We start from the raw sequence: 224,408 nt of genomic DNA on the forward strand, positions 1-224,408 counted from the left end.
AATGCCAGCAGTCTGAGCCACTATTGAAGAAGCAATTTTATCTCCTAAGGCCCACATTGCTTGGCTTGGAGGACCTGCAAAGAGCAAATACAATGCATGAGAGAGACACGAGATATCAGACATCAGGGAAATGTCCAGAAGTCTTATTTACGTTCCATGTAAGAGGGATAAATAAACACTTTTAGCAGGGTTGCTGCATGCCACATCTCAACTGGTATGAATCAACATTTCTGAACGGAAACAGAGAGCGTTAGCTCTATCAGCCAGGAAACTAAAAGCAAACAGACTAGAGTACTTTTGACCAAGAAGGAGGAAAAGGCAATTGAAACTACAGCAGTGCAACCACAGACACATCATAATAGCTTGTTAAGTGCCCATCCTGTTAAAGAAGTCTTGGCACACTCGGCTTGCAAGCATCACTCTCTGCCCATGTGTCCTCAAGCTGGGTTTGCTCTCAAAGGGATGGTAGGTACTAGTAACTGTACTAGTACTTAGGTGTGTGTATCACATGCTACTGGAATAATAATTCAGTGCCCCGATTTCACTTGAAATGTGGTTTGCATGGGAGTGTATGACTGGTAAGAGATGTAAACTGGAACTAAAATACAGCTTTTAAATCCTCTCCTCTTCAAAGGTCCGAGGTATTTCCATGGTTATGGCTCAACACACTACAGATAAAAAGATCTGCTAGAAGTCAGAATATGATCCAACTAACCCCAGGCTAGGTTCAGACCATGACTTTTATCACGAGTCCATCTTTAGTTTTAAACACACATGTGTCCAAAACCTTATTCAATATTCAGATCCATGTGGTTCGGGAGATGACGCTTACTACATCAAACATCTCCAGCACTTGGTTAACTACGCTGCTAACCAGCTTTTGAAACAATCTACTTTAACAGGAATCTTTTCTGATTTTATATCTCACAATATTCAAGGATATGTTGGAGAACTTGCCACTTCTCCCATACAGGATCTATTTCCCAGCATGTGTCCAAACCTTATCTAGTTTCATTAACCTCGATGACTGGAAACAGACTAAACCGTTAGACAGTATAGTCTGTTGCTCTGACTACCATAAAGAACACATCATCAGGCTTGCACTTGTAAACCATACCTCATGACTCTCTTTTAGACTCAGGATTTTCTACCTCACTAAACCTATCCATCTAAAAATAAGGACTAGACATTAGGTCAGAAATATATAACCTCACCCATGAAAGCAATCCCATTTTTGTGGAGAAGTTCGGGTAGTTTAGGGTTCTCAGATGCATGGCCCCAGCCAGCCCATACAGCCTGCAGAAGAAAAATAACATAATTCACTCTGTTTTAGTAAAACAAGCAAGTGAGCAGAGATAGAAAGCATGCAGATACTTCAAGTCTTTCTTTTCCTCGTTGAAAACAGCCTCATAACATTCATAAGCCTGACCAGCCTCCTGAACTACACAGTATGTTTAGTTTAAAGGGCTTGCATCTTGCATCTTGTAGACAAGTCAAAGAAGCCTGCCGCAGCAAGCTGTTGAACTAAGCATAGGGAAGTGCAAAGGTGAAAGGAACCTTCTACCTCCTACAGATACTCATATTGGGAAATCCACTGCATTGTAATATGCATGGCCTTTTGGTGCTAGTATAGGTTTATAATTTCAACTTCTTTGACCTGTCTTTTTCCCCAGACAGAACTTGTTATTGAAGGAGAGGAGATTGCTTAGTGTTACCTCCTGTTTTGAAAACTATCTTTGACACTTCTCACCTGCACTGGAATCCGCTTAGCAATATCAAGAATGAGTTCCACATTTGCATAGTTGTTGTTGTTCGGTCCTCCTGGAACCGGGACATAGTGATCTGCCATTTTAATATACTCTGCAAACACAAAGAAAGTCTCATTTAGATTGCAAATCTAATAAATGGTACTTGGTCTAAAACTCCTTAAATCTGCAGCACTAGAAGTAGTTAATCTCCTCCCAGAAAAATGTGTTGCTTGACAGAATGCTACATGATGCAGTAGACATACATTCAACTTCTTGCGTCCTTGTGGCCACACAGGTCTGTGCAAGAAGGCTGTGCACCTTCTCTAGTCTTTACAACTCACCTGCATTTGCTTTCAGATCCTCAGGAGTCACCATGACAACAAATCTAATTGCCCGCTCATTTCGAAACATCTCATAGGACCAGCGCCGGATGGATCTCATGCATTTCACTGCTGCAATGCCATTATTTGCTATCAGGACCTGAGTATGTTAGAAGCAGAGATGAAATGGAGTCTAAATAGCACAAAACACTAAACAATAATGAAAACTTTTTTTTCTCTGCAGACTGTCCAATTTTGGGTCTGTGCAGTTTTGTTAGCCAGCATTCAATTCAGCAAGAACATTTAATGGTCCATCAGTCAATTTAGAAAATGGTTCTTGCTCAACCATAAAGATATTAATGTGTTATGCTTTGTTTGGATTAGAGAGCAGGACATATGAGAATAGGCATAATGAGTGGCTAAAACTTTCAATACCTGAAAGGAAGAGACCTCATCCATTAAATGATTGTGTATTTTTAAATACATTTCTTAGTGTTTTTTCCAGTCTACTTTTGTTATATGTGTCTATAAATCCTTCTGTATCAGCAGAAGTGCTCTAGCTCACTCAGATACTTTTTTTTCCTGTCACACTAAGCTAAAACAATGGGATGTTTATTTATCACATCTAAAATAAAATGGAAACACAAGGATTACAGGCAGAAGTACAACTTTCAAGTTCAGGAATATTAATATTTTGATATCTGCAATGTACAGCCTTATATAGAGAAAAGTCATAGAAGTCATAGCTCAAGAGAAGGCAACAAAATGCAATACCCTAAAGTCAAGAAGGTCAGTAACTTACCTTTTCAATAACTTTATTCCCTCCAAAACGAGTAACAAACTCTGCTGGAGAAGCCACAGTGAAATCCCGCTGCACGTCAACTTTCTTCCTGTCCCGGCCTTGCTTTACAAGGTGTAAACCAGACATACTGGGCCTAAGGAAATATGTGGGAGACAGAAAAAAGCAACTTGGCAGTGCAGATGTACACAAATAGAAGATGTGTGAAAATCTGTAAAGTTCCCCTTGACCATATTCCCCACGGAGACAAGCAGAATCTTTCCTTGCCTCCAGACCACCACGGCCTGGTCCTCAGCTTTTACAGAGATGACTCTGGTTTTTAACTACCTTTCAGTTATCTCTCTGCAAAGACCAGGTCATCTGGAGAAATTCCAGTTATGCTAATATATAAATAGGTAAAAATATGTTCAGTGTATATTGCTGCCCAACACAGAACAACAATGCTCCACCACATTGCTTTCAATACATCTAGGAGAGCTGGAAAATGACAACGTTTTCCAGCTTTGGTAAAACAAGTCACTAAGATCAGACTCCATAAGGAAATCCTACTGGGGAACCACAGCAAATAAATCTCCAGGTGCAAATAAAAGACTCTGTGACTGGCTACTTAAAATAATTTTCCAAGAATTTTCCATCATCCAGTCTTTAATATCTTCCTCAAAAGTTCTGAGAGCTAGAGGACAAATTAATCACAGTACTTCTACTGCAAACAGTGAAAGACAGTTTTGTGTCTTACAAGATCAGCTCTGTGCTCTGCCCCGTCTTTCCGTGTGGGAATGGGACAGTTGCTTCCCTTTCTTATGCTTCAGCTTCCACAGAAATAACACATGGATAAACCACCCTCTGCTTTTGCAAGCACTGCAGGATTTGATTTGCTAAAATTTACAAAGCTGAAATTGTGAGAAGAAACTCAATAGAAAAGCAAAGACCTACTCTTCACACTGTGTGTCTACCATAGTACAGCATGGCTGGAAAAGTAACAAGATACTTTTTATTTTAAACCCTCTGAAGCTTTACCTCTCAGGTCACCCACAGTTTACCCATTTTTCTTACTGTATATAGTGTGCTTGTCTTAAGGGGTTCCTTTCCCACAAACACACTGAAGTCCTTACCCCTGCCACCATGTAGGATTACAGAACCTTTCTGTAGGAAGAAGAGATTAATATTGGGAAGGTATTTAAAAAAATACTCAATGCTTTGGCAAGACCCAACAGCAACCCAGGGGTCAGTGCCACTGGAGCAGCCGTGTAACTGGCAGCATCTGTCCCCAGGAGCCACACGGGCCCCGCTGGCTGCCCTTCGGCCATGGAAAGCCATCAGCAACCTCTGGCTTAATCAGCTGCCCAAGTGCTGCTGCCATTGAGCAACTCCACTGGGAAATGGGAAGAGATGCAGCAGAAAGCAACTGGAATTGCTGGGGGAGGGCATGAAGGGAAAACTAACCCAAGGACAAGCCAAACCACACACAGCATCTAGAGGTCTCCTTTTATAAACACAGCCACCAAGGTCGGGTAGCCTGAGAGCTGTACATGTGAGCTCTGGAGCATCCTGGCTTGAATAGCTGCTGTTAGAGGTGCTTGGGGACAGACTGAGAGGAAACGCACAGATTGCCCTTCACGTTCCCTCATAAATACGTTACGGCCTATGAAGATTTACCCATCTGGAATGCAGACCGTCCTTAAGTCTTCATCAGGAGCACAGTAACACCACAAACCAGTATTTTGACTAAAAAACTGCTGATGAAAGAAGCCCTGAACAAACTGTAGCTAGTATCTGGTTTAAATCCAGATTCTTCTCTTACCCATCTTTCCTATGAAGGATCTTGGTGCTAACACAGACTATGCTGTGCCTTGCAGTACACATTAACAAAAAGGATCTTGACCCAGCACAACCTGTTCAAAAAGGTACATGCCAAATCCTGGTATTACCAATCAAGAACTGTACTAGAACGAAAGGCAATCTTTCAGGCAAGGCAAGATCAGTACCCAGATCTGACCATAAAGATATGTTTATCTACCACACATAGGATGGAGTGGACCCTTCCCTTCCTCTCCGCCTTCACGCACACCATCCGCTTTGGCTGTGACATCCTACTGTGGCACAACCCTGAATTTGTGAGGATTTCCAGAATAGCAAGTAAGCATATCTACAGCACTTGAAATTCAGACCCTGTGTTCTGTGTTAACACATCAATCTTTCTCTTGCACGTGTGAGATATTCCCATGACAAATGGCCATGCTGGTGGTGAACTGAAGAACTTCAAGTTATAGTCTTGCAAATGTTGAGCTTAACTGGGAAGTAAAACTGTTCTAAGTTAACCTGTCTAAGCACAGTGAAAGAGACTTTGAAGCAATCCATGAAGCCAAGAGTGAGAGAAGTAAAGATAACAGGAAAAACAAGATCAAAATGGTGATTTTAAAGCATGCTAAAAAAACAGATGCCTATCTCCCAGTGATCTTTTGGGACATATAAATGGCTGTACTAGGTCAGACCAAAGTACATCCAGTCTAGTAACTTGTCTCAAAGAACTGCTGCTAGCAGATATCCAGAGAAGGGCATAAAAACAAGTTAAGTGTGCAGAGGTTCTTCCCCTGTGTACTTTCCCTTCTTCCAGGGAGCTGCACTTTCAGAGATAGACCTTGTCATTCAACTTAAAACTCATCCCTATGAGCATGAGTTCACAAACTGCTCTGTGATAACCTCAGCCCAGGAATTCAAGGTCAGGAGCCAACAGGCAAGAAAAAGCGCAAAGGCGTAGCTAAGGTTGAATTTCTCTTAAATTTGTGTATTTAAAGAGGATCAGAATCCATGCAGTGGCAAGGAAGGAGCACAGTCCAACAAGTGAGACATGTTTATTCATTGCAGGTTTATTGAGAGCAGCCTCAACAAAAATAGAAAAAAGGTAAAAATCTTGGGATCAGAATCTGTGAACATGTATGAATATGAACTATCCTCCCAGGCTGAAATTACTACACACATAAAGATACTGCTACTGATAAAATGTCAACAAAACCAGGTTCACCATCCAGAAAAATGCACAAACACTTGTTTATAAGCAAGTATAGTTCGGTTTAATTTGTGACAGTAAGCATAACAAGAACATTAAGTTTATTTACTAATAACCACAGGCTGTACATTATAATCAAAACAGGAAAGATTTTTTTTTTTTGCAAGGTAAGATGAGGTAGAAGTTGGGCAGCAAGGAAGAAAGAATGGTGAGCTCTAAACAAAACAGAGTAAATGCTGAGTTAGTAACAGTCATACCTATTAATCACCAGGTTACAACTGCAGTGTTCTGTTACATAGGAACTTTCAAAATGCTCATCTATCCCTCAGAGTTTACAGAGGTTAGTAGTTGTGCAGAATCTCAAACTTTTTTAACACTGATTCCCCAGCTAAGATGTATTCTGGCATCTTTCTTACAGACTGCATGCACAGATACCTCACAGTAACTGGTGAGGTTTCAGAGGATAAAATTAACGTGGAAAAATATCAGTATGCATTCCCAGTACAGAGTGCCCAACTGCCTCAGTCCAAGACGGCTGCTGCTATGAGGAGACAATCATATCTGTAATTCTTACCTTTGCAGCATGTGATATCTCATTTCCTGACTCTGCTCTGCAGAATCCTCCATGCTGTCTCAGTGAAGGAATTAACAGATTTCAGGCTTCTTTATGACTCGCCTAGTGTAGCTGCTAATTTTTTTTTTCAATACTGCAGCTCAAAACCCAGCAGGAGAAAGCTGCAAAGAGCCTCTTGCACTCATGCGGTTCTCCTTAAAGCAGTGGCACTTCCCAGACTGCTTCAATCTTTTAACCTTTGTCCCTTGCTTTCCACCCCTCCTCTCTCTCAGTCACTCTTCTGTGACGCAGCATGCACAGAGAGGGTAGCAGCTTCCCTCTTCTGCATTCAGAGGAAAGCAGCTGATCAGGAAAGAGAGAAAATTATCTACAGGTTACGTAATCAGGCTTAACACAGCACCGCCGCTGCAGCCCGCGCAATGCACAGTGGCTGTTCCGCAGCAACGGTCGGCCCCAGTTCGTGCTCCCACAAAGGGGATCACGCAAGGAAGTGCAGACTGCTGAGCTTCCCCACATGTTCCATCAGCATCCAGAGGAACCCCACACCGCTGGCGGCACAATGGCAGGCCAGCACCTCCTCAGCAGCTAGCTTTGTGAGAGCAAAGGAGCAACTAACTCCAGGGGCCGATTTGCCTGAAGAATTCAATCAACATGTAGAATTTAATATCAGATTTTCAGTAGGGGTGGGGAGGTGACAAGGAAAGCATTTCCAGGGCTGCAGAGGAGAAAGTCAGAAGCACAGTTTGTACAGGCACACAGAGCGCAGTGGTGATCCAGACATGAGACAACAGATTGCACTGGACATCAGCTTGGAAGCTGGGAGACCCTGGACAAGTCACTTAAGTTTTCTGTGCCTCTGTTTCTCCACCTATAAAATGGACATGATGCTATAAGAATAAATACCCTCACACGCAAAGTGCTACAATACTGCAGGGTCCAATAACATCACTGGAGAAAGGAAGAATGTTTACTCAATATCAAGCACATGCAAAAACATAAATTGCAAATTTCAGGGTGGGGAAAGGATAAGCAAGGGCAATGACCGCAGCAATACAGTGATGTTCAAACCTGGACTGCAACTAGACACAGCAACTGGATTACATTTTAAAATTAGACAACATTTGGGTCTGTCCTGGTGTAGGGCCACATCCAGGAAGCACAGCTTTTATTTGATGCACACACATTCCAAGAGTCTGAGCAAAAGCCCTATGCAATCACCGAGAAGGGGAACACTCAAAAAAAAAAAAAAAAAAAAAAAAAGGAACAAGTACCCAGAGGAAAGGTGTCACATTAACATGATGACAGTATGCAACCTTGAGCCCTGAAGGGCAAGGTGAGGTCACTGCAGGAGACAGGGAACTAAAAACAGTACAGGCGATACGAGCCATGACCAACAGCAAGTGCCATGTGTCTGATAAAGTGCAGGCAAACAATTCTGTGCAGATCCAATTTCTTCAAGCATTGTCAGCAGGAGGGTAAAGGGGACAGCGACACACTGTGGCAGTGAAGGCGGCAGTCACAGTGGAAATAAATCTTCACCAGACAACGGAGACAAGAGATACCAGGGAAGGAACAGAGTTTAAACGAGCAAAAAAACCCCAACATTATATATCTACCTAATAACTAAATGCCTCTCTCACATCAGCCTTTGTCTCCTCTTTGAAGAGCTACTCAAACTACCCAACTGTGAAGTACACCAGAAATTTCCCATTTAATTCATTTTAAAACAGAAGTATGTAAGAAAAAGCAACTTGTCTTGAAATATTTTCCAGCACTGGCTCTATCTTGAGAGGCCTCCTGCCACACCACTTACCCAGGTGTGGTACAGATCCTCACTCCCAGCCCGCCAAAGCGAACTCGGGGTCCCTGCCTCCCACACCCCAGCACGCATGACTCCGGCCATGGAAGTCTGCTCTCCCAGGTTCTCCAGGCTCCTATTTCCCTTCATCTCTGCGGGGAGGCTACAACAAACCCATTTCACCAGTTCCAAACAAGCCATCATAAGGGTAGAGAATTACAAACCTACAGACTCCACTTGATAAAATCTGTGTCACTTTCTCTTCTGGTCATCACTACTTAAGACCAGGAAAACCCAGCTGACATTCAGAGACTCTACTGGATATGTATTTCATGTAGAAACTAGTATATTCCATCATTTTCAAAATAAAACAATTGCATAATCTATGGTTCCATTAGATTTCCTTAGTATTTGATTCTGATTTGAGATTAAAATTTATACACAGTACAACTGAAATTTTATTTTTCAGGTTCTGTGAAAACAGCTTCCCAAATACTTGCCTGTGCTCCAAAAAAACCCACCCACAGCCCCCAATCCAACCAGCTTCTGACCATTGTAGCTGCAAGGAAACAAATCCTACATGTACACACAGCTCGATGGTAGAGGAGCAGCTTCAGCGTTGGTTAAGTTATTCATCGTGCCTTCTACCAGCTGAATTCACTGCTATGAAATCAATGGACACGATCTGCTGCAACATCCCTACAAAAATATGCCACACAAGGATGTGTCGTTCTGATACAATACTTACCATCAAACATGCACACACTCTACAAATCTCATTTCCTAAACAGAATACTACTCAGAACCCAAATGGCAAACATCATATGAAAATCATCCCCCTCTTTAGACCCTAGGCCTGCTGTTAAGACAAAAGGAAAGCCTGCGCGGTTCTCTTCTGTTCTAGCCTCCAAGAAAAAAGCATTCATTACAGACACATACCTGACGCACATCGCAGCTAGGAGCCTGCATTGATCCCAGCACTGTAACATGCCAAGTGCTATCAGTGACGTAGCAGTTTATTCCAAAGGCAGTGATGCATTAGCTGGCTTGTTTGAAAGGCAGCCTTAAGGAGACTGCAGCACATACACACACGCACACACACACATACACACACACACCGAGAAAGGATTCCCCCCCCACACACACCTCCGGATTTGGCCTGTAAAGGGTGTGGAGAGAAGGCAGCTCTCATCATCAATTTGGGCTTTATGTTTTGTAAATATGTAAACGCTGATGTGAACATGTATCTGATCTGGTGATAAGACTCAAGCCAGTTGAAGCATCTGTAAGATCTGCTCCGGTTTTAGATCTGCCCTTGCAACCTATTTCACAAAAAGCCAGAGAGAAAGAGCAAGCATATATGTAGTCCAGCAAGCCATGCAGAATTCTGCAGCTGGAGTAAATGGTTCACTATGTCTTGGGTAATAGGCACTGGGAGGCAGCAATCTGGACTTATTCAAAGACAGTTTTTGCCTGAGATTTTAAAGAGACAGAACAGTTGGCTTGAATACAGACACTGCCGGAAATCAGTGCTTCAACCTATAAATCAAAAAAAAAATTAAACTCGACTCAGCTCTGACAAAGGATTGAGCCTAAGGATTTCAGGAAATTAAACAAAGGATGCAGAATAAAAAACAAAAACAGCACTCTCCCTACTCCCTGGCTAAATAACTTCACTGCCATGCTAATACAGATTTTGAACAGCCATCAAGGCAGGTCTTTAGCCTAAAGCAGTAACTTTGGTTCCAAAACTACAGAGCCCAAACTGGCACAAGTTGCTAGGATTCCTCTCAAATAATCAAGTACCAACAGCTGCAATGTATGCAGATTTTAAGTGCTGAGACACTTGTTTGTCAGGTATCTTCTTTTCCTAAACCATTTATCTGGCTTTTTATCTGCCATGCTGTATGCATTTTAACTGGACCATACCCACAAGATGCACACACCAAATCACTGGTGTTCCTTGCAAGTTCCAAAGTAACATCACAGCTGTTATCATGGGGGGGGAACCTGAAGATTTAAAGATCACTGAGCTCCTCCGGATCACACCCTCCTAGGTACTATGACCAAAACCACTTCACTCCTGAGGCTCTTCAACATACCCCATTCCCTCTGACTGTTCCTTCCAAGGTATTCTGCGCTCAACTTCATGACTTTCATGCTCAACAAACCTCTAGCCTCCTGCACGCTGCAAGCCCCTTCCTTTTCCTTCAAATTTATCTTTCAGAACCCATTTCTCCATCATGCCCTTCCCACTTAGATCCATGGCACCAAATTTTCACCCCTCAAAAATACCCAGTAAATCTAAATGTCAATCCAAATAAATATTCAAATTAAAATCAAATTGATATCTGTACTCCAGTTCCTAAAATCACAAAGTACTGAAAGATCTTCACTTTTACATCCTCATTAAGTACAAAATTTCACATGTTCCTGGAGCAACAGCCTAATGCTCTCCAGGTCAAGCCCTGCCACCAAGACAAAAGTTCATAACAACAACAGTAATACAGTTCTGCAACTGAGAAGAGAGCAGAATTTAAGTCTTTGGCAAGGAGCCTGCCAGTGCTTTTTGGCAAAGTTCAAGTGTTGAACAGATCTATCTACATGAATGAGAGAATCCAAGTTTTTTAACAACCAGAATTAAAGGGGTAGGTGAGGGAGTTGTACATACAATTTATCACTGAAAGAGGTTTTGCCTAGTATAAGAGAATCCTGTACAGAAAGATGGTGCAAGCCCATTTCAGCTACTATTCTTAGAAACAGAGTTATGATACAGAGTCAAGAGATCCAAGTTATTCCCTAGCCTGGAGATTCTTTGCCTTCCCTACCTACAACAGGTTTAATGACACTTCCTCTTTTCCCAGATTTGTTGCAAGCCTACATTCATTGACAGCTTCTCCTGCAGCCACTGAAAAGACAAACACTAGGCTGTGAGGGGATTCTGCAAAAGCACTTGTTTTTGAATGCCTTTGCCACATGTCCCAGTCTGGGTGAAAAGAGAGGGCATTTGGCAAAATACAGGAGGGGGCCCTAAAGTTTTCTGATAGGGACAAAAATATATTTTGTTATCTTTTCAGTTAGAAATATCAGATAAGCAAGGCAGCAGGAGACACTGTCACCGCTGTGATACCTCAGCCAGCTAATCTTTGCAAAATCTCCCTAGAAATTCCTGACTTTAGAGATGAAGTTTCCTGTTAACTGAGGTCAAAGGGAGTAAAATATCTGTTACACTAAAATAAGATTGCTACTTTTGAGAGGTATGCAGACGAGAGGTCCTTTAAAGTGTATTTGTTCACTGAACAGTAGCTTCCAGAGAAGAAAAAAGTTATAATTCACAGGTTATCAGCATAACCAGAAACAACTACGAATCCAAAACACCTTACAAGCTTCTCCTTTTTCAACAGATACAGGAGGAAATTCAACTTTTCACTCCAGGTGGATGAAGTTCAAAACATAAATCACAACATCACTCACTGGCAGTACTGGCAACAAAAAGGAACTAAATCCTCTGTTTTGGCAGGGGTTCCTTGAAGATGCATAGCTTTATTTCAGTAACTTGCAGAAATATGCAACATTATCACACTCCCCTATCTGCCGAGCCAACAGCAATTGATCACATGCAAAGGAAAACGTCTCAGGAAGCAGCATGCAATTCCAGTTTCATTAACGGCCTTCTGGTCCCTCAGATGCAAACCCATGCAAGTCACCCTCCACAAAAACCTCAGCAGCACCATGGCAACTGGTAGCACAGACAGCAGAGCAAGAGGAGGAGCCTTCAACTCCAGCAGCGGCCCCACAGCCAGGATGATGCAGAAAGCCTGCAACGGGAAGGAATCAGTTCAGCAAAGGAGAAATCCTTTTTGATGCAGCTGGACCAGCCTTGGATGCGGCACTGAAAGCATCAGCCTTGCAGACACTAAAGCATACTTGTACTTCTATGCACCCATTTGTGCATAAAATTACAGTGGCACTTATAATTTTACAAAATCAATGCTCTATAGTGTAAACTCCTAACCACAAACAGTTGGACTGGAATGGATTTTTTTTAAATTCAGAACAAGCTCAAAAGGATCCTTTATTACTTTTAGTACTCTGTGCAATCACTCCACGACTGGTTTCTAAGCAGGCACCCTGTCCCAGTGCCAGGCTGGGTATACTCAACACACTACTGTCCAGACTAGAATTGAGGCATTCTTCCAAAATTACTTTAATAGATGATTAGTTCTTCTTAAGCATCTCAATAATTTATTGAGACTATTTACTGAGAAGTAACCCAAATAGTGTTAGGTGCTCAGGGCTAAAGTCTCTGTGGGCTTAATGTCAGGAGCAACAGCTGAGCTACTTCCAAAAATTTGGCTTTCAGCTGATGCAAGTGGATTGTCAGGTGACCTTGTACACCCATTTCATTGCTTATGAAACCAGAGCCCTGATGTATAAATACATGACGACATGCAGGATTTATTCTATTTTAAACGAGAATTTGATACAAGATACCATCTTTGAAACTAGGAATTAAATTTAGCAATAGTCAAGAACAATTTTTTAAACAAAACAAACAGACCCAAAGTACTTTCGAAGTGGCATTTATAGAGAAGTAACTTAACCTACCACTAAAACTTCAGAAAGGAGCATAGCAACTGTCTAACAGCTCACTACACTACAAGCAAAAACTGTATCCCAACAGGACTACTGCCTTCAGTTAGAAGTGGTGATGGAAATTTCTGAACTCAAAGAACACAATTATGCCTGGAAGCAAAAAGATTAAGAAAAAATGGTATGCATGATTTTATTATCTAAAGGTGCAAAATGCAACAAAGAGTAAATTTTGTTGATGTACACTGTACACAAGTAGAGTATTTTCTTCACAGACACTTGTTTTCAATGTTAGATGCTATAACTAACAGAGAAAGGAGGGCATTTACATTATTTTTATTACTGATACTCTTTAAATAAACCAGAACTACAAGCAAGAAAAGAATCAGAACATTTTAATCTCCACGGTTACTTTTCCAACACACAATTTCTGTTAAGCACTGATGTTCCACACACCAATTTAAAGTTCATTATCAGAGCATGGCTTTCTCAATCCTATGTAGTAGCAGCCAACTGGCACAATCAAAGGTCTTCATAGATCTCTAGAGGTATGGAAGCCTCTATTGTACAACCTGTCCCAGCAAGACTGTCTTTAGCAACAGCATAAACACTTAACAAGATCAATAAGGTGATAGATGGAACAACATGGCACACACACACACTCCGCATGCTCCAATGAAGAAACATGAGTTGGCATACGGACTACCCATAGCTGGGTCAGGATATATCGATCAGACATCACAACCCCGTCAGATGATAAGGCTCTCAGCAATGTTTTCCAGCTCAGGCAGGAGACCTACAAATCTCAGGTACTGAACATATGCCAAACAGTCTACTGAAACATCTGTGCTTCAGGAACTGGCAACGTGATGTCACTTTGCTCTTATGTCTACTGTTACTGTCTGCCTGTTACTACAGGAAAGAGGCTTTCGGATGACCAGATTTGATGCGAGGCATAACTGCCATGAGACTCCCATCGTGGCATCAGAGGCTCAAGCACCTTTCACAAAGATAGTTAATGTGGCCTCTACTAGAATGAGTTTGTTTGCTATGAAATAGCACAAACAGGACAGTTTATGAGAGCTGATGACCAAGGAAGAGCATTTCTAATTATCAAAGGCATTTTAATATTGACACAGTGCTCCTCAGAGGGGTGAAAATCTGCTTGGGATGTCAAGATAAGGGCTGGAACAGCTGTTGCACAAAAGCTGCAAACAGTCACTGGCACTGAATATTATAGGATGGATTAGACAGTCTTACAGTCAACCTCCACAAAGCAACAAAATGGAGTTTAGAGGAGAAAGAAAGCTGTACTGTCTGAACTTCAGTGACCTGGAGTATGAGAGGAAAAAACAACTTGATTAGATGGCTGACAACACTACTTTCTAGCTCTCCTGTGCTGTAAGAAGAAATCTCTTTAGCTATCAGAGCAACTGACTTACTACCTGACAGGCTCTATGAAGATGTAAAAGGATAGTTCAGGTACAGTCACAAACCCTTTTTCAGATGACTAAATTCTGGATTTTAGACATAATTGTTCCCTGAGAAGGACTTCTCTGCAGCAAAGCCCCTCACCTCAAATACAAGCTTATCTCTAGCTTTAGCTGACCAAAATTTCCTGTGTGAAACTAACCGGCAAATGGAAAGATTTTGGGCAACTTCTTCAAAAAGATACGCTCCCTCGGACCTGGTCCTTGTTTGACCCATTAGTCAAACCATACAGAACTCCCCATGAATTTATCTTTGTCACTTCAGAAAGTGTTGTCCCTTTGTAACTACCAAGAGGAAGCTGGAAGCAAGAATACCTGTGTTCCATTAATTCACTGTCACAGAGTGACTTCAGGCAAGTTGTTGAACTTGTCTTTGTCTCAGTTTCTCCATCTGTAAACATTATTTGGAAATCTTTTGATGAAAGAGACTACCATCCTTGAAAACTGTTTCAATTCATCTTACTTTATCTTAGAAAAACAGCCTATAATGCTGTAACTTTTTTTTATTTGAATTGGCATTTCTCTCCAATTTAACTGAAAGTCAAGTACCCTCAAAAGAGAGTGCCAAAGTAAGCAAGTTACAACAGAGGTGCTCAAGGTTGCACACCTATTGCATTATAGCTCTCTGATGCCAGGCAGTGTCCTAGAAGTTTCTTGATTTTCTTGCTCTCCTATTGTCTTTTCCACACTAACGGTTGTGTGTTCATCCAGTTTCTTCTGTTCCTAAAATATATATAGTTACAGGGCTAGATCTTTTCCTGCTTCAAACTTACCTTTTGTGCTGCCAAAGTATTACAGCTGGCAGTCTTTGGAACAGTAATCTCCTTTAAATTTGCTTTAAGATTTTGTAACTGTTATATTAGCGCCAGCTGGCTAAACATATCCATCAGTATGACCATAACAACTCTGTAAAGTATGGACTACTATCCCCCTTGTGCCCTAACCCAAAGAGTCTGCTACTATTTGTTTTCAGAGAATGTCTCCCTAAATTGGGAAGGGAACCACCAATAAAAGGACAGATGAAAAATCCTTAACCTGTGCAAGCAAAGAAACCAGCAAAACAGAAGATCAAGCTAAAAGGATTAGCTGGTCATATAAATATCTAATACTGGTCAGTAAAAGCCAGAAGGCTTTTTGGAACCAACCGTTTCTTCAAAAGCAACAAAGTAAAGGTAGTGAGGGATTGTTCAGTAAAAACAATAGTGGGATTCAGACTGTCCTGTATGTTCCTGGAATGGGATGACACCTTTTAAAAAGGCAGGCAGAAAGAGCAGCTTAAGAGGAAGCTCTTCTAGATTTGGTTCTGACCACTGGGAGGATCTGCTGGGAGAACCAGTGGCTGAAAGGCACCAGAACAGTCACAAACCTATTTGTAAGGAACTAGCAGACAAAAAGGTAGGAAGTTACATCCAGCTGGAAGATGTCAAGGACAAATCTTTCCTAAACAAAAATGCATTTCCTTCCTTACATGCTAAAAAGGTTTGCAAACAGGGGACTGTCAATTGCTGCAGTAAATTTGGATGTTAGGAAGATTTTTAACACTGTCCAAAATTACGTTTTCATAAATAGAACAAGTATATGTTAAACAACTGCACTCGGAAATTCAGACAATGGTGAGCAACTGTTCTGTTAAACTGGAAGGATGTAAGAAGTGAAACTTTGGTAAGGATCCATTCCAACACCAAAACTGGTTAACATTTTCTTTTTTAATTTATCAGTTATGAGCTTACCATCAAACTAGGAATAACTGAAAATACTTCCGAATCAAGAATCTATTTCTAAAGGAATTTGACAAGGTGAGAAAATAACCTGAAATGAGCTGCTGCAATTCAGTAGTGACAAGTGCAAATATTACACCCTGTAAAAGATAACTTTATCAATATTCAGTGTGATGACTGTTCATGGACTGCTGCTCCTCATGTACAATACCTCCTCACTCTACCCAGCACTCAGAAGGCCTCACGTACAGTCCTGTGTACAGGCCTGGGCACCAGACCTCCTGGAATGTGGGAAACGAAGGGGACATAGAAGAGTGAAAAAAGACTGATCAGACACCAAGGAACTACGATCTGTACGCACATTGAAAAGTACAAGATACCTAGCCTACAACAGAGAAATCCCATGGGCACATCCCGCTAGTGGTATGCAAATCAGCAACACCATAAAAATAAAGGGGCCTTTTGACAAGGAAACGTTAACTCCACAATCTCAAAAGCCCAACTTCATAGCTCATTTGAGCCACAAAGAATTAGGAGTGAAGCAGCCCTTCTAGCAGCCATGAGACCATCATCTCCCTGAGCTGCAAGTCTTGGCTTATCACCACTCCGCAGGACACCGACCTTTTCTTTAACTATCAACAAAATTTTCTCTATCCAAAACAAAAAAACATTCCAAGTGATACGGAGTTATTATCTTACCCAGGGGTCCTTCCAATTCTTTGGCTACATATAAAGCAGCAAATCCCATACAAGACAAAATAAGCAAATAATGTCCTTGTTCTCAACAAACACGGCCCATCTAAAACACACACAAATGAAAACTTTTAAGATCTCCATCAGCACATATCAAATTTCTGAAAGCCGGGACAAGAGACAGGCAGTATAAGCAAGCCCACCACAACACTCAACAACTGAGATGTCTGAAAGGTGCTTAAGGAATTTAGGCACAGATATTTCATTAAAACCAATGGAAAACAGAAGGTTTTAATACAGATAAACACACAAGAGGTCATTTTGAAACAGAATGCTGGAAGATGTCTTGGCACAACAAAAACATTTGAGGCCAAACCTGGGTATAAAGTTGAATCTTTGGGTTATCTTTGGAATGGATGGGGTAAGATGACTGAAGACTGAATCTGAGTACTATTTTATCCCTACCTCATATGGCTTGCCAGGCCATCTTGAGCATTAGAAAGTCCTAGATCAGAGAGGGAATCCGAGCAGACAGATACAGGCGACAAAGACCTCTCTTTCTCCTCTAGCAGATCAAGTTTCACCAAGGAGCTTGTCTCATCTTCTGAGTTATCCTCTGACACAGAGCCAATAATAAAGCGAGAGTGAGGGTTCATCTCCAGGGGTTTAGTGGGTTGAGAAGACTCTTCCATGGCTCCTACAAATTGGGCTCTCAGCACTGTAAGAGGCAAAAGAAAGCAAAAAAACAATACCTGAGGTTAATACCTGCTATTGTAGAACAAAGAAGAGGACAAAGGAAGGTTCACTTCTGATAGGAAATGCAATGTTAAAACACCATAGCTGAACCCAGATAGGAGTCCAGGATCAAGAATAGTTACTTCTGCTATAATCATTGACTTTTCTGTTTGCACAAGGACTGTAAGGTCAAAGCAGCTGGTCATTCTGATCTGTTGCAGAACCTGCTAGTTTAGACAAAGCTGCAGTAGGTACTTAAAGAAAAAAAAACAAAAAAATCACATACAAATGCATGACTAGAAATCCAAAATTTTTATTTTACTATTATTCTTTGGTTAGATAATTATTGGTGACATTTAAAACCTGACTAGACATGGTCCTTGGCAACCTGCTCTAGATGATCCTGCTTAAGCAGGGGGGTGGACTAGATGATCTCCAGAGGCCCTTCCAATCTCAGCCATTCTGTGATTCTGGGATTAAAAATTTCTATTTCAACAGCATCTGAACACTGGGACTCATTGTGCTAGGTACTGCACATAGCATTATTTATGGCTATTCAAATGATGGATTTGATTGGTCAAAAACACCCTTTTCCCAGCCCTTGCCAGGTGCAAGACACGTTATCTCTTATATTTTTTCAGAAGACTTCATGTTTCTTAGGATTCTTCTAGGAATCTGAGCTGATCTACCAAACACTGGGGAGCAGATACAGCATACTGGCCAGCAGCCTGCCAGCCACGTGGGGCTATGCAAGACCTCAGATCTGTTCAGCACATGAGCCCACCTCCAATTTTGGGGCAACAGCAGACACTTGGGCAAGAGAAAAAGAATGGGCTGAACATATAGTTTGCTTCCCTAAAACATAATCTCAGCTTCCTACGCCAAGAGCTCAAACACATCTCAATCCAGAATTGTTACCTTTGGCCTTAATGGCACGAAAAGTTTCAACTGAGGCAAAGTGAGTAATTTTCAAGTTTGCACTTAAAGAAGCATCCACAGACTCTGGAACAACTATAGGATTAACTGAATATCTTATAAAAAAACAATTCTCTAGGAGTTCTCGATACACATAACAGGTATAACATCAGCAGCAATTAATTTTAAGCTTCTCCCACATACTGTTGTGCCATCTGCTTTATCCTTAACCTGAAAAGATCAAGCTTTAGGAAGACTTCAATCTTCAAAGCTCATTCAAGTCTGAGGGTAAGTCACCACCAGAATGACTTTAACAAATCTGACAACCCACCAATGTAAAAGGGAACAGTCTCACTCCATTCATACCTACCTCTTCCCTTCTCTACCCCAGCTGTGTGTTCACATTGCCCACTACCCACCAGCTCTGGTGCTTTCCAGACCACTCTCTGATCTGATTCAACAAAATCATCAGAACCATAACCAACAAAACAAGGTAATTTCCTGCGAGGTTAGCAAGTGGAATTGGAGCAACAAAGGGAGCAGATGGGAAGATAACTGGTAAGGAATGATGGGGACAGAAGTAAAACCTTCCCTTTTTGGCAGCAGTGAGCAGTCAGACTGGCTCAGCCATCTTCTGTAACTTCACCCTGACTTCAACCTCTTGGTCCCAGATCATCCATGTCAATTAGGGGACAGTATCTACTTTATGGTAATATAATGAAACTTAGCAGCATGACTTCATAATTGTCAGAGGAAAACACAGAAGTTCAGGTCTCCATTTTCCATTAAAAAGATCGTTACATAGAGAAGAATCTCTTAATACAGGGAACTCTGAGTATCAAAAATTCGGCATTGTTCCAACAGGGAATGAATGCATTTTCTTCAAAATTAAAAAAAGTAATAATTACAACTGAGAAAGACCATGACAGATAGAGGAAACAAAGGAGCACCTCACAGCACAAAGACAGGTGGGATGGGGAATAAACATTTGATACGACCTGCTCTGCCTGACTTTGATGCACTTACATGATAACAACACACAGCGGGAAATCACATCATTATAAAATTAGGAATGCACTAACCTCTTGTTATTCTTGCAACCTGAGCAGTTATCCACTTCCAAAATGAACTGAAAAAGAATTAACAAGTAAATATTATTATTATGAAGAATACCCTGTGTGTTTTCCCAACTATGTGAATCTTTGAACACAAAACTGTCATGAAAAAAACACAGGTACAAAACAGACTAGATCACTTACTCCAGGTCACAGAGTAAACCGGGAACTGAACCTGCAACGTCCAAGTCAAGCGGTGGCACCTCCTGCTAGTCAATCGTTCTGGCAACTTCCGAGCAATGTGTTAGCACACACCTGATCATCTCACATATATTTCGGTTCTGTTTCTAAAAGAAACTATGCTTTGTGCCACTGCTATCTACTTAAGCCTAGCTTTTTTTCTCTGTCAACTTCTGAATCTGCTGGCTGATTTCAGCTGAATTTGATGGCCAGGAGTAAATCCCAATGATAACTGAAAATCTCGTGAAAAACTGGTGGCTAGAAGACACAGTTGACATATGATATTTTTACATAAAAACACCCAACAGTTCACCTGTAAAACAAACTGTGATACAGCAATACAGACAAGGATGAGACAAGGGGACATTTATCTCAGGGCTCCATTCTCCCAACAGGTACTTCACTATGCAGAAAAGTCTATTTTGATACCCTTAACTCTCACACCACACTGACATCCTAAACCAGTGCCAAAACCTCATCAGTCCTGCTAATTATAGCTATGCTATGCCAAGTACAGGGATGCAGCATAATTGATTTGATATGAACATGACAGCTTTCATCCGGTACACAAGCAAAACTGGACCATGTTATAACACAAATAGGACATGATCATAGTTTTAATTAGAGCACAGACAAGGAATTTATAGACAGTGCAATCTTTAAACACCATGCTCTTTCTTTTCATCAGCATCTCAGAATTAAAAACCGATCCAACTGGCTTATGTACTTTTACCATGAAGGTACCTGACTGAATTATTTAGATCAAACCCTGTGTTGACATCACTACTCCCACAAACTCCAGTTTCACTGGGGCCACAGGCAGTTCATTTTACAGAGACGTACTTAACCATTTTATGACTGAAAAGCCACAAATACCTGTCTGACATAGGCATTAAAAGGGTGGATTGATCTCTTTTTTCTGACGCTAGAGATGGACAAGAAGGGCAAGCGTGACTGTAAAGTCTACATACCCATCTTTGATGTGCAGAAACTAAAGCCATACAGGAAGATTGCTTTAACTGAGGTGCTTGGGCAGGACTTATAGCTCAGACAGCACAAAGTTTAATCAAATTTTGTTTGTGCATATAAACACGAAGACATTATTTATGTGTATATTTATCCTGGTATCAGATCACTGCTAGAGAATTTCATCCAGACAGATTTACTGTTGGCACAACCATCAGCGCTGAAGAATCTGGGATACAGCCAAACTAACTTCAATCCTTTCTTCATGAAGAACAACTTTTTCTAATTTGAAGAACTTATACATTAATAGGCAAGTTTTGAGGCCAATTTTTTTCTAAGCAGAGAAGGAAACAGAAGAACAGGCAGTGAAACATTTCACTCAAATACTCCATGAGAAAGCACCAAACCAATGCCAAGGCTCCTGATCCCCAATGGCATGCTCAAACAACTTGACTCAAACATCTCGTTTGTACAACTCAGTAAAAAAGCAGTTAGCTGTCCATGAAGTCCCATGCAAGTCCATTTACCAATGCACTTCCAACCCCTTGTAGTCCAGTCCCAAAGTCATGAGTTCCGCCGATGTTTTGCAATCAGCTGGTAACTCAACACTGCATTGAATTAGACACAAGCTCAGCTTGTTCTCAGCATGCTAAAATTCATTATTCATATTTAAATTAATTTCAGCATTGTCTGGGGCCAAATAAAAGCTGGACTTTCTCAGAGATCTCCTCACAGAAGCCTTTTGCTTTCAATGCTGCAAACAGAATGCACAAGTCTCACCAAACCTCTGCCTATTGTATTCGCTGTCTGAAGAGTAACTGCCACCATTTCTAACGAGCATCTTGAATTCAGCTGACCACCAAGACAACGTTCGTATACCATGAACCTTAGCAGATGTACTGTTTGTTTTAATAATGTTGAACTAGACCCTAAAAACCAAAATTGTCTGGACCCTTAACTATATACAGCCCCTACACTTATTTTTGCAGGTGTCAATAGCCTGTCAAACAGGCTAACTTTTGCAGAGAGAAAAATTTTTGCTAAAAAACCTCTTAAGTTACAGAAGGATACAAATTGAGAATGAGATCCTGCAAAGACTTAAGAACAGGCAACATCATGCACTCTGAGCCTGCTCAGTTACATAAATATGTTTAATCACAGCTGAATCTTTACAGAACCCAAGCCATGCTGTCCTCCCCCATCCTGAAGAAATCAGCTCACATTAGAGGTCTGAAGACACACAGCACTTTCATAACTCCCCAGCTCTGCAGATATCAAGGTATTTAAGATCCAAACTGTGTTCACGCTACAAGCAATGAAAACTCGGCAATCCAAATTCAAAAAGTAACGTATCTTGTTTTGCCTGAGGTGCAACTTCTCCACAGCTCTACTACTATCATTAGTAAAATTTTTGGCTTGACAGCGAAATGCACATATAAAAATATTAGACTTCATAAGTTTTTATGCACGTATAAAAATATTAGGCTTCCTAAGTTTTTATAACAGTTTCTCTTTAAGTTCATTTTTATTATTGTAAAATACACCCAGGCATGAAACTTACAAAATGTCAGTTGGAAATGAAGCTTCTATTTATTTTCAAACCACCCCATTCTGAATACAATTACACTACTGAAAAGAACATTATTATTTCAGTGAAAATGAGACTTAGAATAGCACCTCTACAATATTGGTAAGTCATATAAAAAGGAAATTAACAAAGCTAGTTTTATTTAAATGTCTCCTGTTTAAAGCCCAGGGATCTGTGGTATTGCTAATCAGCACAAATAATTTTAAAACAATGAAACGAACACGTGTACTTTTACCACCCTAACTGAATGAACACAGGTAATAGAAAACAAAGGAACGAAAAAGGTAAAAACAAAGTAAAAATAGATGGTATCTGTGTAACAAGTTGACTACTTAATTGCTTTTACTGAACACAAAAAAATCAGCAACATGCTCACCAATACCAGGACTGGAAGCGAGTTTCCAGATCAGGAGAGGTCAAAGGGATGATTTTTCCGCCAAGACGGGCCACCAAGCATCAAACCATTTACCTGCGGAGCTCCTTGCCTGCATTCTGTCAGGCCAGCTGCCGCTGCATTTTAAGACTCGCTCAGTCTCAAAACTTCGCCAGGCTGTATCTCTACGCAACCAGTGGGCCAGGATTCAAACTCCGCTCCGCCTGAGCCATGCCTCCTGGTTAATAACTGTGCATTGCTTCACTTCCTATCCCAAAATGTTCTCAGCAACTATCAAATACCTTGCAAAGTTCTTTTGGTTCTAATGTATTGAAAGGTACTTCACAAACTGTATGTCCACAGGTTAGAAGTTCTAGTTAGTTTTCAGATTTACTGTATCAACATTAGACACATAAAGCTAAATATACAAGTGGAACACATGCTTCCTAGGTTTCCTCAGGTAAAATATGTCTGTGTCACTTCCAGAAAGAACATAAAGACAAAAAAGAGCCTATATTTACAGCTCTGCTAGTTTGCTAAAACACTCGAGACTGTCTCTAAATCCCGTTGTCTTTGAGAGAACTGGTCGTAACTCAGATGGTTTGCTGAATATTCACAGGCTGCTAAATTGGAACAGACTACAATTTTACTTTGGATTTTTTGGTATATTTCATTTTAAAACTTTCTCAGGAAGATTTAAGAGGCACCACGAAAGGCAAGGCGAGAATAACAACGTGGTTTGTTCTGCAAATCTGCTTTTACAACTTTATTATTTCAAGCGCCCCGCAGCACCTTCCAGAAGGCATTCCCAGGGCTCCCTTCGGCCCCTCGGAAAAACCAGGCCCCAAACTCTTCCCTTAAGATCTCGAAATCCCATCAGAGATGGGCGGAAGGATGACAACGGAGAAGACGGATGCCAAAGCTGGCCAAGCAAGCGCCTCATGCTCTAGTCCTACGCTGATTTGGTGGCTCCAACACACTCGATTTGATTTTTTTTTTCCGAATTCACTCACTCGCACGAGGCAAACCCACAACCAACTTGTTGTTCCGTTGCCGGAGCAGCCGCTACCGCGACCCCCAGCTCCGCCGAGAGCTGGAGGGGGGAGACACACGACCCGGGAAGGCCACACGAGTGACCAGAGCAGCAGCAGTAGCGCACGGGAACCAGCCGCCCCCGGTGCGGCACGGCACGGCGGGCTCTCCGCCCCCCCCCCCCCAGACCTCGCTCCGCCGCGGGTCAGCGGCGAGGCACCGGCAGGAAACCGCCCGGCGCTTCCGGTCGGCAGGAACCGGCTCCACGCCGGATTCCCCCCCTCCGCGGCTGAGAAACCCTCCTTCCCGCCCTCCGCATGGCGGGCGGAGCGGGACCGCTCCCCGGCCGAAGAGCGGAACCGGGGCGCCGGCGGACCCCCGAGCACCGCGCCCAGCGCGGCGCCGACAAAAGCCGGCGGCGCGGCCCGCGCTCCCCCGGGCCCGGCCCCGCCCCGCCCAGCCCCGCGCCCACAGACTCCCCTCCGGTCCCCCCCCTCCACGGCGCGGGCTCCCGAGCCCCGCCGCCGCCACCGGGACGCTCACCTCAGGGTGCCGGGTGCTGCGGAGGCGCGGCGGGCCCCCGGCCTGGCGCTGGGCAGCGGAGCTGGCGGGGGCGCGGCGCGGCCCCCCCATTCACGGCGCGGCCACGCCCCCTCTCCCCCCCCCCGCGAACGGCTCCGCCGCCGCGGTGGTGTGATGCGAGGGGGTTACCTCAGGTCAGCCACCTCTAACCCCGCCCCTCCCGGGCCCGGCCCTTGCGCCGCTTCCATTGGCTCCCGGGAAGAACGCGGCGGGGGGGCGTGACCAATCAGGCGCGGAGAGAGGGGCGTGCCCAATGAGGAGATGCCTATGGCCTGAGCGGACGGCGCGCCGCGCCGCGGCGCGCCCACTGGCTCCCGCCGCGGGGGAGTTGCTGCTGGCTGGGCTCCCTCACACACACGCCCCTCGCCCCTTACCCCCCCCCCCAGCCTCTGTTGGCGCGGTCCCCCGCGCCCCCTTAACCCCGGCCGCCGCGGGCGGGCGGGCCGTACCGGCAGCAGCGGGCCTCGTCCCCAGCGTGCCCCCGCAGGCCCTCCTGTCCCGAACCTCCACGGTGGAGGGGTGGAGGGCTGCGGGACCGGTAACGGCACCCAGCCTCCGGTGGGGCTCGGCCCACCCCCGGGCCCGGCGCAGGCGGTGGGGCCTACAACGGGGCCGGGGCACCCACCACCAAGGCCCCGACACGTGAGAGACCGGGCACCGGCCCGCAGCGGGGCCAGGCCCAGCCAGCAGGACCACCACCACCACCACCCCGGCACCCAGCGAGACCCTCGCCCCCATCAGGCGCCGGCCGTGGAGCAGGAGCGACCCCCAGCCCTGCAAGGCCCGGCGCCTCGGCCCCCAGCCCACCGTGCTGTCGCCGACCTGTGCCCTCCCGGGGCAGAGGCAGGGGGACAGAGCAGATAACGCCCGGCGAAGCGGGCCAGGCGCTGCCAGAGCCTCACCTTGCTTGTTCTTTCACCTTCAGCAGCTTGTTCTGTAGACGGGCGATGGTTTAAAGGACCACCCCTTCTGCTTTCTTTAAGTTTTGTTTCAAGATCGTTGCATGGCAGAGTTGCTGAAATGTAAATCCAGCAAGCAATGCAAGTTTAATTCCTAATGCTGTGGAGGCAGAGCCTCTTCCTGCTGGGAGCGGCAGTGGTGCCAGGAGGTATAAAAGCATAAGTATCTGCGCAGACAGTTTCAGGGTCTATTCAGCATTCAGGCTCAGAGGGACAGAACCGACACCGGTACATCACTGTACCTTCCCCTCCTTCAAGGGGAAATAGGGTTTCGTTGTACGATTTATATGTGCGCTGGGCTCTTGAGTCCTGTGCTTCGAATAAAGGTGGTGTCAGGTTTGATAGGATGCTCCTGAGGGAGCTTGTCCCAGCTCGGGGGACCGCTCAGGGACAGCTGTCTGGGGCTCGCAGACTCCACTGCAGCGGCAGGAGCGATAATAGAACAGTGAATTTCCTCAGCCACAGACCTCCGTTTAAAACTCCAGGCAATTTCTTTTAAAAATGTGTTTTAAGACTGAGCCAATGGTTACAGGGGATGTGAGAATGTGCTCTACTGGGAAACTGTACACTGACTTGGGAGCACATGTTGGAATATGTGCCTGCTGCTGGCAAGTATTACACACCTGGAAAATCTTATTTGGGGCTTTGTGGTTAATAATATTATTAGGGGGAACAGACCACGTTCTCATCTCCGTCAGGACTAAATCTGGCAAATTGTTCCAGGCACAGACATTTTTATTTATATCTCTGTAGATATGTCTTTTACATAAAGAATCTTCCTGCATTTAAATGTTTTTATGAAGGAGCTAAAAGAGAAGGCGAGTCAATGTTAGCCTAATCACATACAGTACTAAATCCCAACTCATGCAAAAGTGAGGGGGAGTACTTGGCATGCTGAGGGATTGTGTCCTAAATCACTGATAATAACTATATACAGAACTTACAAAATCAGAGATTACGACAGGAGCTTAGTTCATCCCGTCTAGTGTTCCGAGTACTCTGGTCGTGCTAAAACCTGCATGCTGCTTGTCTGCCCTGCCCATTTCATCCATTCAGTTAATAAATACTGTTCAAATACTGCTGGAGGAGTGATTGCTACATATAATTAAATCCTGTAGCAACTCTCTCATTCAAGGGCAAAGAGAGAAAAGAACACATGAAAAAGAGCGAAAGAAATACATTAACCTTAAGAATAAAGCATGGATTTGGAAGGTGCTTTTGAAATTAAACAGTAATAATAGCCCTCAGCTTTGATGGCCTTAAAGCAGCACTTCATTTATCATTATAACATTAACGGTTGGGCTTTTTCACAGATGGATCCTAGGGCACATCATACAGAAGGACAGTTGTTAACAGCCTATATACATACAGCACAGAATAGATCCCAAAATATTCCATGATGTGAATTTTACACAAGCAAATAAAAGCTCTTTCACACCTGCTTTTACCCACTGGAGCCAGCAATAAAATCTCGCCTCATTGTGAACAAATGTTGGTGGAACACTTTTTACAAGGAAGTACAATTTGGGAGGAATTACCACAACTGATTTGGAATACACTGCAGGGTAAGGAATACCCAGCAATTATTACTGGCTATGCTGAATCAAATCCTGCATTTAGGACACCCAGTGAATTTTGTAAGCTGACTTACATAGGAGTAGGAATGGGTTCAAAATTTCCCTCAATTCTAGATTGAAGTAGTTACAAAGGACTAATTAAAAATGTGTTCAAGCTTCAAATCGCGGGCAGCAATAATGTGTGTTTTAATACAAACATACTGTTCCACAAAGTTCAGACATACTTTCCAATAGTTTTATCAGATTTTGAATTGTAACCACATTTCTGCTTTGGAGGGAAGGGAGCGGTTAAATGCATGTCCTTTTTCTATTATGTTCAGAAATTGGACACAGTGCATTATTTACTCTAATCACATGACTTAACAAGTGCATGCACCGTTTACATGTGCAACCCCACACCCCCCCACACGTTTTCTCAAAAAAGCAAGTGTAGCCTTTACAATGCAAGTAAATAATTTCAAAAAAAAATACAGGGAAAATGTTATTACCTTCTATGATGCCAAGTTAGGGTTCCACATCTCTTCCCCAGGCTCTGATAACATCACCAGTGCAAACACAGGAAAGATCATCCTAGGTTAGGGGGGTTAGTGACGCCATCCATCCTGGCACAGCTCACGTCCTGGCAGGCAAGTAAAAGAGAGAAAGGTCAGATTGCTTTTTAAAGCAAAATTTTAGCTATTTAGAAAACGTTACAGAAGATTTCAAACATTAGAAGTGAAATGTTAATCCTCACAACGCTGACAATATCTGCCTGTTTTGAAGGATAATCACTAACAAAATCCCTCATTCTCTCCAGTTAGCAGGTTAGCTGCCATCACTAACTCAGTCCACAAGATGTGCTGTTATTGGTCCTAAGTTTCTTACAGCTGCAGGAAGCACCCTAAATCATCTTGTAAAACTGCAAAGTTAGGCTTGTCTCGGCATAGCCAGTCCAGGAAGAGAAGCAGCAGAACTCATTAGAAAGTGAAATGGAGCACTGTAGATGGGATGGTGAACATTTAGTAATGGTATTGGATAACCACATTAAAAATAAACATTTAGTTGTTTGGAATTATTTATAATCTATTCTCTTTCCAATATTTTTGAGGTTTTATTTACAAGGCTGAGGAATTTTGGATTCCTAATGGTTTCTATCTTCAGAAAGTTGCATAAAAATTAGCAAGTATGGAAACACAGCTTAAAAAAAGGATACAGAAGTGTCTGATTAGCTGAGTGAGAACAAACTTACTGACAAGCTGATGAAGTCCTCATCTGTAAAGGATCCTAACAGGTCTCCACTGATCTATGCACTGTGTTTCACAGGCAGAGAAATGGGAGTGAACATTTTTTTTAAATTTTGCATTAATATACCATTTCCAAAATAAAAGATTCGTTCAACTGGATAAGCATTTAAATGTGTGATTTGCAGATACTCGCAGGGAGGATTGTGTGGGGTTTTATAATTCTCAGGAAGATTCACATTCTTATTTTTTTTACACTGGCAAATGGTGAATGGTATCCTTATTCTACATTCATTCTTTATAGTTATTGTCAAGTTGCAGCTTACGGTAACTGGATGTCAATTATGAACAAACACAGCACTTCAGAAAAATACTTAATCATAAATATGAGGGCCAATTTATCAGGAAGCCCTCCTAAGTATAAAGCAGATCAAATGTACCTCACACTGGCCATGCTATTTAAGATTCTCAAACTATCCTACCTTCTCACACCTTTACCATCGTGGGGTTTTTTTTCAATTCTACTATTGGCTTTTCAATTTTAAATGAAAAGAATCATTGAACTAAAGCAGCTGAATACACTAAAATAAAAAACCCACAGAAGAGTGCAAAGAGAATCTGTTTTTTATACCACCTGATAGTTTGTAAATATTAAATATTTATACTAAAATCCATCATTACCCACCATGAATATCTAAACTAAATAGGCATTGCAAAATAAATATTGACATGCAAGCCCTTGCCACTCCATCTACTCTCTTTTTAAACTTAAACATCTCCTGGCATTATCAATGCTTATGGAAACATTTTCTTGAGTCTCTAGAGTATCAGTCATTTGAAATGTCAGCGGTTATTTTAGACTGAACAACAATATTCTATCCTCCTGTGATCGGGGACATAAACCTGTGGTTATTGAGCATTTAAAAGCCAGAGGCTTTGGAGGAAAAAGTGATTTCTATCGCCACCTTGTGTCTAATATAGAAAATGCCAATTCTCCAAAACCAATCAACCCAACGGCCTAAAGAAATCTCACCAGAACTTTTTGATTAAACCTGCCGACAGTAGCCTGCTAATTTTCCCACTTATTTCTGTATGTTGCCTTTATGTACTGCCTCTGAGTTTGCTGGGCACAGCTGCCCCCGAGAGCTATCGCACTTCACCCAGCGGCACGTGGGGCTCAGCATGGGCTCCCTCGCAACTCCTGGGAGCAACCTGCGCCAGGGCCAGCAGATAAGCACAGGCTACCTTCATTTCCTAAGCAGTTTTAGGCTTTATCAATAATCTGAAAAGCCTGAAATGGCCTGGGACCAGCCTGCTTGGCATCACTTCTCCCCACACCAGAGCCCTGGTGGAAATCCCTGCCAGCACTCGTGACCCTTTGCAGCACGCTCCTTGCCCCCATTTGGAGCTGCCCTAGGCAAGGGAAGGCTCGTCTTTACAAAAGACCTGTGAGGGCAGGCGATGCCAGCTGAGGGATTATGTGGTGCTGGTTTTAGTTCACCAAGTGGCACGGTGTATTTAGCCACACTTGTGCACCAAGGCTCGCCCTTGGCCTATGGGTGTTCAGGGCCTGGGAAGGCTCAAGCCCCCCCGCAGCTCCCCACAGCTCTCAGGAGGTTGCTGAGGACCCTCTCTTTGGGGCAGAAGGCTTCAGGAAAGGGTTCTGTTTGCCCCTCAGCAATGGGGTGGCTGCCATGGTACCCTGTTCTAGAAGGAGCTGAGCCCCATGGCAACCAGTGGTCCCCAGCCCACACCAAGACCCCAGTGTGACCCAGACCTCTCTCCCACAAGACACCAGGTTCACCTGTTTCACCCGTTTCAGTGCTTAACTCTGGGACTCGTGTTCAGGACAGACCTATTGAAAGGAAATTTGACCTACAGCGAAGATATTTTTTTTTCAGGTCCATTTTTTACGAAATTCCACATTTCTCCTGATTGGATCAAAACTAGAAATTAGTACAATTTACAGAAAATTAAGGCTCTAACTTTAAACCCTCCATATGTTGACCAGGTTAAAGGTGCAGGAGTTTTGAACAGGAGTACGTGATTACAGAGCTATTCGGGGATCTCTACTCATTAGCTCAGTATCTGCTTAAACAGCATTACTCAAAGGAAGCAGTAAAGGCAAAAAGGGCTTTGAGATTATCAAGAGAAGATGTAATTATGCTCACAATATTAATATTTAGCTTAGTGTTTGTGCTCAATCTCAGCAGAAAAGGTGAGTTGTTCACATACTTGCAAGTTCTAACTGAATAAAACTAAAGATTTTGTAAGAGACTAACTTATGTAGTATTAGGAATAAATATATCTTTGTATGTTAACTTTCTCTCCTCAACCATATGCTGAACTAATTCTTTCATCTATAGGCCCTCACCTCAAATTCTTGCACCTTTGCTGTCAGCAAAATGTTGACATTTAAAATTAGTCACTAAAAGAGGGTAGTACTGACTTAACTGTGCATTGTAATTAAACGTGGTTCACCCTTCACTCCACTCCCTCAGACCCCAGAGACTACAAATGTCATGTGGAAAATGCTTCAGAAATATCTGGCAGTGTAAGAAGCCTGAACATCACCCTGCAAGGTAATGAGTCAATGGAAGAAGAAAGCTGTCAGGGCTCTTAATGGTGTGGTTAACATTTTCAGCTGTCTCAGCTATTCCTCAGCCACCTGACCAAAAAGGATATAAAAGATGATGCAAAATTTTACCTATTTTGCTAAAAAACAAAAAGACCATTATAGCAACCTTTGATGGGCTGGTGACACTTGCTGTCAGTAATTATGCATAAAATCTGAAACTTTCAGATTTCAGCATCTGAGTGTCTCGATTAAGGGCCCCAGCTCCCACACAGCCTTTTGAGTACCCAAAGGCAACAGGGACCCCAAACAGAGGGGTCGGTCTGTCAACTATTCAGGGAGTTGCCCATAGGTAGTTATGTTACTATAGACAGTGTGAACGTTGTCCTCCGGAGCATAACAACTTACTGTGTGCTTTGGCATTAAGAATAAAGCTAGTCCAACAAGAAAGAACCACCAAAAGGATTCCACACAGAGAACCTGCTTGAATTTTCCTCATTGTAACATGAACAGCGAGCTGTCTCTGAAGTTCCTTTACAGCAGTACATCCCTCACAGCTAACTGTGCTGGCCTGAACCTTTTGTAAGAAGAATTGCACATTATTTAAGAGAAGCCATTTCTAATGTTTCTTATCCTTTTCCAGCCCCTGGGATAGCAGCAACCAAGGGAAAGTTAAGCAGAACCCAAAAAGTCATCACTCTGGAATGCTTTAGTCTTCAAAGCCCCATGCAAGTAAATCTGCTGTATTTGGAGAAGATACATGGAAATTTGACAGACCAGAGAGTAGAGAAATGTACCCTGCAGAGCCTGAAAGTCATCGCCAGTGCAGACAGGAAACCTGCTATTGGACACACCTGTGTTTTACTGACACGCCCCAGGAAAAAGTTTCAGAGAAAATTTATTCTTAGAGAAAAAGGTAAAAACTTCAATGTAGCAAATATATGTTTAGGTATGTCAGAGGATGGCAGTCTTCAATTTCATATAGCTGATACCTTAGCAGTTATTAAAAAAACTATTTGTACCTTTCTGTTGGGAAAAAAAAAAAAAAAAAAAAAAAACAAAACTAGGAGAAAGTAATGATCCAGAATTAACACTACTGAAATCTTCAAGTTTTGGAACAATTCCATGCTGTTGTTCTCCCTTCTTTTGGGAGGGCCAGGAGGTTTTGGCAAATATAGTTTCCAATATTAATACATATAGAAAATTCTGTACATTGGGAAATTGCATAGAAGCAAGAAAACTAACTGTCTCTAGTACTTTACTGCAAATTGCCAGGCACGCTGCCACCTCTTGCCAACTGTGTTGGCGTGCAAGTAATTCTAGCCTTCGACTGCTTCTGGCTCTTCAGTTTAAACAGAAACAAACATCTGGTTTTAAAACTTCTTTTTATTTCCAGTGTTTCTAGCAGGGATATCAAATTGTGTTATAACAGCAAAGCTGCCCAAGCTGAAAGTTTTTGCAGAGGGTTTGACTGTCCCACGTGTGCACCAAGAAAACCAAACTTTAGAGAGTAAGTGCCAATTCTCCCTCCAGAGTCACAAAAGTAGCATAGCAGTAGGTCTAAGGATAGAAAAAGATACTGGCGTTCACACACACAACTTTGACAAAGCTCTCCTAAAGAGCAATTTCTTTGAATAGCAGTATTGCCTCTACCAATAAACACATTGGCCCAGGTGCTTTGTGAATCTATGGCTGTAATGAGAAAAGAGTATTTAAGCACTGACCTTCACAAGAAGTTACCCGTGTTCAAGCGTGCCCCACCAGGGCTCCTAGCTTCCCTTAAAAACCTCACTTGACTTCAACGGGAAGTCACATACACCAATTTCATTCAGGGACCAGGCAGGAACTGAAAGATATTTGAAACACTGTAAAATAAAAAGTTTCCAAGATTCTAGAGAGATTTACAGCTTCCTGTGAAAGCCTACAGGAGACTCTGAATTGTTCCTCTGCTCTGGTCCCCCTAAGTTAGCCCAACCTAACCAAAATGAAGAAAATTTTGAACTGTCAAAGACTTGTAAGCACATTGTAAATATTCTTCTCTATCTCATTTTAGAGCGAATTCCATTCACAGATGACAAAGATATGCTGAACAGACAAAAACTAAGTATCGTCATTAAAGTGTTCATCGCTTGCATCCTGTTAGCCTTCGCAATACTCTATATTGCGTTTGTTATATACGAAATTCCCTGCCCGGTAAGTTTTTGAACATGATAGCTTCTTGTCTTAATCCCCCACGCTCACCCAGAATACAGTCTTGTCATTATGACTGATGAGTTGAAGTATGTTTACCAAGTTCTCAGGAAGGGACAACTGTATAGATATAGACAGAAGCCATGTGCTCAATACGGCGAGACAAGAAAAATACATGGTCTGAGATTCGCAGACCTCTTGAATTTACTGTGCTATGATGACCACAACCATCTCACAAACTTCTTGATGTATCAGGACACTGCTCTTCCTAGAGGAAACCTTGTTCCTCCTCAGCAGAGATTAGCAGCAGAGCAATTCACCACCTCCCTGGCAACCCAGCTACTGGTTTACAGGAGGCATGTCTGACTTTTGGTTGCAGTCAACTGCTCCCCAAATTAATGCTGTCAATGTGAGACAATTCTGTCAAAAAACAGCCCAGAACAATCTTGTGCACGGACAGCTGCTGGCTAGCTGGGAGAGGTACTCCTGATGCCAGAGGAAGAACAGTTTAGGGGTGGAAGAGAATAGGCAAGACTTTCAAAGGACAGGTAACCCTCTCTAGTCTTCTAGGCTGCAGGATGAACTATTTAAGCATGCTGCTTGACAGCATATATACAAGAGGGAGATACTGAGAACAAAAAGCCATCTGGGGCTGCGATATGCCAACTTCCTTCTGTGAAGCCGTATTACTTTGATGCCTAAAAATCCAGTAGCATTCACCACAGGCCCTCCAGAAACACATAGCCATTTTTTAATTTTGAACAGTTGGCATTCCCCACCATCCCTTGCACTCCCCTAACTGCTTTTGCTTCTTTCCCGAGTGCTTGTGCCCTGCCTGGATCCACAGCATATGGAGCAGCAGAAGAAGCCTATCTGCAACCTGTGTCTCAGTGCGTGACAAAACAGCAACACTTTCAATCTCATTTCTGAAGGGCACAGAACAGAAGCCTCTGGAAGCTTTTGTCTGACCCTCAGCCTCCATTCCCCAGGTACTACTGGTCAGTGTCAACCAAATTTGACCAAGGAATAGCAGGCCTCGATGCAAGCAAGTTTCCAAGTAAAAATCAGATTAGATAGCAAGGAGACAGCCAAATCTGTCCCTGGGGGAAGCTGGGTGGTCTCAGCCATCCCCAGGGTGGCTGGCAGCCACGTGACAGGCCTCACGTACCTCCTGGGCAAACAGCACAGGCAGCACGTGCCATCGTGCCCGTGATCACAAGCGGAGATGGGAGGGAGCTAAGGGAGACAGGAGGGAAGCTGGGACTGACGGCGTGGCGAGGACGCATAGGGCCAGTCTGGGCTCATCCGTTCTCCTCTTCACAGGGTAACACGGCTTTAGGTGCATCCAAGCAGCAATTACTGTGCTTAAAGATAGACCTACCTTTTCCCCCGCAAAAAAATTACATATCCCTGAATTATTAAGGTGCCTTTTCATGAAGAAATGATTTAATCTTGTGCTTCCTACCCCATTAAGTGAACTGCTGAGGTTGAACAGTTATACTCTACTCCCACCTCTCACTGTGACTTGGGATCAAGTCACTTAACTTCGGCTTACCCAATTACTTGTCTGTCACCCAGCTCTAACAACTGCCTTGCAGTGAGACCGGAGAGCTTAGCCCTGTCGACACAGAAGAAGCCCTCTGGATATTACACAGGCAGAACAAACCGCTTGAAAGCATTTAATTTGCAGAAATTATCAGTAAATAATTTCAAGTAGCAAATGAAAATTACCTCATTTGTTAAAACTTCCGAGTAGAAAAAGGCAGCATGTGAGCACATTACTCATTACAAATTATCCACTTAGATCTTGGAGTGTAACTGTAGTGAGAAATGTGCTATAGTGAGAGGTTTGGAAATCGAACTGAGACCCTTAAGAGCCATTTCACACAAGCCATTGAACAGCCATCAGGTGGTAACACCTTTGGGCCTCTGCTAAGCTGAAAACCATTTGAACAGACTTAAGGCAAAAGATTTTTTATGTCATTGCTCCCTCCTGGAGACATCAGGCATGCTGTAACTTCTTTAGTTCAGTTCAGCCAGGAGATGTCGCACCACTAAATTACTGATCTGAAAAACACGAGCACTGGTGTAAGACTCTGGGAGTAGGGTTGTTTAACATTCCTCACAAATCTTTTTTCTTCCCTTGCCAGACAGATGCATGCTAGCAAGACCCTTACACATGAAGATCCAAAGTCATTGTCATTCCTGAAACCTACCCATGAAAAGCTGCAGGCCTCAGACGAACACCTTTCTTACCTGCAAAGATGTATCACCTTTCCCTCACCACTTACTGGAAACAGCAGAAACCAACTGCTAAGAAGACACCCATACTCTGATTCTTTCCATTAACTACCCAGCTTCTTATTTTAGTTCCCAGATACAGGAAAAACCTGTTAGGATAAGCAATAAATATTTCATTGGCATTCCAAACTCTGCCTCTCCCAAATTCTTAATTTTTTCCCATAATTTTTTACATGCGTTTGGGGCCTGGGCAAAAGGAAAAGGAAATAGTTTCCAGTATTTTTAGTCTTGCTGTTAAATTGTTCAGACAAGAAGCATACATGTAGCAAACTCATCTTACAGTACCAGACCTTCTCCTCCAGCCTCAACAGGAATAATGCAGGTATTCATTGTTGAGCTTTAGCCCTTGTCTCAGTCTGAGTAGGTGCATCACATTTTCATGTGCTGATACAAAATGAATCTCTGCTCTATTTGCAAGCTACTTTTAACTAATGCAATCTTCAGCTCTCAAATATGAACTGCCAAAGGCTACATCTGTCTGCTTCAGGGAACGGCTCTCATCTCAAGTTCCCAGAATCTGCATAAATGAACAGAAGCAGCCTTCGAGCCTCGCAGTGAAAATATACCACTTCTCCCCAGTGCTGCAGATCCTGTTCATCTAAATCATCATCATGCACACTCTGAGGGGCACCAGAAGAATTTCACACAAAATTAGTATCTCACAACAGCATAAAAAATGTGGTGCAGAAACAGTAATGACAGTTTTTTGTGGAAGAGGTATGGGGTCACTGACCTATGTGGGGTACACACAGCCCTGGCCACGCAAGGTGTTCCAGGCAGGTCAAGTTTACTGCAAGGACAGCACCCAAGTATAAGCAAGTATTTGAAATCCATGAAACACCAGTTGCATTTGCCAGCACCAAGGCACCACAAACATACAAAGAACCTACTTAATATCTGTGTTAAACCACATTTTAATTGTCAGCATCACTGTACAATTGTGCCAGGCTCTGAATGAGTACCGCGTCCCCACAGGACTATCGTGCAGCACACGAGGCTACCGCAGAGGCGACGAGCGATACCATGAGGTGTACGTTGCCACCATGCCAGGCTGACTGAGCAGACCATCTAATACGAAAACAAATGACTATTTTAAACAAAGCAACTGAGCTTTAGGGTTTTATGCAATGCAAGACTCATTAAGCCCTATTCAAATCCCTCTGACTGGATGTTCTCAACACGCCCAAGCCCACACATGTGCCTAGTTCACAAGGACACCCGCAGCCACCAGACGACCTCGCAGGCAGGGTAGTGCCTGCAGGCAGGCAGGGAAGGGACCGGAGAGCCCTTTCTCCAGTGAAAGTCAGCCAGGCTTTGCCTTCATTACCTCAGAAACTCAAAGGATGAACCCGAAAAAGATGACCTCATTGGCAGGAACCAGCTGAAACCTGGTGTATTAACTGCTACGGGAAGGAGTATGAATTCCTCCCTGTCCCAGGGAGAGCCGAGGCCTCTTCATTACACCCCGCACCGTGCAGCCGCGAAAGCGAGGGATAAAACAGACGGGGACCCCCACAGACAGCCCCCCCGCCTCAGCCGGGACCTGCGGCCGTTTGCCGCCGAGAAGGGCGGGGCCGGGCCGGGCCCGGCGCACGCGCACGCGCGGGGGCGCGGCCGCGGAAGGCCCGTGGCTGCGCGCGGGGGCCCTGCCCGCCGCCCGGCTTGAGGTGAGGAGGGACGGCGGGAGAGGCGCGGAGCGCCGGCTCCGTTTGAGCCGTGAGGGCCGAGGGAAGTCGAGGACCGTACCAGAACGGGGAGGAGCCGATCCGGGGCGGGGTGAAGCGGGAAGGGCGGCGTCCGGGCAGCCGGTGGCGGGGCGGGGGGGGGAGGGAGGGAGCGGGCTGCCGGGAGCGCGCGCTCCCCACACCCGCCTGAGGGGCCGCGCTAGCGCCTGCCGGGGGGCGGGGCCGCGGAGGGGGCGGGGCGGAGGGCGCCGCCTGGCGGTGGTGGGGAGAAGGGTCCGCCAGGGCTGGACAGGGCCTGGGGTAGGGGAGAGTGGGATATGGGGTTTGGGAGAGTGGGATATGGGAGAGTGGGATATGGGGTTTGGGAGAGTGGGATATAGGGGAGTAGGGTTACGGGATTTGGGGGAGTGGGATATAGGGGAGTAGGGTTACGGGATTTGGGGGAGTGGGATATGGGGGAGTGGGATATGGGGTTTGGGAGAGTGGGATATGGGAGAGTGGGATATGGGGTTTGGGAGAGTGGGATATAGGGGAGTAGGGTTACGGGACTTGGGGGAGTGGGATATGGGGGAGTGGGATATGGGGGAGTGGGATCTGAGATTTGGGAGAGTGGGGTTTAGGAGAGTGGGATTTGGGAGAGTGGGATAGGGATGAGTGGGATGTGGGATTTGGGAGAGTGGGATAGGGAGGAGTGGGATATGGGATTTGGGAGAGTGGGGTTTGGGGGAGTGGGAGAGTAGGATGGGGGAGTGGGATATGAAGGAGTGGGATATGGGGATTGGGGATATGGGGAGTGGGGTTTGGGGAAGTGGGATATGGGGGATTGGAGTTATGGGGATTGGGGATATGGGGGAGTGGGATGTGGGGGAGTGGAGTTTGGAGGAGTGCACGGGGCTGTTGCAGGAACGTCCTTTGGTGCTGGCAGTGCACCAGCCGGTCAGTGGTGCACAGGTTCAGGCAGCCCTGTAGACAGGGCTAGAGCGGTTTGCAATTCAGAGAGTGAAGTGAGTGTCCAGAGGTGGCTGTGCGGTGTCACTTAGGGCCACGGGGTAAAAAACCCAGCCTGGAAGTTGCACTTGGTTGTCTGAGGATCCAAGCAGAGGTGCAGGGATGTGTAGCCTGGGTTGAAGCAGCTGCCATCTGCGAGGGGAGGGCTGCACAGCTTCAGTGGTGTCCCTGCACACAGGACCATGTCTCCTCGTGTGCTGCTCATGTGCCGAAAGAGAAACATGATTTTCAATAAGCAAGAATCCTGAGCCGTTCCCAGCAAAAATACCATGTGAAAGTGAGACATGTTAGAGGTCCCGCAATGGAAAGCAACTCAATTCCCTGATGGTGGACAGCGGTGTAGAACCTCACTGTACAGGTGCTGGGGAATCAGGCCTGTTCAGGGGAGCTGCCACACAGTCAACACTGACATAAGGGTGGTAGATTTTTGCACTGCTGTGTCCATGCCACCTCTAACCTGTTCATTCTCTTCCCGGTGCTTCTTGGAGGTGCAAAACACTTTCTTGCACTGCTCAGCACATACATTTGCACTGAAAGCCTCGGTTCAGGATTGGCTTATATCCCCATCACTTCTCATCTCTTCTTACGCTGTATGCCATCTCTCTGCATTTGATTTCTTCTCATACGCAGAAAACAGACTCTCAGCCATGTCAAATGGTCTCTGTTACAAAGACTGCTGACAGCCCTTTTGCTTTTGTGTTCAGGACACTCTGGGAGGATCTTATCTGCGAGGGCTGTGTGAGAGACATCTGCAGGGAGAGAATACCGGTTTTGGACGTACTGGTTGGGGCAAGGCTTACACTACGGGCTTTTAGGCAAGACAAATTTTACTCAGAGGAGCAAGAACACTGCCAAGGGAAAGGAATGGAGCGCCTGGCCTCCTTCAGTAGTAAGTACCGTAAGATGACATTTGGAAAGTGTTTGCCATTGTTTAAAGACATTAGCAGCCATCTGGGGGAGAGAGATGGAAAACTAGCAATGTTTGGTCCACAGGGTCACTTCTTTGATCAAATTCTCAAGAGCATGAGTACATGAAGGATGCAGTGGGAATTCAGGTCTTTTTTTCTATCTACTTTTTATAGTTGGGCTAGTTCAAATCCATTTTCTTGGAAAAAATGCAGCATGTAACTTGACAGTCTATTTATTTTGACTACTTTGCAATGAACAAAATAAGAAAAACTTGCAGAGCAGTGTTTCATTCCTCGTTCAGCAATCTGAGCAGAGTCTGAGGTTTGGACGGGTTACAGAACAATCTTGTTGATGCCTTTGAAACCACAGCAGTATGCTTTATGAGTCTGCCTTGAGGTAGATGGATGGGAGACTGCAGCTGTCTGTGCAGCATTCTCCACAAATAAGGCCTTGGGTCTGGTCTTCGATGCAGAAGATGAGGGTGGGCACTGGATCAAATCAACCAGCTAGCGCAGCTTGCTGAGTTGTACCAGGAGGCTGCTACAGAGATTTTCCTTTGACTCTGTTGCACAAGTTTAGGTTTAGCCCTCAGTGTATTGGTTCTATTGGAGATGCAGTGCCAACATCTCTCTCACAACTCTAGCTGAACAAGGAACTTTTCACAGCTATTTGGAGAAGCTGCAGTAGGAAAGAGGATTTATACAGTTGAGTTCACTTAAAATTACTTGGCACAAGTGAATTTAGGTGGTTGCAAAACCAGTGCCTTGTTTGTGTTGCATGAGATTTGCTTTTGGCTTCACAGATGACCCTTTTGATAAGCCTCCATGCCGAGGTTGCTCTTCGTACCTCACAGAACCCTACGTTAAGTGTGCTGAGTGCGGGCCTCCTCCCTTCCTTCTGTGTTTGCAGGTGAGTGCAAGGATAAAAGCGAAAGCATTAATTTCTTTGAGAAAGTCATCAAAGGCCTGTCCGGTGCCAAGCTGTTCCATAAACACATTAATAACTGGTGTCTGTAAACTTGTATCAACACACTTATTTGCTTAGGGACAGGGAAATGACAAAGAAAATGTTGGAGGCTGAAGAACTGAGGCAGGAGCAGCTGAAGGAGATCTTTGTGAAGGCAGCCAAAGCTACCTAAAGACATGCAGTCAGCCTGACTGTGTAACGGAGCATGCTGCTGCATGTCTAGAGAGGTATCATTTCTGCCATTTCTTATGGCATGGAGAAGAAAAGCCATCGAGAAACACCCTTTCCCTGTCACCACATGTTGGATTTTTCCTCCCAAATGGAAAAGAAAATTTGGGGAAAGTTTGCAATATTGACAGTAATTGTTTGTGACCGGATACAGTTCTTTAAAAACTATGTGTGTGATCTGATAACCACAGAAAGTAGTGCTAGTTTTAATTATTAAATAAATAAGTTTGCATTATTTATGATTAAAAAATGGCAATAACCTCTAAAACTGAAAAAGGAGCTTAGCCTTGTGCTCAGATATGTACAAAATGCACAAACACATATTTTGTATATTTTTGTTCATTTACCTGTACTGAAAACCCCATAAATTTAACTGTTGAAAATGGCTGCAAACCATGCTGGTGCTTTTTAAACACGATGTAAGGGAACCTGTGTTTTCAATACTTAGGAAATGCTTTGTGCTCTCTTCCTGGAATGATCCACTTTAAAACATGCCACAAAACTTCTTTCACTGGCCTAACTTTGCCATAAATACTTAAAAAAGTATGTCTCTGTTGATTCACAGGAGTTATGTCTTGGTGCAAAAGACAAGTAAGATACAAAGACAGATTTAACACAATTTTAACAAAGATTTTTCTATCATTTTATGGTTTTCGTAAAATGAAATCAGAAAAATCAAATATCTTTTTCAGCATATCAGGTGGTCAGTTTTGGATACTGAGTGGTTAGAGAATACAAGGAAAAAAGGGACCAGTTAAACTGTTTTCAGGGCAGAAGTAAGAGACTAACATAATGCTAATCTTTTGTTCTACAGTGTTTCACACGAGGATTTGAATACAAGAAACATCAAAGTGATCATACTTACGAGATAATGGTAAATATTCCTTTTAGATAACACCTACTCAGTGCTGAGCTTTCATAACTTCCCAGGAGTTAGACCCTTGCTTACTAATGCTACACTGAAAAGTTAAGTGATACAATTCTTTGATTCAGAGGCTTAGAACTATTAAAAAAAGAAGAAGTCTCCTTGAGAGCAAAGAAAAATATCCACCTGGATATTGGAATGGAATAGGGTGTGTATTCCACATAATGGAATAGTGGAGACATTTAAAGCTACATTTTTTTTATTGTGCCTAGATAGCACAGTGCATCCTACTAGACTTCCAATTCTTTAACCAAATTAATCAACTTCTGTTTCTGTATTCTTTTTCTTCCCCAAAATAAATCATTTTAAAAGTCTTCAGTAACTTTTATTGTGTTTCATAGTATAATATTGTTGAATTACAGCTGGTAGATAAAACATGTAACAGTATATTCAGAAGATCTGTAGCAACAAACTAGTTTTTACTGTAGTTGATGACCCAATGGCCTAAATAATTCAACGATTATTTGATCAGGTTTCATGGAACATAGTAAAAATTTAAAACTACCAGTATTATATACTATTGTGCCGTGTAGTTTAGAACTTCTTTGCTCTTCATGTGGTGGATTATAACAGAGGATCACAGCAGTTTGATTTGCTTTTTTCTTTTCTAGACTTCTGATTTCCCTGTTTTGGATCCTAACTGGACAGCTCAAGAGGAAATGGCTCTCCTAGAAGCTGTAATGGACTGTGGATTTGGAAACTGGTGAGAATTTAGTAGATCAGCCAGCTTCAGTGAATGATGGGTGGTTTTTCTTTTCATTTCACTGGATCTTAGTGTTGAATACATCAGTGCACACTGAATGTTCAGTGACTTACTCTGGGTGAGACACTAATTTAGCAGCTGAAGTGGAAGACTGGGGTAGCAGATTCTGTTTTCAAATCTGCTGTTAGATATATGAGGAAATTGTTGAAGGCTTCTTGCGGGATGCAGGGCACCTCCAGTGAAGTACAAAGTTCCCTCAGTTTGCATTAAAGTCACTAGTTTTGAAGGAGCTCAACTATTGCACAAGGTTTTCTGTGCCTCAATTTACTCCTATGTAAAAAACAACTACAGAATTTGTTATCTTGTGTGGTTTCGGTTTGCTTACAGTTGGCTGGCTAGGTATTGTTATTTTTGGAGTTTTCCTGCTTCTCTGTCATATTTAGGATAGAGCAGTGGAAATATTTAATATTTTTATGTTATGTTCTGTTAAGTTAATTTCTGTAGTTGCTACAGGATTTTTATGCATTTGTAAATAAAGGAGATGTGTAGTCATGAGTTACCTCTCCTCTCCTTCATGAAAAAATAGCTGTATTAAAAGTATAGAACTCCAGACTTCACTGAAACAGAACTGTGAGTTCTTACGTGTACATTGCTGTCATAATTAAGACTGAAAACTGTTTGCAGTTATGTTCTGCAAGTATGCTGTCTAGTACACTTTGCCCTACTTAGCAATACAAGTAATCTTAACTTTTTCCTTAAACACTTGGCTTTTTTCAGCCTTTGCCAAATAAAGGAAAAACTGATTTTTCTTCCTGGAATCCCTTGCATCCAGTTTTTAGTTTAACAGAAATTAAAATGATTGCTGCTGGTGGATTTTTTTGTTTGTTTTAAAGTCCTCAACTTACACAGCCATTTTATTAAGACAAAACACTTCATGTTCCTAGTCAACCACTTTTCCAAGAAAGTTTGGCAAAGATTTCTAGAATGTGTTTTGTACAACCATTTTGGTGTTTCAAAAAAAACTGTTTAACATCACTACACGAAAGGGGAAACCACTGTCCAGTTAAAATTGCAAGAGAAACCTGAGAAGCAGAATGCAATTCCGGACTTAGAATTTACCATTACCTGGAGTTAATAAAATGTATAAAAAGCTCTCAAATAACAATACTAAATTTCAAGCATATAAAAGATTCGGTACACTCCATCAGCCAGGGAATTTCTCATGTGAAGACAGTGAATTGCATTACTCATGACCACCAAAAAAGTGCTCCCTAGCACTGTGTCAAAGGTGTAAGTATTGGCTCAGTGTTAGTACACAAAATGTGAATTCAGACATCATCACAGATCAGTTCTCTGCACACAATGCAATCAATCTCTTGTCCAAAATTATCTTTTCCCACCAGAGAAAGAAAAACACCCTTAACATTTCTGTGTTCTTATTAAACCTCCCCCTCTCCCCACTTTAGGCAGGATGTAGCCAACCAGATGTGTACAAAATCCAAGGAGGAGTGTGAGAAACATTATATGAAACACTTTATCAACAATCCCTTGTTTGCATCTACATTACTGAACCTGAAGCAGGCGGAGGAGGCGCAGCACAACGAAACAGCCATCCCTTTCCACCGTGAGTATCCCCTGCCTGCTAGCATGTACAAGGAGCTTCCCCGCAAGGTCTCTGCTCTTCCAAAACTGGAATGAGCAGCCTGTGGAGAAAAACTGCATGTGTGGTGCATGCCTGCTTTCATTCCCAAAAGGAGAGCTTGTTCTGATGGCTAACTTGAATAATGTTAGTAGTAGGGTTTTCTTCACACTGTATTAAATCATTGGTGTATCAAATAAACCAGACTGCCAGTTCAGTGGGAAAAAGGAGGGAACAGAGTGGTCTGAAACAAACATTGGGTTCTCAAAACCAGAAGTTCCTGCGCAGCCAGTGGAAATGGTCACTCACAGACATCACCACAGCAAAAGGCTGGATGTGCATATTTATTTAAAGGACAAGCTACCTCAAAGCTAATTCACATGTGGCACAGTATAACAGCGTGTCCTTCATGGCAAATACCAGTTTGAGTTCTCACCCTGATGCTGGGGCGGTTACGTGTCTTGTCCAGACCCTGCGTAGCAATGTTAACTGAGAAGGGATTTCTACCTTTAAAACATTTCACCTGATTATCCGCTGTGTACTGGGCCTAACTGCTGATGTGACTTGTCATAAAATCATTCCCTTTAAACTATGCTGATTTCACACCTCTCTCTTTAAAACTACCTTTTAAAAAGTGTATGTTAAATTTCAGCAATTTAACAAATTTTCAGTTTTCCTTAAATTTAATATCTTTAGAATTCCCCCAGTCTAGCAGCTGTTCCATTACAAAGCTCCCCAGAATGGCTAGGTAAAAAGATTTCTTGATATCTGGAGGTTTAAATTTCACGATAAAGTGGTTAGAGCTAAAGCAGTAGGAACTGGACAATTTTGGTTCTGTCCCTGGCTGTCATTGATTTTTTTATGTGACCTGGGCCAAGACAAATTCTCTGTGCCTCAGCTTGCTTTATCTGTAGCATGGGACTTATAACGCTTAGCTCCTTCACAAGTGTGTTGTGAGCCTTGGTCCATTATTGTCTGTAAAACACTGAGCTCCTCAGTTGGGAAGCACTGTAAAAATTCAGAGTTGTATAGCTTTAATTGCAGCTCTCTGTAAATGGCACCCAGAAGATGGCAGATTTAACACCCCTGTTGCTATTAACTAAAAGAACCTGCACGCTGAGTCGGAGTGATCTGCAGAGGTTTACCGGGGGGATGCTGAGCTCTGAAATGTAGAGTTTACATTTTATAACCTATTTATTACCTACTTTTGAGAATACTATGAAGATCTCGAATTACTGCATTTTTCTGTGGATGAACTCAGTCTTTTCAGAATATAACGCTGAATAAAAGCCCAATCAGGGTGTTTTTCTTCAACTAATTATTCCCACTTTTCCTGCAAAAGAAACACCTATTTACAGATTGTTTTCTGTTAAAAAAAGGCCCCAAGCCCTACACAGCAACTAAAAACCTTTATTTTTTCAGCTGCCGATGATCCCCCACGGCCTACTTTTGATTCCTTGCTCTCCAGGGATATGGCTGGGTACATGCCAGCGAGAGCTGACTTCGTGGAGGTAAGACTCTCTCTTCTCCCATTATTTTAAATCTACCGAACGCAAGGTCAGCAAACGCACGCTTGTTTGCCCCTGCCTATAGGTCTTTATAGAAAAAACATGAGACGAGAGGACAGGACGGGGTGATTAAACCAGGGATTTAATTAGAGAGGAGGCGCTGCAGGCCCACGAAGCTGCTAGCAGGCGATCTGTGAGTCAGTGGCTGTGTCTGGACGGCAGTACGGCATGCTGCTACCACCAGATGTCCAGCCATGAATGGCTCTTACGTAAGCGGACTGGATGTTGTGAATTAGATGCTCAGCAAAAGGGGTCAGCTTCAGCACGCTTCTGTTTCATTTGCCTCGGAGAAGCACATAGGAGCCTGATCCAAAGATCACTTGAAAGACCTGCATTGTTTTCAGTGTTTTTAGCCGTGGGCCCGGGGCCCCAATTCCTGTGGCAAAACAAGCTCCTGTACATGAAGTAATGAATTCAGCCGTATAGGGGCTTGTTGTTTTTGTACATTTGAGTGGAATTTCCACCACAGCGTGGGAGTCATGGAGATTACCTGATTGATTCTCATTATCCTATCACAGCATCCTGTTCCAGTTCCAGCCATGGGGGTGCATATTATACATCCCTAGTTAAAACTCGCCTGTGATGTATGTTGCTCAAGGATGGAACCTTGTACAACTGCATATGAGTAAATATCTCTGTTTTCCATACTTCTACGTGTACTGAAACTTGATACCAATTTTTTAGTGCCAGTTAGTGACAATTTATTAATCACCTCTGAACAGGAGTTTGACAACTATGCTGAATGGGATTTGAGAGATATTGATTTTGTAGAAGATGATTCAGACATTTTGCATGGTAAGTCCCATATTTTTGTACATTGTCTGAAAACAATGTTTCAGAGTGCCTACAGAGCATTTCATTGGGTCTCTTTTTCTCTACACACTTTTTTAAAAGTGAACATACATTTTTAATAATCTCACTTCTGTGTGCTGGGATTTAAACACTGGCATTTCTATAGGCCTCACTTTCAAATCTCTTCCAAAAGCTCTTAATCAGCTGACGTACAAATGGTACTTATATATAGAATAATGCACTTCACTCATTGCTGAAATGTAGCCAGTTGTAAAGCAGAACATGACTGAAATCGAATAGTCTCCACCAGTAGCAGGCATCTCTTTAGGAAAGACACAAATGATGTTTTATCCAGTATAAACTGTAGAGAAAGTTCAGCTAAGTAGAGAAAGTTCAGCTAAGTAGAGAAGGTTCAGCTAAGTAGAAGCAAATTATCTGAGGTAGCAATTTGTCTGGAAGCAGCTAGCAGTACATCGGTGTCTGAATAAACAGATCTACAGGCCTATTAAAAAACAGAAACATCAACACCTTGATATTACTTCCCCTCCCCTGCTGAAAGGTATTCTTTCCATCTACATAACGTCTGAGAGCATCATAGCAAGGCACAACTTTTGTTCTGATTCAGACAGAGGAACACTTTCTTCTCTGTTGCTAATACCCCTTTCCCCCACTATATCTAGTTTCTTAGAAGATCTGTCACTTATTCTAACCTCTGTTAGTTCAGGAAATCTGATATCAGGATAGGTATTAATGCAGGCAGCAAGGAGTTACATAGCTTAAGACTATGTGCAACTCATTGAAACTGTTCTACTCTTGAAGTTGTGTGGGTTTTCATGCATTAAAACATGCACACTGAGTTATGGTAGCATTAGCTGTGTGTGACAACTTTTTTGTTGCAAAGAGGACAGTTGTTGTATGAGTCCAATTGCTGCTACTGAGTTTCTGCGAACGTAGCTGCCTTAATGATACCAAATAACAGGAGTTATTAAAATTATATTTTAATCCACAGAGAGGATCATACTTTTCCCCACATTTGTAAGTACATAGAGCGTTTAAAAGTACTGTGTTTATGCTTCAGAATTCTCCCATGTATGTCAGGCAGATCTAAGCTAAAGCCTTAGCATTCCTTGTTGACAGACAAATCCTGTTATGTACAGACAGTCTCTCCCAACTTAAAAAATCAGTTTGAAATTTAGTAGTGTACACAGAGCTTTAAGGAATGCAAACTCCCTCAGCTCAAAAAAGGTTATGAGAATCGTATGTCAGTCTCTCTCCCCTTTTAATGTTTATTGAAAAGGGGACTGGCTTGCGGACATGCCACATATTCATCATGCCATCTCTCCACTGTTTCTTTTTATTGCTATTAAAAGATACATTTTCTTGCTTCTCTGTCCTATTCTGAGTCCTGGTAAACTGAAAAAGCAAAATAATCTCCTAGCTCTGTTCATTAATTGATAGCTTAATATTCATTCAAGCTGGTTTACCAGCACTGTCTTCCATACCCCTCACACCTGTCTTCCACTGCACAGTTCAGCCATTTAAGGTATCTCCTACCAGCCTCCTGTTTAAGTTATCAATGTGAATGCAAAAATCAGCTTTCCTCATCTCTTTAGAGTATCATAAAGCTATGCAGGGCCAGACCCCGCGGTCTGTCTAGCTCAGTGTCCTGTTAGTACCCCATAGGAGATGCACAGGAGAAGAAGGTAAGAAAAGGCAAGTATAGGCAGACACTTTTCCTGGCATATCTTCCACATTTCCTGCAGTGGTAAGTTTAGATACTTCTTGTGCCATAAGTTGTGTTCAGACCATTTTGACCAAAGGACCTGTCCTCCATGAACTTAGCTAACTACTGTTAGAACTATATATATTTGTACTTTTGCCCCCCATAACATCCTGTAGCAGTGAGTTCCACAATTGAGTTAGGAGTTCTACAATTTAATTACGTGTTGTGTGAAAAAATACTTCCTTCTGTCTGTCATATCTTTTGCTTGATAATTTCATTGGATGTTCTCTAGTCCATTCTTCAGTTGTCTTCACTATTTAGTATAGGATGTCAGGCATTTGCCCTGTGAAAACTGTTTGGCAGAGGTTATGGAGCGTGACCAACTACATTTTCGATCTCTTAAGCTCAAGAACTCTGGCATCTTCCTTCCCACAGCTGTCCTAGATCTGCCCACGGGAGAGAGACTGCCTCTAAAAAATGAAGTCCCAGGGTCTAGCCAGCTGTTTTTCTTTTACATGAGGCATCTTGGGGAGAGAAAGAATTATTTTCTAAAGAACTTTGGAATTAGATCTTTCCCTTCTCCAAGTTAATACAAAAAAGGGAATGAGCCACATCCTCCCTTTCCTGCAGTTTTAAAGATCTCAGAAGCTGATTTTGCTTGATTGCTTGAGAATATTTTGCAACCTAATTGTAGGATTTCATACTGTAGAAAATGGCTCAACATTTGGATCTGAAGGCAGGGACGGGCATTTGGATGATTTAAGAAACCCTTGTGCTTTCTAGTTAACAGGCAGAGGAGGTTGTGAGGCAGCCCCAGAGGCCCAGGTTCTCATAATCTCTCCCAAGAGTCCCTGTCCCACTACTTCAGGCAGCGGCTCTAACGTGCCTCTCTACCCCAGCCTTGCCCACTGGCAAACTTCTTACACTAGATCTTACAGAAATGTCCTTGAAAAGCAGCCCTGTGGCTGTCTTCCACACCTGCTCAAGACATATTTTTGCTGGCCAAACAGCAAACTTTTTTTTTTTTTTTAAAAGGTAAAGATGCAAAACAGGGTTTTAACACACTTTATAGCCCAGAGAAACACAAATGGGGTCTTGCAGCATAGATTAAGTATCAGGTTTGTGAAAAAATCCTCAGTTTGTTTTCCTGCCATACATTAAACCTCACTGGGTTCAAGATTAATTTTTGAAAATTACTTTTATATTCCATTTTCTGAAAGTTACTCAAGCTACACCCTGAGAACACACCGACCAGAATAATTTCTATGGTCTCTCTTCCTTTCGTTTCACAAGTCACAGATCAGTGCTGCAGTGTCTAGGTTTCACATAACACAGGAATATTTGATGCTTTCATTGGAACAGAATTCCCCCTTCTTCCCTTTCCTCCACATTGCTTTGCTTTTCTTAAAAATTTGTAGAAATCATTTTATTAAAAGTTCTAGATCTAAGCCGCTTGACCTCTGCTTCCTGATATCATTGCATTTTCCCTGTTAAATTTTCCTGTGTCACTCTAAACAAGTTCTCGGTATTCCCACAAGAAAGAAGAGTGCAATTTAATACACAGTGGAAAGACTCCCAGGCAGCCTTTTATGAGGAACACAGAAACCTGTACCTGCTGACTCACCAGCTCCTCCCACCACGCAGGAGGTCACAGACCTTGTTCAGTCATTTCTTGATATTAGTGAGATGGTAGAAATTGTATGAAATCTCTCATATTTCAATTAACTTCTTGAACTGTTCATTTTTGTTCAGTACTTGCAATATAATAAGTGCATGCAAATATATATTGCAGTTAAACAAAAACATAATGGACAGATCAAAAGGAACAACTAGTTACAAATCTAATTCAGGCTGGAGTGCTTGAATATTTCATGAATTACGAGTTTTCATCAGACCGAATTATAACCTTAGTCATTTATCTTTTTTCCTGGCTTTTTCTCCTCTTTCCTCCTCATGTAAATGATTTTTACTTCTAACACTGGAAAGTAATTGCTGAAACCACAAGTTTAGAAGTGAGTGAAAATAGACTGCAACTCTGGCTGTACAGTAGTGAAATTTAATTTTATAAGATACAAGGCAGTCAATGTCCTTCTAAATATTACATGATGTTTATTCTTTTGTGGAAATTCCTGACATGCTCTGAAGGCAGATACTCTGTTTGCCTAGGGTCTTGCTTTCCTCTAGGGAGGATGAATTTGGATTGTAGCCATTAAATTTGTACCAACCAAGGCACACGCTGGATACACAGCCTGTTTACTTTGATTAGTTTGCATTCTTCCCATTATTTGGGCCTTGCATGCCAAACAGGTTAGCTAGCATGAAACAAAGGTCTCACTCATTAGTGTTCAAAAAAGTTTTTGCAGACCAAATGAGGCTGAAGGGGAATGAAAAGCAAAGAAACTGTTTTGGACACAGTCTTGAGAAACCAAAATATTTTGATTTTTTGGAATGAAGAAAGGAGCCTTGAATTTCTGCCTATCACTGGATCCTTCAAAGCTAACTCTGACCATCTCAAAGAACCTTATCATTTCCCAAAATGGACACTCTGAACACGGTCAGCTTGGATTATCTCAAGTTACCAGTACAAACAACTGCTTCCCTAGTATAATCCATGGGGAAAAGCACAGGCAAATCATTTTCATTCGTACAGCATCTCTTTTCTCATTTCAATGCAGCATGTAACCGTATAGTAGTCTGAGTTATTCATGCATTCCAGATTTTGTAATCGGCTGTTCCTGTGTGAATATGTCTATTAAAAACAAAAGCCCCTCCAAAAGTGCATGTGGCAGCAAATACTAATTTTTCTGTAAGCAGAAGCTCCTTTTTTTTCCTTCATTTGTTCTCATGAACGTTCCTTCCCCTCCCCAGTTGATCATAATTTCTTTCAGAATATTGTGCACTCAGGTGAAAGCATCAAAATGCAATGGTTATAGGTGCATAATTACTTGTGATATTTATAGAGGTTCCCCAATGCAATTTCTGCATGTACTTATTAAGTTCTGCCCACACAAACCCCAGAAAATAACATGTTAGCTTAGCTTGCAGAGAGTTTAAAAATACAAAAATTTTTTCCATAACTTGGCACCAATTCCAACACTTGCTAATCTATTTCATTCATGTTTAACTTGCTGCATTTCCCAATTTCTTGTCCCCACATTTAAGCAAGAAGGAGAATTTGCTACCTGTGCTTGTTCTTAAATTAGGAAACTTAAATACATCTTCATGAAAGTACATGACAATTCTTGAACACTCTGGTTTTGCAAGAGATTTGCAAAAAGAAGCAAGACTATTGTAGCCCCCCTCCTATCTTCATATGTAATCTTTTGCTCCTAGATCAAATCAGTTGTGTATAAATTGAAGATTTTTTTTGCTAATACAGGATCAGCAAGTGTAACTCAAAACTGTGGGCTCCTAAGCTAATACACACAGCCTTTGGGCTTTAGCTGTCCCTGTTCATAAGAAATTTTATTACCCAGAGGACTGCACAGATGAATTGCCTAGAGGCTAGGGGCTTCCTGGTGTTTACATATAAATACATATTTTAAAATAGACACATAACCACACTTCTTTTTTAATTGCCTTATTAATTATTTATTGGAGAGTGCAATCAATAAACTGCCAGTATCAGTTTTGCTCTTTTCTTGTAACTACAGAGAAAGGAGTGGATTCTGGATTCTGTCACACTTGGGCCACCCCTGTTTACACAGCACCGTGGGCTGAAAGGGGACGTGCTTTTGCTTAGTTTCAAAGAACTGCATGTTGTCTCTACAGACTGTAAACCCACTGTCAAGTCTTAAGCCTCTTCCTTCCGAGAGCATATTGAAATGATTAACGTAAAGGAAAAAGAGCCAACCAAGAAATCAGCCAACTCTACGCTTATTTAATGACCTAGAATTTTTGCATTAGTTAACCAAATGAGGGAAGGGAAGGTGATAGGAGTCTCCTTATCTTTTCTTCCAAGGATTTACCAAAAAAGTTTATTAACCTAATGGTTACAGGAAAAAGAAGCTAAAGGATCTCCAAGTGGATCAGCCAGACTGCACATAGATTTGATTTTGAAAAGGATATGATTTCTAATGAGCATGGCTTTTTCCTGTGCTTCTTCACTGTTGTGAACTATTCTCTTTGTTCTTCTGGCAGACAGATAAGTTTAGAAGTTAACAAGCTAAAATTTTGTAGATGTTTTTAAGAAGTGTAGCAAAGGCTACTCTGAATCTTCACAGTTCAGAACTGTGTCTATTTTTTTGGAGTTCCTCATTCTGTGCAAAGAAGCCTTTGTCCAAAGATGATACCTCAGATCCTTAAATCTGATAAATTTGCTTTTCAGGAGGAGGAATACTTAACAATTGCATGTATGAAGGAACAAATAAGTGCTAATAGTAAAACAGTCCAAGAAGGAAGAGGAAAAGTGTTGTCAGGATCTACACAGGTTCATATTTACAGGCAGTAGTGTATCTGGAAGGAGTAAGCAAAAGAAAGCTTCTACAGGTAGCATGTATAATCTGCAGAAGGTTAGCCTCTAGTGAGTTTATGGCCCTGTAAAATTACCGCAGGATTTTTAAAACAGCAAAGTAGAGTGACCATTTCAGCCTACCATGAACATAAAGGCTTGAAAATTAGCCTAGTACAGTGATTACTTATGTATTCTGTAATCTTTTTTTTAAATTATTTTGCAGCTCTGAAGATTGCAGTTGTAGATATCTATCATTCCAGGTTAAAGGAAAGACAGAGAAGAAAAAAGTGAGTTTTCAAGCAATAACTGTTTTTCTGTGCTTCTTTACCATGTTTTGGTCCCCAGTGTTGTCCTAATACGAAAACATAATTGATTTCCTATAGCATCCTTCCAGACAATTCCTATGCATGGAGACCTTCTGCTATGACATTTGCATGACAGGCTTCATCTTGAATGTGTGGTTCTCCTTCTGTGCACAGCCTAAGATCAGGCACATGGCTTTAGCAGTGGAACCAGCCCAGAAAACACAGATTACCAGACCCTGATACTTATTTGCACACATGGTTGGACCTCTACACACCATAACTCTCCTTTAAACTCTCAAAACAAGTCATTAATTGTGAAAAGCCTGTTTTCCAGTCCTTTTTAGTGCATGAAAGTTATGTACACAGTGCTCTTCATATTACTATCCCAAATCCAGTTACACATTGGTAACTAAGCTTCTAGCACACCTTATGAGATCACGTAGCCATTTTGCAGAAGGAGAAACAGAAATACTATCTGGGAAATTAGTCACAGGTCCAGGGCTAGTAACCAGAAAAAGAGGCAAATCTCTGTTCTTTTTGTTCCCTCTGTAATGCTGATGGGCTACACATAATTAATTTTCTACTTGGGGAGGAGGGGGGAAGCTGCCAGTCTGTGACTAATTGCTAGACCCCCACTTTCTCCATAGAAATGTTTGCATCATTATTTTTAATTCTTAGTGGTCCATAAGTTAGTTTTCCACAAGGTGTAATGAAGATAACTATATTGCTGACGTGAGTTTGAATAATTTATTCAGTTCATTTGACAGCTTTCTAGAATGACTCAATCTATTCATTAAATTCAATTTTATTATAACTTTCAAATACTTTGTTCAATATTTAAAATTATATCTTGCTGTATTACTCCCTCCTGGAAGAACTGGTAATTTGGAGTAAGACTCCTCCATTCCTTCTCCTCATAATACAGCATAGTTCTGCTGAATGACAGGTGAGAGTTGATACGTGTTGACCTGGTTCTTTATAATTCATAAATAAAAAATATTTATGTGGTATGATTTCCATTACGATAAATCATGTCATACTAAAAGAAAGTGCCATAAGGCTCGGTTACATAAATCAGTGTCAGTTTCTGAAAAGTTTCTACAGCAAGATGGCACAAAAATCTGGAAAATGACATAAAAATGCTGATGTCATTCTCAGAAAGACTTCTCTACGTGGGACAGGAATATTCTTTTGTGCATACTAAAGAAAATGTAATGTATTTTATAGAGCAAATTCCAACCTGACCTTGACAAGCCCAACTTTGTAGTATCTCTTATCATTTGCAAAAGTTGGGTGTTTATCAAATCGCCACATAGCAATGACCACATGACATTTGCTGAAACCTGTGACAAATGTATTTGTCATGCACCTGTAAATATCTTCCCTGCCTTTTTACTCTGCTCATTTCCCTGATCCTGTCAGGAGCATTTCAAACTTACGAGTTACCTAAATCATTTTCCTCTTTTTAAAATCTAAGCTGTCATGGAAAAATTCCTTCATCCTGCTCCCAGTGGTGAAATTTACAGTCCATCTCTCACCCTTGCTCTAGTAGAAGGACATTTGTCTCTCTCTGAAGCTGGAAATCATGCTTCTTGAGACATTCCTTTACCTCCAATTTTGGAAGGACAAGTTGTAAGACACTGTAGATGCGAAATCTGTGGCTAAAGAAGCAATTTCAAACTCTTAAAGTGATTGTAGCTCTCTTTGTGCTTAGTGCTGTCAGAGTTGGACTAATGCACACTGCTATCCAAAATTTACTCTGATTAAAGCCTCACTGCATCACTATATCATGTTTCTCAGCCAGCAAGCTCAAGGTTATGGAAATTTCTTACATGTTTAGTTTTAGACCCCTCTGATGGTCTAAATCAAAGTTTCTTCTGAAGCCTTTTATTTATGAGGTAATACACAAGTTAATGCCTTCTATTAATACCACTTTGCTCTCAATTACAGAATTATAAGAGATCATGGCCTAATCAACCTCAGAAAATTTCAGAGTGAGTATCAGGTGTAACTGCTTAACTTTAGAGTGGCCTCTGCTTGGGAAGAAATCTTCACATGTTCACTGTTAACAGTGCACCAGTGTGGTTTGTTCGTACTGGACCATATTCAGATGGTCTGAATTCCAGCAGATTTCCTGCCCCGACTGTTTCCAATGGGCTGGCTCTAACTACTCCCAGCTCAGTGTTTTAGTTATTGCCTCGGAATTGCTCTTCAGAAGCATTTCGGGCTCCACTGAGTAGGGAGAGCGGTGAAGGTGAAATCTAGGCCTTTCAAGTGCATCTCACTATTCTAAGGAATGATCAAACAACATTTAAATAACATCCTTTATGCTTTTAGAATTTTAAGGGCTGTATGATTTTGTTGCTTTTTACTCAGCAATTTGTAGTTGTGCCACCAAAATGGCCAAGAAGGTAATACCAAATCTGGATCTTTGGGCATTTCACAGAGGCTGGTAGTCACTTCAGGTTCCACTGAATTTATTTTCTTCTCCCAGTAGGAGTGATAAGGTGTGTCACTTTTTTCCCCCTCTAGTTTTGGAAAGGCGATATCCAAAGGAGGTTCAAGACCTTTATGAAACAATGCGACGATTTGCACGAATTCTTGGACCGGTAGAGCATGATAAGTTCATTGAAAGTCATGCATGTAAGTATTTTGAGGATTTTAGCATATATGTTCTTCAATAGGCATAATGAGGGGTTGCATCACCTACAATCTTTCCTAAATATATACCACTCCTGGAGGGCAGGAAGTTATTTTTTCTCTTCCTCCATCTATCTACCTCAGAAAAACAAATACATTTGTGGTTTGATACATTAAATGAGCAGGAAGTGGTTTTTTTCCACTAAACTGTGTCTGAGTTCTTTGTTTGATTTCTCAGTTGACTGAACATTCTGGTCATGTGCTAGAAGGAGGGTTTTCTTATCAAAAGACCACTTTTCTTTTACTGGGACTCTGTATCACTGAAAGAACAAAATCCCTAAAATTTATGTCTGTATTGAGAGATCAGGAGCTGCCAGCAAATTGTGAATTCTTTGAAAGATACATGTTAAACTATTATATGTGTATATAATTGTATAGTACAGCTGTCATTATGTCCCTTACCTTAAAGGAAGAGGCATTGTTCCATCACCGAATCATCTCGAGTCTTTATGCATAATCATAGCATGCATTTAGTCAAATTCCAATGCAAGTCATTACATCCTGCTTAATTCTGTGACTTAAACTGGGAAAATTGTTGTTCATTAGAAGGAACAAAGCATTTAAACAGTTGCAACTAAATTTTCAGGACACGCTGTGTGACATACCAAAAGCATGATCCTGCAAAATCATGAGTCCCACATGTGGGTGCTAGTCCTAGAACCTAGTTTTGTTGTAGTGACAGCAAAGTCCTCAAGTTAACCTGATAGTCAAGTACATGCATTACACAGATGTCCTGACTAGTATGAGTAAACAAATTTGAGACAAGCAAACTTGCTCACTGTAAAACTAAGCAATGCCTGGAAGCCAGCTGATAAAAGCTATAGGCAGTAAATATCTCTGAGCAAAAGAAACATGGGTATTTAATCTTACTGACTGCAGAAAAAGAGTTGTCTGCAAAGAAAAATTTTGGAAGGTCCAGTTATGAAAATCATAGTTCAAAGACAATATTAGATGCTATAAGGAGCCTGGATGGAGTAGTTTTTCAAACCTGTTGAAATGCCTTCCAGAAATCCTATGTTATTGTTACTTGTCTTGCCCAGGGTATGGCAAAGGAACTGTCAAAGCATGAAGATAAAATAACTTTTCTGAGCACACAAATACTAGAAACCAACTTAAATCTGTGATCAAGGAGTATTAGGGCACAGTGAGTTTGAGATCTGATACAGTCTTGTGCAGAGAGGTAAACCTTGTCTGTGGTTCTGTATACTTCATATCCAAACTGTGTAGACAAATAAGAAGTAGCAATGTACCTAATACACCACAGTTCACTGCCACCCCCACTGACCCACATTTGTTTTTTCGGATTTCCCTTCTGCTTACTCTTGGGGTAAAACAGTGGAATTTGAGCTGCGGAGGGAAATAAAGCGACTACAGGAATACAGAGCAGCAGGAATCACCAATTTCTGTAGTAAGTACCTGATGCATTATTCAGGCCATTCCCATTCATCAAGGTGTGGAAGGATAATTTTACAACATTTAGGATGTGTTGAATAAAAAGACACTTATTTTTGAAATGCATTCGCCTAGCTCTTTAACTGAACAAGGCTTTAACAATAATGCTTCGGTCCAGCTGTGCTTTTTTAAAGCTAGTTTGAGCCATCAGCTTGGAGAACACGCTGTCTAGCAGAGCTCTGCTTTAGTCACCACTTTGCAAAAGATTCAGAAAAAAAAATAAAAATGTCATGGCACAGTGGTCTCCAGTACTTTATCTCTGGACACTTTCACTGGCTATCAACAAGTGTGATATCTGGAGAGAGGCCTAAGACCTCTACATAAATGAAATGGCCTGGTTTATCCTGGAATTGGATCATGGAAGCTGTTTTTGTTTGGTTTTGGCCTGAAATTAATGGGGGGAGGGGTGCAGGGTGGAATCTAATACCTTCTGATGCCAAGTAGTTGTCATGAGGGAGAATAGCAGAGTCTGGTCCAGAGCTAGAGAACAGTTTCTCACTTATTTCCTAAAGTAGAAAAACAACAGTCTGAAAACTTTGACCAAGGCAGTGGATGAGAATTTGGTATCTGTCTGCCATAGGTGCCAGAACATATGATCACCTTAAGAAGACGAGAGATGAGGAACGCCTAAAGCGCACTATGCTTTCTGAAGTCCTGCAATACATCCAGGACAGCAGTGCCTGCCAGCAGTGGCTCAGTCGACAAGCTGATATGTACGGTTACAGTAAGACTGTGCATTTTACCTACCTATGCTTTAGTCAGGTGCAGCAAACACATTTTTTCCATGCGATAACAAATGCATTCCCAATTTATTACAGTAGGATCAGTCTGCAAAATTCAGAAGGGCAAGAAACTGTGGGTAACAGCAATAGTGCTTGTTGAAGTGCAGACAAGGAAGCGACTAGTAAGGGCTCAAAATCTCAGTTTTCTGTATTTTATATTTCAGGAACTTAACTGCTGTAAATAAAGTCATGGAGGGAAATGAGGTCATTATGGATATTAATGAGGGCACAGATGGCACTTGAAATGTTTCAGATTATTTTAGATGTAGCAGCATTATTAATGTGTAGTCACCCTGCACAAGCACTTTAAGGAGCAAGCTGCAATGCAAAGGAAGTGCATCCTGTATGCCACATGGCCTGAGAAGATGATTTGTAATCTCCCCAGTCAGTGTCCACTGAATTTTTTATTGTCCACCTCCCCCCCCCCCTTTTTTTTTTTAAACATGTTTCAGACATGGTCTTCAATCTGGGAGTGCTAAATATTTAGAAATCCTTTTGACTTCAGATCAGGTCCTGGGTTATGCAAGTTGAACTGTATAATTATTAGAAGTTGGGGAAAAAGTAGTTTCAGGGCCAATATGTGCAGTTATTCTTTAAAAAATCCATGAAGGCAATTTGAAAATTCCCTTTCTTTTCAGTGATTCCGGCCTGAGTCCTACGGTACCAGTTCCTTCAAATTCAGGTAACTGTTAGATGATGGTCTGTGATAAAAAGCCAGCCATACATCAGTAATACCGTTCTGACAGCCAGTTGGGGAGTGACTCTTTTGCTGGAGTACTAAAGTGTCAGTCCTCAAGCCTCATGGTTAAGCATCGCTTAAGTCAACATTACCTCAATCTGCAACTCATTCCACGTGCAAATCCTGTAGGATTTTTTTGCTGAATTTCTAGATTTTTCTGACTACAGGTGAAAAACCCATCCTAAAGCTACATTAACAAGGCAGGAAAGGAAAGGAAAGAATTTTAACCTGAGAAGAAAATTTTATCTTTAAAAGATAAAGCTAATCCAGTTTTTTAATGAAGCTGTATAGCACATACCATAGCAATACGAAGCTGACAAAAAGCAGATTTGGGAGGGCAGAACACCAAAAACCAGCTGCCTGAGAAGCAGGTAATGGTTGCAGCATCAAGCACTCCAAAGTGACAGAATGAGATGATACAGGTTGCCTATGCAACTTCAGTTTTCTATGAATATGCTTTTATATTCTTTAATTCTGTAATCACAATTATGGGTTTTTTCCACCAAGAGGACCCCTTACTTCAGTGCCCAGTAAGGACAGATTCAGGGGTCAGTCAAGGCCTTCGTGAACAAGACTTCTATAAAATCACATCTCATTTGTTGAGGTCACAGGGTGGCATGCAATGAATAAGAATAGGATAAAGTTTTACTATAAAGCTCTTAAATGTTGCCAGGAAAAACTAGCTTCTAGCTAGCTCTGCCTCTACATCCAGTTTTTATGTGGATGCTAATAAACCACTTGAACCAGACTTCTCAGAGGTGGACACTGAGTCTGTATGTTCTTCCTCATTTCTGCCAGGAGCCTTGGAAATCTGGGTCAGAATACCAAGCAATTAGTCATTGCACTATGTTTTAAACATATTTGGTGATCGCTAAGATCTGGTATTTTGGAGAGAAAATAGCATTGTGTATTTCAGGCTGGTCATCCAGAGTCCATGAAATGGGGACAGTATCCCCCCAGCTGAAGGGCTAGTATGAAGAATTAAATTGTTTGTCAAGTATTCAGTGGCCCATGAAGGAGAAGGGCCCAAAAGAACATGAATTGTTTTGCCTATGGAACTCAGATAGCATGTGGTGTTTACAACCAGTATCACATGTTGAACAAAACCCAAACAAAATACCATATAGTTGCTAATTAAGCAAACATCCTGCATACTGAATAAGGCAAGGATACTGCGGAAAAACTGCCACGTGTCTATATAATTAAAGGCTGCATCATACTGAATATACAAAAGGGCAAATTAATGTTGCTTAACTTTACTTTAGATTCTGAGATCTTGACTTTGCAGCCTTAATAGGTTTTCTTTAATGTAGTTCGTGTGTGTGTGTGTTATTTCCTAGGTTTATAAAAGAGTAAAACCAAATTCTGCCATGTCTCATCATAGGGCGCCCGTTCCAGGCCATAGAAAGAGGGAGCAGCACTGGGAAATAACTTCCTCTGTGCCTACCAGAGACTCACTACTCCAGCTTCTTTCTAGTTCTTGAGTTTTCTCTCTGATCAGGCTCCCCTCACCCAGCCAGACTCCCATCTGTTTCCTACAGATGCACAGGAGAAAGAGGGAGAGACTCCCCAGTCCCAGAGGCAGGACCCAGGCAGGGCAGGGTCTGGAGCAGCAGCCAGCACAGTCCTGGGGAAAATGGAGCTCCAGATTTCCCAAGATCTCATCACTTTGCCAAATTTGGGAAGTCTGTCCCAGGATAAAGAGACCTACCTCTAACAGTGCTACATATGCAACCCACAGCACAGGGGCAGTAGACTTTCTAAAAATGTAAATAAATAACCCTAGCTTTGTTCTGAGCTCTGGAAGTGAAAAAAAAAAATACTATTTAGAAAAAAAAAAACCAAACCAAAACCAAAACCAACAAACCTGCAAGTAGACGGCCCTGGTGAAAGTTTAAGCTGCACCAGTTAAAGTTCAGCAGTTACAATCGCGAAAGTGAGAACTATCAAACTACTTTGTTATAGGTATTTTTCAGTACTGTTTATCATAACAGACAAAAATAAATCCACAAACTGCATTTGCTGTACAGTATCTGCATCATATTTAAAGAAAACTCTGCTTCATGAATTTGTCAGTAATGCCAGAGAAATTCGCTGTTAATCACACCAATAAGTAATCTCAGCATCCTTGCAAGGTACTGGTTTCGCACCTGCTGGGAGTTAGTCCAGCACGCTGTGCACACCCAGGGCACACCCTCCACGCAGCACTGACTTCCCTGACCCCGGCTGGAAGAGTCACTTTATAGTCAGGAGGTACAGCCCAGCTTAACCACGCTCAGTGCCAATTTGACAGAAAGCTGTTGTCTTTCAGTTCCTCCTAAGAGCCAGGGTTAACAGCGTAAGAGTCCTCATGCAAGTACTCACCGTGCTTAACTATGTCAGTTGCAAAATCATACCCTTTATCAAATCGGTGCAGTTTTTATGTTAAGCCCTAAATAACCCTGTCTATAAACACTTGGACCATACTGGGTTAACATCACGGGGATTTAATTGCCTCTGCGATAACACACCTAAGGAACAAACTGCTCGGGGTTCTTCAGTGTTTTCCTTTCTTGTCTCTGCAGGTAGACGGAGTGCCCCACCACTGAACCTCACAGGTCTCCCAGGGACAGAGAAACTTAATGAGAAGGAGAAGGAGGTGAGGAAAGGAATGGAAAGATAATCTTTGTCAAACTTTATCTTCACAGCGCAGGGGTGCTCCCACCATCTGTTTTCAGCTGCTGTGAATATCACCTCAGTTATATGCCCTGACTACTCTTTCCTGCTCACAAAAATCATTCAGATTTTCCAGTGGCTTCTTAATTTCAGTTACTGTACTATAGGTACAGCATAGCTGCAGCAGATTAGCTTATTTAGCAAAGAAAGGCAGAACGTGCTAAGGTGCTATTATGTGCTATTATAACATCCAGAGTATGACATCCTCTCTTCCTCCATTGTGCGACTGGCGTAAGCAGAAGGGTTATTTTTTTCTTAATGAACATTGTTTTTAAAACTGGTGGAGGATTTTGTCAAGGGCTTCACTGGACAGATCACTGAACCTGAATAGCAGAGCTCTTTCTATATTCTAGATATCTCACAGCCCAACCTCAACCAGTTATGGTTGTTTTTTCACTGTAACGCTAATGTGAACCATGAAAGTGGTAACAGTGTATTGTTCTTTTCATGTTTTTTCCATATTTCTGCTTTACAGTGCATAGACCAAGCTTTTTGTATGCACATGTAGCAGGGAATGGCTTTCTCTAAGCCACGGGTTGTCAGCTGGGCCTGGTGTTGAGGTTTGCAGTTCCATATAGAGTGCTCTTGCACAGTCACCTAAAGCAATCAGAGGCACAGGAAAGATCAACAGAGCAGACAGAAGTGGGAATGCAACCCATCCGGCAACCCCCAGGAGAGGTAAACAATGCAGCAAGGGGCCTGCTGTGTATGTATGGCTCAGTTTCTTCTGCAGCCCAGTGTAGGCCTGTCCTCTAATTCAGTGAAAGGCAACACTGGAAAGATATTGAAATAAAAGATGATTATTTTTTTTTTACTAGAAGTCATAATATGTCCTTAGTTTGCCCACAAGGCAGATCTCGGAGTAAGTATGTGAAACGCAGATGTATTTCAGACTTTTCCCTCTGTGTGGAAGCTGTTTCCCCTTCGCTGGAGATGGCAGCATTGAAAATCAGATCACAGATTCACCATGGAACATGGCATTTCTGGCTCCATTCGGCATATAAATAATCGTGACTGGAGCATTAGTGTATATGGGGAATCTGATTTCCTCGTCAGCTGAGACATAAAGTCTGAGATCCTCTGAATTCTGCAATTTCCTATCCATGAGCAACAATCATTAAGCATTTCCTTATTAAAAGGAGGAGACACTATCTCCATTGGGAACAATACAGCGCACCATCTAGAAGGCGGCTGGTATTTGGAAGCTAAATAGCAGCATTGCAACCTAAGAGCAGGGCACAGGGGCTTCTGAAAGCGATTCCTTTTACCAAACTTCCAAATATGTAATGCCCTCCCTGCACCGTTTCCATCCGAGGCTTCCGGAGGGGGCAGGCGTTGTGCGCATAGCTGCTTTTGTAGAAAGGTATTAAAGACTTAGTCTGCAGGGGATTAATAGACAGATGCCCTCCCTGGCTCTCGTCCAGCATGCTGAATTGCTGGTTGCAAGTCTCTTTGGCATGTGTACTTCCCTTGGTTTGTAAAGAACAACGCCCACACAGGACACACTCATAGTTACGCTCCTGTGAGCCGAGAGCTTGCTTTCATCCTCCTAGTTTATTTTTCAGTCAGGAATGTTTTTGAATGCAGCAGCCAGCAAGCTCCTCCCCTCCCTACCTGTGGATCGAAACAGCTCATAATGCAATTACTGTATGCTTCCCCCATACAAAAAAAAAACCAAACCACATTTAAAATGTTTTCAGAAAAATATTCAGTGTTACCCCCCCCAACGGGGATCACAGAATGAAAGAGCATGACAAGCGTTAGTGTTTATTAACTTCACCTTTTGTCTTCCAGCTCTGTCAGATGGTGAGGTTGGTCCCTGGAGCCTATTTAGAATATAAAGCTGCGTTAGTGAATGAGTGTAACAAACAAGGAGGCCTGAGACTAGCGCAGGCTAGAGCACTCATCAAGATCGATGTGAACAAAACCAGGAAAATCTATGACTTCCTTATCAGAGAAGGGTACATCACGAAGGCCTGAGGACAGACATCAGCGCTTTGGCTGGGGCAGACAGATGTGGAGAAGCTTTGAAGTCACTTTGACAGCGCTGAAAGATTTTAACAGTGTTGAATGAAGGACATTTCCTTTTGCTTAAAATCTTTTGGGGCTTTTTTTTTCTGTAAAAACAAGTAGGGAGCTTTGTTAAATTGTATGAGTACTGACATTTCTTTGTCTGGTTTCCTTTTGACTCTGCTGTTTAACACTGCTGTTGTCAGAATTATGCTGCCACGTAGCGCTGGAAAGAATCATATGCCGTATAAGCTAATCTTAAATGTGAATGGGCATTCATTTCTAACACCTCCTCAAACTAAAAAGAGAATCACGGTACTTTTATGCTGACAGTGACACAGAATAAGGACAGAAGAGCAGCACGTAATGAGAGTCACACTTTGACTTTGTGTGAGTACAGGGGTATAGAAATGCAGTCCCCTCCCTTCTTGTACTCCTTCCTGTAACAGTGGCAGCTTTCAAAGGAGATAGCACATGCCTGGGGGTATAAAAATAGAGCTTGCAGTGGTCCAGTCTTTTTAACTTAATTGTGATAAAGGATAGGAAAGGACATTGCAGGGAAGCTCCTCAACAGTTGTTACTTTTATGTGATATTAGCACATATCACAGCATGAGAGCACTGTACAAACCAATAAGCTTCATCTGCTCGCTACTTGATTTGTGATTGTCAAGTTATATATAATCCCTCAGTTTAAGTCTTCATTGCTCCAGCTCGTTGGAAAGGCTGGATATTAGAACCAGAGCAGCCTTTCGGAACGTAAATAAAAACACGCTCAGTGCCCCGACGCTCTCCCACAAAAGATAACAAGCAAAGAGCACGACAGACCGCCCAGAGCACACACTTCAGCCCTTCCTGCCCTCCTGTTCATGGGGCCTTATTCTCTCAGCTTACCGCGTTAGCGGTGACATACCCAGTTGACCAACAAAGCAACGATGAGGTGCAAAAAGTTACTATGCACAAGCTCCCCCCACCCTGTCACATCAGATGATCCATCATACGACTTCAGGACAAAACATTTGTACTTGAAAATATAATTGGGTGAAGAAGATGGTTCTTTTCAGATGCAGCTTGGCATGGTTTACTAGACAGAAAAGTCTTTATCAGCTTCCATTGCTAACGTATAATGCTGAAATAATGTCCCATAACTAACCTAACAGCCAAAGCAGGTGGGATGTTGGGTGCTTTCAAGTTTGGGGTCTCATGTGGAAAAGCTTAACTGAGCTACAACTATGCTTACAGGTATTTAAGGTGTTGAGGTTTTGGATTTTTTTTTCCCCAAGAGTAATTATCCTGTGTACCTGAGGTGCCATTGAACGTGAAGTATTTTGGTTTGTAATAAAATCAAAATTACTTGAAACAGTTTTACATCCGTGTTCCTGGACTCTTGAGTGAGACTGTAAAGGTCATGCAACTGCCTGCATCCTTATCTGTCCGCTTCTTACCATGAGAGAGAAGAGATAAATGCAGAACAGTGGCTGTATGGATGTGACCACTAAATTACCTAGAATATATTGCTATTTAAAGAAAAGCAACAGCAATAGACTACATGTTGAAGATTAAAGTTTGTAGAAATCGAGACTGTATAGAATGGGAATGACAAGGGAAAGTAAGCTGTAAATCTTTGGGAATGTTTTTCCCGGTTGTCTTAATGTTAAACAAACAGCCAAACTACCTCTCCTCTTGCCCCGTCTCCCATGCCATGACTTGTACAAAAAAGCAGTAGGTGAGCCAAATACCCTGGTACCTGCTGTGACCAGCAACATCTCTACTCAGCAAACTTCAGTGACGTTCCTTTGCCCCAAAGGGACCCAAATGGGACCGTGAGCGTGACGTGCTTTGACCAAACACAGAGCTACCCAAATCCGAGCTGTTGCTGAGCCTTGTGCTTTGGGCAGTGCGAAATAATTTGGCCATTTGGAAAACGCTGGGGAGAAAAGGTCTCTGGAAAGGGAAGAACTGCGATCCTTTAGTCGGCCAGGAGGGGAACCAGAAAAGAGACTTTTCCAAGGTAAGTAAGGGAGCGCAAGGCAGTGGGGAAGCGGGGTTGGGATGTTTCCCTCGAACAGCATCACGGTATGCAAGCAACAGGTTTTCCCCTTTCCCAGGGCATCTCCCAAGCAGGGAGATAACAGGCTTCCAGCACGCCTATGCCAGGGTCAGTGCCTCTTCACTGCTCCTCTTACCTTTAATCGCCAGGCTCTAACACAACGTACTGCTGTGCCGCAGAAAGTGAGCCAGAAAATTCACATCGGGAAAAGGCTGTCGGGTTAAAAAGCTCCATCCGTGCCTGTGCCGGGCTCGGGGGTGATGGGGACCAGGGGCTGGGGGAGGCGCGTGGGGGCTGGCCAGCGCCGTGGCCGTGCACAGCCCACCGAGGCACGACCGTCCCGCGGCCGCTCACACCCACGGTCGGAGGACGGGCGAGCGATTGGTCACCAGAGACACGCCGATGGCAGGGTTTTGGGTACAAATCTAACCGCTCGTAAGACCGGCTGGGGTCAGACTGGCCGATGGGCAGGGGGCAGGACGGGGACCTCTTCACCCAAGAGCTTTCAAACCACTTCCAATAAAGCAAAACGCAACGAACGGGCAAGAAAAACCCACCGAACGGTGCCGGCTGAGGCCGAGCTCGGAAGCGAGCTCAGCTGCGCTGGTTTTGAAACAGAGCAGGCTTTCTGCAGGAGGTTCCTCCAGGGCACAAGGGCTCAAGCCAACACCAACAGATCCCTGCCCCTTCAGTGACAAACGCCGCCGGCGCTTCCTCCCCTCCATGCTCGCCATTAAGCAGAGAGGAAAGAAAATCCAGCGCTCGGGCACAGGAACGGCCTCTCTCCCCATCGCTTTTGTCCCCCTCCTCCCAGCCGGCTGCGCGCTGCTACGGCCCCTCTGAACCGTTTCCCGACACTCGGGGAAGGTGGTTTTTGGGAGAAAAGCTGCCCCCGAGCTCCTGGCTGCCTCGCCGGTCCCTCCTCCTTTAAATCCCAGCTCCTCTCCGACTCCTCACAAAATGTCTCCGTCGCTGCCTGCCAGACCCAGCTCCAGCCTCCCAAGAGCTAGCTGTCGCCTCGATGTCATTTGGAGAGGCTTTGTAAGGGGGGAATCTATCTTTATCCGCGCCGGGAAGCGCCATGCGCAGCTCTGGCACTGTGCAAGTAATTAACAATAATGAAAAGTTGGGGTTGCCATGGTTATGCTGTTCTATTTACAACGCACATCTCTCCCATCACCCAGACCCGTGCAGCAACCGAGGGAAATCAGAACCCCATTCACCGCCTTGCTGTGTGGTTTTATTTTTAACCTGGATGCTGGAATAGGAAGGCAGCCAGGCGGGACGTCAGGGGCAGGACAGCGGCTGCTCCTGCCCCTGCCATGGGCCGGCTCCTCCGCCGGCTGCCGGATGCTTGGATTGCGGCTTGGGAAGCAGCACACAGGATTTCCGTGCTGCCCTGCCTTACCCAGACACGAGCTCTCCGGACAGCTGCTGCCAGTGAAAAGAAACCCAATAAAAGCGCTTTTCAGATACCTCAAACTAACCAGTCATGACTTTGCTATAAAAAAAAAAAAAAGAGAGAAAAAAAAAAAACAGACAGTCCCCACACACCTTTTTTTAAGAGCTTTGCTGTTAACGGGCCCTCGCTTCAGACCCTGCTTTGGAACCAGTGTTAGCTCAGGGAGAGGGGGGGGAGAAGAAAGAGAAAACAAAGGAAAAAACATCAGCCTGGGAGTTGTTTTTGGCGGGCTGCTGTGCGGGTCTCGCACGCACAGCGCTCCAGGAACGCCAGACCTCGTTAGTACGCTGCGGGCTCTCGGCTAAGGATTGCAGTTGGCTTAATTAGAGACTCAGGTGAACATGAAAGATTAAATATGGAACAAGGCTGGGGACAGGCGGGAAGACGGCCAGTTTGGGTTAATGTGCCGATACAGGTACCTGCAGAATTAATTACACCAGGACTCGGGCAATGCGGGGAGGCTGTCGCTGCTCCATCCCGGCACGGTCTTAGTCACCACTAATAGCCGTCGCATGAGGCATGCACGGTATGAATCTTCTTCGGGGCTGTGTTATTCGCCTGTCATTAAAAGCGTCGGCGCTGGGGTTTTTTTGGGTCTCACAGCTGCCGTCACACCAGCAGCGAACGCACTCAGCCCGTGGGTGACTCAGCCTCCGGCACAGCACTGGGCTCCCCCGCTCCCCACCGCTGCAGCGGAGCAGATAACGCCGATAACGATAACGAAGGCGCAAGAAGCCCTAGTTTTAGCGCCTGCTCGAATTCCCGTCAGGTGGGGCCGGTGAAACCTAAACCACCTCCTTTTGGAGACAACCACCACCCCGCTGGAACGGCAGCTTTTCAGCTGCGGTTAAAGAAACACCAGAGCCGCCCTCCCGGCTGGTGCGACACGAAAAAGGGAAAAATCCAAACCACTCGGCGATGCCCCGTAGCGATCTCCTCTGCTCTTCCAACAAACAGGTTCAGCGACCTCCCGGGGAAAAACCAGCGCGGATTTATTAGCGAGCATGGAGAGAGGGCATGCAGCGGCACAGGGAAAGCGCAGGCGTTTCCACCCCGCTCCCTTCGACTGGAGCCGATGGAGGGTGCCAGGGAGCGAACCCCCCAGCAGCCTCACGCTATGAACGCCGGCAATCCCCCCCCCATCCCTCCTGGCTGCTCCCCACGGAGCCGTATGTGCTTCCGCAGGGGAACCACAGGCCAGACCGCGTATCCCAGCCGTGTGTTGGCAGCGCTGGGTCAGGACCGTGTCGGAACCCAACGGGCAACGACGGAGTGGGAAAGAGCATGAGAAACCCAGACAGGGAGTCAAGCGCGAGCTTGGAGCGTGCGGGGTGCCCAGCGTTTTGGGTCTTTACGGCACGGGAGCTGTTAGGCAATGCCTGCTGCATCGCAGGCTCCCCACCAGCTCCCAGCAAGGATCACCTTTTGCACCAAAGCAAGCCACCTGGCACCCCTTGAGCCTTCCGTACAATCGCCAACACCTCATTTCTTTTGCAAAGCCTGTCTGGAAAGTCAACGTTTCGTGAACCAGCATCTGCAGGCGCCAGCGCTCCCCAACCCTTCCCATTAAACGCGACGGGGACGTGAGCTCGGAGCATCCCTGCGCAGCGCTGGCGGGGCAAGCTCTGGCAGGAGGACGCTGCAGGCTGGGCTTCCAGGAGACGTCTGAGGTCCCTGCGATGGGGCAGAGACCCCAGCTCGGCTGCCCGGGAGGCAGGCGGCGATGTGCAGGCTGGGATGGGGAGGGAGGGAGCCGCGGTGGGAGAGGTGCAAGGAGCAGCAAGAGCCTTCAGGGAGGCTGAGCTGCCAGGCCACGTCACTCCATCAGCCCTCGCTTCCCCGCCTGGCCGCAGAGCCTTTCCCCCGGGGCACGGGGAGAGGGGTCGGGGAAGGACGCCGAGCATCACCCGCCGGCCAGGCCGGAGGCTCCCACACCGTGACTCAGCGGGTGAGCGCCGGGATGAAGCTCACCCCAGCCTCCGGAGACCAAACGGCACCCCGGCACCCCTCTGCGCCCAGCGTCTTGCCAAAGGAGCTGCCGAAGCGCAGCCCGTACCGCGGGCTGCCTGCGCAACGCGCCCAGGCGCTCTGTCTCTGCTCCCCCGCTGTCTAACGAGGGGCACATCCATGCAACAGGGGTACCCCTCCATGAAACAAACATATGGAGCAGAGCTGCTTCCCCTCATCTTATAGAGTCCACAGTCACCTATAGCCCGTCAGGCAGGGGAGCAGAGGGAAAACCGGCCTTGGGGGATGGTGTTTTTCCCTGTGCAGTGCGGGCAGCCCGGCCAGGCAGCCAGGAGCAGGCAGGGATGCCCGGGATGCCGGGGCAAGGCACGAGGATTGCCCCAGCGGTGACTAAGCCTGTGGCACGCGTGGCTCCCCGCAGCCGAACGCAGCCAGGTGCAACACACCTGGGCTACGGAAACGCTTCTCGCTTCGCCCACCGGCCCCGTGAATCTGAGCACCCGGTGGATTTGGAAACGGTCACGCAGCCTCGTGGCCGACTGCGCCCCAGCCACGTCCCGGGAGCCCCTAAGCCAAAATCTCCCCCTTCCCCAGGGAACTCGGGGTTGGGATGCGCTACCCTCTCTGCTCCTTGTGCCACTGGAAAGCAAACAAAAATCCTGCCGCGTTGCGACATCCCCCTGCGTCCCCAGAGAGGCCTCCGGTGACCCCCATTTGGCCACTTGAATCGCACGCGGTGACCTAAAGCTCGGGTTTTGTTTTCCCCCATTAACAAGCCATAGCCCGAGTGCCTGCTCAGGGATCTCTGCTCCGCGCTGTCACCTCGCATTGAACGAGAGGTGGCCGATGGCTCCGCGGCTGGATTTATCCCCAGAACATGACTCGCTGCCTCCCGCGGGTCCCTGCTGCCGTCAGGGAGGCGAGGAGGAGAAGGCAGCACCCCAAAACCATGCCGCAGCTCTTCCGAACGCCGTGAAGGTGCTGTTCGGCTGGGACACGAGTGCTGCCGGGACGGTCAGTGCCTGTTGCTCCGTGGTTTGACCACCCCGGGATGCAGTTGTTGCTACCAAAAACCAGGAGGTCCCACGTCCCTGGGCTTTTTGGCATCACGTGGGGACCTTTTTTTTGCATCACGCCCGAGCAGGCGGCCGAAGGCGGGGAAAAGTAAACTCTGGCGTAGCCATGGAAACTGGAGAGGATGGATAGATGGATGGCGGCGGATCCCTGCACACGCGTGTGCCACAAGCAGCCTTCTGCTCCCCACTCAGCCGGCCTGCGTGACCCTGCAGCTGCTGCCGATCACAGAGCGTGGCAGGAAAACACCCGGGTGATTAAGCTAATAGCCCTAATGACCAGCTAATAGACTGCGGGCCAGACGCGCCCTTTGGGAACGCGCCCAGGACTGCACCTTGCTGCGCTCACCCCAGCACGCCGGGTGCGTATCTGCCAGGCTGGGCTGTGGTAAGGTGGGTTTGAGCCCCTCCAAAGCCATCGCCCCCAAAGGTGCCACGGGGTGTAATCGAGAGGGTCCGGTCCCGCTTCAAGCATCTTGTCCCTACACGGTCTTCGTAACTCTTCTGCACGGATTCCTATGGGAAGGGGGGGGAACCTGCCCACAAGATGACTTCTGTCTTACAGGAGAGCTGCTGCTGCCCTGCACAACCTGGACCATGCTTCACGGGAGAGCGGGCTGCCTTCCTGGGGCAGGGGACCCTCGTGGTCCCACCCGCCCTTCCGTGCATCCATTCTGGCCGAAACGGCTTTTTGCAGGAGGGCTGGAGGACACCAGCCTTTCAGCAGCACCCAGCCTGCCCACCGAGTGCCCCCGGGTACCCCCTTCCCCACGTTCGCTCCCAGCTGCCCACAAGCAAACCCTGTGCCGGGGCTGAGCGCGGGAAGGAGCCGACATCTCCTTTTTAGCTCCGGTACCTGCTGCGTTTGCTGCGTCCTTGGGTCAAAGGCCTCCCAAGTTTCCCTCTTTGCACCCTCAACCCACACTAAAAACACATAAAGCTCCTGGCAGGATGAAGGTTAAAAGCGCAAGTTACACCAGCATTAAAAACGTACGTCCGCAGTTGGGCGAGTAGTTAAGAACTGTCTGGGATGCGCAGCTAGGGCTGTGCAAGAGCCTATTCCTCATTTAATGACGGTCAAATGAGGGGGAAATGAGGGGTTTAGATGCTTGGGGAGGAAATGCCACAGGTTGCTGAGTCTGCCACCCAAACCCCATCCTCATCGTTCCCTACGCTGCCCGTGGCCGACGTTACCCCAGGCAGCACTGCAAGGGCTCCGAGCCCCCTCGAGCCCAGCTCCCGAGGAGACACCCCCGGAGGTTCAGCCGTCTCTCAGCTTCTCAGTAGACTTGAGATCACCCGAGGGTTCATCTCTGCCCCGAGATGGTGCAGCTCCACGGAAGGCGGCAGAGGAAGAGCAGAGGAGAGCTGATGCAACGTGGAGGCAAAGCAAACCTCGAGCTTGCAGAGCCGAAATCCTTACATTTTCATTTTTTGGCCTTTTGAGGTTTTCTTAATTTGTCTATTTTTGTTCCTCGCCCACCTCCGCGCTGAGTGTGACGAGAGCCTTCGCTGGAGAGGCAGGGTTTTAAGGAAGAGCGCTGGCTGTTACAAAGCAGCGAGGCTCTTGGAAAAACAGCCTCTGGAGCAATAAACAGATTTGGTGCTGAGGGCTGTGAGGGATGGCTCCATCTGGGCTGCTGAGTCATGAAACCTGCTGAAGTGAGATACAAGCCAGAGGGCTCGGGGTAGGGGAAGCTTCCTATTAGGGATTTTTGCTATTTCAGTCTGAACGTGCGACAACAAAACCAGAAATCGGAGAAAAGCGGGCCGGGCTGGTGACGCTTCACTCCAGCAGCCAGGGGGTTAAAGTAGAGGCTGCCTTCCTCCTCCTCCTCCTCCTCCTCTCCCCAGTGCCAGGCAGCCTTGTCCCATCCCTGCCATGGTGGTGAGGTGGGTGGGAGCAGACCCTTCCACCTCAGCCCGACGGTTTCCAGCCGAAGCCAAACTCTCCCCTTTGCCGTGCGGGTCCCCCTGCCCACACCACGCCTCCGTGGGGACCCCAGCCCACCCTCCCGCTGCCAAGGGACCACGGTGCCCACGAGGGGCAACGGGAGCGAGGGGGTCCCCGGGTCACCCTCCTTCCTTCACCCAGGTTCCCAGCACAGGGAGGAGAGAGCAGCAGCTATGGCTTGGGGACATCCCGAGTCCACCAAAACCAGGCTTGGCTCTCTCTTCTAGGGTGTCCCCCTCCCCACTGGGCACCCACCTCGTCCCCACAGGAACTCTGGCACGTCCTCATCCCCAAAGGGACCCCACCATGTCCCCACACACGCTGGCAGGTTCCCCGTGGGGACATGATATGTCCCATCCATCACAGGGACCCCACTATGCCCCTCCATGGACCCTGCCACATCCTTGTCCCCAGAGGAGCCCCACCATGTCCCCACAGGGACCCCACCATGTCCCCAGACACTCTGCCGGGGACCCCATGAGGACACAACATGTCCCATCCCTAACAGGGACCCTGCCACATGCCCGTCCCCACAGGGACTCCACCGTGACCCCACATACGCTGGCAGGCTCCCCACAGGGACATGACGTGTCCCATCCCTAACAGGGACCCCACCATGCCCGCTGCCACATCCCCGTCCCCAGAGGAACCCCACTGTGTCCCCAGACACTCTGCCAGGGACCCTGTGGGGACACAACATGTCCCATCCCTAACAGGGACCCCCTAACAAACAGGGACCCTGCCACATCCCCGTCCCCAGAGGAACACCACCATGTCCCCACAGGGACCCCACCGTGTCCCCACACAGGCTGGCAGGTTCCCCACAGGGACATGACGTGTCCCATCCCTAACAGGGACCCCACCATGCCCCTCCATGGACCCTGCCACATCCCTGTCCCCAAAGGAACCCCACTGTGTCCCCAGAGGGACCCCACCGTGTCCCCACACACGCTGGCAGGGATGCTGTGGGGACACGACATGTCCCATCCCTAACAGGGACCCCACCATGCCCTTCCATGGACCCTGCCACATCCTTGTCCCCAGAGGAACCCCACTGTGTCCCCACAGGGACCCCACCGTGTCCCCACACACGCTGGCAGGCTCCCTGTGGGGACTTGACATGTCCCATCCCTAACAGGGACCCTGCCACATCCCCGTCCCCAGAGGAACCCCACCGTGTCCCCAAAGGGACCCCACCGTGTCGTGTCCCCACACAGGCTGGCAGGGACCCCGTGGGGACGCGACATGTCCCATCCCTAACAGGGACCCCCTAACAAACGCGGACCCTGCCCCACCCCCGTCCCCAGAGGAACCCCACCGTGTCCCCACAGGGACCCGACACCTCCCACCCCTAACACAGACCCCACCATGCCCCTCCACGCCCCCCCCCCTTCCCGGGGGGACCCCCGCTGATCCCCACACCCCCACGGGGTGTCCCCCCCTCACCGAAGACGGTCATCTCCCCCCCCCCCCCCCCCCCGCGGCCCGGTGCGGCGGCGGCGCCTTTAAGGCTGGGCCGGGCGCCAGCTGCCTCCGCCCGGGGGCAGAGCCGGGCGGGCCGGGCCCCGCCGTCGCCTGGTAACCGCCGCTCGGCGGGCGGAGGGCGGCCCCGGCAGCGCCGCGGTCAGGTGGCAGCCCCGCCGGGGGAGACGGAGCCCGGCTGCCGACCGATAAAAGAACAAGTCCTGCCCCGCCGGACCGCGGCCGGGAGGGAAGCGCGGAGCCGCCGCCAGCGCCGAGGAGGAGCCATGGTGAGAGCGGGCCTCGCCGAGGTGGGGACGGGGAGGGGGGGGAGAGGCGCCCGCCCGGGCCTCTGCCGGCAGGGGAGGCGGTGGGCGAGGGAGCCGCGGGGGTTGTCGTGCCCCCCACACCACCCCCCCCGCGGCAGCCGGCCTTCCCCGCCGCCCCGATGCTGCTTGGGTGTTATTTACGGCTCCGTCCTGGGCAACGGAGCTTCAAGTGTCTTTTTCCCGGGAGGGCTTCTGCCTGGGAGACCACCGGACCCCCCCCCCCCCCCAGCCCCTCATCGTGGCCTCGGGTCTGCCCGGGCGGAGGGGGCAGCGCTGCTCCTTCATCCCACGGAGGGGGTGTGGGGGGGGGGATGCCCACCCACCCTTCCACGCCGGGGCTGTACCGCTGGGAGAGCGGATCAGGCCCCCCCCCCACCCCCCAAAACCCGCACAGAGGGGCTGGACGCAAACCCCCGCGGCCTTCGGTCGGTGGTCGTGGCGAGGGTCAGGGTCGGGACAGCGATCCGGTGTCCGGAGAGGGTGCTGGCTGCGGTGGGACGGTGCTGAGCACCCAAGGGGTCTTGGCCAGAAGGTGCCCAAAAGAACAGGACAAGGCAAAAAATAAAAACCCGGTCGCGGGTGGTTAAACGCCGAGCAAAGCTGGCTGGAGAGAGGGACCGACTCGCTTCAGATCCGCACCGCAACAGCCGAGCGCGGAGGTCGGGTGTTTTCCTCGACGTGGAAAACAACCCTCAGCCCGCACCGCGCTCCTGGCAGCGCCGGAGCGGAGCGAGCATCCCTCCCGTCGGGGTGCACCCCCCCGGCTGGCGGAGCACCCCGGTGCCTGCAAACCCCGGCGCGTGCCTGTGGCCGGCCGGCCTCAAAACCGAACCGGTTGCGTGCCGCGGCCCTTGACTCAGCTCCGAAGTAGCTGCTTTGAGCAACACTAGTAATCAATGAGCGGCATTTGGCTGTAGGGAGATTGGGAAGGATTATAACCTGTTCGACTGGGCAGCAAATGAGTCTTTTATTCTGAAGCTCCGAGTATTGACAGATGTCCTAATATCATGTTGCAAGTTCAGTTTATCCCTGATGCCACTGCCACAGGAATGGTGGAGGGATTAGCACCGACAAAACACTGTTTTCCCTTACCATACACCGGATCAGCTGGCCCTGCTCTGGCAGGGAGCAGATTCCTCCCCGAGGCCTCCCCATCCGCCTCGGTGCGTGCCGCGTTCCGGCTGGCTGGGACGGGCTCTGTAGCACTCCAGTTCCCAAGCAAGGAAAAACAAGTGTCCCCAGTTTGGAGAGCGCGTGCCATTCCCCACCGGCAGAGATCTGCTGCCATGACTTGGCTAACGCGACCCTGGTGAACGTCAGGAGGGGAGCAGTAATGCAGCAGGTTTTAATCGATTTACGCCTAGAAGGTATGAACAGGCAGCTCTGCCTGTCCTTCCTGCCCCCGAGGGCTCGCCTGGGTCCCGGACGGGGGCATGCACGTCCCATCCTTCCTCCAGAAGGAAAGGTGAAATCCCAGGGATTTCATCCAAGCCCTCGCTGCTCTGCGATGCCTGCTCTGGGCTCTGGCGCTGCTTCCTTGTTGGTCAGGGCAATATTGACATTTGCATGGCTTAATTCAGTACCTGATCCCAGCTGGAATCTCAGAGCTGGAAAGGCAGAGAACTCACGCTGCTCGAGTGCTAGAAATGTACAGGGTGTGGGGGATAAATCTTCTGTCTAAACCAGACGTTACGGGAGGGAGGAAAGAAATGCAGAAGCCTAAACAAGAAAGTCTCAAACAGACCTCTGTTCTGAGAGTCGGTACCAGCTTTGTCCCAGGGAACCAGCCACGTGGCACATCTGGGCATCCAGGCAGAAGTCAGGGATGAGGAGGGGGAAAAGGCATCCGGGCAAGGCAGCGGGTACCGGGAGCAGCTTTGCTCCTGCTCACCGTGCGCTGGCCCCAGCAGACCCATCCACACAAGGCTGTTCATCAGCACAACCAAAAAGCCTTCCAGGCTTCCTGCCACCGCTGCAGGACCTTCCTTCCAGGGTGGTTTTCCCTAAAAGGTGGGAGTAACGCCTTAAACCAGGCATGGGAGCTTCTCCCAGCCCCTTTCCTCTCCAGGTACGCAACCCTCACCGCACGCATGCTGATTTATCCCTTCAAAAAAGACACGCTGAGCAACTGTAATGCAAGCAGAAATGCGACCATCTAGCAGATAAGGCTCTGGCACTTGGAAATAGCCGAGAAACCTTTGAACAGCAGCCTGGGCTCCCCAGCCGCTTGGGAATAAAGCCTTAAACTGGAAGGCAAACGTGCTGCCCACCCTTCCTCGGGCACCGCAGGGCTGGGGCTGGCTGCCCCGGCGGTGCTGCCTGCAGAGCACTCCCTGGTGCCAGCGCTACAGCTCATGGGCTAGGCTCACACAGCTACTCGCCCACTTTAAAAAAAAAAAAAAAAAAAATCAGGCAGGTTGTAGTTTCCCAGCAGGAGGGCTCAACAGGTGCCGCTGCGCTCATTCCAGCCCTGTGCCCCACAGCCGGCCACGCTGGGGTACCTGGACTGATGAGACTTAGTTTTTCCCTCTGTTGATAATATCCCACCCCACCGTACGCAGGGTGGCTGTGGGTCCCTTCCCCTCACGGGGAGGCTGAGCAGCAGCAGCTCACGGGGGCAGGAGTCCCGGTTCACGAAGGAAACTTGAATTTGGTCCGTGTCCCTTCTGCTGAGCAAAATACAGTTTCACCAAGCCTTGAGCAGACAGAGCTACGTACCAGGAGGCGAGGGGTGCTGTCCCTGTGCTGCTTACACGGGAAGCCTTCACTACCACATGTAAACTTGATTTCCAGCTAATTGATTAAAATTGGCCTCCCTTCCTGTTACCCTAAGCAACCCCATCGATGTGCTCAGAAGGTGACCTCATTCCTTACAGCTGCTGCGGGCGGGTGGCCGGGCACAGCCGACCAGCCCGTTCCCATCCTGCTTTCTCGGTGCTCTCCCTTCAGCTCTAGCTTCTTGCTTTTACTGCCCTGTGCCGAACCACTGCCCGGCCTTGGAAAGCGTGGGCAGCCCCTGCCTGCCTGCCTGCAGGGGATTCCTGCGGCGGGGGCTATGTCACAGTCAGATTTACCAGGAGTGCCAGGCTTTGAGACCCCCCCCCCCCCCATCCAGAGAAGTCAGGCTCCATTCAGAGCGTGCACCCATTGGCAGTGCCCTTGGAAAAGGTCCGGGTGAGTGCCAGCATGGAAGCACCGGACAGTTTCCAGGGCACATTGCAGTGAATTTGCAGCTGCCTTCAGTTTTATGGGTTTTGAGGTGGACCGGCAGGGACAGGGCAGAGCCCAGAGCTGCTGCCCCAGTGCACAGCCCTGCCACATAAGCAAGAGTCACAGACCCGGGTGAGCCCTGCGGCGCGAGCCGAGCAGCCTCGGTCCCGGCAGGGTCACACACGAGCAAACACACCAGGTCCCTGTGTTTTGCTCAGCTAATAAGGAAGAGATTGTGTCCCTCCTGTCAGCTGTGACTGCGCAGGGCACGTCCCCAGGAAAAACAAGGCTCCATCTTGCAGCACCCCGGGAGCCGGAGCCAGGCGTGGGTCTGCTCCCCGAGCATCCCCCCAGGGTCACGCACACTCGGACACAGGGAGCAGGGGATGGAGCAGGGGAGCTTTTCTAAACTCCACCTGCAATCCAGATGCCATCAGCTGGTGCTGAAAAAAAGCTGTAGCGCTTCAGAACAGATGATATCTCCGCTCGGGGTTCAGAACCAGCCCTTGGTGTTCAGCTGAGTACAGAACTGAGGCCGCACGCAACTGTAGGATCCAGTTCGTGCCTCCTCAAGGCTTCATTGTGGTTTTTAGAGAGTGTTTCGTGCACCCTACCAGAGTTTAAGCAAGATGCGGGTGGCCACGCTACTGGCTTGTACTGGGGCCCCGCAGGTGAGCCCGGTGCCACCACCGCTCTCTCCGAGCAACTGGCACCCAGAGCACGGCGCGTTAGAGCCGGCGGCTCCGAAATAACAGACGTTGCTTTAAAAAGAAAGATGGTTTGTTTTTCTTGCATAAAATCCTCTTGCTGGTTGCCGAGGGAAGCTTGTCCCCAGAGCAGAGCAGCTGTATCATGCAGGAATTTATAAATATCAGCGTGCTCTCGGTTGCACCCGCGCCTGCTCCCTGTCTCGCCACACGCCGGCCGGGAGCAATCCCGGTGGCGAGAGGTTTTGCTCACAGCTGGCAGGATCCAGCTGTCGAGAGGAGAAGCAGCAGCCCTGCCTGTTCCCACTCCACGGCGGTGAGGAGGGGGCGGCTGCGCAGCAGGGAAGCGTGTAACGTGCCCGTGGGCAGGCTGCGCTGCCTCGCCAAGGAAATAGTGGTAGCGTGCATAAAGAGTCAGCGGAGCTGCCCCCCCTGCCTGGGAGAGGAACGCGGGCAGCCGGGGACCCTGGCCGATGGGCCAAGAAGCGTCCTCAGATGGATCCTTCCAAAAAACCTCACCACCCTTTTTTTTTTTTTTTTTTCCTGCTCCTTTGGCGCTGGGAGAATAGCACATGAGGGAGCCAGGCTTTGGCTCACAGAGCGAGGAGGGGCTGAAGGTCTGGCAGAGCACTGCTAGACATTTAGGAGCTCATCAGCTGGGCCCGTTGGGCTGATTTAGAAGTCACCAACCATAAGGCATGCCCTGATGGTCTGCAAAGCTACCCACGCATTTTGCAATTGCTCATTAATCCCACATAAATTTGCTCAGCGTATTAACCTCAGCAGCCTGGTCACAGACCGAGGCTTGGCGGTGCGATGCTCCTGCAGCGTGAGCAGAGACTGGCTGCAGGAGCGAGGATGCTGCTCCCGGGCTGTAGGAGGCAGCTGGGTGAGGCTTGCAAAGTCCTGCCCTTACCCAAGCCTGCCCACAGCACCAGGCATCCCATCCGTGCCCACGGAAGGGAGACGAGCCGTGACACAGGAGCGTCTGCTGTCACCCCTCCAAAGGCAGCGTCACAGCAGGCTGGGACAGGCTAATTAGGGTTCGTCAGCCCTGCAGCCTAGAGAGCTGGCTCAGGTCATGGGAGCTGCCTGAATTCCAGGTGTGTGGAGGAGGCAGCGCCATACCAGGGGAAACAAGACTTGGTGCTCATGGACTAAATGTGTTTGGTCTGGGGTCACTGAGCAAGGATAAGCCTGGGACCCTTTGCAGCCGTACCCTGCGAGTTTCTCGTGTAAAGGGGAGTCATGCCTGAAACGCACCACGAAAGCTTGGGGAAGTTACCAGTGTGTTCTTGCAAGTGTGGGAGACCCAGTTTGTGCTGTGTGCTGCAAGAGCAGCCAGGCCTGCTCAGAGCTTCGGGTAGACAGATTATTGTCTTGATTTAACATCTGCCAGCTTCCATCCTCTGCTCGCCTGAGAGGGTAACGCAGGCTGCAAGCAGGAATCAATCAGGGTTCGGTCTAAGCATCCTCTGTCACAGCCCGAATCACTCCACCATCCCCTCCTGCTTCCCCTTCCTTCTTTTCCGCTTGAAAACCAAACTGCTCGTCCCTTCCGTCACGAGGGTGTGCTGATGGCTCTGAACCACGCGCCCGAGAGGAGACTGTAACGGCTTCGGGAGCACATCCACGACAGCCAAAGGCAGGAAAGCAAAAACCCCAGCGGAGCAAACGGTGAGCTGCGGTCGCTGCTGTGATGCCCGGGAGAGGCGGGCCTGCCCACGGCCTCAAGCCCGCTTCAAACTCCCATGGACTCAGCACAAGCAAGACCTGACCCTGAGAACGGCCACAGTTTGTTCTCTCTGCTGAAATTTATTTTAAATGCTGTTCTCCAGTACCGTTTCTGAAGCAATTTGCTGTTCAGCCTGGCTAGGAAGAGCCCTGAGCAGGCTCATTCATTCAGCGCCTGCAGTATTGACTCTTCTCTTTACTGCAGCATTAGAGAGCATTTGTCATCTCTAAAATGAATAACTTTTCCTCTCCTGGGAAGGGGGAGAAGGCTTGCTTCAGTACTGACATTTCACACACCCAGCCCACAAACCTGCTTCGAATCCCAGATGTTGATCTGGGGATAAAACGAGGGGCTTTGGTGTCTTTGCTCTATCAGCAGAGCAGGACCTGCGACTCACCTGGTCCTCCCCACCCACAAAACTTGCCGAGTACCTCTCGGGCCGTGCCCTCCGCACCCCTCCGAGGGCCACCCTGCTCAGCCACAGCCCTCCCAGCAGTGTTAGGGCAAGAGGAGCAGAACGGCTGCCAGAAAGCCAGGGGTACCCAGCAAGCAGCAGCAAAGCTGGGAGCAGGACCAGCCGTCCCTTCCTACCCGGTGAGCTGGCTACCAAGTTGCACATCTGCAGAATTTCACCTGGTCCAGGGGAAAAAGGGCCTAGGAGATGCTCTCACCTCTGCCAGGTACCAGCTACATTGCCATGTTACTGACATACAGTCCAACACCAACTGCAAGGGACTCAAGTCTCTCAGGAACACGTCACAGCCTCCGCTCTCAAGCCAGAGGAGCCCTTAAAAAAAACCACCCAAAATAAAAAAACCCAAACCCCAAAATCAGAGAAAACCACCTAGCAGCACCAGAGTAAGAAACCAGAAGCTCAGACTTGCCACCTCACGGTCTAGAGACCAACAAGCAAGGCTCTCTCCTCCTGTCCTAGAGATCGCAGTGTATTTAACTAGTATCTGCCTCTTTACCTCTGTCTTCTGAGCTTTCAGAGGTGTTTTCAAGCCTTTCTCAGGAGGTCCAGGAAGCAGGAATGCTTTCCTGTGGGGATTTCAGCCTTTGTTAGCAGGACTGCGTTCCCAGGAACGAAAGCAAGAGAAACAAACTCCAGCTATCGCAGGATTTGGAAGAACAGAGCCATAAGCATTGCCAGCAACAACCTTTCCAAGGGACCGGACCACCCACTATGCAAACCATTAGGTCAGTATTGTTGTATTGCTTTTGAAACCCCCTTGCCTGGAGAGAAGCCGCTCTGAAGCCAGGAAATCCAGCCCAGTTGGGATACGACCCGGTGTCAAACTGGTCAACCCCACAAAGGCACACACCACCCGCCTTCCACAGGAGCGGCTACCACGGACAAAGCGCCTGCCCCTTCTCCCAGCAGACCCGACCGCAGGTGAACCACGCAGCTTAGCCTCGAGGTACAGCAGAAACAAGACCAGTGCCCGACACGAGCCAGCCAGACTTAACTGAGTGGTGGGTCTGCGGAGAGCCAGCGGATGCAGGATGAGGTCCCAGTCACGGTGGGTGCTGGAGAAGCGTCCCCTTTCCATAAACCTGCACCCAAGGACAGTGCTGGGCCAGGAGCTGTGCGGAGAGGACCTGGAGGCTTTGAAGACCAGAGTCATCTCCAGGCTGTAATTACCCACTTGCTTCCCCCACCCCTGATTAGGCAGATTAGAGAAATGGCAGAACCCACCAATCTGCCAGGAGGGAGGAGGCTGTGCTGGTCCTGCCCCTGTGTCACTAGGGCCAGGGACCCCCTGCCACCCCGGGGGGTGCCAGCCCTCCCCAGCAGCCCAGCGGGGTGAGCATATAGTGAGAGCTGGTCTTTTTGCACGGGGAAGACGAAGGGAGAGTCTAGAAAGGGATTTGCTGTGGGTCAGGGCTGTTACAAGACTAATTAATCCATTAATTGGGGTCAGCTGAGCAAACGAGGACACGGAGGCAGGAATACCTGGTTGCTACTAGCCCACCACCAGCTGGTTTTTGCCTGAAGGACCACGCTGCACCCTCTGGGAATTTCAGCCCTTTGCGGGAAACCACAACCACATCCCGTCTCCTTTGGAAGGCGCCTTTCAGCCGCTCCTTTAGAGACAGCCCCGGCTCCGACCCTTTGGCGTAAGAGCCCACGCCACCTCCCAGCACCATCTCGCAGCGTGCCGGTGAGCGCCCACGGCCCTTTCACAGGGTGACGCGTGGCGACGAGCCACCCGAGACGGGCTCCAGCACCCCGAGGACACTGACTTCAGGCTTGTGTGACCACCCCAGCCTACGCAACCGCTCAGAAACACAAACCAAGAAGAAATGGGAGGAGATGTGGTGGGTTTTTTTGGTTTGTTTTTTTTTTTTTTCTGCATGAGATGGTGCAAACTGGCTGTATCAGCGCAGCTCTCCCAGCCTCTGTGCAGAGTCTGAATGAGGCACGGCTGGACCCACAGCCAGCACCTCTCCCCGTGCCCGTGCAAGGAGCCTGTTTGCTGCTGTGCTGGCCTGTTCTGCCACTGTCCTTTGCAGGTGGCATGGCCAGGGCTGGGCTGTGTGTGCACCTCATTCAATCTTCAGCTATTTTTCTTTTTTTTTTCGCACGCAGCAACGTCTGGGAAGAGGCTTTTCACTCTTTTCCTCTCTCTCTGTGCCCCAGCACAATGACAGGAACTACCGCATGAAGAGCAACAGTGTTGGATTACAGCAGGGACGCGGCAGGATAAAGCGGGCGCGTTGAGAAAGGCAAATGGAGTTTCACGGGAGCGAAACAGCAGACTTTAGGCGAGCCTTTGTCTGAAGCTGGCTGGGGCCAGGCAGGAGGGTTAGGAGAAGGTGCAGCTATCAGGACAGATAAGGACTCACACCTGCAAGCCTGGTGGTAGCTCCTAATCGTCAGCCAAAGGCACCGCAGCCAGCAGGCAGCCTCTGCCATCCGAGGCAGACGAGGCCCCTTTCATTTTCAGGCTCCCTGCAAGCCGGCAGCTGCTCAGCCTGGTATGTGTGGGCAGGAGGACCGTGGCTTTGTCACATGCCTGAGACAGCATGTCGCAGTCGGTGGCATCCCAGCCAGCTCCTGCTGCGAGAGCCGTGGAACGCGGGAAGGGATGCTGGCATCTGCCCCTCTCCCTTGGTGGCTTTCCCCCCCCCCAGCATCTGCTCCTGCCCCAGCCGGCCGGGCAGCATCCTCGGCTACCGGGCATTTGGTCTGACGAGCACAGCAGTCTTATCTCTCACTTATATAAAGAATTAATCTCCAAAACATTAACTCTTTCTGGAGGAGAGCCGTTCTGGTTCGAGCAGAGGCAGTGCTGCTGGGTGTCAGCCATTTGGAGCCCCGGAGAAGTGGCGTGTAAACTGGGACACGGGACTGTGGGCACCCACCTGCGTTCCCAGCTGGCCCCAAAATCCACCCCGTTCCCCAACTGCTGCGGACAGCGGGCAGAGGTGGGACAGGCAGGCGCCTTCCTTGAGCTGCTCCTCTCTTCCCGGGGGACCAGCGCATCCCATCGGACTGACCGTCCGTCTCGGCTGCCATGCGATGCCGTCTCGGGTGGCTGCTCGGGAGCAGGCTGCACGCAGGCAGCTTGCTGCCAGCCCGCCGGCCTCGGAGTTTGCAGAGCGAGCCCAGCCTGTCACATGCAAACATCCAGATAAGTTGCTGCCTGCAAAGAGGAACCACTTTATGGAAAGCAGCAAAGCCCTTCCCAAACCGCCCCGAGGAGCGCTCCGAGTCCCCCCGCCGGGAAGCAGCTGGATCCCAGGTGCGGCAAGCGTGGACGTGGGGCAGGCGAGCGTGCTTGACCCCAAGCAGCCCCACGGGCCCCCGTGGGGGCAGAGATGTGGGTGCCCCGGTCTGCGGGATCGAAGCCAGGACACTGCTGCCCTGCTCCCAAGAGGTGCGGCAGCAGCACCCCTCGGCCTCTCCCGCCGCGCGTTTGCGGATCGCCCTCTGCTAACGTTTCCCAGCCATCTTCAAGGGCGGCGCGGTGTTTAAAAAAAAAAAAAAAATCCCGTTTGGGTTTGTCGTTTGGCCTCCGGCCGACTTGTCTCAACTCCCCAACGCCTGCCAGAGCCTCCCAGCCCGCCCTGCCTCCCGGCAGCCCTGTGCCGTTGCCGTGCCAGAACCGGCCTCTCCGTGCGAAGCCTCCCCGGCCAGCCGTCGTGCTGCACAGCCCGACCGAAGCGCCGAGACCCACCGGCCACGGCAGCCCTCCCTTCTCTGACCCCCATCTCCAAAGCCAAGCCAGCCCCTTTCCGCCTCAGTCCCCCTCCGGAGCTCAGCAAACGGTTCCTTCGTCGTGGTAAAGCCACGCGCGGGGGAAAGCGAGTCCTTTCCTCATCTCTCCCTCCACATTCCCCTGCCCTGGGGAGGGGGCACAGAGCAGCCACCGGCCCCTCGCTGTCAGCCCCGCTGTGCTGGAAATGGCCCACGGATGAGCTGTGGTAAAGCAGGGAGGGTCTGCCTTGCTCAGAGCCATTTTGGGGGGGGCGCAGACATTACTCTCCCTCTCCCATCGTCCGGCAGCGTTTCCCAACAGGCAGCTGCTTCACTTTGGTGACTTGTCTTATTTCTGGTCTGAGTGGAGAAATAAAAGAAAGGGATGCTGTCCCCATCCTCCGCTTTCCAGGAGCAAGATGCTGTGGCTCATGGCACCAGCTCTGCCCCTTCTCGTTTGCCCCTGTAATTCCAGCAGTGCCTCGGGGAACAGGACCAGGTAGCAGAGCCCCGGCAGAAAGGCTCCCAGGAGTGTGCTTTAGGCACCGTCGGAAGAAACGCAGACCTGCACCAGCTGTCTGGGACTAGGCGAGCGTCTTGGCGGATGCTAAAGGAGATGTTAGAGCAAATTAATTACTTAAACTATTTAATTTTTTTTTTTTGAGTCATGACTTTTGTGCCAGCCTCAGATTCCTCTGGGCCTACCCTGATTTTGAATGCTGTGTTGGCAGCAATTGGTGGCATTACGCTGCCGGCAGCAAGTGCCTTCCGAAGGCCTCCGTCTCTCCCAGGGGAGCGGGCAGGGAAGCCGTAGTCCTCCCTCTCCATTCTTGGACAACCACCTAAATTGGGTGGCTTAAATGTACCTCAGCGGAGGAGGCTGCCTGGTGTCCTGTTTGGGTCCAGCACAGATCCCAGTAAAGCCCATGCTCTCTTCTCTCCCCAGCTCAGCGTTGGACACGCTCTATGAGACATCCCAGCTTCAGCAGCCCACAGCATCCGTGTGCCGGTCGGTGATTTGGAGGAGGACAGTTTGTTACTGAGCGTAAGTGCCTGAATCCTTTGCATTGTCAGTAACGGGTACTGGAGAGCAGAGATTTCCCCTGCTCAAAGGACTTTATTCCTTTGAAAAAAACATGCCTTTCATTGCTGCTCCAGCTGGGTGACTGCAGTGGGGGTGTCCGCAGGGGAAGCCGAGCACTCACAGCTGCAGCAAGAATCTTGTTGGGGCATGAACTCTTGCAGCACCAGCACTTTGGGCCCCTGGTTTCAGGAGCTGCTCAAGTAGCTGCCAGCAGGGAACAAGCCACAGAGGAGACTGTGTTATGCTCATTAAGTTACCGTACTGCAAAGCCATGCCAAAAATCCGCTGCCAGCATTACCAGCCACTGCTGAGACCTGCCGGTGTTTCCCGGAGCGCGGGATGCAGATGGCTGCACTGTCGAGCCAGGGCCAGGGAAGCCACAGTCGGGGTCTCTCAGCCCTTTGAGGACTCTCTGGCCGGGAGAGTTAACTGCTGGAGGGACAGACACCCTCTCACCCAAGGCACTGAGCATTCCCCAGATCCCCTCCCCACGGTGCCCAGTGACACTTTGGTGGGCTCAGACGTACCTGGGCAGAGCAGGGAGTCCCCAGCCCGCGCGGACCGGAGCCTCTCCCGCGGCCCGTCTCTAGTTAGAGAACGCACAGCTAAAAGGGACTGGCAAATTATTAATGTGCCGGGGCTCGTCCTCTTGCTTGCAGCTTCTCCACTGGCTTCAGAGAAGTCCTAAAGAAGTAGGGGAAATAAAAGCAGGGGTCCTTCCCGGGAGCCACAGCGGAGGCAGCCGGGGATGCGTGGTTTACGCAGGCGAAGCCAAGCCTTCGCAGAGCGTGTCATTCTCCAAAGCATTAGTCAGTCATTAAAGCAGCAGGAAAAGAGCCTCCCTTGTCCCAGCCTCTGCTTCGGTTTTACTCCCAGCTTCTGACATAACCAGGTCACTCTTTCCACACTTCCCCTGCCTAGATGAGAGCCGATGACTGATCTGGATGGACATGACTCACTGCCTTTTCTAATGAGCAACCTTCCTCTGTTGATGTACTTTGGCAGGGCCTTTCACATACCTAAAAAAGGAGAAGGGTGGCATTGGGGAGAGGGCAGGGTAATCTAAATTGCTGGCATCTGCATCCAGCCCGAGTGAGCTGTTTCTCACCATCCCTTTGGACTCCGGCCAGTTGTGAAGTTGCTGTTTTTGAGCATGGGAGAGGCATAGCTAATCTTCCACGTGCTAATCCCGGTGAAATGCTGTCCGGGCCCACAGGTAGGCTGCCTAAACCCTCGACAAGTAATTGGAGCTAATTAGGCTGGAAGATTTTTTTTGCTTAATATCTGTCCAGGCAATGCCTAGGGGCCCCGTGGTAATAAGCACTGTGCAAACCCAGAACCACCTTACCCCACGGAGGTTTGCCAGTAGGAGGTTGTCCAGGCCACAGCAGGGTGAGTTGGGTTTTCCTGTTCTCTTGCATAGACACGGTCTCATCGGACAGCTGTCCCACTCATGTGGAGTTGCTTGTGTTTTGCAGTGACTAAGCGGAGGAAGCTCTTGCTGTCCTAGCACCACCGGGCCAGACAATCCTTCCCTTGGCTGAAGATCCCGTTGGATCTCTTCCCATAATGGAAGCGTGAGTGCCAAGATCCTCCATGACCTCCAGAAGCCACAACTCCTTACCGAGAACTCTGATGGCTCCACGAATGCTTTCTGAAGGTGCCCTTGGGGGCATCGCCCAAATCACCCCCTCGCTGTACCTGAGCCGGGGCAGCGTCGCCTCCAACCGGCACCTGCTCCTCTCCCGGGGAATCACCTGCATCATCAATGCGACCATCGAGATTCCCAATTTTAACTGGCCCCAGTTTGAATACGTGAAAGTGCCTTTGGCTGACATGCCCAACGCCCCCATCTCCCTGTACTTCGACAGCGTCGCCGACAAGATAAACAGCGTGGCGCGGAAGCACGGGGCCACCTTAGTCCATTGTGCCGCCGGCGTGAGCAGGTCGGCCACCCTCTGCATCGCCTACCTGATGAAGTACCATAAGGTGTCCCTCTTTGAGGCATACAACTGGGTCAAATCGAGACGCCCTGTTATACGCCCCAACGTGGGCTTCTGGAGGCAACTGATAGACTACGAGAGGAAGCTCTTTGGGAAGACGACGGTTAAAATGGTACAGACACCATATGGCATCATCCCAGACGTTTACGAGAGAGAGAGGAGACCCCTGATGCCTTACTGGGGAATTTAATGTGACTGCAGACAGGAAGCACAACAGAAGGGACGAGCTGTTCTGAGTCGACCAGACTGGAGACATTCCCTTCTCCTTCTACAGCCAACTTTGGTTCTTTACCATACAGCAGAACCTCAACTAATTCTCACCTCACTAACCTGCAAGGCCAACAATTCCCTTCAAAGCATTTCTCTCTACAGGGATTCCCCCATCCGCATTTCTCTGATTTAGCAGAATGAGGTCTCCTTATAAGTTTCTTCCTTTCATAAAGCCTCCCTCCCTTTTTTAGTCAGTTTATTAGTATCCTATGAGGAAAGGCCTAAAAGGCATTTGGCAGAGTTAATGAACAAAGTGCGCTTTGTGATGCGGTAGCCTGGATATTTCGTTAATAGCTTGTTTGCTTCCTTGCAAAATCCTGTAGTGGCTAGGGAGCGGCACTAGCACAGAACGAGCGAGGTCCTACTGTACAGCCCTGGGTTTTTCAAGAGCCAGGAAGGCAGGCGTGCAGGGTTGTGGTGCTAGTGCTGGTGTTTTCTTTAACATCCGTAGTGACTCTCAGTATATAGTGTTTGAGATCTTTAGTCAGCTCTTAATCTGTATTAAAAGTTAAAAAAAAAAAAAAAAAAAAAAAAAAAAAAAGAGTGAAGTCAGTCCGTGTCGGCCACAAGTAAAATAAAATTTGAATAATTCAAATCAAATAAATACAAGATCCTTTTTCACTCATTCCATGCCAGGGCAATAGTCCTGGAACACACTTACACTACTGAAAAATGCTGGTGTTTTTTGTGGGTGGAAAGTAAACAGAGATCTTGTCCAAATGTGGCTCAAGACCGAAGCGAGAGGTTAACCCTCCCCGCACTGGACAGCCAAAGACATGTTTAGGAAACTTGTGTGTGCATGGCCACCTTCCAAAGGGGCTGGGCTGTGTTTTCTAATATTCAATCAACCAGTAAATTGGAAGTAGGTAAATCCGCTTGATTACTTAGCTCTAAGTATGGTCGTGATCTGCCTTAGCCCATTTCTAAATCACTTCATTATGTCCTTAAGGTTATGCTGCATTCTAGAATTATTCTGCGCAAAATGGCGATCTGTTCAACCTCCCGGACAAGGATGGCTTTAACGGAGAAGGCTTTGCCTTGTTCTGTGTGTGACAAGAACGATTCCAACCGGAGACGTGGGAGAAGCCTTTCTGTGGCGTAGCCACTGCCTCCTGGACGTCGCTCCTCTCCCTGCAGATGGGAAGGGACTGGTTTTGTTGAAGCGTAACTGGACCACCAGGACAGCAAGGCAAGTCCATTCCTCGATGAGACATTTGTGTCCTCTGTTGCATCTCTGAAGGAGGAATACGCAGATTGCTGGATGCCGAGATAGCTATCTGATTTAAATGAGATTCTATACTTGTAAAAAAAAAAAAAAAAATCAATAAAGATTAAACAAGAACATGTGTTGGTTTCCTATTCAGGACTGTGCTAATGTGTCTCAAGTAACTGCGAGAACATGGTGTAATACTGAGCAGTGGCTTTAAACAAATCTGGACCTCAGTCTTGAGAAAAATACTGTGATCTGTTCCCATCACTTGGCTAATCAGTTTACAATCCGTCCAGGTGTCCTGCAATTCCTGGTCCTCATCACAAAAGCCAGGCATTTAATTTGGCTATTTCAAAATTTTTATCTTCTGAAATCCTAGCTGAACAGCTGAGGTTTTAAGGAACAGTAGACGTGGTTAAAGTTTTTCTCCAAGCTGAACCACACTGGTTGAGGATTGCAGCACAAGTAGGTTTCTGGTTTCCCCAGACTAAAAGCCACAAGGGCTGAAATACTGTTATCGCTGATACAAAACTGCACAAATGGCCTCAACCTCATGTGGATCATGAGTAAAACCAGATCTGGTTGGAATAAAAGTCTAGATCAGAGTGAATTTGATACAGAGGCTTTGACCGGCTCTGACCCAGAATTTTCAAATTTACCACAGAGATAGGAGTTTTACCAGACTGGGCAAATGCCACTTTCTTATACTCACCAGGGGAAGGAAACGGTGCTCTGTAATTTCCAGGCTCCAGTTAGAGGTCCACAAGGTCAGCGAGGACTGCTGTAGGAGTTCACAGACTCCAAATTAGGCCCAAGGCCACTTACTGGGGGGGCTTGGTGGCACGCGGGCACAAGAGAGCTCTCTCAACCCCTACGGGCATGGAAGTCACGAGGTTGGCCATAGCTTCGTTAATGCCAAACCTGCGCACGGAGACACCGCTATGAAAGGAGTTACTGCAAATTCCTCAACATTGCAAGGGCATCCAAAGCCCAAAAGTTTCCTGCACGCACATATATATTGCCCCCATTCCCCCTGCAAACCCTTCCTTCATCTGTTATCCAGGATGCACTTAAGACAAAACCGCACATAAAAAACCCCAAATACTTCAACACCAGTTTTTCCAACAATACCAACACATGGGTCTCGGTGTCCTTCAGTATCACCAGTACAAAGTGCAGCCCTGTGCTGGCAGAGCGAGGTCTCCTCCTGCTTTTGCAGATGAGCGAGAACAAAGTTTTGGCCCACTGAAATAAAAATGAATTTTGCCATCAGCTGTGTGCAGTTCAGGTTTCACAGTTGTGTCCCGGTTTCAGTGACAAACAAACAGACATAAGAGACTGACTGTCCATTTTAAAAAAATCCATTCTACTCATCTCTCTATTTTTATCATGAGTTAAATGGCAACCAGGCAAATGGTAAGTAAGAAAAGGAACTAGAGATTAAAAATCAAGACTAATCATTAGGCTGGAGACATTCTGAAAGCATGACATTTCAAAGGGAAAAAAATACTAAAACCTGAAATCTGCTAGCAAAATTAAACTTTACCTAAAAAATGGGCTATGTATAATTTAACAGCATTTTCTATATAAAAACTGGAAGGTAAAGATTCTCCACTTTGAATTATTATATAGACTTTATACATGCACTGCCCTAGTACCGAGGGGAGGGGGAAGATACTAATGTTCAGCCAAGAAAGCATCAAGACTGACTTTTAAACAAAAGGGAAAGTTAGACCTATAAAAAATGTAATTGCCTAATAAAGCACATTAGGAAATAAAGAATTCACCTGAAATACCCATTAGAGATAATATTATGGATAAGTGCAATGGTATTAATACTTGTAGGTATTTCTTTGCAAAATTCCTCTTGTGTTCATTCCAACAAAAGATGTTTTACATGAGTGTTTTTCCCCCCCTCAAAACCCAGTTTTTCATGCATCTTCAAATCTATAGAAACCAAAGAAGAGGGCGAGCCACAGTTTAACTCTGGATTGCTGTAAGCACACCAGCTGGATTTGAGGGGAAGATCATTCTTCCTGCTCCCTACAGGCTCTTCCAAATGGTCGATATCTTAATTGCTTGAAGAATATCTTATATGTTATTTGGTGAGACATCTTTCAAATACTAGCCACAAAGGTGGTTTCACTTACACAGCTTCATTACGTTTAAGGCCCTTTTTGTCAACCTTTCAAGGCTTCTCCCGAGCCACGGGAAGGAAGATGTCACCCTGCCCATGTATTTCTGAGGAGGAGACCCCCCAGGCCAGCGCCTGCGGAGCTCGTACCAGAGATGACAACCTTCGGGTACCAGCAAGCAGCAAAAGCATTTTTTTCTAGCTGCTTCCTGGAACAAGCCACTTCACAGGTTGGTCAGATATGAAATGAGCTCTTTATTGAATACAAGGTTTGAATCTCAACAAAGGATTTATAAATCATTGCAAGAATTAGGGGAGTAAACAGTGTACTAAAGTCCATTAATAACACTTATTCTCATTGGATTTAAAATATCAGCAGTGACTCCAGCATAGCACAAACCGAAACAGTTCCAACTACTAATCACAAAACCACTTCTAGAAACGAAATAACATTCGCCCAGAGGGCAGAATAAAGAATCACAATACAAAGAGAAGTTTTCTGACCACTTTTCTTCATAAAATTATGACATTTATATTTTAATATTCAGAACTGGAATTAAATACAGATCCAGAGAGAAAGGAAAAAAAAAATCTTTCAGAAAAAGTAGTTTGTACAATAGCAGCTTTTATTGAAAAGGCAGGTTTTGTTTCAAGTTTAATTAATCCAACATGTAACTAACTAGAAATCAGAGCATTCCTTGGGTTTTCACAAGCTTCTTCTCAACCTTAGGTTGAACTTACTATCACTTCACGTATACTGCACAAATTTCAAGGAAGGAGCTGCTCAAAACAAACCCAGGTGAAGAGAAGCTGCTGCCAGGGAGGGGAAGTCAGCAGAACGGTCAAGTGCAGAACGTTAACAATTCCCACGCCACAAATAACCTCCAAGCGGCTACAGCCAACACGGGTCAGCAAGCTTGGGGAGATACTCAAACCAAAACACGGCAACGGATGGGCAGGGGAATAGGCTGGAGCGGTCTGTTCGCTCCCCAGCACTCCTGCCACCAAGGAAAAACTGCAACACACGAAGATAGCAAAGAAGCGTCAGGAATACAACTGGGTAAAGCGATATATACATTAAATAACAGAGCGAACAATCTCTTAGAATTCCAAGTATACACAAATATATCGAAAAATCACTTTCCATAGGTAATCCCAAGGCAGCTCCAGAGAACACATACATTTAAAAAAAAAAAAAGAAAATCCCGTTTCTCTTTTCTAGCGAAAGATACATGCAGAAAAAGGAGTTACATTTATGAAATTCAACACAACCAAAGCGAAAGGCAGCGTGTCCATTAGCCTGTATGCAAAGGAAGCAGGGGAACATGGTCTGTCACAACGCACTGTAGAAAATACTGTAACCTTGGATACAGATTGCAAGGACACTGGGCTTTGGCTGGTAACATATCTGAGAAGATGCTGAATGCAACAGTGAGTCATTTTAATGACTAGGATATGTAAGTGAGATGATCCTCATTGTGTAACGCCTTTATCGAGGGTATCTACATGCAAAACATTTGGTGTATTCCCATGACGTAAAGGTGTTCGGTTCAGAAGAACGCTTTCTACTTGCCACAAATGCAGTACTATTGCCTGCTGCTTTCCCTTCTGTAGGGAGCAAGCGAGCAGTAGTGTCATACTTCAGCAAGCTCTGCTGCAATTATAATTGTAAATGTCAATTCCTTATTTTTGTGGGCCAAAAGACACGCTGGATACATCTTAGACAGGGAACTTACTTGCTTAACAAGTACAAGAAAAACATCACTGAAAAATGCTTTTATGACGATGCAGCTGGTACTGTATTTGAAATACCGGCTGCTGTAAGTTTCACATTGTGGCCTCTTTTATTTGTGGCATTCTCTTTTAATTAGGAAAAAAAAAATCCTATCTAGCTAAGTGTTCAGGAACTGTGGTGGAAACCCATGCTAACAATAAACTCCCTTTTCCCAATCTAGCATTTCACAAGCATAAGCCTTTGCATCAGCCAGATACTCAAAACCACTTGAGAAGTCCCCTTGCTAGCAGCAAGACGAGGCATTCGCTTGAAGTCAGACAATGCTTAAGTGCTTCTGTAATTCAGGATGCAAAAGTGAGCGCTGGCTTACTGCGCTGAGTAGACCCCAAACATCAGTGGGAATACTTGCACTGGTGATGTATACAGCAGCCCCTAATTATGACGGAAAACAACCTATGTGGTCAAAAGCTATGGTGCTGACTGCTGTAACTATTTCACACCTAATAAATGAAATAGAGAGCAAGCAATGAGTGACTGGCCTTTTCTTGATAATTACTGGGCAACAGAAGGCAGGCAGTCACTGTCACACTATGGAAAACCTACCACTTGATTAGCTCGAGCTTGCGACTGGAGGCACAAGTTGCTTATTTTATGAATGAACTAATTTCAGGCAGCAAGATTTATTTTAATTCGTGTAAGTAAGGGGCCAGACACCTAGCACTCCTATTAGCCAAGATTCTTTCATGTGGTATAATTAATAGTTTAGTATAACCAAGCCTTTTTTTTTTTTAAACACAAAGCATAATTTTTCCTCATTGTAATTTGTATTTCAGCAAATAACCACTGGTCAGTGTCAGCTACTTATAATGGAGGTAAGATTAGCTTGGAAAAGCTGTTGATATCTTTGGAGAGAAGGGAGATTTTCTAGAGATCTGAGAAATCTAAGTCAAAGAATTAAGAAGCAAGTTGTACCCGATGGGATATACACCCCACTTCATTCACTGCACACTGAGACTGTATAGTGATAAGGCTCTTTATAATAATGCCATGAAGCTCCCACTAGGTTTAAAATTCCATAAATAGCACTACAGCTGACTGCACTGTCGTCTGGATATTGTATCTGAAGAGAGAATCAGGTACTTTAGATGTACGGGTTAACATTTTGTGATAGTCTCTTATACTGACCTCCTTCTGTCCAGATAGGTGTACCTACCATAAGCAACAAAACATCAGGTGTGCAATACCCTGCTTCAAAAAATAGCCTGCTTAAGACCACCAACTTCCACTGCTAAATCACACCCATCTGGGGCAGGAGCTAAGGGCCATCTCGTGCTGCCAGGTCTAAGTCAGAGAAATACATTATTACAGATAGCACTAGACTGCACAAGTAACACGCAGGCATCCCATCACGAAAATCACATTAACGTACAAAAAAGGTAATAGAGAGAGAGGAGCAGACATGCTGTATCAGTGGAGTCCAATTTTCAACAGTGATGCAGCCACACAAGTACCGAAGGGTCAGGTGAAACATAACAAATCATACCTGTAGTTCAGGACAAGTCCAAGGAAGGAGTTTGTCTATATTTACAACAGAGTAGCCAAGACTACAAGTTTTAAAATCCAGCTGCCTATATTAAAGAATCCAGATATGATAGGGAAAATTTAAAAAATTTTTCCAAGTCCTTATCCCCCAGCACTAACCACCTATGCATAGGAATACAGTATAATTTACAATACAGAACAGTGGAAGTATAAATATACAATGACTCTCCACAGTCACATTCCTTCTAAGCCCATAATTCATTTTGCCTTAAAGTTACTGTGACTCGTGCATTGTATGCATTGTAATAGTATAGTAGCAAATATTTAAAGAAAAACATCATGGTCCATATACCAAAAACATTAAAGAAAAGATTTGTTTGCAAATACGTACTTCAAGTATTTAAGTGGTCACTTCTATGCAAATCAGTGTAAGCATTTCAGTTTTTCTTGGAAGCTAGGTACTGTCCTCTCTCAGAGATTTATGCACTTGGTTAGCAGACTGGTTTGTTACAAAGACTAGCCCGCTTTCATCTTGAGAAAGACTGAAATGCCGCATTTTTTGCCACACTACATTTTTTTCTGGTTATTTCTGAAACACTGGCCATTTCAAGTGAAATTCTTCACAAGCAATTTGTATGCAACAGTGGCTTTAACCCGTTATGGTACAAAAATCAAACCGAAACATTGCAAACACTAACCACGCCTCAAGCCCTTCCACTTACCCTACCACACGATTTACCCCAAGTGCCCTGCATTATTAGACCCGATACTCCATCTTCAGTGCAACTGCTTTCAGAGCAGGTCTGGCAAAATGAGACCTGGAGGCTTTGGCTCCACACAGTTGATCCAGAAATTTGCACAGCTTGCATGGTATTGGTGCCCTCCGTAGGCCAGCTTAAAGTTATCCGTTTCCGAATTAAAGGCCTAAAATAACAAGAATTGAAACAAGTGTGACAGTCTCATCTACCCCAGGCTCTAGAAACTAGAGTGTAAAATGGATACTGCACAGGTATTACCCCAGAATGGCACGGCATGGCAGAACCCTCTCACTCTGAACAGAGCACCCAATGAACAATATTTTATTTTAGTCTGCAAAGTGTTTGCAGGTGGACAAAATCTCCAACTCCAACCATCATACCTGATGCATACTTTGCCTGTTACACCCTGTATTAAGGGAGCCATCTGATTAGCAAGCTGTCTGATCTGACACCTGGCAACTAACTCACCTTCTTTTGTGCATCTTCTGCTACATATCCATGCAAGATAAAGGCTTGTTCTGCCAGTCAGTAGATAACTACTGCATTTATTTCACTGGGTCAAATTTTGCTGTGATTTAGGCAGGTGCAATTCTTTATATTAGTGTTGTTTCAGGTTGAATTTGATGTACTTTCTTTTGTTAATTGAATCTGCTTTACAATAGGAGCTTCTGAACAGAGCGTGTGAAGCCACGAACAAGCTTAAAACATCTCGATGTTTGTTGCTAGGAGATACTTTCCAATGCTTCACAGCTACCTATTTAAAAAAAATATTCTAACCCTGTTCCCCACACCCTGGATTTCCTGCCGAGATTTCTAAAAATGCCATTGCCTACTACATATAGCCAAAAGTCAATATTTGTAGCAAAAAACCCCCTACAGTTCCCCCTCTTCTGCAACAGACACACAGGGAGCTACAAATTCAGAAACTCACTGCAGTGAATTTTCTACCACACAACAGAAGTAGCACAAAACCAGAAAGCTATTCACAAGATACAAGCATGCAGACAAGACAAAGGGGAGGCTCCAGAGCATGTTAGTTGATCAGATCAAGTGTTACGGTCACAGAAAATGACTGGAAGAAAAGGATTAATGATTGGTACAATTGAGAATGACAGCTGAAAGCCAGTTAGCAGTTCAGCTTTCCACACTCAACTAAGAATGATTCTATAAAGAATATGTTTTTTACAGATTCATACTTTTCTAGGAAGCTCTTCCACAGGTTTCTCTTCTTTCTGAAATAATGTTGAAACCAAAAAGTCAGCAAAACTGCCGATATATGTTAATGGGTTGGCATCACTTTGTACATATCCTGGGATTCCCTCCCAGCTCTGCTAATCGCAATAGTCCCCTCCTGGTGATCCTCAGAGATGCATTTCATAAAGAAAAGTCATTAGAAGATTTTTATTTTTACATATATATACTTTTAAAGTCTTAGTATCCCAGTTTCTTCCCCATTATGAACAATTTAACTCAACCTTTTATCCACATCTGTGTCATACCCAAAGCCCAATGAATACAGGACACTGATTTTTTGAGTCCCATCTATAGGTCAGATTTTGCCTTTGCCACTTCCAGTTATAAATTATAGCCATGAAAATTTTTTAAATACACCCAAGGCCTAAATGAAAGTTCAAACTGTAATTTAAAAATTAGTTTAACAGTAGAGGCCATTATACTTACTTTACTTCTTGAATCCACGTTTAAGAGGCACACTCCACAGGCAAGATCTTGCGCATTTTTAATCCCTGGACGCAGCATACAAGAAGAGAAATCCAGCGAGTTTTCGTCTGGCTAAAGAAATGAGACAATAAAATTTAGGCATTTGCAGTAACTGAAAAAGTTTCAGACATCAGGATAAAAATTATCGATCTGGTTGCTACCGAGAGCCATGGTATCACACCGGCAACACGGCAGGGATGACATATTACATTTTCTCATAAACTGATGTGTGATTTAATCAGAGCCATTAGTATGTATTTGCAATCCTGCTATGCAATCTCCGTCAGCTTTAATTTATAACACTCAAGCTCTTGAAAAAGGGTTAGACTACAAAGGAACAAATTCTTAAGTTCCATGTTCCCACATCAAAAGGGGAAGAAACTTCTGAGGACAGAGCCCAGGCGGCGGCTGCTACATTTCAACTGCAGCGTATTAAGAACTGGACGAAGATAAACAGTGGTATGCAACAACTATTTGTGCAGCTGCAAGGAAACAAGGCATCGGCCAGCACAGCTTTCACTAGTTAGCATTTGAAGCGGTGTCTGTATCACTGTTTATTGTCCTGAATTCCATAATATTGCCTGGTCAAAAAAAGGCAGTTGTTGTTCTTTCTGAAGGTTTTTCGGAATCTAGAATATGGCACAGCAGTACAAAATGGGATATTAAGGTTAACCAAACCATAGAAGAATTAAGGCACCAGCCATACACAAGCTCAGGTTAAAGAGAGGCAAAGGTTGGGAGAATAAGCCTGCATGTAAGTAATAAATGAATGTAGTCACTTTTCCGGTACATCATCTTACATTTCAGCCACAAGATGAATGGTAATTTAAAACTTTGCATAAAGATGGTATAAAACTGTTGACATTTTGCTTGAAGATAGTAGTGCAAATAAAAACAATAACCAGAAATGCAAGAAGCTTAAAAAAATGGTGTGATCCTAGAACACGTGTACTCTTAATCCACACTCTAGGTATGCTGATCACGCTCTCCCGCTGAATGGCTGGAGAATAATTGGAATCCTGAAAAAAACACCCCTTAATCTTTAAGTAGATCAATCAAATTAATAAAGGCACTCTAATATTTGTTTACCAAATGCATGAGTGAAGCAAATGAGAAGGTCATCCTGTAATTTGCAGTGAAAAACCACAAGGCTGTGCATAAAATTACCTTGTAACAAAATCCTTTAAAAGATAAAATTAACCTTTCCAAGCACATGCCTCTGAGCTAGAATACTTCTCTCTATTTAACTGGCAATTCTGCATCATTTGGGATCGGTGACTGCAATACCAGGGAAAGAAGGTATGAGTTCCACACCTTCCAGTGACCCAGGTGGAGAAGAGAAACAGGAAGGGATGATTCTGAGAGCTGTGGGAGTCTCTGTCTCTTAGATAACTTCAGAGGTACTCTGTGTGCGTATGAGAAGTCATTATTCGCAGCTCCTAGTATATTTAAAATTTATCTGGACCACTGCAGCTCGGAGAACACATGGCCAAGCTTTGGACTTTAAGGTAATCCCTATAATCTTCCAAGGAAAAGCACTTTAAGAACTAAATTTTAATCCACTTGCTTAAATCAGGAGACGATCCCAATAGCTTTTTAGATTGTTACTATCAACAATGCCAGAGTTCAAACAGATGAATCCCAGTCTATCAACTTCATCTTTCAAGCAGTAAAATATTGAAAGTATAAATTTCATATTATGACAGGCTTTGGTGCAATAGAGGACATCACCAAAAATACCTGCTTGCCACCGCTGTTTGTACCGGAGAGGTTTAAAAATGTGTAAAAGGTGTGTAAAAAGGGACTGATCATTTATAATACCTGTTTTGCAGGGAATGACAGTGAGCTAAAGATGGCTATTTCAAGCAGCAACCAAATACTGTGGGCCTTACTTACAAACGAGTCTTTATTGGGAAGCAAAAATCTTTAGTGGCCATAGCTGCATTGCAAGAAGGAAGCCACAAATCAAAATGTTCAGTGAAACCATAACCATGGTAATGATCTGCTTATTGATGCTTGATGCGATGTACTGATACTAAGATTTAAAGACTCCTTAGGTATATACTGGGTTAAAGGGATCCATTATGCAAGATGATGTCAAGCACCCACAGATGGATGATTCCCTAAAAATATGAGTTTTACCATGGTTAAAGAAAGTAATTTTGCACATTGTATTTCCTGCAACATACATACACAAAAAAAGTGCAAGGTATTTAATGACAAAGTGATTTTCTTGCCTTCTAATTGTGTGTATTCTGTACCGGGCCCCAGCGTGCCCCTCTTTTTCCCAGCCCCTTTGCAGACCCTTCCCATGGGGTGCTCCTTCACTTAAAGGCCACCCCTCAGACAGCCCCTCACCATCTCTCCTTGTCACACTTGCCCAGTCACATAGAAAGCTCGCAAGCTCCTACTAGACTGTCTCAGAGCAATTGAGCTTTTTCTGGCAGTTCTATTCAGAGGAGGAAAAGCTATTTAGTCTGTAGCAGGAACCAAAGCAAACTTAGGCATTTCCAAATGCAGAGAGAAGGGAAAACAGTTTAGTTGTTCCTGTGTTGCTACATTGTGTGCTCTTGTATTGTGAACGTTAAAACTAACTGCAGGGGTATTACAAAGACAAGATCTGTCCGCATTATTCTGGCTTCATAAAATGGCTTATTTAAATTTTACTACATTTCCCTTATTGGGGAGGTCCAGAGATACATAGGATCTAAATCATTAAGACACTAAGTAAGATAAAGTCACGTTTGTACATAAATAACAGTTTTCTTACACAGACCTTTAAACTGGATTTCACAAACAAGTGCATTTCCATTTTGCAAGAGAAAAATACAAACTGTAAAGTTAGGACACCCCATGAAGTCACTTTACATGTAATTATGACATTTCTTTTAATAAAGACATAGCTTATTTTTGGTCTTACCGTCAAAGCAGCAAGTGACATGAAGCTTATTAGGTTGTTCCACACTTTATCAATATCCTTCAGCAGCTGCTGGAGTTTCTCACTACAAACAGCAGTTGCTTTGATACCCAGTTCAACTCTCTTTGTTACTCTGTAGACTTCAACAACCCCTGTTGATATAAAACACAGTGGAGGATTCCTGAAACTTTAACTCAGAAATAGCACAAAATAGGCATGGCACATGAAAGGTGGTCATGGACGGTTATTTCAAAGTGGTGGTTACATTTATTTAGCAGAAGAGTTGTTCATTATTTCAGTACAGGCAAAGATTAAGCTAAAAAAGAATACCATTTTGGAAAGAGTGATTATATATTACCATTATTCAGAGGAGAACTTTCAGTGTAAGAGACATGGTAAATTAAAACATACCTAGTAAATATTCCATGCCTTGAGCAGACTGGATAACTTCAGTGCAAACGGATGAACTACTTATTCCATTTAAGGTATCATTTGCTTTCTTTATGACCTGGTGGAAATGAATTTCATAAAATGATGGTGTTCTCTACCTTAAAGTAATTATTATGAACAAGATTGTCCCCAACAGAAACTGTTATATAGAAAAGGAGGCACATTAAATAAGAAATAATTGCCATACTCCATCACATGGTTTTATATATTCATGCCGTAACTGTAAGTAGATCAGGGGAAAAGTATGAACATTTAAAACCTTAACGTATTCCCCCAAATATTTTCATTACCAAAATAATAGTTTTAAGAGTACACATGCATTGCTATCTAGTTTAATAATAAGATTCACAGTTTTGGCTAATGCTCAAATGCAAAGAAGAAATTTTAAGGAAAACTAATTTGGCTGTGAAGCATCTGACACCCGTTACCAGAAAATTAATGGCCCCTCTGCACAGCACATTAAATAAGCCTGTTTCTCAAGAAGTGCTGAAGAGCCAGATGCTGGTATCAATGCCCAGAACAACATACCTTACTGGGCACCCAAAATGCAGGAACACCACATTAACTAGTTAACTTGAAGATTTAGGCAAAAGCCAAACTAGTCACAAATGACAGGGAGATTAGTATAGGATCTTTAACTGAGGACTTAACACTTCTGCTGTGTGACAGCTTTTGGTTTAAAAACTATAATCCACTTGGGCTGATTCCCACCCTTTCTATGCCTATACGATCTTAAACGCTGAGTGAGGTGGCACCTACAGGAAGGAGGAAAAGGGTTTGGATAAGGCTATACACTTACTTGCAGGGCACTCTCCAAGCATCTTTGCCATTCATATGCATACCTCTCACTTTCCTATTTGAAAGAAAAGGACAGTCTGAATCTTGCTCCTACAGGCATTTCCCCTTCACATATCACAATAGATATACAGTAGACAAGTATTTTAAAAGACTATTTGCAGATCAGCTATGTAAACTTTTAACATGACTACTCCTAATTTTCCCCCCATTCTTTAAATGTTCTCTTTGCACCTGAACTTTAAAATTTGATTTCTGGGAGGTAGAACTAGTTTCAAAAGGAAAAACATATATGAATGGGTAAAAAGTTTGCACTGCACATACCTACTCCCAAAACATTTGTTACACGTCTGCTGTTCTAGAAATGGGGACTAGCAGAATTTAATCTGAGTCCTTTTACCAACTATTCTCAAGATGAGCAAGAGAAATAACTACCACACAGCCAAAAAGTTAAGCCATTTCCCAAAGCCAATGGTCTCGGTGCCAAAGCTGGGATTAGATTTAAATCGTAACTAATTTCCAGTTACAAGCTTAGACTGCAAGGTCAAGTGATTCTGACTGACTTTCAGACAACAGCATTTTTTTCCCACTTCACAAGACTTTAAAGACAGGAGAGAAGAAACCTCCTTTATGAGCACTTTCCAGTCCAAACATCTAACCTTACCCAGATTCCATCTTAGAATCATACCCTAAATTCAAATAGCTGAAGTTCCAAAGAGCTGGGATACAGAATACCCTTGATATGACACTGACGAAAATCATTGCCAATTTACTTGTATTCCAGATAATTCCTTACCTCAACTTCCCCAGTCAAGTCTTTGTATTTGTCTCTGATGACAGGCAAAGCAGGCTTCTCACTTAAAGTATTTGAACGATCTCTAAATGGCTGTTCCAAAACTGGTAAAGGTGAAGAGCGACTTATTTCTCGGTCACCTAGGCTTAAGCTCCTTTTATGAGACCCTAAAAAGTTAGGATATAAACAAGTTAGTCTTTTACTCATAAAGGCATAGACTATTTAAAATGAATAAAGTGGTAGCAAGGGTTGCCCTACTACTCCAGAAGAACAAAGTCTTCCATTTACTCGGTGACTGGTGCAAATTTCCCCAGTTCCTCAATACTTACAATTTTTTGGCACAAAAATTTTTTTCTTCTAGAAAGACACCTGCTCCAAACACAACAGAAATCAGTGAGAAGATTCAGCTTGTTTCTAGTAGCCTTCGGAACAATCCCCATTGGCTAATTGATGATTTGATTAGAAAAATTAGCCTTTGATTAGCACATGCATTATGGGCTTCCTCCACCCTGAGCAGGCTTACCTTGAACAGACAGGTCAAAGGTAGCCAGTTCGCTCTTAATCATTTCTTCACTAGATTTCACCTTGCCTTGGGAAGTTGCCACCAAGAAGTCAAACTTGCTGATTTTTGGCTTTTCACTTTGGAATTCTCCAAAGTCATCTGTGGACTCTCTTTGCAGTTCAGAAGAGATACCAGTACCAAGGAAATCTGCCTCTTGGTTTGTGTCAGCTGCTGCTGCTGATGCATCCTGTGCTTCTGATGAAGGTCTTGCAAAATCACCAAAGTCTCCAATGTCATCGTCACTTGGACCGCTGGATATTGGTCCAGAGTCTTTAAAGTTTGCAAAGGCTGCAAAGGAAACATCCTGTAAAGCATCCTCACTAGAAAAGGTTGTCACTTTGGAAACTGTTGTCATGGTAATGTTTTCTGAACTGCCAAACAAGGTCTCCTTCTTCTGAAGAACAGAAGTAGCCGCAGAGGATCCACTTCCTGAAGACTGGACAAAGGAAGAGAGCTTCTTGCCCTGATGAATGTCTTCTTTGTCGGACCAGTCATAGCTTGCCAGGCTGCTGACTGCAGACCCACTGTTATAGCTTCCAAATGGGGCACATTTTAAGTCATCTATATCTGAGAAAAACAAACCCCTACAATTAGAAGCTGAAGTTCAAACGTTAATCTCTCTACACTGTATAAAAACAACAGCAACTTGCTAAGAGTCTTAAAGAACTGCAAGAACAAACACAGTGAATTGTTGTTTCAATGAGGCTTACACTAGAGTTTGCACAAAAATAATCTGAAAAATACCTAAGCATTTAATACAAAAAAAATTCCCCATCTAATAAACGTAAGCCTTAACCTTTGAATATTGCCTTGTATTTTAAGCTGAAAGTCACCACCCCATTATGGGTAGTGAAGAAACTCTAAAAAAATAAATGTTTCTAGACAGTACAGACTGCACAGATCACCAGTTCAGTTTTCTGACGCTGGCTGCAGAATCTACAATCAAAACGTAAACATTAGCAACTCAAACATCTTATCGCATTATTTCATCTTATCAAAACCAACCACACAGAAGACTGGGCTAACTTTTCTATTCCTTCTGATAAAGTATTAATACACTTTAATTTTATATTCATGCTTTGATACAAATAATGTATAAAAATGTGCTGCAAGAATTTTTAAGAAATCGAAATCCTGTTTAAGCTTATCACAGTTACTGCAGTGCCGCACAGCCGATGCTTCCAACTTACAGGTTCCAGGAACGACACGAATATTGCGAAGATCTTGTTTTAGCTTTTACCAGCTATTTATTCAGTTAAGTATAGAGAAAATCCAATTATTTTGCAGAAAGCTCCAAACATTTATACTCACCTGGCAATTATATGGGCCAATAGGTTCTTCTCACTGCCATGAGCAGGTATGAGATATAGCCTGGTTGCTTACATTAGAGCCAGCAAAGGAGCCTGCACAGTGACCAGGGTCTGCTGGGCTTTGTCCGCTACTCGTTCAACTGATCTTTCACGTTTAGACTGAGATTGATCCATAGCGAAGGCACAGAGAGCCAGGGGCTGGGTAGTTTTCATTAAAGCATTAAAAAAAAGCACCCTACTATACTACATTTGGCATTTGTTTTCCAGCATTAACAATTGTCAGTTTGGATTAGACATTCAGCCGCTGCTCAGCGCCTAGGGTCAAATGGTCTCGAGGTAAAGCAAACCCAAACCAGAAAATACATTCTCTTAGCATCATTTTAGCTGAGACTCCTCTGATAAACATTATGGTCTTAACTGGCTGGCACACAGCAGCAGCAACTTGGGTTTAATACAGCCAGGGTGGGAACAAGCTGACTTTCCAGCTGCCCTCTTTATTCAATCTGGCCACACCAGCCTGAGGATTAAGGCATTTCAACAAAACATTTCTGCCTTCATTTATTCATTTTACTGGAAGGGGAGAGCACGCTATGCTTTAGGCTGCTTTCCAGGCACGACCCACATACATGACTAATTAAAAAGCCCAACAAATATACAATATAATGATAGAGTTTAATGGCTACTACAATAAAAGGCCCTTTGCAATGGGTCAGCGAGGCATGGTGTGTCATCTATCAGATTTTCCTAAGGGATAGTCTTCCTGCAGCTGCTGCATTTGCACATGACAGCATCTCAATAATAAACTTTAGCACCTTGCATATATACAGCAGGATTTCAAAGAGCCATTCGAATATTAAATTTGTAGAGCAAGCAGTTTACAGGAGGGTAAACAGGCAAGAGATGAAATCACCTGCTTATGGCAAAACTGAATAGAAAGAAGGCTCCAAGGTGAAAAGAAGCTGACTTGCAAGGGATCAGTAATTTATCACAAGAAACCGCACCTTATGCTCTCAAATACACAGTTTTGTTTAAAGAAGTTAAATGAAAGCTTTGCTAGCATTAAAGAGAGTGCCAGAATAACCTACAAAATGTTAGCCAACTGTAATTAATCCTGGGATCTTGAAAATACCATGGTGTACTAGGCAACCTCTTTTTTTCAATTTGTGTTGACTCCAAAACCCAGCAAAGATTTAAGCACTGCTATTGTTTCGGTGTTCACCAGGAAATGAAAAGAAAGAGTGATGAACCTACTGTGAAGACCTGCACAATCTATTGTGAATGATTTCTTTGATAACTGGTAAGAGTTTGAGCTGAAAACACATCCTAAAGGACCAGGTCAGCGTACTCCTCCTGATCTGATCCTGGCTCAGAGACGGGCAGAATCAGCAGCAGGCTTCAGTGGGAATCCTGAACTCCCCATGCTTCGCCTGCAATCAATAGGTCACGGCAGGGAAGGCAGAACAATATTTTAATTATTCACAAACTAAGATTCGAGATTCTCTGTGTGAATTCATGCAGCCACAAAAGCCATCTGCATAGGTGTAAGAGCGGAGATGAAATGTAATAGTTCAGTTCTGTACGTTTTATTTATTTGGATAGTTACAAAAGGCTTACTCTGGTGAATAAACTTTCCTAAGAGTATTATATTACAGGAAAAATACTGTGTTCAGAGACAAAGTGTTTACAGCTAAAGCACTTCAAAAACAATTTATTGAGAAGTATAGAAAATAAGAATGTATGTGTAACTGTCCATAATCCAAGTTAAACTAGTTTTTATAAGAATTTTTATTCTGTTGCAAAACCCCTAACATTTTGCTGTGCCACACACTGCGTATCATGGAATCATTTGCCACAAGTTAGATGTTTTTGAATAGAGGAAATAACACCATAACCTTTGCTACAGCAAAACTAAAGGCTTATCTGAGCTCTTAGCACATCTGCTGCATAATGAAGAGACGAGTTTTCCCCCCAACAGGTAGCAAAGCAACTTGCCACCAGACTAATAAGCAAAGCAGCAGTTTACATGTGAAAAGTACTTCTTGGCTGAGCCTAGAGAACTCTTCATGATGTGGGTATCTTTATTATTGGCAAAACATTGTTTTATTAAGCAGTGTTAAGAACTGCTCCTCCAAACAGCCTTTTTCTTAAAGACCACAGATATGTGTAATGAATAAAAAGGCTCCAGTTACAATGCTGCAGTTCTAGCCTCTGATGTAATAAAAGCTTCATTTTGCCGGTATGGCAATTCAAAATTTAAAAAGATGCATGTGTATCGGTAATTTTTTTTTCAAAGCAAGAGATGATTAAGTGGGGAAAAAAATGAATTACTTCTAAGCATCACACTTAGTGATGGCAGATGCTACAGAGCTATCGCCATTTCCTCCTGCAGGACACTTTTAGTAAGAACAGAATCTGAACTAATGAGAAGCATCAAATTTTATCCAACAACAACAAAAAAAAGAGCAAAGACTAAATTCATTCCAAATTATATGAAAATGCTTTGTTTTGGGGATACACAATCTTTTTCTGCAAGGTTAAAAGTGATTCCTTAGTTAACATTTTTTGGAGAGCATACAGCAAATTCCCTGTCGAAGCAGGGCAGATCTTGAATTGATCATACATTAGGAGTCCTATAATCCTACCATAAGAGGTATATCAATAGATTTCAGTGAAATATATTGTCATAAAACGGTAGTCCTTAGAAATCTCAGTAGCAATTCTGTGGTGTCTTTCAGAAATGACACAAGAGATTTGAGTTCAGTTTTCTTATAAAAATCCAAAAGCTCTTACTCCCAATAGAGTTAAAGCCACATGTCATTAGCACCGTCAGCTTTGCACTGGTGAGACTACAAAGCACACCCCAGATTAAATACACTGGATATAGATTCTCAAATCACCTATAGATGGGGGCAGGGTGGGACCGGTGCGTGTGTGTCTGTAAAAATCAAAGTCAGATCCGTTAAAATACCATGTAATCACACTTTTTTTTCTTAAAAATATTTTCTAGTGGACCAAGAATGGAAAAAGTGATCTTCACAGTGTCATGCTAGAGCGCAGTAAGCTTCCAAGAGCTTTAGAAACCAAATTCAATTTGTATTTCTTCCAAAGCAAAAGGTTTGAAATATTTACCATTTACTTTCCATCCATTTTGAACTACCAAAACCATAGTCCAGCCTGCCTGATCATCACCTGGGGACAGCTACAGCTATACAAGCCAGCCATGCAGCTGCTGGAGAGAGGCAAAGCAACAGCTGCCAAGGAATGTACAGGAGAATACTGACAGAGGATGAAATACAGTTAAAGCACTGTTTCCCAGTCTTATCTCATCCACAGAAAAACTTGACAACCTTCATTTGAGCCAACTATAACAATTTATTTCAACTACCAAGGATTAAGTTATGGCTGGAGGCAATTTACAAGCTGGAGCCTTCAATGTCAACAGTTTAATCATTTAAGGAAAACCCTTGACAGCATTAGTGATATTCCACAGAAAACTGAAAAAGACAATTCAGAAGATTGTAATGTATTTAGTGATTTTAACCAACATAGGAGACTTTCAAGTTTTTATATTTCAGTTTATATTAAATTCTGATGAATAAATATAACTCTCATTTTTTGGTTGTTAGGGTGATGCAGGTGGTAGCTAGTTCTGTTTCTAGTGGAACAGCATCAAGGCACCAAAACCAGAGCTGTTACACCGGGAACATTGCCAGCAGTCTGAGCAAGAAGCCCAGAGACTGAATGGGGACAGGCACCACCTCCTTACCGCTTCCAGTGGGGCTTTACCTGATAAAGGCGGAGATGAAACTGGAAGAATACAGAGGCTTGTATGTGCCACTGCTACCTGTGTCATGGCTATCAGCAATCAGAAAAATTCAAAGCCCGTTTCTCAGCTGGGCAAGTCTGGAACAGTGTTAATGATAAGGGAGTTACTCCAATTTACTTTTGCTAAAGCATGGCAGTACCTAGCACTGCTAAGGTGGAAACCATCGAGAATGCTGACAATCAGATAAAATTAAGGAAAAAGCAGAGAAAAGCCTTCAAACCTTGTGGAATTAAAGAATTTGCTAATTATTTTTTAATTATCATGACAGACAACATTTCACAGCACAATAAAGACCCCCTGAGCTTGCACTGGAAGCGGAGAGACAGCTCAGCTCAGTCCTGCAGAAGCCCAGGGCAGCCGCTGCGCCCTTTGGCTCAGCTTGGAAGGCATTCAGAAAACACGTATGCACCCTCCGCTGTTAGAGGCCTTCACAGGATAAATAAGTGTTGTTAAGCTCTTCTATTTGCAGAATTATACTAGATGAGTGCAAGTAAGTGACTTTGACTGTCAAGTCTGGACAAAAATGTAATAGAGTCATGAACATTACTCTTCCTCCTCCAAGTATGATTAGCTGAACAAATACTAATAGCACAAGCCCTGCAAAATTAAGTCTCTCAGGTTTATGTTCAAGCCTTCAGTTTAAAAAGCTTTAGGGCTAGGCATAACCTACTGGTTCTCAAGAATGAAAGAGGAGTGTTGTTTTTGTTTGGGTTTTTTTTTGTTTTCATTTGGGTTTTTTTGTTTGTTCGTTGTTTTTTTTTTCTTTTAAAGTCTCTCAAGATTGGTGTAAAGAAGAAAAAAACATATTCTGGTTTTTGATCTTGTGGCAAGGAACTATAAAAACCCAGTTTGTGCTGGTGTAATTCCATATCTCAATTATTTTTAGCTTTTTACCTTGTCTGCTAGTTCAACATTAATCCCAAACTGTTAGTGGCCCAGGATTTGGAGGAATTTGAAGCGACATAATTACAAGACAGAAATTTGCAGCTGTCATTCGTGTTTGAAAGTTTCAATATTTAGTAAGGCAGGACTTCCCAAACAGAAAAAGGAAGCAGGGCCCTTCACTTTGGGGCACCGATTAACTTGCTCTAGATTAGCTAGATAAATATCAGAATATTGTTTAATGGGCTCCTGCTCATAAAGGCCTAGATAGCAACACATTTTCCAGTTGGTCCCCTTCACAAAGGCATATCATAACCTTGGCTGGCAGCAGGGAAATCCAGATGAGGAGACAACGAGACAGAAAAAACAGTATTTGCCTTGAGTCTGAACTACCACCATACCCTCAAAACCAAATCACAGAAACAACGCTGCCATCCACACATTTCCTCTATTTAGTCCCTCTCAAAAACTGCTCTTTTGAAAAATATTATTTTTCCTGATATGTAAAGTTTCAGGAGTGCAGCAGGAGCAAGGTCAAAGCATTGGAAGAGGAGGAAGAAGCTCACCCTCACACTGCTCTGCAAGAGAAAGGCACCTGCCAGCTTAAGGGGATACTATAACTTTAAACTTTGTATTTTTCAGGAAAAAGAGATACATTGCTGGTTTGCAACAAATCACACACATCCCCACATTTTCAAAATATGCCAAGATAATATTTATTAACACAGCAGGACTTACAGATCACAAAAGATAGTGATACATAGGAGCTCGTAAGGGCGTTATCAGAATAAAGCATGCAGGTCAATACTTGCAGAAGAGAGATATCAAAGCAGATCTGAGAAGGCACATTCACACAGGAAATGTTTAGTTGAAATTAGACATTAGAAAAGCAGCAAAAAACCTGAAGTTGATTAAAATATACAGAGATTTCCAGTAATGCCAAAGAAAAAGGTACTTTACAGATTTGTAAGTGCAGCAAATGGATAACCCTTTGAGAATACCCAGGCAAGGGTATGCTCTCGCTGCAACGTTCAGCAGGACGCAGAACAAATTGGGTTCATATAACATGACTAGGTGCTAATTAAAATGCTTTCATCTTGAAGTGAAACGTAAATTTGGTTTAAAAGAAGCAGCCTGGTTGAAACTAACAGCATGCAGCCAGTGCTCAAAGGGTTATACGAAGTAAATGCAAGAGAAATCAGGCAACATTAGTATAATCTACCTTCCACACAAAGAATTATAGCAAAGTTTAAAGAGACAGTATCCCCTTTGGAGAGAGCAAAACTGAAAACCTTTCTTCCCTCAGAGACCAAAGTCCGTCGTATGGGAAGCAACTCAACGATTTCTTTCTGATTCCCAGTGTAAGCAACCTACCTGCCTATACCTGGAAGCTACGCAACATGAAATCTCCATAGCCAAAGGATAAAGACCTCTGTATTAGTATGTCAAAAAAGTCAAATCATTTACCAGCACCTCTGTCCTGCTGCTGTTTCACTGGAGATGTTACACGGTGCTTGCAAACATAGAGTTCCCAATGACTAGTCTCCCATTTCTCAGCAGTGAATATGACAAAGGGATACTGTCCCTTTTTGACATTAGATTTACAGATCAAAGAAAATGAAGAGAAAAAAAAAAATCTGCTTTTTATGTAAACTGAAAAAAAAAAAAAAAAAAAAGGACTTGAACATTAGCAGTTCATAGCTTGAAATGCATCAAACACACATAAAGGAACACATGGGCACAGAAGTTTTCGTAACAGATTATCCAGAGCACGCTCTGCTACGAAATCCAAACAGAGTTAAACGGAGTAAAACTCTCCCTGTGGAAAAACATCTAGCTTGGCACCATAGGAGAATACAGACTTGTTTAAGTTTAATAAAAATAGCTTCTAATTAATACTTCAGAGTTCAAAAGTTTAGCAACAAGCACATGATCGGCTAACCCCTTTAAACAAACCAAAAAAGTCTTTCCTGCCACAAACGGCAATTATTAATCACTGATTTCTGTGGCAAAAGCTCACATCCTGTAGAAGAGCTACGTAAGTCAAACTACCACGAAAAGAGGCTAGAAAAATATTAGGAAAAAGTGCTTTCAAAACCAAAGTAAACATTCAAGAATACACTGTAGATGCTACGTTTCTGACAGCTCACTCAACTTGGAATTTTACCAAGCAGTAATATGAAAATTAAATGTCTTTGCTAATAAATTATTCCTGATATTTTGTACCCTGTTATAGAGTATCTTCCATGTCAAAGTTGCCAACTTAATCCTCTCCCCTACTTAAAAATATCATATAATGCAAAATTACAGTACTGTATATTTTCTCTACCCATATCTGCAAAAATGGAAGAAATATTTCATATGGAAATAACCAATTCTTGCAATAACAGCTTTTACATTTACAGTTTGTATGCTCCCCCCTGTTCAGAAAAGCCTTTGACTGCATAATAGTTGTCGCTAAAACACAGTAATGGTTCCTGTATTATTGAAGGCCACAGAACATTTAACTACATCTTATCTTCCTATGTACACATGAAAAGAAAAAGCAGGACACTTGGGAAATTTGGTTTATGATATGCGATCAGATTGGAGATGGTCAATTCACTCACTCAGGAGTACTTTCATAAAGGGAAATTAAAGAAGGTGAAAACCTGATAAGGATAAAGTAAAAGTCCCATGGTTTTAAATTTAGGTTCCAAGAGTTACCAATCATGAGACTAGCATTTACAGGCCCTTTGCACAATTATTCCAACAAGGGTTTTAACTCTAAGAAGTGTATGCAATACTTCTACTTGCAGTCCTGCAAAATACTGGCTACACAGATTAAGCCCTACTGTAACAGGAATATACTAGTGTTGTTGATTAGACAGCTTTTCATTAACAGCACAAACTAGTGTTCTGCCTACCCTTTTAGAAGCGCAGAGCGGGTTAAGTCCCCAAGCCAAATGCTTTGTTGAAACCAAGAGATTAAAGTGTGACTCTCTGCCATTTATCTTGCTAATATAAATGGAATGACATTGTTTGCATTAGAAAATTTTCCACTCGAATCCCTTAAGTGACAATACCTAACAGGTACCAGTCATCTGATGTTGTCAAATCTCAAAAATAAACTGGCATGGAGTTCAAACTGTTCAACTTATTTATAGTCTTCTAAGACAAAAAATAAACACTGCCCTGCTAAGGGGCTGTTGGCTAGCGGGTGCACAGATTTAGAAGTCTTTCACTACTGAAAGACTAGTGCATAATACTGTAATTTAGCACACAGAAAAACACTGAAATCTCCATCACCTACGTTACCAGAGCAATCTAACCAGTTCCTCACCTGCTGCTGGTGGATGCTGGCCACTAACTGTTGGCAAATCCAAAGAGCTATCAGACATGACATGCTTAAGATCTCCTCCCACATCAGCCAGTTTCATGTCAAACTGAACAGACAACGCATCTTCAGAATCCTCCTTGCCGACACTGCTGCCACCAATAGAAGGGAGATCCAGAGACTTCACCGAAGCAGAGTCTTCTTTGGCCTGCTTGAACGCTGCGACTTTATCCACCAGGGACTTATCCGCGCTGTTGCACGTGGAAGAAAACTTATTAGAGTGAAAGTCCGCAAAATCATCATCGCTCTTCACTGAAGAAAGCATGTTGTCCTTCGCCTCCTCAAAGCCTGCTCCAGAGCCTTCCAGAGAAAGCTGTTTGAAGATATCATATTTGGTGGGCGTAGCAGCGGTGGCAGAACTCTGCCCACTCTTCACCACACTGGCAGACGAGCCAGACTGAGGAACAGGACCGGCCTCTAGCTTAAGTGCATTGTATTTGTCATCTGGTTTTTGTTCGGAAAATCCACTGCTATTGTTGAAAGCCATAAAATCTGCAAAATCATCTTGTCCACTGGCTGATGCGCTATTAGAAAATTCCCCAAAAAGGTTGAACTCTCCAAAGTCATCAGCTAAGCTTGAACTTTTGCTGGGTGCTGGTTGGGCGGTGGTAGATGGAAGAGGTGGTGGAGGAAAAGAGCCTGATTTTGACGTATTAAATGCAGGTGGAAAGGATGGCTGCTTGTTTTCTCCAGTAGAGGAAAAGAGATCCAAGTCTGCTAGATTCAAAGAGGTCTTTGCTTGCGTTTGCTGTTTTGACTGAACGGGCAGAGAAGGGAAGGGTGTAGGGAAAGTTTTGTCTTTCGTAGGTGGCTCTAATGGTGAGATACTGTCAGCGGTTTTAAAATCTGTGAAACCGTCATCGGTTCCTGCAGGCTTGAATTCTGCAAGGTTATCTCCTGAGAATAAAAACAATGAAAAAACAATAAGACGACACTGCAGTGACAACAAATACATCATACTCACACCATGCAAGCAAGCAAATTATTTCATGCAATGTCAGAAGTTTTTATGCAAACTACTTAATTTAAGACCTCAGGATGCACGCAGAACTGCAAACTCAACTTCTATGAACCACACAAGTTTCAAGGTCAGTGATTCTATTATTCATTCCAGCAAACACTTAAGTCTTCCAAATAGCCTCAAAGTCACATTAAATTCCCTTTACACTGAGTTAATATCAAAACACACCATCACCAATAGATTCAAAAGGTGATCAGTACTGTCCTATTCAGCTTCCACATAAGTTCTTTTTCCCACCTCATCCTTCTCAAATTTGCAAAGCAATGAACATAATCTTGAATTTCACTTACACCAATGTAGTATTTGCCTTCCTACAGAAGCAGTTCTCCGCCTCCCTCCCTTCAAAATATTGCCTAAATACAGTTTATTCATGGGGCGTCAGCAGAGGGTTGAGACAAAAGCAACCCTGCTGATAAGCTGAACAGGGAACATAGTGGAGACCAACCAGACTTGCCTGGTGGCCAAAGGTACTTCTGAAAAAAGCTCACTTGAAAGAAGACAGACAGCCAACAAGCCTATCCAACTGGGCATAATGGGGAACCCAACGGGCGGAAGAGACAAAGGCCCAAACAGAAAAGAATGCAAGGTGCTAATCCTAATGTCTTGTTTCAAAACATTTTTAAGCTCTCATTTTAATCTATCATGTTTTCCTTCCATCAGGTTCCCCTAAACATACAAAAGCGTTAAGTGATCAGAACTTCAGTATATGTAATAACTCGGGCATCTTCTAGCTTCTGCTAAGACTGATTACAGTTTTACTAGGAAGCTTGGAGGTGTGCGGATCTCTAGTTCAACTACATATTGAATGCAAGATCGTGCTATGTAAGGATTATAATTTAAATCTGATTAAACATTAGGTAACAATGTTTTCAATGTTTTAATTGAATTTACATTAAATATTTTGGTGTACTGATTTTATAAGTTTCTTCCTGTTCATACACAATTTTTTTTAATAAAGCAATTTCTTTTGAACATGAAAAATGTTGAGTTATTTAACCCATTCACCAGCATGTACGTACTTAGACTCCTTGTAGTTTTAAAGTATTGATGCATATTTTAAGACAAGTGTCCAATAAGCAGATTTTGTTCTATTTTATAAGTACACCATTAACATTTAATTCTTAAGCTAGCACACAGTGTCATACTTCAAATTAGTTTAACCAAGATTTAAAAGAATACTCTTTATAATGGTAGTAAAGGACCATGACTATACCTGACATATTCTTCCATTCTCCCTCCCCTCCAAATCAATTCACTTGGCCCAGCAACAGTACAAATATTCATGAAGTTGCTATTCATTGATCAAAACTAAAACATCACAGCAAACTAAACTTACTGATAAATTGCAAACTTTTCCATTAGAAATGTAAGCTGGTGAAAGGGTTAAGAGTGGTCAGACCTGGATAGCAGGCAAATATATAGTAATTTCCTGTATTTTAGAACATGTACAGAAAGAGATAAAATGTTATTTAATTTCATTGCATGCATTTAATCCTGAAGAGGTACTGAGCACAAAAACCTCACAAAACATTACAGGGGTTTCAGAAACTCAGCATCTGAAAAAAAGAATTCTGTCTTTGACAAATGTGTAGGAGTGAACTCAGGTAAGCAGTTTTATCCTACAGTCTAAAGTTGTCTTCCAATAATGACAAACAAAATGCTGGGTATAACCTGACTTCCACAGAGTTAACTTAGTAATATGTTTATCTTCTGATCTGTCTACTGATAATACACAAAACTTTTTCCCCATCTGATTAAAAAGATGAGATTATCACTTATATTGCATAAATTAATTAGACATAGATGGTTCTAGAAAAGGCTTAGGGAGACTCTGCTTTTGTAACTACACAAGTCTTGCACCTCACATGCCACCTTTTACTTTTCCCAATCAAAACCAGTTAAACACAAATTTCAAAATAAGTGATCAGATTTATTCTTAGAGCACCAGAAACCAGAAAAGTTTAAATTCTGCCCTAACAATAGAGAAAAGTTGCAATTTTGTCTAGAAGCATCTTAATCTGTCTTCTAAGAATACCTGACTCCTTAGTTAAAATGAACAAATTCCAGCAATATTGTTATTTTAAAACAAAATTCAGAAGCATCCAAAAGAGATGCCAATCATTTAGAAATACAATTTGTAGATTGTTCCAGTAGTATATCACAATTATTTTTTTTCAGGATACTTCCTGCTAAGTTGTTTAGAGGAGCAGAAGCACCATTATTATGGAATTCTAGCAATGGAAGTTCTGCAGCTTATAAAAATAATCATAAAAATGTATTAAAACAGCTCCAAAAAACATACTGCTTACCTAAGTATTTGCTCTCTGAGGGTTGTTCTAATTCACGGAAAGCACTATACTTGTCTCCACAATCTAGTGAATACGAGAAGAAATACATTTACATAAAGATATTATGAATTCATATAATAAATTTTATATTGGCATAATTGCTCTGGTTTTAAATATTAATATTTTATCAATGCCAAAAACAAGATACATGAGATATTGCAATAAATTGCTCACAGTGGTTGTATATTTTTCCTTTTACCTCCAAAAGTAGCTGTACTTTCAGAAGGCTTCTCAGCTGCAATTCCTTTAAACACAGCATACTTATCAGTTGATGAGAGTGCCTTATTACCTGGGAGTGGCATTAGTAAAGAAGGAACACTAAAAACAAAAGAGATAAAAGCAAAGTTCCTTAATTTATCCATAAGAAATCTATGTTTCCAGGTTTTATTTAAAGGAGCCTTATTATGACTACACAATTTGTATCACTAAACCTAAGCTTGTACCCCTAAAGAGTTCTTAAATCAAGAACTTGATGTAAACTACCTCAATATCTATTAAGAATAAGAGCACGTACACAGGCAGGTGGGTAGCTGATGGGTGAATTCACACTTTATCTCACCTAATCATATTTCTTTAGGCCAGAAATCAATTTTCACCCTTCTTCATTTTGATTTATACCAAAACATGAAAGAAACACTCCAGAACTTTACACCACAGGAATTCTTAGCCCAGGAGAGAATAAGCACAGAGACATACCCCAGAACCACTGCTGTTTAATTTATTGCTTTGCCCAGGGCAGCGTAAGGACAATTCTCCCTGATAGAACTAGATACAGTAAAGAGTTAAAACTGCACAAGATTTTGCCAGCTCCATACTTTCAGCTTATCTACTTTTGATTATATTTCATTACATATTGCAAAATTAAGAGAATAAAGCGGAACCACAGTTCAAAAGGAAGGAAAGGATAACTTTGAATTTCTGTCAGTGCAAATGAGCGAGTTTAGGTAGCTATCTAATCAGCAAAATAAGGATTAGTGCACAGTGTCACAAGAAAATCTTTTTGCACATAAACACGCTCTACTTTATATAGTAAAACTGCCATAATAACCTAATACCATGTTAGCAACTGCTGTAAGATTTAGAAGATGTTCTGCGAGAGCTTTGCTTGCCCTCCACACAAGCCCCCTTATCAGACCTTGGCAGCTCTACAGAACAACATCCTTTACATATGAATGATGCATTTTACCTCTAGTTTATGTCATTCAATATTATGCACATTGAAAACGTGAATGAATTTCTATGGTGTTCTTTGGCCTGAAGCAAGAATCTTTCCACAGCCATTTAAATCTCCTTATCAGCAGCCTACAAGCAACATACAAACCTAGCACTTGCACACACGTGCTAATGATGGTCTGTGATGCTTGCAGACAGACAGTGCAATGTCAAAAAAATATAGCTTATGGTAATATAATTAAATTTCACATCACTGCAAAACAGGCTATTAGATATGCAATCTTGGCAAATGTAATGGTTAATCATCTGTACTCTGCAGATGGCTTTTTTTAAATAAAGCTCCATAAGCAATTAGATTATAGCTCATTGTAACATTCTGTTCAAAACTGAACGTTTTTACAACTGAATAAAGAGAACTGCTGCAGTGAAAAAGAAACACCATTTAAAAAAAATTTTTTTTTTCTTTATGATCCCCCTACTTCTCATTGCGGAATTTACAAACAATGTTTCCGTTAAAACTTTCAGTAACAGAACAGTTTTAATTGCAAAATGATGTCTAACACAAATTAAGATATACTTAAAATAGAGCATCTTCAGATGCACGTGGCATTGATTGACATCAGCAAAATTTAATTTCTTACATAGAATGCCATTAGGCATGGTGTAACAGAACAATTTGTTTTAGTATCCCCATTTGACGTCACTGTTGAGGAAGCAACCGGTAATCACTGCTTACCTGGAAAACGCTAGTTCTATCTGCAACTAAGAACAGTCAGTTCAATACACAGAAAATTTGTGTGTCTACAATTAGACACCTGGGAGGTACATAAAAGTTTGCCATGTGCAGTGAAAGGAAAGAACACTGAAATTTTGTAATCACAGGACTTTGAAAGATTAATTGTAAACTCTCAAAGGGAGTAAACATGCTTACTTTATTTTGTTATACAAAATTTGCCTGATCCCAAATTACATTTTGGCAGTCTCCCAAATGAAAAGCCAAGACTGCTGAAGTCTGAATGAAATTTCAATTGAGATTTATAGTCAGTTATCGAAAGTTTAAGCACTGGCCAGAGAAATGATAGAAGTAAAAAAAAAAACCCTGTCCACTGGAGTTCTCAGTCATTTAAGAGTATGATGTCATGCTCTTTACATGCATTTTGGTATCCATATTCAGGGCGTGAAGAAAGACCTTGATATCAACAAATGGTTTCTATCAACTCCAACAAACATAGGGTCATACTTTTAATGGAAGCACACAGCACTAAATGCAGACATCCTCTGTCCCAGTGTATTTTTTTCTGAATAGCTTTATGTAAGATTTTTGCCTGAATGCACAGTATGAAGTAACTTTCTATTGCCTGTGCAGTAGTATAAACACTTGAAAACCTATCCCCATACCTTGTAAACACAATTTACCTCAGCATGATGACTAGAATGTTAAAGAACGGCCAACCACCTATGGCACATCAAGTGTCATTTTTGATTCAGAAAGCCTAATTGTAGTTGTAACAACGTTCAAAAGAAACTGCCAGAGTAAAAGTTAGATGACAGCAGAAAATTACAGGCTAGAAAGCTACCCACAAAAGAGGAAAACATTTCATTTCTTAAAAGAGTTCTAAAATACTGAAGAGGTGGAAATCAAAGATGTGCTACCTGCTCCGGTGCTGTGAACTGGCTGCTTTGGAGGAGCCAGCTACATCCCCTTGGAAATCAGCGAAAGAGTCATCTAGTGAGCCAGACTTTGAAGCATCTTGAAACTCCTGGAAGTCATCATCTTCTGGTTTTACTACCTGAATTACAAACAACGTGTAAATTGCTATACTGTTGTCTTTTCAAATTGTCATAATGCATGAAAGCAGTTTAGAGTAGCATGATTGACTTAAGAGTGAAAAAAAACCAAAACAACAAAACCACAAACAAAAGAAGGAAAAAAACCTTTCAACATTAGCACGCAAAATTAGCATGGTCAGTGTTTCCACTTCGCCTGCACTTCACCCAACTCAAAACACACACAAGGTGTACAGATTACAAGTAGCATGTGTGAAGAACAGGTGAATAAGGAACTCGACTCCTTTCACATTAAATGTATTATTGATCATATCCATGTAATCTTTTAATACAGGACAAATATTAATAATTTAAATCAATCAATAATTTAAAATCAATACACACAACAAAAGCATCAGAAAACATATCTCCCAAAGAAGCATGAACCATATTTGCAAACAGCAAAATTTATCTCCCACATGATTTACAGTGTTGTAAACCAGAGGTTTTCATAGTTCCCAGCTTCTCCTGAAAACTCGGACTTATTTTACCAGCTCATAGTGTCTGTTGTGTAGTTTAACCTGGAATTCTATTTTATGTGCATTGCAAAATCCTAACTACAACCCTCTTTCAATGCAATTAGTTTGTAATGGAGAATGCTTCTGTACCTATTCTAATGCCACCAGAAAGAAACAGAAAAAATAACAGAACATCCTTAGTGGCGTGATTTCACGTTTTCAGATGTCACGTGCCAGATTTCAGCTCCATTTTTTGCCGTTTACTTAAAGTCTGTTTTCTGTACATAGCTTCGAAAGAGTCAGGCTAATTCTCTTTCCCGGACAATGGAGATCTGCCATGCACCAAGAGCGAGCTAACCTGGCTGGGTGGGTAGGATGGCACGAACCCTCCCGAAGGCTGTCCTGCAGCTCCGCCCGCTGGTGCCGTGATGCTCATTCCCATCACGCCCGGCCCAATGCTAAGAGGCATGGAGACGGGCGGTGCGGAGGGCATCAGAGGCTGCTGGCTCACTGTGGCAGGCAGTGGCATCGGAAATCCAGTTAAAGTAGGAACGGGGGCAGCTGGAAACTGGTTTAACACATCAGGACTCACCGCAGGTATTCCTCTCTGCAAAGGCAGAAAAGCAAAGACAACCATGCACACATCAACAAAAAGGTATACTGCGTTCCCGCTCTGGTTTCTAGCTTGTATTATTGAAATCATGAAAGAGCCCGGTACTGGTCAAGCTTCAAGTAAACCTTCCAAATCAAAACATGCTATCAAGAGCCTGTATAAGCGAATCCTATTCCACGCCCTGCCTGCTGGCATTACACAGAGAGTAACAATACCTGCCTGGGTGGGTAGAGGCATTTGACAGCATTCTTGTTTGGCTTTTAGTAAACCAATCTAGTAAGTACTGGCAAGCAAAGCTAAGTTGAACCTGGTGTGTGCTATATCATCTTTCCTACACACCACTCCCACAAGGTACCTCAGCTTTGATCTTCATCACTCAAGATACTCTTGCCTTAGTTTTCATACAGGGCTGGTATTTAGAATTAAAATGCTAAGAGATGACACTACGCTGACAAAGAATGGAAGCCTAAAATTAACACTCCACTGGTTCAGGAGAGAGGTAGCAAGCCTAGCTATTTGCAGACTAAGGGATACAGGAACCATACAGTTTGAGGAAAACAGATGTGTATACAACAGAAGAAAAACAGTATTTTATACTAGAAATACATATACATGTGTTTGGTAGGTATATCTAAGAACTATCTTCAACTGACACTAAAGAAAACAGTAACTGAAATGTAAATGCAGGGGATGAAATTATAATCCCACTGAAGTTACAGGGGGAGTTTCTCCTCTGGACTTCAACAGAAGTAGTACTTTACTACAGGTGTGGTATACCAGTCACTTGTGCTAACATGCAACCTATAGCAGATTAGTTAAGTGAACTGGCTTTTTGCACTAATCTCCAAAGTGTTAGTCATACCTGAGTTACTGCTATCATAGCCAGGACAGCGTAGAGCTCTTCTTTTGTGAGTTTCCCAGGGGTAGTACGGTTGGCTAAAGCCCATATCTGTCCAAGGGTCTCTCTGGGCAATCCAGATGACATCAGTATGGGATAGAGCTTAGCTGTATCTATTCCAGCAGGAGTCAAAGTGGTTTCTAAAATTTTCTTATACAATTCTGTTAAGAGGGAGTCAGTATTAGACAGTGACAACTGCTGTTTTCAAGTACATTTAAGATTGCTTCTCTATTTAGTCTCAAACTCAACATTATATCAAATTAGTAACACTCAAAGTGTAAGGTAGGGCAACAGCATTCCGGCATTGTATTGTATCGTCATGTTTCATCTAAATGCATTATTGGATGGTCTTTACAGACAAGTTTAACACAAGCAAAGAATTATTTTATATAAAATACACTTAGCGCTCCATTTCAAAACATGTTTCTTCAAAGAAATTGCAGGATAATCCATACAAAAAGATAGTTATAACAGCTTTATGTATTTAAACTTCAGCGTAATCAATATTTACTACAGCATTTCATTTTCTATTTACCGTGTTATTTGCATATATAACAAATAGCCTTAAGAAATGAGCTTGCTTAATTACAAGACATGCCAAAAACCAGACTACCAATGAAAGTGGTATTATCAGCAACGCAACCTCTACCAGCATAATCTGCTGTCGTCATAAATTCTAGATTAAACATTTAACATGCTTGAATAAAACCCATAGTTCTTCAAATGCAGATAAAGCCACCATAAATATGTAATGTATCAAAGATACAGGATTTATCTGATAACTGAAGAATAATGCTTTGACCAATAATTGGCAACGTAAACACACATACATTCACACCTTACATTGCCCTCTTGGCTAAATGCCCACTTTCTTGTTTACCTGGGACCAAGCTATCGTTGTAAATCCAAGGAGGCATCATTTGCTGAATTGGGTCCTGTGAAGGGAATACTCCAACTCCTAAATGTATTCCATTCAGTAAGAAAAAGACAGACAGCTGTATTAGGATATACAGATTCAGAGTATAAAGATCTTAGAGACTAGATCATAGTTGGTCAGTATCATTTAGCATTTCAGGCAAAGATTTCAGATAGGAATCACTGTGCTCAGAGGAAAAACAGCTACTGCAGGAATATGTATTTCAACATAACTAGAATGATTTGACAGTAACAGCAAGAATACAGTTATATACATAATGAAATAAGGAGCTCCTCATTTGCCTCCCTCTTAATTTCTAGTTGCACAGAAGCTCAAGTCTCATTGTCTCTTAAAATTTGATAGCAGCAGTTCTGTGCCATATCAAATTTAGTCTTCCCATCAACTATATGCTATTAGAGCTACTTGTGGAATAAATAAATTCATACCTACCATAAGAACCACAATGTTCCACCAGAACATCCTTATCAGGGAAATCCACAAACAGCTTATTAGACTGAATCGCAGCAAGATCTTATCCCATGTTCACAAAAATGTATCTATTGCCCCATTGATCATACTCTTCAGATGCAGAAGACATCACAGCCGCCTTCACTACTACAGGCTTTTATAATGTCATCTGCCACACTTTACTCCCTGTGAATTGGTTATTTCCTTCTCCACTGTGTGGACTCTTCCCCTCAGTCTCACGGTTTTACTTCCTATCTAGTCTCCCTGAGCAGATTTTACACTCACCTTGAATGGAGCTCTGACAAAAATCAGAATCATTTCAGATTTCATTGTCTTTCCCAGTGCCCTTGCATCTCCTCATCTTCCACATGGATTCTCTCCTGACTGCAATCTTATTTCAAATCATCTCACAACTCCAAGCACATTTTAATATAAGCATTTCCTTCCATTTCACCAGCCAAGTAAAATAAATTTGCTACTTCCTCCAGTCTCATTATTCTTCAGCTTTACCCACCCTTCCATCCTACCAATTCTTGCGTTTCACCCTTGAATCTCTGATAAAATTCAGCACCTTAAAAATCAAATAATGTGAGGAGTGAAAAGGAATTCTCAGCCATATTTAGTTGGTAGATGGGAGAGTCTTACTCAAAACTTTGTTAATATCCAGGTGACTAAGGGTCTGCCATTTTCCAGCATTGTCACTTAACTACTAAACTTCTACTCCTCACGAAGTACTTCAGCTCATCCTTCAAAGCACCCTTAAAAACATTTGGAACTATTCTTAACTATTGTTGCTCTACATAATCACTTCCACCACCACCTTCACCTGCAGGCTGTATTTAAACTCGCTCTGTCTCACATCTTAAACGAGGGTAGTTTCCTGCTTCCCTCCCTGCTCGCCCCTTCCTTTTTTTTTTTTTAATCAGGTGTCAGATTGCATTGAATTTGTACAAAATGAACAATGCAATTGACTGAACTATGAATAAATGAACAGCTCCTATTTCATGCTGTATATTCTTTAAAGTTAAGCCACTTTTAGCAATTTACTGTGTACTACAAAGCCCCTCCACTTATTAAAAATATCCATTCAGACTACTGCATCCGTTAATGTTTTTTAAATATATTGGATAAGAAAATACTTGAAAGCAACACATCCAACAACTGAGAGGAACACATGAGTTTTTATTAATAAAAAGTTATGGTACTTCTAGGAAAGAAATAACTGCTTGAGAAAGTGCCCGATTCAATTATCTACAGACCAGGAGCTTTCTCCCCCTTCTCTGTCTCCTCTCACCCCCCAGTAAAGTGAGGTTACACAAAGGACTACATGTATTTTTATCATACTTGACTACAGTGCAGCCCATGTTTCATGTAACCCTTGAGTACAACATCAGAGCACTAATCAAGGTGCACCAGAGACCTTGCATCTATTTTGATTGGAAAAAAACAAAACCAAACAGTCAATAGTCAGCTTTAATAAAATCTAAATTGGAACTAAACCTTGCTTAAAGTTTTCATCTAGTCCAGCTTTTGAAATTTTGACCCCTAAAGCACAGATAGTTCTAGACATAATGCATATGAGTGGCAAATCGTCTGGGAAACAAGTATTAACTAGCTAAGACTTTTAACCTAACAAGACTTTATTCCCTCGAAGTTAAAAGATGAAAACCCATCATGACATTGACCAACTTCAGTAATAAGTTTCCTTAAATAATTTAAAAAAAAAAAAAAAAAAATCTTTAGAAAGCACATCTTTTTTTTTTTATCCCAAGAAAGAGGACAGAATATTTTAAAACAGCAAACCCGATTAAACAAACATGTTAAAAGTGATTACAGCAGTAAACTCACATGGAAAAAGTTCAGAGCAAAATCATAGTAGTTATACTTTTAGCAAGGAGCAGGAGGCACTAACGTATTATTCAAGCAGGCGTTCAGAGCAAAATTATGCAGGATTGGCCTTAGAATTAGTGTACAGAGTGTTAGCGTTCAAGCAGCATCTAATTAGATTCAAATTCTGTCAAATGTTTCATTTGCTCACCACACTCTTCAACTGCTATGTTTTGTTCTGAAGCCTTGTGCACCTCTGCAGCAGTGGTACCACTTTCATGTCCACCTACAACATCCCAGTCACTGATGGTTAGACTGGGATGAACTTGGCTTGCAGCTGAGGCTTTGTGCCCAACTTCGGATGTTTTAAGTTTGGTTTGCTCCTGTTCAGATTCATTTGAGCCATTATCTAAGACTTTCTCCTCCAAGGAAGAGCCTGAATAAACAGCAGGAGGAATTATTTATATTTTGTTATTAACTACCCAGATTGCAATCCCACACTTTCAAAGGAAAAGTATTATTGGTACCACTGATGAGTTATCAAGATGATTATCCGTCCCAGCTCAGACCAATAGCACCACGCTGTTCAAACTTTCATAGCCTGACCCTGCCCTTTACTTACCATGCATACATAACAAATTCAACAGACAAAAAGCAACAAGTAGAAGGAACACATGAAACTATTTTCTGTATTAGGATTACCATTGCATAATCATCTAGGCATCAGTAGCAGGTGTCCAATATCTACTTACATCTGCAAAATTCTTCACACTAATCTCACCAACATCCATTTAGCCTCCAAGAGAGGAAGCACACAAGTGTTCCACATTAGCATAATGGTTATTTTTTTATACCACCATCTCAACTGTATCTTTTTCTACTACACAGACTTATGAAGATGCTAGCACACAAGACTTAATTCACTTAAGATCAGCCATATGCATATTTAGCAATCTTTGGATCCACACATGACTTGCTTTTACAGTGCAATTCTAAGGGAAGGAAGAAGGGGACTTAAATCATCTTTTCCCATGGATCAGCAGGTTTCTACTTAATTGCCTATATATTACTTCTTTCAGCCAGACTGAAAAAAACCCCAACAAAATAAGTAAAGACTCTGTGCAGCTCTATGACAGAAGGTGACATGTAAAAAAAGATACTTTAGAGTTACCTGTTTTACGGATATTGGGTGAAGATGCAGAGGTAGGAAAATAAGGAACCTGCCCAGTTGTACCATGCAGGATGGATAACACTGGAGTCTGGGCTGGAGGGAGAGGTTGGACCACAGCCTTTTCTGAAAGCAGTTGCCCAGCCTCAGTAGCAGAATGGAAAGGCTGAAAAGGCTGAGAGGTGGGTTGAGGCACCAGTTTGGGGATTTCAACAGGCCCTTGTATAAAGTCACTAAATTCTTCATCATCAAGAAAAGCAGAGTGGGAAACAGATACAGCAGAATGGGATGATGTGAGATGATCTGTAAAATGGAATGAACACACAATGCAAAGTGATGAGGAAAAAGGTTCACGGGTGGAAAGGTAGGAAAAGTGGCAAATACTAGGTATACATAGCAAATGGGCAAGGGGAAACAGCAGTGGATGCATTATTTGACAGAGATGTGAAGAGTTACTACTGTCAGTATAACAAACACATAAGGTAAAACTGAGCAGCCACTTCCAACCATGCATCTTCTCTCCCAGATTTTTATCATGTAAACACTTTGAAACTTGGTTCTTAACACTGGCTGTGAAAGTATTCTATTTGTTTTAAACAGACTGGGTCAAAACAAATCAAGAGGTAATATTTTAAGCTGGACATAATGGGGGTCTGCACAGGGGGACGTTTCTCCCTCAAAGGAATGTTTTATCCTTAGAAACTCAATAATATATCATAGGATACAAAAGAAATATCTCTCATTTAGGCAATTTTCTGCTTGATCCCTTCCGTAGTTACCCATTTTAACAAAACTGACATAGGATGGGCAAATCTACAGACAATGGAAAATTGTCAGAAACCACCTGTAACTTCAAAATTATCAAAGAGCAAATCCACAGTACAGACCTATATAGGTAAAAGCCTGTCTAGATAAACTTTTTTCAGGCTAGACACAGAACAAACTATACTACAACTCATAGGAAATCTTTAGCAGTAATTGTTACAAATGTAGTAATTACTGAGAAGAGAATACAGAAGGCTTCGGTTTGACCGTGCCCAGGCAACGGTACACAAGTAAGCTGTTACAGTACACTGAAGTCATTATACAAGGTTTTGATCATTCTTAGCACTTGTACAGCACTTCTCGGCTTCAAAAGCACTCTGCAAAACTTTAATGCTTTGACTAGAAAAGAACAAACGCATTATCAACTTCCATGATATCTCACATTAAGCACAGCACGTTAAGCTTTCTTTTAAAGATTTCAAGTCTTCTAATAAAAGCTGATATCTAATATTTCACCCTCATAACCTGACCAAGCAAACAGTTGCTAGAATGACACTATTTTACAAAACAGTTAATCCACTCCCTTTGTACCACCAAATAAAAAAACTTCTTGGAAGTAGTGCCCCCTGCTGAGGGTTTCAAACATTAGAGTTTTATTTTCAGTTGGAAGAGTAGAAAAATGACAAACCTGGCTTTTTTGGATGTGATGCTGGTGTTGGGTGCATTTTAGCATCTCTAGAAAAACCATCTAAATTTCCTTTAATGGCTTCCAAAGCATCATCCCTGCTTTTTTCACCTGTCTGAAACACCACAGAACACATTTTGAAAAATTCACAGAACAGCTCAGTTTTCTTTCAACATCCACACTTCTTCAGTACAAAACTTAGCAATGCCTGCTGTTAGATTAAATGCTTCTTTCTCCAGCAATGCCTTCCTGAAGTATATCAGCAATAACTCCCATATTTAGAAAGCATTTATTTTGCCAACTACACCATAACAGTGTTTCTCAGTCTTTAGACATAGCTTTATGCACAAGAACAATACATAAACCTTACTCAGCTATTTGTATTCTTGCAGATAAGGGCCTTCAAGCTCATCGAAAGTTAAAAAACAAGCAACCAAACATTCTCTATTCTAGAAACTCAATCTGTTCCCAAACATTACATACCAGGTTGGTTTATTTTTCAAAAGCTGATTTCATTTTCAACACCAGACTTTGTTTGTGTTACACCAAGAGCATGTAAAGGACTGACTATTCCAGGTACTTTTCAAGACATAATCTGATGTCTTATATAAAGTTCCCCACTTAATTGCTTGTTGAAAGAGACCATCCCATTAAAAGCCACTAAAAAAAACCTGAAGAAATAAACACCCCACTTACTATTTAGGACATACCTTAGGTTTCACACTACTTAGGAGTCTTAGCTTTTGTTTCTGCTCTTCAAACTGGCGCCGTTTTCTTTCTTCTTCTAAGAACTTCTGCTGGTGCTCAAACCTCTTCCTGAAGAAAAATGATTTTAAAAAAATCTAAAAATAATTTTTCATTACAATTTCCATGGCAAGCTTCTGCTTGATTTTTCCATTTCTTCTGTCTCAAATTCAGACGGCTTGGTGCATACATTTCTGTCTCTTCTCAGAGCTGTATGACAGCCACAACTAACTTCATAGATGGCCTTCAGATGCAATGGAATGATCTCAACAATATTCTACAGCCCTAAATGGACTACTTTTCTAGAGAAACTATCAATATTTTTACCGCCCTTCCAGACTACATCTCCCCCTTAAAAAAGAATTTCCCAAGAGTCAGTAAAGTGTCACTTACTGTTGTTCCTCTGCAAACTGCTTCTGCATGTCAGGGGTGTACTGCGGAGCTGCTGGACGCATTCCCAAGAAAGAAGCCTGTCCCATGTAAGGCATTCCAGTCGCTGGCATCGGCCCTAAGGGCATGCCACCCTAGAACAAAATAAATAATACAACTCCAAGATTCTTTTTTGTCTATAGAAAAAGCCAAACCACCGGCAATTACACCTTGCCAAATTGCAAACTAGGTAGATCTCATAAAATGAAGAGCGTTAAGAATAGTTGGATTATCGGTGTTTGAGCACAGACGAGCTGCTACAGAACAAAGCACTGGTCATTCAGTAGATGGCACTCTTCCCTCTCAATAACGAGTTACAATTCTTAAAGGATTTTAGAAGACAGGATGGTCTTCTGGTCAAACGCAAAAATCAGGACTTAAATCCATACAACCTACCTCAAGAGCAGGAATGTTACAGGCATCCTATAGTGCTTACATATGGTTCAGTACCATGCTTTTGGGTTTTCTTGGGGTTTTTGTTTCTACGTACTCTATGTGATTGCATAATACTTTTAAATTCCCTGCTGGACATGCACACTCCTAACCAACAACGGATGCTGGCAAAATGTGGTCTAGTCATTTTGCAAACATAGCTTATCCAGGGGTCAATGGAGGGAGACAGTATATGACAACAGCCTAGAGGAGACTTATCTGAATAAACTGCATCAGTATCAGAAACATTTGCTGATAAATATATTCTGGTACAGTTATAGCAGCAAAGCTTGCCTAATATAGAAGGGGCCAGAAAATAATTTACTTTTCTTACCATTCATTTTGTATTTGGTATCAGAATACGTAGGAAGAGAACAAAAGTTGTTTATTATTTTTAGACCAGCTCTCATAAAAACATCTTCCTACTATAAATTTTACAAAATTAATCTAATAAATTCCGGGTGGGAAGGGAAGGGATTGCAAGGAGATGGCAAGATACAATAAATTCAGTTTGTCACATAGCAATTTGGCTATGAAGCCATGCCAAAACATTAAATTTCAGCAAAGTGCAAATTTGTACATAAGCACATATGGTGCTAAATAGAAAACAAAAGATTAAAAGAAAGAAAACATAATATTAGCTGCTCATATTTCATTTTTATTCCTCAATTAGCAACAGCAGAGTTAAAGACAATGTTACTTTAGCAAGAAATGAAACACAGGAAGTAGGACAAATGGAAAAACCGGTCACGTGAGAAAATACAGCACATATAAGAGATTCCTTGCTCCCTAGAACAAGGTGTTTAAAAAGAAAGTTTATGAATTGCCACCTACACTAAGGAAACTTAATTCTATTAACTCCAGCATTTGAGTTACAAAGGGATATAACAATTCAGTGAATTGGTCATCATCAATCAGACTGTGTACACAGTCACTTCTTACCAGCTTATAAAGGTCTCATTTAAAATACTACACAATACAGCCACCTTAGCAGTAAGTACATTAAACCAAAGCAAAAGAAGAAAAAGCACAAAGCAAAATTAAAAATACAGAAGAGGTATGTTGTGGGAGTTTTGAATTATAGTTAATTAACAATTCAATACTATTACTAACAACACTTTGGAGCAGGTGGCATCTGGTAGCTTTTCAACACCTCGCTGGTGCTTTTGTTTCCTTTCCTGTTCAGAGATCACTCTCATTACACTTTGGTGTCATAACACATATAATGAAATGGAAGTTCAGATTCTGACATCTTTGAGTGGGCTATAACATCCAAGTTACTTTAAATAGTACTGAGGCTGTCCTTGCACTACACCCTCATTTCTCTCTACTCTACAACAGTGAGTAATGTATGCCAAACTCGCCCACTCTCTCTATCCAGATCCCAACAAAACTTGGAGAATTCTTTAAATTATCAGAAATATCTTCAAAGAGAATACTACAAAACATGATGTCCCCCTACGGACTAATACCAACACTTCAGTTTCTAGCCAAATTCCACCCTCTTACCCCACTGCAGTTGTGAGAGGACTATGGCATCAGCTATCACCTTTCAGACAAGCACCAAGGCATCTCATTTTAGTCCACATTTCATTGCCACGCACCTGCATGGTCATGGGTCCAGGGGGCATCTGAGAACCATAATTCATTCCCATCATGCCTGGCATATTGGACTGCATGACAGGAACCATTGGAAATCCTTGTTGTTGCATAGGAATCATCCCTAAAATTAAACATTAAACAAGGTAAGCTTCCAGTTAATGTTAAAGCTTTTTTTTTTTCCTTTTTTCTTTTTTTTTTTTTTTTTTAAAACTAAACCAGCAAAGGAAAGGAAAAAAACTCTCAATCTTGCTGGACTGTTTAAAAAATAAAAAAATATGTTACACTGTAGGCAGCCACAGAATTTCCTTAGTTTAGATATTGGTCAGTCTAAAGGAAGAAACGTTACAGGGCTTTCCCAGTAACTAAGCTGATGAATCCTCCCACCATCCTAAGGATTCCCTGTGGGTTTCTTCCCATATGATTTTTTGAAAGGGTCATCTACAATTAACGAGATTTGATGTACCAGGTTGACTGGTGCTGATAACCGTCCATTTCTCTTGAAAGGGAAACCTTACAAACTGGCAGCTTTTGAAGATCAGTCTTGGGAAATAAACTCATCATTTTCACAACATAAATTCATACTCTGATCTAGCTGGATAACTTGTCTGTAGGTTAATCAGCCCACTACATATATTAGAATGGTTACAATATTTGTCAGTAAAAGCTAAACTTCAATAAAATTGGACAAATCAAGTTGGAATGCATTAATTCACTGAATAAAGGCAAGTGGATTCTGTTTCAGTATTTTCATCTCTCATATATTGCTATCTTGGGAGACACACACTAATACATTTGTTACCAGCACACCGTGAGATAATTGTAACTGTGCATAACTGAACATCACACACAAAAACACTCCAGGAGGGACGCAACACTCTCAGGAATAATCCATAAGTCAGTCCCTGAGAGTTTTTATGAGAAAACTCTCCACTTCCCCTACAAGTTCTCTCTGTATTTTCCATTAATTAAACAGCACTGCAACAGGAATGAGAACAAAGGTAATTTAAGGCTGAGGCTCTCCTATTGTATTAATACTTTCCACACAGGTTGTGACTCTTGTCCCAGGGTCTTGCTGTGCTTTGTAAATATTTACCAGGTCTTGCAACACCCACACAATATGGGTATGCACAGCTGGTAGATGAAGCATAAAGAGGTTAAATACCACACTCAAAATAACACAAAAATCTTAAAGGCAAATTCAGGTTAAAAATGGAGATACAGTTTTCCTAGATCTTTAATCTAGCATTCTGGTAATACTGCTTCTTTGACATCGCATAGGAAGTTTTATAAATATAGTTGTGAGAGCCAGCTTACCAGTATTGCATTAAAGGGGAAAACCAGCCATGGACTTCAATTCATAATCATGCTTCTAAGCATCAGTGCAGAACTATTTTGTTTAATGTATCTAAACAAAGTAAAGAACTTAAAAATGTTAATTTTATACATACCTTGAGGGGGGCCCAAACCACCAGCAACAGGAAACATGAAGCTGGAGGAAGAAAAAAGGGTACACAAGAGTCTACCATTTTAGTGCAAATATAAATGATTGAAAAAGCTACCTCGACTTGCATGTCAGCACCACCACCCAAAGCCTCCCACCTTCTGGTCAGTGTATTGATCTGCTCCTGCAGGTCTCGTGGAACCCAAACCCACCGCAGGGAAAAGGCCACCCCTCCTAGGGATCCCCCAAAGCACCAGAGAGTCCCACCAGCACCGTCAGCACTTTCACAGGCTGCAAAGCTAGGAAGAAATAGATCTTATCCTCCACAGCAGCACTAAAATGGCTTTGACTCATCGACATCACCCACAAGAGAGTTTCAGCACCTACGCAGGTTGGTAACAGGTCAGTTTGTTAGTGTAGGCTAGGCCTTCAAGCACCGCAGAATGAATAAGCATCTCCTGTTGGAAGTATCTGATTCAGTAAGACCATTAACTGCACCAGACAATAGTTCTCAGCTGCTTAGTAACAGTTTTCTGCAGAGAAAGAAACTATCCACGAAACCTCACCACTTCTGCACTCTCCCCCCCCCCCCCGCTTTGAAACACTAAGTATCACAAAATAGAAGAGTTTCTATTTTCTCAATTACATCTAATTACAAGAAAAATGGCGCCTTGGAAAAAATATTCATTGAAGTATCAAGGGCCAAGTGCACCTGGAGGAAGAACTGTTAAAATTTCAACTGAAATCATAACGGAAATTGCTACCCCTCACTTTCAAGCAGAAGCACGTGCTGTGCTGCCAAACAGCAAAAAAGGACTTAGTTTAAAAGTCTCATTTGCAAGCAACTCTCAGAAACCCATGTCAGCAGTAATTTACCAAACAAGAACCTCACTCAATGTCCCAGGCAGCTATTGGATCAAAACGCCATGAAAAAGAAACACTTACAGATATTCAATATCCCTCAGCACAAGGGTGGATGTAAAAGAAACTGCCTAAGAGTAAAGGAGAAAATGCTATCATAAATGACTGCAGACAGTTTTTCAAAACGTGCCGGAAGTTCCAAAAGCCAACCTGGTTTATAAATATAAAAGAGCTGCGTAATATGAGTATTAAGATAAAATAAGGAATTTAAATTATACATTTATCCAGGAGCAAATTGTACCTACCCACCCACTATACAGTCAGCAGGTTACACTGTCACCAAGACAACCCATATTACTCTTCATTTCATCCTCTAACTCAGAATCTTCTTAATACTAAAGCTGCTTCTTTTACCCTGACCACTATGTGCTGATTTCTCCTTCCACAACACACACCTACACTTTCCACTGGGTCCAAGTCTTACCATCCTAAATCACCATAATTTTTGGTTTCTCTCTTTGAAGCACTGTGCAGATACACACTACCTTATCCCAAAAGAAGTGTTGGGCTTCTCTGGATTGGGATCAGTTCAAACCGCAGCTAAGGTCTATTCAACTGACTGGTGTTCAATTTGGTCATTTTTAATCCACTTCTTAGCATACAAATATTAACATCATGAAGACAAACAGCTGACTGAAAGTCTCAGAGCAACTCATGACTGAACTCCGGTGCTGGTCAGAAAAGCCGTTTTCTCCACTCAGGGGCTGAAGCCCAGTGAATTAACCAGATTTTGCCTGCGTTTCATTCCACCTATGGAAATAGTTGTCAGTACAGAGCGCCTCCGCTGCAATATACCCCCTTAAAACGTGTGCAAGTTCAGATGTGTGGAGCTTCTGTTGTAAGCCAGATCTGCAAGTGCAGCAATTTTAGGCATCATAAAAATACACCGTTCTTAGTTTAGTCATAACGATGAAATACTAAAAGTAATTTTTTAAAAGCTCACAAGTATGGAAAAGTGTTCGTAGCTTCATGTTTTCCCTTCTTGTTGGGGAATCCAGTCAACAAGAATTCTTCCAAATCAGCAAACATAATGTAAACTGAACAAGCATGGCAAGGTACCACTGCTTGTTGGAAGCAAATAAAGGCCAGACTATTAAATATTTATCCCTTTCTACAGAGCTCCTGATTAATTTATAAGTCTCTGTTGAAAAAAAACCACAACCAATCAACAAAAAAACCTGCAGCTAATTAGAGGGCACTGGAAGAAGAGCTAGTTAAAAGTAGCAAAGCAAGCTCCTACAGCACAGCACTCTGTACGTGCAGCTCAGATTCATCATGGACCTTGCTCCAAGATTTAGCTGTGCAACTGCCAACATCAGCCACACATGCACATACATAAACCCCATCAACTTCTTTAGTCAAGCAATAGGAATTTTATTTCTAAACTACTTTTTGGAGATGTGTTGTGGTTTAACTCCAGCCGGTAACTAACACCACGCAGCCGCTCGCTCACTCACTCCCCTCCACCCAGTGGGATGGGGGAGAGAATTGGAAAAAAAAAAAGTAAAACTCACGGGTTGAGATAAGAACAGTTTAATAGGACAGAAAGGAAGAAAATAATAATGATAATAATAATAAAAGAATTGGAATATACAAAACAAGTGATGCACAATGCAACTGCTCACCACTCGCCAACCAATGCCCAGTTAGCTCCCGAGCGGCAATCTAGCCCCCCCCCCCCCCAGTTTATATACTGGGCATGACCTCACATGGTATGGAATACCCCTTTGGCCAGTTTGGGACAGCTGCCCTGGCTGTGTCCCCTCCCAATTTCTTGTGCCCCTCCAGCCTTCTTGCTGGCTGGGCATGAGAAGCTGAAAAACCCTTGACTTAGTATAAACACTACTTAGCAACAACTAAAAACATTGGTGTGTTATCAACATTCTTCTCATACTGAACCCAAAACACAACACCATACCAGCTACTAGAAAGAAAATTAACTCTATCCCAGCTGAAACCAGGACAAGATGCAAAAGAAATGCCCACACACATCTAGTTAAAACAGCTGATTCTCATTGCTGAGAAAGCAAGCTGAGGCAGTCATTTGTGAGATTAACTGAAGCACTACAGAAAACCATTGAACTTGGTAACCATATAGCAATAGGAGCAACATCAGAAGTAGCTTTCTTTTAAAGAGAACATTTTAATTCCAGTTATCTCAAAATAACAACATTGACAGGAGAATTAAGAACAAACAGGCAATATTAGAACAGCATGTTGTTCCCCCCACCGTGCCTTTTTTTTTTTTTTTTAAGATAGGCATGATAAATTAAGCAGCTGTAAGGTCCAATATACTATTTGGGGGCTGAAAGAACATTTATAGCTAGCTGACTGCATGCTCTAAAATGACCAAACGCACTTTCTAGACAATGGAAACCTTTCTGACCCCAGATGTTTAAAATATATAATTAGTTGACTATTATCAAGCATGTTATTTTAATATAATTTTTTCTCCTTGTTATTTCCACAATGGTTTAAATGCATCTGCAGACATTTCTGTAGTTCTCAACAGTAGAAGCACTTGACCACCTAGGTTCATGCAGCTAGCCATAACACTTAGGGTAACACAGTAAGAAAGCGTAATATATGTGATACATTGCACAAAATAAAATAAGGGAACAGAGCAATTATGCTACAACAGAACTCTTAAAGCAGTAATATAAATCTGTAAATTCCTATCAGATAAGTATTTTAAATACAGATCTTCAAAACAAACCTAAACAAACCAACAGCTTCAGTCAAAATGCAGGAGTGTGGGGAGAAGCAACTCCTTCTCTGTACACATACTTCACTATAAAAGCTCCAAACTACACATAACATTTTCCTATCTACAAGTGGATTTTTAAGCCCCTTAATTCTCTACCAACACAACTCTATCAACACAATATAGACTGTCATCGTATTTTTGAATGGCAGAAATCCATAAAAATTAAAGTGAAACAAGGCAAAGAACCCACACAGACACAGAGAATGGAACCTTTCCTCTACCTCCAGACTTCATTCTCAAAGAACCCAAAATACTAACAATGGGAAACAATTATTTTTAAATCCTTTTATTTTTCAAAACCTATAGTCCGCTGATAACATTTTTGTTATTTTCCTGTTAAATTGCTGAGCAGGCAGCATTGCTCTAAGAGGTTAGACTGTTTATCCAGTCCCTCTCAAGAACTGTTCCAGATTTATATACGTGGGGAAACACAAAGACAGCCTCCCATTCCTTTCACAGCATGCACAGGCAGACATACACGCTTCAGCTTTTCTCTTCCCAAGTATTCCAGACCCCTTGGATGCCTCTTCCCCAACACAGAGCAACAACCCGGCTCAGAGAGCTGATGGGGAAACCCCAGACCCGTGTCTTGTGTGTGAAAGTTGCCCCAATGTGGATCCCCCCCTCTTCACATTCTCAATAACACTGACAAAACCACAGGCTTCAGATGTCCAAGAAGACTCAATGAACTTAAATTCCCTTTGTCAAATGCAAAATTTACCCAACCTCTCTAGAAGTAGGGCAACAGATAAAGAGCACGCAAGAGCCTATGTTAAAAAAAAATTTAAAAATCCCTAAATCATCAAAGGCGGCAAAATACAGCTTTCTATCCTTTCCAAAACCACAATGACATGTTCACACATCTCTTTTACCACCGCTTCTTTTTCCCCAACACCATTCCTCAGTCCTCCCCCTTCGATGAAGTGCCTTTTGTGGGGGAAAAGAACCCCCCCCTCCAGCAGCAGCAGCAGGCAAGCAGAGGGTCCGTCCTGCAGCAGCCACACACCTGCCCGGTGGCGATAAGCAACGTTATCGCTGCTGACACCAGTGGCACCCGAGCAGGGCTGGCAAAAACCAAAAATCCCTTTCTGCCCCAATATTTGAGATTGCAGCTGCAGAGCTTGATGGCAAGTGGGCTACGACTGCCCAAGCCCAGACAAGCTGGGGGATAAGGTGGGCTCCCAAAAGACAAATACATCCCAGCAAACCGCGGAGCCACCATGGCTGCATTCCCTACACCTCGCCTAGGACCCCCACACCCTACCCAGGACACCACAGACCCCACCTGGGACCCCCACACCCCACCCAGGACACCACAAATCCCATCTGTGTCCTCACACACCCCACCCAGGACACCACAGACCCCATCTGTGTCCTCACACACCCCACCCAGGACACCACAGACCCCATCTGGGTCCCCACACACCCCACCCAGGATGCCACAGACCCCGCCTGGGACCCCCCCCCCCCACACCCCACCGAGGACCCCACACACCCCACCAGGCCCCTGACCCCTCTCCCTCCCATCCCACCTGTACCCCGAGCCCCCACCCCACGAGTCTCCCCCCTTACCTCTGCCCCCTCACCGCCCACCAGCTCCCCCATACCTACCGCCCTCCCCATGTCCCCCATCTATCCTCCTTCTCCCCTCCACAGCCCCCCCCTCACCCCACTCCCCCCCCCACCCTCCCCGTGGCCGCAGCCCTCCGGCCCCGCTCGGCCCGGTGTCGTGTTCGTGTCGTCCCCCCGACCACCGACCTGGCGGCTCCCGCTCCGCCGCCGCCTCCGCCCGCGCCGCCCGCCGCCCCGCCGGCACCCCCCGCGCCGGGTCCCGGCCGCAGCGCCATCTTCCCGCTCCGGCCCCGGCTGTCAGCTGAACGGCGGCGGCTTCGGCTTCCGGGGCCGGGCCACAGTCGCAGCCCGCCCACGGCGGGAACACGCACCCGGGCGGGGGGGGGGAACGCCGTCCTGACAGGGGGAGAAGAGGCCCTGGCTTCTCTTGAAGAACGCTTTTAAAAATCATCAACTTCGGGCACCTAAAACCTCTTTCCTGTGAGAAAAGTGCCGCCCTCGCGGCCCGAACGGCGAGGGGACGCGGGGATACGCAGCCCAGCTCTCCCTCACAGCCGCTGCTGAGCGTGCCCCCGCGGAGGGCACTGGAAAGAGTACTTCACCACACGGGAGCTGTGCCCGCCAAAAACCTCAGGAGAGCTGTCAAACGGGCGCTGCCTATGAGGTGCGGGGTGAGGTACCGGAGTCTCGCAGTTGCGCTCCTCTCTCTTCGCAAGGTCAGCCAAGGCTTGCTGAAATACCTGGCAAAAACTGTGGAGTTGCTCTTCAGCCTCGGGCAAAGAGGGTGTTCAGTGGGACAGCTTTCCAGCACCTCACACGGGAGTAAATCCTGGGAAAGGCCGCTGCTTAAACTTCTCGATAAGCTACTGATCCGTGTCAGAAATCGCATTAAAATCAAACCCAGCCTCAGAGAAAGAAGCTAGATGAAATTTAAGCTCTCGTTTTAAAACTAAGTCCCTCAGAAACAGAACTGTGGCACCTTCTTCTGCAGAACTAGAATTGCACAAAGCTGCTCGTGATCAAAAGCGGTTTTCTCTCCTGCTACCACTACTGGAAGAAGCACATCTATTCTGTGTATTAGCACTGCCTTTAAAGGTGAGTTGGTAATTTCTCACTCAAATTGTGGAACTGATGCCACATCGTATCTGTCATCAGTATCTTGCAGCAGGCAACTTGGTATTTATCAAAATACACAACTTCATTTTTATTAAAATATACAGGCAAATTTGTTCATAGATGTCAAAATGAAGACGTTATTTCCTATATAACCCAAGTGTAATTCTGCAGTCAGTCAGTCTAGCTTATGAATAAGCAAAACAGGATGCAGAGCGTCTTAGATCAGTTTCTCAAAAAACTTCACAGTTGCAAACTGGGCAGAGCCATTAACACTGCTCTGCTGTAAATGAGTTATACAGACCTGGGAATCCATTTCCAAACTGGATTAAGTATGACAAAGCAAGAAGACAATCCTGTACAGGAATTCTTGCTTAAAGAAGGATTACAGTTGCGAAGGAGAAGCCATTCCTGCATTACCGGAATTCTCACACAACTACAGTGGACCGAGAACACAATCAGGAGGTGGAAAATGTGGGGTACCTGGCCTTTTTGTGTAACAGACTAAGGAATAATGCCTGCAGACTTGTTCCATCAAGGCTGTATAGACAGGCAGGTCTCTGTATTAGAATCTTTTATGACCTTGTTTATTCTGCTTTGAGGCTTAAATATGAAACAGTATAAAATTACTAGTTTACAGACATGTCAAGTATCATTTACTTCAAAATGATTTTATAGAAGCAAAAAAGTAGGAGGAGCAAGACTTTACTTTCACTTACAATATAAGTGGGTTTGGTTTGGGTTTTTTAGAGTGTCCAGGGAAGTCTTTGACAGCTGCATTTATCAAGCCTAACAGTAAGTGTTTTCTGCCACTGAATCTTCTGGAAGTCTGACAAACATATTAGGGGTGATCTGAACACAGAACTGACAGCATTTCCAAGGAGTAATACAAAACTGCATAAGAGTAACACAATCAGATGCTATTTTTGAACTACTGTTCAGAAACACAAGGCATTTACTGCAAGAACACCCTCTTCAGCTTCTATGAGAAGCACTCAGAAATCCCCTACTAGTATTTCAGTGGAGACTTTCTTGCATGTAAGCATCCATCCTCACCCAGTAGGAAACGTAAGAAATACTTTTCTCTCTTCCCCTTTGCCACTATCTTCATTCTTCTGTTTTTCAGTATGGACATAAGTGTCAGCCCCAGCTCATGAGTAGTCTGTTGCTATTCAGCTTTTTGAAACAGTCTGTAATTTACTGCCATTTTTATCTTCTTTAACTTTCTTTTTTTCCTTAATATTTTCCTTTGTAGTTTTCCTACAGAAACACATTGAAGACCAAGACAGGTGAACATAACATACGAAGTATATAGCAGTGACACAGACATGAGTTGTTTTACATCATGTTAGTGCAGCTGAACATAAATCCTTCAGTAGCAACACTCCAAAGCGTGGGTAATGCTGTTCTTTGTGACCACTTCTGCTACACCGAACTGCTACACACCAGTCTTCTGTGAGCTCTAGTCATTACAACTTAAGACCTGCTTCTTGTATTAATACTCCATGCATTAAAATCAAAGCCAGCCCTTTGCCAGAAGAGGAGGAGATAGGTTCTGTCAAGTGATAGCTAGTCTGAAGTCTGGCTTTAAGGCCAGTGGTTTAAACTCAGCTTGCTACCACCTGATACATGGCACCTAAAACCATTATGACTGGGTGGTCCCTCCAAACAAGTTATTGGTTATTTTAGAGGAAGTTTGCTGGCCCTTTTCTGGATAAACGGCGTCTCTTACCTCCTCTTGAGAAAAACCTACTTACGTTTTTCTTTTGCCTTTTTTTAAGAAGCACTGAGGGGTGGTACAAATGGATTCTCTTGTCAATGGTTTCTTAATGAATTTCTTCTTTTGTATGCTGAGAATGACATTTAGTGAAGGATTAAATTACTTTAAAGGGCAAAAATTAATATCCAAAGTAAATAAAACAGATCATGAAAACCTTTACTGGTTATTAGGGATTTATGGGTCTGAATATATTTTCAGTGTTGTTTATTCCAAGATTAGTTCAGCCACGTTATCTCTGAGAGATTCAAACAAACTTTATTTTAATATATGTCTAATTTATATATATATATATATATATGGATTTCTAGTTTTAGAAACTATTAGAAGTTATGAAAAAGCATGAAAAGAAACACTAACTAAAAAACTATTTATCTGTATGCATACACCCCTACACCAATTTTTCTAAAGGCAACTCAAAAGAATAAAGGACTTTCTTTCATTTATCAGAAGCCCAATTCATGAGTGTGGGCCTAGGAAGTCTAAAGCAGATTTCAAGGAAATCATTAAAAAAAATAGTTAATTCCAGGGAAACCACAAGTTGAGAATTCTTTTTGTTTCAATTTTTGTCTGGGTAAAAAACCGCCACCCCCACCCCATCTAAAATTCCTTTTGCAGCTGAACTACAACTATATTGCAAACAACTGGATCTTTTGTAACCCTTATACCCCCAGTACCACTCGTGCAGGTGTTAAAATGGGAAATGATAAACTATTCAAATGAACATACCTTTGCAGTTTGGGAAAGTGTTTTATGTAGTCTGGCACAGGACAGCCAGCTCGCTGAATAACATTGGCTATACTGGAAAGGAGAGGAGGGAATAGATCAACTCCAGCATTGAGCGCTTAGACAACAGATAAGCGTCTTATGTGGAAAATAGCAATTCATAACAACTGGCTGTTTTGTTGTTGGTTTTTTGTAGCAAGAAATAAAGACACAAAAGCAAGTTTGAAGTAAGGTGAGGAAGAAACAAAAAGACGTAAAAGGCTTAAATGAAACTAGTGACTCCATTTGGATAGTTTAAACAAATTGAAACTCTAGGTGAGTGCAGTCTTCAAGGAGATGAAGAAAAAGCAGTAAGCCAAAACAGAGAATCATACCAAGTAGTTTTGGACACAAGGAAGTTAAAGAACTGGATTAAAGAACATAAAGCACAGCATGAGGTAGTCATACTTTCTACACAGCAAATGATTCAGGAAAACCAGAACAAGAGCAAAGTTAGTTGTAAAGACAGTTGAACCTGCCCTTTAGTGAGGTTCAAGTCAGAATAACTGACTTTCACTGAAAGGTGCTATTAAGTAAGCCATCACTTTGTCATTACTGGCAACAAGACTGAAAGAAGTGAAAGGCTGCTAGTTTCTCTCTTGCTGCATTAGTGAAAGGCTTCAAAAAGAAACCTTAAAATGTAAATGTTCTCAGTCTTCCCCATACTGCGGTACCACCTTGTAGTTCCACCATGCTGATACACAGCTCTCTCTCTCTCTAGTTTTAAGAGCTTTTTACAGCAATGTGGGGCTTCCAGAGCATGGCAATACTGTGCTTATGAGACATGTGGTACCAGACACAACCATATGGTTCAGCAATACACTATATAAAACAAAAAACATTTTTCCTATATCATGTTTCCAATTTACCTCCGTAATAAAGGTTTATCATCTTCTGTAAAGAAAGTGACTGCTTTCCCTGCGTGGCCTGCTCTTCCAGTACGACCTGTCAAACACAAATTTTGCAATGAGTAGAGATTTTACTTTAAATATCTCCCTTTATTCTATTCCTCTTCACAGCCCCAGCTTCCTGACATGTATTGTATACTAAGCATACTACCAAGCAGCTGATCCCCAAAGATTGTTTCTATTGAATGAAAGCACAGGTATGTCTGAAGTGTCTAAATATTTAAGGTTCATAAAAGACTGACAAAAAGTAATGCAGTTTTACTGGAAGTTGAGCCCAGTATACTCTGGCTCAAGTGATGTAGAAGCTAGTACTGCAGCAACAGAGGCAGCTTGGTTTCAGGATTTTTGCTAATGCACAGGAGCATCTATGTTAAAGATCTAGGAAATGAGAAAAAGGACATAATTTGTGAACAATCACTCACCTATCCTGTGGATGTACTCCACCGCACTTGTCGGCAAATCATAATTGATGACCATGTTCACTCCTTTGAAGTCAATCCCTCGAGCTAGCAAGGCTGAGCAGATGAGCACCCAGATCTTCCCAGCTCTGAAACTGTGTACTACATTATCTCTCTAGGAAAAGAGAAGAAAGGTACTTGGAAAAAACCTAATTAGCAATTTGAGAAAGGAGGTGAACTTGGCATGATGTTAACGAATAAAACTAAACCTCTAAACCAAAACCTGCAGTAATTTACTGTCAAAGTTACTTGAAGTTACATTCCAACACTCTTGCTTTTACCTTTCTCTCTAATGTGTTTCTTGGAAAGAAATTACATCCTCCTACCTGTTGCTGAGTTTTGTCTGCATGGATGACATCCACATTGATGCCTTCGTAAATAAGTTCATGGAAAAGCTCTTTAGCCCTCTCAATAGACTGTACAAAAACAAGGACTGGAGGAGCAAAACCCTGCAAAAGAATAAGCTTGTCTAAGGTTCAAGTCCTTTTCCTACCACTACTGATTGCAGATACTGAGCTACTCAAGAGACTTAGCCACTCCCAGTATTTTACATCTCAGAGGACTTTTTTTTTTTTTGACTAGCCAAATCTTTGGGAGTCAGAACTAAGCAAGTTCAGCTCCATTGCCTTTGATGGAATTGTTCCTAATTTAAGCATCAGTGTGTATTTTAATCCACAGAAACGGACAAATTTTTTTTCTTCCAACCAATGCAAAGAACCCACTCACACTGCCAAGTGAAATTAAACAGACTGTTAATACAAAGTGCTCCTAAGCAAGACTCAAATATATAACCAAGAATGGGGAACATCCTCAGTTTTCATAGGTAGGGTACTTACTCTTTCTCTGGTAGAGCAGATTTGGACAATGGTTTAACATGTGTCACAGAGAAGCCTTTGCCCTAGGAAATTACGAGTCTGACAGAACACACAGCTCAGTTCAGTAGTAAGCAGGATGTACTCAGCCTTTCCAAAATACCTTTTTAATAAGGTCTCTCATTGCTGTTAGTTTTCCTGTCTCAGATCCAACAAACAACAGCTCTTGTTCCACTGTCTCTGCTGCAGAGTTTCTGAAACCAGAAATCCAACAGAAGTGTGCTACCATTAGAGTTTATTTATAGATTTATAAACACTAAAAAACATAACATATTACCTGATGAATGAGAAATATTGCACAACAAACTTATTTCACCAGTGCATGCTTCTAAGATTAATGTTTACTTGATGATAAAGTAATGGGTAAAAGAAAACAACGCTTTCCCCAATAGGTGAGAAAGATCCATATGCCTACACAATTTTTTCTGGAGACAAACAACCTGCCATACTAAGACTAACAGAGACATACAACCAAGCAGACTGATGATGCAAAGAAAGCAAATAATTTGCCCAGGAAAGGAAAAAAAAACATGAGAGAGTTGGAGTACAACTGCACACCTACCTTGCTCCAACGGACACCAGAACAACGCTGTCAAGGTTGAGTTTACACCACTCCTCTACATCACGTGCAAAGGTTGCGCTGAACAAGGCTCTTCTCACCACGTGGGACGTGCATGCCAGGAAGATGGAGGCCAGCTGGTCTCGGAACCCTGACTTCCCATCTTCAAACAGTTTGTCTGACTCATCCACCACCAGCCACTCCACACTAGGAACAGAGAGGTTTGCTTTTCAGTAAAAATCACTTGTGGAGAAGGCAGAAGTTCTAACACACCATCACAGATGCAAGGACTATGCACACATCTGCTTTTCAGTGGCCAAGCTGGTCGCAAAGCCAGGTTTGATAAAGACCCTTGGTACCTGGTCAAGTCTATTGCTGGAGGATCTTGTTTCAGCAAATAAATGAGTCTGTTCGGAGTCGTAACTAGTATATCTAAAGAAAGAAAGAGAAAAAAAAAAAAGCAAGATGTTGAAAAAGACACAAAATAAACCAGAATGACAGTGGCCTGAGACACCCAAGTTCCAATCCAGTCTGCCAGAGGTACCATTTAACAGGGTCCACTGTCAGGCTCAGTTCCTATTTCTTCCATACCAGCTACTTTTTTAGTGTTGAGCAATAGATTGCACATCCTGAGTGGTATTAACCAATCTCTTTAAAACCACGCAGGCCAGAAAAGAAAGGTCAGTGACATTTTTTTTAATTTTTAGAAGCACTTCAGTAGTTAAAACAATTACCAAATTTCTTAGAAGACTTGGGCCCAAACTTCTTTGCTGCTTCAGCTGCCTTGTGGATCATATGTATTCTGAAGCCTGTCCCCTCAGCCAACTTCACCAGCTCCCGATGTGTCTGAAAAGGCAGCAACAGAGATTAAATTTACAAACTGAGCTGATTGGCTTTTCTAAACAGAAAAACTGCAGACAATCCTGAAGATACAGCTTCAGACAACACCCTGATTTCAGTGCTAGGAGAGAGCTGTCTAGTTTTCTTAGCATAACAAAACACAGCTTTCTAACACGTATTATTCACTTGAAAGTTCTCACGGGTCTGACTACCACATTTTGACTCTAACGATGTAGCTCCCACAAGCCCCCTCTCCCATTTAAATAAAAATGGAACTCTGCCAAAGCTGTGATTTTTATTTCAGTTTCATAACAAAGCTTCAATGTCAAGTTAGTCATTGAAATTCTGTGTTTGGGACAAACAGATAAGTCTCCTGTAGCAATCTCAAATATGAAAGTACGTATAAAGAGCACCTAAGCATTGGGCAGTTTAAAATATGATCAAAGAATCCTGAGCCTCTAATCTAATCATTTAGATTGGACTGAGATACTAGATATGTAGCTATTTCACAGAAGACAAAAGACTTAAAAGAAATGTTTAAATTAGCTTTTTCTAATATCTGAGGGTAATAAAGGAAAAAAATATTTACTGAGCTGCTATTTTAGTGATTCAGAGTGAAAACTTTTAAGTACATCACTATGACAACCCCTTTGCCCTCAAGACACACCTGGCTAGCAAGTTCTCGGGTAGGTGATATGATCAGAGCTCTGAATCCTTTGTTCCTAGGTTGCTTCAGATGTGTTAAGAGAGGAATACAAAATGCCAGTGTTTTTCCAGACCCAGTAGGAGCTGAAGCTAGAAGTTCCCGACCCTGTAATAAAAACAAGAAGGGTGTTATATTTTACTAGAAAAAAAGAAGAAAAAAACCCCACATTTACGTAAATATTAACGCTACAAAGCCAAAATACATTAGCAAAAGCACAGACCAAGAATACTGCAATGGCTAAGTTTTGATCTCTGATGCAGTTGATATATCTCTAAAGCTGTGCAACTAACCGCTGCCGTGACCCTAAAGAGAGAGGCCACTCTCCAAATTTTGCCATACTCCCTGTAATAAAATGCAGTGCCAGAAAACCTACATGAAGCATGACAGGAATAGCCTGCATCTGGATAGGTGTTGGGACCTGGAAGCCAGCAGCTTGAATATTCTCCATGATTTTAGGGTGGATTTTGTATTCCTTTTGAAGTTGCTCAAACGTGGCAATTGGGTCAGGAAGATCTGTTCCTTGAATATTAATCTTGTGTTGATTTCTGAAGCGGTTTATCTAAAAGACAAAACACAAAACTCTTTCTTTCTTTCTCTGACAGCATAAAACTAAACATGTATGGATTCCTCTCCTGGTTACATTTCCCATACTCAGTCACCCTCCTCCCAAGAGAAATTACCATAAATAAACCTCAATTTTCAGATCGAACACCCACAGAAACCAAGTAATCTGTTGCTACATTAGAATTCCGTGGCCCCACCTTTTCTCTTCTCAAGCGTTCAAGTTTTTCTGCAGTAGGCTTTTTGTCTTTTGCATCTTCAAATTTTGCTTCCAGAGAGGACATCCACTTTATTCCATTACTTTCTGACAACTCCGGCATTGATGCTGCTTCTGGAAGTTTCAAAAAATTGAAGTTTCCATTAGTAAAATCCAGTCCAAAATTATTTGGTAAAAAAGAACACCTCAAAACCCTTTTTCTTTCATTCTCACTAAAGTTAATGAAAACTCCAGAAGGATGGCAATCACATCCCCATGCCTTAACACCAAATCTCGGCCCAATTATTTTATCAGCTCTGACACAGGGCAGCTGAAGAACACAGAAGCCTCTTTTTTTTTTCTGGTAAAATGACCTACAGTACCTGCAGATTCAAAGTAAACTGAAACATGCCACGCAAACTTCATCAGCGCATTCTGCCAAGGACACGCATACATGTACATAAATACCTCGTGCCTTTTTCTTTTTTCTTTTCCCTTCACTGCTTTCTGCAGTTCTTTTTCTCTTTCCCGCCACCTCTCCGCCATTTTTCCCAGCTCCGTCCTCCTTCTGCTGCTCTCCACCCTTCACCTCCTCTCCAGCCCCTGCGACCCTCCAGCCCTCCTCGGCAGACCCCAGGGGGGCTTCCTCTTTGCACCCGAAGAAGTCAAGGCTCTCCGGCGAGACGCCGCCGCTCCCCTTTACCACCTGGACGGAAAAAAAACCCAGGGAAAACTGTGAGACACCCTGCCCGGATCCCAGCACCTCCCCGACCGCTACCACAGAGCCGCAGGTAGGCCCGGGGGCCCGCCGCAGGGAACGGACGGGGCCCTGCGGCCGATGTCACGGGAGGGAACGTGACCCAAACCCGTCCCAGCTTCCCCCCCTCCCCCGGTGCGCTCCGCACCCCGAATCGCCGCGCATCGATCCCGAAACGCCGCACGTCAAAGCGGGCACCGGCACCCAACCGCCGAAACAGCTCCTGCGCCTCCATGCCGCTTCCTTCCCAACGCTCCCCGCGGCGCCCCCGGAAGTAGCGAGTACATCCGGGGGACGCGGAGGCGGAGCCGATGACGTGCCTGGCCGGGTATCATAGCAACCACCCCGCGGGGGTGTCATGGCGCCGCGTTGCCGTGGCAACCGCGGGGTTAGGCTCCGCCGGGCCACTCTCCGTGCTAGGCCGCACCAGGCCCGGTGTACCGGGAGATGCAACCCCGAGGCGGGCACGGCTGTCCCGATAGCGGAAAGCAGCCATCCCTTCCGTGCTGTAGGGCCGGCATCAGCCTTGGGGGGCTCCGGGACGGCTGTGGGTCCCTCCCGTCCGGCCCCTTCCAGACCCCGTTACTGAGCTGCAGTAACGGGGTCTGGAAGGGGCCAGACGGGAGAGACCCACAGCAGGGTGGTGTTTGTTGATGCCCTGTTTCTTTTTTTAAAAAAAATTTATAATCACCTGCTTGAGGTCTAAACGAATCAGAAATATCAAAATCCAGCATATGAGCCATAAAACTGTACTACATCTTTATAGGCCGATCGCAGCGTTTTGTCCTTTTGTGTATTCCTGATGGCCAGTTAATTGCGCTGACTGCTTCAGCTATTTTTAAGGAACGGTTCAGCTGAATAAGAGGACAAAAGCTTTTGTGGGAAGTTTTTGTTCGGACGTGTCTGGGCTTTGGTGATTTACAGTATCATTAGCTGGTCTCAAAGGACTGACCTCTCTTCTATCCATCACCGTGTCGGCAAGTAGAGATTATCAGCTCCACTGGACACAACCACTCCGCCTCTTAGAGATGTAAACTTAGGTCCTACATATTTCTGAGGAGGCAAAACAGCGGTTTATAGCACTTTTCATTGCCTGGATCATCCCTTGTTTTATATTCTCTTCCTGGATTGACAGGGAAGTCCCGCCATGACCTGCAACAAGTGTCTCTGCCTTTTCCTGTGAAAGCAGAGGAATGTTCTCTCTTGGTTTGATTCAAACCCATTTTGTTAAAAAATACTTGGGGCTCAATCCTGCACTACCCTCCTGATTTTAAGACCCACACTAACAGAACATTTCAGTGTGCGTTTTGTGAAGCCAGTTAGCAGTCCCAGCGACACCTAAATTAAAGTCAGGAATGTGCCCAGTTAATTTATTTAATCCTTGATTTCCATTGATACAATCCGGCCTCACAACTGTGCTTGAATAAAGAAATGCTGGAGGCAATGGCAGGAGCGACACAGCAACTGGCTCAGCTGCTCAGGACAATCAAGAAACTTTGCATAGATTAAGATCAGAATTTATTTAATTCATGTATTTATTCATTATGATAAACTGTGAGACCCAATAGTACAGGTAAGTCTCCTAGTACTCTGTATCAGATCAAACAATACAGATATTTTTCCTGGTGTTCTTGAAGTAAAACAAACAGAAATCCAATTAAGCAACAACAGCATTACAAAAACTATTTTATGTAATAAAAGTCTCAGGGGCTAAACGTTTACATTGCCAAAATCCAAGAGCTCTAAGAGATACAGGCAATGGCTGTTCCTCCTGTAACTTTCACTACTTTAATTATAAACTTTGAGATGAAAAATTGCATAAACGCGATCCTCCCCGCAGCCCCTATCTGCCTGATTTATAGTGCTTTCTCTTTGCCAACCTTTTGACTTCCCGGCAGACGGGGGGAAGCAGCCACGCGGAGACCCGGGTGGGTGCAGAGCACCATGATGCTGACGCTTCCCTCGTTTGTGTCCCTGAGCCGAGCCATTGCCGATGTTGTATTTACAGCAAATAAAGCCAGTGCGGGAGAGACTCTACGCCACGTCCTTCAGGCCGTTCCCGGGCTGAGGCTCTTGCTTTTCCGCTGGGAGAAGTGACTAATGGTTGCTGTGAGAGGATGGGGAAGAATGTGGAGGCATTTGTGTAACAAAGAACTATAAATCATCTCCAATATCCATCACTCACCAAGAGGTGCTGTCAGCAGATTCAAGAGTGAGGAAACGGGAAATACTCTCTTCATCAGTTGACTGGGAAATCCCTTTGTGTAAGGAGTAAGGAGCTCTGCTTCCGAGGCGGCAGCGCTGGGCACCAGGCGGGCAGAAAGCCGTGTACAAGGAGCGAGGGACCCCCCGGCAGGAGCAGTCCCCAGCAGTACGCTCCCATCTTCCAGTACAGGCGGCCCCAGGGCCAAGCCACCTTACGCTGAAGTTGATCTGCCCTGGAGTGGTCGGAGGGGCCAGCGCCGGGACTTGGGCTGCGAGGGGTCATGTCGTGTGTTGGGGGTGAAAGCGAGAAGTCGTTGAAATACAAAAACGGAGCAACTTAAGTTAATGCAAAGCAAAACCGCTCTTGTCACGGCATCTGTCACGCTTAGCTTTGCTTCCCCGGTGCTGTTCTATCAATTACTCAGCGCTAATTGCCAAGTCAGCGCTGAAACCAGATGACCAGCGAGGCCTTTGCAGGGTGCGTGTGGTGCAGGAGCACGGGCCGTTCAGCTCAGCCCAGCCACGGACGCAGTGATTAATGCCCCAACAGCCTGGTGTAACCTGGGCAATCCTGTTTTATCAGCAGTGCTCACCGGGCTGGATCTTGATTCCACAAAAGTCAGCTCAAAACTGCGCCTGACTTCAAAACTGATCCCACATCTGGGACTGGAGCAGATTTCACTCTTTTTCTATGTTACTCCTGCTTTGCTGAGGAAGGTGACCTAAAGCCTCTCAGAGAAGACCCCTCTCAGGTGCACACTGCAGAAACCCCACAAGGCAAAGGATGACTTGCTTTGTTCCTTATAATTGATCCAAACCAATAAAGAGAAAGCACAGTGCCTCCTGCCAGGGAGTTCTCGCTCCATCTGCACCACAGCAAACAAGAGACAGCCACCTGTGCCAGCGAAGTGGGGCATCGACACCCCCAGCCACAGCCACAGCCACACTCGGGAGGGGCGAACGCAGTATTTATTAGACCAGCTCGTGGTCTTTATATTAACCCCCCTGCACCTGCTTGTACGTGCCAGGGAACACAGTGCTTCCGACACACCGGAACTACTAACATAAAATTATAGCAGAGGAGGGTAAGCGCTAGCCTGTTCTGCCTGGAACTGCTGGCAGGACGCCCACGGACTGGACTGGGGTGCGGAGGAGAGCCCAGGCTGTATGGTTTTCCCCTTTCATTTGTTATTCTTGCAGACAGTCCCTGGGACCGCAGCAGGTACAGGCAGGTGGTTAATAGCAGGGTACAATCCTGACCACGAAGCAGCCCCCCTTCCCACAGGGGTGCTCAGGGGACCTGGTGTAGAAGCAGCCCAGGTGAGATGCGTTGGTCAGATCATCGGGCCTTGCCCAACACCTAGCACTGAAGTAAAACCCCCAAAGATTGCAAAGCAAATCTGGTGAGCAAGTTTATTTCATCACGTGCGCTGTCAGGTCAGAGATGCTTACGTGTAGCCATGGGCTCCCCTCCTGAAGAAAGCCAGCTAAGGCCAGTCTCTTCTGTGTGTCTGTGCATTTGTTTAGCAGGTGTAAGACAGGAATTACAGGACAGCGCTTGTCAGTGGAACTTTTGCATATCTGCTTCCCACATCCCACTATCCTACTACATTATCATCACTAATATGCACATAACAGTCAATTAGCCTAGCTGAGTGCACTCATGACCTCTGATCCCTGCTGTGTCCCCCAATCCATTAACAGGCCCTCATCCTTTAGCTCTCAGTATGAATTGATGTAGCATCCATTCTCTTTCAGCAAAGAAACATGCTTCCTCATTCATCTGTCCATTTCCACTTTCTGTTCCTTTGTCCTCCCCTTCTGTTCCCTGTGTTGCTAACCTGGTCACAACTTCTTGACCCCACGTCCTTGTCCCTCCCAAGGGTATCGTAATCCCAACCACTACCAAAAAACTTTTACTTTTCTTTCCTTTGCCCACATCTTATTTAGCAAAAATGGTTTCCAGCAGTGTGGGAGCTTTGATCCCCTATTCAAGAAATCCTTGCAATGTTTTTTTAAAGACTTTCTTTCTAAGGCAAATGAATTCTTCATAAAGGGGGAAATGGTGTGCTAGTTGGTCTCTGTTCATCTGAGGAAGACAAATGATCTCTTTTATTACTTGAAAAGCATAACAGTTGAGTGTGTAGATTTGTGATTTATCTGTAATTAAGAATCCATTTGAGCAGCATATTAATTACAGAGAGGAGAATTAGTTTTGCTGAATATAAAAGTAAAATCAAAGTAGAAGATAATACAAAACGTCTGAGGTTCAGGTTTTGTGTGGCTCTGTATTACACGTGTACTGGGATGGGACAACTCTTTAGTGCACGTTTGAGTTTTTTGACTTTTAAGTTTTATCCCTGGGTTAGAGAAATAAAGTCCAGGGGGGTCAGACACCTCTTCCCCCCGATGCTGGTGGCTCCCACAGCACTCCCATCGCTGGCCCCACTGGGCCCTTCATGGCAGCACGTACTGCTCCTTTGCCCTGGTGCTGCCGCGGGACCCATTGGCCTTCCACCATCTGCATCGGGGTAAATTACCCTTCAGAATTAAACAAAGGTGCACCCTGCAACCGCCGAGGGGAGCCGGGGTCCCTGTGCCGGCTAAGCAGCTGAGACCTGGAGCTTCCCATGGGGCTCTGCCTCTGGGAACATTGAGCTTTTATTTAGCTGTTTACCTGTCTGCACTGAGGAGTAGCTACCCCAGCTCCCCGGCCCGCGTAATACAGTCCGTGGCTCAGTCTATCACACCAGATGTTTAACCTGACCACATGCAGCAAAACCAGACTGCCTCCACAAAATGTCCATCCTTTGTGCCCGGAGGACCCAGGGCGGTGTCTTGCCCATCTCATCTGTGCAGGAGATCTCATAGCACCCAGTGAGAAGGCAAGCGAGCGACTTGAGCACCTGCAAAGGACCTTCACAGAGCAAATGGTGCGGAGCAGCTCACGAGGTTTGCTGGCTGGACTCTGCTGCGATGGGTGTGCAGGGATGGACCCGCCGGTGCTTGCAGCTGGAGAGGCAGCTCCAGTTCCTCCGCCGTGGGATGCGGAGCATTGCACGCATTGGCCTGTCATGGTAGGAGGATGGTGGGATATCAAGGCTCCCCGAGATCTTTGCAGACCGTGGAGCCCCCAGATTTGCAGGTCCCTTGGCTGTTGGGGGGAGGCCGGCGCGGGGCAGTGCAGCAGCAGGTGTGGAGGTCACAGCACCGGGAGCTGTGGGAGCAATCGGAGATGCACTGGAGCAGAGAGTGAGGTTTTCTCTGGCCACTGAGAGCATTTTAATGTGCTTGGCAGACAGTAAACTGTTACAGTGCTATTGTCGGCTGCTGATGGTCTTTATGACTCACATCTCTCCTCCCATCAAACCTTTTCACATTTTCACAGACTTGCGAAGACCTCCTGTAAACCCATCGTGGAAACCCCATGTCAGCAGGAGATGGGATCAATCCACGCTGCCCGAAGCTGCCACCCACCCGGCGCAGGGAATCCACCGACTCTGTATACCTGCTCCCGTGGCCAGACCGCAGCGCAGTGGGGAGCTGGCAACGTCTGCAAACAGCCCGGCCTCCCAACGCAAGCACTTTCTGCATTCCTCTCTGTGTACTCCTCAAACTCTGCCACCAGCCCAGCCAAATCCGCTCAAAGGCTTCAAAGGGCAGAGGGTGTTTGCTGTCCGCAGGGGACTGACAATGCTTTCCCTTTTGACCTGTCGTGCAGGAAGGCAGCACTGGGACCGCCGGGCAACGGTGTGTGGGGTGCAGGCTGCACCGGTGGGGAGCACAGCCCCAGCAGAGCCAAGGCTCTGCACAGCCCCACACTGCTGCTGCTGGTTTTCCTGCCCAAATTTCCAGCAGATCAGGTCATCTGGCTGGACTGGCAGAACAAGTCTGGAAAGACCCACATGTTTGGAGCTGGGTGCTGTTGTGCAACTGCGCATTACGTTTACGTGAGCGCTAAACAACATTTTTAAAGTTGCTGAAATAGCTCGTCTGTATTTCGGTATCCCTGGAGAGGCCGTTGCCTTCACGGCCGACGGGACGTCTGACCCTCCACAGGGATGACCTGGAACTTCCTTAGTAATCCGCATGCTCGACTCTAGCCGACGTGAGCTGGACTGGCTGCAGCAGGGCCAGAGCTCGGCCAGCACAGGAGCACTGGGGATGGTGGCCGAGCCCTGGCACTGCTCCAGCCGCGGCACTGCTCTGGCAGCGAGGTCTGAACCACCACTGGGCTGCCATCAGGCACCTGGGGACGGGGACCCCAGCACCAGGGTGCCCCAGCCCTCCGGCCAGCAGCCGGTACACAGGGTTTTGGCCCTGGACAGGGTTTCCCTAGCTCTGTTCCTCCCCACAATTACGGAGGCGATAAGCACCGAGGACCCCTGCTCCCCAGGGATGGCCGCAGCCCCACGCCGAGGGCTCGTGCTCATGGGCTGATAAAGCCCTATCACGGCTCCGGGGCAGGCGGCGAGGGCGGCACTAACCTGCTTTTGACCCAGTGACTCCGCTGGCAGCTTTGCCGGTGCTGCAGCACAAACAGGAGGCAGTCGGGGCACGGGATTTACCCGTCCGGGCAGGTGTCACGGGGCTGTGCTCTCCTCTGGAAGTAAAGGAGAGGTCACGCTCCTGCCCAGCCCTCCCGCATCCCACCTCCGCACCTCTTGGGGCTTCCCCGTGCCCATCCGTGCCCTTCCTCTGCCCTGCAGCCTGCGCATCCCGGTCAGAGAAGGAGCACTGAAACACAGTGAACTTTGGGGGATACCTCCCTGGGGAGAGTGAGTCCTCACATCAGAGAGCCACGACAACTTTCACCCTGGGTCTTACCCCCCTGACCTCGGTAATTCTGGGATTTGGGGGATTTTTCCTTTGCATCCACACCTGCACTTCAAATTAAATGCAGCTGTATCCCTGTGCTCTGCTGTGAAGGAGGCTGCAGTTTGTTATCAACAAGAAGAGTGACCGAGAAAGCCTCATAGCAGCCTGTGGATCCTCATGTGCAAGGAATCCCCTTGTGAACAGCTTTGAACAGTAACATAATCACTCAGCCCTGTAAAACTGTATTGGTCACAAATGAACTTTGTCATGTTTCTGCTTGTTTCTTTGCTCTGTAACAACTGCATCATAGGCAAACATGACGTGCCCAACAGCAACAGGAATGAAAAGAAGTGTCTTCCAGGAGCCTCGTTTGACATTACATCCTATTTTCCAACAACTTAATGAGGCAGCCAGGGCCTCTGCAGCAGCAAACACCCCCACCCAGTGCTTCTCCAGCGCAAGGTGAGGTCTGGGCAGGAGCAGCCTCAGCCCCAGCCCCAGGCCAGCTGCTGCAGAGGCTGCTCGGGGAAGCAGTTTTGGATGGTATTTCCCTGGGCAGAAAGGTTTCCTCAGCCAGAGGTTAAATTCAAGTCAGGGGAACCTTTTTCTCCCTGAAGGCATTGGTATGTGTAGCATCCACAGCATCCTCTAGCAACCTGTCATGCTTTCTACCTTCCCGTCTCCTGCTACCCAGGGGTGGGTGACAGCACACAACAAGCTGTTTGGCAACTTCGTAAATTCACACCTCTTGGGTAAATACCATCTGTTCCTGATCATTTGTTCTATTCATATTATTGACTTTATCCTGCCTGCTTTATCACACACTCTTTGCTCCACGGTAGTCAACTTTTCCATCTGTGTGTTTGGATGTGTCCTATGCCCTTTTTCCCAGTTTTCTTTTGGCTCAGTCCCCCCTTCCCTCACCAGGTACCTCTCCAGTGAGGGTGTATCTCAGAGTCTCCTTTCCCCAAGGTTTTCACTTACCTTCTCTGCAGGGCTTTCTGGAGAGCAGCACTGATACTGGACCACTTACCAAAGGGTGCTCCACACATAGTTTTCACGCCCCATACCTCTCAGTCTGTGTCTATCTTAAAGCTGGTGCAGAAGTCAAGCCCCCAAATGTATTGCCCTCCTCCTCCTTGGAGCATCACCTCAGCTGCAGCAGGTTATCTAGTGCCTCTTTCTCCCCCCTGCTTCCCACTGGATTGCCCATTCCACTGCAGGACCAGTTCAACCTGATGCTGGATACGCATCAGCTGGGGAAAGCTTACCCCCCCTTAGCTTCACAAGCCACTCACAGAGCAAAATGTAATTGGCATAAGTAGAAAAATCCAAGTCATTTCCACCCTGACTGGTGGGAATGCAATAGTTAGGAGCAGAATTTGAAAAGGGCTCAGCCTGGCATTCAGGTGTGTTGAAAAGGACTTGCTGAGCAGGAAGGTGCAAATGGGTGGTCTTGGAATAAAACCTGCATCTTTTCTCTCCAACTTTTGCTAAAAGGGTGCATCACTTCCGAGTCTGCACGAAAGGGACCAAGCAGTCTTCATGCCTCCCATGCTTTTCCAGCTTTGCACTTCCAGTTTTTGTCTGGGGTAGCTAAAATTCACAGAAACAAAGAAAGTCTGTGGGAAGGTTTTTATCAGGATGCCCTGCTCAGGCTATAAAGGTGAGCACCAGACTGCTGCTCTGAAAGCCTTTCCCGCAGCAGGCCATGCCTAACTTATGAAAAAAAAAATGGGTGCCAAACCAAACCCAGGCATTTTTGAAGGTGATTAAAACCACAGCCCTGCACTGCATCTTCAGAAGGGCCACCCTTTCCTACCGATGTGCTCCGAGTCACTCAGCTATGTTAGCTCTTCACCATCAAAGATCTTCAAAAGCTTTACAGCGACCGCAGCACACCCTCCCGCCTCCCCCTCGTGCTTTACTGACCCACGGGCTCAGTATCCAAAACGGATGGGGTTTGGCTTTGTCTGGCAGTCGGCTCCTAATTGGTTTGCTTAACACTCGGCTGCTAAAGTTAGCGGAGGATGAGGAATAAACTCTGCTGGACTAAGGGCCATATCATTAGTGCATCATTAGGAGGGTGAGGACACAGGTCTCCGGACCTCCTGGAGCCTCTTGCTGGTTTTGGCTGATACTTGGGGCTTCATAAGAAACACTTGACTCACCACATTCAGGCAGGTAGAAACTTAGATTAGCACTGCAAGGGACAGCAGGAGGGACATGTCCCTGCCACCAGCCTGCGTCCCTGCCGGACCGACGTCTGCCAAACCACAGCAGAAGATGAGTGCGGAATTTACAGACCACACGCAGCAATGATTCAGAAGAAATGGTATTTAATTATGGTATACATTAAATTAAATGTCATTCTGAATATTGATCTCCAATTCGTGATGACTTATTCACTGTAGGGCAACTCCTATCTGTCCCAGCAAGGGTTAGGGTCCCACTGCACTAGACTTTGTACAAACACAGAGCAAAAGAGCCTTTCTTGCCCCAAAGAAAGCATCCAGTGTTCTTCTTTTTAGCAGCGGTCATCTGTCCATGGGCACCTCTACTGCTCTCCAAAACACTCAGCAGCTGGCACATGCTGCAAAGTTCAAGAAAAATTTGCAAAACTGGAGAGCATTAGATCCATTTACAAAGGGGAGCAGGTATGGAGGAGCTTGTGTCTCACAGGAGGGGAGACGATGACTTTTACAGCTTCTGCAGCTTTGGGAGGTAGGACTCGGGCACCTAAACCCCTTCGGGGCTCTAGAGGTCGTGGAGCCCGGTGTCCTCAGCAGATGCCCAGCTGGGACCGCAGAAGTGGGCTCATTCACAAGCTGGAGATCTCGCTGCAAAGCTTTTCTTCCAAGAGCCGCTGCCAGGCGAGACAAGGCAGGCAGCCGGCGGGGACTGTAGACTGGTGCGTTCACATCGCAGCCCAGCGCCCGTCCGTCCAGCTGCAGCTTGGAGGTGACGCTATGAGGACGAGAACACCGTGTTTATTGATAAAGGTGGAGCCAACAAGGCTCATCATCAACCTCCTAATGGCGGAAAATAACCCACCGGTACTGGCTGTTTACTGGGCAGGAGCAAGGCAGTAACTGGGCACTCGGTCCCTCCCGTGCCCCAGGGAGGGGAGAAAAGGGAGACAGCCTCTGAACCCCGTTTGAGGAAGATCCCACCAGAACTTCTTGCAGCCTCATTCACCTCTGTAGCAGCAAATGCTACAGGCTCACCTGAAAACTACCGATACCGAACGCTTCCCAGCGGTCTGGATGTGTTGACCGGGCTGCTGAGCACTTCCCCACCCCACCCCAGTCCACCTCAGAGTCCCCAAAAGCAGAAGAGTCCCTTGAGATCTCCGTAGCGGCAGCTGTCCCCACGCAGACTGTCCGGGTCCTGCCAGGGCTCTGCTCGACTTGCCCCATGCCCTTCCTTCACATGGGACATCACCCTGCAGAGGACACGCGTGTGCCTGTCCTCCCGCAGCGCAGAGTCGGGTGCTGCCTGACCGGCATCCTTGCCTAGGCCCAGGTCTTTGAATTAACTCATTTAAAGGAAGAAGAGAAATACAAAACCAAAACCATCCTCAACTCTGACCTTTACCAAAAAAAAAAAAAAAAGAAAAAAAAAAAGGGGGAGAGAGAGAAGACTTGGGAACAATATATACAGATGGGGGAATTGCACTTAATTACAGTAGTTTACATCCATTGAACAAAATTTACTTATTTTATATAAATCTCTATGTATAAGAGTGGGGAAGGGTGAGGATGAGACTGCACCTATATTTACAGTTTAATTGGCTCAGTTCAACAGCACATGCGATTCCTCCTTCCAAACACCAAGTAACAGACCCAAGTCCCTCTCAGTCCGTGGGGTGGAGGAGTATAACTTAAATATTATCCATCTTCCCCTTCTGCCAGTTCCCAGTACAGCTTGTTCCCAGTTCTTCAGGAGAGCCAATGGCCTCTTGGAAGGCAAATACTTAAGAAAAAAATCCCCAAGACACGTCTTGGAAATACTGCGTGGAGGGAAGGAGAGGCACGGTCCCGGGTGGGCACCCCACGAATCCGGGCTCGTCCCCGGCGGGGCGCGGAAGGGCGACGGGGAGTCTCGAGCCTCCGGCTCTGTTTCGGGTTGATGGGCTCCTCGCTGCGGCACTGGGCTTCACTCTGGCGATTCCCCGGGCTCGGCGTGCGGATCACCGGCGGGATGTTGTGGAAAATAAGATCCCGTTGCTATGTGCAAAAGCGGCGAGGTGTGGAGCATCACCAGGCTTGCAGGGGACACTGGGGAGGGAGAGAGCAGCACAGTGACCGGCAGGCAGGCAGGAGGCGAAGGCAGCGCTGCGGGGGACCCTCTGGGGGGATCGCAAAGTATTTGGAGGCATCACCTCCCCCTGGGACCTTGATGGTGCCGCACAAGCCCTGCTTGGCCCCAAGCCCTCCCCAGCACCGCCGAGGGGGAGGCAGTGGGAAAATACTTTCCGAGCCAGATATTGCCACCCCCTCCCAAAAATAATAATAATAATAATAAAAAGGGCCTGTTTGTGCCCAGGCTGGCAGTGCTGCCAAGAGCAGCCAGGCGTGAGGCTGAGCGCGGGAGCTTGTGCTCCGGTGGGAGCGGGGCCGGGGGCTGCGCTCATCCCCGTCTCCCAGCGTCGCTGTCCCCTCCGGGGAAGGAGCTGAGCAGCCCCCAACGCCGCATCCATCCCACCGCAGCGGTCCCTTCTCCATCCCTCGGGGCGGGACCCCCACCCGGGGTCCCCCCGGTCACCGGTGGGGTGGGGGGCCGGGAGCCGTGGGTGACCTTGTGGGCTGGAGCGCACAGCAAACATCGTAACGTGGAGATAAGGAGACGCCAGGAGCCTCCTGTGACATGTCATTAGGGACAGGCCGTGGCTATCAGGTGTTTGCTAACGTAATAAAAATGGTGGCTCGGCCTCAAGCGTCGTCAAAGGAACCGGGAGGTATTTGCCCCTTCCAGGTCTAAATAACAACATCTGATAAGCGATCCGCAGCATTGGGCTGCGAGGGGAGAGCCGGTGGGGGGGACCAGCCTCCATCCCTCCAGCCTCCGTCCCACCGGCAGGACCGGGAGCAGCCGGGCTTCGCCACTGAGCGGATTTGCAGGATCTGGCATGGGGGCTGCGGGGTGCAGAAGAGCCGCCGAGGAATGACGGAGGCTTTGTTTTGCACGGGAATGCCTCTCCTCTTGCAAAGACGGGGCTGCTCAGGGAGCAGCAGGGTGTCTTTCCCCCCCAGATTTGGGGTTTCGTGTGGGCTGTGCACCCCGTAGCTTTAGCCATGTGCTCCCACCAGCAGTGCCCAGCCCTCGCCCAGAAAACTTTGCTCCAAAAACTGCAACTCCCCCGGGGATCCCAGTGACCCTCCTGCCCTTTTTGGCCACCTCAGAGGAGCCCATCGCTGCCGGGCATCCTTGTGCCCAGCAGCGCCAGCCTCATGCCAAGGCAAACCATGGAGGAGCCAAGGGATGGCCCCTGTTAGCCCCAGTCAGTGACAGAAACCCAAATCACCAAAAATATTTAGGCATTGGAGCCATTTGGGGGGTCAGCAGCATTTACGGCCCCCCCGTGCTGCCTCTGTAGCACTTCATTCACCCCTTGCAAACGAAATGGGTGACCACTGAGAAAAAAAAACAATCCATGTTCCAAGATAAATTTTTCCAGCTTTAGCTTGAACATCGAATGGTTGGTCGGAAAAGAGGGTCCAGGGGCTGGGATGCTGCACTGGGGGGGGACACACGACCCCAGTGCCTGCTCCAGCACCCGCTCCGGCCCCAGGTCAGGGGCCAGGGGCCAGATCCTGTTCCTGATGCTCGCAAGACCAGCCCGTGCTTGTTCATCATGTACGGCGGGGAGGCTAACAAGGTGGGTCCGTGCCCCTTTGGCATTTTGCACCCATCCGCTGCAGCGGATGTCCCCCCCTCCTCCTGAGCTGCAAGACCTCCTCCTGCTTTAATTAAAGCGCAAAAGCGTGATGGAGGGAGAAACCCGAGGGAGCCCCCCGTCACCCCGGGCAGCGCCGCGTCAAGGTAGGCTGATCGCGGCGCCCGGCCGGGCAGCGGGGATGGCCGGGTGCTATCTTTTTTGCCAGGGATATTTCCTGTATGCCCAGGGCTCCTTTCGGCCAGCCCGGCATCAAAGGCAGCCCGTGGCGGGAGAGCACAATTAATCAGGGGGAGTTCGGGCTGAGCGCACACCAGATGGGCCGATAAAGCCGCGCGGAGGAAATGGTGCTCCCGAGGAACGCGGCCGTGCCTGACCGCCTCCCGGACCGAGATGAGCGGGCGCAGATAAATGGTCACCCCCAGCGCTACAAAGCGCGGGAGCCCGACCCGAGCCGGGGGCGATGGCGTTCGTCACCCCTTCCCGGGCACCCCAAACCCCCCCCGGGGCAGCCCTTCTCCTGACTTCTCGTCTTTGCAGCCCCAGCTCCTTCCTTCGACCCCTGCCGGGCATCCACGGGGGGGGTCTCCCAGCAATCCCATGCCGTATTTACTCTGTGGTCATTGCAGACATTTTTTTCCTCTCCCCTGTCAAACCTTGGTAAGAAAGTTTATCTGAATGCAAGTTCAAGGCTCTCTTATTTATCTAGCAATCAATAAGGGCCACATATTTCCCACAGTCCCCAGAGCTGGCTTTTAGAAAAGGACTATTGTCTGAGTAAGGCCTCGCACACCTGATTTGAACCAGGATAAGTCCTGCCTTACACCTGCACCGGCACTGGGCAGATGATAAAGATTTACTGGCTGGGGGAAGTCGGGGTGCATCGGAGCCCGGCTCCTCCGCTCGACTCCAACCAGGGTCGATACACCCTGGACACAAAGGCAGCAGAGCCCGCTTGGTCCCGACCTTCTCAGCCCAATTTGTACCCCAGTAGGATGCTCCCACGCTGATGGAGTTGCCCCAGGGATGAGCACGGCCCCGATAGTACCACCGGGAATTAGACAGGTCTTCATCCAGCACAGTCAGAGCATCGCCCAAATCCCCATCACGCTTGCCATCTGCAAGCAGGATTTTCGGAGCCCGTGAAGGGGCTGGGCTGGGGTTCTCGGCGCCCTGAGGCTCACCCTCCGCTGCCCATGTGGATGCAGGGTCTCTGCGAAACCCTCCTCCGGCCCCGTCTCCAGCGGAGAAACAGCCCCGCTCCATCCCCGCACACCCACCCCAGCGCACCCTCGGCCGTTACCTGCTTACTGGAAGACATATTGGTCAGCGTGCTGATGCTGCTGGTATCCGTCACCACCATCGCCGAGGGGAAGCGGGAGGTGTGGGAATACTGGGGAGGCTCCTGCTTGTGCGCATACACTGCGGAGAGGAGGGAGACAAGCGGCCGTCACGGAAAAGCCACCCCGAGCCCTCGCGCCGGGGCAAAGCGGCCGAGCGCTGCCTTACGGCAGGTCGCGGGGGTGCTGCGCGGGAACGAGCGTTGCGGAGACATCAAAGAGATAAAACGAGCCACGGAAAGAAACCACTGCCTGCCTCTCAGCCACCACTTTCTCAGCTCCCAGTTTGCCCAGGGAAATCAGTGGGGACTGAAGGGCTCAGATGCCGGAGCTCTGCAACCCCTCTGCAGCAGAGAGGGGTGCTGGAGCAGGGCTGGGGCCAGGATGATGGATGAGCTGGGGGGGAGCAAAGCCAGATCCCTTCAGGGCACAGCAGGGAAGCGTTTGCTTTGCAGGGAGCGCAAAACGCTTGGACACCTCCTTTGGCAAAGCAGGTGTTTTAGCAATAAGGACATGGAAGGAAAAATAAAGTTTGTACAAAATGCTGGAGCGGGGGTGCCGCATCCCACCCGCGGGGCAGCAGCGGAGCCGTACGGGAGATGCAGCACGGCGGATGGCACGGGGAAAGGAAAGGATGGGGCAGGATGGGGCAGGATGCGGCCACCCCGCATCGCCGTGCATCCCGCTTGCATCACCGCACCAGCTGGTACCCGCGGGAGAAAGGCGGCAGCCAAGGGCACAAGCTTGGGCAGGGGAGAGCAGGAAGAGAGCGAAAGCTTCTTTTCCACCTAAAGTCATTTTCTGGGCCCTTCCCTTCGCAGCTACCACCCGGACCCTTACTGTGCGAGTTCTGCAGCTGAGTCACGGTAGCCATAAAAGGCTGCTGCGTCATATGGCTGGGTGACTGCTGCATCAGCGGCTGCTGGTGCGGGCTGTGGAGCTGCTGGGAGAACTGGACCGGCTGTAGGGCTGCCAAGCTGCCGGCAACGCTGTTGATAACGGGTACGCTCTGCGCCTGCGAGGTGTTCAGACCTGGGAGGAGGGAGAGAGCAGAACAGGGACGTCGGCGCTGGCGCGAGCGGGCAGGGCATCCCCCCTTCCCCGTCGCGGGGGGTCCACGCGGAGGTGAGCTCGGGGCGCGCGCTTACTCTGTGCGATGGCCATGACTCCCGAGAGCGGCGTCATGATGAGGTTCTGGGACTGCTGCGGGTTGTGGTGCGACAAGCTGTGGATGTTGGTCAGGGTGCTCACCGGGGGCAGCCCGCCCCCCGAAACGGAGATCTGCCAAGGAGCAAGGTGGGATGACCGCCGTCAGTGGCACAGCCAAGGGGGGCTGCCCCCAGCCCCTTCCCCTGCCGCCCACCCGCTTCAGCCGGGAGATTGGGGGGGGTATCAGCAAAGCCCCCTCCTCGCTGGGGCACCTTCGGTTTGGCGCACCCAGCTCCCACCACCCCCAGGGCTGCAGACCCCGGCTGGGATGCCCAAACGTCGTGTTAACGAATAGCGAAGCAGCAGCGGTGAAGGACCTTGCTGGCACTGGCTTCAGCTCCGCCGCAGCACGGTGCCAGGACACGGCACGTCCCGAGCCTTTGCCATTTCGTCCCCCAAGTCCAAGTTCCTGCTGTCGGGGACAGCTGAGGACTCCCAACACTCATTAACTTCTAACCGTGGTTGTAGAAGGAAGTGGGAAATACAAACTCGGGAAGTTAAAAAAAAAAAAAAGACAGAAAGCAGATAAAAAGGGCCTCACGGTGATGATCTCAGTCACCGCTTTTGTAGACGGGCGGGATACTGGTGAGGTGAGCTGGGTGCGCTCAGCCAGAGCCAGCTCCCGGGATTGCAGGTCGGCGTTTAGGGATCAGACACACAAAGGCACTTGGGGTGTGCCAAGAGGACTGGAGCTGGTCCCCAGGACAAACAGGGGCTAACTGCCCAATTTCTTTAATCCCTGCACATTCTCCTAATCCCTCCAACTAGACCTCTTGCACTGAACAACCCCGATCCTGATTCAGAGCCATCCTCGCGGCTTTAGGTGTGATACTTCTGGACGCAAGTCCGAGCACCTTGTTTATTTTGCACATGTGAGTTGGAGATAGCCCCGCTGCAACTGAAACAAATCCATCAATAAATTCCAAAGCCTGGGAGTGACCCATATTTCCTGATCCGGTATTTTCCACTTTCAAAGTCTCTTCAAGGCCAGGTTACGCCACACTTGGGTGCACAAGTCAAACAGCTCACGGCAAGTGCACGCCGCTCGCCTGCAGCCCAGGCTTGTTTCATGAGGGGCTTAGACCCAAAGCCCTGCACCCAAAAGAAATCCTCTGGAGACTGCACGACTGGAAAAGAACCTCCAGACACCGGGCCCTCGGGGGATACCTGCTGGCACTACCGTGGCTAAGGGCAACACCGGAGCACGACAGAGTGAACCACCAAAGCTTTCTGCAGCCTCAGTAACGCTCCGCCCTGAAAAAAATCGATTGCCTTCAGATGCAGCAACTTCCTTGGCAGCTTTTAGTTTCATGTGGGGTATTAAAGGCACATGTTTACTTACTAGAAACCACAGCCTACAGCATATTTTTATTAAATCACTTGCAAGCACTAGCTAGCCCTGCTTAAAGATCAGAGATAAGCTGGCAGAGCCACACGCTGCTGAGGGCCGAAGTGGTCCCAGTCGGCGCTGTGCAACGCCCGTGCAGCAGGGATAATTCAGCAGGGCTTTTGCTGCCGCACGCCTCTGCCTACTGCGTTTCAACGGGTCGCTTTTCCCAGTCTAATCTGCTGCATTTTGGCTTTCTCCCGTGCTGCCCGGCCGCTGTGAGCTCCCTCTGCCCCATCCGAGGGTCCTTTCCTGCGCTCCGGCAAACCCACCCCTCAGACATGGCCCCTGCAAAAGGAGCTGGCGGGGGGGTTGCTGGCAGCCCCCGCCACCGAACTCTGCGTCGCTTCATCCTGGCGGACCCCCGCCCCGGGCGCTCGGTGCTTGCTGTTGCTGCTGCCTTTAGTCCTGACTCATTTTATGACTTTGAGGCTCAGGGTTACAAGGCTCAACACACCCCTGCGGAGATACGGGTGCGTTCAGGGCAGAGGGAACGTGCTGGGAGGGTCGGGGTTTTGCTCTGCAATATCCCCCCTGCTTGGCAGGGGATGCTCGGTTTTGCAGGGTCAGCGTCCGAGCGCGAGGGGCTGCGGGGAGACCCTCACAAACCAGAGCCAGACAGCAGCAGAAGGAAAGGCGAAACTAAACGGGGCCAGAGCTGAGGGAGGGGATGCCGAGCCCCTCTGCAGCCACCCAGCTTTGCGAGGACACCGACGCAACGGCCCAGGAGGGCCAACCCTCCGAAAATGGAAGTGAAAACCGGGGACGAGCCGGGCTTGGCCGCCCAGTGCCATGTTTGACTTTCGCTTTCATCGGGAAAAAAAAAAACCTCCTCCCGGAAGAGCGGCGGCCACACGCAAACCTCCGCCAGCCTGCTCCGGGAAAGGGCTGCGCTCTCCTATCCCACCTTTGCCCCGTTCCCCTGCCACCCCCTCCTCGCCCCGCTCCTTCGTGCCCTCCTCCAAAGGGGCTTCGCGCCATCCAGGCGCCCACGGAAAGGAGCAGCCCAAGCGTTCGGGCATCGGAAACCCAGCCCCAGCCCTGCATTCACGACCCCCTTTTTCGCAGCGGGCGTGCGGCACCCAGCACGGGGAAAGTCATCGGGCACCCAGCAGGGATGCTGATGTCCCATCTCCATTGCCTGCCACCGGTGGCATTTGCAGCTTCTGCCCAGCAAAGCCCTGGCAGCAGAGCCCCCGGCGAGCGGGGAAGGGGACGGGGAGAGGCAGGAATGCCGGGGACGGAGCCGGCACTAGTGGGTTGGATGCCCTGGGCGATGCCTTGGGACAAGGAGGTCCCTGCTCGCAACTCCCCAGCAACTCCCCAAACTTGGGAGGGCTTAGGGTAAAAATACCGAACGCGCGCTTTATCGACACCCGTGCCGTCGGCAGGAGAAAACAAACAGCGATCCGCCCAGCGCGCGTTCCATCTGCAAGGCACGCAATCGATAAAAACTCAGAGCGGGGCTCCGTCAGATTTATGGGCCGCGCTCGGAAAACACGCCACGGCCCGCCGGGGAGCCGAAACGCCGCCTTTGAGGCGGGTGACGGGGACGGTCGCCCGCCCGCGCCGCGGCCCCGGCCCCACAATGCCCCATTGTTCGGCGCGGGCCGCGTGTGAAACCCCGGGGGAAAGCGTGTTTGCTTTGCCCGCTTGGACCCTCTTATCTTATCAGCGCCGCCGCCACAATAGGCCAGGTGTACTCACCATTTTACCGTCGGGCGAGAGCAAACCGTGGCCCGGGTCCAAGCTGGCCGGGGAGACCTGCTGCAGGACCGCCTGGCCGCTGGTGACCATGGCACCGCTGCCGTGGTGGCTGATGGTGCCGGAGGATGCCGCCTCTCCGCTTGCCGCCTGGCTGTACCGAACCCCTGCAAAACACCGCCAGGCGTTGGCATCAACCACGGGCACCCCAACGAGAGTGCCCCGGCCGTGCCAACCCCCTCCGAAAGTGGTCCTGAAAAGGGGAAACCCCCCCACACCACCACCCCCCCCCCCTCGCCGGCTCCCTCGGCGTGCGCGGCACAAGGATGCAAACAGGCGTGCGAGCTCCTAAACGACACCCTCGAACGAGAAATGGGAGGGACAGCACCGAACGATATTTCCCTTCCTCCAGTGCCGCTTCCCAGCTTCTCCCCAAGCCCGGCTGCTGAAATTATTAGCAAGAAGTTTACGGTGAGGGATGCTGAGCACCCACTGGGGCCGCAGCCCCCACGCTGCCCGTGGACCCCAATGCTGTGGGGCAGAAAGAGCTGCTCCCGAGGGAGCCCAACCCGGGCCGACAGCCTGGACGCCCCTCTGCATCCCTTCTGCTTTAATTTTCACAGTTTGCACCCATCGTGCAAATTCCTGACATGTCCCCGTGGCTCTCGGGCACCGGCCTGAGGGTCCTGAGCCGCCGGGGAGCAACTCTGCGTCCTCCAGCTCTTCCCCCTGCGAGGCTCACCCGGCTCCTCGCAGCCCCCGGCCAGCCCAACGCTGCCCACCTCTTAACAGCGATGGCTCTGGCTTTTTTCTCAGGCCCTTCTGCATCCGATTTCCCTCTCGACTTCCTCTCAACAAGTGTATGATTAACAGATTAGCGCAGGAAGACCGAGGGACCAGACACACACAAACCTCCAAGTCGGACCGCAGCCCACCAACCGCCAAGGAGGGAAATCTGGCTCGAGCACGGATCTTCTATATAAATATATTTAATTTGGCTAAAACACCCTGCACTGATAACCATATGATCAGCCATGTGTCATGGAAAGGCATCCACAGATCACAAATAATTAACTGAGGAAAACCCACGGGAAACAAAAGCGTCTTTTACGAGGCTGCCTCGACGACTACGGCAAAAAGCCATTTATTACGAGGAGTCCGGCACCGTGCTCCCGGCCAGGTTCACTGAACTGTGCTGGGATCGAAGCGGGGGACGGACGGACAGACAGCCCACAGCTCTCCTGGGAAAGAAAACCACAGTGGCAAAGGCCACCCTCCCAACCGAGACCACCAAGAGCATCGTCCACCCGTGACCCCCGGCCACTGCACAGGGGTGTTGGGCATGGTCCCCCAAAATGACCGCCAGCCGGAGAGGTTCAGCCTGAAGAGGTTACCAGCGGCTTCTGGGCTGTCCTGGCACAGCACAGACACCCCCAGCTACAAAACCCACCCAGGTAAAGGATTTTCCTCCTGGGATTTCGGGATCTCCTTCTCCCAGGTGCCCAAGGGGAAGAGCTGATGCAGGCTGGCTCTGCGAAGGATGCTCTAAGGGCTACTCTAAAAATCTCTGAATCGAGGAAAGGGAAAGAAATGATAACTAGAGTCTGGGAGATGTCTACAACCTCCAAAAGCATCTACCAAAGCACAGACGGCGACCTGCGCCCTCCACCAAAACCACGTCAAAGTCACTCTTCAATTACCTCCGAATTTTCCCCATCAGCTGGTTAAACACATCCCACAGATAGGAATCTCCCCACGATGTCTGGTTCCTGATCATTTCCCAGCAAACCCCTTTTATCCCTGATAATAAAAGAATGTCCTCTGGCAGGTGGATATTTGCCGGTCCGAGTGGACGTCCCTGCCATGAACAGGGTAAACATTACTCAACCAGGGCACTGTCACACACATTCTTCCCCGCGGTCCCGGCCTCGTGCAGAGTGTGCTTCAGCCGCTGCCGGTCTGAGATCCTGCAGCGCTGGTTAAACAATGGGAGGGGAGATAAAATAAAGCCCTTTCTTCTGAGCGTGATCTTAAAGATAGACGAGGAGCACAGGCGGCTCCTATTGGAAAGAAAGTCAGAGTTTCTGCTCAATCTTCAGTCTCTTTTGGGTTTGGTGAGGCTTTCAGTATGAAAAAAAAAAAACCAAACAACATTTTAATCCCCCAAATCAGGCTTTACCCAGCTGAGGATGCTTGTAACGTATGAGCCAAGACGCTCAGAATTATGAAGTTGTCTTTAAAAACACACGAGATGTTAAAAGCTGATTTTTAAGCTTTTCCTTGCAATCCTAAGGACAAGACTATTGTTTGAGAAACAATAACCAACGCTGAGATTTTCAGATAGTCTGGTGACCGAGATTTTGGGTCTCTAGATAAAACCGCTGAAGACTCTGAGTCTTGACGAAGATTAACTCTCCCAAGGAGCGCGAGGTCGGGCTCCGGGGATGGCGGCAGCGGTGCTACTGTCCAGCCCCACAGAAGACCCCCCGCTCCTGCAGAGGCAGGGACTGCGCTGGTGGGGGGGGGTCCTGTATCCCCAAACCTGTGGGCATCTGGGTCTGCCCAGAAACCGCTCGCTGGGCAGGGGAAAAGTCTTCTGCCACGGCTACCTTGCAGACATTTAGGAAGCCACCAACTATCCTGGCTTGGGTTTTTCCCATTCCGAGAACGGGATGGGTATTATTGTTATTTGTATGCCCTCAGGGTTGGGTTGGATTTGGGCAGATTAGCTAATTAATATTGGGAAACCACCACAAGGCATTATTGCTGTTGCTGTCGCCACTGCTATAACAAACAGAGCTCCACGATGATGGCGGGTACCTCTCCTCCCAGCTCCCCGTTCCCAGCGAACCCGGCGAGCTCCAGCCCAGCCTAGCCTAAAGCATCTCCCTGGGAAATAGCCACTTCCAGGCTATCCCCAAGCACACCCAGCCACCTTGCTGCCCCCCCTTCCCCTGCTTTTGGGCTTTATCTCTTACAGCAGCAGGACCCTGTTCTGCACAACGCCAGGACGTGGCGTGCTGCCGCAGGGCAGGTAACTCCTGCCCCGGCTTTCCCGGCTCCCCGGCAAACCCTCGCCGGGATCTGCCATCGCCGGGAGTGCCAAGCCCCAGCAGCCAGCCGTCCCCCGGCAGCGCAACCACTCACCCCCGCCGTGGGACCCCCCCACGAGACCCCACCAGCCAGCAGGAATGCACGGGGACGGCTCCGGCGATTTACGCCGGGATATGAAGGTTTTCTCCCGGAGTGAGCCGGGGGGTCTGTGGTCCAGGGCTCACGAGCAGGGGCTCAGACAGCCACTGAAGCCTGATGCCACTGTTCTCCCATCGCTCCGTGCCTCCGCAGCTGGAAGCAGCCCCCGTGCAAAGAGATTTATTCCTCCTCGGCCTCTCCCCGCAGCCGCCCAAGAGCGGAGCCTGGATGGGGATCACCGGGAAGGGACCTGGCCGCGGAGCCTGCCCTCGTTAAGGCTCTTTTTTTTTTTCAACTGGAGCTACAGCCATAATATAAAAGTCTGTTTATGGGACCCGGCTATTGTGTGGCCCCTGAGCTGCACTGCCCGTGAAATGTTTTACTGCTTTCCCATGTTTCCAGACAAGCCGCGGGGTCCGGCTCCCAGAGCCTTAACCCTGTGTTTCAGCCGATGGGGACGGGCAGCGTGACAGCCCCCAGGACACGGGGGGTCCTGTGCACCCACGGCTTTCCGCAGCGAGCCCCCCCCGGCTTCTCAGGGGTGCCAGACCCATTCTCCCAACCTGGCTTTTGGGGTGGGGAGAGCAATGGGGGGGTTTAGGGCAGCAATCTGCATCCTTGTTATTTTCATCGCAGGCTTGTGTCATTTTCTAGGTACACATCAGCCTTGAGTCTAGTGAAGCAGCTTGGTTCTCCCCTGCTTCAAGTCATATTGTTATGATTAAATTGTACTGTTTTTAAAAAAAAAAAAAAAATCACTGTACTTTTAAATGTATTTCCCACGCTGCCACCACATGGCACATCCTGACCTCCTCCGGCAGCAGCGCCCGCCGCTCGCCCAGCACCAGGCTGCGGTTTTGCCTGGAGCTTCGCAAACATCCTGCAAATCGCCGGCAATGCCCAACCCCAAAACGGACCCGGCCACGCTACGCGCTTGGTCACCGATGACTCAGGCGGCGGCAGGGATTCAGCCCCGGCTCTGCCCGACCCACGGCGATGCAACCGCCGGCGTGGACCGGGAGCCCGGCACGGGGCGAGAAAGGCAAAGTGTCGTTTTTGGGGTCGCGCTGGACTCGGTGATGCTGCACCTATTGACATTACGGAAGCAGCCGGGGCGGCGATGGGATCGTTTCACCCTCTCAAAGATGGGTCCAGGCAGCGCCGAGGGCAGCTCCGATTTTTGGGCTGCCACTCAAATTGTCCCTAAAGTGTTAATCTTGCTAAGTTACCGAGGTGCATAGTTTATATCCATTATAAACCTGTTTATGGGGACTAGACCCTCCCATTTCGCTGCTGTCATAAAGTTCTAATTACCCCCCATAAAACCGGGAAAAGCTCCTAACAGCGCACTGTACCTACCGAGCCCCACAATGCGCCCAACAGTAAAATATTACAACCGCTGGCACCGGGTCCTCACTCAGAATCAGCACATATCCCAAGGAACAACACGTAGGATCCAGATATAAACTGAAGAACCTCTGGACTGCGGGTTTATTGACGGGCTCTTCTTTAAGAAAAAGTTAAAACACTTAAACTGCCCTTTGGGTTTAGGAAGAATCTCAGGGGTTGTACTGGGTTATTTTCATGTTTGTTATCTGCATCTATAGAGATATCTAAAAATATATATAAATAACGTACTTTTTTATATATATCTGTGTGTGTGTATATATATGATTGCTCAGATATTGCTCCGATACTCCGATACTGCAGCGTAGCTACTGCTGGACAGACGGAGGGATGCCTCGACCACCTTTCGGTGCAGGACCCCCCGGGACGGGCTGGAGGCGATGCTGTGACCCCCAGCCACCGGGACGGGGCTTTGCAGGGTCCGACGGACGCCGGCCGGCCCTTTGTATGCAGGGTGGGAGGCGGGGGGCGGCTGGCGAGCGGGGCGGTGCGTCACCTAATCTCATCAATGCGCTGATTGTCTTCGGGGCTCTTGAAGATAAAAATGGCATAAGCCAGAGTCTACGGCATGGCACCGAGATAAAGCCCCGAGTGACCTTCAAATCAAACAGGGAACCAAGATCGCTGATAATACCCCAGAGGAAGGGAAAAGTCCAGAGTCTGAGAGAAGCCTCTGAGATAGATAGGCTTTAAGTATTTACCTCCAAATAGTTAAAAACTACAGCTTTAGGCTTGACAGATGGGTCCCCAAGAGGAGGCCGGGAGGATGTTTGACTTTTACAGCTCTTATCCCTGCCCGGCCGTCATTACGCCCTTTCGCAAGACCCCATCGACGTCCCGAGGAGCAGGCGGTCCCTCTTTGTCTGCGGGCACGGGAGGGATTTTGCAGCTGCCCCGCGCCGCCAGCCCCATCGTTTCCTGACGGGGGATGTCACGGGGAGGGGGGGGAACGGGGCCGCGCAGGGGTGGGATGCGGGCAGCGTCCCAGCGCCGTCATTAAGCTGTTAAAGGCATTGAGGGCTCCGGCCGCCGCCGCCGCCACGCGGTGCAAGGGCAGTTCAAATCCCAGCATGGCCAACCCCAGGTGGGGTCAGCCAGGCAGCGGGGGCCGGCCCCGCGCCCCGCTGAGGCAGCGGGTCCCCAAACATCTCTTGGAAGAGGTTTAAGCGGCGAGGGACCCGGCGACGGTTTTGGGAGCTGCAAGCCTGCCGGACCCGGCTTTGGTCCGAGCGACCCCAAAGCGATCGTGGCCGAGCTCCGCATCCTTGCGTCAGCCCCAAACCAGCCTCAGGACCTCACGGCGGTCCTCGCCGTGACCGTCTCCTCGGCAAGGCCGATGGATACGACCGCCGGCCGCCAACAAATTCCCGCGGCCGAGCCCTCCTGACCCCTCCGGAGGGGCCCTTCGCCGCGGCCATCACTCCTGCCCTGCTCAAAAGCCCCTCCGAATGGGCTGTCATCGGCCCTATAGCCGCGGCCGGCTCCTGCTGGCCACTGCTCCGCCGGGAAAATAAAGGTTGGGGCTTAACGGCCCTCCAGCCCCCAGATAAATGCCCGCGGTTACAGTAATTGCCGTCCCCTAATAGAAGAAAACAAAGGCTCTCGTGGGGTGCCTGCATGCGCGCTGGCAGGACCGGGGCACATCAAAGGCAGCGGGGTTCGTTCAAAGCCCCGGCTTAATTGTCAATTAAGCATGCACGGGGAGGACAACGCCATGACAACGCGGGGCTGCATGCTGGTGGGGTATTGTAAAGCCCGCCGGCCCGACACTGAAAACAGCTGATTTTGCTGACAATGTGCTTGTAGGGCACCTTGTAAGCAATCAGCCGGTGACAGGAGGGCAAACGTCCTCCCTGTCCCCGCCATTGTGCGGGGCATTCCTGGGGCAGGGTCACATTTTGGTCACCGCCGGCCGGCCCTACGGGGAGAGCGGTACCCGAGAGCTGGGTCGGATGCTGCCTGGCCCTCCCACGGCTGGGAGCTGGGTCGGATGCTGCGGACCCCCCGCCTCGGGGCTGGTGCATCCCCCGGGTACCAACGCGGGGGCTGCCCTCGCTTGCTAACGCCCGAGGACCGGTGTCCAGCCACGGACTGGCACCGTCCCCGGCTCTCAGGCACCTTGCCCTTCCCGCAGGGACTCTCCGCCACACGGAGAGTTTCTTTTAATTTGCCTTTGTAACCAGCTGGGTGTGCGGAACGAGCCAGGCAGGGTCATTTCGAAGAGGCGGCTGGTTTTAACCTCCCCGGCCGGGCTGTGCCGGTGCCGGTGCCGTGGCCGAGGGGGGAACGTGGGGCGGTTGGGACGCAGCCCCCGCGCTGACCCCCCGCCGCCGAGCGCCCGCTCCTGCCTGCCGGGGGCCGGCGCGTTGGCTGCAGAGGGCAGGTAAGGGGACAATGGGGATTGTTCTCCCAACAATGCCTCTCGCCCCACGCCACCCCCACCCGCCACGATTAAGCCTTCCCCGGGCACGCAGCCCCCTCCCCGGCGGCGTTATCTCCCGCTTAAATCCGCTGGGAATTTTCGGCGGGTCTGCTCTCCCCAGCCGGCTCTCGCTATGCACGTCGGGGCCGGACGGCGGTGTGGAAAGGTGGAGGTTGGGGTGAGCCCTGCACCCCGCAAGCAGCTTTCTTCAGCCACCTCCTCCTGCTCCAGCACGGGGACGGTGCAGCACCGTGCACGCAGCCTGGGCCAGCTCCAGGACACGCTGCCACGTCTTCCTACGGGCTTTGCGGCATCGCCTGTGCATCCACCCCCCCCCGAAACCAGCGGGCTGCATCTCAAGGCCCCCAGCATCGATACGTCAGGCGCGGAGCAGGGCGGGCACAGCCTTCCCCTGCCCAGCCCAGCCCACACGGGGACTCCGGTGAATTAAACCAGCCAAGCAAACGCCGATTTATCCTCAGCAGGACGGAAACCCAGCCCCTGCCGTGTGGCTCGCCAGGCCTTATCACCGCAGCGGCAGCGCTCGCTCTTCTCCCCACCGCCATCCCACCTCGATGCTGCGGCAGGGACCAGGCTGACCATCTTTCCCCCCCGCCAAAAGGCTTCCCAGGCATGGCCCCCAGGGCTCGGCACCCCTTTCTCCGGCAGAAACGGGAGCCAGCGCCGCAACCGCTCCGCCGCCGCTGCCCGAGCATCCTCGGCGAGGGGCTTACCTGGCATTTTGCTGGGCGGCGAGGCGCTGGGCTGGTTGTGGTGAGGGGAACCGTGGGACAGCAGCAGGTTCATGCTGTGCGGGGGCTGGCCCGAGCTGTAGGCGTCCATGGCCAGCTTCTGGCGGAAAGCCTCCTCCTTCCGCCGGTTGGCAAACCAGTTGTAGACGCGGACCTCCGTCACCAGGTTGGAGCCGAGCCCGTGCGCCTTGGAGGGAGACACCCCTCGCTGCAGACACTCGGCCCTGTGCGTGCAAGGGGACACGTTGGAACAAGGGTGCTGGGGGGGGGCCTCTGCCAGCGCCACCGGGCAGGCGGCCTCGGGAGGACAGGCGAATTTGGGGACGTTTAAGCCCTTCCTAAAAGCCCGCCTGCTCTTTCCAACTACATCTATGCTGTAAAAGCCATCCCCCCTCCCTCTGATATTGCTGTAACGCTGCAGCATCCCTGTATCATCCCCACAGCATCCCTGTGGCATCCTTGCAACATCCCCGCGGCATCCCTGCAACATCCCCGCGGCATCCCTGCGGCATCCCCGCAGCATCCCTGCAACATCCCCGCCCCAGTGTGGAGCTCGCTCGGCCCTGGATGACATCCAGATAGGGAAAACAAGGCAAGAAGAGGCCAGGCAGCTCAGCAAAGCCTTGCCAAGAGCCGGCGGCCAGGGCTGCAAGTTGGGAGCCCAGCATCGCACGCAGTTTTTGGAAGAAAGGCTGTGGGGCGGGCGAGGAGGCGGCGGGCGGCACGGGACAGCCTTTACCTGTTGCACTCCTCCACCAGAGCCTCCCGCTCCTCCTTGCTGGGGTTCTTTTGGCGGTCGTAGGCTTGGTACAAGATTTGCTGGGAGGCCGGCCCCCACTTGAACCGATTGCGACGCATCTTCTTGCTGGGGGTTTCGGAGCAGGCGTCGTCGAGCTGGGCAGCCCCCTGGTTCTGCTGATTGAACTCTGGAAAGAGAAACAGCAGCTGATCCTGACTGCTTTTGTCTGTCATATTTCCACAACCCTGGACTGTCTGGTTGAATTCTGAAAGAGAAAGGAGCAGACGTGAGCTGGCCTATAGCCGCCGCTCGGAGTCACCGTCCCGCGCGGAGGTGGCCCCCCCCCGTGTCCCCTCCCAAAAGCACCCCAAACCCACGGCCCCGGCACGCTTTGGAGCAAGCCGGGTGCTCCCCACCACCCACCCCAGGGAAGGAGCCAGCCTCGCACGCCGGCGAGGGAGTTATTGCCATCCCTCGGGAACGGCGTTTCATGGGGAGGCGCGTGCAAGGGCACGCATGTTCGTGGGCAGGGTCTCTGCCAGCGTGCGCTTGTTTCGGGAGGATTTTTGCAAGCCGGGAGCCAGGCGGGAGGGCTGCAAAGCCCCCCGCAAGGTTGCCTCTCCCTGCTCGCCCAGAGCTCCCCTCCGGCTCCCGCTCCCGTCCCAGCAGGCAGGCACCAGAGGTGACCTTCCCCGGCGTCCTGCCTCGGACCCGGCGCTTGTCACCGCGGCAGTAAAGGGAGATTAATGGGAGGGTTTTATTATTCTCAGTTTTGCGGGAGAATTCTCCCTCTTTTTATAATGGCTTTTCCCCCCGTGACAAGGGGGAAACGCAGGGGAAGGCTGGAGCAGGCTCTGTTTGCTCTAACATCTCAAGGTGTGTTTTCAAAGCAATGGTATTTGGTGCTAAACTCTCTTCTGCACTTCCCATCCACTAGATATTGCATCCTTTTGGAGGAGGGAGGCAGAGCCCTTTTAAGGGGGGCTGTCAGTGCCCCAACCTGCCGCTTGCCCAAAAACGGGGCTGCTTCAGAGCAGGGGTCGGTGGGAGAGGTGCACAAAAGCAAGAGTCTGTGTACTTGGTCAAAATCACCTGCATTTTAAATAGCACGGACTGCCCCGAGACCATGCTACAAGCAGGAGCAACTTGCAGATTTTTTTCTTTTCTCTCTACTTTTTTTGCAAGTAATTGCAGAAAATGAGCAGTCTCGAGAAACAGAGAGGAAAAGGGGGCAGAGGTGGGAAAGGCATCTAATTGTGTGTAATCATTAATTGCTTTCCCAGCTCTAATGAATATAAACATACAGAAACTTGGCTGCGTAGATGGGCCTGGGGGGACTCGCACAGTGTTCCTGTGACCAAGAGGGGCTCTCGCCCAGTTTTCCCGTGCCTTAAATTCATTTTACTTGTAAAACTGTTTCGAGGAAGATGCTGGGCAGCCTGGGTCCGGGGAACTCTGCGAGGGAAGAGGGCAGGGGGGCTGCTCCTCGTCCTCCTCCGGACATCCCGGGTACCCGCAGGCAGGACGGGGATGCGGGGACCCCCTCTCCCCCACGGCACTCACCCCAGCCCCGACCCTGCCGAGCCCCGAAGGGCGAGCGCTGGCGCGGGTACTTACGCCGGAGGATCTCCCGCTGCTTGCGGACGTACCACGTGTAGAGGGCGGCTCTCTTCTGCGTCTTCATGGGGGTGCCCTTGTTGAGGTGCTGGGAGAGGTGTGACTGGTTGAGGCCGGTGACGTCCACCACCTCCCGCTGCGGGATGTTGTGCTGCTGCATGTACCCCTTGATCATCTTCGCCGCCCGCCACGGGTCCTCGCTGGAGGGGAGGGGAAACGAAGGGTTAATCTCTCCTGGCATGGGAAAAGCACCCCGCTATTTGCTTCTTGCCATGATGGAAACCCATTATTATTATTATTCTGAAACCTGTTTCAGAAGGGCACAAGATCCCTTGAGCCTACGTCTTTCCCCAGCTGCCATCCTGGCCCCCCAAAACAGCCCCGTCCTGCCCCCGGGGAGGCAAGGGTTTGGCAGGATGGGGGCTCACGGGGTGCCACCGCCACCCCGGGGATGCCCACCAGGCTGTTCGCCCAGGCGGGGAGAAGTAAAGAGGATGCTGGTGTCCTGATGGGACACATCGAGGTCTCATTAATGCTGGTAAAGCCCCTCCAGATCCTTCAAAGAGAAATTCATTCCATTCTATTCTATTCTACTCTATTCTATTCTACTCTATTGTATTCTACTCTATTGTATTCTAAACACAGCCCATCCATTAACTGCTGCCGTTATATTCACTGCAATTTCTCCCTTTGAAGACACGCGCACACACAATGGGATACCCAAACACACACGTACGTATGGATACGGGAAGCCCCTATGGATATTTCTCTGAAGAAAGAGAAGACTCTCATTTGGAGGTGCCGAGGGTGCTTTTCCTGCCCCTGCTCCCAGGTGCGGTACCCGCACTGTGCCCCATGCCCCTGGGCTTGCTGCCGGCTGGTGGGGACCCCCACATGGCCCCCGAATCCCACCCACCACACTTGCTGCTTCATCTTCTCCCTTCCATTCCCGCAGGGATAATTATCTAAAAATCACAATATTCTTTTAAAAGAAGAGAACCTATTTTCATGCTCCCACAACAGCGAAGTGCACACGCAGGCCATTCGCAGAAGGCTGAGAAGTGAAGGTCAAAGCCAGGCGAATTTCTGAACGGAAAACCAAAACCAGCTCCCCCACAATAATTTTAAGTCATTCTTGAATATTTTTAAACACTTGAATTTGGCTCCTGCAGGATCCAGGTGTAAAATAACTGTTTCCTAAATCTGCATTACTTTGGTGTCCTTGGGGTAGCTGACACCAATCTGGGGAACAAATAAAGTTGCAGCCAAAAATCAAAATGCTGTCTGCGTTCTTCAGCTCTAACGAAAGCACACTGCGACGGCAGAGGAACAGGCTTATTCTGCACTATGGGAGGACGCTGGACGAAAAGGAAGTGCTTTAACGCTGAAAAATCAATGTGGAGCCTGAACCTGGTCACAGTCATGCACTCAAATAATGCAATACTCTAACGCTGCACTTGGAATAACCGTCCGACTGCTTTCCCAATTCATTACTTATTTTGGATCCTTCAACTTGTCAAGGGAAAAAAAAAAAAAAAACCCAACATGTAGATTTCTTACTTTTTGTCCTGAATACAGCGTGAAAACAAAGCTGGTTGGATCCAAAGCAAAAGTACCCGACCAGGGCCAGCCCGCTGACGGCGGCGGGGGCTTTGTCAGACCCCGGGAAGGAGGGCACGGAGCCTTCCTAAAGACACTGTCCCTGTGCCCAATCCTGCATCCTCCGGGCAGGGGAAGCCCACCGTATATATGGTGTCCCCCATCCGGCGATGGGCGCGTGGCACTGCGGACCTGCGGAGCTGTACGTACGCACGGGCACACGGACACGCTGACTCCGTTTTTCCCAACAGCCCGGACCCCAGACTGGGTTAAGCCACGATGCAAACCGAAAAGCCATCTCCTGTCCCCAAAACTCATGGCCACGGGCTCAGCAGCCCCCGCAGCAAACGTGGGTGCCGACAGCAGGCGGGGGCACTTCTCGGCCGGTCGGCACCCGGAGCGGGGATGGCCGCGGCACACGGGGTTTCGGGGTTCTCGGGTCTTCGCGCTGCCCCAGGAGAAGGTGGGAACCGACGAGAAGGATGTGAAGAAAACGTCCTTCCACCGCAGCTCTCCTCCGCACGCTCCTTCCCGGCGAAGCAGGGCAAAGCCCGCCGGCCGCCGTGCCTCTCGCCGTGCGCGAGCCGAGGGGCTCGGGCGGACTTTTGTCACGAGCGGTTCATATCACCTAACTGATCCTACTAATTACTGATTAATAATAAGTTAATGGAACAGAGCTCATTATCATTTCTAATAGCAGTTTGGTTCACAACTGAGCCAAGGGCATAGTCTTCCCAGAGTTAAATCACAAGCCAGTGCAACAGAGCACACTTTTATAATGTCAAACAAGTGACTCGGGGGTTACAAACGTGATTTCTGAATTTAAATAAAATTTGGCAGCGTTTTGGCTGGAAAAAATATGTGAGAATTAGGAAAAAAGTCGCTGAGTTTCCCTCCATTTTATTATTTTAAGAAAGGCTTCACTTTGATATTTGCAGCGTGTTCACACTTACGCTTTCAAAACAATTACTTGGCTCTTAATTTCTGAGCAGTGATATTTCTTTACCAATCAACTTGACCGTATTCAAAAGGGTTAAACAACCTGAAGCCAAACCCAAACATTTTGTTTCAACTTGACCCAAAATGAAACCTTTGAGTGTTTGGGTTTTGGGTTTTTTTTTTCTTTTTTTGGTTAACCTAAAAAGCCACAGAGGAAAACCTTTTGATTCAACACAAGCTCTTTTTTTTTGGTTCTGTCACCAAAATGAAAAAAAAAAACATTAATTGTCCAATCTACACCGGGGCTTTACAAGAAAAAAAACAACACACCCAACCCAACCCAGGAGTGCTTTGTAATACTGGAAAACCAGTTTATAGCCCTGGCTCCGCGGTCCTTCTCCACCGAAATTAAGGGAAGGTGGTTTTTTCTTGCACAAAATTAACCCCGATGAAGCCCGGCCGCCAATGCTGACCGAGAAAGAGGCATTTCCCACCCCAGCCTCACGCGCAGGTGGGGGGCAAAGCCTGTCCCTCTCCCCAGGGATCCCCGGACCCGCTCACCCACTTTGTCAGCCTTGAAAACAGGTAAATGCACTCCACATCCTCGGCGAAATATGCCAAGAATTTATACGGATGGATTATAAACCCGGCTCCCTACAGAAACGATCTATCTAATCTGCATCTCCCTGTGCACACAGGGAATCTGCATGGGGAGGTGTGCTGCGCCCGCTGCTCCCCACACCTTTCGGAGCGGCTTTGGGGCATCTCCGACCGGGTGGCTTTCCCGCGGTCCCCAGGCCCACGGGATCTGGGTGCTCCCTGGGACATATTATTTGCCGGAGCGGGGTCTGGGCGAGCCCCGGCGGTTGGGACGGGGCAGGGAGGGAGTCGCAGGGCGTCTCGCCCTGGAGCCGGGCTCTGCGTGCCGCCGGCACCCCTCCGGCCAGGCTCTGCGAGAAAACATCGTGCCAGCGTCGGGGCCAGCCTGCCCGCGGTGCGGCACTCGCCCCTCTCCCACCCGCATCAGCTCAAGCCCCTTGGGTACCACGAGCCGCTCGGGGTGAACCGTGCCGTGGACCGCGGCACCACGACGGGCAACTCGCACCCACGCTGTGGGTGGGCAGCCGAGCCTGCGCCGCAGTCCCAAAAAGAGCCTGTGGGACTGGGCACCCACAGGGATGCGGGAATAGCCCGAGCTGGCCCTGGGGTCAGGGCGCTGACGCCGGGGGAGCCGGGAGCAGAGGGGGTTTAGCCCCCGTGCGTGGCTGCAATAAATGGTTCCCGACTCCCCTGCCCGGCTCCCTCTCCAAGTACAAAGGCCTCTCTTAGAGCAAACACGAGCCCTTTGCAAAGGCTCCTCAGGGACATGTGCCTGCTCTTGTTTGCACCAAAGGCAAACTTTGCACAGAAACACCTGTGGGAGCGTGGCGATCCTGGGGCTGAGCCTTCTCTGCACCCCCACCGCCACCCCGGGCACCCCCAGGGACAGACGCAGCCAGCAAGAGGGGGGGACGGGGGACAGGCAGGAGCACCCAGAGGTGCAGGGCATGGTGCTTTGCAGGAGGGGCAGGAACCCAGTAGAAAAGGCCTGCCGTGATTTCTCCCTCGCCCGGAGCCTCTTCGGCACCCAACGTGTCCCAGCCGAGCCCCTTGGCAGGCGTGGGTGCTGCTGCCCAGCCCCAGCTCCAAAAAGGCACTGTCTGCCCTGCCGGTACCCGGGGCAGACCTGGAGCTGAGCGCTCCGCATACTGACCGTGGCGGCGTTCCCATCGCCAGCCGGGGCCCTGGCACGCCGCTGCCGAAGCACCGGGGCTGTTAGGGGGCAAAAGCTGGGGCTACCCCTGGGTTCTGCGGGTTGGCAGAGAGGGTACGGGCAGGCACGGAGGGGCTGAGCCCAGCGGGCAGGATCAGTGCCGCGCTCAGCGTGCCGCTGGGTCACCGAGACGGCTACAAAAACCGCAGTGCAAAGCGGGCTGGGGGGGGGGGGGGGCACAGAGGTGCCCCCGCCGCCCGCAGAGACGTTCCCGCGGGGTTCCCCACCCGGTTGCGCCGTCGGGGGAACCACCGTCGCCCCGGGCTGCGGGAGAAGCGGCGGCTGCCCCTGTCCCGGGCTACGGAGGGGACCCCACGTCCCCGTCGTCCCCCCCCCCGGCGCCCCGCCGAGCCCGGGGCTGCTCCGCCGAGCCCCGACGGCGGCCCCGCTGCCGGCAGCGCGGCACGGCCGGGACCGGCTCGGCCCGGAGCCGCATCCAGCCGCCGCCGCCGCCGTCGGGGGTTTCCTCCTTTCTCGCCCCCCCCCCCCCCGCCATCACCGGCCGCTTTTACAACCTCGGCAATGAATAACCCGCCGCTCCGCTCGCCCTAATCGCGGCCCTTTGTGTATCTTTCTGTTGATGATTTATAGAAATAAATTAATAACACCCCGGGCTCCACGTGTTGCAGTTTATGTTTTATCTCCCGGTGCGGAGGGTGGGAGGGAGGGAGCCGCCGGCCGGTCCGAGCTTCCACGGCCCCGGTACCCCCGGCCCCGCCGCGGGCTGGCAGCACCCGACGGGCCGGGAATCCCGCTCCCGGTCCCCGCCACCGGCGCTGACCGCGGGGCAGGCAGGGAGCACCGGGTGGGACACGCCGGGGCGGGGCGGCTCGGAGCCGCCGGGCCGAGCGCCTTGCTGGGGGGGGGGACCCCCATCCCGGTCCCCAGCCGGTACCTGATCATCCTGTCCACCTCGGCCCGCTGCTCCATGGCCTCCTCCGTGTTGAGCGCCTGCAGCTCCCGGAGGATCAGCGGCGTGTCGAAATCGTCGCCGTCCTCCGAGCCCTCGTCGCCGGAGAGCTTGCCCTTCCCGTGCCCGTTGGCCAACGCCGGGAAGGCGGCCTTGCCGTCGGGCGGCGGTCCGCCGGGGGAGAGCGGCAGGCTCTCCAACTTGACGCCGAAACCGGCGGCGGGCACCATGTCCTCCAAGGCGCGGATCAACCCTTCCTTCGTCGCTCCGGAGCTGAGCAAAGCGCCCAGGAGCTCCCGTTGCAGGGCGCTCAGCTGGGACACCATCCTCCCCGGGGGGCCGGCGGGCAGCCCCGCCGCTCGCCCCGCGCCGCCCGCCCGCCCTGCCGCTCCGCTCCGCCCCGGCCGGCGGGCTGCTGCGGGCCGCCCTTTACCGAGACGTGACCGCCATCATTAGGAAATATACACCTTATGCAAATCAGCACCGGCTTAGGCCTCTCCTCCGGCCGCCGCCCGGGTCTCCGCGCCCCCGGCCCGGCCCAACGAAGGGCGGACTTTGCCCGCGGTCGCCGGGACGCCCCGGAGGGACGGGACGGGACGGGACGGCTCTACCGAGAGCCGGAGCCCCGGCTGCCGTCGGGGGCGGGGGGGGGGGAAACCCCCTCGGTCCCGGGCTGGGGACGCGCTCGCCCCTCCGGTGCCACGGGCATCCCCCCGTCCTGCGTCCCCCGAGAGCCCCGGGGACCCCTCTGCCCACCCACCCACCCGCCGTGGTGGGTTTAGCTCCCTCGGGGACCCTGCCCCTCGCTGAAGGGGGGCCGAGGTGAGAAAACTCCTCGCGGGGGGAGTTTTCGCATCCCCCACCCAGCCCCGCCACGGAGCGGGTACGGGCTGCCAGGCTCCAGCCCCCCGGGAGAGCGGCCACAGCGAGGGGCTCGGCCCCCGCTGCGGGGCGGCTTTGGGGACAGGCTGGCCGCAACTTAGCCGTGCGTGGCGTGGAAGGACCGTCGGCAAAGGGGACACGAAGCCCCCGTTGAGCCTTGGCAGCCCTCAGGGGTGGGAGCGGGGAACGGGGTTGGAAGCGAGCGGGGGAAGAGATCCAGGCAGGGCTCTGGGATCTGAACAAAACCTGCTATTCCTAATGCCGTAAATGCACCGAGTCCCAAAGATTCCCAATGAATTCACTTAAATCAAAGCAGGTGCGAATACGAGAGGCACCACCACACCCAGAGCACAAGGCAGAGGGGCCTGGGACCCTGGGGGGGAAGGCAGGGCCGGTGTCTGAAATCTCTGGTCATGAGCCCCCCAGCCTCCCAAGCACCTTCAGTTTGGTAGCCCAGTCCTCTGCTGCTTTTGGCTGGCACCCAGACGTCAGCCTTGTCAAAGGACAATACCATTAAACCCAGCATTTCCAGTTCAGATTCAGACTTTTACAGGGTACCCAGTTGTAGCTGCCTGCCCATCTCAAAAGATCCCAGATAAATCCTGCCAGCCACCAGCACCCGTGGCAGACCCTGAGCGCTTTACAGCGCAGTCCCAGAGCCCCATGGGAGCCCGGCTTTGGGCCTTTGCCACTGCTAGCCATTGGTCCCCCCCCTCAGCAAAACACTCCGGGGAGCTGGCAGCGGTTTGGCTTCCAGCAGAACCAGGCAGAGCAAAGGGAAAAACCCCACAGCTTGCCTGGGAACAGCCTGCGCCCACTGCGCGAGGGTGAGCGTGTTGGGAGCTGCGCAGATTGAACACTGCTGCGGAGTCAGATGAAAACATTCCCGCTCCGTGGAGCGGCGCAGGAGCAGCCCGGGACGGGACGGCAGCGCAGGACCCTCGGAGCTCCCCTGCCCTTCGAGGGACGGGGAGCAGAGCCACGGCTGGGGGTGGGAGGGCTGGGGATCAAGGGTATCCCAGAGGGAACAGGAACCCTCTCTGTGTGCTCAGGAGGGAGTTTGTGGATGAGCGCGCGATGGCCGTGCAGGGTTTTTCACGGGCACGGGGCAGGCTGAGCCCAACCTGTAGAAGAGAGGACTGAAAAATCCCCAAAAGCTCCCTCCTGGCTCCCAGCCTGGAGCCCCCAGCCCAGCCGAGCATCTTCCCCGGCTCTGCTCCTGCACTCTCAGGGCTGCACAGCCAGGGAGGCGAAGGCAGCTCCCTCGCACCCATCCTGCACCGGGCAAGCCCTTGCTCTGCTGCACTTGCAGCGAGCCCCGGGGGGGGGTCCCAGGCTCTGCTGTGCCCGGCACCCGTGGGTTGGTCCTCTCCCGATGCCAGCCCTGCTCAGGTCCGCTCCAACGGAGTTCAGCACCCAAATGTCTATAGAGTGCAGGGACCAGGCTGCTGGGTGAGTGTCCCCCCCCTCCACGTGCCCGGCTTTCCCACCTGCGAGGGCAAGCGAGCGGTTCGTGCCCGCCAGGTCCCTCGCACCCATAGGTGCCCCCATCCTTCACACCGCGGCAGGTCTCTGATCACCCCAAAGCTCCCCTGATCCCAGGTGCCGGGGGGAGATGCCAAACCATCCGCCCGCCTTTGGGGCTGGGGGACCACACAGAGCCGCTGCCATCCCTGAGCAACACCCCACCGCCACCAGGACGTGGGCTTACACCCGCTGTGCCCCCCCGGGCTGTCCTCCCACAGCTGCCCCCTTCGCAGGCTCCTGCCCAGGGCAAAACTTTTGGGAGGCTCCGCAGGTGCCGGGCTGAGCACCCAGACCCCCTGGCACGGGCTGCGCCCGCCTGCGGGTACCCCCCACTCTGCCACCAGCCTGGGAACAGCCTGGCTCTTGCTCTGGGAAGGTCCCCTCTCCCTTTCAAGTGGGCTGGTGAGCTTTGGTCTTTGCACAGGCTTCATGGCATCGCACGATAATAATGTTCTGTCACAGTGGGTGACCCGAACCTTGTCCTGTTTCCACACATTTGGAGGCACCTGGCTAATGAAGTGGATATCGTTTTCTGGTCCATCTCTCTCACCCTATTGCTCTTCCCCCTTCCTCCACGCCCAGCTCCTCCGAGCGGTGTCAGGAGCCTCACTGCAATCAGCCTTTTCCCATCGTTGTCCGGCACAGCTCATTAACTCCTCTCAGCAGAAGAGCGTGGTCATTACGGCTCGGGGGGCCGATGGGTGCCCCGCGGGGCTGGGAGCACATAGTTTCCCAGCCGGGGGAAGGCACCGGCCCCGTGTGAGCATCAGCCCGAGCTTTCACCAGGAGGTGACCGCGGCTGGGAACGCAGGATGGCCGCGCAGGGTCGTGTTTTTTTACGCTGAACACCCTCTGCCCCCCAGCCCTCCAAAGCCACCCCATTTGCAGCCAGCCCACGCCTGTCACGGGAGGGTGCCCAGTGCTGGCCACCGGCTCCCGTGGCCGGAGGCGGCCTCGCCTCCCTCTCCCCCATCACTCACGGTACCCGAAAGACTCCCCGCTACCAAACTAGAAGCCCAGCCCCTCACAATCACCGCAAGGGAATAACCGTCCTGGCGCGATTGCCTCGGCCGGGCAATCCCTCACAGCCTCCTCCATCACCCACAGAGGGACCGGCAGCGTTTGCCCCAAGCACGGGCAGCAGCTCCCACCCGGGCAACGAAGCGGCCCGTGCTAGCCACCATGGCTAGCCCCGGTGGGGTCAGGCACGGGCAAGGCTGCGGCACGGGGGACTTTGCTCCTGGCACCGTGCGGCTGTGTCTTAGGCAGAGGAAACCTTCGGGCAGGCAAGGGCACCTGCCCGGGCACCCCCATGTCCCCATCGGGGCAGCCTCGTGCCCACCCTCACCCAGGACAGCGTGGGGACATGGGAGCCGTGGGACCTGGGGGGATTTCTCCCGCGAGCTGCCACGGCGGGCCAGGCAGGCACAGCACCGTGATTCGCACAGCGCCAGGGGATTTCTGCCACGGACGCGCTTACACATTTCATATATTTTTTTCTTACAGTTTCATTTAACGCCTGAGCGCGCGCAGACACACCACCTCTGACCTCGCGGGCAGTGGGCAAGAGAGTTCCCACCAAAACAGGGCCATTAAATCCCCGCGCTGATATTTTTTCTCCTCTGCCCCCACTTGTGCCAAGATTTTTGCATTCCCTGTCTGCCTCTGCCTCTCCCACACTGAGGTGAGGTAATGTTCTGAGGCCTTCCCCCATCCCCACCTTTATTAAATATGACCCGCGGTTGATCCCCGCGCAGGGCGAAGGGAAGCTGTGGTTTGGGGAGGGATCAGACATGAAAGGGAGAGCTGCCTGCCCCGCACGGGTCTCACTCAGCAGGGCCACGGGGAGCCCTCTGCGCCCCGGCAACCCCAATATTTGCAGCCCTCCAACATCGCAGAGGTGGCGGGGACGGTGGCACGGATGCCGCTTTCACCCTCCGAGGGCGGCTGGGTCTGTTGGCGCTTTGGTTTGGCACGTAAATGCTCTCGCTCCTCATCTTCTCCCTCCCGGATGATGGACAGAGCCGTGGCTCCCCTCCTGCAGAGTTTTTGGGATGGGGACTCAGTTGTGGGGGTCTGGTGCCCCAGCTCCGGGCTGAGCCCTACTGTCCCTGTCCCCCAGCCACGGCCATCAGCTGTCACCTGCGGTCCCCAGCACCGGGACCCCACCGGCACCAACAGCCCACGGACAGCCTCGTCGCCGGCCGCGCCACGCATCCCGCTCGGCACGAGGCCGGGTCTGGCAGGGGGTCCCGGGGAAGGGGCTTGCCCAAAGGGTGAAGAAAAGAAATGACTTTTCTTCCACCCACGTGCCGCCGGCTCCGAGCGCGGTGAGTCCGGGGCGAACCTGGGCTTGGCAGGCAGACGGGGTGAGCCGGGCTGCTGCGGGGAAAAGATGCTCCCAGGCTGCTCAGGCGCCGAATTTCTCCCCGTCTGGTTTCCACCATGCTCTTGTCTCACCCCCCGGGAGCGCCTGGCAGGGCTGGGACCCCGGGTGGGCTTTGCCGGCAATGCTTCTCCCGGCCCACAGCTCCCAGTTTTTCAGCAGATCATCGGCACTGGGGACGTAACGGGGAACCCCGCCGCGTTGCCCTTCCATCTGCGGCAGCCGTGCGGGTGCACCCGTGCTGGGGACATCCATCGCCCTGGTCCCATCACCCGGAGCCGGGCAGGAATTCGGGCACACGGAGCCCCAGATGGAGGGGAGACGAGGCAGGAGCCGGGGACGGCGCGGCAGGAGGGAGACGGGAGCGCGGGTGCTTGCTGGGAGCTGCCGGGGGGCTGCTGGGACGGGACGGAGGGGTGGGCAGGAGGACACCCGGCAGCGGCGTTTGTCTGTCACTCTGATAATTAATGCTTCTCCCTTACACTTTGCAAATAACTCACGACTCTCTTTGTCTGGTGATAAATGGCCCCTTTGAAGTTCTCCTTTCTCAAAAGCAAAGCGAAGAAACACTTTCATAATCCGACTTCACCCCCCTGTCCTTTGCCGAGGCTCTGCTGCTCGGGGAGGCGAGGGGAGGGGGGCACAGGGTGCTGGCAGCCCCTCGCCCACAGGCGGGACCCCTCCGGGGCTGCTCAGCATCCCCTTGCTCTGCCGGGGCTCAGCACCACTTTGGCACGTTCCCCTGCCCATGGCAGCCTGCCCTTCTGTGCTGGTGGCTCGGCCACCGCGTCCCCTCCCCAGCAGCACGCTCCCAGCTCTCTCTGGGACCCTCTAAAACCCCGGACCCCTCCTTTTCGGAGCCTGGGGGCTTCCCTCAACCTCCCCAAGTCCTGAGCCGGAGGCGAGCACCGCAGCTGGGCGACCACGGGGGAAGCAGGGACTCGCCGTGGGGGGTGTTTGGGGGTAGCGGGGGTGCGAACGTGACCCAGCACCCACTGGGAGCCACATGCGTGTCCCCCCGCGGCTCCCAGCCCACGCTCGGGTTCTGCATCGCTGCCACAGCAAAACAAGTTCTGCTGGGCTATAAAAAGGCCCTGGGAGGGGGACAGGCTGGAAGCCGCGCAGCCGGAATCCATGCCAGAGCTCTTGCAGTTGCCACCGGCTTACATGTCAGGGCAAACAATGCTATCTGCCCAGGAATCGCGGCACGACGAACACCACAACAGCGGCCCAAACCCCAAACACGGGGTCACGGGGCAGAGCCCGCCAGCCAGCGGCTCCCCGAGAGGAGCCGGGCTGCCCCACGAACGCAGAGTCCGTCCCGCACGTGGCCGTGCCGAAAGGCAGAGCGTGGCACCGGCACCGGCACGGCTTCTCCCAGTTCACCCAGTTCCCAAGACCCCGGCCCCGAGCGGTGCCGGGCAGGGAGGCAGGGGCAGCCTCGCTAGCCGCCGTCTCCCCACGCGGGGCAAATATTTTGCAGATGCCATTCTGCTTTACCAAGCAGCCGCGTGTCCTCTGACTTTTTATTAATTTTGAGACAAAGAGGAGGTGAAGCGAGCTGGAACCAGCATAGGAGGTGGGGTTGTTTTCTGGGAAAACAAAAGCAGCGTGGCAGCGTGCCACGGCCCAGGAGATGCTCGGGGCTGGAGGAGCTCCGCGCTGGCTGGGTCCCGTCCCTGGCGGCGGTTTCGGTACGAGCCCCGGCTGCACTGCAGGGACCCCCCCGGCCTGGGTACCCCAACCCAAACCCGGCCAGACGCACCATCCCGCGTCTCACCCCATGCTTATGGGTGCCCATCGGTCACCGGCTTCGTGCAAGGACGGCGGCACCGGCTGCGCGCCGGGCTGGGGGGGGGGGTCACCGCTGGCAGCTCCCCGGGCTGAGGGCGAGAGCTGCCGTCGTGGAAAAAAAGAAAAATAAACCCCAACTCCCCGTAGGCAGTGCAGTCAGGTGCAGGAAACCTCCGAGGTTTGCAAATGGCTTCACACCTGCGGCAAGGGCCCCCCGTGGGCACGGCTGCGCCGGCCGAGCGCACCCCAGCCTCTGCTGCGGGCGGGACCCCCACCCCAAACGCCTTTCTCCACTGGGTGCCCTCCCTGGGAGGGTCCGGCCCCAGCCCCCAGCGGGGTCTCTGCCGGGCCGTGGGGGGAGCCAGGAGGGCAAAAATCAAAAGCAAATTGCAGGAGTCAATGGCGCGGAGCCGCGGGCGGCCTCAGCGGCTGCCGTGTGACTTTGATTCCCCTATCATAACCCCGAATTAAAAATTCAGGCAATTACTTGCATGGCTTCCCTCCGATTAGGCTGGGCCTCGCGTTCATTAATGCGGGCGCACAGAGAAAAGCCATTAGGGCAGGCGGCAGGGACAGTTTCGCTGAGAACAGTTCCGCTCCAGGAAGGAGCCAGGCGAAAGCCGAGTTTCACACATCTCGGATGCCGCCCAAGCACGGCCAGCCCCGCCAGGGCCCTGAAAGCCACCTTTGTCCACCCGGCGGGTCCCTGGGCAGGCGTCGGGGGTCCCCGGGGGCAGGCGGTGCGAGGAGGAGCATCGCCTGGGCTGGCAGGCTGGGAAAAAAGCATCAGCTGGGTGCCCGCACGCAGCATCGAGGGGAAGGGACTGACCCCCGAGTCGCCGCGATGTTTCCGGCAGCGCCGAGCCGGTCGCCCCCCCAAAGTATTTACCGAGCCCAACCCTGCCGGGTGCGCGGGACCGGGCGGCCGCACGCGGGGCAGGGGCAGCAGGAACGTCGGCGGCTGTTGAATAAAGCTTTTCACGCAAGCCCATCGCAGCCCTCCGCTCGAGCAAGATGCGGCAAGTTTTCCACCCAGCGAGCCTGGTTTTATGAGCAAATTTCAAGTTTCGCATAGTTTTCCCTCCCATTCCGGCGCAAACATTTCTCCTGCCTCCCCGGGAGGCAGGAGCAGGCGCCGGGCACATCGCCTCGGCAGGACTTCTGCCCAGCCTCTGCCCGCCGTGCCCCCGCGGGAACCCCCCACCCTCCCGCAGCCACCGGTGCCAGCGTGCCAAGCGTGCTCGTGCTTCACCGCTGGGCCATCAAGGAAATTTGCTGGACTGAAAAAATACCAGCACGTCTAGACTGAAATACCAGTCTGGGCTCCTGGGGAGCCGGAGGACCCCTCCAGGGCAGCGTGGGCTCCCTTTTCCCGGAGGTGGCACAGGGAGGCATGACCCCAGGGACGCCCCGGGGCTCTCCGAGCCCCTTTATCATCTCCGTCCCCATCCCCGCTTGGTGCTGCCCGTGCCCTGGGGTCCCTCATGGTTTTCTTCCGCGCTCCTTCCCCCATCGCCTGCACCCTTCCCGCTGTGATCCTTCCCGCAACGGGCTTTCAGCCCCGGGGAAGAGCATCACCTCGGAGCAGAGGTTGGTGGAACGGCCAGGTCAGACCCACCGGAGGGGGTCGGGAGAGGCCGTGCCGAAAGCCCCCTCGCCGGCCATCGCCTCCTCCCCGCGGGCGCTGCCGGGGACCATCCATCAGCGACGACCCCGGTGCCGCCCCGAGGAGGAGTGACGGGAGGTTGCAGCGGGGCAGAGGGGAGAAAAGGAAAACTGACAGGATAAAAATCACCAAATTAGCGGGTCCTAGGGAGGGACGGCCTGCAAGATAGCGCGGAGCCATTTTTTATGGGAAAGACAGCGGGCATGAACTGAGCATCAGCCTCTTCCCTCTGACCCCGCCACTGGAAGTCACCCCTGCCTCCGCCACCCCATTGCTCATGTCCCCATGTGCCGTTCCCGCCGCCGGAGCCCCGGCCCCGCAGCGCTCAGCACCGCTGCTGCGACCCGCTGCACCCCAAGGTCCCACAGGGCGAGGAATCCTCCTTCCCCGTACTCGGGGCGGTGGGCAGCAGCGAGGCCACGCGCAGGCTGGGTCCCCGGGGTCCGCAGGGAGCGCCCGCGTCCCAAGGAGCATCGCAGCCCTCCCGCCACCCTGCGGTCCCCCCCCAACAAGAGCCGGGGGCGATAACCATCGGTCCCAGCCGAAAGAAGAAAGATTGGGTTTATTACACGAAGAAACATGCCTGCACCCTGCTTGGATCACACCGCTCGAGGGCAGCTCCCTGGCGTGGGCTGTGGGTGCTGCGGTCCCGGGTGGGTGGGTACCCACGCTCTGCAAGGGAACCCCCCCTGCACCCTGCAAGGGGAGACACACACAAAACACACACACACCCGTGCAAGGGGATGCTCTGCCCGTGGCTGCCCCGCGTGGGGAGCCCACGCCGGCGGGACGGCGCTCGGCGGTGGCCGGGGACGTGGTGCCACCTCGTGGCTCGGTGGCCGGGGCCAGCCGGGTCGTCGGCGCTCCCGGTTCAGAAGGGGCTGCTCAGAGAGCCAGAGCCGGGAGGCAAGGGGGGAATTCTTGGTTTTGCTCCGAGTCCAGAAAAAGAGAGTTTCTGGGGGGTCAAAAGGGGAAAAAAAAAAAAATTAAAAAATAAAATTAAAAAAAAAATCACTACGTGAAGACAAGGGGAGATGTGTCCCTGTCCCCCCCACAGCCGCTGCAAGCCGGCTTAAGTGCCACCGGCAAGGAGTTTTGCCCAACAAAAGCAATCGCTTCAGTTCACCGAGACATCGCCGCACGCACCGGCCCGGTCCCACCGAAAGGCGCGTCGGTGCCGCACGAGGCCACGCAGCCTCTCGGGCGGCACGCTGCGTATTTACTGATCCAAGTAACGCAACAAACCTAAAAGGGCTTCACAACCTGAGCTTTGACCTCCCTGGGTCGCCCCTCGCCGGGTCGCGCAGGGCAGAGCCCACCACCGCCGGCAGCCCCAGGGAAACCCACGGGGCGGCGGGTGGGCACGAGCGCCGTCGGCACAGCGCGGCAAAACTCGCCGGGACTCGGCCGCAGGAGACGTCCCGGTGCTGGGACTAAAGCCCCTTTGTTTTCACCCACCCAGTGACCCCGCATGGAAGAACGGGCGGATTGTCTTTCAAACGGAGCCGATGTGGAGCTTGAATGTCCCTTGCCACCTTGGCTATAAATCATCCTGCATGTGATAAGGTAATTACCTTCTCCTTGAAACTATTCATAGGAAAACCTATAAAGCGCCTGGCTTGTAAACACAACAATAAAGAGGCAGGACAATAAAACCTTGGCTGGGGTGGGGAAGGTGCTGCCTTTTGCCGGCCCCGAGCACCTCGTGCTTCACCAGTCCCCGGCCGAGGACGGAGGCTGCGTCCGCCCCTGCTGCTCCCGTTGACGGCGAGCAGGCGGCACAAGGCGTGCACAGCCCACGCTGCTCCGCCGGGCACCAAAAACGAGCATCTGACACTGAAGGGACACACAAAATCATCACCGACCTTGGTATCAGGCAGGAGAGCCCATCCCAGCTCTGCTCCAGCACCCTCAGGACTGCACCCAGGTATAACCGACAGCAGCAGAAATAGCCCGCGGGGCTGGGGCCAAGCACAGCTGACCCCCAGGACTGATCCAGGTGCCCACCCAGCAGCTTTTTAGTTGCTGCCCACAAAAATTAGGCCCGAAACTCCGCAGCTGCCCCCCTCCACCCTCCTATAACCCGTGACTCCCCAGCAATGCCCATGTGCTGGCAGGAGAGGGGATGCAGCTGTGGGCTGCTCCTGCCTGCTGGACCTGACGGGAAGCAGGGGCGATGACGTTTGTCTCATCTTCGGAAGATGCTGGATGGAGTTAGTTCCACCAGCCAGAGCGAAAACCAGGTCCTGTCTCTCTGTTCTCCCCTGTGCACACAGAGTTTTTAACCCAGAGGGTCGGCTAAGGGTGTCCAGAAGCTGGGAAAAGGATCTTTCTACAGGAGGATGACAGGCTGGCATCAATGCAAGACCCATCTTATGTCCCCTTCACTGTCAGGAGGTTTGTAATGAGCGCGTGGGGGTGAGACCACAAAACCCAGACTCTCCACCCAAACCAGCATCAGTCTTTATTGTTGTAACGTGGTGATGGGTCACATCGATGGCTCTGCGAGCAGCCCTGGGGAAAACAGCTACAGAAGAGAGCAGCTAACGGTGTGCACAACCAGCCAGCAACACCCGGCCCGTACCTGATTCAGCTCCTTCACAGATGAACTCTATCTGACATTCAGACACGCTGCCTTATTCTCGTCTGCTCTTGAGGGAGATAGTAACCAAATGTTGAGGAACAGGCTCAGCTGAAACCTTTCTGCTTTAGCATCCGGTAAAGAGTTGGGCTCTTCACTAAACGGATAGCTCACACGCAGAAAACTGCTTATGCCACCTTCAGCCAAGGCTACCCAGAAACTACTTTTGCTCCCAAAGATAAAAGATATTCTTATCTTTCTGTCTGAGAAAAGTTGCAGGTTCCCCAATATGGGTTGAAGTACTGGATGTGGTTATTGAGAAAGCTTCAAACGCCGAGCAGGCAGGCTCCTGCGGGCAGGCTGCTAGTGTGCTCAGCGGGGACACGCGCTGCTTTTTCATCCAGCCACTCCAGCTCTCTGTTTGCCTCTATTGCTCGCTCAGTGCTGCTCAGAGCCCAAGTCCACGTTTCCTCAAAAGCCCTTAGGTGTTTCAGGAGCCAGGTGAGACTTCAAAGAAGTTTTTATAGCCCCAACTGGCCCCACACGTCCAGCAAAAGACTCCATTACTCTGAAGGGGTTTCGGATACTCACACTACTTGAGCCCCACTGAAACCAGCGGCGAGGATGGAAAAACAAAGCAGGCAAATTTTGTATCCCAAAGAGCTTTTATGACAGCCAGGGCTTGCACTGAGCTCTGTTCAAACATCCACTCAGAGGTTAGGACAGCAGGCACTCAACTCTCAAAGTGCCCCGCAAACCGGCTCATTCCTGGAGGCACTGATTTGTCCCCAGCAACATCAGAGAGCTCAGTCCTCCACCGGCACAGTAAGCACACAGCAAACAGAGAGTAAGTAACATCATCATGAAGGAAGGGGAAGGGGACACACCTTCAGAAATAGAAACAAACCCCCATGGGCTTTAGAACACGACTGCCTCTCTCACAGAAAGGCGACGAAGGCCCGTGGGGAGCACTGCTTGAAGAGTCAAGACTCCAGCCTCAGAGGACCTGCTTTGGATTTTCTGGCTCACACAGCACAGTACCATCCACCTGGAACCGAGGAATGTCGAGTTTGTGGAAGACAGGATGAGGGAAGGCTGCATGGAGGTGCGGGCCAGGTGTAAGACACCAGGAACGCAGGAACGTAGAGGGGTAAAGGCAAAGCGTGTTTGCTCTAAGCTATTATTCAAATATTGGCATATTTGGGTTTATTGCAGGAACACAAGAGTGACAACATTTGCAGTGCTCAGAAAAACACAATTCTTCCAGACCCCTCCTTTACAAACATGATTTTGAATACAGCAACAATAGTAACAAAATGCTTTTAGATGAGCTGAGAGAAGAGGCTGTTTTTATAAAACATACAAAGAAGGAAAAGGCATTTGTTTTCCACACGGTAACACCGTAACAGTTAAGTGTGCAAACAAAACCAAGTGATGACAACATAACAGTTTACTAAACACAAAAATAAAAAATGAAATAAGTTCTGCAGATCTTTTCATCAGGCATCATGAGTGATTTTTAATAAGTTTGAAATAAGTTTGTTGTGGTCTAACCCCAGCCAGCAACTAAGCACCACGCAGCCGCTCACTCACTCCCCCACCACCCAGTGGGATGGGGGAGAAAATGGGGAAGAGAAGTAAAACTCATGGGTTGAGATAAGAACGGTTTAATAGGACAGAAAAGAAGAAACTAATAATGATAATGTCAACACCAATAAAATGACAGCAGTAATAATAAAAGGATTGGAATATCCAAATGACGCACAGTGCAATTGCTCACCACCCGCCAATCGACGCCCAATTAATCCCTGAGCGGCGATCCCCCGCCCCCACTCTCCCCAGTTTATATACTTGACGTGATGTCACACAGTATAGAATACCCTGTTGGCCGCTTTGGGTCAGCTGCCCTGGCTGTGTCCTGTGCCAACTTCTTGTGCCCCTCCAGCTTTCTCAGTGGCTGGGCATGAGAAGCTGAAAAATCGTTGACTTTAGTCTAAACATTACTTAGCAACAACTGAAAACAGTGTGTTATCAACATTCTTTTCATACTGAACTCAAACCATAGCACTGTACCAGCTACTAGGAAGACAATTAACTCTATCCCAGCTGAAACCAGGACAAATACCAACAACAAGAAACTTTTCTTTTGGATGCCCCATGTAAATGAAAGCAGTGTTTCTTCTCTGGGTCCAGTCAGTAGTGTAAGTCATTGGTCACTGAAACAGGTGCTCCTTTCTAAGCCTCTGTTAATTCAGTGGCATTGGCATGGTTTGTCAAGACATCTTCTAGATAAGCAGACACTCTTACTCTAGCTTTGCCCTCCAGCTGTTTCTCTATCCCACCGAGATGTTCGATAGCTCCTTTTAATACTCTCTCCCTCTCGTACAAGTCTGTGTGCATTCCTGCTTCATTTTCTTCAACTCCCGATTTCAGATATTGCAACACATAGGATTTGATTGCATCCCCATTTTCTGTTATGGTTTCCCAAATGACTGGCAAGTCTGTGCTCCTTGCCAGACTTAACAAATGAAGCAGAGCCTGGCAGATCTGTGTCCTGAGGCTGGCACTGTACTTGAATTCCAGAAAGTCCTCGGTGTCTTCACTCTTCTGCAAGGCTATCACCAAGGCACTCCAGATTTGGCAGAACTGCTCAGTGGAGCCGTAGCATTCTCTCTTGCTAGGGATGGAGAGGGCCATGGCTGATTTGATTCGGACTTTAAAATTCTTGCAGGACTTCACTACTGAGGAAAGTGCACTATATGCTTGCATGGTCCAAGGAGCCTCTCCTGAAAAAAAAACAAAAACAAAAAACCCCGCCTTTTCAATCAGTGAAAATATACAAAACTGTAAATGTATCTCCTAAATATTTAATGGACTTACATTACTGTATTTATTCCAGTCTAAATGAGAGAATCAGGGGTTATGAAATGAAAAATTAGTTTAAAAAGTTAATCTTCTGCAGTTTTGCAAGAGGAAAAGTGACATTTTGCATCTATTCACAGCTATAATCCCATCCTCACACTCTTTTCTAACATGACAGATCCAACCAAATACAGCACAGTTATGCCTGTATTAGCATTCGCAGGATCTGAGCCTATTTCACCGGCAAGAGCCCTGGGAAAGCTGACAGCAAGATTCAGCTCAGTTTGCTTTCTCCCCACTTCCTCAACACATTTGTAATGGAGACCTTCTTATCAAAACCACAACCCGCTGTACAAATTCAAAGCCAGTGGGACAAGTTACTCACCGAGTGGCAAGGCAGGGTTCTTAAATACATTCCCCAGTGCGTAACAAGCATTCCAGCGCACTTTCATAGTGGCCTCACTCTGAACAGTAGAAATAAGGGCCTGAAGAGATTCCTCAATGGCTTCCCTAAACCTGGGGTTCGCTATGTGATATGGTTGAAGGAAATGAAGCACATTCCCAAGGGCCCGGACTGCATTACTCTTTACCTGGAACACAAATACAGAAAAGAAACATTCTGGCTTTCAGCTTATAGGCAAAGCTTCTGTCAAGCCTGCTACGAAATCACGCTCAGACCCAACAAGAAGCCCATCTGGAATCAGACTTATGGTGTCTTATCAGATGGTAACTTCCTAAATGCCACCAGAAAGATCAATCACTGCAAATGGTCACGCTGAAAAAACAAAACAAAACAACCCAGAACAAAACAAAACAAAAAAACAAAACACAAAACAAAACCAAAAAAAAACCAAACAGAACCTGCACTGTGGAAAAGCACAATCAAGTGCCCTGCAGGTCAAACAACATGGGAAACCTCCAAACACCAGCCCTCAAGAGAGGATGCTGAGCTGCAGGTCCCTGTCCGTTGGGGCAAAACGCCCCAAAGTAACTGGTGCCTTTTTTCCTTTTTTTTTTTATTAAAAATGCAAGAATTAACTACAGTATGATAACTCCACCCTCTCTTCCCCTCAGTCATACCTTGTCTCTGTCCTTGGATGCTTCAGTCGCAGACCGTAACATTTTCAACAGGAGGAGATCCGAAAATTCCTCTTGAAAACTTTGTCCCATTGTTTCCCTAGCAGAAGAATCACACTGTGAAAGGCCAGCTCAGATGATCCAACCCCAAAGATGGGATACTATCCTTTATAAAGGCGTATGAACAACCTTCACTCTTTAGAAGCTAATATGTAAGGCAGGCCTTACTACATGTGACCACTATGTTTATTAATTTAAAACCAAACTATCAATGCAAGAAAGCTGGTTAGCAATGCATTAAGTCTGTAATAAAAAACAGAGGGCAATGAATTGCTCAGAGGCAATTCTGTAGCAGGAATATATGATAACTATTTCTCCTGTTAAAAATGTAACAGTAGGTTAGACTTCCTTAAGTCTTTGGCTTGTGGAAGTGTTAAATATTTATTAATTTTACTTCTGGGTTATGTTAAAAGTAAAGTAACCAGGGAACATGCAATTACACAACCCAACATACAAGAAATACAAAACTGAAAAGTAAACCCGGAATATACTTCAGAAGTAATGATTAGAAAGACCTAAACCCAAGCAGTTTAGTAGAACTCAACCCCAGATGGATACAGGATACTTATAATACAGTGTCATACACTGGTAGACACACAGGCTGAAGAGTGGTTAAAAAGAAGCATCCAAGCCAAATTTTGGCTTTTTTGATACTAAGTAGATCAGTACCCTCTGTCTGATGCTATGGGAATATGGGCAGAAAGAGGAGTTCCACAGGCCAAGGCGTGCTTACGTACATGTTGATGATCAGAGTGTCTGTAAGATTGCCTAGGGACCAAGCTGCTTTGGCACGGACATTCGGAGACTTGTCATGGAGGGAATTCAGAATGGCATTTGCTGTGTCTGCCACAAACATCACATCCTATTAAAGTAAAAACCACTGCAAAGTTAGAAAGTTTTAAAAACTCAGGTGATTTCCTTAGTAACATATACATTCTATCCTTTCTAGGGAAAATGATACCTGCACAGGGGCCAGCTCTATTCATATACTCTACTTTTTTTAGGTGACAACTTTTAGCCTGTTTATGGTGCTCCCTGTACAGCTTTTTTTGATCTTTAATTAACAGTCTAAGGCTGCATGCTGACCAAGTTCACCACTCTCTTGGGTAGCTGTTGCTGAAAGGTTTCAATGTATTACTTAATTGCATTGGTGCTTTAGTTACTTTGGATCTTAACATAATTATCTGGCCTGCCAATCTTATACTCATCAAATCCCCCTCTTAGGAAAGCAATTGCTTCTCCAAACCCCGTGTTGTGCTGCCTGTCTAATCTTCTCTTCTATGGCACACTACATTTCATTTTCATCCCCTTGCCTATGGTAAAGGATTTTCGTTCCAAATATTTTGGAATCAAATCTCAATGTCAGCTACTGCTTAATATTTTTATTACAATCACTCATGTAAGGCCACATCATGAAAACTACAGAGTCTTCCAGCTCAGCCAAGCTAAGATCAATTTTTCTGTGGAAACAAAACAGCATTTTCCTCTAAATAAGCTTTACTTCTTAGTTTTAAGCAAAACTGAAGCCTACACGTTAAAAACATGTTAAGCTCTACAGAGAGCTGTACAACTGTTCCCTTCTTCCCAGCTCTACCTCATCTCTTGCAGCTCCTTTGTTCCAACCTAGCCTTTCCCACTTCTGTCTCTGAGAGCTTGGGGAAGATCCTGACCTCCCTCCTTTTGCTCTCACTTATGAGGCACTCTGGCTTCTGCTTCATCTCACTTAAAACTGCACTGGTTCTGTTCACCACACAAGGCAAGAGCAGGTCTGGAGACAGTAAGGAAAAGCTATACACACACTACAGACCAAAAGCAAGAAAGAAAGGCCAATTCATTCCAAAAGAAGTCATGTCCCACATCTTATGGTTCATCAAACTCATTATAAAATGGCTTAAAATAAGAAAAATAGGCCAGTTCTGACCTGCCGAAGGCAAGAGAAGAGGATGTAGACTCCAAGCGCACGTGCGGCAGCAGCTTTTACCAGTGGGTTCTCACTGTGGTTCAGGCCAAGAAGCAAAGTGACGCACAGTATCTGCTGGTCATTCTGCAATGATAAGCAGTCATAGCAACAGAGAGAAACCGAAAAGATCTCAGTCCCACAAAGACAGACAACTGACAAATACTCTGAAAGAGCCTAATATGTGGAACCTATACAAGCTACCATTCAGAGCGCATCCTTTTATTTAGGTAAATTGACTGGCATTTCGGGATGCCACACAGGAAACCGGAATGCTTCCAGCAAACATGATCTTGTTGCTGTTAGATAAGACCACAAAGGAAACCAAAATATTAACTATCATCCAAATGCAGAAGGCATGGCCCATCAGAGGTAAACCAGACTGGATCAGTTGCTTTTTCCTGACTTACTTCACTCTTTCCCCTTCATTAACGAGGACAAACAGGCAGATTAAGTTCATCCTGGGCAGATTGTCAGTTTACCAGCCCATGACAAAGATCTTTGTTTCATCAGAGCAAAGGGTCAGAGTGGGCACTTACTTGACCCCACATGGCCACAGGGACAAGAGAGTGTATGGGATCAAAGTACAGGGTGATGAAGTACATGCTGTACTTGGAGAAACCAGACGGAGAATTCCAGAGATACTGCTGTACTAGCAATTCTTGGGCAAATGAGATCTGGCAGACTACTCCCCATCAAGAAGGGCACAGTGACATAAAAGGAGCTGCACAATGCAGTGGTGACACACTGCCAAGGCTTTCATGTTCAAAAGCATATTTCATGTTGCAAAAAGAGAGTAAGGCCAACACATTTGTTTGCTTCTGCCAGGGCAATCACCACAGTTCAGTGTTTTAAAAGCCAGCCAAAAGAAAAAACATGCATGCAAATTCGTGAACGACGTCAGTTCATAGCTGTTAGCTCAGCTGTCTCTTCAAAGACTTAACCAGCAAAATAACAGCCCTTCACCCCTCCCTCATGCAAGGAGATTCTTGCCCTCCATCTCCCATCCATCACCACCAAGGCTGAGTATTCATGGCAGGGCCAAACAGCTTCTGTGACCCACAGTTTAATTGTTTTGACAGACTAATTACTCCCAACATTGCCTTTTCCAGTTTTCAATAGTGACAACTTGTTCAGAATGTTAAGAAAAATCCTGGTTTCTCTAAACTCTCCTTACAAGTTTTAAAAGGCTTTACACTACTGTAATCTGGTAGACAAGAACAAAGCATCAACAGGTAAAAATGCGATGCTTAAAGGAGTGCTCTCTCACCTGCAGACTGCTGAAAGCTTCTGGCAAGATAGAGGACAGGGCATCACAGGCACTTGTCTGAAGAGTCGCATGTGGAGAGTTCTGAAGAGTGCCAGGTAAAGGGCCATTTAGCATCATAGTCCAGAAAGTTACAACCTACAAAAGAAGCAGCCAGGTTTACCTACTTAAACTCAGCAATTATGCCTAAGTTCTATAATAGATTGTCTTTTCCTATGATCATCTTTAAGACACACTTAGAGCAGGTAGCATAATCACACGTGAAAGTGACTACAACTGTTTGGAAGCCTAAAATACTTAGCATTCAGAAACATTTTAAAGACATTTTAGTACTGCTATCAAGTACTTATTCACCGAGTTCTGTTTGTTTCCTTCTCAAGGCCACGTTCACTCAGATTAGATTGCATTAAGTAGATTAATGATTCCATTCTTGAATCCACACAGCTGGGTATTTTCATTTGCCTGACAATTTACATTTGTATTAAGTAACAGGAACCTGGTGCTACTGGACACATTTCCTGTCTTGTAGGGTCACTGGTTATGGGCTCAAAACTTGGCATATGCCAAAGAAATTTTTAAACTTGCCTTCTGTTCACAGAAGCAAGACTTAAACAGGCCTACTCTACTACTAGAATGCCAGTTCCTCAGCTTCTGCAAACTTATACAACAAACAGCCTCAAACAATGGATTTTTCTGAAACCACATATATTATGGTTCTGGCCACTCTCTCTGCACTTGTGAGCAGCCAGAACATGTAAGGCTGGCTCTCATAACAATGCAAATTCACCAAAACTCTAAAAGTGTATGTCTAGGTTTTATGCAGCAGTAATGACACATGCAAAACCGGTGCTGTTCTTCCAGCTTTCTGAACTTAGAGCAGGCAGGAAGATGAGGGTTGAGAAAAGGCAGAGAGGCAGTGTAAAGGGGTCATGTAAAAACGGGGAAAAAAACCCACCAAAAATGAACACACCTGCCTACAGACAAAAGCAAATGCCAAAATAATGCAGGAAGTCTACAAAAATTGTACATATCAGCACCTATAAAGCCACAGGGTACCGAGTCCCTTTCTGCTTTCCTGCGGTTGATTTATCTGTATCCATGCCAGTGACTTTGCAGAGAGTTCAATAAAGGAAGCTTAGTGAAATGGAATCTCAGATGGAGCCCACACACTTACAACGCTGACAGGTACTCTCTGATCAGGGGCAACGGCTGAATCGGGTTTGTACTGCTGTAGTACCCCTGTGCCCAGCTCCTCCAGAAGCTGCAAGGAAATAAAAAGCAACTAGGTCTTTATCAGGCATGACTCAAGTACTTACCCACAGAATAAAAATAAAAGATTCAGTATTGTTTTGGACTCTATTCTGTCCCTGCTAGATTAGAAATTAGAGGAAATGCCTTTCTTACATAAAGTCTCCAGATAGAATAGCGCAACAAATTGCCATGCAAAGAGGAAATCTCCCTGAGCTTTCCTTTGGGTGACAGACTACAGTTTCTGCATCAGCTGATGCTAAATCAGGGAAGAGCCAGTGTTATAGTCCTTGCATATCCCAAGCTTCCTGGTGACTCAGCAGAGCAACAAAATTCTGCTAAGATTTCAAGACTGGAAGCAGAAGATGCATTTCTCACAAAGTGTCAGTCTACTGCATTTCCCAAAGAGCTCCTTTATGGTATGCTACATCACACACACGCACGTAGATGCTCTGAATATTCATCACTACCCTGCTGTATTTGCAAAGCACACTAATAGATAAAATTGACTTCGTAAAACAATGTTGATGTTTCCCCATGCTCTTACTTTGGCTCCATGAAGCTGAATGGATGGATCCATTTCTTCCATGCATCTGCAAGCCACTTCTCCAAGTTCTAGGAAATAGCTCTGAGCCATAGGGAAATAACCTTTTACAAGAAGAGCCAACACCTAAACACAAACAAAGAGATTCCATTCAGCATTTTTTCCTTCTATTAAACCAAAATACCCCACATACACACAGAGAGGATGTTAATGGGCTAATTAACACTGGGTCCCTATACTAAACTTGATGTAACAGATACGCCTTGCAGCACAACTTCTAGAATACTACAGCTAATTAAAAACCTCCCTATTCCACTGTCTTGTTCAAAAAAGGGCCACAAAAGCACTATCAGGTAGCAACACGATGAATTATTTACTGTGAGGTCTCCTGTAGCTAAAAAACTAAGCGAGAGTGCCTATAAAAGCAACACATTCTGTATCTCCTGTAATACTGCCGCTGCATTCTGTGAAGCTGGATTTAACAAATATTCATTGTTCCAGAAAAAGAGTGAGACTCCTTCGGATGCACATTACAAAATCTTACTACTTTCTGTGGTTACATGAAGAAAAACGAGGCCAATTCTCAACATTCACAGGTACTCCTTTAGTTATACCAGCATCACTCCATAGCTCCTTGCAGACTGTTCTTTGACTGCAAGGTTCTTCCCCACAGTTTTCTAGCAAAACTTTAAATTCTGTATGGAGGAGTTTGCATGGGGAAGACTCACAGCCTTCACCAGATGCCAGTACACACAACCAAGTAATATTTAAAAATAACGAAGGTAACAAAAATCACAGGCAGATGACCTTGCTGCAACAGGTTTACTATGGGACAGTTATGCTGTGGCCACAGGTGCGGAATCAAAACGTTACTGCTCTTTCAGTCACAGCACCTCAGACATCCTGCAGTAGCAAATGAATTGGCCTAAATCTCACTGAAAGAGCTAGGAGCAAAGGCAGCCCACGACTGAGGCTTGGCTGACATGAGGTTATTTGATATTGTACCAAGCTGTTCATTTTACAAGCTAGCTGTTCATCCCCACCTGTAAGGATTCTAGTCGAAGGGGACACGGTTCGTAAACGCTGGAAAAGGATGGAAAGTTAGCATCGCTGTCAGAATAGGAATCCTCTCTGGGCAGAACGATGATTGAAACACAGAGACGGAGAAGCCAGCATGGTTCAGAAGACGTACATCCTGCTGGATTATCTGGAGGCTCCCCTTCTGAGGGGAGTGCTTTTCTCCACTGCTCAGAAGAATTAAAACGGTGAGGGGTTGCGCTACCACTATTATTTAGCCCTGAAGAACTGGGCTGTTGCAAAAGTAACTGCACCTCTGGTAAAGGCGCTTGGACAGATACTATAGCCCCTAATAATGTGAGACTAGAAACTCGAACATTAACATCTGCAAGAAAGAACAGGGTGGGGGAAGACAAAGCCAATCCGTTAGCATCTCACTGACACATCAGCGTGCTTCTTCAGCAGTTTTCAAAGAAGACAGATCATAACATATAATTCGACTGCAATACATATGTTTATGTATTCATGAAGCACAGGGGTGGGGAGGGGGGGCAAATCCACAACTATCTTGTAATAACCGATGCTGAATTACTATGTAACACATACAAAGAGGCTCCAGCCAAACAGAATGCAAACCTTTATGACAAATGTATGGCTTTATCTGGTTCCAAACTCTTGTCAGCAACCCAGGTTTTAAACGGCTGTAAGGTACATTTGAAACCAAATTTGCAAGGCACTGAAACACATAAAAAAACATACGTGGAGTGGTGGTTAAAATGTCAGCCTGGCCTCCAAAAGATTTTTTACATTTGCAATTTAGGTCATTTAGACAGCTAATTATTGGAGGGCACCTGAAAACAAATGCCCCAATTATCTGCTCCAAAACTTGGCTCCTAAGAACAAGTATTTAACTACTGTGACCTGGCATAAAGACCAAGGAATTTCAATTGCCCATGGAAAGCTTTTTTTGCCAATTTGGATTCCAGTTTTAAAGCCAATGTGAGTCTTCAGAATCATTTCATAGGTTCATTCAGCTCCAAAAAGACTACACAAAAGAAATACAGGAACAAGAGAATTTTGCTGAAGAGAAAAGAAGCCCTAGGACTCTGTAGGAAGACTCAGTCAATGAAGCCTTGTGAGATGACAACAGTCTATCTCCCATCACCACCTTTGTCCTCAACAGCTACAATAATTTCTGTGCAATCTTTAAGACTTAATCTAGAGACCAATTATCATCTCTTGGGCAGCATTTGAAACATTTACAGTACAGTTACCTTGACTATTTGTGTCAGTGTTTGAGAAGAGGATTCTGCCACCAGGGCTAGCAGCAGGCAGCGGTGCAGCTCCCGGATGCTAGAAGCAATAGTTACAGAGAAGGGAGTAAAAGCTCTCTTGTGATCATTAGCGTCTTCAGCAACAGAAAGAAACTGCTTAGAACCTTCCAGGATGGCTGAGAGAACTTGAAGAGCACAGGCACGGGTCTGAAATGATAAAACATTTCTGTTACCCACTTTTAACACCTCCTTCGAGCTGATGGTGAATTTTAAAATTTATGAAAGTCTCTTTCTCCAGCAAGAGAAAATTCAACTCCAACTATCTTTTCTCATAACTTTAAGCAGTATACAACCAACCCTTTGTTTCCTTAACCAATATATCCTCTTTTATTTCTTGCGGTACAGTGACCAAGCAACACAAACACAGTAGCCAAAGTACTTATTGAAGATTACTATGCTTAAGATTACTATGGGAAAAATACAATGCTTTTTCTACTCAGAACTGCCTCACCTTTGGAGAAGGGTCCTTTAAAGCAATAGTCATCAAGGACACTGACTGAGGGCTGCCAATACCAGGTGCATCAGGAACAAATGCTGACCAGTAGCCATAAAGAACTCTTTTTTCTATTGATTTTATAGCAGAGAGGAAACAGGCTAGAGCCCCTTGACGAACATTGGCTTGATAAGATCTTAAAAACAAACAAAAAGATTAATGAAATAGCAGCAGTGAAAAGTAATGAACTTAACCTCTTTCACTTATATTAGTAGCTAGCTGTGACATGAAATTTTTTAGACTAAGAACAGGAAGAGAAAGAACAAATTTACTTTCAAACCAATACAAGTTACTGCCTTCCCATTTTCTTGTATCACCACATAAATCAACAGGGAAAGTGATTTCCTCAACAGTTTTGATTAAGAACAAAGCGTTAGGATCCTGTGGAAGTGTAAGAGTCTGCACACATATAAAATTTGTGCCTGATCTACAGGAACAAAAGGTATGCTTTAACATGATACACAAGCTTAAATTCTTATGAACAGTACACTCCGCTACCATGTTTTATGTTTACATGAACAACAATCACCTCACTTTGCTCTGTATTCCACCTTCAGCATCAGAATATTCTGACTCACTGCTGCTGATTCTTTTCCAACTATTATAATGTGAAGACAAGTGATCCTTTCCAGCAGGCACATGTGCAACATCTGATGCACGAGTACGAGGATCTGAACAAGGACTATTCTGCACATCTCCCAAGTGTAATTTCAGCATGTCTGTTCCAAGGACTGATTCATTTCCTGCATCACCCAAACCTTCTTTTCCTTCTTCCCCAAACTCTCCCTTCTTCTGTTTCCCTTTGGACTTTTTTCTTCGGTTCTGTTTAAGACAAAAAATGATTTTTTTTCTTTTTAATCTTTTGAAATAATATCTAGAAAGATGTCCAAACATTTCACAGTTGTAAATCTAAGGGAAAAAGGTCTCATCTGAAAATAAAACTAACTGCTAATCCAGAATAAAAGCAGAGTTTAATATAATAAATCATGCCCTTTGTATAGTACATCAACATCAAATTATACAAGTTTCTAAATGAGTTTTTAGATGAGATTTAGTTTAACCAAGAGTTATCACAGTTATTTTGCATCTTCTGATGCAACAGTACTGCACGTAAGTGCAATTATATGTATGTGCAATACTGTACATACAGAAACAATCACTTCTTTAGTATCTGAGTTTGCAAACTCTGCTCATTAGTATCAACAGTAACATCAGTGTAGTAATACATTAGCGTAAGCAAGCAGTTTATATCCGAATAGCCTTAAAAATTAAGCTTTGGCCTCTTCAGTAAAGCACAAGATTTCCAAGAAAACTTCTACCTAAAAATCATATTTCACACAAAAGTCATTAAAGAAGAGGAACAGTAAATACTTCTGTAGTTCCTTTAGATTTACAGTAGGTTATTTAACATCTAAAAAGAAACAAGTCAACATGACTACACAACTTTATTCTCTCTAATGTCTTTCAGATAATCGGTAATCCATAATGTTTACAGGGTTAAAAAATAACCTGTAGAAGGATTAAGCAGAACAGATGGGGGAGGGGGGAGAAAAATCAGTCTCTAGATGAACTTGACTTCCCTAAGAAAGAGTCAAACAATTGCACAAGCATTAGGAGAGAAAAAGTAACTTATAAAATAAAAAACTTTGGCTAGTCTGCATGCACCAATCCCATGTCTGCAGGCCAAGAATTCTTGGCTATAGATGAATAACTGATGCACACAGCTTAACTCAGGAAAACCAATCTCTGCAGAGCCATTTGTTCTCATCATCTGAGTTTACAAAGCAATTTTACTCAGTGCAGAGATTTATAATCAATACCTTTAAAGCAAAGAATGTGAAATGTATCACACGCTCAGAGCAAAAAGAGCCTGTCAGCCACTAATATCATGTCAGGTAACATACAACGGCAACAAACATGGGCACAATGAGCATGCGGTAGAATCAGTATAATTTCAACTTACCCCCGACTGCTTAAAGGTGGCCGGTTCTGATTGTTCCTGTTTGATGGGCGACCTTTTATCATACTGAGGTAATGGAGCCGGGTACAAGGCTGTGGGCATTTCTATGCTCAATCCTGGCAGTCCATGAAACATACATTTCTAGAACAGTACCAGAAACGTTAGCATTCTTTCCCTTTTTGATGCACAAAGATTTACTGTATATTTACTCAGGTGTTCATCAGTTTTCAGTTGGGCTTATGATCCTTCCCCCAGGTCTTGCCTCCCCCCATGCTATGTAACAGCTATGCAACATCTGAAATTCAACTACAACTAGGATTTTAAGTAGGTCCAAAAAAACAAGCCTCCCATTTTTCTCTCACATTCTTTTGTGGGAAGTGCAGTTAAGATGCTGTGAGAGAAACTCAATGTCTTTTTCTTTATATCTCACACTACATTTACCCCCACGCTCAGGCTTCTCTGCTCCCTCTTTCTTATCTTCTCCTACTGTCTCACACTTAACAAGCATCTGGAACATGCACCTTCCAGTGTCTGCCTCTTTCTCAAGGTGGATTTAAGTATTTACCTTTAATACTGCAAGAAGAGATCCAATTTGGTCAGTTTGCATTAGTTTCATCTTCCCACCATTGAGAAGTGACTGGATACCTTTCAGTGCATTTTGCAGTAACTGAAAACCAAAACACAAAATTACTTGCTTCTCCTTCCCAAAACCCTGAAGGTTCGCATCTTTCAAGTGACCTTCTAGGCAATTACGGTATTGCTCAACATGATTACTGGGACAGTTACTTATGTTTATTAAAAAAAAAAATAAATTAGACCATTTAAGCAAAATCTCAGTTGACAATATTCCAAATTTCATATATTGCAAATTCCAATATTCCAGCAGCACAATTTCCTGATTAGAGTATTCTAGACAATTAGACTCACACTTACCATGCAAAAAGTGATGTCATCTACATCAGAGGTTTTTGAAGACTGCAGAACACTTAGAAAAGTCTGAAAACAGACACTTCTGTAGGACTCATCTAAGTATGGCTGTCCAGGCACACTAGAATTAAAGCAGGAGACAAATGGTTGGGTTACAGTCTGTCCCACAGCTTTATAAAGTTACACAAACTCAGATCCAAGCTCTCTGCTAGACTGAAGAGCACAGCTCCAGACAGATGGATGGCTCTTTGAAAGGGATCAGCTCTACCACTATAAAGAACAAAAGGAAACCTGCACAAAGAGCTAGTACAATCATAGTGTGCCTTACACCTACTCTGCTTCTGTGGCCACCTTCTCAATTACAATGACTCTCCAAGCACAGCTTAATAAGCCATCATGCTTATAAATGCTTTTTAGGCAAAATCTGGCATTGAAAAGGGCCTAGAATGACTTTTGCCATTTCCCTAGTTTCCATGAAGTCTGGGCAACATTAATGTGCTGAAACATTTTAATATCTACTTGACTCACTGCATGAAGAGAGAGGGCAACTGCATCACTTCATCTTTGCTACCTAAAGTACCATTTGGTGTCTGAGAACCGTCTAGCTCTGTCTTTCTCATTCCCTGCCTTCATGTATTTATACACATTGGTAAGATCCTCACTGAGCCTTCTCTTCTCCAGGCTAAACAATCCCAACTCACCACATAGAAAAATCATCATGAGCCAAACTGACAGATGTTGTATTTATTTACATGAAGTCTGAAGAACTACTTAATCTATAAATGCTGAAATTCCAAGCTTTTGTGTTTGGGTTTTTTGTTTGTTTGTTTTTTATAAAAAACAAGCCATCTGTTCAGGGGAACTATTAACCAAAAAACTCTTTGCAGCAAGTCCAAATATCTATTGCTTTTATTAATTGCTTGCTTGCCCACAGTCTGGGTCAAAATTCTTCCCACATAGCAGCTAATGAAGATTTGATGTTGCTGTGGCATCAGCATATTTACATGTGGAATGGAAAAATGCATGAATTGCAGAATAACTGACAATCACTATAAAAACTTGTAGCTGACCATTTCTTCTACAAAATTAACCCAAAGAATCACTGCAGGGACCAGGCAGCACAACACTTTTTCTTTTCTTCCCTAAACTAACCTCTGTAACATCATTTCTGGAAGACAGAGTTTACAGTTTTATCCACAGATGAAACAATATCTTGGAGCGCTAAAGTTTGACATTTCAAATTCATGCATATACACCTTACTGGTCCTGAATTTGCTGTTCCTAGCACAAACAGAGCAGACCAGCTGTCCATGCTGTCAGATGTACATCTTCTAAAGCATCCACTCCATCATCTGAAGAGGCTTGTACGCACCTGAGACACAGGTTTGCCATGCTGCGTACTGCTGCCCTCCTGAGTTCCACGTCTGGCTGAGCAGAATCACTGAACTGCACCAAGAGCCCGGTCTTGCCCAGCAAATCCGGGAGATACTAAAATAAACCACCAAAAGTCATTAGGGGTCAGTGCTCTTCCCTCAGCCTCCTGGTTCCTCTGTTGGGTAGCTAAACATATCTATGCTACAAAAAAAAATTTGTCAGCTGCAATTTCAGATTCCATAGACAAGATTATGTTTATTAAAAAATGACATGAAAATATTAATTTCCAAAGTTCTCTTATTTTGTATTAAGAAAGCATCGAGCGTGAGCATAGTTCAGACTGAGTCCCAGTCTGTGCTTTCTTCCCAGATATAAAGCTAGGTTAGTAACAACGGCTGTACCAAACTGCTACAGTTACACAGGCTACAAACCCACGCAAGCTGGCAGCTCCAAAACTGCTAGCATCACCACTCCGTGCTTCAGCCCGACAGCAGAAACCTCTCTGCAAGCTGCCAAGAGCTGGTGACAGCAGGAGAATTCAACATATCAAACACTATCAGTCACACTGCAGCAACATGGAGCTTCGTACAAACCTCAGAATTGATACCTGATAGTCTCCACTTTGAAATGGCTTTGAGCCCACCGCACACTAAAGATCTGATCTGGTTACAGGATAAATTTCAGGATCCTCAATGGAGCCTGCTGAGTAATGTGCAACTTGAAGCTCCCCGCGTTCTTCCTGCCTGATATACAGGCATACCAGGGTGGTTAGTCTGCAGACTAAGTCTGGTGCCCTTCTTTAATAGTGTGCCTTTGGCTCAAGCCAGTTCCTACAGCTGCAGCCTGCAGGTATAGAGGTATTTGGCATGGGAAGAGCATTGTTATCTCTTGATTATTGGTATACACACCTACCACAGCTGAAACTCAACTTTTCCATAAATATCAGTCACTATTTAAATGGGATCTAATCTTAGCATGAAAGGTAAGGCAATTTGAGAACATGATACCTTCTTATTCTTTCTTTGGAGCGGGGGGGGGGGAAGCAGAAACAGCAAAAGGGTACAAATATTTTTGTGGTTACTTTCTCTCAGCTTGTAAACTCACTTTCTGACATTTAGGTCCATTATTGTAAACAAGAGCTGCTAAGGCTTGCAGAATTTCAACATGTGTCCAAGAGCTGCACTGCTTAAGAGCAGAGATGCAGTAGGAGAGAAGAAAATTCAAGTTCTGTTCATCGACCATCACCTGTTGTAACAGAAAAGGACTGTGGTCAAGAAAACATCATCATGTACTGCTGGAGTCAAGATATGCAGATATATTGGTTACAGACTCGGGTGATCTGGCTGTTAAAATTGCACACTGTCACAGAATCAGCTGACACTTAAGAAATGGATAAATCAACACAGGTGTCCTATAACCAAGAGTATTTCCGATGGCATATCACTTCTGACCGAGAGCTGTTTTTACTTGAAGAACCATGCTAGAGCCACAGATCAGAACCTCAGCTAAGAATAAATAAGCAATACAGTGAAAATCTGAGAAACTCTGCATGAAGGTTGGCTCCATAGCCCTGTGAAAAGACAGAAGGCCTCCCCAGCTTAGTGGGGGACCAGGGACCCAGAACACAGGGAAAAGAGGGACAAGGCCAAACTTTTCATACCTGAAACCTGTTAAGCAAGTGATGGATAAGCTGACAAACTTTGCTGACAAGATGTTCCTGATCAAGGTGAACCAGCTGACAGGCCTGGGCAAGCAGAGCACAAACATCCTGGAAGAGAAAGCCTCAGTTTATTATTTAAAGACTACAAAGCTAGGGTGGAAACCACATCATCAGCTAAGACTTTGATCACACAACCAAATCTCTGTGTGGATACCAGTAACATCAATACAATGCACACTGATAACGTAACGAAACTAATGAAACTCCAACTAGTGAGCTTCCCCCTCAGCTATCTACAGGCCTTCATCCCGATGCAGGGATATGCTGACACAGATTCAAATTGCAGGAGTGCTGCTCAAACAATACCACTTAAACACTGGAGCAAAATCAAAGCCAATAATAATGGCAACATTGAAAAAATGAGGTTAGGTCAAGGAACAGAAGGAAGAAAAAAGGAGCACTGTCCAAAAAAATCAATTAATTCCAAAGTGCAAAGTAAGCCTACTCTGGAAATAAAATGAAGACGAATTGGTAAGTCAGCACTGTTTACAGCGCAATAATGAAGTACAGTGTGTTCCCAATGAAGCAGTATCAATATTGCAAAACTACAGCATTCAGCTTTCAAGGGCTCACTTTAGGACTTAAAATTTTCAATTGTTTGAACAGTAGACTGTGAAAATTGCCAAGTCCCCGTGCCTACAGTCCCACCCGCTGGCTTCACCCACCACCTCCACCAGCGCTCACAGGCCACGCGTGCCAACCCGGCAGGGTTTCGGCACATGGCAACAGAGCTCGCGAGTCACCCAAAAAAGTGGGGAAGGGAACCGGGGGTGGGCGAAGGCAGGAGAGAGAGAACGTGGTCATGGGGAGGAGAGCGGAAGACGTGCAGGAAAACCCACGGCCTTTGGCGAGCTGGCCCGTGGGGTGCTGTGGGGTACCGTGGGGTGGTGCGTGGGCTGCTCCGTGGAGGCACGGGGTGAGATGGCTGCGGCCGCCTCCACGCGAGCCCACACACACCCGTGGGCCTGCACACCCACCTTTGAGGGGCGCGCACGCGCGTGCCTCCCGCACCAGCACCCACGCAGGTGGGCGAGAGCCTCGCCGAAGCGTGCGCTCACACCAGGGCGGGGCGCGCGCACCCGCGTGACGTGTACCCTCCCGTGACGTGTACCCTCCCGTGACGTGCACCCCCACGTGTGAGCGCTTTCTCTCCCCCCCCCTCCCCCGCCCCGAATGTGCACGTCCCCGCGGGTGTGTGCCCTCCAGTGCGGGCGGCGGGACCACCCGGCGTCCCCCGGTCCCGGTTCCCCGGTACCTGAGGGCTGGGCCCGGCCGCCGGCGCCGGCCCGCAGCTCTCCGAGATGAGCTGGTCGAAAAGCAGGTGGAGCTCGGTCCGGCGGCCGCCGTCGGGCCGCTCGGCGCCAGGCTGAGGCCGCAGGGCTCCCAGCCGCGCTAGGTAACGGCGGAAAGAACCGCACGGCTCCGGCTCCTCCACCGCCACGGCCGCCATCTTCCGCCTTCCCGGCAGCGGCGCTATGGCAACGGGGAGCACTTCCGGGGCGGGGGGCGGCTACGGGGGCCGGGCGGGGCGGGGGCCGGCGGAGGGAGCGGAGCGGGGCGGAGCGGGGCGGAGCGGGGCGGAGCGGGGCGGAGCGGGGCGGGGCGGGGCGGGTCCCGGCCAGCGTTTTCCCCAGGGGCCCGGTTTTCTCCTCGAAGGAGGCTGGGAATAAGTGAAGGGGCAGCCCCGGGGGTCGCGGCAGACTGGGGGGCAGGGCAGGGTCTGCGGGCCGGGGGGGGGCGTCCAGCAGGCACAGGGCCCGCCGCCGTGACACGCAGGCGACCGTGACACGGTCACGACTGTGCCACGCTCACGGCCGTGACACCCTCACAGCTGTGACACCCTCGCAGCCGTGCCACGCTCACAACCATGCAACGCTCGCAGCCGTGACATGCTCACAGCCATGACACGCTTGCAGCCATGACATGCTCGCAGCCGTGACACCCTCACAGCCGTGACACACTCACAGCCATGACACACTTGCAGCCCTGCCACACTTGTAGCCGTGACATGCTCACAGCCCTGACACCCTCACAGCCGTGACACACTCGCAGCCATGCCACGCTCACAACTGTGCAACGCTTGCAGCCCTGCCATGCTTGCAGCCGTGGCACGCTCACGGCCATGACACGCTTGCAGCTGTGACACACGGCTATGACACACTCACAGCCATGACACACTGACGGCCATGACGTGCTCACAGCCGTGACATGCTCACAGCTGTGACACACTCGCAGCGATAACGTGCTTGCAGCCGTGACACGCTCGTGGCCATGACACGCTTGCAGCCATGACATACAGCCATGACACACTTGCAGCCCTGCCACCCTCATAGCCCTGACATGCTCACAACCATGACACACTCGCAGCCGTGACACCCTCACAGCCCTGCCATGCTCACACGGCGCTTAGCCCGGGAAGGAAGGAGAATTCATGACCGCAGGGCGGCGGGAGAAGCACGAACGCCTTCCCCCAGGGAAGCGACTGTGGCCCTGGGTCTCGCCGCCTCCCCACCCGAGACCAGGTCCCGCAGGGCTCCGGGTGGTTCTGGACACATCCCGGGGCGGGAGCAGTGCCGGTGGCTGGGGAGGGCCGCGGTAGGTGGCACTGCCCGTCCGTGTTTGTGACCACAATGCCTGGAGCCATCCTGGCTGCAGCCTGAGGGTCCCTGGCCCCGGGCAGAAGCCCTAGGCCTGGCCTTGTTGCATGGCGATGTGCCGTGCTTCCCCGGGGAAGCAGTTTTGGGGTGGGGGGGACTGTAGATTTTCACCATCGTGGACGCTTGGTGTTTCTCTGTTACTCCTGGCCCACCCCTATTGCCCCATCCCAGATGTGTCTGTACCCGGCTTAGGCACAGACATGGGTCATGACAGATTGCAGCACTGGGGATGCAGGGGGCTGGCGGTTGGGAAAAGAATCCTGCTCGCCTTAAGGACATTACTCCAAATATGATCTGCACCTCACCTGGAATTAATTTATTGCTGATGGGTGACATCAAATTAACCAACGGTCTCCCAGTGTTTCCTTGTGAATAGGATCCCAGGAGAGAAGCCAAGGACCAAAAGGCCCCAGTTGATGGGGAAATACACTCGAACAGGGACGAGCCAAGCGTTACTGCCCTGCTGCACAGGGACGGCTGCCAATACGGAGATAAGCATCGCCCAGAAAGGAGCAGGAGGGCTGCAGGGTCAGGGCATGGTGTCCTCTCCTTCCGTGTCACAACCAGGCGAAGCCAAGGACTGGTACCTCACTCGAGAGACAGCCTTACCGGCGGTTTACCTCGCTTTACCTTCCTTTCATTTCCTTATCAGACTGAGCACCTTGAGTAAGAAAAGTACATGCTGTGCCACCAGCGCCATCGCCTTGGCTTTCTTCTTTGCCCTGGGCTGTCTGGTAATGGCTAATTGCTCTGCTTCTTACCTTTATCATTCCATTTATTCTTTATTATTTGTTCCCCACAAGTCCCTAACAGGCCTCTGAGGCAGGCATAGTGAAACAAATAGCAGAGACAGCCTCAAGCAGTACCAGCTATTAATATTGTGCAAGGATGATTTTAGAGAGCTCTTTGCCCTCCTAGCCCAGCCATCGCTCTGGGGAGGGCAGCTGCTTGATATCCTGTAAGTGCTCTGGGAGGCAGCGTAGAAAAGAGGAACATGTGGCCACCTTCGCCCCAGCAGAGACTTTGTGCGAGGGTCATCGTCACTGTCGGAAGAAACGCACGCATGGTTTTGGTGTGAAAGCTCATCGAGCGCGTGGGTAAGCGCTGCCTGAGAGTCGCACCCTCCCGTGCGCAGCCGCGTGCTGTGTAATGCAGCCACTGCCTGCGGGCTGGTTTGAACCCTGCCACCGTGCCGGCCAGCTCCGGGACCCAGGTTGGGATGGAGAGTGGGGAGACCCCCAGCACCCACCCTGCGGCAGCACTTCCCGGCACTTTGCTCCGTCCTGGAAAGCCTTTTGCGGGCCCGCAGCGTCAGTGGGTTCGATGTGGTGGCCATCTCGGAGCTGGGGTCTCAACCAACACCCGCTGCCACTGTGTCACTCTGCAGGGGTTTGCAGCATCTGGGGATGGACTCAGGCGGAGCTCCATTGGGTTTGAAATTTCAAAGCCAGAAACATCAGTGCTGTCTTCCCAACTGCTCTGCTGGCATAAATTTCTACCAAACCCCCACTCGGGGACCTTTTTTGGTTTTGTTCCTTTTGTCACCATTTTATTTTGTGATTTATTATTTTTAACACTTCTTAATATGTATTTAAAGCTCTTCCTTTCTTCTTGTCCTCTGTTTTTAAAATGGTGCTGAAATGTGCGTTTTGACAGCAGCCCCTGCTTTTGTAAGGCCCTAATAAATCTGTGACTGAAAGCAGACTGACACCACTGCATGCGTTTATAAAGCCGAGAGCTGGGTAGAGATGCTGTGGGTTTAGGGAAGAACTCCACTGAAGCCAGTGATGTTACACCAAGACACATTTTACCAGCACCTGGTAAGCCTTCGCATTTACTCACCCCTCAAACCCCCCAAGCGAGAGCAAACATCGCAGTATCCAGCAGTGGCCATGAGGGAAAATAGCACAAGTCCACAACTATTAAACATGCTCTGCTACTATCATGCAAATACATCTGGTTCAGCAGCTCAGAAGCAGACTTCAAAGGACAGAGAAGTCATTAGAATCACAGTTCAGAGAAAAAAGTGAGCAGCTGGTTTGGGCCATCTGGTAGGGGACATAAAATGGTCTCTTTCTTCCCCAGTCAGTCTATGAAATTTTCATTAATGTTAGGAACATCTTCCAACATTAACCAACATAATATTGTTAAAAATGTAAGTCTTAATACATCATCAAAACTCATGTCTTAGGAAAACAAGTTAGTTACAGTCTGGTGGGTTCTTTCCTCCCCTGTAATACAGCATGCCATAATTACAATTTTAGGTTGGTGTTTTCAAAGCAAATTCGTGGGAATTGGATTCCTCAGCTCCTTTGAAGGTCCCAGGGAAGAATGTGGACAGGATGGTTCCCCAGGCTGCAAAGGAATCACCTTCTCTGTTGATTTCAGGAGCCACATTTGGCTTAAAAACATGCGCAGAAAGTGTCCTTCTCTGGGCTGCATCGCTTGGGCTCCTTTCTCCTGGGCTGGGTCCCACCAGCCGTGATGCTGCTGGGATGCGGGCTCAGCCCCAGGAGGACAGCCGAGCACCGCGCCGTGCCCCTGGACAGACCACGGGGGAAGCTGGCCCCCTCGCTGTCGCTCGCAGTGGGATCCACGCTCCTCCGGGTGCCAGGGAGCGGGGCTGAGGCCAGGCAAACGCTGACAACTTTTTGCCAACCCTGTTTGGTTACAGCTTAAACAAAAGCCCACCTCCCTGCAGCCCCCCAGCAGACATCCCAGCCAAGAGAAATTCCAGCTCTGGTGGCGTGAGCACAGCTCAGCAGAAATCCCTGGTTTAGCTGCTCTGATCTGAAGGCCCCCAAGAGCTCCTGGAAATTGATATTCCTGTTGAATATATGGATGACTTCCTTGAAATTCAGGCAGGTGGTTTGATAATGCAGGGAGGGCGACAGCTGCCATGGGGAAGCCAAACTAAACAGGAGCCACAATAGAGAGCTCAAGGGCACGGCAGATACCTGCTGATTTTGACAAAGTGATGACCTGGGAGCTGCTGCTGGTTCTCCCTGCCTCCTCCTCGCCTTTCAGATTTGTCAGCTGTGTCTTTTCCTGTAAAAGGCAAAATGGAGAGAGTGCATCTTAATCTTATTGCTCTGGGAGCCTAACTGGCCCACAACTCAGCTGGGAATTTTGGGGGGTTTCAGTCCCAGGCTTTCCCAGACACCGCTCTGCTGTTTCCATCAGTCCTGCCTTTGGTTCTCTTTCCTGGGACCATCCAATTTTACTGATTTTTCTCTTCCTATCAGCAGCATTTTGACGCAGATGAAAAACACCTGAACCTAGAAAAATCCCCAATCCTCTGACCTGCTCATGCACGAGGGGAAGTCCATGTGGCTGCACAAGTTGCCCGTGTTTTGCCTGCACCGTGCAGAGCGTTGCTGTGCATTACACACCAGTGTTACGAGCTGTGCTGTCCTCCCAAGCAACACTGGTTCTCAGGCGACTTCCTCAGGTCAGAAAGCAGGAGAGTGGCTGGGCTGAGGAACAGAAAAACTACTTGCCCCAGACCAAAGAATGGTGAAGGAGCAGGGGCTGTCCCAGGGAGCCCCCGGCTGCAAAGAGGTGCCTGCAAACGTGCACACACAGGTACTCCATCCCTGGGAGGGGGATTTAGTGAATTCCCCTGCCTGCACCACGCTACGCATTTACTATTCCTCAAAGGCATGTGCAAATTCAGCCCCTGATACCTAACATTATCTCCAGGTGTCTCCCACTGCCTTCCCGGCTGTTTTCCCAAGCTGCCGGCCAGCTGACGGGACAAACAGCACTGGCTCCGGGCTTGTTTGCCACTGGATAACAGACACAAATACTTGAAATACTTTCCTAATCTCATTTTCTCCTGCAAACGACTGCTGGGTTGTCAGGGATGTTACTCCAAGGCAGCAGCAGAGATGAGATGTTGGGATGGGACAGAGCATGCAGGAGAGCAAGGGAAGGACCCGGCCGGGGAGCATCCCCGAGCCCTACCCCAGCCTGGACCCCCCACCTGGTTCCCTGAGCCCCACTTGCTCAGGCCCAGCCTGCTCCTTGCCCTGGGTGCATTTGGCTAATTAGGGTAATTTCTCCCCTGCAACAAGGGCCATTAAGCCTCCTTTCCACGTGGAAACCCCCATGGGCGGGGGTCACCAGCCCTCCTGGAAACAGGGCTCAGGATTCCCAAGCTGTTTCTCCTGGAAGGACTGCTGGCTTTATTTAACATGGCTTTCATCGACCGTGTGCTGGGATTGCAGCTGAGTCTGGTGTGGAGATTTGGGAAATGCTGCTACTGCCTCCCCCTTGTGCTCCTCCTTTCCTCGGGCTTTATCTCCCCAGAGCTGGCAGAGCCTGGGATGTTTCCACGTCCGCCTTCCCTGGGAGGTGGTGGAGACCCAGGGGACACCAGCGAAAGTGTGGCTCGTGGCAGCGGAGCCTGCAAATGCCTCCCCCTCTCTACAAAATAGCGCAGACTTGCTTTTTTAGTTTTACACCTAAATCTGTTTTCATCCGTCGCATGTTTTCAGAAGAGACGCCGTAAATTAACACAGAAAAACTACTTGCCCAGACGGAGAGGGGTGAAGGAGCAGGGGCTGCCATCGTTACCGGTGGGCTGGGTCCCCAAGAAGCTCTGCAAGCCCACAGGAGGCCGCTGCCGGTGGAGCGGGGAATGCAGGACCCGAAACTGCAGTGACCTGCTGGGAGTTGGAAAGAGTGCTCTGCTAGCTGCTGAACCGCCAGCAACCTGCCAGGGATGCACACCAAACATGAGCTAATCCCAACAAAAATAGGAGTGAAATCATAATTCATATGCATAATTCATGTGCATAATTTTATCTTTGCTGTATATTCTCCAGGGATGTATTCTAGAAAATGCTTTCTTTCCCCTCCCCTCAACACTGGCGTCCTTCCAAAAAGTGCCGTAGATGCAAATCATTGGAGGCAGCAAGAGGTAGTAGCTTTGCTGGGTTACTAAATAAATGCTAAATTTGTCTGAGTTTCTAGCCTACATCTTGGCAAGTTATGCAGATTGAAGCTGTTGTATAGACATGCAGGCTTGTAATAATCACAGGATTTTAATTGCTTTCATTGTGAACCCTGGCTACTGATTGTATCTGCATGGAAAACTGTAACAGTTTGCACTTGCAAATGCTAAAATGTTAAACAATAATGGCAATTAAGAGATAATTATAGTTATTCTGAAGCAAGGATTGGAGTTAAGACTCCAAGAAGACATCCCAAACGACCGGGAAGCAGCGCCCTGTTTACTGCACAGACTTCAACCTGCTTTTTCTATGATGTGAGATCCGCCAGATTTAATCGCTTAATGATTTTCTATAAAATATTTAAGTAACGCGGTATCTTTAGCCAGCCCAGGCTCTGCCTGAATTGCACGTGTCGGTCTTGCTGCAGGACAGTGACAAAGACTTGGCCTGGCACCCGATGCTTGCTGAGTCACCCAATAGTTTTCTTCTGCTAATTACAACATAGAAAAGGGCCGGGGACCCCCTGCCAGCAGGACCGCCAGCACCCATGGGAGGGGGCCCTGCTGGAAGGGGGCCGCATGGGTGCTGTCCCTCAGTCCCCCTGCAAGCCATGGTTTCAGAAGGAGCCTTTGCAATGTGGGTCCAGGTTTACCCCGTCCAAACTGACCCCCGGGCCACCGAGGAGCAGACACTTTTGGCCAGGTTATTTTGAACCCTGAGAGAAAACAGGACTTTTAAAACTGGATTTAGGAAGAGGTTTTGTCCTTGTCGAAGCATTCTGGGCTTTCCTCAAAAACAAAAAAGGCATTTATTTTTTTCCAGAGCCATGTTCTGGGCTGGATGCCAGCCGCCTGTGTGCAGGCTGCAGCGGAGGCACGTCCTGGCTCGGTGTCAGCCCTCCGTCCTTCCCTGCCGGAGCGGGCCCGGCAGGCAGCAGGCGAGCGGCACGGCCAGCCGGGGAACTGCGTGAGATGGGGGCGAGATTAAACCCCAAACCTGTAATCGAACACTTAGTGGAAAAATATCTGTGTAAGAAGGGATTTCCGTTCCTCTGACTCAGCTTAAGCGGCACGGGGCTAAAGCTGGGGTCACGCCGTGTGTACCGCCAGGCGCTCAACCTTGCTGGTAAACCCCGGGGGAAATCCTTTCATCGTGCCCCCGCAGCACCTAACGCCGCTCAACCCCAGGCTGCTCACCCTGGCCGGGGTAAGACACGGGAAAACCCTTTCCCGATGGCCACGGTGCAGCGTGGCACCCGCGCAGGGCCGCTAAGGGCGACGTGCCGGCGGGAGCACATGTCCAGCTCTGCAGATTCCAGCCCCGTCCCTGCGTGGGACTCGGTGGCCAGGGCTGCAGGAACAAAGGGCGGCTTTCACTGCGCTCACCCCGCGCTGGGACCGCTGTGGCAAATTCCTCGGATGCTTTTATGGGCTGCAACCAATGCATGGGGAGAGCGGGGCTCCCAGCAATCTCCTCCCCCTGAAAGCACTTCATTCACACGCAGGCTGGAAGGAGGTGAAAGAAAAGGCCGTGCACATGTTTAAATGCAGGGGGGCCCTACTGCATGGGGGGGTTGGATGTCTCCCCAAAAGCCTCTCTGCCTGGCAGGCTGGAGGCGACGGCGCGCAGCCCAACCGGGGTCTGGGCAAGCAGCTGAGCTGCAGTCAGGCTGCCCCGCAACGGCCATAAATCAACGGAGACGCGCAAGCAAGGGAGGGAACAAAGGACGTGGAGAGATGCCATGGCATCTGGCAGGGAAGGACCGCCGCGGCCGCGCCAGAGGATGGCGTCTGAGGAAAGGCTCTGACCAAGACCGCGAGGGTCCCGGCCCCGCATCCTGCAAGGGGACGAGAGTTGGCCCTGCTCTCCGCTGCCTTCCCTCCAGCCCAGCCCTCGAGAGAGGCCCGTGAGCAAGCGCTGCCTCGCCGGGCAGCAAGGGGCACATGGGGACGTTGGCGGAGCATGACATCCCACCTCACCCACGGCCCCGGCAGCGCTCCCAGGGCACCTCTGCTGGCCCACCATTGATTTTTCCACCAGGCCACAGCAAGCTCTGGTGCATTTGCTCTGAGTCCCCAGCACTAGGACAGAAAGACGTGGACTGCGAGGCCACTACAGCAGCCTGCTTCCACAGGCGGGAGGAAACAAGCTACACCAGGGCTGGATAAAACTGTTCCTCGAGCTTAACCCAGGGCCAAACCCTGCTGAGCAGCGGAGCAGAGCCTGGGGCTGCCCCTGCTCCGGCTGCCAGCAGGAGAAGGGACAGACGCTGGAGCGGGGTCCTGCAGGGCAGCTCCCTTCTCACCCCCCTGTGCTGGGTGCTGAGACCACCGGTGCTCGGGGCAGGAGAAGCACGGCGCCTGCCATCACTAACAGAAGGGCTGGTGAAGACGCTGACCTGATGATAAGCAGTTATTTGCCTCGTTGGTAATGAGTTATTACTCAGCCTCAGCTAGACACTGCCTTAAGGGAGGAAACATCTGATCATCTTTTAATAAACACAGTTGGCTCCTGCAAGGCTCCTGCAGCTCCTCTATAAAGCGCTCCGAGACGCATGGCTTGTGCACAGACAGTGCTGCTATGAGTCACAGTCTGGGAAAGGGTGTTAGAATCGTTGCTCAATAAATAGAACAAAGCAGGGAAACCTCGGGTGGGCAGGGATGGCACAGTCCTGCTTCCTTCACCGCGTGCATGGCACTGGCCTCCTAAGGATTTACCCATCAGAGACTGAAAGTGAGATAAAAATGATTTCCATGTTTTCTCTCTTCAACTCCAATCTCCCACAAAAGCACTATGAGAAGGAACACGTCTGTTGGGTACTGGGTTTACCGGTGACAGGCTCTGCTTCCGCGTGCTTGGGGAAGATTAACACTGCAACGGCAGTGCCGCAGGCTGGCTTTGCTGGATGGGAAGGAAGGAGAGCGCTGACCTGCAGCTTGGGTGTTCCCACCGGAGCAGGGTGCAATGCCCAGTCTCTGTGCAGGATGCCCAGGGTGGGGAGGACGTCACCGTCACTTTGTCCCTTCCCAGAGTCCCAGGTGGTCACAGAGAAGGGGGAAGAACATTGTGCCAGGCAGGCAGGGAGCAAGGCTAGCTCCCCCTGCTAACGGAGTCACAAACCTTCTCCTGCGGCTTTACACTGTGCTCCCTCTGTAGAAGAATGAATCCTATACAATGTCTAGTAGTTACACACATGGAGCACAGCTACCAAAAACCAGCCTGTCTGCTCTCCAGTGCCGCAAAGCTTTGCTTTTATAAGGCCACATCTGGAAAAAATATTCAACATGAGGAATTGAATAACTTGGCTTGTACAAGAGAAAATAATGTGACACTCTCCCCAACCACGAACCGCACCGTTACCTGCAGCGAATGCAGATGCACATCTGCAGACACTGTCCTGCACCCAGACCTCCACCCACAAGCAGCAGCCAGCACCTTGGACTCCCCTGCAATCAGATGTTTTCTGAATGCTTGTAAGGCAGGACACTAACTTATATTGAGTTTACATTTAAATAGCGTTGTTGCCCAAACACATCTGGAAGCAGTTTCTTTCTCCAGATGTTTTCCCCAGATACATACCTTCCACTCAGTGCCCCAGATCCAGATGTTTCCAAATAACTTACTGCCCCCGTTGAAACTGAGCAGCCATCCTAGGGACACGGTTGGCCTCTCCAGCACAGAGACAGTTAACACTCCGAGGCATCATGCAGGACACCTGCGCCTGGTGGAAACTGGAGACAAAGTGGAGCCCAGCAATGGAAAAAGTCAAAGCCAAAAGCCATGTCAGCTGCTGGGGAGCAGGAGGGGAAAGCAGCAGGGACCGAGAGCTCCATGTTAAAACCTCACCCTGCTCTCAGCCATGTAGAGGGAGGCACTGCTTAACTTTAGGCAGTTTGTATCTTCCAGAGCCCCAGTGATCTGCAAAAGATGGTTTAGGGGGAAGGCTGAGGACACACAGTACCGGTGTCCATTGCAGGGGTTACGGGGAGGTAAGCAGGGCTCAGTTTCACTGCCTAATTGCTAAAGGTGTGAGTTAGAGCTTCTCTTCCTTGGCCTGAAGCAGGACTCCTGCTGCAGTGACACATCCAAGGAAGCACCAAAACACACTTTCTACTTGCCTGCGTCAGCTCCAGGGCACACCATGCCTCCAGCCCTGGCAGGGCCTCCACATCCTGCCAGGGACCAATTTATACCAGCTCCACAGCCACTGGATACATGGCTTGAAGGGGTGCTTTCCCACAGACAGAACTCAGGCTGGAAAAGCTTTTCACCCTAGGTCTGGATTAGCAGCCTCCTGCGCTGCAGCTGGCATTCAGGAGCCAGTTTCTCTGCCACTTGCTTTGAGTAAGAGCCCTGTGCACCAAGGGGGCTCAACTACCCCAGCCCCACAAGGCTGCAAATGCTTTCTTGGAGCTGCAGCGTTAACCCAGACCTAGCCAGGCCAGGAGTGCAGAGCCCCAGCACAGCACGGCTGGAGCTGAAGCCCTGCAACTACACTTCTAGCTAAAAGGCTGTCTAGGACAACTGAGGGAGGACCATCACTCCCAGCTCCTCCCAAAGTAGAAACCACCTCCGCTTTTCAGTACTGCCAGGTGTAGGTTACAGCAGACTGCCTGTGTGTAACAGCCATACTGCTGCTTACTTGGGAGTTTTGGGTTCAGCTCATTTTATAGCTGCTTAGCATGAGTCATGTTTGTCTGCAACTCAACTTCCCCTTGTTTCTCATGCTGGTGTTACTGTTCCACAGCGTAGCTGTTACGCTACTGTAGTTGGTAAGTGCCCACAGCTTTTCCAAAATATCAGGGAGGCCACAAACCCAAATTTAGGTTGCATCAGAAGCAAGATAGCAAGCTGAGGGGGGTAGGCTAAGGGCAAGCCCAGAGCCCCTGCAGCGCAAGAGGCATTAAACACACATCAGCTTCAGGCAACTGGCAAGGGTTTCAGATCTCACCTTTTTACCAAGCACAGGGAGGAAGCCTGAATGGGAAACCTACTTTCCCGCAGAGCAGGGAGACACCTTTGAGTGTGTACAGGAGCCAGGACCCCAGTTGCTAGACCACCCCCAGTTTGTCTGAAGTCATTAAGAGGTTAGCCCCAGTGCCTCCAAATCTAGGTTACTTGGCACAGAAGCATCCCATCAGGGCTGCAACAGGACACATTCCCCTCAATCCCTCCTTCTGGCACAGCATTTGAGCCAGGCTGGAGGTCAGCACCAGCACAGATGGGCCACATATGCTCTTCAGGTGAAGTTTCTCCCTCTGCAGACCTGCCTCCTTTGGGTCATCAGCATCTTCCAGGGCAGAGAACTCACAGCTCACCTCTCTGGACAAGAACAGTTTTTGTTTGGAACAGCTGGCAATGAAGAAGAAACTAGAGGCTGTTTAAATGTGTCAATTCACCTTTAATGTTTGAAAAAAAATAAATGGTATTTGAGCCATTGCAGTTATGAAGGGAACAGATCTTGCTCCACGAGAGACCGTGAACAGGTTCACATTAGACTCATGCTTGGAAAAAAAACCCAAACAAACCAAACCCAGAACATTCTCCTTTCAGATCCAGAGTGGAATTCTGAATAGACAAGACCACAACAGTGCCCCAGACAGTCCAAGGCACATTACCCCAGTGCAGACATTTCCATCAACATGAAATTATGACAGCTACATTCTTTCTAGTTACAACATTGTTCTATCAATATTACAAAATTAGGCATACTTTGGATTTTGCACAGAGACAAGAAGGACTTTTACTTCAGGAAGTAGTCAACCTGGGTCATCAAGTCATTTCACAATGAAGAGCTCCCTTTGCTCTGCCCTTTCTCCCCCAGCAGTGACTTATTACCAACACCAAATTCATCTCAGACTCATCATCCCAGTGATATTGTCTATGCATTAGTTAGCAAACCAATAAATAGACCTTATGACAAGCACCAGATATTTACTTGCCATCACACAGCATTTCTCCACACCCAGATAAAAAGAACTTCCTGCAGTGTAATCCAAGAGTCAGTACATACTAAGACAACATCACTGCTGAACCTATTGGAGACCAAGACATTTGTCTGCCTTTGAAGCAGATGTCACATGAGTTTCCTTCACACAAACATCACATGTAAATTTAACTTCTTGGTACTGTGCTTTAAGAACAAAAGCAGATATCAGAACATGGAGGACAGTCCTCCAGAAATAGCTTATCAGCTACAGAAAATAAAAAAGGAGACAGTGGCCACTTACAAGTCTTCCACATGACTAGCTTGCTTTAAGGAGAGCATCAAGTTAAGGCAGTGTTGAGACAACTGGCTAAGAACATGCCAAATAGAGCTGTTGTCAGTAGTCACCAATTTGATATCTTACTCCATTTCGGGGACGGACCACGTGGCTTTAGATCTCAGTATCAAGGTCTAAAGACTTCAGCCACAGAATGCTGCTTTCTGCAGCAAGCAGCAGCTCAGGGGGATATTTGCTGAAGTCTTCTAGACCAGGCTGAGTTGCTTACAAGTCTAGGTCAATGTTTCAGCAGAGCCAAAAATACAGTGATGGGCACTGAAAGAGAACACCAAGGGTGCCAGCTGCAAGTCTGTTTATCACAGTCCGAGGTGGAGTTCAACTTGTGTGTGAAAGCCACATAATCAAGAGCCACCCCACCAGCTTTCAGGGAAGGTCTAAGTACCTGCACTGAGGTTACTGGGAGAGCCAGCTCTCTACAGTCTGCAGGGTGGGTACAGAGGCTCACACTGGCTTTGCTCCTCATTACAAGATTAACAGTCTAATAAAACTCAGTAAGGAAGTCAGGGTCTTTTGGCCTGCCCAAAGAAGTTTTCCCAGCCTCAAAGAAGGAGTTACCACTGAGGGAGCTGTTGTGGAATAGTTTTATTTCTTCCCATGTAAAGGCCATTGTTTAAGCATTTACAGGTTTCCTAGTGCAATACAACCAAAAAAAGCAGTAACAAAAAAATGCCGCCTTCTTCCCAGGCAACTAAACAGAAGTAGATTTTTACTGCAACATATACACATTAAATATAGTATACAGTCCATGCAGCGGCATAGCCATGTTAAAGGGAGTCGTGGCTTCAGCCATCAGTGCATTACAGTCCAAATTTCACTTGCTCCTACTTCCTATCCAGACTTGAAGAGAAGAATTGCAACCTGACCCAAGTAAAAATAGATGAAGTGCTTTGTCTCATGTGTTACATAGCTGCCAAAGTTTCTGCCAACAATGCAGTGCCAAGTTGGGTTGTATTTCTTGTCAAATTCCTGAAGAAAGAGAAGAGAGGCATTAAGGCCAAGAAAGCCCACATGAAAATAGTTTAAGCACAAATTCTTAGCTGGTTCTGTTTGCACACTATCGCCTCTCCTCCCACCTGCAGCATCTTTAGATTCCCCAATGCAAGACACTATTATATTAAGCAAGATAGTGACCAACACAACCAGACCTCTGCACTGGATTGCTTGAAGGATCCAACACAAGCAAATCATCTCCTGAGACTTGGAGCACCCATCAGCCCTGGGCAGAAAGAGCAGACACAAGAGCTCTCCTTGATACAGTGCTATTCAACCCCTGCATGTAGGCTAGCTCAGGGGAATATTTCTCCTCTCCCATTCCAAACCCACTCACAAAAAATAAAAAAAGATTTTTGGCATGTCTGCTCCAGCAAGGCATTTGAGCTTAAAGGTCACCTAAAAAAGGGAAGAAGTCTGGCTTCTGCTCTTTGGGACTCTTCTTCACATAAAGGGGAGAAAATCTGCATTGAAAATGAGCAGGCAAATTCACAGGCCCGACAGCACATGGAGACCTAGGAGGTCAGAGGTGAGCAAGCTGAATGCTGGCTTAATAGTCAGTCTTCTGCTACTTAGCAGCTAAGATAGGGTTAAAGACCATTTTCCTCCCTCTAATTAATACACAACTCCCAAGAACACCCTTCCCTCCCAAGACAGAGCCAGAAGAACAGACTCAACATTCAAGATTAAAGCAAGTGTTAGTCCTCAGATAGCAGCAAGACAGCTTGAGCTCTTTCCAGGTAACCTTTGAAGTATAGAAAAGGCTTTCTTGCCAGGGCATGAAGGTGCATCAAATTGCTTCCCTCCTCCCAACACACTCTCAGGAAACAAAGGCCAACTTCTTTTTGGATGCCTTCTGTTGCACTCACTCACTTTACAGGCTGCATTGCCCCAAGCACTTTGAAATAAGTCTTGCCTCAAAGTGATCTGAGAAGTTAGGAGACACCTTTGAATCCTTTACATTCAAGCTTAGATTACAAGCAAGGCCCAAAAGCTAGCCCAGGTGCCAGGACTGCATTGCCTATGAAGTCACACTTTCTGCCTTCAAAAGCACTTTGCCTGACCATTCAGAGAGGTGGCTACAGAGGGAACTGACAGCTCCCCAGATGCCATAAAGCATGAGACTTAAGTTAATGGGCTCCTGCAAATGGGGAGACATCTCTTCACAAGCCAGGGCAGCTTTCACAGCACAACACACAGCACCTTTCACAACCTTGCCAGCCAGCACAAGGCCCCATCCTCCTCCACACCACCCACCCCAGAGCCAGGAACATGGCAGACAGAATCGCACATGCACAGCTGCCCACTTTGAGTGAAACAGAGTAATCCCACCCTGCACTGGTAGTGCAAGTCAAGCAGCAGCATCTGCTGAGCAAGTCCTAAACAGAGACTGCAGCCAGCTTTTTCTAGGCTGGCAATCCAGAGGGACAGCACTCACACTGTTTGCTCAGAGCTTGCCAGAGCAACAGACCAGGCCCTGCTCTGCCTTGGCCCTCCTCTGACCTTGGAGAAGTCACTCCATCCTCTTGGGAATAGCAGTAAAGCAGCCAAGAAGAAAGCATCTTCTCCCTCCAAACATGCAAGTATGAAGTCTCAGACACTCAGGCTCACAACAGGCACACGTACTTTAGAGCTTCAGGAAGTCTCAGCCAGAGCAGCCCCCTCATCCCATAGTTACCTTCTTTATATATGCTGCAATGTCCTTTTCTATGTTGTACTTCTCCATTGCCTGTGTAGCACAGTCTACAGCATCCTGCTGCATGTCCTCGGACATGTCCGCATTCTTGATCACAGCCTTTCTGTCAGACATCGTGAACCTAAGGCAGAACATAGATTCCTTTAATCCCTTCCCAAAAACGGAGAAGGTTCCTGTGCATCAGAGGTTGTCCTTTCTATGGCAGGCTGCGTCACAAGCCGATACTACAAACACCCTGTTATGGCCAGGGTGAGTTTATCAGGGTAGCCTATAGTAGTCCCAGGCTAAGATGCCCCTTATAGCTGGAGCACTGGCACTATACAGAGGTTAGATCAGAAATAGTCCAACATCACCACCTGCATTAAACACATGCAGAAGAAGCTTACTGTGTGGGAGGAGACAGGATCTGCAGAGAGCCACAGCCCTCCTATACATTAATAGGCTACAGCCAAGTTTGCCTTCCAGGTGCACCAGTGGTTTGGAGCACCATCTGTTCAGAGCCTTGCAAGCAACAGATCCCAAACTGCCTCTGCCTCCAGCTGGGAGGCTCAAGAAGCATGTTAACAGCAGCAGTGCTTTTATTCTACCCCACACCAGGAGTTACAGTTACTGCTACTAGTTTAGCCTGGAAGGAGTGTTGTTCCACATTCAGCCTATCATCATTCCCTCACCTCACCACTGCTCTGCCACTGAAACCCAGACTTCAGCTGTTCCCACGGGACAAAGCCGGTCTGACAAGCCAGAAACAGGTTAACACCATGCTGCAGCCTAGAAACAAGGGCAGGGGGAAGCAAGCCCCACCACAGAGCTAGCACAGCTAGGGCCTGACAAAGCAGCCTCCTTCCCACCCCCCTCCCTGTGAACCACAACACAGATGCTAGAAACCAGCATGCTAGTGCTGCCCATGACCTGTAAGAAACTAGAAAGTAGTATACTGGAGCTGAGTGTGTAGCCCCCTTCACTCTAAGTTAGTTCAGGTGCTTCGTACTAGTCACTGAAGCCATTTACTCATAGATCTGCCATGGCCTTTCCAGGGAGGCATTCAGCATTGGGAATTTTCCAGTGCAGTTCATATTATCCTAGAAAACATGGATTTGGCAATCCCAGCCCCGCAGCCTTTCTTCAAGCAAAGGCTGTGACACATGCCCTGGGGAAGGAGCCCCACACAGTCCTGCTGCTGGCTGGCACACTCCAACACCCCTCCAGGAACCAGACCCCTCGCTCCCAAGCCACACATGAGGCCTGGTCAGGAGGCACATGTTATCTGGGGGACCAGTCAAGCAAAGGTCTGCACTGAGAAGGACCACAGCTGCTCACCTCAGCAGCAGCTCTTACCAGAGCATATTAAAACTTTGTGGAAATAAGCTTCTTAATGGCAAGGAGTGCCTCCAATTAAGCCTGCAGAGCACCATTAAGTTTCCTAAATCGTTTTACAGTGCTGTAAGTCTTGAGTGATACTACCAAGCATGTTTTGAAATAGTGAAACTACACATATTTAGCTCTACTGGGGAGTGAAGAAAATCTGCTGCAATGAGCACTTCCTGGAACAGGCCCAGAAAACTGAAGGAGTAGCTTTGTTACAGCAATTAAAGGAGCCTGCTACCCAGAGAGAAAGAGAATCCAGTTACATAATTGCAGCCCTATGATTACAATACTTCAATTCTTCACTCTGCCTGCAGTTGAAGACTTCTATTGCAACCTTAATTTATACGTTTTAGATACAATGTTTAATAGAGCACTG

At 47.4% G+C, this 224,408-nt stretch overlaps 8 protein-coding genes across 12 annotated transcripts in view; 2 read left to right on the top strand and 6 right to left on the bottom strand.

The window, feature by feature from the left end:
• LOC142032499 (acetyl-CoA carboxylase-like) overlaps window positions 1–24,269 on the bottom strand; it is a 24,609-nt gene extending 340 nt beyond the window's left edge. Inside the window, exons 1-8 of the mRNA XM_075031139.1 lie at window positions 24,188–24,269; window positions 19,473–19,519; window positions 17,206–17,458; window positions 2,871–3,003; window positions 2,090–2,228; window positions 1,751–1,860; window positions 1,215–1,296; window positions 6–74 (exon numbers count right to left, since the gene is read on the bottom strand). Coding sequence (XP_074887240.1) covers window positions 6–74; window positions 1,215–1,296; window positions 1,751–1,860; window positions 2,090–2,228; window positions 2,871–3,003; window positions 17,206–17,432 — 760 coding nt within the window. The 5' untranslated portion in view covers window positions 17,433–17,458; window positions 19,473–19,519; window positions 24,188–24,269. The remainder of the gene's footprint in view (window positions 1–5; window positions 75–1,214; window positions 1,297–1,750; window positions 1,861–2,089; window positions 2,229–2,870; window positions 3,004–17,205; window positions 17,459–19,472; window positions 19,520–24,187) is intronic.
• A 12,378-nt stretch (window positions 24,270–36,647) lies between these two features.
• Window positions 36,648–63,716, top strand: TADA2A (transcriptional adaptor 2A). Of its 2 annotated transcripts, none has more exons than XM_075032991.1 (16): window positions 36,648–36,715; window positions 38,446–38,630; window positions 39,453–39,559; window positions 40,659–40,718; window positions 41,381–41,472; window positions 42,939–43,096; window positions 44,534–44,622; window positions 45,402–45,474; window positions 51,871–51,934; window positions 53,903–53,946; window positions 54,485–54,595; window positions 55,989–56,060; window positions 56,685–56,817; window positions 57,525–57,568; window positions 60,190–60,263; window positions 62,135–63,716. In XM_075032991.1, exons 2-16 carry the CDS (start codon window positions 38,606–38,608, stop codon window positions 62,318–62,320), a joined length of 1,332 nt encoding a protein of 443 aa, XP_074889092.1. In that variant the 5' UTR covers window positions 36,648–36,715; window positions 38,446–38,605; the 3' UTR covers window positions 62,321–63,716. The 2 variants fall into 2 exon arrangements, with proteins under 2 accessions (XP_074889092.1, XP_074889091.1); XM_075032990.1 differs by lacking the exon at window positions 36,648–36,715 and adding an exon at window positions 38,077–38,099.
• An 8,703-nt stretch (window positions 63,717–72,419) lies between these two features.
• Window positions 72,420–86,479, top strand: DUSP14 (dual specificity phosphatase 14). The gene is made up of 3 exons (XM_075032993.1): window positions 72,420–72,606; window positions 83,448–83,546; window positions 85,064–86,479. Exon 3 carries the CDS (start codon window positions 85,182–85,184, stop codon window positions 85,776–85,778), a length of 597 nt encoding a protein of 198 aa, XP_074889094.1. The 5' UTR covers window positions 72,420–72,606; window positions 83,448–83,546; window positions 85,064–85,181; the 3' UTR covers window positions 85,779–86,479.
• Window positions 86,480–89,450: 2,971 nt separating this feature from the next.
• Window positions 89,451–134,231, bottom strand: SYNRG (synergin gamma). Its single transcript, XM_075032994.1, has 23 exons — window positions 134,129–134,231; window positions 128,690–128,730; window positions 127,244–127,362; window positions 125,172–125,302; window positions 124,745–124,850; window positions 124,038–124,149; window positions 122,588–122,887; window positions 121,628–121,852; window positions 119,086–119,163; window positions 118,170–118,366; window positions 117,053–117,301; window positions 116,063–116,199; window positions 113,436–113,554; window positions 113,198–113,260; window positions 109,814–110,764; window positions 100,435–101,040; window positions 99,915–100,078; window positions 99,123–99,176; window positions 98,285–98,381; window positions 97,877–98,025; window positions 94,918–95,028; window positions 94,434–94,469; window positions 89,451–93,403 (listed from the first exon to the last, which is right to left on the bottom strand). Exons 1-23 carry the CDS (start codon window positions 134,215–134,217, stop codon window positions 93,272–93,274), a joined length of 4,266 nt encoding a protein of 1,421 aa, XP_074889095.1. The 5' UTR covers window positions 134,218–134,231; the 3' UTR covers window positions 89,451–93,271.
• Window positions 134,232–135,119: 888 nt separating this feature from the next.
• Window positions 135,120–143,733, bottom strand: DDX52 (DExD-box helicase 52). Of its 2 annotated transcripts, XM_075032995.1 has the most exons (15): window positions 143,603–143,733; window positions 143,166–143,403; window positions 142,702–142,832; window positions 142,314–142,499; window positions 141,902–142,045; window positions 141,129–141,240; window positions 140,754–140,826; window positions 140,398–140,601; window positions 139,939–140,029; window positions 139,290–139,412; window positions 138,928–139,078; window positions 138,467–138,542; window positions 137,562–137,633; window positions 136,813–136,905; window positions 135,120–136,315 (listed from the first exon to the last, which is right to left on the bottom strand). In XM_075032995.1, the coding sequence occupies exons 1-15, from the start codon at window positions 143,687–143,689 to the stop codon at window positions 136,228–136,230; spliced, it is 1,869 nt and encodes a 622-aa protein (XP_074889096.1). In that variant the 5' UTR covers window positions 143,690–143,733; the 3' UTR covers window positions 135,120–136,227. The 2 variants fall into 2 exon arrangements, with proteins under 2 accessions (XP_074889096.1, XP_074889097.1); XM_075032996.1 differs by lacking the exon at window positions 143,603–143,733 and having other exon boundaries at window positions 143,173–143,395.
• A 10,886-nt stretch (window positions 143,734–154,619) lies between these two features.
• Window positions 154,620–177,732, bottom strand: HNF1B (HNF1 homeobox B). Of its 2 annotated transcripts, none has more exons than XM_075033371.1 (9): window positions 177,392–177,732; window positions 172,146–172,345; window positions 170,529–170,715; window positions 169,772–170,013; window positions 162,020–162,183; window positions 158,865–158,997; window positions 158,557–158,748; window positions 157,680–157,798; window positions 154,620–154,757 (listed from the first exon to the last, which is right to left on the bottom strand). In XM_075033371.1, the coding sequence occupies exons 1-9, from the start codon at window positions 177,730–177,732 to the stop codon at window positions 154,737–154,739; spliced, it is 1,599 nt and encodes a 532-aa protein (XP_074889472.1). In that variant the 3' UTR covers window positions 154,620–154,736. The 2 variants fall into 2 exon arrangements, with proteins under 2 accessions (XP_074889472.1, XP_074889471.1); XM_075033370.1 differs by having other exon boundaries at window positions 170,529–170,793.
• Window positions 177,733–189,431: 11,699 nt separating this feature from the next.
• HEATR6 (HEAT repeat containing 6) lies at window positions 189,432–207,551 on the bottom strand. The gene is made up of 20 exons (XM_075032998.1): window positions 207,338–207,551; window positions 206,023–206,130; window positions 205,467–205,607; window positions 204,361–204,476; window positions 202,995–203,109; window positions 202,627–202,728; window positions 202,065–202,202; window positions 200,631–200,923; window positions 200,060–200,237; window positions 199,549–199,755; window positions 198,911–199,010; window positions 198,301–198,659; window positions 197,261–197,383; window positions 196,640–196,726; window positions 195,469–195,603; window positions 194,163–194,285; window positions 192,979–193,103; window positions 192,185–192,281; window positions 191,490–191,694; window positions 189,432–191,028 (listed from the first exon to the last, which is right to left on the bottom strand). Exons 1-20 carry the CDS (start codon window positions 207,530–207,532, stop codon window positions 190,478–190,480), a joined length of 3,498 nt encoding a protein of 1,165 aa, XP_074889099.1. The 5' UTR covers window positions 207,533–207,551; the 3' UTR covers window positions 189,432–190,477.
• Window positions 207,552–220,546: 12,995 nt separating this feature from the next.
• Window positions 220,547–224,408, bottom strand: part of DYNLL2 (dynein light chain LC8-type 2) — a 5,858-nt gene continuing 1,996 nt past the window's right edge. Inside the window, exons 2-3 of one of the 2 annotated variants that reach the window (XM_075033000.1) lie at window positions 222,650–222,788; window positions 220,547–220,947 (exon numbers count right to left, since the gene is read on the bottom strand). In XM_075033000.1, coding sequence (XP_074889101.1) covers window positions 220,810–220,947; window positions 222,650–222,781 — 270 coding nt within the window. In that variant the 5' untranslated portion in view covers window positions 222,782–222,788 and the 3' untranslated portion in view covers window positions 220,547–220,809. Of the gene's footprint in view, window positions 220,948–222,649; window positions 222,803–224,408 lie in introns of those variants that run through there. The other variant, XM_075032999.1, reaches the window with a different exon arrangement.

This window comes from Buteo buteo, chromosome 7, assembly GCF_964188355.1.
Source record: "Buteo buteo chromosome 7, bButBut1.hap1.1, whole genome shotgun sequence".
Classification (NCBI taxonomy): domain Eukaryota; kingdom Metazoa; phylum Chordata; class Aves; order Accipitriformes; family Accipitridae; genus Buteo; species Buteo buteo.

Bases quoted from the DNA above. Each gene is read 5' to 3' on its own strand.
- HNF1B (XM_075033370.1), bottom strand. From the start codon at position 177,732: ATGGTGTCCCAGCTGAGCGCCCTGCAACGGGAGCTCCTGGGCGCTTTG. The intron at 170,014-170,528 runs GTAAAGGCTGTC...TTGCACGCACAG, and splicing joins CTGGTGGAGGAGTGCAACAG to GGCCGAGTGTCTGCAGCGAG. The intron at 157,799-158,556 runs GTAAGGGTCCGG...TCCTCTCCGCAG, and splicing joins TCAGCTGCAGAACTCGCACA to TGTATGCGCACAAGCAGGAG.
- HEATR6 (XM_075032998.1), bottom strand. From the start codon at position 207,532: ATGGCGGCCGTGGCGGTGGAGGAGCCGGAGCCGTGCGGTTCTTTCCGC. The intron at 202,729-202,994 runs GTAAGTGTGAGT...TTTGGTTTTCAG, and splicing joins ATGACATCACTTTTTGCATG to TTACTGCAAAATGCACTGAA. The intron at 202,203-202,626 runs GTAAATACTTAA...GTACTGTTCTAG, and splicing joins CTCTTCTTGCAGTATTAAAG to AAATGTATGTTTCATGGACT.
- DUSP14 (XM_075032993.1), top strand. From the start codon at position 85,182: ATGACCTCCAGAAGCCACAACTCCTTACCGAGAACTCTGATGGCTCCA.
- DDX52 (XM_075032995.1), bottom strand. From the start codon at position 143,689: ATGGAGGCGCAGGAGCTGTTTCGGCGGTTGGGTGCCGGTGCCCGCTTT. The intron at 139,079-139,289 runs GTAGGAGGATGT...CTCTTTTCCTAG, and splicing joins CAGACAAAACTCAGCAACAG to AGAGATAATGTAGTACACAG. The intron at 136,906-137,561 runs GTATGTTCATTT...TGTCATTCTCAG, and splicing joins CACTTTCCCAAACTGCAAAG to CATACAAAAGAAGAAATTCA.
- SYNRG (XM_075032994.1), bottom strand. From the start codon at position 134,217: ATGGCGCTGCGGCCGGGACCCGGCGCGGGGGGTGCCGGCGGGGCGGCG. The intron at 124,150-124,744 runs GTATGTCCTAAA...GTGGTGTTTCAG, and splicing joins TAAGTAGTGTGAAACCTAAG to ACAGGTGAAAAAAGCAGGGA. The intron at 113,555-116,062 runs GTAGCACATCTT...TTTTGTTTTTAG, and splicing joins AGTTCACAGCACCGGAGCAG to TGTTCCTTCTTTACTAATGC.
- TADA2A (XM_075032991.1), top strand. From the start codon at position 38,606: ATGGAGCGCCTGGCCTCCTTCAGTA. The intron at 45,475-51,870 runs GTAAGTCCCATA...ATTATTTTGCAG, and splicing joins TGATTCAGACATTTTGCATG to CTCTGAAGATTGCAGTTGTA. The intron at 54,596-55,988 runs GTAAGTATTTTG...GGGGTAAAACAG, and splicing joins GTTCATTGAAAGTCATGCAT to TGGAATTTGAGCTGCGGAGG.